The 235,848-nt window shown below is 37.6% G+C and overlaps 3 protein-coding genes and 2 non-coding genes across 13 annotated transcripts; 3 read left to right on the top strand and 2 right to left on the bottom strand.

Moving 5' to 3' along the window:
• Window positions 1–9,885: 9,885 nt before the first annotated feature.
• Window positions 9,886–112,934, bottom strand: TXNDC16 (thioredoxin domain containing 16). Of its 6 annotated transcripts, XM_025296341.2 has the most exons (22): window positions 112,655–112,863; window positions 105,999–106,131; window positions 104,713–105,010; window positions 103,440–103,522; window positions 95,923–95,996; window positions 95,052–95,126; window positions 79,695–79,816; window positions 73,693–73,783; window positions 69,229–69,379; window positions 64,152–64,318; window positions 63,713–63,773; window positions 59,180–59,297; window positions 55,094–55,237; window positions 54,295–54,354; window positions 48,918–49,086; window positions 48,440–48,576; window positions 39,850–39,934; window positions 38,098–38,236; window positions 33,166–33,326; window positions 29,910–30,100; window positions 21,989–22,266; window positions 9,886–10,064 (listed from the first exon to the last, which is right to left on the bottom strand). In XM_025296341.2, the coding sequence occupies exons 3-21, from the start codon at window positions 104,870–104,872 to the stop codon at window positions 21,998–22,000; spliced, it is 2,457 nt and encodes an 818-aa protein (XP_025152126.1). In that variant the 5' UTR covers window positions 104,873–105,010; window positions 105,999–106,131; window positions 112,655–112,863; the 3' UTR covers window positions 9,886–10,064; window positions 21,989–21,997. The 6 variants fall into 6 exon arrangements, with proteins under 6 accessions (XP_025152126.1, XP_025152125.1, XP_025152124.1 ...); XM_025296340.2 differs by lacking the exon at window positions 9,886–10,064 and having other exon boundaries at window positions 20,483–22,266; window positions 112,787–112,934; XM_025296339.2 differs by lacking the exon at window positions 9,886–10,064 and having other exon boundaries at window positions 20,483–22,266.
• Window positions 79,142–79,246, top strand: LOC112577910. The gene has a single exon (XR_003102109.1). It is a non-coding gene; the product is annotated as a U6 spliceosomal RNA (small nuclear RNA).
• A 267-nt stretch (window positions 112,935–113,201) lies between the features above and the next one.
• Window positions 113,202–168,508, top strand: GPR137C (G protein-coupled receptor 137C). Its single transcript, XM_006073821.3, has 7 exons — window positions 113,202–113,906; window positions 143,830–143,873; window positions 145,389–145,617; window positions 163,921–164,070; window positions 165,792–165,917; window positions 166,087–166,205; window positions 167,109–168,508. The coding sequence occupies exons 1-7, from the start codon at window positions 113,487–113,489 to the stop codon at window positions 167,284–167,286; spliced, it is 1,266 nt and encodes a 421-aa protein (XP_006073883.1). The 5' UTR covers window positions 113,202–113,486; the 3' UTR covers window positions 167,287–168,508.
• LOC112577868 lies at window positions 141,632–141,780 on the top strand. Its single transcript, XR_003102070.2, has one exon. It is a non-coding gene; the product is annotated as a small nucleolar RNA SNORA57 (small nucleolar RNA).
• Window positions 168,509–174,051: 5,543 nt separating the features above from the next.
• On the bottom strand, window positions 174,052–224,920 carry ERO1A (endoplasmic reticulum oxidoreductase 1 alpha). Of its 4 annotated transcripts, XM_025296345.2 has the most exons (16): window positions 224,396–224,914; window positions 214,757–214,876; window positions 213,869–213,952; window positions 206,725–206,763; window positions 201,225–201,301; window positions 201,060–201,133; window positions 193,048–193,168; window positions 190,889–190,935; window positions 188,172–188,183; window positions 182,292–182,318; window positions 182,080–182,172; window positions 180,973–181,219; window positions 180,419–180,488; window positions 176,016–176,102; window positions 175,799–175,932; window positions 174,052–174,577 (listed from the first exon to the last, which is right to left on the bottom strand). In XM_025296345.2, the coding sequence occupies exons 1-16, from the start codon at window positions 224,507–224,509 to the stop codon at window positions 174,517–174,519; spliced, it is 1,407 nt and encodes a 468-aa protein (XP_025152130.1). In that variant the 5' UTR covers window positions 224,510–224,914; the 3' UTR covers window positions 174,052–174,516. The 4 variants fall into 4 exon arrangements, with proteins under 4 accessions (XP_025152130.1, XP_025152132.1, XP_025152131.1 ...); XM_025296347.2 differs by lacking the exon at window positions 206,725–206,763 and having other exon boundaries at window positions 224,396–224,917; XM_025296346.3 differs by lacking the exon at window positions 188,172–188,183 and having other exon boundaries at window positions 224,396–224,917.
• Window positions 224,921–235,848: the final 10,928 nt, after the last annotated feature.

Here is a 235,848-nt window from a genome sequence, read left to right on the forward strand (position 1 = left end):
TGAAAAGGCTGAACCTAAAATATCAATAAAGTTTTGCTTTCAGCACAAAATTAGAAATAAAGTAAATCTATTTTTTAATCTTGAAGAGTTATAATTTTCAGTTGGAGAGGGATGAATAAGTTACCAAATGTGTTTTTGTAATTGGCATATGCCTTGGCCACTTTCACTTGTAAACACTGTCAGTCCTATGGGAGCAACTGGATATGAAATATGCAAGTTTTGAATTCTGCCAAGTCTTCAGGAACACATTACTCATAAAGTAAAATTGTGCTTTCTCTGCTCTAGTCATATGCCTGTACCATTCATGTCGATTATGTTTCTTTAGTTTCTGACTGGCATCTGAATCTTAAGAGGCAGAAAACAAAGTCATGAATTTAAGTCTCGAGGTGTTAAGTTGTGATGGTTAATTTTATGTTCCAACTTGACTGGGCTAACGGGGATGCCCAGATAGCTGGTAAAACATTTTATCTGGATGTGTCTGTAAGAGGGTCTCCAGAAGAGATTAGCAGCTGAATTGGTGAACTGAGTAAAGCACGTGGTCCTCCCCAGTGTGGGTGGGCACCATCCAATTTGTTGAGAGTCTGAATAGATTAAAAAAAAGGTAGAGGAAGAACACACTCTCTTCCTGAGTGAAGACTTTCATCTTCTCCTGGCCTCATACATTGGTATTCCTGTTTCTCAGGCTTTTGGACTCAGGTTGAGATTTATCTCATCAGCTCCCCTATTCTTAGACCTTTGCATGTGGACAACTGTCCTGATTCTCCAGCCCATAGATTGCAGATCAAGGGACTTCTGGGCTTCCACAATTGCTTAAACAATTCCTATAGCAAATCTACTCTTCAGTAGATAGATAGATCGATCCTATTGGTTCTGTGTCTCTGGAGAATCCTGATACATAAGTGATGCTTAGAAAATCTGAAATGTATAGCTAATTGTATACAGTCATCTTCTAAGCTTTTAGTTCATTAAATGTTGCCATTTTTACATTATGAAATCCTTTGACAGTCTAAAGAAAGATTATTGATCTATCCCTCAGAAAAGTGCCTATGTCCACCTGTACACTTGCTTGTGCCTACATGAATCATAGGCCTGAAGTAAAGGCTCTCTTTTCTATACAATATTTATAAAAGGACGTCCACAGGAGTAAGTACGCACCTTCTACCACAGCCGCCGCTGCCACAGTTCAGCAGTTTGTAGCGTACCACATGCATGTGTATGTTGCATGTGGTCCTGAGTTCAAATTACTTTTCAATATTTTCCCTTCAACCCTCTGAAAGGCCCTGGGATTTCTATTTGTATTCAAGATCAAAGAATTTTAGACCATTAGACTAAAGATGAAACAAGATGCCTGGTGTTACAAATACTTACAAATATTATTTTTGGTAACCATTAGAAAACAGAAATGACAAACAAAACAAGATAAAACCCAAAACAGAACAAACTACTCAGTGTGCTAAATTTCATACAATAAAAGTAAAGCATGAATGAGCTAATTATGGGCATTTTTTTCTGTTAAAATAGGTTCTTAAATCAGTTTCTACCAGAAACACACATACAGGCATATATATATGTATATGTATATACACACACACACAGATACATATACAGGCATACATAGTCAAGCTCTGAAATTGCATAAACATATCCAGAGTGTATAAATTTTCATTTAGAATGCAATTCTTAATTTTTTAAGTTACAAAATGATTTATTTAACTGAAGTTTTGTTTATTCAACTGCCTACCATATGAAATATGTATATATGAAATGATTATCCATTCAGAAAATATAAATAATGAGTTGAAATTATCATCAAAATAAGAGAAATCTCTATTTTTAAAATGACTCTTGAAAGCTATAAAAATCATTATTTTCTCTCGTAGGCAAAAAGCTAAAGACAATTCTCAAGGGGAAGAACAACCATTCAAAGACCCTGAACTATCAGATTTCCAGTTCTGTTAGTGGGGATGAAAAACAGCCATTTGATGAAGTTAAGATTAGAGCAAGTGTTAACAAAATAAAGTCAGCTACATACTTTTTAAAAATTCTGATACCATTAAGGGAGCAAGGGAATTACTAGAAATAACTCTGAAATTCTTTCCCACCAATACTGAATTTAAATTCTTTTTACAGCATCTGTCTGTTAATAACTATGAGAAGGAAGAGTGAAACAAACAAACAAAAAAAACAAGTTCCTGTATGATACGTATTGCTTTGTTTCTGGTTCCATTATGAACAAATATTTTTTTTTTTTTAATTTTATGTCATTGGGCTTCCCTGGTGGCTCAGTGGTAAAGAGTCTGCCTGCCAATGCAGGAGACATGGGCTAAATCCCTGATCTGGGGAGACTCCACACGCCACGGGGCAACTAAGTCCATGCGCCACAACTATTGAGCCTGCGCTCTAGGGCCCGGGAACTACAACTACTGAGCCCATGTGCCCTGGAGACCCACGCTCAGCAAGAAGAGGATGCTACCTCTTCTACCACATGGAGCTGTGGTACCATATGGTGCCACAAGGAGCAGCCCGTGCACCGCAACTAGAGAGTAGCCCCAGCTGGCTGTAACTACAGAAAAGTCCACACAACAAAGAAGACCTGGCAGAGACAGAAATAAATAAAATTATAAAAGAATTTTTAATGTTCTCAATGTTAATGCAAAAAAGCAAAATGGCTATCTGGGGAGGCCTTACAAATAGCTGTGAAAAGAAGAGAAGCGAAAAGCAAAGGAGAAAAGGAAAGTTATAAGCATCTGAATGCAGAGTTCCAAAGAATAGCAAGAAGACATAAGAAGCCTTCTTCAGCGATTAGTGCAAAGAAATAGAGGAAAATAACAGAATGGGAAAGACTAGCAATCTCTTCAAGAAAATTAGAGATACCAAGGGAACATTTCATGCAAAGATGGGCTCGATAAAGGACAGAAATGGTATGGACCTAACAGAAGCAGAAGATATTAAGAAGAGATGGCAAGAATACACAGAAGAACTGTACAAAAAAGATCTTCATGACCCAGATAATCACGATGGTGTGATCACTGACCTAGAGCCAGACATCCTGGAATGTGAAGTCAAGTGGGCCTTAGAAAGCATCACTACGAACAAAGCTAGTGGAGGTGATGGAATTCCAGTGGAGCTATTTCAAATCCTGAAAGATGATGCTGTGAAAGTGCTGCACTCAATATGCCAGCAAATTTGGAAAACACAGCAGTGGCCACAGGACTGGAAAAGGTCAGTTTTCATTCCAATCCCAAAGAAAGGCAATGCCAAAGAATGCTCAAACTACCACACAATTGCACTCATCTCACATGCTAGTAAAGTAATGCTCAAAATTCTCCAAGCCAGGCTTCAGCAATATGTGAACCGTGAACTTCCTGATGTTCAAGCTGGCTTTAGAAACAGCAGAGGAACCAGAGATCAAATTGCCAACATCTGCTGGATCATGGAAAAAGCAAGAGAGTTCCAGAAAAACATCTATTTCTGCTTTATTGACTATGCCAAAGCCTTTGACTGTGTGGATCACAAGAAACTGTGGAAAATTCTGAAAGAGATGGGAATACCAGACCACCTGATCTGCCTCTTGAGAAATTTGTATGCAGGTCAGGAAGCAACAGTTAGAACTGGACATGGAACAACAGACTGGTTCCAGATAGGAAAAGGAGTTTGTCAAGGCTGTATATTATCACCCTGCTTATTTAACTTATATGCAGAGTACATAATGAGAAACACTGGACTGGAAGAAACACAAGTTGGAATCAAGATTGCCAGGAGAAATATCAATAACCTCACATATGCAGATGACACCACCCTTATGGCAGAAAGTGAAGAGGAACTAAAAAGCCTCTTGATGAAAGTGAAAGTGGAGAGTGAAAAAGTTGGCTTAAAGCTCAACATTCAGAAAACGAAGATCATGGCATCCGGTCCCATCACTTCATGGGAAATAGATGGAGAAACAGTGGAAACAGTGTCAGACTTTATTTTTTTGGGCTCCAAAAGCACTGCAGATGGTGACTGCAGCCATGAAATTAAAAGATGCTTACTCCTTGGAAGGAAAGTTATGACCAACCTAGATAGCATATTAAAAAGCAGAGACATTACTTTGCCAACAAAGGTCCATCTAGTCAAGGCTATGGTTTTTCCTGTGGTCATGTATGGATGTGAGAGTTGGACTGTGAAGATAGCTGAGCACCGAAGAATTGATGCTTTTGAACTGTGGTGTTGGAGAAGACTCTTGAGAGTCCCTTGGACTACAAGGAGATCCAACCAGTCCATTCTGAAGGAGATCGCCCCTGGGATTTCTTTGGAAGGAATGATGCTAAAACTGAAACTCCAGTACTGTGGCCACCTCATCCAAAGAGTTGACTCATTGGAAAAGACTCTGATGCTGGGAGGGATTGGGGGCAGGAGGAGAAGGGGACGACAGAGGATGAGATGGCTGGATGGCATCACTGACTCGATGGACGTGAGTCTGAGTGAACTCCGGGAGTTGGTGATGGACAGGGAGGCCTGGCGTGCTGCGATTCATGGGGTCGCAAAGAGTTGGACACGACTGAGCGACTGAACTGAATGTTAACATACTGTATCTTAAATGTTTATAATAATTGCATTTGAGGTGATTTCTAGAGACTTAGAAAAGAACAATCATGCAGTTTATAGGTTTTGCATTTACCTTTAGAAAGGCAAATAATCTCTCGTGTTCTTATAAGAAAATGACCGCTGTGGATTCTTGGGTTCCTGCTCATGCTATACAAGATTACTTTGTCTTAGGAAAGACAAATTATGATCAGACAGTTTTTGAAGCAGAGCACAATCAAATTCCTTCCATGGACTGTGGGAAGTGATTCAGGATGTATTAAAACATTCAGACTGAAGATGTTTAGGTACTAGTTGTCTCTTTAATGTTTTCCTGAAGCTAAGCTCAGATTTATCCAAGACATAAGAGGCGTGAGAGGCCTAATTTGGGTCTTGGCATATGAAAAGGCCTCTGGAAAAGAAATGGAAAGAAGACATAACCTCTGAGGAAACCTGGAAAACTATGAAATAATGACTGGATGTGACAACCTCTATGCTGGGGCTTCCCTGATAGCTCAGTTGGTAAAGAATCTGCCTGCAATGCAGGAGAGCCCAGTTCAATTCCTGGGTTGGGAAGATCCCCTGGAGAAGGAATAGGCTACCCACTCCAGTATTCTTGGGCTTCCCTTGTGGTTCAGCTGGTAAAGAATCTGCCTGTAATGCGGGAGACCTGGTTTCAATCCCTGGGTTGGGAAGAACTCCTGGGGAAAGGAAAGGCTACCCACTCCAGTATTCTGGGCTGGAGAATTCAATGGACTGTATAGTCCATGGGGTCCCAAAGAATTGGACACGACCGAGCAACTTTCTTTCTTTCTCTATGAAAGGGGGCTTTATTGGAGGGAATGCATCAATCCAGTGCATAGATTATCAATGATTAAAAATAACAAAATAAACTTCTAGAAGTCCTTTATAGCTGTGAAAAAAAAAATACATTTGATGAAATACATTACGACTATAAGCACTTACAAGCAGAAAGTGCTTGTAGTATACTTAAGACAGCATTATCTGAAACAAAAATTCTCAACCAACAGTTGATAAGTAGCAGCCAAGGAAATTTTCTAAATTTTATTCTCTACAAAATCCATTTAAAAATCTTGCCTCAGGCTGAAATTTTGTCTTCTGAATAATAAAAATTTGGAAAGTCCCAGTGTCAGCTCTCCAAGAAGAAATCTCATGGTCACAGCTCTGTGGTTTTGACGACAAAAACACAGGAAGGCAACATTACATTCCATCCGCATCACAGAATGGAGTGAAGGTTGCATTTCCTAGGCCTTCTTTTCTTCTCCTAGAGTCTATTCTCCTCTTGTGGGTTCTTCTTTGTGCTGCTATTTATTATAGACAGTGTTTGACAGAAAACTTTAATTCACAGGTTCCAATTCCTTCTCCCACACACTCACTACGCATCTGAAGTACTATCCTTTACTTCCTTGAACCATAGTTTCATCATTTGTAATACAAAACTGGAAATACCTACCACTCAGGTCTTCCTTCCTAGTGCTTCACTATAATTCATCTTCTAAAACATGCAGGATCTTTTCCCCATATAAATACCTAGGAATTACTTTGGCTTGAAGGCAACTATTTTTTCAATTATTTGTTTTCAATTTTCCAACTTATCATGGATTTTTTTTCCACTGTGGCTTTTGAAAAGATACAAGGAACCAGCTCACTATTTCTTTTGTCTCATTTCCCCATATTTCTTATTTTTTTTATGCATAGAAATAAATATCACATGCATACTAACTAACCTGTCTGTCCTCTTCCCCCACCATCCTATAAAATGTTACCAATCTGAAGATTTCTGTCTTCATTGACTGTCACTCCATCTTCACTGCTGAAAATTCTTTGAAGGAAAATTGCTCTAAGATGTATCTTTTTACCATCGATCCACATCCATCTGCATGCATTCCCATAATCTCTGCTGCTTACCTACTTCTTCCACCTGACTTGTGATCTTTGGGGAAATCTGTCGACCTACAGTCAGCATTTCTAGCATGAGTTCTGGTTCCATTCCTTAAGGGCTCTAGAAAAGTCCTCTTAAGCAGGAGTTCCCAACTAGGTTCACTATCAGCATCGTTCAGGCAGCTTTTTAACTGTTAAATCAGAGTCTTGGAGTTTGAGTGGGAGAGTAAACACAGGAGTCTATTTTACGAAAAGCTCCTGTAGGTGATGCAAATGAAGACTTACATTTGAGATTTATTTGCCAGAACCTCTCAGTTATTTTCCTAGCTTATAAAATGCCAAGTCTTATTTTACAGTGATATTATGAAGGTTAAACAGGCAATATATGGGAAAAGAGTGTTATAAATTAGAAAACTGAATATAATTATGAGTCAATATTTTGTGGGTTTTAGAGAGGATTAAGTTCAGTATTAATCACTTCGGCAACAAGCATCATACACAGAACATTAGAAACGATCAGTACTGATGATCTTTTGATATTCTCACAGTATAAAATCTCAGGGTGGGCCAGGATACTATTTTAAAAATGCATAAAGAGGGTTTCTTTTTAAAATTTATTTATTTTTAGTTGGAGGACAATTGATTTACAATATCGTGTATGATTTCACCATATATCAACATGAATCAGCCATAAGTATATGTATATCCCCTCCCTCTTGAACCTCCCTTCCACTTCCCACCCCGTCTTACCCCTCTAGGTTGTCACAGAGTACTGACTTTGAGCTCCTTGTGTCATAGAGCAGATTTCCACTGGCTATCTCATTTTACATTTGGTTATGTATATGTTTCAGTGTTACTATCTCAATTCACCATAACTTCTCCTTTCAGTGTATCTTCCCCACACCTGCCATGGCCACAAGTCACAAGTCTCTGTATCTCCACTGCTGCACTACAGATAGGTTCATCAGTACCATCTTTCCAGATCCCATATCTATGTGTTAATATATGGTATTTGCTTTTCTGACTTACTTAACTCTGTATAGTAGGCTCTAGGTTCATCCACTTTATTAGAACTGAGTCAAATGTGCTCCTTTTTATGGCTGATGGGCTGCCGTCTATGGGGTCACACAGAGTTGGACACGACTGAAGTGACTTAGGAGGAGAAATGTTCCACTGAGAAAAGGGAACCCCCTTGCACTGTTAGTGGGAATGCAAACTGATACAGCCACTATGGAGAAGAGTATGAAGATTCTTTAAAAACTAGGAATAAAGTTATCATATGACCCAACAATCCCACTACTGGACATATACCCTGAGGAAACCATAATTGAAAAAGACACGTATACACCAATGTTCATCACAGCACTGTGGTATGTATACACATAAAGGGGTTTTAAAACCAGTAAATGAATACTTTTACTGCAATTTAAAGTTTAAAAAAAAAATCTAAAAATAAAATTCACTCTTTCTGACTTGAATTATATTGACTTCATTATGAGAATTTGCTTTTCAAAGTCCTGGTCTTCTAGGAAACTAGAGAAATACTGGAACACTTTGAAGCCAAAATAAAGAAAGAAAATTAATGTGCAAATATTAGTCTCTGTTCTCCCCATACTTTCGTCACTTCCTGGAATTGTAATAACTGAGATGCCGAGAGGTTTACTAACTCACTCTCCATTTTGTGCATTTTCTATTGCAGGGGAGTAAATTGTACTGTAATAGCCTGGAAAAATTACTGTAGGAAATGACTTCAGGCCTACAGAGTTTCTAATTCATTATAATTTCCAGGATAAAACATTCACCTACAACTTTTAAATCCTCAGAGGCTTTAATCTACTTAAGCTAATGCAAGCAAACAGACTGGCAGAAAGGGACTATTACTCTAAAATAATTGTAACTATCTTTTCAGGAAGACCATGCGGCTTTGCACTCAACCCATCATTGATGTTTTAACTTTTTCCTTTCATTAAAATAGAAATATTTAAAGTTTACTTTTTCACTCTTAGAGGGAAAAATCACCTAATAAGCTTGTAACTTAAATCTATAACCTATGATCCAGAGTTCAAGCTCATTAGTTCAACATCAATTTGTAGTACCTGGCTCCTGTTCCTCTCTGGCCTCCTGGACTCCATTTCACCAAATACCTTTCTCTCTGTATGGAATTCCTTCTCTTGTTTCATACACCAGTTGTATAATGAGCTGGCTTATGCTGAAATGACCTGGTGTGTGCAGCAGGAAAAATACCATGGACATCCTGTCATCACATGCTCTTTCATCTCCTTGGAAATTCCCTTAGCAACTTCTACTTATACTCAAAATTCAGCCCAAGTATCATCTCCCCTAGAAAGCTGTCTGGCCCTTAGCTTGTTTAGCTGCCCTGGATCCCCTGGGATTCCCTATCATCCTAGGCACCCCTCAGCCCTAGCACTCGTAAGGCAACAGGCGAAAATGGTTTCCATATCTCCCGCACACACTGGATGCTAAGGTCTTTCAGGTAAAGGACAATGCCTGATTTCACTTTATATCCATAGTATTTGGCTTAGGGTCTGGCACTTATGGGCACCACAGATGGCTGAATGAATGAATAACGTGATCTAAAGATATGTTGTATGAAACTTCAGAATCAATTATGCCATGTGCAAGTGTTGCAATTACTGCATATTTTCTAATTTTTTGTGTAGCCAGCTTATCTTTTTTTTAGGTGGGAGGAGGTGGACTCCACTTCTCTGATAAGCAAGTAGGCAATCCATTCACCTTGGATGATATTCCTTGTTCTTTAGAGAGTCATTTGAATGCTTCTTATTTGTTAAGCAAGTGTAAGCCAGGATCCCCTCGCTACAGAAAAGAGCACATGAAGTCCACTCCCCCTGGGTAGGCAAAATTCAAGAAAGGGTGGACTTATGTGCATAAGGATGTCTTATGCAAATAAGACTCTGAGAGGTCTTCCCAGTGGGCCAGAGTGACCCTCAACCATGCTCAGGAGCAGGGAAGATGGGAAGGAAGAGTCCCCAAAACAAACCTTTGAGGGTAGAAAGTTATGATAATTTTTGACTGAATGCATAACTGAACTGATAGAGAACAGCAACAGAGATCCTGAGTCTCAAGAGATGGCAGATGTCAGAACTGCCTCAACCCTGCCTCAGGGGGCACTGGCACCCTGGGCAGGTAGCTATGTATGAACCAAGGGAGCTGGTCATTAAGAGATGTAACAACTTGGGGGATCCAGGCCTTCCCTGGAGAAGGCAATGGCACCCCACTCCAGTACTCTTGCCTGGAAAATCCCATGGATGGAGGAGCCTGGTGGGCTGCAGTCCATGGGGTCGCTAGGAATCAGACACGACTGAGCGACTTCACTTTCACTTTTCACTTTCATGCATTGGAGAAGGAAATGGCAACCCACTCCAGTGTTCTTGCCTGGAGAATCCCAGGGACGGCGGAGCCTGGTGGGTTGCCGTCTATGGGGTCACACAGAGTCGGACACGACTGAAGCGACTTAGCAGCAGCAGCAGCAGCAGGCCTTCCCTTGGTATGGAGCTTCTCATTGGAGAGCTTGTGAGTCATCTTCACTGCTATGACTCGGGTGTGTCTTCAGACCAGCACTAAGAAGAAAAAAAGCAGCAGACCAGTTATAATCCACCCCCTCATCTCCCACTTGCCCTCCTTGTGCCAGAGACTATGAGTTGGTTGCACTATTTTCCATTGCTGTTTCCCAATAAGAGATTGGGAAACCAAATACATGACTTACTTCCCAGCTCTTTTGTAGGTAGGAGTAGCTCTGGTCCAAGCATGATACACAAACAGAAGTCTCCCAGGACTTCTGATTACCCCTTTGGTTTTCCATATAAAATGGGGAAAGACCCATCTGGCGCCACCCTCCCTCCTTTTTTCCTGCCTTAAATACATTGCTGGACACTTGAGCCTCAGCAAGCGCCTTGCAGAAAAGGGGAAACAAGCCATTACAATATGGATAGCAAAGCAAAAACCAGAACCTAGTGCTACCATGGAACTGCTGTATCTGCAGACTTCTCAACAGGTAAACAAAACCCTACATATTTAAGCTACTGTCAGGTTACCTGTTATGTGCAGTTAAAGCATTCGTAGTTGGTACGACACTCACTCCCCCAGTAGTATTCATCAGACACTAGCACAAGCGATACCTAGACATACGGGGGATGCTGCCCTGAACAGGACATCTGGATGTGTGCTACTCAGTACAGAATGATGCTCTTAGGCCTTGTACTCTGGGATGCCTGGGGAGACACTGTAGGTATAATTATGCTAATTTTTAAAGTTCAGGTTGGAAGAGCAAACTCCAATTCTAAGGCAAATATGGAGTATATTTATGATCAAATGATTCTTCTACAACCTCTATTTCCAGACCTCTGTGTGAACACTAAATATGGATTTAACCAGAGAGTGAAAGAAATATTTTTCTAATGTTATATACGGAAAGGAAAAGTAAATTGAATGAGAAGCATGTTCTAACACAGGCATCTCAAACTCTAAAAATGAGAAGTGAAATATTTAGGTCAAATACAAACCAAATTATTAGTAGTGGTTAACACTTGGTTCTGTAATTAGAGTCAGAGGAAAGTGAGACAACTATTATGCTTTTTTAGATTTCCTTATTCTTTGAATTTTTGTTTTAAGAATGTATTACTTTGCTAATAGGAAAAAGTTTCTGATAAAACCACCTTTAAGAAGGTTGTTATCAAATGCTCTCTATGCATTCTCCCATTTAATCCACAACACTATGTGATGAGCAGTATGTTCAATAAAGAAACTAAGATGTAAAAACTTAAAGTAACTTCACAACACCATACAGCTAGCTATTGAAAGAATAAGGACTTGAAGACTCTCCAGTCCAAATCAGCCCATACTCTAAGTACAGGGCAATACCGCCTCTCCCAGATGTTTCTGGATATGTAGATATTCTTAATTCTTTTTACCAAACCTGAATAAGAAACATGTTCTAACATAGGCATCTCAAAAACTAAAAATAAGAAGTGAAATATTTCGGTCAAATACAAAACAAATTGTTAGTAATAACAACTGAATGGTGCTTTCCTTAGACTCTTTTTAAGGAAACTGTCTTCCACTAACTTCCTCCCCTCTCTCCTTCCCTCGAATATAATTATCTTTAGAAACAAGAATGATCCTACCTTGTTTCAGTGTCTCACTAGGAATTACTTACTATTCACACTTGTCAAGACCATCTAAAGCTGATGCATCCTTAGAGTTCCACTCTGGTAACTTTGGGGAAGGGATTTAAATGCATTGGTTGCTCTTAGTATAAGAAACCATGCACTCAGGAGGAGTTTCATGGCACAAAGAATTGGTAGCAGGTTATGTTGTTTCTCTGGCCAGGAAATATGTTTAAATGAGAGTAAAATTAGTTTTTCAGAAACAGACTTTGTAACTATTATAAACTATCTACGTAAGAAAGAAAATTAGGACTGCACCTAAGGTCAGAGGAAATGAGTACTTTATTTGGTTAAAAGGCTGACGTGAAATTTCACCTACTACAAGTCAGAACAGCTGTCTGGAATATTTCACAAGACTCCAGATTCTCATCTGTTTTTTTAATAGCTCTTGAGGCCTATATAAGAACTTGACCCTGGGTTATCCAAACTAAGTCTTGGATGATCTTAGTTAAAAAAAAAAAAAAAGGCATATTTTAAAAGACTATGAAATTACAACCTACAACCATAAAGTGTGAGAACATGAAACAACTCTAAGTGGGAGAGATGTTCGAATTCTCTGCTTATTCAATAATCCAACAATAGGCCATTTTAGTATTATTTTTATGTATTATATGTACTGACTTTTCAGTCCAAAAAGAAGTATTGCAGTATTTTTTCAGTGCAAAAAAAAAAAAAAAAAAAAAAAGGACAGAAAAGCCTTTATATGGTATCATGCCATTAAATGCATATTAAAAAAGACTCAGGTTTAACTCCAAGTCTTGCCATTAATAAACTGTATGACTCCCAGATTTTCATCTAAAGCTTAGACTTGCATACTCATCCCCTTAACTCTACATACCCTAGTTATCATTTGGTCTTTCTTTTCCCCCTAGATTAATTGCACTGGAGGGCATGTTCTGTATGATTTTAGTCCTTTAACAATTATTGAGACTTGCTTTATGGCTCAGCACATGTCAGTTTTTATAAATGTTTCATGTATGCTCAAAAAGAATGAATATTCTGTGGTCAAGCAAAGTAAGATTATTAAATGAAACTTGATAATTTGTGAACTATTAACCTTGTGTCATATAGTTTAAAACTGCTATTCAGTTCAGTTCAGTCACTCAGTGGTGTCCGACTCTTTGCGACCCCATGGAATGGCAATCCACTCCCGTGTTCTTGCCTGGAGAATCCCAGGGACCTGGAAGCCTGGTGGGCTGCCGTCTATGGGGTCGCACAGAGTTGGACACGACTGAAGCGACTTAGCAGCAGCAGCAGCAGGACTGCAGCGCACTAGGCCTCCCTGCCCATCACCAACTCCTGAAGCTTGCTCAAACACATGTCCATTGAGTCGGTGATGCCATCCAACCATCTCATCCTCTGTCATCCCCATTCCCTCTTGCCTTCAGTCTTTCCCAGCATCAGGGTCTTTTCCCAGTGAGTCAGCTCTTCACATCAGGTGGCCAGAGTATTGGAGTTTCAGGTTCACCCTCAGTCTTTCCAATGAATATTCAGGACTTGCTTCCTTTAGGATGGACTGATTTGATCTCCTTGCAGTCCAAGGGACTCTTAAGAGTCTTCTCCAACACCACGGTTCAAAAGCATCAATTCTTCGGCGCTCAGCTTTCTTTATGGTCCAGCTCTCACATCCATACATGACTACTGGAAAAACCATAGTTTTGACTAGATGGACCTTTGTTGGCAAAGTAATGTCTCTGTGTTTTAATATGCCGTCTAGCTTGGTCATAGCTTTTCTTCCAAGGAGCAAGGGTCTTTTAATTTCATGACTGCAGTCACCATCTGCAGTGCTTTTGGAGCCCAAGAAAATAAAGTCTCTCACTGTTTCCTTTGTTTCCCCATCTATTTGCTATGAAGTGATGGGACCAGATGCCATGATCTTCGTTTTCTGAATGTTGAGTTTTAAGCCAACGTTTTCACTGTCCTCTTTCACTTTCATCAAGAGGCTCTTTAGTTCTTCTTTGCTTTCTGCCATAAAGTGTGTCATCCATGTATCTGAGGTTATTGATATTTCTCCCAGCAATCTTCATTCCAGCTGTGCTTCATCCAGCCCGGCATTTCACATGATGTACTCTGCATATAAGTTAAATAAGCACGGTGACAATATACAGCCTTGACGTACTCCTTTCCTGATTTGGAACCAGTCTGTTGTTAGATGTCCAGTTCTATGCTTCCTGACCTGCATCCAGATTTCTCAGGAGGCAGGTCAGGTGGTCTGCTATTCCCATCTCTTTCAGAACTTTCCACAGTTTCTTGTGATCCACACAGTCAAAGGCTTTGGCGTAGTCAATAAACCTGGGAATCTGGCAAAGGGACTGAGAACCCCCAGGGAATTTGACTTTGGAGGTCAGCGGGAATTGATTACAGAACTTACACAGGCCTGGGGAAACAGAGTTTTGGAGGGCACAAACAAAACCTTGTGCACACCAGGACCGAGGAGAAAGAAGCAGTGACCCCACAGGAGACTGACTCAGACTTGCCCGTGAGTGTCCAGGAGTCTCTGGTGGAGGCGTGGGTCGGCAGTGGCCTGCTGCAGGGCCGGGGGCCCTGATTGCAGCAGTGGGTGCATGGGATCTTTTGAAGGAGGTCACCAGTATCTTCATTACCTCCACCATAGTTTGGTCTCAGGTCAAACAAGAGGGAGAGAACACAGCCCTGCCCATCAACAGAAAATTGGATTAAAGATGTACTGAGCAGGGCCCTGCCTATAAGAACAAGACCCAGTTTCCCTCACAGTCAGTCTCTCCTATCTGGAAGCTTCCATAAGCCTCTTATCCTTATTAGTCATTGGGCAGACAGAATGAAAACCATAGTCACAGAAAACTAATCAAACTGATCACATGGACCACAGCTTTGTCTAACTAAATGAAACTATGAGCCATGCCCTGTAGGGTCACCCAAGATGGATGGGTCACATTGGAGAGTTCTGCAAAAACGTGGTCCACTGGAGAAGGCACTGGCAAACCACTTCTGTATTCTTGCCTTGAGAACCCCATGAATGGTATGAAAACTGTTATTAGGTGATCACAAATTTACAAGTGTTACAAATTGAACATTTTATTATTATGCAGTGATCTTTTATCTTCAATAATGCTTTTTGCCTTAATGTCTTTCTTATCTAATCTGACCAACTTTTTCTTACCTAGAAATTGAATGGCATATCTTTTTCTGTCCTCTTACCTTTAACCTTTCTGTATATTTGTGTCTTTTATAAACTTTGTGTAGTTGACTTTTGATCCCACCTGATGCTCTTTTAATTGGACGCATTTGCACTTGTTTCCTAGCATTTGTTTAAATTGCTGTCTTATTTTGTGCTATTTATCCCACCTGTTCTACATTTATTTTCTTTTCTTGCTGTTGATTATTTTTGATACCTACATTTTTTCCCTCTCACCGTGTGAAAGTTTTCTATCCTTTTAGTGGATACCCTAAAAATTACAAAATGCATACTTACTGCCTGTCATAAGCTAAGATTAATCAATAACCATCTCCATTTCCCAGGGAACTTAAGAGTACATTATCTCTATTGACTCCTTTCCCTACTTATATATTGTTGTTGTTAACATGTTAATTCCATCATGTTTTCTTTTAAGTTTTGCATTCATGAGTGTTTCATGCTGTCATTCAGATTCACCCATGTATTTATCACTTTGCTCCTTTATGTCTTTTGTCTTCTCTGCCCTCCCATCTCGGATATCTTCCCTTCCACATGAAATAAATATCCAGAATCTCCTTATTTTTCTTGATGACCACTCAGTTCTGATCTGTGTTTACCTTATCCCTTTTTCAAAAAAAAAATTCACTGGGTATAAATTCTGGGTTAGCAAATATTTTTCTTGCAGCCTTTTGAAAATATCCTGCCACAGCCTTTGATTCAGCTGTTGTCCAGCTTCCAATAGTGTGGATGTAATTGGTCTTTTTCTTTGACATCTTTTAAGATTCTCTTTGCCTTCGATGTTCTGTAGTTTCACTGTGTGTCTAGTGTGGATTTCTTTTTATTTAATCCACTTAGAAATTTATAAACTTCTGAATTTGTGAATTGGTATCTTTCATCATTCTGGAAAATCCTCAGTAATTGTCTCCATATTTGGTATCTCTGCCCCCATTCTCCCTCTTCTCCTTGTGGAACACCTATTAATTATTAACAGATGTTAATCTTTCTCTCTCCATCATCCTGGACTTTTAATCTGTTTTCTGTATGTTTCATCTTTTTATCTCTCTGTGGTATATTTTGGATAATTTTTATCATCTATCTTCTAGTTATCGCTTTCTTTTCAGCTGTGTCTAATTTAAATTTTTAATCTTAGTTATTGCAGTCTTATTTATAAAAGTTCTCTGTTGGTTCTTTTTCAAGTCCACTCTGGTGACTTTATTGTTGCCTGTTTTCTGCAGATATGCTCAAGCTTGCCTTTTGTTTTTCCAGTAAATCCTTTAATACATTCATCATAGTTAAAAGTCTCTGCCTCACAATTTCCAATATCTGGGTCATTTCTGAGTTTAGTTGTGTCATTTGTTTCATCTCTTGACTACGAATTGTTTTACTTTTTTTTTTGGGGGGGGGTCTTAGAATTTTTGAATGCCACACATCTTGTGAAGAACAGTTGAGAAAGATTAATATTTATACATGGCCACTAGTGTGAGGGACTGAATGAATCAAGTTAGTGAAAACGGGCTTGGCTTTTATTATTTTTACCTTTGGTGTAATACAGTCCGTGTACCTTCAGGGATGGGCTGAAGTCATCTTGCACTTGGGTCAGACCTGGGTGCCAGAGGATCTGTTCTCCTTCTCCACCCTCAGCTTTGAGCCAGTCCTGCTTACCTGCGTCACCCCACAGTCTCAAGCTCCCCCAGTGGTGAAGTGCACTTCTCCCATTGATAGCAGATCTCTGCTTGGTGTTGGTGCAGTATCCTGGGCCAAAGAGGTTTTCTACCTCTCCCCAGGGGCCAAAGGTTTTTGCATTTACTCCTTCCCCAGAGGCAGTGGGTCTGTGCCTGGGGCCTGGAGGCAGGAAGTTATGCTCTCTCCAGCAGTGGTTAATGTTTTTTACTCAAAACAGAGAAAGTCTGAGGAAGTGGTCAGTGTTTCACCTGTCACCCAAGAACATCAGATCAACCACTAACTGCATGCCTGTCTTTGAGGGATATCTTCTCACCAGACTCCTGCCCCAATAGTTCTCATAGCACCCAGTAGAAGCTGGTGGAAAAGAGCTCCAAGGAGAATGTGAACTGTTGTGTCAAAGCACCCACTTCAGTTCAGTTCAGTTCAGTCGCTCAGTTGTGTCTGACTCTTCACAACCCCATGGACCTCAGCACGCCAGGCCTCCCTGTCCATCACCAACTCCCAGGGCTTGCTCAAACTCACCTCCATTGAGTCGGTGATGCTATCCAACCATCTTATCCTCTGTTGTCCCCTTCTCCTCCTGCCCTCAATCTTTCCCAGCATCAGGGTCTTTTCCAATGAGTCAATTTTTCACATCAGGTGGCCAAAGTATTGGAGTTTCAGCCTCAACATCAGTTCTTCCAATGAACACTCAGGACTGATCTCCTTTAGGATGGACTGGTTGGATCTCCTTGCAGTCCAAGGGACTCTCAAGAGTCTTCTCAAACACCACAGTTCAAAAGCATCAATTCTTCAATGCTCAGCTTTCTTTATAGTCCAACTCTCACATCCATACATGACCACAGGAAAAACTATAGCCTTGACTAGAAGACCTTTGTTGGCAAACTAATGTCTCTGCTTTTTAATATGCCTCTAGGTTGGCCATAACTTTCCTTCCAGGGAGTAGGCACCTCTTAATTTCATGACTGCAGTCACCATCTGCAGTAATTCTGGAGCCCCCCAAAATAAAGTCTGTCACTGTTTCCATTGTTTCCCCATCCATTTGCCATGAAGTGATGGGACGGGATGCCCATGATCTTAGTTTTCTGAATGTCGAGCTTTAAGCCAACTTTTTCACTCTCCTCTTTCACTTTCATCAAGAGGCTCTTTAGTTCTTCTTCACTTTTTGCCGTAAGGGTGGTGTCATGTGCATATCTGAGGTTCTCATCGATATTTCTCCCAGCAATCTTGATTCCAGGTTGTGCTTCCTCCAGCCCAGTGTTTCTCATGATGTACTCTGTATACAAGTTAAATAAGCAGGGTGACAATATACAGCCTTGACATACTCCTTTTCCTATTTGGAACCAGTCTGTTGTTCCATGTCCAGTTCTAACTGTTGCTTCCTGACCTGCATACAGGTTTCTCAAGAGGAAGGTCAGGTGGTCTGGTATTCCCATCTCTTTCAGAATTTTCCACAGTTTATTGTGATCCACACAAAGGCTTTGGCATATAATAAATAAATAGTCTCTGTATATATAAATATATAGTCTCTCTCTCTATATATATATATAGTCAATAAAGCAGAAATAGATGTTTTTCTGGAACTCTCTTGCTTTTTTGATGATCCAGCGGATGTTGGCAATTTGATCTCTGGTTCCTCTGCCTTTTCTAAATCCAGCTTGAACATCTGGAAGTTCATGGTTCACATATTTATTGCTGAAGCCCGGCTTGGAGAATTCTGAGCATTACTTTACTAGCCTGTGAGATGAGTACAATTGTGCGGTAGTTTGAACATTCTTTGGCATTGTCTTTCTTTGGGATTGGAATGAAAACTGACCTTTTCCAGTTCTGTGGCCACTGCTGAGTTTTCCAATTTGCTGGCATATTGAGTGCAGCACTTTCACAGCATCATCTTTTAGGATTTGAAATAGCTCAACCGGAATTCCATCACCTCCACTAGCTTTGTAGTGATGTTTCCTAAGGCCCACTTGACTTCACATTCCAGGATGTCTGGCTCTAGGTAAGTGATCATACCTTGATTATCTGGGTCATGAAGATCTTTTTTGTATAGTTCTTCTGTGTATTCTTGCCACCTCTTCTTAATATCTTCTGCTTCTGTTAGATCCATCCCATTTCTGTCCTTTATCGAGCCCATCTTTGCATGATGTTCCCTTGGTATCTGTAATTTTCTTGAAGAGATCTCTAGTCTTTCCCATTCTATTGTTTTCCTCTATTTCTTTGCAGTGATCACTGAGGAAGGCTTTCTTATCCCCAAGAAAAAGAAATGCAAAAAAAACCAAAATGGCTGTCTGAGGAGGCCTTACCAATAGCTGTAAACAGAAGAGAAGTGGAAAGCAAAGGAGAAAAAGAAAGATATAAGCATCTGAATGCAGAGTTCCAAAGAAAGCAAGGAGAGATAAGCTCCCACTTACTCTAAGCTAATATTCAGTCCATACTTGCCCCTAAATTCTTCAAAAGTTTAGCTGATTTGTGTTGGGAGATACTTTTTCATGGGTCTCTCATGTTTGTGCATGATCTATGGAGAGGCACTGACTGCCTCTGTTCTGTCTCAACCACCTTCTCAGCTGGGGTAAAAAGAGATAGCATCTTCCTTGGGAGAGAGACACATTTGATTACTGTCTACTGTAATGAAGATGTCTCCCTCCAGAGCAAAGGAGCAGCATGCTTAACACTCATTATAAAATATTTAGGTTCCTGGAGCTCAGAACCTCCCTGAAATGCAACCCACTGCATGTATAGGTGTCACCTGGCCCTTTTCTCATTGCCCTGTGGGACTGGGGATCAGGGAGCAGCACAGATACTGACACTGATTGATACTACTAGGTTAAGTAATGAAGTCCCTTGTCTCTGGTACAAGAAACTGTGGCAAGCTAACTTATAAGTTGCAGGCAGGGACACATCTTAGACCTTTCCAAGTGTCTTTACTGGCAGCCTCCTATTCTCTGCCAAAGGTGAAACAGTTCATGTATTCTGTCTAAGAGGCCTGTCATTCTGGAATTCAGTTCCTTTGGCTGCCTTCTCTGATGTGTAATAGAAAAGTTTTCATTTTTGTTTTCTTATTAAGATGGGAGGAACATTCTCTTGCAGCTTTCGACATCTTCAATGGAAGCACAACTCCCAAGCTTTACCTATTTGATTATTTTCTATTACCAATGATAGACACTTACAGATCTTTGAATATAATGTTCTGCCTATGCATGTTTAGTTAGTTTTTAAAAGAAGCATAAGTTTGGGGAATGAACTCCAGGAAATGTGAAATGAATGAAATATTTCATCATAAGGGCTGGACCAAGGATGTTTCTTCCAGCATAGGTGAGTCAGGAGAGGGTAAAATAATTTGATTCATGAGGAATGAAATGTTACTCAGAAAGTACATATGCACTGGCCAACTCTTACAGAGATTCAGGGAGATACATAGGAAAACTTCAACACTTGAAGGTAGAGAGAGAACGTTTGAAACTCTCACAGATTGACAGGAGGATGTGACAGAAACACCTGAAAAGGATAAAAGGCTAGGTAGGAGCACAACAAGTGGTGTTTGAGGATTCATAGATTTTCTCTTTGCTGTTTTTTTTTTCCCTCTCCACACCCACGCTCCCTTTTCTTAGCAAACAGAATCTAGATTTCTTCTGTAAGGCTCACCTCTTCTGTATTGTGGAAATGTGGTTAGGGCTGCCAGTTAGTCTTCCCCTAACCAACATTCCCAGGAGTCCCTGAGACATGAAAGACAGAAAAACAGCTGGAGAGAAAGACAGAAAAATTACTGAGCTGGTTGGTTCCTGCTATACAAATCCCCAAACAGCTTTTGTTTGTATTTTTTCAAAGCATAGCTTAACTCTACGAATTACCAATATTCTTACTTTGCTTAAGTTAATCAAAGCTAAATTTCTATTGCTTGCAACCAAAGAAATCCTACTGATACAGGGAAAGTGGTCCAACGGACAGCATGACAGAGGCCACAGGAAGCTTTTAAAGGTAGCCTGAAATCCAGATACTTTATTTAAAATTATTTTAAAAACACATATTAATAATTGTCAAAATTTCTGGCTATGGTAAATGACTAATTGATTTTGAGTTTTTATGTGCTTGCAGTTAATGGTTAAGCTGGTGACATTTTACTATACAAGCTATATTTGGAGTTCACTCTCATATTTCCCATGTAAGAAATAAACAAATGAGAATGAACTGAAATAATACAGATTACATGCCATAAGAAAAACATCTAGGAAGGGTGCTGGGAGGAACAAATGATCTATGTTACAATGAAATATACAGTTGACCCTTGAATAATGTGGGGTTTAGGGGAGCCAACCCCTGAACAAACAGCGATTTTACTGTTAGCCCTCCATATCCATGGTTCCACATCTGCAGAGTCAATCAACCACGGATGCGATAGTACTGTAGAAAGTATTCAGTGAAGGAAATCTACATGTAAGTAGAACAGTGCAGTTCACATCTGGGTTGGCCTAAGGGGTAACTGTATATATATGAGAATTATATATATATATTATATGTAATATATATTATTATATATAAGAGAATCATTATATAACATATATAACATAATATATATTATATATATATCTTACTCTGCATTCTTTTTAGGGTTATTTCATTACTTTAAAAATATAAGGGAATTTAACAGTTTGCCCAGATTAGTTTAACTCAAACTTGGGATTATTGACAATTGTGCAGGATAATTCTTTGTTTGGGGTGGGAGGAGCTGTCCAATGCGTTGTAAGATGCTTATTAGCATCCCTGGCTTCTACTTAGCCCCACTATACGCCAGTAATGCCCCTAGTAATGACGATCAAAAATGCCTCTTGACATTATCAAATGTCCCTCTGGGGGCAAAACTCTCCCCTGATTAAGAAACACTGGTTTTATAGAAAGAGACTCACAGACTTAGAGAATGAACTTATGGTTGTTAGGGAATTTGGGATGGACATGTACACACTGCTATATTTAAAATAAATAACCAAGAAAGACCAACTGTATAGCACAAGGAACTCTGCTCCATATTGTGTGGCAGACTGGATGGGAGAGGAGTTTGGGGGAGAATGGATACATGAATATGTATGGCTTCACCTGTGTCACCAGCCCTACGTGGCTACTGAGCACTTGAAACGTAGCTACTCTGAAGTGAGATGTGTAGTTAGCATAAAATATGCACTGGATTTTGAAGACTTGATACAAAAAAAGAATGTAAAATAACTCACAATTTTTATGTTAACTGAACTATTTTGGGGTGGTATACTTAAATTGGGTGAAATAAAATTAATTACACCTGCTCAGTTTTATATTAATGTCACTACAGAAAATTCTAAATTACATATATTGCACATTATATTTCATTGAACAGCCCTGATCTAGAAACTTGAAATGATTCAGTATTACTTTTTAGTGAAATAAATTCTCAAGTCTATCAAACGAGCCAAAAAGACTTTGGGAAGCTTTTCACAGCCCTATAAAATTAGCTCACTTTTGAGTATCATAATTCTTGATTATCATGCCTGAGCGGTTTTTTGATTTCTTCAAGCCAACTACTTCTGCTCGAATGCTTCATTTTCAATGTTCCAATCGATTCCTCTGTGATGGCAGATTTATCGTCAGGCTGTTCTTTATCACTTTCATGCATGTCAGTTTCTTTTATACACTCGGGAACTTTCCTAGCAAGATGCTCAGATGCTGCTGCATCCATCATACTTAGAAAATCATAAGCAGGCAGAGGAGGTTTCCATTCCTGAGCAGGTAAAACTTCTGCAAGGAAGGTAGAATCAAGGATTAAAGAGGAACAGATATAAAATCCCATCACATGAATATACTAGAAAATGTTTTCTTTTGAAAAATATATTTATAGGACTGAAGGCCTTATCAGTTTTCTTTATCTATGGGAAAGCTACATTTTAGTATCATCGTCTAAGAAACTTGATACATTTGTCAGTACCAGACATTTTCATTTATAGGCTGTGCTATTTTAAATAAAGACAGGTATTAATAGGCAAAAAACATAAAGGTCCATAATCTTGCTGCCTGTTAACCCTTACTGAGGGTTAAAAAATAGCAATATGTGTAATGAGATTACATACAGCCAGGGACAAGTTAAAATGAAGAAGTCTCTTGCTTCCCTCCTTACTCCTGTCTTTATCCCCAAAGTACTGTAACTACAAATCATTCCAGATAAAAATTTTGGACTATATATATATATATATTATATACATTGAAATTTAGAAAAGTTTTGGACCACATATATATATATATATAAAATTTAGAAAAATATCTCATATTTTAAAGCATTTTCTGTTTTGGAAGATTGCTATGGAATCAACTGTACTATAAACAGGCAGTGATTATAAGCACTTAGGAGGGCTTCATGGCAGTGAGTCTTAACATTATTTTAAAATATTGGTCATTAAAAGAAGAAAAAGGATTTAAGCTGATAACATATATATGGGATAAATAGACTAGCTTTACTCCATTTAGTAAACAGATGTCACACAATTTCAGAGTTTAGATGCCTATTCAAAATACTACTTGAGAAATTACATAAGGAAAGGTGTAAACTAAACATTTAATAATTAAATTCCAATGAAAGAATCTATATACTGTTATATGAAAAGAGAGTAAAGCTCATAAAGTAAAAACTCAAGCATCTCTCATAAATCAAATAAAAGCTTAGGACATTCATACAAACTCTAATTTGGGATTAAAACACAAACAAAAACCTGCATCAGTACATATGTATATCTATACTCACTGATATGATTTCTTCACTCAGACTCAAGAATATGAAATCCGTGGTACATCAGCAAGGTACTACATTTAAGTTACCCCTGTAACTGATGTTTCAAATTACAGTGTTGCCCAGATAACAGACTCAAATATAGTCTGCTGTCAGTGTCAACAGTGACAAACGGATAAAATAGTTTCTTGAATATAATGAATAGGTAAGAAGTAAAATAACTGTACTGTGCAATATGCAGATGAAGTATCTTTGAGAGAAGTCCAATTTAAAGCACAGCAAAGATTTAGCAATATTTATTTTCATGGTAAGCACTGCAGCCTAGTCGGAGAAGGCAATGGCACCCGACTCCAGTACTTCTGCCTGGAAAATCCCGTGGATGGAGGAGCCTGGTGGGCTGCAGTCCATGGGGTTGCTAGAGTCAGACACGACTGAGCGACTTCCCTTTCACTCTTCTCTTTCATGCATTGGAGAAGGAAATGGCAACCCACCCCAGTGTTCTTGCCTGGAGAATCCCAGGGACGGCGGAGCCTGGTGGGCTGCCGTCTATGGGGTCGCACAGAGTCGGACACGACTGAAGAGACTTAGCAGCAGCAGCAGCAGCAGCCTAGTGGTCTGAGACAATGACAAAATGCCTGAAACTGGGCATTCTAATTCTGCTCAATATTTCCTCAGGAATGCTACAAAGATCTTAAATAAAACTGTACTCTCCTCACATATGGACAAGAAAGACACTATTATCAAATTAATAATGATAATAATAATAATGACTAACACTGACTGAGGCTTTACTATGTATCAGGAATTATGTATTTAATCCTTACAACCTCATGAGGTAAGTACAATTATTATCCCAACTTTATATATGAGAAAACCAAGTCCTAGAAAGGTCAGAGAACTTGACCAAAATTAAGTGTAAATGTCAAATAAGAACAGCCAGTGGTCACAATTTCACAGAAATTAAGATGTGCAGCAAGCAAGGTGAGGCGGAGACCAGTGGCACCGTGTTACAGACGCGGGCTCTCCTAAGGGTAGCTGCAACATTCGTGTCTCAGACCTGCCTCCCAGGATGTAGTGAGAGCAGGTCCTGGCAGCACGGAGGACGGGCCGCCAGACAGAAAGGTCCTGCGTGGACCTTGGCTTCTTCCCTGCTGCAGAGGCTGCAGGAATAACTTAAGATCAGGAGCAGTGATACAAATAATAGAAACCAGAGACATCACCATCATTGCAATGGAAGAAATACTAATCTCTCAGGAAACTCAGAAGAATAATTCTGATCTTTGGTAATGGTTTGAGTTGAGAAATCAAAGCCCCTAAGGAGGCCCCTTCTTTATACGAAGAATAATAAATACTGTAGGTTTTATACTTTAAACGTATGTCTCTGCACACTTCATTTTAATTTTTGAAATAACTGTACCATAGAGTAGGGACTATCGGGAGGAAATAAGGGGAAAAAAACCACAGTTAGTAGTCAAGGAAGCTGGGTCAGAAGTTCGGGTTTATCTCTAAACATCACATGACCTTTTTAAAAGCTATTCAGTGGAGAGGTACTCTGGCCTGACTTACATATCCTGTCTGATGTAGTCAGAGTCCATGAGGCCTCTGTGTCACAGCAACTGCAAAATGACAGCACTCAGATGCTTCTAAAAAAAGCAATGCGGACAGAGAATGCAGCCTATCTGAAGAGTTCAAGAGCTGCGCCTGAAAGGACCCCTCTGCTGTGTGGTTAGAATGAAGACGCCATCAGTGAGTGATGACAACCACAGAAAGGCTTCTTTCAGATTATGACAAACCAAATAGTCAATTTAGTTACTTTTTTACATTTCTAAATGCTAAAACTAATACACTGTCTCAGAAAACTAGGACTTAAAAATACCATCCAAGAGGACCCAGAATAGCCAAAATAATCTTGCATACAAAGAACAAGGTTGGAGGAATCAAATTTCCCAATTTGAAAACCTATTTCAAAGATGTTGTATTCAAGACAGTGGGGTAACTGGCATAAGACATCTGTACAGTTGATAGAAAAACATGTACATGAATGTTCATAGCAGCATTACTTATAATAGCAAGAAATGGAGACAGTATAAATGTACATCGACTGATGATGGGATATATCCATCCAATGGAATATCCATAAAAAGGAATGAACCACTGATTCACGCTACAACACTGATGATCCTTAAAAACCTACACAAGAAGCCAGACACAAAAAGCCGCATGTTGTACGACTCCTTTTATATAAAACGGACAACGTGGAAGAAATGGACAAATTCTTAGAAAAGTGCAACTTTCCAAAACTGAACCAGGAAGAAATAGAAAATCTTAACAGACCCATCACAAGCACGGAATTGAAACTGTAATCAGAAATCTTCCAGCAAACAAAAGCCCAGGTCCAGACGGCTTCACAGCTGAATTCTACCAAAAATTTAGAGAAGAGCTAACACCTATTCTGCTCAAACTCCTCCAGAAAATTGCAGAGGAAGGTAAACTTCCAAACTCATTCTATGAGGCCACCATCACCCTAATACCAAAACCTGACAAAGATACCACAAAAAAAAAGAAAATTACAGGCCAATATCACTGATGAACATAGATGCAAAAATCCTTAACAAAATTCTAGCAATCAGAATCCAACAACACATAAAAAGATCATTCACCATGACCAAGTGGGCTTTATCCCAGGGATGCAAGGATTCTTCAATATCTGCAAATCAATCAATGTAATACACCACATTAACAAATTGAAAAATAAAAACCATATGATTATCTCAATAGATGCAGAGAAAGCCTCTGACAAAATGCAACATCCATTTATGATAAAAACTCTCCAGAAAGCAGGAATACAAGGAACATACCTCAACATAATAAAAGCTATATATGACAGACCCACAGCAAACATTATCCTAAATGGTGAAAAATTGAAAGCATTTCCCCTAAAGTCAGGAACAAGACAAGGATCCCACTTTCACCATTACTATTCAACATAGTTTTGGAAGTTTTGGCCACAGCAATCAGAGCAGAAAAAGAAATAAAAGGAATCCAAATTGGAAAAGAAGTAAAACTCTCACTGTTTGCAGATGACATGATCCTCTACATAGAAAACCCTAAAGACTCCACCAGAAAATTACTAGAGCTAATCAATGAATATAGTAAAGCTGCAGGATATAAAATCAACACACAGAAATCCCTTGCATTCCTATACACTAATAATGAGAAAATAGAAAGAGAAATTACAGAAACAATTCCATTCACCATTGCAATGAAAAGAATAAAATACTTAGGAATATATCTACCTAAAGAAAGTAAAGAGTTATATATAGAAAACTATAAAACACTGGTGAAGGAAATCAAAGAGGACACTAATAAATGGAGAAATATACCATGTTCATGTATCAGAAGAATCAATATAGTGAAAATGAGTATACTACCCCAAGCAATCTATAGATTCAACGCAATCCCTATCAGCTACCAACGGTATTCTACACAGAGCTAGAACAAATAATTTCACAATTTGTATGGAAATACAAAAAACCTCAAATAGCCAAAGCGATCTTGAGAAAGAAGAATGGAACTGCAGGAATCAACCTGCCTGACTTCAGGCTCTACTACAAAGCCACAGTCATCAAGACAGTATGGTACTGGCACAAAGACAGAAATATAGATCAATGGAACAAAATAAAAAGCCCAGAGATAAATCCACGCACCTATGGACACCTTATCTTTGACAAAGGAGGAAAGAATATACAATGGATTAAAGACAATCTCTTTAACAAGTGGTGCTGGGAAAACTGGTCAACCACTTATAAAAGAATGAAACTAGAACGCTTTCTAACACTATACACAAAAATAAACTCAAAATGGATTAAAGATCTAGATGTAAGACCAGAAACTATAAAACTCCTAGAGGAGAACATAGGCAAAACACTCTCCAACATAAATCACAGCAGGATCCTCTATGACCCACCTCCCAGAATATTGGAAATAAAAGCAAAAATAAACAAATGGGACCTAATTAAACTTAAAAGCTTCTGCACAACAAAGGAAACTATAAGACAGCCTTCAGAATGGGAGAAAATAATAGCAAATGAAGCAACTGACAAACAACTAATCTCAAAAATATACAATCAACTCCTACAGCTCAATTCCAGAAAAATAAATGACCCAATAAAAAAATGGGCCAAAGAACTAAATAGACATTTCTCCAAAGAAGACATACAGATGGCTAACAAACACATGAAAAGATGCTCAACATCACTCATTATCAGAGAAATGCAAATCAAAACCACAATGAGGTACCATTTCACGCCGTTCAGAATGGCTGCAATCCAAAAGTCTACAAGCAATAAATGCTGGAGAGGGTGTGGAGAAAAGGGAACCCTCTTACATTGTTGGTGGGAATGCAAACTAGTACAGCCACTATGGAGAACAGTGTGGAGATTCCTTAAAAAATTGGAAATAGAACTGCCTTATGACCCAGCAATCCCACTGCTGGGCATACACACCAAAGAAACCAGAATTGAAATAGACATGTATACCCCAATGTTCATCGCAGCACTGTTTATAATAGCCAGGACATGGAAGCAACCTAGATGTCCATCAGCAGATGAATGGATAAGAAAGCTGTGGTACATATACACAATGGAGTATTACTCAGCCATTAAAAAGAATACATTTGAATCAGTTCTAATGAGGCGGATGAAACTGGAGCCTATTATACAGACTGAAGTTAAGCCAGAAAGAAAAACACCAATACAGTATACTAACTCATATATATGGAATTTAGAAAGATGGCAAGGATAACCCTGTATGTGAGACAGCAAAAGAGACACAGATATATAGAACAGTCTTTTGGACTCTGTGGGAGAGGGAGAGGGTAGGATGATTTGGGAGAATGGCATTGAAACATGTATAATATCATATATGAAATGAATCGCCAGTCTAGGTTCAATGCAGGATACAGGATGCTTGGGGCTGGTGCACTGGGATGACCCAGAGGGATGGTATGGGGAGGGAGGAGGGAGGGGGGTTCGGGATTGGGAACACGTGTACACCTGTGGCGGATTCATGTTGATGTATGGCAAAACCAATACAATATTGTAAAGTAATTAACCTCCAATTAAAATAAATAAATTTATATTAAAAAAAAAAAAAAAGAAATGTCTAGACTAGACAAATCCAGAAAGACAGAAGATAAATCAGTGGTTAGGGAATGAAAAGAGGGGAGAATGGAGAGTGACTGTGAATGGTTACAGAGTTTCTTTTGGGGGTGATGAAAATATTTTAAAATTCAGTAGTGGTAATGGTTGTGAATGGTACAATCTTGCGAATATAACAACAACAACAAAAAAAAAAACAAAACACATCGAATTGTACACTTTAAAAGAGTGTACTTTATGGTATGTGAATTGTATTTCAATATCCAAATGTCTATAGACTATTTAGACATAAGAATTTAGTTAAAACTGCCTAATTTAACAAAAATGAAATGGATAGACCTCCTGGGAAGAAAAAGAATGTTTCAACGATTGACACTTAAATAAATTCAAGAATATGATTAAATATGCATAAACATATATAGTGATAGATTCACAAAATGCAAGCTGAGAGACAGAGTAACACTGAATTGGAGTTTATACACCAGAATTGTGTGTGTGCATGTACACATATATTCACATGTGTTCACATACACACATACACAAACTTATTTCAGAACTCAGTCATGAACAGCATCAAATGTTATTATAAAATAGTTCATTTGCTTTCCAATAACAAAACCTTTACAAGTGCCTTAGGAAACTTCATAACATCACTATTTCCTCAACACACTAATGATCTAGGTTATTACATGTTAATTAAATTATAGCAACAGGCTTGTTGCCACAACTGTACATAAACTAACAAATACATCTATGCCACAAGTACAAACCCACAGTGGTTTTAGAAAAATAGCAACTATGGCATGTCATGTCTTGGGCTTCCCTTGTGGCTCAGATGGTAAAGAATCTGCCTGCAATGCAAGAGACCCAGGTTTGATCTCTGGGTCGGGAAGATCCCCTGGAGAAGAAAATGACAATCTACTCCAGTAGTCTTGCCTAGAGAATTCCATAGACAGAGGAGCCTGGTGGGCTACAGTCCATGGGGTCGCAAAGAGTTGGATACCACTGAACAACTACACTTTCACTTTCATGGCATGTCATAAAACCAGCATTGTGAATTCTGGGCCAAGATCTATTTTCTTGTGGTGCAAAATTCTGGCTCTGGAGTACAACAGAGCCATGTTGAAATCCAAGTTTCCTCATTTACTGGTTAATTATATGACTTTGAACTAGTTATTTAGCTCTTCTACAGGTATGTCCTATGACTCCTGTGAGAATAAAGGAGATAATACATGTGAAGCATGTAACTTTGTGCATGATACCTACTGAGCATTCAATAAATGTTTAGCTATTATTAAGTTTAATATAACAGCACTCATTTTCTGTGGGTAAGAATATCCACCATAGAGCAGACTGTATGGACAACATTATCAGCATATTAATATTTAGAATATTTACAAACATTACAATTCAGTTCATTCTAGCATTCATCAGCTATAATTCAAGTTTAAAAATCCATGAAACAAAATGTAAAATTGTACACATTAAAACAGGAAACTTACTGATAGGACTTTCTAGTCCTGCTTCTAATTTCTTCAGCCACAATAAAAGGTTCTGTTTAGTGACAGCCTGGTCTGAAGGAAATGCAAACACGTGGCCACCTGAATGCAGATTCACCACAACAAGAAGAGGAAGGGGAGGCAGGGTACCAAAATATGCCTGTAAGACTCCTCTCCCCACTGGCGTCTTCTTCCTAGAAAAGAGAGCAACTGAACATGTTAATGAATATTTCTTTCTATAGCAAAATAACAAGAACAACTGTTTGTAAAACATTCACCTTTAAATACAGCACCATACCAAGAAGTTTATTTTACAGAAATAAGTCCTAAAAATCAAGAGATCTATAACTACGTTACTAGTAATCAGAGTCGTAAAAAGTTTCTTTTAACATGAGGTATGTACTGTATATCTCTTAGGAGAAAAAAGGCAGCATGAGAGTTTTAATAAAAAAACAGACACAGTCCACAGGATCATCAATTTTGTCCTGATATAATCAATATATATTTCTTTCAAAGTATAGTCAAGTATCTGATCATGTCAGCTCAAAATTAAATGGCTCAGTCAGTTCAGTTCAGTCGCTCAGTCGTGTCCAACTCTTTGAAACCCCATGAATCACAGCACGCCAGGCCTCCCTGTCCATCACCAACTCCCGGAGTTCACTCAGACTCACGTCCATCGAGTCAGTGATGCCATCCAGCCATCTCATCCTCTGTCGTCCCCTTCTCCTCCTGCCCCCAATCCCTCCCAGCAGCAGAGTCTTTTCCAATGAGTCAACTCTTTGCATGAGGTGGCCAAAGTCCTGGAGTTTCAGCTTTAGCTGAAACTAAAGAACACCCAGGACTGATCTCCTTCAGAATGGACTGGTTGGATCTCCTTGCAGTCCAAGGGACTCTCAAGAGTTTCACAGTTCAAAAGCATCAATTCTTTGGCGTTCAGCTTTCTTCACAGTCCAACTCTCACAGCGATACATGACCATTGGAAAAACCATAGCCTTGACTAGACAGACCTTTGTTGGCAAAGTAATATCTTTGCTTTTTAATATACTATCTAGGTTGGTCATAACTTTCCTTCCAAGGAGTAAGCGTCTTTTGATTTCATGGCTGCAGTCACCATCTGCAGTGATTTTGGAGGCCCCCAAAAATAAAGTTTGACACTGTTTCCACTGTTTCCCCATCTATTTGCCATGAAGTCATGGGACTGGATGCCATGATCTTAGTTTTCTGAACGTTGAGTTTTAAGTCAACTTTTTCACTCTCCTCTTTCACTTTCATCAAGAGGCTTTTTAGCTCCTCTTCACTTTCTGCCATAAGGGTGGTGTCACCTGAATATCTGAGGTTATTGATATTTCTCCCCGCAATCTTGATTCCAGCTTGTGTTTCTTCCAGTCCAGCATTTCTCATGATGTACTCTGCATATAAGTTAAATAAGCAGGGTGACAATATACAGCCTTGACATACTCCTTTTCCTATTTGGAACCAGTTTGTTGTTCCATGTCTAGTTCTAACTGTTGCTTCCTGACCTGCATACAGGTTTCTCAAGAGGCAGGTCAGGTGGTCTGGTATTCCCATCTCTTTCAGAATTTTCCACAGTTTCTTGTGATCCACACAGTCAAAGGCTTTGGCATAGTCAATAAAGTAGAAGTAGATGTTTTTCTGGAACTCTCTTGTTTTTTTGATGATCCAGCAGATGTTGGCAATTTGATATCTGGTTCCTCTGCCTTTTCTAAAACCAGCTTGAACATCTGGAAGTTCACGGTTCACGTATTGCTGAAGGCTGGCTTGGAGAATTTTGAGCATTACTTTACTAGCATGTGAGATGAGTGCAATTGTGCGGTAGTTTGAGCATTCTTTGGCATTGCCTTTCTTTGGGATTGGAATGAAAACTGACCTTTTCCAGTCCTGTGGCCACTGCTGAGTTTTCCAAATTTGCTGGCATATTGAGTGCAGCACTCTCACAGCATCATCGTTCAGGATTTGGAATAGCTCAACTGGAATTCCATCACCTCCACTAGCTTTGTTCGTAGTGATGCTTTCTAAGGCCCACTTGACTTCACATTCCAGGATGTCTGGCTCTAGGTCAGTGATCACACCATCGTGATTATCTGGGTCATGAAGATCTTTTTTGTACAGTTCTTCTGTGCATTCTTGCACCTCTTCTTAATATCTTCTGCTTCTGTTAGGTCCATCCCATTTCTGTCCTTTATCGAGTCCATCTTTGCATGAAATGTTCCCTTGGTATCTCTAATTTTCTTGAAGAGATCTCTAGTCTTTCCCATTCTGTTGTTTTCCTCTATTTCTTTGCATTGATTGCTGAGGAAGACTTTCTTATCTCTCCTTGCTATTCTTTGGAACTCTGCATTCAGATGCATGTATCTTTCCTTTTCTCCTTTGCTTTTCGCTTCTCTTCTTTTCACAGCTATTTGTAAGGCCTCCCCAGACAGCCATTTTGCTTTTTTGCATTTCTTTTCCATGGGGATGGTCTTGATCCCTGTCTCCTGTACAATGTCAGGAACCTCTGTCCATAGTTCATCAGGCATTCTACAAACTATAAATGGCTACAAACTATAAAATAAGAAGATACTTAAAGAGACAGACAGAGAAAGACAAATGCTACACAGCAGTAACACTAATACATGGAATCCTAAAAAAAAAAAGTCAAACTCAAAAACAGAATAGAAAAGTTGCCAGGGACTGCAGGGTGGGGTAAAGAAGGTGAGACTGGTAAAAGGAAACAGACTTCTCAGTTGCAAGATGAATAAGATCTAAGGATTTAATGTATAACACAGTGACTATAGTTGATAATACTGTGCTGTATCACTGAAATTTGCTACATGAGTAGAACTTAAATGTTCTCACTCCACCCCATCCCAAAATTTACATTTATAAAACAAATATATGAGGTGATGGATGTGTTAATTAACTAGATGAAAGAGTTTTTTCACAATGCATACATGTATGCATTGTGTTTAAATTATCTCAATGTGCATTTTAAATATCTTACAAATTTATTTGTCAGTTATGCTTGAATAAAGCTGAAAAAAAAACTCACAGCAAAAAAAAAAGAGTTTATTGTAAAACAGAATTCAATATAAAACAAGATCATCTCAGACCATCTGAGGCAGGTTAGTTACTAAAATGATGACTTATATATTGGTTTAATAACATTAACTCCAAAGGTAATTTCATTCCCTAATGAAAACGTAATAATATTTATTACTTTCTTTACTTTTTACATATTAAAAAATAAAAATATACCTACAGATTTAACCAACAAGGGGTAACTGAATCCAAGTATTTCTTTTTTGCCAGCCTCAGTATTGTTTTTTCATGCTGAAGATCTATGCCACCATCACTAAATAAAATAAGTAATGGTTTCTGAAGTCGTAAGTAAGTGGGAAGATTTTCCACAGTGATCTCTGGCTGTTTAAAAACAAAACAAATCAAGAAAAAATGGGAAATTATAATACATAAAATAGAAAATAATGTTCAAATCACTCTTACATGTTAGTTTTTAAAATGTATTTCAAACAAATTTTCATTTAAGTGGAGATTTTACTATATTTATTAACAAGTATGAATCTCAAGAGTGTTTTTTATTTAAACTCATCTTATTTCAATAATGAGTTAGTTATTTCAAAATAAAACTACTAATAGAATTTGAAAATAAAGGAGCTCCTTGTTTTTTAAGCATGTGGCATTTCTAGTAATTTCTGTTAAAATCTGGATCAAACTAGTCAACACACATATGACAAGTATTTTTCCTCTAGCATAAAATAGAAAAAAATATATAAGCTAAGCTTTAAAGATATAATCTTTTAACATCTATGATTACTTAAAAATTAATAAGTCTTACTTTGTTTCAAAACTGAGTTTTTAGCATAATTAAAGTAATCCAATAATATGCTAAAACAAATTTTAAAGGGTCTTATTTGGGGGTGGTTTAAAATAAAGAAAAAGTAGTAAGAATAAGAAATCTTACTCTTTTATTAATTAAAAGAGAACATTTTTTAAAAATATATTTGTAGAAGACAATTTGTTTAGGCTGTTATTAACAAGAATTGGAAAGAGTAAGAAACAAAGTTAAAATACTTAGGATTAAAAACAGCAGTGACTTAAGAGTATTAAAGGCTTCTACCATTTTTCATTTTTAGTATCACATCTATTAATTCATCTTCTGGATATACTTGTGAGCTGGATTAAATCTTCCTACATCAGAAAACAAATCCCCAGCTGACAGATGAGGAAACCAAGGATGAGAAGTTGACTTGCTGAAGTCACACAGCTAAGTAGGAGGAAGAGTTAAATGAAACTAGCACCCAGGGGTTTTGTTTACCAGTATGCCATTTCACTGGATCACACTAGAAATCCAAATGAACAATTTTTTTATCGTGCCAATCACCTCCAATTCACCCTCAAACACCAAACTCTGGCACATACTTCTCCCTACTTAGTTCTCAAAGCCACTTTCCTCTGCCAGTTTTCATTTTTCTTTGAATTCTTGCTCTTTGACCACTCAAAATCCTCTTCTCACACCTTCCTCTTTCACGATTTAAATCTTAGATCCCCTTTTCTCCAAACTCCCCCATGTTGTCTTATGTTAACTATTGTCATTTCTCTTCTACATGAGTTATGTCCCCTTCCTAAAACTGACAGTTCTTATCAAACCAGCAGAACAGATTTGATGGATATGGTGTGATGGAGCCATCACAGCTCAATTCAAAAATTTATTGAGAATTTTAAGATCTTATGCTGGGTGGGTGCATGAGTGTGTGCTCAGTCTCTTGGTTGTTTCTGACTCTTTGTGATCCCATGGACCATAGCCTGTCAGGCTCCTCTGTCCATGGGATTTTCTGGGCAAGAATACTGGAGCAGACTGCCAGGGGGGATCTTCCTGACACAAGGATCAAATCCGTGTCTCCTATATTGACAGGCAGATTCTTTACCAGTGCACCACCTGGGAAGCCCCTTATGCTGGGTACTGAATCAAAAAGAAGTAAGATGCTTAATCTGCCCTCAAAGTGTTCATAGTTTAGAGGAGGAGACAAGTGTGCAAACTGCTGTGATCCAAGAAAAAATTTTAATGTACGACAATAAGAAGACCCCAGTGGCTCAGTGGTAAAGAATCAGCTTGAAATGCAGGAGACACAGTTCGATCCCTGGGTTGGGAAGTTCCCCCAAAGGAGGGCATGGCAACCCACTCCAGTATTCTTGCCTAGAAAATCCCATGGACAGAGGAGCCTGGTGGGCTACAGCCCATAGGGTTGTAAAGAGTCCAACACGACTGAAGTGACTCAGCATAAATAAGGAAGCCTATTGCCTCTAAATTAAAACTAAAAAACAAGGTAGGGGAGCTCATGGGTGATTTTAGGAAGTGACATTTGACCTGGGCCTTGGATAAGGAAAAAGACCTTGACAGACTGAAGTGTGTGCTAGAGTGGGGATTCCAGATACTGGGAGCAGAGAGGTGAATGAGAGTGCAGACAGGTGTTAGGCATACAGAGTATCTGGGGAACAGTGATAGTGAAGTGTACCAGACTCAGGCAGGCAGAAGCAAATATGGCTGTAAGACCACGTGGGAAAATGACTAGAGAGGTTTTCTAGCTCCCAGAAATACTGAGAAGATTTTGTACCAAATAAGTCACATGGTCAGGCCTGTTTTAGATGACTAACTAGAGTATGAATTTGTGGAAAGACAGGCCAGTAGTGGCAGGCATTGCTCTTTCCTGTCAGGAAAGAAAGACTAAGAGTTATGCGAGTTTAGTTAAGATCAGAAACTCAAAAGTTAGGATTCATCAGCTGGTATGATGACCCATATAAGTTATGGGTATAGATACTAAGTCTCCCAAAGAATGAATGTAGCAAAAGAAGAAAAAATGGTTGAAGATGTAATTCTAGAGTGGCAAAACGGTTGAAGGTGTACCTGGAGAGGATGAAACTGCAAAAGCCAAAAGAAGAGAGAATCTTAAAAAGGAAAAGCACAATCAAGGGTTTTGATTGCTACTCAAGAGGCTACTCAGAGAAAAAGAAAAGGTCATCAAATGTGGTTACTGGAAGATGACTGTTGGCTATTTGAGTATATAAGAGACTATAATTATGTGTGTTCCCATATTCTTATTTATAATAAAAGCACAAAAATGAACTCAATGTATTTGAGAAAAATGCTAAACATATTACCCAACAAATAGTTCTAAGTGTGACAGCCTTAAATATACTATTGCTTAATTGGAATAACTACATAGCTAATTAGCATGTAATTAGCTATGATCTGGGGCTTCTCTGATGATTCTGATGATAAAGAATCTGCCTTCAATGCAGGAAACCCAGGTTCAATCCCTGGGTTGAGAAGATCCCCTGAAGAAAGGAATGGTTACCCACTCCAGTGTTCTTGCCTGGAGAGTTCCAATATTCTTGCCTGAAAAACTCTACAGAGGAGCCTGGCGGGGGGGTCATGAAGAGTCAGACACAACTGAGCGACTACCACTTTCACTTTCAAAGATATTCAAGACAAACTGTCAAGTAGACAACTGTATATAGGAGCCTGGAGAGCAGGCCCAAGGTCTGTGCTGGCCATATGAATTTGTGAGCCATTACATAGATGGTATACATGTCATTCTCCGGGCTTCCCAGGTGGCGCTAGTGGTAAAGAACCTGCCTGCCTATGCAGGAGACATAAGAGATGCAGGTTCAATCCCTGGGTTGGGAAGATCCCCTGGAGGAGGGCATGGCAATCCAGTCCAGTATTCTTGCCTGCAAAATTCCATGGACAGAGGAACCTGGTGGGCTACATACAATCCATGAGGTCATAAAGAGCTGGACATGACTGAGCAACTAACATTTAACTAACTATGAGCATTATTTACCTGGACTAATTTGTCATCAGGTTCATTAAAATAAAAGTTTGATGTTATATAAAAAATGTTTACCATCTGGCCATCCACTGCTCTTTCCTATCCAGAGGGAGTCTTTCTAGTACCTAAGGGCAGGCCAGAAGATAGCTTACTCCTAGCTAGCTACTGTATACAGTCACTGATGCTCTCGACTTCAAAGCTCTAACACAAAGCAGCATTAGGAAATTTAACAACAGCACTCATGGAATTTTTTTAAGTTTGGGAAAATCTATCCCTAAATTTAAGCTTGGTTAAAGAAGTTATGATTTATTCTAATTTTCTTCTTTATAGTTTTCTGTATTATCTGGGGAAAAAAGTTAACATCTTATAAAAATTCCAAAAATATTAACTCTATGGATGTGCTAAAGAGACAGTCATTTAATAAAGTCATTAAAGACAAAAATGTTACTTTAATAAATAATTTAGAAAACCGCATCCTAAAAATTTTAATGACTTGATTAGTTATAAACCACAACTTTAATTAGGGAAGGGGAGTTAGTGGGGCTGAGGCCACAAAATGACTTAAAGAACACATTCTTTAGCCTAAAATGTAATATTGTTTAGATCATCATGACAAAAGAAAACAACAAGAGGATATTCATTCAGTATTTATAGTTGATAATACTGCTCCCATGTCACTTTAGAAATGTAGAAAAGCATCAATTTATAATAGTCTAGCTGTGTTTAATATTAATGCAAAACAATCAAAATCAAGAAATGCAGGTTACATCTGTTGTGCCTTTAAATCCACTATTATACAAAGTAGGCATCAGAAAAGGACTTTGATAAAACATATTTTTCTCTACAACAATGTAAGCAATACTAGCTAACATTTGCTGAGTGTTTACCAGGCTAAACACTGTACACAGAGCACTGAACACCCATTCTCATTCAGTCCTTATAATAACCATTTTACACATGTGGAGAGCCGCTGACATGCAGCCAGCAAGGAGGCAAGCAAGGATTGGAAGCCTAGCATGCCGCTCTCTGGAATCCAAACTTGCTTCTTGCCAAGTTTCAGCCCAGATGGAGTACTTCAACCGGCCATCAGCCACAAGCATCTCAGCAAGAAAAATAATCCAAAGACATGTAGACTTTTGGCAGTGGATTAAAGAAGCTATATGCATGATGGGTGAATAATAAAACAGAATCTAGAGCTCACCAAATGAATCTAGAGCTCACTGAACATCAAGCCCTGTGCCAACAAAAGATGGAAAACCATGCATTAAAACACACAAAGTTCCTTACACTATCTTTAACTGCTCTAGATTCTATTTCAAACAACATCCTTATTATATACTCACAAATGTTTCCAGTGATGCATTTGTTATTATTTGAACTATGTCTTGCACATGGACGTTAACTAATGGAATGCTCTCTATTTTGCCTTCTTTGTGTCTGGCAAGCAGCAGGGCTGGAAGAGTTACAGTATATTTACTTGACCTGTGGAGAAACGGAGTATTAAAATTCCCAACCAAAATATAGCAAGTCATCGAAAACATGAACAGTTAGGCAAAGAAGTCACAATGGAGGCAGCAAACGGGAAGCCCTACTAAGAAAAAAGAAAAAAAAAACCATTTCCAGGCAAACTTAGCTCTTATGTGAGGCTATCTGAGCAAGTTCAAGAGCCTTGACAACCTCGATTAGAAGAAAACAACAGATACTAATCTAGCCAGATTTTTCTTTTTCTAGACAATTTACTCATCAAGAAAATGTCTAAACAGGATTAGGAACACACTGAATGGTTCTTAACTTTATGGACTGCTCACCCAACTGCTGAGCAAGGAGATAGGCATTTATGAGAATAGGCTTGTATTTGCCAGGCACTATACCAGGTGCTTCTAGTTACATTTTTATTTAACCCTCAGAATGGCCCTATAATCCTCACTTTACAGATGATGAAAGAGTGATAAATAGCAGAGACAGAATTCACACTGAGGTATTCCAGATACAGAGTCTGAGCTCTCTCCATTGAAAGAGAACCTGAAATCCGCTTTCTCCTACCACTTCTTTTGCTAACTAAACCTAAAAGAAAATCACTGAACAGGAAAAAATGACTGTGTGAAATTACCAGTGATATGGTAACATTTATATCATGCAAAAACTTAATTCATGCTAAAACAAAGTATAAATCTGAAGACTGGGCTTTCTACTGCCCAGTCTTCAGATTACCTGGAAGGTGCTCTTAGTGGATGAGTCAGTTATAAACAAAACATACTCTGAAAACTACTGGTCTAGAAGACAGTGGGTGATTAGCCATGTGTCAGTTGAATAGGTCTCATATTCCCTACAAGTCCAGAGTTCGGTATTCACTTTTCAAAAGTCACTGATTTCTTGGATAGAACAGGAGCTCAATCATCAAATGTGTCACCAGTGTTCAGGATGAAAGATTTAATTAAGCTCAGAAATCACAATTGGAAATAATATAGTCAGAGGGTAAGAAACACAAACAACTCCATGTGCATCTGAAGATGAGTCGTTAGTGTAGAATGTGATGTGTATTAATAACGTCTAAATTTTCAGTTCATTCATTCTGCAGCAATTGAAACATTTTATAGTTTACAGGAGCCCCAAATTCTACAAATAAAGCAACTTAAGTGGCTATAAAAAGCACTGCTTAAGTGTACGTCTGCAATAACAAAAGTAAGTAGAACTATCGGTTCATCACCTAAAACTCTGGGAGAAATATGTAAAAACTCTGATTTTTATGCATACCTTGATGGCAAATCAAAACCCAGACACTCAAGATGTAATTCCTCAAAAAACTATAACTGCAAAGAATTTAAACTGCAGGTAACAGAATCCAAAGAGGAAAAATTTTATAGGAAGATGAAATGGTATGAATCCAATGTTGCTTCATGGGGGGCTCTAGCCTAAAGAAGAATTTTGAGTATGTAAAAATTCTAAATAGCCAGATAGTACTTTACAGATTTTCCCAGGATGAAATTAAAAATTTAGGTATGTTGCTGCCCTATTTTCCTTAAAAAGAATCATGTGAAGACAGGTAATACATTATTTTGCAAACTTCCTCCTCCCTAAAATTATAATACACTTACAGTCTCAAAACATCTTCTTCAGAATAAATTCCTGTGGTAACATATCCTTTTAGGTAGCTTCCTGCTTCAGTGAACTCTTCTTTCGCTATAAATATACAAACAAGATAAAAATCTGAAACCTTTAAAGTTACATGTGCTATTCAACTGGTGAACAGATTTATAGATGATAGTGCTTTACTATTAATTATAAATATATTTCAGTATAGACCTTGTAGCTTCCCTGGTGGTTCAGTGGTAAAGAATCCACCTGCCAAAGCAGGAGAAGTGGGTTCAATTCCTGGGTCAGGAAGGTTCCCTGGAGAAGGAAATGGCAACCCATGCCAGTAGTCTTGCCTGGAGAAGTCCATGGACAGAGAAGCCTGGCGGGCTACAGTCCATGGGGTCACAAAGAGTTGGACATGACTGAGTGACTAAACAAGTACCTACCTTGTTGGTTCTAAAATAAACCTGTGTTATCATGACATTTGATTATTATAAAAATGTACGTTAATATAATGCAACATAATGTACATAATGTAATGTTATGAAAATAAATGTACTCTAAATGTACAGTTGACCCTTGAACAACATTGAGTTTGAATTCACAAGTCCACTTAAACATGAATTTTTTTCAATAAATAGAGTACCTGTATTTTCATTTTATAGACATTTAAACTAGGTGTGGGGAAAGGTTTATGTTCTCCATAAACTCAGAGATGAGGATATCAAAATGGGGAGATGGGGAGATCTCAATCAGAGATGACAAATATGTGGAACCAAAAGAAGGAGGCTTTGAGTCCTAATTCTACCCAAACTGAGCTTCCTGCCCTTGGGTAGATGATTTATCAAACCCATTGTTTTTAAGGCAGAGACAGCAGCATGGAGATTTTTCACTGCACAGGGGGTCAACAACCCAAACCCCCTCATCTTCAAGGGTCAATTTATAGGATTTATAGGGTTCTGATCATACAGATTTGTTAAATAAATATTTGTTGCCTTTTAATCTACTCCTGCTGCTGCAGCTGCTGCTAAGTCGCTTCAGTCGTGTCCCCACTCTGTGCGACCCCATAGACAGCAGCCCGCCAGGCTCCCCCGTCCCTGGGATTCTCCAGGCAAGAACACTGGAGTGGGTTGCCATTGCCTTCTCCAATGCATGAAAGTGAAAAGTGAAAGTGAAGTCGCTCAGTCGTGTCCGACTCTTAGCGACCCCATGGACTGTAGCCCACCAGGCTCCTCTGTCCATGGGATTCTCCAGGAAGAGTACTGGAGTGGGGTGCCACTGCCTTCTCCGTAATCTACTCCTAAGGCAAGGTAAATGGAGACAGCTGTGCTATATGGAGCCTGGAAAGACAGCAGGTATGTGAAATGATGCACACCTTATACCACAAAACCTAAAAGGACCTACATGCAAAAAAAAGACAGAAGACTGGAAATTCTAGTCCTCTGACACTGTCTGTGTTAGGGTTCTACAATTATGAGGGATTTGCATCTTCTTTTTTTATTTCCTGTATTTTCCTGTAAGGTGTTTTTGTTACTTTTGAACTTCGATTACTTTGTGTATTAGTCTTGTCCCATTTGTTATGATATGCATATTCAAAATAAGAACTATTATCTCTATAGGCTTTGTGAATATATTTTCATAAATAATAGCATATTCTGGATCTTACAACTCAGAAGCAAGTCTGAATTAAACAGCTATAGACTAATGAGAAAAGAGCAGAGATGGACTTTTGTAAACGATGTATTCTTGCCAACTGAAGGTCAGATGATACCTCGGCTGGCTGCATGAAAGGTTCACAGCAGCTCAAATAGAAAAACAACGATGGAAGAGCTGAATCATAAGGCACCTAGAGGTCTGGGTATGCTGAACCCAGAAGATCTGTCCCTTAGCAGTTAGTACCATGTCCGTGATGTGAGCACCAACACCATTAACACTGGGTAATCACCAGATTGTCTTTAAAAATGAGGCATGCTTTCCACAAGACTGCGAGACACTGTAGTAAAGCCACTTACTAGGGTGGCAAGATCCAGCTGCAAGCAGCACTGAGAGCTCATTTATGATCATCAAGTTAGTGAGAAATGAGTAATCCATGAAAACATTTTCTTTAGCCTGTGCTATACCAAGCTAGAAAAGATACGTAAGAAAACAAGGCAAACAGAAGGAACTGAGTGCCTACACTCTCATTTCTAAGAGAAATCTCCCTAAATTCTGATCCATAATTGATGACTGTTACCTAAAGCAGTGACATAATGGAATCTGTTTTAGCATCTTCTTTTTTAAATAAAAAACAGTAGGGAAAGACACTAACATTCCATATAATTTGCTCATTCATAAGATTCTAAACTCATGAATATGTTTCTTGGAAGGCTCTTCATGAGTCTACTTGTTCATAAATCCTAAGAGTTCCTTGGGGAATGGGAGTATTCAAGACTGTAGACCTCAGGTCTATATCTGTTTCCACTAAATCAAAGTGTAAATTCCCCTTTGAATGTTTGAAACCAGGCACATTCTCCTCTTTGGTGAAAACTGCCATGTATGTCAGAATATATGGCAACCCAAATATAAGGAAACGATCAGTTATCTAAATAAAAAGTTTTTAACCACTATAAATATACTTGAGATGTAATATTAATAGTGACTTACAATATTTAGTTGTTTTAACTTTAAGCATATTTAATTGCATAAAATAAATACATTAATTTAGCAATACTGCTTCTTTCCACTGTTACATTTTATTACATAGCTATATTTATACACACACATATGTAGATCCATCTGTATTTTAGCTCTGTTAGCAAGAGGCAAGAACACCCCAGTAACTAAAAGCATTCCTAACCCCTAGATCTCAGCTTTTAGATTCAATGTCTCACTAAAGGAAACTGGATTCCCTGGAGAACTGGCTGATTCTAGGAACGGGGCTGGGAACATTTTGCGGCAAAAGGACATTCAAAAAAACAATGGAGACATATCAAAGGTCACAGGTACCAGGATGAGGGGGAAAAAAGCAGAATGAAAGGGATCCTAGGACAACCTGAGCAAATTAATGAAAGTGACTGATTATAATCCATTGAATAAAATAAGAACTCAGCTAACCATACTGATAAACAAACGAGTAGTATGCCAACTAATAAAGGTAGAAGGAATAATGGAATTGGAAAGTGCCTACTTGGCAACTATCATAGTAATACCTCTTTCAGGCAGTGAGTGGATTCTAAAACCAGTATGCAAAGTAAGATGAGAAACAGGACATTTACAGATTTAAATTATATTCCCACAAAGTATTTATTAACTATAAGGGGAAAAGTAGTAACTTTCTAGTGGAGGGGCCTGAAAAATACACCAGTGGATAAAAGAGACATTTCAGCTTTCACGGGACTCACATTAGTCTTCAAACCATTAGAATCTACATGAACAACAATTAGTATCTCATTCAAAAGTGCTCAGCAAATGCTGGTAGTTAGCATTTGTGAATATAATCAAAATGAACATAAAAATTTTATGGATTCATAAGAGCCATAAGAGCCCTTTATTGTTTTATGTTTTCTCATTCAGTAGACGCTGAAAATCCAACAACTATCACATGATAGTTTTTGCAAACAAAAACAAACAAAAAAGAAGAGGAACTAATACCTGACTTAAAAGGAACCAAGCCAGTAAAAAAAAGCATCATATCCAGACTACATCATTCTGGTACACCAGAACCACCTTTATGTATCAGTACTTCAGCATTATGCTTTTCAAGTTTGTGAGAGGTAATTATATGTAAATTTATCATCATTTGTATAGAAATATGGTCAAGTACAGTGTTTCTGGGGGTCATGCAAGTGACTAAGTGGTAAAGAATCTGCCTGCCAATGCAGGAGATGTGGGTTCGATACCTGGGTCAGGAAGATCCCCTGGAAAAGGAAATGGCAACCCACTCCAGTATTCTTGCCTGGGAAATCCCATGGACAGAGGAGGCTGGCAGGCTACGGTTTATGAGCTCACAGAAGAGTTGGATACAACTTGGCGACTAAACAACACACTGTTCCTTATGTCGATCTCTAAATAAAATACATATGTATATACACACATATATGAAAAATTCCCCTCAGCATGTACAATCAGAGAAATATTTTCTCTATGGGTGACTCAGCACCCTAACTAGTATTTTGCCATCTATTATACAATGATGATAAGTTGGCAAAAATTTCATCTTTGTTTCTATTTGCTAGCAGATTGCTCAGGGTTAAGTTTTATGATCACTGCATTGTTTCTAGATATTCTACCTAATTATCTCCTACTTTTATTGCTTGACTCTTATCCTTGTTTTAATGATTTTATTGTATTTGTGCTTTTTATTATCTAAAGACTAATTCTTTTTGGAAGGAGGCCCAGTGTAAATAATAAACAAGAACTTCAGGACACCAGGCACCTGAGGTAGGCAGAAAACAAGGTCAATGTGGGTGAAAAAACATGAGAAAGGGAAAAAGGAGTAAAACATAGAGGCATTTACTTCATGATTTTTCATAGAATAGAAATTAAAAAGTTACGCCCTCTGGATTTTGCCTTCTAAGATGGTAAGCCACATGGCACACATTAACAGTCTTATTCTTCTTTCTAGTGAGTTCTTTTGGGTTTTTTTATTTTTTTTTAATTTTGAAGACAAAGTAGAAAGCAAAAATTACTAAACAGCAATTTTTAGAAAGCAAAATTTAGTAAGAATCAATAGTTAATAGTATCAACTATATACAATTATAATGCTGGACATTGGGGATCTTCTTCCCATACAAACACTCTTAAAATATTTCATTCAGACTTTGAAATTCATCTTAAATAAAAGAAAAATGAAAGAGGAAGTTTGCTACATAAATGGAAACAGCATGAGAATGCCAACTAAACATTGTTACTTGCCATCTGCCTCTGTAAGGATGAGGCAACCAACCATTTCAGTTGTGTTCAGTTGAACACACCCTGAAAGGAGTTCAGGGTGGAAATCAGGAATGAGGCACTCTGTACTCTGGGCAAAACTGGCAGAACAAGCCTTCAGATAGATATTTTCAGAAGATTTTATGGACCCAATTTCTTATATCTTTTCGTATCTAGAAAAGCAGCACTAAAATCATTAACAGAGACATCTGTTCCTTGTGACTAGTAGCAGTCTTATGTCAAAACGTGTGCCTGACTGCATGTAATCCTCTTCACCACAATTACATATATACTGCCTCCCCGCTCAGCTCTTCAGAGCAGATCCCCAAAACTATCGGAGAGGTTGGCTCCAGGCTATAATCTTCATTTTGCCCCCCAATAAAACTTAACTCACAACTCTCACATTGTGCTTTTTTTTTTTTCTCAGTTGACATGATGAAGAAAACACTTTTTGCTACCCAGTCAAGAGGCCACCATCTCCAAAGCCAAGAAAATAACATTCTAAGCAACACCATTGGTTAGAATAAATGTCCTGTGGACTCTCTCTTTAAAACTTATTGAAAGACACAGTACTTTGAAGGACAAAAAAAGTAAAGAGAGGCAGTTTAAGTATAGAGAAGTTTTACTATTAAAAGAACACTATAGCCAACAGTGTAGAGAGAGTTCTAATTGCTCAGTTGTGTCCGACTCTTTGCGACCCCATGGACTATAACCTGCCAAGCTCCTCTATCCATGAATTCTCCTGGTAAGAATACTAGAGTGGGTATTCCACTCTCCAGGGAGTCTTCCCAACCCAGGGATCGAACCCGGGGCTCCTGCCTTGCAGGCAGATTCTTTACCATCTCAGCCATCAGGGAAGCCCACTGGTAGGCTTATGATACTATGGAAAACCAATGATACTATGTAAAACAAACAAATTAAACTTATTAGTATAAGCATTGTATCAAAGCTGAAGGCAAAAGCATTAATTTGAAATGCATCAAAAATAAGATGAATTAGTTTTCCTAGGTTAGTCTCCCATGGAAATAGAAATAAAAGCAAAAATAAATATGACCTAATGAAGCTTACAAGCTTCTGTATAGAAAAGGAAACCAAAAATAAAACAAAAAAACAACCTATGAACTGCGAAAAAACATCTGCAAAGGATGCAACCAATAAAGGCTTAATTTCCAAAATACACAAACAGCTCATACAATTCAATAACAAAAAAACAAACAACCCAATTGAAAAAATGGGCAGAAGGTCTAAACAGAAATTTCTCCAAAGAAGACATACAGGGGCCAACAGGCACATGAAAAGATGCTCATCATCATTAATTATTAGAGAAATGCAAATCAAAACTACAATGAGGTACCACCTCACACCAGTCAGAATGGCCATCATTAAAAAGTCTACAAATAATAAATGTTGGAAAGGGTGTGAAGAAAAAGGTACTCTATTATACTGTTGGTGGGAATATAAAATGGTGCAGCCACTATAGGAAAACAGTATATGAAAGTTACTCAAAAACCCAAAAATAGAGTTGCCATATGATTCTGTAATTCCACTCCTAGGCATAAAACTAGACAAAACTAAAATTTGAAGGGTCATAAGCACCCCTGTGTTCACAGAAGCACTATTCACAATAGCCAAGACACAAACAACTCAAATGTCCATCAACAGATGAACAGATAAAGAAGATGGGGTACATACATATATAATAGAATACTACTCAGCCATGAAAAAGAGTGAAATATTGCCATCTGCAGCAACATGGATGGACCTAGAGATTATCAGACAGTGAAGTAAGTCAGAAAGAGAAAGACAAATACCATATGATATCACTTATATGTGGAATCTAAAATACAACATAAATGAAATATCTATGAAACAGAAACAGCCTCACAAACCAGAACAGACTAGTGGTTGACAAGGAGGGAAGTGTGAGGGAAGGAAGAATTGGGAGTCTGGTATTAACATATACAAACTTTTATATATAGGATGAATAAACAACAAGGTTCTACTGTATAGCACAGGGAAATATTACAGTATCCTATGATAAACCATAATGGAAAAGAATTTTAAAAAAATATATGTGTATAGCTGAGTCACTCGGAGGTACAGTTGAAATTAATACAACATTAGAAATCAACTATCCTTCAGTAAATTAAAAAAAATAAAACAAAAATTAAAAAAAAAAAAGAAATACCAATGAAGCATAAAACAATCAACAAAAATTTGAATAAGTTTAGACAATATGTGTAAATGGCTGAAGTTCACTTAGAAGAGTCAATAGGCAAAAAAGATAAGTTGTCAAAAAGAAAAAGAGACAACCCAATCATAGTCAACATACTTTATAAAATAAATAGACTAAGTATCAATAGGTAAAGTGACTAAAATAGAAAACATTTAAAAAGATACGTGTATATACATTAGCTATTCAGAAAAAGACAAACACTACATGATCTGGCTTTCATGAGGTACTAGAGTAGTCAAATTCATAGAAATGGACAGGAAAATGGTGTTTGCCAAGTGCTAGGGAAACAGGGAAAGGGAGTTGGAGAAGGAAATGGCAGCCCACTCTAGTGTTCTTGCCTGGAGAATCCCAGGGATGGGGGCGACTGGTGGGCTGCCGTCTATGGGGTCGCACAGAGTCGGACACGACTGAAGCGACTTAGCAGCAGCAGGGAAACAGGGAAAGGGAGTTGCTCTTTAATGTGTAAAGAGTTTCAATTTTGTAAGATGAAAAAGTTCTGGAAATCAGAATTTGCACACAATAGAAATACAGTTAACACTAGTTAACTATACACTTATCAAGTGTATGAAACTTATAAAGTTTCATGTTATCTGTGTCTTATCACTCACAAATTTTAAAAAAGAATATTCAAAACAAGAAGACAATATAGCATAAGAAAATATATATTATAAAGCAACAAGAAGAGACAGGTAACTATTAACTAATCAAAATGATAAGGATTTTCTATAGCTAAAGCAATAGAAGAAATCTCAAAATGAATAAATTTGAAAAAAATTTTAACTATTACATATAAAATTACTAGGCAAAGCTAAAAGCAAACAACAAGCTGGGGGAAATAATTGGAATATTAATCAAATGACAAAAGCTTAATATCTTTAGTATATAATAATCTCATAGTAATTCCTTAGACAAATGCTAAAACCTTTAAAAAAAAAAAAAGAATAACACATATACAGTTTACAGAAGACAGAGTTATTCACCTACTGGGAATCCATAGCTATTAAATAGTCTAAAACCTACACAAAGACTCATAAATAAAAATACTCTTTACAATACAAAGCAAAAAGGAAATAAAAGAAATTATTTGTTGGTAAACAGTTAAATAAATTATGGTATATTCATCCAATCAAATATTATACAGCCATGATGTTTTTGAAGAATATTAATCACATGGAAAAATGCACCCACTTAATGTTAATAAAAACAGCAGATACTAACCTAAATACACAGTACTAGCCCAATTACATTAAAATGTATATTAATATTTAAGACATAAGTTCACAAGAAAAGAGGGAAGAAATTACCTTAAAATTTAACAACTCAAAAGATTTTTATTTTTCTTCAAACTTCTTTGTATTTTCAAAATTCTCTACAATTGAGTTCTCTTTAAAAGATTAATTCTTTAAAAAGAAAACAACAAGCCTTCGACTATACATTATATAATTTAAATGTTGAGTTCCACTTACCTCTTGTCATGGTTGGACTAAACAGTCCCAGTACTGACATGGTAGAATAGGAAATTAGGTCTTTATATAATTCCCCATTTAAATATTCTTCTGCTTCTTGGACAGACGTAATGTTCACTGGGCATGAAATCCTGTTGCTGGATGAATATTTATAGTCAAAATTAATTTTTAAAAATACTTCTCAGCTTGTAAAAAAAAAAAAAAATATATATATATATATATATACTGAACTTAGTATATTCCATAGGATAAACATCTGACAAAAAAAAGACAACACTATTCTAAACAAAACAAAAAAAAATCAGTCTCATTAAATAAAATTTCTATCTCCCCAAAAGTGATAAAAAGTAATAGACAGGTTCTTCTCATCAGTGTTCATACTTCCTTAACCTATCCAAGGTGTGTCAAATAAGTAAGGGAATTAGGAGTTGAATAGATCTAAAACTTAAAAAATCTTAGGGTGAAGCTGAATACTTACAGTTGAATAAATTTTAAGAGATCTTCAGTTCCCAGCATACCAGTGTAAGATACCGGGTTCTGGCCTTCCTTGTACATCTTTACAACAGGAAATTCGGTAACATTTTGCTTGGTACACACATGAGACCAATCTGCGCAGTTTACTCTAGCAAGCAGCATAGTGGATGTGCCTAAATAAAAAGAAAAATGCACATTTTTATAATGTTAATGTAGAAAACTCAGTTGTTGAGAACTGTTAATGTCTTTATATTCCGCTTATTTCAACTTCTCGGCAGCATGACATACTCCTAGTGCACTCTCTCCCCTTGGTTCTTTGCAGCACCTCCTCCCATCGGCTCCAACCTCTCCCCAGCTGCCTCCTTTTGTTCCGTTTTGCAGGCTCTTCGGCTAGTGGAGTCGGGAGTTCCCTCAAGGCTCAGTTTAAGTTGTTTTCTCTTCTTGTTCTTCACTCTCTTTTAGATAATCTCAATAATCAACAACCACCTAATAAATCCTAAATTTATAGCTTTGGCCCAGGATCCTCAAAGTTCTAGATCCATGTATCCATACTGCCTTCTCTAGGTCCCTTTGAACAGAAACATCCTCAAACTCAAGACGTCTAAAACCAAACATGGTTTCTTTCCTCTGAACAGTAGTGAACGTTTTCATCCTGAGCAACTCTGAAAGCAAAGTATCACCTTTCACACCTCTTCATTCCTAAACTCTGCAGGTCTTACATTATCAATCTGCACGCCTTCCAATTTTACCACCTAAATTTTGAGTACCTCTTATATCTGTCCCTTTCTCTTTACTGCCACCATTCTAGTCATCACTTCTAATTCATCTCCCAGAATTTAATATGTCTCTACACTGAAGCTAGAGATATCTTTTCAAAACTAAAATCTATTTTGGTATCAGCCCACCTCTACCAATTTTACCAGTCAGGTCTTTCTCACCCTTCAGATCTCTGCATGTGTGACCATTTCAGAGAAGCCCCCACTGACACCCTGATCTACATCTGATTCTTATACTCCTAAAGGACCATGCTCTTTTCCCTACCTCATCATGGAATTATGTACTCATTTGTGTTGTTGTATGATTTGAGCTTCCTGAGGGACTGTGTCTGGTTTCCTCATCACTGAGTTTCCAGAATCTACAGCAGTCCTCGTACATGAAATACCTTAAATATATGTGTGAATATACTATCTAGGGCCTCCATGATATTTACCTAGGGCTTCTCTGATAGCTCAGACTTCCCTAATGGCTCAGACGGTAAAGTGTCTGCCTACAACGTGGGAGACCTGGGTTCGATCCCTGAATAGGAAAGATCCCCCTGGAGAAGGAAATGGCAACCCACTCCAGTACTCTTGCTTGGAAAATCCCATGGACAGAGGAGTCTGGTAGGCTACAGTCCACAGGGTCGCAAAGAGTCAGACACGACTGAGCAACTTCAATTCACTTCACTTCTCTGATAGCTCAGTTGGTAAAGAATGTGCCTGCAATGCAGGAGACCCCAGTTCGATTCCTGGGTTGGGAAGATCCCCTGGAGAAGGGATAGGTATTCCAGTATTCTTGGGTTTCCCTTGTGGCTCAGCTGGTAAAGAACCCGCCTGCAATGTGGGAGACCTGGGTTCAATCCCTGGGTTGGGAAGACCCTCTGGAGAAGGGAAAGGCTACCCACTCCAGTATTCTGGCCTGGAGAATTCCACAGACTGTATAATCCATGGGGTCACAAAGAGTCGGACACGACTGAGCGACTTTCACTTTTCACTTTCACATACCCAACCTGTCTCAACAGTGTAGTTATTTCATACATATTTATTTAATCTAAATAATTTCTTTTCAGCCTGAGAAAACACATAGCAGAACCTCAAAGAGAAATTCCTACTTGTTCTATACTAATACAGTTGATCCTTGGAAAGCACTGTGCAGGCCCACTTACAGATCTGCTTCAGAGTCGATGCTACAGTCCCACATGACCCAAGGTTGGATGAATCCATGGATGTGGAAACTTGGATACAGAGCAGACGTGTATGCTGCTGCTGCTGCTAAGTCACTTCAGTCGTGTCCGACTCTGTGCGACCCCACAGATGGCAGCCCACCAGGCTCCCCCGTCCCTGGGGTTCTCCAGGCAAGAACACTGGAGTGGGTTGCCATTTCCTTCTCCAATGCATGAAAGTGAAAAGTGAAAGTGAAGTCACTCAGTCGTGTCCGACTCTTCAGCGACCCCATGGACTGCAGCCTACCAGGCCCCTCTGTCCATGGGATTCTCCAGGCAAGAGTACTAGAGTGGGGTGCCATTGCCTTCTCCGGCAAACGTGTACATGGAGGGCCAAACCTGTTATACTTGGATTTTCTCCTGCATGGAAAGTCAACGCCCCTAATCCCTGCATTGTCTAAGTCAACTGTATGTGCAAAGTTCTCCAGTTCTCCAAAATATATAGTTAGGTGCAGAGATATCAAAAACCAAATAACAAAGTACCATACAACTCAGCTAGTGAAAGAGAAGAAGAAAATCTAATAAAAGGAAATTTTAATATAGTATTAGATCAAAGAAGGAATCTTTGTATATCAATTTAATCCTAAATTCTAAATTAGGATGTAACCTACCCATATGACTAAAATTGCAAAATGCAATATTTTAACATTTTATCTTCAAAAGTTTTAATACTAAAAATCCATCCTTACATTATGATCCTAGATGCTATCTCATAGGGTCTAGTCTGTCTTATAAAGCTGCTACCTAGAACAATGTCTATTACATATTATGTATCCAGTAAAAATTTGTGAAACGTACCCTGATATTTCTTCATGAGCAAATTTTCAGTGTTTACATTAAAGTATGTTAATACCTGAATATTATATGAGCATACAAAGATAAATCTTTATTCCTTCTAAGCTTGGATCTATAAAGTTCTCTTCTCCTTTATGTTACTCATTTAGTCAGTAAACATCTAGTGGTGCCTGTGCTGGTGCTTGCTCAGATGGAGCATCATTCTATGCACTGCCACCAAAGGATGGAACGTGGTGTCATAATAAATGTAGTTCTCTCCCTTCAATAAGCATCCTCAGTGGGTCTACCACTGCTTAAAATGTCCCAGCAGTCCAAGCTGAAAACTTTGATGTTATCTTTAAAACTGAAAAAAAGAATATTGATATATATTATTACAAAATGATAAGGCTACTTATACTGAAGTTATCACATTTTAATTTTCTCTGCTGCAAAATGGTTTCAATACTTAATCATGTTTCAAGTGGAACAGTCTAATGTTCTAAGATTACTGTAGTATTACACTCCACGGACTTTAACAACACAGCAATTTCAAATAAGGATCCTAATTCAAAAGAAAAACAAAAACAAACATTTGCTGCCACCTTGTGACTGAGTATAAAATATTCTTCATCCTCTTGGACTAAGATAAAATAAGTGGCTTTTCCCCAAAACAACATGAAAGATTATACAACACCCAAAGTATTACAATATTGTCCTAGTTTATAAAATTATAGTATAGGCTTCACCATAGACACAAAACATTATTGTTACCTATAGTATGCATTTCTATATGAAGCCCCATGAACTTCCAAAGTAATCCACCTATCTGATATCTAATTACTAAAAGAATTGTTATTCATAAAGAACATACTAACTGAAAAAAGAAATCAAGTCTTTAGGTTGGTTAATCTGCTTTTTTATTCTACAAACACATACAACTCAGAGTCCTTGCACTGAGGGGTCAGGCCTTTATTTGGTCACCAACAGAGAAGAAAGTAAGAGAACCTCCTTCCACTGTCATTTGGTATCTAGCCAAATGGGCTGGGGAGGGGGCATAATTCTAGTATTCGGGGACATTATCCAATTACTATTTTATTATGGTTTATATTTTCCTACTTTTTCTTTCTTCTAATCCTTTACCAGTAAGGCTGGAAAACCTAAGAGAAGAAACTTAAATCAGTCTGTAGATTGCAACCATAAAGGAGAACTAGAGAGTGACAGGATTTACTTTAAAAAAAAAACATTAGGGATCATATTCTCTACAGACTTAATCATCCCTTCACTTGGGGAATGAAATAATCAAACTATGGATCAAATGTAGTTTGGAAATGAATGGAAGAGAAATGGATCAACAATGATTTTTTATATCTCTGATGCTTTTATTATTATAGAACATATTGTATTTAGGGTTGACTTTTCGGAAATAACTTCTTGAATTCACAAAAGCCCCATATATATATATATATATATATATATATACATACACATACATATACACACACATACATACACACACACGTTGTATACCAGTACACCTTTTCCACAAAATAAAATTTTGTGAAAATAAAATAAAATTTATGAAACTCTACTATATTTGCTAATTTATTTACTCAACAATTAGTAAACACAAGATATTCTGTAGTGTAAGACAATGCACCAAGTCCAATGATCTGAGTATAAGGCATACTTTCTTCCCATAAGGAACTTACTAAATAATAAAAGAGGCTGTAAGCTAATGTCCCAAAAAACTAAATAGTGGATGCATTTCTGGACTGGCCAAGAAAAAGTCCATTTAGCCATAACAGCTTTTATTAACAAGAAAAACAGAGTAAGAAGAAATCATATTAAAGATACAAAGCATGATATGGACTGTCTTATTTGAATGATTAAAAAATATTATACTTACCTAATCCATTACTCTCTCTCTCTTACTAACACTAACAGGCCTCCCCACGCCTCCTTTTCTTTGCTGGGACAGTGGCATAGACATTTTGAGTTCATTTCTTGGATTACTGTTTGTCTACCACTGAACCAGGTTTCATAGAATAGTTAAAATAAAAAGATTCTGGCTATTAAGAAATTCCCTACCCATGAAAAGCTAACTGTATAGCTTCAATAACATTGGGATCTTAGAGCCTTTATTAGACTCTGAGATATAGGCTTATCTATCAAATTTTTATTTTAATAATATTTAGTATATATTTAATAATATTTAACAGTAACTGGCACATAGTAGGCACTCAATAAATGTTTGCTGAATGACTGAATTCAGCCAAAAAGTTTACTGGATTAAGTATAAAGCTATAAGACAGTTTAGTGAAGACAATCAAAGGGAATGCTCCTAACAGTTTTGAAACTCATGGTTCCTTAACTTATTAACTATGGAGTATTAACTTATACTGAAGTTATCACTTTTTAATTTTCTTTGCTGTAAAATGGTTTCAATACTTAATCATGTTTCAAGTGGAATAGTCTAATGTTCAGTATTAACTTATGTTTGTTGTGGAGACACAAACATAATAATCTGAAATTTTATGTGGTTTTCTATACCTTTAGCGAGACACAATTTTACAAATAGCTATAGCTCAGAATCAGGAAAATAAACATGCCTACAACAGTGTAATACCTTTCAGTTTAATTGCCACATCGATATAGGACTGCAGAAATGCCATAGATACTGCTTGCCCTACATTAAAATAAAAAAATAAATAGATATTACAACATACATATTTCTAAAGCATCCATACTTATATATAACAAACATACAGATTAATGGGGTATCTCAAAATTATTTTATACTAAGAAATATTCTAATATGCAGCACTCAGTATTGTCCACACATTCAAGAGAGTTCCAAATACAACTAATTTTCTACATTCATATGGCAAGGAGTATAGTTGAATGGCTATTGTTTGAAGATAAAAGCAATATATGCCTCCAATAACTGTTAAATCTATTAAAATCATTAGCTTGATTGACAACAATTTTCCAAATTAGTAAGCTTAACATCTAGTTTAATCATAATCTTCAATTTATAAGTCAGATATATATAATCAGGGCTTCTCTGGTGGCTCACATGGTAAAGAATCTGCCTGCAATGCACGAGGCTCAGATCCCCTGGAGAAGGGAAGGCCACCCACTCCAGTATTCTTGCCCGGAGAATCCCACAGGCAGAAGTGCCTGGCGGGCTACAGTCTATGGGATTGCAAAGAGTCTGATATGACTGAGCAACTAACACTCAGACTATACTATATATAATCGGTTTTACAACCCTAGAAACAGCTCCGAAGTCAATTGTTTAACAGTGTGGGACATATGAAAGCTATGTCATTTTACAATGTGTAATAACAGAATGCAAAGGTAAGCTCTGCCTAAATGCCCAATATGCAGTACAGTAGTCAGCTCTAAAGCTTCATAATACTCACAGCCAGCATAGAAAAGCACTACGCTGTCAGAAGCCATCGCTGTCGCATGAAACGTCTCTTCCGTTAATTCCACAGTGACTTCCAAAGGTAACTGTCTCTTCCTGTCTCTGTAAACAGTTTCTTCCACTTCATCATCTTGAATTTCTGAAATGTTTGAAGAGAAATTAATGTAAATATAAATGTATAATTTAAAATATTTAAGCTCTTCTCCCAGGCAAGCATATGAAAATTTGGCGCTTCATAGAAACTCATGAATTCATACCATCTTAATATTTTAAATGCATGATATTTAGAAAACTTTCCAGTTGTCTGGGTTCCTATCTTAAATGACTCTCAGATGCTTCCTGACCTAGAAATGATCAAGTTTTAGTTAATTCCAAAAGGAATTACTTACACTTGTCAAGAAATAATATAATAAATATAAATATAAAAATAATAAACTTGTCAACAAATAACATTTGTTTCTAATCAGTATATTAATTTATAACCTAAAAAAGTCCTACCACACACGTTTGACAGTATTTCTTTAGCTTCTACTACACGGCAAGCACTGGGATGGACACTAAGGAAAGTGGTGAGCAAAGCAGACATAGTCCCTGACCACACAGTTTCTATCTATGGAAAAATCAGTCAATAAACTCATCACTAAATAAATATGTAACTATAAATGTGATCAGTTTAAGAAGAAAGGCAAAAGATACAGTGAGAGATTTTAACAGGGAGATTTAAATTGGGCAATCCAAAGTCTACTGGATAATCAAGAAAAGAACGTTTTAGACAAAGAGAACGACATATGCAAAGACTCGGAGACATAAAAGAGCTCAGCATACTCTAGGCACTGAGGGAAGGCACATTTGACTAAAACGAAATAGACTGAAGGAATGACGTGAGAAAACTCGAGGGTTTCTAGATCATGTGTGGATCAGTCACTCAGTTGTGTTCAATTCTTTGCGACCCCATGTATGTATGTATGTAGCCTGCCAGGCTCCTCTGTCTATGGGACTCTCCAGGCAAGAAAACAGGAGTGGGTTGCCATTTCCTCCTCCAGGGGATCTTCCGGATCCGGGATTGAACCTGCATCTCTTATGTCTCCTTCTCTGCATTGGCAAGCAGGTTCTTTACCACTAGTACCATATGGAAAGCCCTAAGAGGCCATATAAACCAAGAAATTTTGATTTTATTCTATGTGTATTGAGTTATGGGTAGATTCTGAATATGTAAAAATCGTTTCATTAACCACAATATACAGAAATATTGAATCATTATGGTATACAACTAAAACTAATATAATGTTACATATCAATTAAATCTAAAAAAAAACTTCAGTAAGACAGACAGACAGACCCACCCACCCATTCATTCATCTATCCATTCAAATATGTAGTAAACACACATACACACACATATTCTGAATTCACAAATGTCCTGTTGGAAGTTTGTATAGATCATATGGTAACACTGGAGGCACATCCAATTTGATTAGAGACAATTAAAGGTTCCTAGAAGTTGACACTAGCTGAACATTATTAAAAGAAAAATGAAACTTAAGGAGGAAGTAGAGGCATGATGAAGCTGGAAATCTGAATGTTGACTAAGCATCTGGTATTAACAATTCTTAACCATGTAGATGAAGTAATAGCATTATGTTAATTTTAAAAGAATCCTTACATGTCTGAAATACAGAGAAATATTTATGGATGAATTTATATGTTTGGAATTAGGTGCAAAATAATAAGTAAGGGCTATGAATGTAACAGGATTAGCCACTGACTGATGGTAGTTGAGTGAGGCCAGGAAATGGTTATCTGGAGGTTTGTTCTATTACCCTATTTTATGATACATTTATAATTCTCTGTAATAACATATTAAAAAGAAAGGAAGTGAGAAAGACAATGCATTCAGAAAACTAAATTATTATTTTCCATATGATTTCCAATAACATAAAAGACTATATCTAGATTTTAGTATCACATCAGCAATTTTTAGCTGTGTGACTCAAGTCAATTACATAACTCTAGGAATTTCAGTGTTCAAACCTGTGAACCATAAGACTTACACTATTAATTTTAAGAAACTTTAAAATATCACATTCTATGACACTAAAAGTTATGCCCTCAATATCAAAATTAATGAAGGCCAATTTTCTCATTTGCAGTATTTTCTTATTATTCACATATTTTCATTTTCCTGCCAGTCCATTCTTATTTCCTAATCCATCCTTTCTTCTCTTACCTTGTTCCAACACCTTTCTGCTTTCCCATTCTCTTAACAAGCCACTTTAGTTTTTAAATATATTCACTCCTCAGCTCTACATTTCACCTACTTATCAACATGCATATATATTTTTTTTAGTCACATAAGTTTTTTTCATACTCTTTTTGTAGAACCCAGTTCATTTAATTCTGACTCACTGTGTGTTCATTTCCTCTGAAGAGCATTTTTCTTTATATTCCACTTTTTCATGGTAACAAACTCTTTCCAAACCTCATCTATTTTTCCTAATTAATGAGAAGGAATGAAAATAAGAGGGCAATTGTGTATTTGGGCACAACATCATACTATATTACAAGTCAATATGGATTACAAACAGGAAATTAAGGCCAAACACCCCCACCCCCAAAACACAAGAACTGGGCTGAGGAGCAAAGACAGGAGAGAGAAAAAACGAGAAGGCAGCACCAGAGGGCAAGCTGAAGCCAGAGAGTCACTAAGTAAAATGAGACATGGCAACAAAATTTTGAAAAAGGCAACTTCCACTGAGGACAGGAATCCTGTTAAACTGACACCTGGATGGTTCCTGTAACTTTGAAAGTTTGCATATATGAACAATGATAGGAACAAAGCAAGGACCAAGAGACCAGAACACAGACCTGCCTGTATAATGATGATGCTATGGAGAAGAACTCCGGCTTAAATCATCAGCAGTTCTAACCTCTGTATACCAGAAAACTAGAGCAGTGCTCAAACCATGAAGCTGGTCATGTATCAGTTAAAGCTCAGAGGCCTTACTAAATTTATAATACAGATTTTGATCATCATAATAAACAGATCTCATGAAAAGAATATGCAAATTCCTTCCTTCCTGGGACTCGTAACAACAGGACTACATAAAAAGTATTTACTCAATGGGACTCATGATAAAAATTCAATAATTTACTAAACGGGATACATTTAGTAAATGCACAAGACACAATCCCTGCCTTAGAAGTTTATAATAGACCAGTACAGAAGGGAGAAAAGCAAATGAGCAATTTCAGAATAGGATACGTTATAAAGAAGTATCAGGAATGATAATGGTCATAAATGAAATTTCAAGTCAGAATGCTCCACATGCCATTTGTGACTTAGTGCAGATCATTTAACTCTGCCAAAACACAGATTCTTCAACTACAATGAGGGTGACCTCAGCTAACTCAGAGGATAACAATCAAAGTAAATAATGTGTGGGAAATAGCCTTGAAAACTATAGAATACTTCAAAACGTAAGCGACAGAACAATAAAAAGAAAAACAGAATTGGCAAAATTCTGTTAAAATTAATGTTAAAATTATTTTGACATTATGGTAAAATTAATTTAACGTTAAAATATTAATGTTAAATGTTTACATGTTAAAACAATAATCATTTTTAACATTATTAAAAATAACGTTAAAATAAGCATAAAAGTTATCAAAGTTTACTCCTTTTATTGTTAACAACTGGATTCATTTACAACTACAAATATAACTATATTCATCAGAATTTCACACCCTAATGGAATAACAAAAATAAATATCATATTGTGGCTCCTGGGTCCTTTTTAAACATGGAATAGACCAGAAGCACTGAAGGAACTGATCTGGAGGATAAAGGCACAGGCGGAAAGAGAGAAGCCTGATATATAACAATGAAAGGTGTCACACTAAGCAAAACAGAGCATCCTTGTATCTTTTTACCTAATCAACTTGCTAAAATGTGATTCCAAATTAATTTCTTCAGGTCTCTTCATATTCTTGAATGTGAAAGTTACTTCACTGAAATTTCACTGGCCTTAAGGATGCTGGGCAGAAATGGGAGGGGAACATGAGCATCAAAAAAACACATTACCTATGTTTAGCTCTGCCATGTCTTCATATTTGACCATTTCCTCAACGTTCATGGTACTTTCCAGATGGAATACTATCAAATCAATATGACTTAACGCCAAAAATTCCACTTGCGTGTCCTAGAAATACATTAATTTTAAAAGATATGACTAGAATATAATGAACCATTTTAATATATTTTACTTGTTTGACACTAAAATGAAACTAAACTTGTGAATTTCAATTTTAATATTTAAAAATAAAAATGGGAAATTAAGTCCAAAATATTAAAAGTATTTAAGCATTACAGAAAGATAGTGCATGCTACTAGAAAAGAAGGCAAAACACGGAACTGGAAAGTCTCATTTGCTTCTTGTCACAGTTACATTTTGCTGAAATCTGAAGTATTTTACATGTAACAGTAAGTCCTACCTCAATACAAGATACAAATATATGCAACTTTGTTGCAAATAGCACCAAAATTCTTTTGATATTTTACATGACTTAGTGACCAAATCACCACCACCACTCAAAATAATACTTAACCTAAAATAAGTCCACTAGAGAGGCCCCTGGTGGCCTAGCAGTTAGGACTGGGGCTTTCACTGCCCTGGCCTGGGTTCAATCCCTTGTTGGGGAATTTAGATCCCACAAGTTGTGTGGCATGGCCAAAAAGAAGGGGGAAAAAGTAATTTAATAAAGATAAATAAATAATTCCACTACAAAGTTCAATTGACTGTTTAGCCATAAACATAAAAATAATACCTGGCCCCAGGTATTTTAAGAATACCAAAATATATTCCATTGAAATTATTCCATTAAAATTTCTTACACTAAGGCTCAACCAAAACTTTTTTAAAACATGAAATTTTAGGCCACTAGATTATTTCAGTAATCATCCCTGCTGCAATCTCACAATCAAACTTGCACGGATGAGGAGTTGTTTCTTACGGATGAGCAAAGAAAGTGGTTTCTGGAGATGGAATCTACTTCTGGTGAAGCAGCTCTAAAGATCGTTGATATGAGAACAAAAGATTGAGAATCTTACAAAAACTTAGTTGATAGAGCAGCAGCAGAGTCTGAGGGGATTGACTCCAATTTTGAAAGAAGTTCTACTGTGGGTAAAATTCTACCAAGGAGCATTGCATACTACAGAGAAATCATTTGTGAAAGGAAGAGTCAATCAATGTGGCAAACTTCATTGTTATCTTATTTTAAGAAACTGCCATAGCTACCCCAACCTTCAGCAACTACTGTCTTGATCACTCAGCAGCCATCAACATCAAGGCAGGGCCCTCCATGAGCAAAAAGATTACAACTCACTAGAGGCTCAGATTGGAGAAGGAAATGGCAACCCACTCCAGTGTTCTTGCCTGGAGAATCCCAGGGACAGGGGAGCCTGGTGGGCTGCTGTCTATGGGGTCACACAGAGTAGGACACAACTGAAGCGGCTTAGCAGCAGCAGCAGCAGACACTCAGATAATGGTTAGCACTTTTTAGCAGTAACTATTTTTTAACTAAAGGTACATACATTAATTTTTTTAGACATAACGCTATTGCACACTTAACAGACTACAGTATAGTATAAACATAACTTTCATATGTACTGTGAAAACAGCATGAACTTTAATTCTTCTATAAAACCTTTTTCCAATAACAAAGTAATGTCCTATTTTGGAATCCTTTATCTTAATAGTAAAAAAAAAAAAAAAATAGCTTCAGTAAGTATTCTTTCCATTACCTGGTCTAAAAGCAAAGCATAATGACCTCACAGTACACATATTTGAACAGTATTACAGTTCTCAAAGTATTTTCCTATTTTGTCTTATAAAATTTCTTATAAGTTAGGAGGAGAGGTTTTATAACTATTTCACAAATGAGAAAACTGAGCTGGAAGAAGTTAATTCAGTTATCTGGGCCCAGAACTAGTCAAGTCTTCTGACTCTTTAACTCGGTATTCATCAGTCAGTTCGGTTCAGTTGTTCAGTCATGTCCTACTCTTTGCGACCCCATGGACTGCAGCATGCCAGGCTTCCCTGTCCATCACAAACTCCCAGAGTTTACTCAAACTCATGTCCATCGAGTTGGTGATGCCATCCAACCATCTCATCCTCTGTTGAACCCTTCTCCTCCTGCCTTCAATCTTTCCCAGCATCAGGGTCTTTTCCAATGAGTCAGGTTCTTTGCATCAGGTGGCCAAAGTATTGGAGTTTCAGCTCAGCATCAGTCCTTCCAATGAATATTCAGGACTGATTTCCTTTAGGATTGACTGGTTTGATCTCCTTGCAGTCCAAGGGACTCAAGAGTCTTCTCCAACACCACAGTTGAAAAGCATCAATTCTTCGGCGCTCAGCTTTCTTTATAGTCCAACTCCCACATCCATACATGACTACTGGGAAAACCATAGCTTTGACTAGATGGACCTTTGTCAGCAAAGTAATGTCTCTGCTTTCTAATATGTTGTCTAGGTTGGTCATGACTTTTCTTCCAAGGAGCAAGCGTCTTTTTATTTCATGGCTGCAGTCAGCATCTGCAGTGATTTTGGAGTCCCCCAAAATAAAGTCTCTCACTGTTTCCATTGTTTCCCCATCTATTTGCCATGAAGTGATGGGACCAGATGCCATGATCTTCGTTTTTTGAATGTTGAGTTTTAAGCCAGCTTTTTCACTCTCCTCTTTCACTTTCATCAAGAGGCTCTTTTTTAGCTCCCCTTTACTTTCTGCCATAAGGGTGGTGTCATCTGCATATCTGAGGTCATTGATATTTCTCCCAGCAATCTTGATAACTGAATCCAGTAGTCATACCATAGACTTATGCAAGAGAATTTAAGTTTAAACTATCTGACCATTTGTAAACATATCAACAATTTTTTAGCATATGTTTAAAATATTTAGAAGATATTCCAAAGAGTTCTTAATTAAAAAAAATTTTAGGAAATTTTTAAGAATTTAAGAAATTCAAAAATTTAAGAAATTTACAAAGGAAATACAGGTGATCTCACTAGTCAAAGTTATCAAAGACATGCAAATTAATATGTAAACTTTTTTGTGTATAGAAATAATTTTTTTTAAAGATTACTACTCAGTACTGGCAAAGATGTATGAAGAACAAGGAATTCTAAATCCTTCTGGTAAAATAATATTTCTGGAAGGAAATTTGACTGTGTATTTTAAAAGTCTTTAAAATTCCCATTAACATGTACACACTGCTATATTTAAAATAAAATGCCTTTCCATGGAAGAAAAGAAAGAAGAATCACATTCAGAAAAAAAAAATGAAAGTCAATTAACTTCACACATGAAAAGTAAAACAGTAGAATCCAAAGAAAACAAAAACACTAATCTGAAAAGATATATGCACTCCAGTCTTCATAGTAGCATTATTTACAGTAGCCAAGATATGGAAGCAACCTAAGTGCCTATGAACAGACAAGTGGGTAGAGAAGATGTGGCATACATATGCAATGAAATATTGCTCTGCCATAAAAAACGAATGAAATGTTGTCATTTCCAATAACATAGATGGACCTGGATGATATCATGCTCAATGAAATAAGTCAGGTAGAAAAAGACAAATGCTGTACATTATCACTTATATGTGGAATTTAAAACATAAAACAAATTAATGAATATAACAAAACAGAAACAGACTCACAGACATAGAGTACAAACTAATGGTTACCAGTAGAAAGAAGGAATGGGGGAGGGGATTAAGAGGTACAAACTACCATGAATAAAATAAATAAGTCACAAGGATCTATTGTACAGCATAAGGAATACAGCCAATAGTTTATAATAAGTTTAAATGAAATATAATCTATAAAATTTTTAAATCACAAAAAAGATTAATTAAAGTGGTTAAGGCCTGAGCTCTGAAAAAAGAAAAATCTCATTTAACAAAATTTACTTCCAGAAATTTAGCAAAGGGAAATAAATCAGTGATGTCGAAAACAGGCAGGTATCACAGCACAATGCCAAGTAATGAAATACAACTGTATGTGAAAGGTAACAGCATGAACCTAAATTTCTTTAAAAATATGCATATGTAGATATACAAATCGGAGAAGGCAATGGCACCCCATTCCAGTATTCTTGCCTGGCAAATCCCATGGATGGAGGAGCCTGGTGGGCTGCAGTCCATGGGGTTGCTAAGAGTCAGACACAACTGAGCGACTTCACTGTCACTTTTCACTTTCATGCATTGGAGAAGGAAATGGCAACACACTCCAGTGTTCTTGCCTGGAGAATCCCAGGGATGGGGGAGCCTGGTGGGCTGCCGTCTCTGGAGTCGCACAGAGTTGGACACGACTAAAGTGACTTAGCAGCAGCAGCAGCATCAGATACACATATATTTATATAAATATACAAACACACATGGAAAAAGAGATTAACAAATGAAAATAACACACAACAGTTGAAAATGTTAACAACAGTTATCTCTGAATAGTGCCAATTCATAGAATTTTCCTGTAATAAGCATATGTTACTTTAGGACCATGTGTATTAACCTCTTTTAAATAAGCACACGTTATCGACCAATATAGAAAATGACCAACCTCTTCAACTCTTCTGATGATAACATTAGTATCGTGAGGAATGTCCACTTCCAAAGAGTCCCTTTATCAAAATGGAAATAAATGTTATATGTTGCCAATCTCAGGAATAATATCCAGGAGGTCAATCTAAAATTGAACTGAAAATTTTATACTAAAAATGTTTATGAAAAAAGATTACAATTTAGTGAGTCTGGGAAATTTTTCATGTAAATACAGACCAGGTTTTCTATACTCTATCTTAATCTACAACTTCATTTAGTAAAGTTTAAAGGTCTAAATATTAATCAAGCTGATAATTAAAGACTTCAACTCAGCAACTGGCTCTAACTATATTAGAATCTATTAGAGATTTGAATTTATTTACCAGTGAACACATTACCAAGAAAAATACTAGTGTCCTGCTAAATAGAGAACAGTTACTATTCCATGTTTAAAATACCTTAACAAAAGCAGAACTCCAGCTTTTCCCAGAAGACGCCAAGCAACCCATTCTGCAGTTGTTCTATCAGCTTCATAAGTAGCTTGTTGACCAACAATAAAAACCAGTGGTAATCCTAGTTGTAGATGAACAGTTGAAACTTGTCTAGGATCTCCAGCAACTTCAGTCTTCATTTAGAAAAAGAACAAAACGTCTTCACTATGTGATAATAATGTTCCAACATTTGGATTTAAACCCTGCTAATAATAAGTGAAAAAAACAAGTCTGTGAAATAAATCCACAATTAACAAAAATGGTCTCATGGTTTTCTGCTCCCATGAACCTATATAATTTAAACTAACATATGAAACTAACAAATTCTACAAGTAGTTATACAGATATTTACAACCAAAAAGAATAAGGTTATCATACAGAAACCAAAAAAAGCAATAAATAAAACTGTGGTGCTGCTGAATAAAGAGAAAGAGATTTGAAACAAAAACGAAACACATAACAAATTCTTCCATATAAGAATTTAACATATATAATGACATCTTACAGAACAATGAGGAACATCTGAGCTGACAGCAGCTTGAACACACATCTAACTTCACTCCTTTCAGAAATCCCAGGACAACTTCAGCAGTAGGATTTTTCAAAACAGATGAACATACACACATGAAGAAGGGAAAAGAGTAAAGGCAGCAAAGTCTTAGAAGCTAGAGAACAACAAAATCCTAAGCCATGAGAGGAAAGGATAAGAAACAATTTTATTTTAACTGCCGAATTCTAAAACTGCTCAGGAACTGTCAGTGCCTGGAGCCTCTGGAACAGAGAAAGAAGGAGCAGAAGGGGAATGATGGCAAGAAGGCTCTAGAATAAGAAAGAACAGACAAAACCTTTGGAGAAGCAGTTAGATCTCTAGATCCTCTTCCCTCACTCCATGAGCTTAGGCAACTACCCCTGCATCACACCAGAAGAAAACTGGGGGGACTGCAGGAACAGCTGAATGTGAATACCATGCTCAAAGCAGAGGGACTGAGCAACCAAATGCTGAGACTCATTCTGTCCCCTCCCCACTCAGTGTCTGGTAGCTAGAAGCTAGACTTCGGTATTTCAGCAGAAAACTGGAAGATCTTTCTCTGGGGATCTTGAACAACCACAAGTTAAAGCCTAAGGCTACTGACGTTGTGGTTCACCAAAACGCTGCCCAGGTCCAACCACCCTATGGAGCTCAAAGTCAACAAGTCTCATCCATAGTCTCAGGGTTTCCAGCCAACTTCTTTAGTTTCATATTCTAAATCATGAGCAAGGAGTAATAAGCATCTGAGGAAAGTCTCTAACATGAAACACCAGAACAAACAGAAAAACAAGTAACATGGAGGAAACAGATTATTCCGGAAGAAGAAAGGTTCAGAAAACCACCACCGATAAGCTCGAAAAGATGAGAAGATACCGTATCCACAAAAAATGAAAACTAAAGTTGAATAAATCTGCCAGGAAGTATGGCAAAGACAGCTGGAAAATAGAAAAGATAATAAAATTGAGGGACTAGTTCAAAAGACTCAACATTCAAACAGGAGTCCCAGAAAGAGAGAAGGGAGAAAACAGAAGGGAAGAAAACATCACTGAAATAAACACAGAAATTTCCCACAACTAAAGGAGCACGAGCTGCCAGACTGAAAGAGCCCACTGAGTAAAACCAGCACAGGGGATAAAAGCAGATACGCAGAAAGATGTTTTCTTGCAAATTGCCTAATAATAGAAAATCATTTTTCTAATCCTTAAAGTTTCCAGAGAGAAATCTGTATTTAGCTACGGTAGACATAATTCTAAAATGACTCCCAAAATTCCTGGTGTGCACATTTTGTATAATCCTAATTCCTTGAGCGGGGGTGGTACTCACAGCATAGTCATTCCCTTGATTAGATTATACCATGTAAGACTGTCACAGCACAATGGAGCAAGATTGTCTGCTGGCTTTGAAGGAGAAACTTCCAATGTTTTTTGAGAGGGCCACGTGGCCAGAATCTGAGAACAGACCATAGGAGCTAAGAGCAACACCAGCCATAAGCTAGCGAGAAGGTAGAAACCTCAGCCTCACAACCACACAGAACTGAACTGTCAAGACCTGGATGAGTATAACAACCTGAAGGAACAGAAAAGCCTGGTTTCTTCTTTGAGTATTTGGAGAACCATAAGCAATTCAATATTAAAAAGTAAAAACGGGAACAGAAAAGTAAAGCTGGAGAATTGGCAAAGGACCAGATCATTAAAAACCATGTATATCCTCCTAAGAAAGTAGGCCTTCATTCTGTAAATAATTGAAGCCATTTAGGAACTGCAAAAATTACCAGAACAAGATCATATATGTGTGTTTAAAATACATTACTATGCAAGCAACAGGGAGTATGAACTTAAAGAGAGGGAAATATAGGAATATAGACCAGATCAATTCTTATTACTAAAGTAGTACACAAGAGAGAGGAAGATAAAAAAATTGAGGGACTAGTTCAAGAGACTCAACATTCAAACCTGGATTGTTTGAACCTGGATTAAAGCACTGGCTGTTAGAATGAAGAATTCGAGAAGATATTTCAGATCTAAAATCAGATGCAGAGAGATGCAGGAATTGAGAATGATTTTCTAGGCTTCTGCCATGAATGACTGGACAGTAAATTAACCAAGATAATGGAGCAAGAACAGATGGTAAAAGACAACACGTTAATGTCAGACACGTAGAGCTTAGGAGAGAGACATCTAATTAGTAGTTAAATATAAGGGACAGGAACTTCAAAGAAAAATCTGACCTGAAAATTCAGATTTAAAAATCAAGAGTAGTTAACGCCATAGAAACAGATTGAGGGTGTGTTCTGAGCCTCTATCATTGTGTATGTAGCAAAGCACCCCAAAACCTAATGGCTTAAAATAAAAGAATCATTTCTGTTGTCCGTATGTCTACAAACTCATCTCTGGCCCACGTTGCATTTGTGGGGCATTTTGACTGGAGGGTGAAGGTTCCACTTTAAAAATGGCTCATTTACTAGTTAGCAAGCTATTGTTGACTAGTATGAGCTCAGTCAGAGCTGTGGGCTGCTGCTGCTGCTGCTGCTAAGTCGCATCAGTCGTGTCCGGCTCTGTGCGACCCCATAGACGGCAGCCCACCAGGCTTCCCCGTCCCTGGGATTCTCCAGGCAAGAACACTGGAGTGGGTTGCCATTTCCTCCTCCAATGCATGAAAGTGAAAAGTGAAAGTGAAGTCGCTCAGTTGTGTCTGACTCTTAGCGACCCCATGGACTGTAGCCCACCAGGCTCCTCCATCCATGGGATTTTCCAGGCAAGAGTACTGGAGTGGGGTGCCATCGCCTTCTCCGGAGCTGTGGGCTAGGGGCCTCAATTTCTTTTCACATGACTTCTCCTCAGGCTTAATGTCACAGCAAAGTTGCTGGGTTTCGAGAATGAGCCTGTCATTATAATAAGATGCAGCTGTGCTATGTATCTACAACAATTAAATGTCCAGGAACCCTATCTGCTTAACACACAAACACACAGATTCTCCAACCTGCATCTATTTTCATATGTTTAGAAGTGAAACAATGTATATAATTGCAATGATCATGCATCCGAAGTTTATCAAAAAGTCTGAATCCCAGCCTCCATTTTTATTAATGTTTATAGATAACGTTGACTGGTGAGTAGACAAAATCCTGAGAATTCTTAATATCCCAAAATGGAAGAAAAGGAAATGAGGATGGAGAGAAATGATGAAGAATTGTACAATGAACTTATGAGGGCTTTGTGGGGAAGTGGAAGATCAAACCAAAATCAGAGGATCTTCTCCCAAAGGACCTAAGATAAATATTTCCCTCTCCCATGTGAACAGAAAGGAAAAAGACCTATATACTGTTTTGTTTTTTCTTAGTTGCTTGAAGTCAAAATCTAACCAAATAACAACTGACCAGAATAAAGAACTCAGGAATGAAGTCAGTAGAACTGGGACTGATGAGCTCTGAATCTATTTAAATATGAAAGCAGGGCTATAGAACACAATATAAATATTATAACCTTTACAATGTAAAATAACACAAAACAAAAATCTGGAGGATAAAGAGAAACTGAGATGGAAATAAATATATGAAGTTAATATTCTCATCTTTTACACCAAGGAGTAAATCAATATTATCTAAAATGAAAATAAGCAGTTTTCTTAAAATAATAATTTTTACTTCTCAGTGTTTTCCATAATCATTTCAACACTTAAGACAGTATTTCCTAAACAGCCCTCTAATGATGAAACAATTTCTCAAGAGTTCCATAATTCCTCTAGTTTCTTATGTTTCTTTTTCTTCTAGTAAATTCAAATACGATTAAATCTAATGCTTCTTACTATAAAGCAGCTCATGCAATATGTGCCCATGAATCCATTCATCCCTCTATCTGTGTGTATCTATGTGGATGCAGAGGTTGCATCTAACAGTTCATTTCTGAATGATGGGAATTGGTGGCTTTAAAATTTTTCATTTTTTATACTTTGCTGCACTTTTGAATTATTTATAGCACATATGCACAACTTTTATGTAAAAAGGATATGATGAGTGAGAAGGCCTATTGAAGGTTTTACATATGCTCAGGACAACCCTTTAAACTTCCAGAGAGAAGTCAGTTGATCAGCTACCGAGTCCAAGAGTCTTTCAGTCTGACACTAAGGAAAGTGAGACACCAAAAATTCTATAATGCAAATATTTATAAACTTTTAAAACAGGAATCAAAACATTCACAAAAAAGGTCTTTTCTTAGCCTATGATGTAATCTTTGTGATCTTAGAATGGTCACAGTTCATTATAACTATCATTATAATTACACAATGCTATATTGGGTTGTTCAAAACAACACTTCAAGGCATTAAAATACCATTTTATGAATACACAGTTTATCCTCTAATCTACCTGTAATAAGGTACTACTCCTAAATCTGCCTACATGAAATAAATATGTTCAAGGGGAAAAGATATAGCTCATCTAAGTTAAATGCATATCTATAAATCAAAACAATAAATTTTACATATGAATTATCTAACATATTTAAATAAGACACATACCAGCAGAGGTGCTTCCATTGTCTTAATAAATCGATGAATGTTCAGTGTAGTCAGTGACTGTTTCATCAGTATTCTCCTACATGGCTGGGTCAAGTCCAAGACTTGTTTACAGTAAAAAAAGTAGAGATGTGGATATTCTATATCCTCAGGGCTGCAAATTAAAAATGAGGGACAGACCAACTTCAAGCTCAATGTGTGATTCTTCTACTATGCAGAAAGACATAATAAATCTCTTTGTCCTAAGTCTCATGCTATTGGATTACTGTTTTGGTAAAAGCCTAAAACAGTATAACAAAATTAAGTGGACCAAAGCAAAAAAAGAGAATAAAAGGAATTTTTGAGATGTATAAACAATTTTTTTTCCTGAACTGTTTCATATGGTAACTTTTAAATTAGGTTAGAGACAGGTCTACACAATTATTTTTAAATAAAAGACTGTCACCTTGAGGACAATGAGATTACCTTAAAATATAGTTGCTTTTCTACAGCTATGCTAAATAAAGCTTTGTAACACAAATCTTCTAGGTTTAATTTAAACCCAAATCTGTTTTGAATAAACTTCAGCCAAAACATGCCTTAAGATAGACACCATGTGACACTTTGTGAGAGTTAGTGAGTTTGTATCTGAAATATTAGAAAACCCAGAAAATGTGGCTTATAATTTGAGTTTTGGCATTCCCTTCAAAATGAAAATTCAAAGATAAACTTATAGTAAGTAAGGTTTGCCAAAATAAAAATAACATTTTATAAATATCCATATGGCATTAGTACAGTCTGGCAAAATACTGCAAATTTTTATTTCTACAATGTTATTTTAATTATTGACACATGTTTCAACTGAGCGCCAAGATTCACTGACTTCAAATTTCATTACAAAGCGATATCTAATAGATTCAATGATTAAAGAAATGATCACTCAAAGATTACTTAATGCCTACTATGTTAGGCCCTGTGCTAAATATAAAAGACAAAGATGAATAAGATATTTCAAATCCTTGAGGGGCATGGGCTAAAGGACATATATTTAGTTAAAAAAAACAAAACAAAACGTGGTTCATAAGTACTATAATATACAGGGTCTATGAGAAACAAAGAAACATTTCATTCTGTTCAAGTCAGGGAAGAGAAGGAAGGAAAGGGAAAGGAAGATCATCATAGAGATTAAAAACAGTAAGAGAATGACTTCTCCAAGAAGATAAGACTAAGGAGTATTTCAGACAACAGGAACAATACAGCCAAGGCCCCAAAGTACATAACTTTTTGGAGGGAAACCATAAACAGTCACATATTACTGAATGGTAAGTGTTGAGAGCAAGATGACCCAGCTAGGTTGGACCACATACCATAATTTATGAAATAATAAAATTATGTTAGAAAGTTATCTAATCAGAGATCATCTGGTTGTAGGTAACAGAAACCAAAAAAGTGGGGGTAGGGGGAACTTACTAGTTTAAAAGGGTATCTCACAGAATACAAGGAAAATTCAAGTAACTAGATCAGAGAACAAATGTACAGATCTGAACAGCAAGAGTTCAGGGTCCTTCATTTTGCATTAACACTTTTTAGCTCCCCACTCTTTCTGCTTTATTTCTACATGGGCAAAACATTCAGTAAGCAAGACAGTTAAAGTACTGTATAACCCAGTTTCTCCCATGTTCAATTCCAAGTTCCTGGAAGAAGACATTTCTTTTGCTCAGGTAAGCCCATGGATTGGTTGACTCTAGGTCAGGTGGCCACCTCTAACTTAACAGACTGTGATAAGTATGAAGTAGGGGTAACACCCTTCTTGGCCTATACACAGATACTTTAAGAAGGGACTATGGGGAGGTAGCAGAAAGTACATGTGTCTCTAGAGCATGCTATCGCTTTTACTACTCATCATATATACCCTTTTTTTTTCCTTACCATTAAAAAAAAATTGCTATTGGAGTTGTGTTGATTTACAATGTTGTGTTAGTTTCAGGTGTACAGCAAAGTGAATCAGTTATACATAAACATATATCCGCTTCTTTTCCCACATAGGTCATTACAGAGCACATATACCCTTCTTAACCATTTCAAACATACTCAGGTCCAACATAACTATTAATACACAAGATTATCCAAAGTTATCACCCTGCAAGAAGAACAGTACCTAGAACACAGACGGCATTCAATTGATAATTGTTGAATGAGAAAATGAATAAAGCAAAGAAAAAATAAAAAAACAGATGGAAGAAAATATACATTCATCTCTCCTCCATTAAGTAGTGGGGCTTCCCTGGTGGCTCAGATAGTAAAGAATCCGCCTGCAATGCAGGAGACCTAGGTTCGATCACTGGGTTGGGAAGATTCCTGGAGAAAGGAATAGTAACCTACTCCAGTATTCTTGCCTGGGAAAACCCATGGGCAGAGGAGCCGGCAGGGTCCATGGGGTCACAAAGATTTGGAAATGACTTAGCAACTAACATGTCTCCATTAGGTGACAACTCAAAGTCATTGTTAACTACTTCATCTAGAAGTGATGTCATGTGCTTAGTTGCTCAGCCGTGTCCGACTCTTTGTGAACCCATGGACTGTAGCCCACCAAGCTCCTCTGTTCATGAGGATTCTTCAGGCAAGAATACTGGAGTGGGTTGCCATGCTCTCCTCCAGAGGATCTTCCCAACCCAGGAATTGAACCAAGGTCTCCCGCATTGCAGGCAGTTCTTTACCATCTGAGCCACTGACTACATATTCTGAATCCACAGTCCTTCCTTACCACATCGGGGCCAACTATGATTCCTCACCACTTTGTTAGCCATGAATAAACCTCTCCAATGTGTCATATACTAACAAATTTATGAAAAACAGAATAACTGTATGTTTTTAATTCTCATTTTAAAAATGGAGACAAGCAAAAATCTTTCCAGAACATTACCATGTCTAGTCGTTGATCATCGTATAGTCTGGTCTTGCTGAACAGATTTGTAAGACAAATGAGAGGACCCATACCTTGCCAGTAAATATCCAACCCTCTATATTTGAAGCATGTCACTGTTATTAGCAATTATTCATTAGCAGAAAAATAAAGAAGATGGTAACAGAAGAGAAAGTACAAACAATCCTCAGAGAAACTGTGGGGCTACCCCAGAATCACCATGGGACTGAGAACAGCCGGGTTCCCCCATCCCAAGATGGGAATCTGGCAGTCTCCACTGGCAGTAGCAAAGAGGCTGTCTAAACTACTGCTCACTGTATCTTGAGATGCAGTGACTACATATCATAGAGCTTTATGATACTATCAGCAGGTTTCTCAAATTGTTAAGAATATTAATTCTTATACAAATAGTAAACATGCATCAAAGTTTTCTTTAACTCAATGAGGGAACTAGCAGAATGGCAGTTCATTACGAAGAAGAGGGGAAAAGGAATGTTGGTTGATATTGTACAGAGCAATAAATTTTCTTTGCAAGTACTTCATTCTTTGCCCATGCACTCCCAACAACCCCCCCCAAAAAAAATCATTTCACTTTATCAGTTTTCTATGCACTAACATCCAAATTTACCAAACTGTAAAATATCTGGGATTTAATTGTGTGTGGTTTAACAAATAGTCACTATTTTCTGAGCGGTGAGCAAGAGGACTCATTAAAAACTCTTGCATGGTTTTAAAAGGGTCACACAATCACCCTTTTGCCTTGCTTTGGATTAATTTTCTTGAATAATATTTTGAAGCCAAACTTAAAAGTCATTCAAATGCACTGGTGTTCCTATGTCTCTTGTGTCCCTATATACTAAATGGAAGAAAAACTTTACCCCTAGGTTGCCCAGCCAAAAAGAGTCCAAAGAAGGTCTCTACCTACAACTGTAAGCTAGAAACTAGACAAGAAAATTAAACATTTAGAAAACATCTGTTCAAAATTGTACTCAAATATATTTAAGATTTTTCTGGTATAGTAACTGATGGAACTCTCAAAGAATCTCTAGAGCTTAGTCATAAAAGCTGTTATTTGATCCCCTATCTGATTACTGGGGTAGATATATTTCTAAACACATGACCACTCAAGAGATCACATCTGTGGCTTATCCATATTGTCTTGGTTCACCTTAGTTTAACATCACTTCTGTATCTTTAAGCTCATTTTAGTACAGCCCTTGTGGGTCAGCTGGTAAAGAAACCGCCTGCAATGCAGGAGACCTGAGTTCAATCCCTGGGTTGTGAAGATCCCCTGGAGAAGGGAAAGGTTACCCACTTCAGTATTCTGGCCTGGAGAAGTCCATGGACTGTATAGTCCATGGGTTCGCAAAGTGTCGGACACAACTGAGAAACTTTCACTTTCACATGATAGTAATGAAGAAGATTTCAGGTTTCATTTATATATTCACATCTGCTTACGATTCCTGTCAGATTAGTCCATGCTGTGAGAGTACAACAGAAATGCTGAAAAAGTAATGTGAAATAGGTGAAACTTAAAATAGTTTACTTATGTGTCTTATACATACCCAATACTTTCCAAAACGGCAATTTCCGTGGTTAAGACAAATTGGTATGTGGTCCCATATACAAAAGCAGTTTCCATGACAGCTCTGTGCTCTAAAAAAGAGAGAGGAGGGGAGAGAGAGGAGAGGTTAGTTTGTGTGATTCTATTTGAATACTTTCCTACACCCTTTTATGCTCTACGATGTTTAAAGAAAAATCTTTTGTAGGGATCCCAGTTGGGAAAATGCAGGCAGTTAAAGAAGTTATAAAAAGTCTGTTCTAGTCAAGTCAAGGTAAGAGCAGAACTAAGAGGGAGTTAAAAATGAGTTATACTTGAAGATATACAACAAATATGTGATTTTTTTTTCCCAGTAGTAGGGCAGAGAGTATGAATTCACCACACAACTTTTATATGTTGTACTTTATATATGAATATGTCTGTATGCTATTTATGGCTTATTTTTTTAATCAAACTTATTCTTATCTAAAAAGAGACAATTCTATAAGGTATATTTTTAAAATTAACAGTTCCTCTACCCTTGACCCCATTTCCAATTTCCAAGGGACAACTACTTCCAACTTTCTCACTCTTTCTTTAGGTATTTACCTTCAAATCCCTAAATGACACTCTTACACTCTTATTTCCTGATTATTTGTGTGTGTTAGTATTGTCTACTGACTTCCCACTATGAAAGATGATAAATAGCTCTCTTTTCTGAAACCTCATTCCACAAATGTACACAATTCTATCCCCTCAATTTGCCCAATATAGTTCTAGTTTTTATTAGATCAATAGTCAGTTTTCATATTGTTCAGTTCAGTTCAGTCGCTTAGTCGTGTCTGACTCTTTGAGACTCCATGGATTGCAGTACACCAGGCTTCCCTGTCCATCACCCAACTCCTGGAGCTTGCTCAAAATCATGTCCATCGAGTCGGTGATGCCATCCAACCATCTCATCCTCTGTCATCCCCTTCTCCTCCCTCCTTCAATCTTTCCCAGCAGCAAGGTCTTTTCCAATGAGTTAGTTCTTCACATCAAGTGGCCAAAGTATTGGCGTTTCAGCTTCAGCATCAGTCCTTCCAATGAATATTCAGGACTGATTTCCTTTAGGATTGACTGGTTGGATCTCCTTGCAGTCCAAGGGACTCGAAAGAGTCTTCTCTAACACCACAGTTCAAAAATATCAATTCTTTGGCACTCAGCTTTCTTTATAGTCCAACTCACATCCATACATGACTCATGGAAAAAACTATAGCTTTGACTAGATGGACCTTTGTCAGCAAAGTAACGCTTTCTAATATGCTATCTAGGTTGGTCGTAGCTTTTCTTCCAAGGAGCAAGCATCTTTGAATTTCATGGCTGCAGTCACCATATGCAGTGATTTTGGAGCCCCAAAAAATAAAATCTCTCCTTGTTTCCACTGTTTCCCCATCTATTTGCAATGAAGTGGTGGGACCAGATGCCATGATCTTCATTTTTCAAATGTTCAGTTTTAAGCCAGCTTTTTCACTCTCCTCTTTCACTTTCATCAAGAGGCCCTTTAGTTCTTCCTCACTTCTGCCATAAGGGTGGTGTCATCTGTGTTATCTAAGGTTATTGATATTTCTCCCGTCAATCTTAATTCCAGCTTGGGCTTCATCCAGCCTGGCATTTTGCATTTTACATACAAGTTAAATAAGCAGGGTGACAATAAACAACCTTGATGTACTCCTTTCCCAATTTGGAACCAGTCTGTTTTTCCATGTCCAGTTGTAACTGTTGCTTCTTGACCTGCATACAAATTTCTCAGGAGGCAGGTAAGGTGGTCTGGTATTCCCATCTCTCGAAGAATTTTCCAGTTCGTTGTGACCTACACAGTCAAAGGCTTTGGCGTAATAAATAAAGCTGAAGTAGATGTTTTTCTGGTATTCTCTTGCTTTTTCAATGATCCAACGGATGTTGGCAATTTGATCTCTGGTTCCTCTGCCTTTTCTAAATCCAGCTTGAACATCTGGAAGTTCATGGTTTCATATTGTTGGGACTCAGTAAATACAATTTCCTTTTGAATTTTTTCACTACAGTTATAACTATCTTTTTTAAAATTTTTGTTTAGATTCCTTGCTAATTTATTCCTAAATTCTTCTGGAACTGTCTAAGCTCCCCACCCCCACCCCCCCAACAATACTTCAAATGTATCTGTTTTACTATCTATTCCCTCTCTTTGCAGACATTTCTGCAGTCTTCCAATTTGCTCAAATGTGGACTCTGCTACTCAACCTACCCCAACTTTCATCCTCGGAACTCACTTTCATTATTGTCCTGGGGATTCTCTGATTCTCACTCTTGTGTTGGGGCCTTGGCCTGTTACCCTCATCTTCTGGACTAATTTGTTCCCTTGCTCCCATTCTCTAGCTCCTCTCTGGGAGAGGATATATGGAATAAACATTTTTTGCAACCTTACCTTTCTCCAAGTGGCTTTATTCTACTTTCTTACTAACTATAGTTGTCTGCATATAGAATTCTAGGTTCAAGTCATTCCCCCTAAGAGTTTTGAAAGCATTCCTCTATTTTCATTGGCTCCCAAATCCAAAGTCATCCTGATTCTTGATCCTTAAACCGCATACTTTTTTCTTTCTGGAAAATTTTAGAATAGTGTTTGTTCCCAATATTCTAAAAATTCAAAATGAGATCCTGTGGCATGGCTCTACATTTAAACACTGCTGGGATTCAGTGAACCCTTGTAATTTGGAGGCTCAAATCCCTCAGTTCTGGGAAATTTTCTTAAAGCATTCCTTTGACAACTTCTTCATTTCCATATCTTATTTTCCCTTTTTTTTCTCACTGCCATTTCCAGGTAGTTATCTTCCCCTCCCTGACCTAATCTTCTATCACTGGAATCACATTTCATCAGATTATTCCACTCACCACTCTGCCTTGTTGGAGTCATCTACTACCCCACCCAGGGTTAATCCCCGCATCTCATGAAAAATTTAGCTTCTGTCACACTGTCACGCTCTCCTTGCAAAATCCTAGCTTTTCAGTCCTTGGTCTTATCTGGAAACTCCAGTGATTTCTCTTCAGCCCTGCCTTAACCACTCATAGCCACTGTCCCACTTCAGGCTTGTAATCACCAATCTGCAAATCCTCCAAATTTTCAATGTCTAGCACTCCCCGCCAAAAATAAACACACACACACACCCTTCCATCTCTGGGTCACTCGTCTAGTACATAACCTTAACCTTCCCGAATTTACAGTCTTAACCATTTTCACTGTCCTTCACCCACCTCAGGTCCTCTCATCCCTCCTAGTCCAGCTTAAATTCCATGGTCAGTCTTTATAATCACTCACCCGCCTGTCTAGCCAAAACACAATCCAAGTTAAATCAAACAATCTGCCTATTCTGCACTTACACCCATAAAAATGAATATGACTGGGGGAAGAAAACAAGAACCTGCCAGCATGACCACACCCATGGTCTCACTTTAGATTACTGACATCAACTATCACTGCTGTGTAACAGCCATTCTTTGTTTTCAGGCCTTCTAAAACAACTGGTTCATCTCTTCTTTCCTCACACTATCTGATCACTTTATTTCTATTTCATTAAGAAAATGAATCACTTAAGTAAAACCAAAAGTTCCCAGCACCGTATGTATCTGCCCCCTTAACTAAATTGATGCCAATATTCTCTGTCTTCTCTCCTAATACCATAGGTGAATTTTCCACTCTCCCAGCAAAGAGCCACCCCTTCCCCCATTCACTAGATTCCATCTACCCTAGTCTACTCAAAGATGTTGTTCCAATAATTTTTCCTTCCTTTTTCTCCATAATGTATTTTCCTTTTTCCACAAGATCTTTCATGTCAACACACAAATAGGCTTCTTAAAATATTCATCACTCAACCCCACATACTCCTCCAGCCACTGCCTCGTATCCCCCTTCCCTAAATAGCAAAATCTTATATGAGACTCCATAGTCACAGTCTCCAGTTGCTCTCTGCCTATTCTCTTATACCCTAGTCAGGCATTTATCCCTACCACTCTACAAAAATCATGTTTATCAAGGGCATGGGTAACTTCATATTGCTAAGCATAATGGCCAACTGGTAGTTCTTATCCTAATCAATCTTTCAGCATCCTTTGATACAATTGCTACTATCTCTTCACTAAAACCCTATCTTCACTTCATTACACACAGGTCATTCCTTCCACCTCCTCTACTGACCTGTGAATGATGAAGTATCTAATGAGTTCAGTCTCTTTTCCATCTAGCCTCACTCCCTTCATGGTCTCCTCTGGTCTCACAACTTTATGTCATAAATGTATATCCCTAGTCTGTATTCCACCATCAAATGCAGACTAGTAATATCCAACTACAACTACCTTGTTGATATCTCTACCTGCCTGTCTAATAGGTATTTCACAAGTATGGTGTCTGAAAGTCGATTGCAGAGCTTTCTTCTCCAAACTATTTCCAGTCTGCCCCACCTTAGTTATTAGCAATTTCACCATTCAGGGAGGGAACTCGGGCCAAAATCCTAGAGCCTTGTCCCTGCTCTCTCAGTCTATATCCAATATGTCAGAAAATTCAGTACCTCTTACAATCCAAACTACTGCTAAAATTCGAATGTATTTCCACTGCCATTGCTGCTGATACCCTGGTCCAAACCACCCACCACCATCTCCTGCCTGCATTATTGTTATAACTTCCTGATTTTCTCCCTTATTCTACTATTGCTCCTTCTACTCTATTCCAAACCCAGAAGTCAGACTGATCCTGTTAAAATATAAATCATGGATTTCTGGCTCCACTATGGCAGTGTAAGTCTCTGTACAGTTCATCCCTCTTACTGACTTTAATTACAGACTGTGGACAAAATACAATAACCTGAGGGGCCCTGAAAAGGAAACAATTAATAGGCTGATTGTGGGGTATTATTTTACATATACATTAAGTTTAAACTATGTAGCCATCAAGCTTTATGTCTGTAAAAACAGAATTTTCCAATAAATGATTTTATTTCATAGAGCATATACAATTTTAAATGTTTTTAACAACATTTTATACTAACATGTCCAAGTTATAACCATTAACATAAAAATCATGAAAGCATAATTATTATTTGTTCATAAAACATTTATAAATTTCTTTATGACAAAATTACCTATTATGGCTAAGGTGATGTCGAAACTTTTTAAAAGTCAAGAAAAATATGTCATAAACAGCAAACACCAAAATAAAAATGGAAGCCAAGTCAGTCAACAACATTTACCAAATACTATAAACTACTGAAAACTAAATCAGGTACCATGAGGACTGTTAGGAAATAAAAACAGTAATAGCAGACACAGAGCACCTACTATATGACTAGAACCTTTTTATTTTTTCAAATTCACTTGGTTCTCACAATAACACTAAGAGGTTGGCACAATTATTTTCACCATCTTAGTGACCAAGGAACAGATTAAATAAATCAGTTGTCCAAGGTCATGTGCTTGCTTCGGCAGCTCAAATACTAAAATTAGAATGATACAGAGAAGATTAGCATGGTCCCTGCACAAGGATGACACAAATTTGTGAAGCATTCTGTATTTTTGGGGCTTTCCAGGTGGCGCTAATGGTAAGGAACCCGCCTGCCAATGCAAGAGACATGGAAGACGTGGGTTCGATCCCTGGGTTGGGAAGATCCCCTGAAGGAGAGAATGGCAACCCACTCCAGTATTCTTGCCTGGAGAATTCCATGGACAGAGAAGCCTGGCGGCCTACAGTCCATGGAGTCACAAAGAGCTGGACATGATTGAAGCAACTGAGCATGCCAAGGTCATACTGTAAGTAGGTGGTGGAACAGGGAGTCTAACCTAGGTGTCTGGCTCCAGAGTTCTTGTTCAATCACTATACTATGCTGTATACTTGAAGAAAGAAAATTTAATGGTAAAAGATCCTTTAAACTTATTTTAAAACATTAAGATGGTAGTTAAAATACATTGTGTTAAGTCCTTCAACATAGATGCACAGCAAAGATTAAAGCAAAAGTCGATGAATACCTGGTGTTCCAATGGCTCTGACATATGAGAATGCAATGTTTCTTTTCCCTTTTAGAGCATTTTCTATGTTCTGAAGGTCACCCAGGGTGGTAATATATTTTACTTCATTAAAAAGAAGAGCACTAAAAAAAAAAAAAGAAGAAGAGCACTGAAACAGATATAACTGGTAGAAAAATCTGATAGGCACTTAGTTATTTAATACATATTTTGAGTAAGTTAAAGAACCTAATCAAAAAAGAAATTTAATCTTCTGAACAAACTCTCAGTAGTAAGAACCTAAGAGTTTCAATACTGAATTAAAATCACTCTCGAAATCATTATTCTGTCACTGAGAACATCAACCAGGGACAGTTATGAGAAATAACTGCTTATCCTCTATCACAACTACCTCAATATAAACTATATTTACTAACATTCTCTTCTGGCCAAATAATCCCTTACAAACCTCTCAGCCATAGACACATTTGAGCCCTTCACACATCTAAACTAAAGCCTTCTTTCCACTGCCTATAAGGCCCTGCATGGCCTACATCTTGCCTACTTCTCCAACATCATTTTGTTCTACCATTCCTCATGTCTACCCTACTTTAGGCAACACCTCAGGGTCTTTGCACACACCGTTCTCTTTGCAGAAAGCTATTCCCTCTGCTCCTTCTCATATATACTGCCTCAGCTTAAAAATCTTTGACTTAGAGAAGCCTCTCTTGTATAAGTAGGTCTGCATCATTTTCCTCTTCAATTTCATAATATTTGCTCCTTTGTAGTTCTTTATAATTATTTTTATAATTATAAATTTATAATTATTTATAATTATTATTTTATAATTATAACAATTATAATTTATAACAATTTATAATTATTCATATATATTTTTTTACTTGCTTATCCCTGCCTCTCTCATTAAACTGTTACCTTCTTGAGGCAGGGACTTTGTCTATTGTGTCAGTATTTCCATAATAACTTAGACTAGAACCTGGCACATTTAATGTATAGATTAGAATAACTGATCACATTAGTTCATTGAAAAGAATCTCCTTTTAAAAATTTCTGCTGCTAAGTCATTTCAGTCGTGTCCTACTCTGTGCAACCCCATAGACGGCAGCCCACCAGGCTCCCCTGTCCCTGGGATTCTCCAGGCAAGAACACTGGAGTGGGTTGCCATTTCCTTCTCCAATGCATGAATTCTCTGTAACTAACAACAAATTCCACTTAATCTCTACATGCATATCTCTGTCTGTATGTGTATTTTTGTTAAGCTAGACTTTATGAATTTTGAAAGTTGTTCCGAGTCCACTTACTTAATAAGCAAAAATGTTAGTCACTCAGTTGTGTCCAGCTCTTTGTGACCCCATGGACTACAGCCTGCCAGGTTCCTGTGTCCATGGAATTCTCCAGGCAAGAATATTGGAGTGGGTATCCACTCCCTTCTTCAGGGGAGCTTCCTGATGAGGGATTGAACCTCATTGCAGGTGGATTCTTTACTGTCTGAGCTACCAAGGAAGCCCAAGGTTCATTCCAATAAATTAGTCAATCATAGTTTCCTCTTATTGAAAAACATAGCACTTTCCATTAATATAGCAATTCTCAAATTTTCTGGTCTCAGAATCTCTTTAAACCCTTAAAAATTACTGAGCTCTTCAATGGGTTTGCATGTATGTAGGTTTCATCTATCAATAGTTGCCAAAACAGAAATTAAAACAGCAATTTAAAATGTTAATTCGTTAAAAAATAAAAATAAACACCATTGCACATTAACACTTTTTATTAAAAATAACTAAAATTTTCAAAATGAAAGAAAAGTCTAATAAAAAGAGTGGCATTATTTTACACTTTTGTAAATTTCTATAACACCGAACTAAATAGAAGACACGTAGATTTTCATATTTGCCTCTTTGTTCAGTCTGTTGTGACACCACACACACGTCATGGAGTCTTTAGAAAGTGCATTCATAAAAAAATGAAAGTGAAAAAGGCAAATATCTCAATATTATTAAAAAAATATCATAACTTCAAGGGCACCCTGAAATGGCTGCCCTAAGTTACACTGCTTAAATATTTACCTACACATTACAGATTTCTTCTACTTTTTAAAAGAAATGTGAAACTTAAACTTCTGTAATTCCCAGGGCTCTTGTTTTATTTTTAAAAGAAATATTTACTGTGCAGTACTCACTATTTCCTAGATATTTCCACATGTTTTCATTTAAATCTTCAGGTGGCACTAGTGGTAAAGAACCCACCTGCCAATACAGAAGATGTAAGAAATGCAGGTTCGATCCCTGGGTGGGGAAGATCCCTTGGAGGAGGGCATGACAACCCACTCCAGTATTCTTGCTTGGAGAATCCCATGGACAGAGGAATCTGGCAGGCTATGGTCCACAGGGTCACAAAGAGTCAGACATGACTGAAGTGACTTAGCACATTTAAATTCTCAATAATATTCTTGGGAAATTTCTTGTTCCACACACACAGAGGAAAGAATCTCAGGGGTTAAGTAACATGCTCCAAAACATACCAGTAGTCACTGGTAGAGATTTTCAAACCTAGGTTTTCTGACACTTTGCCTGTAACTTTCTAAACTATGTTATTACTGACCCCTCATAAATGGTAGGACTTCCCTGGTGGCTCAGATGGTAAAGCATCTGCCTACAATGTGGGAGACCCGGGTTCAATCCCTGGGCCGGGAAGATCTCCTGGAGAAGGAAATGGCAACCCACTCCAGTATTCTTGCCTGGAAAGTCCCATGGATGGAGGAACCTGGTAGGTTACAGTCCATGGGGTCGAAAAAAGTCAGACATGACTGAGCAACTTCACTTTCACTTTTCATAAATGGTAAACCAGGTAAAAAGAGAGGCAATCAATAAATAGCAAGAAAGTCTCAGTGGCAATCTGGGTTACTGGCTGCTTATACATTCTGGCTAGCAAGACCAGAATTACCCTCAAGTTACTTCAAAATCACTGGGAGGCACCATCTAGTGAACGTAATCGGGCTGCAATGTAAATTCTGCTTGGGAATTACATCCATCCATGTATCTTTACTGCTCCAGCAGCAATTTTTTTTTTTTTTTTTTTTTGCTTCAAAAATCAAACCTAGGAGTAGAAATCTAACCTTTTCCTCAAAGACTGGCAAGTATAAATTAATAAAAGCCAGTGTTTGGGGGGACCCACTTCCCACATGTCAGGCATAGTGCTAAGTATATTATAAGTAGTGGCAATTTATCAGTTTGGGACTGACTGACTCTCTTGCTTCAGAAATTCCCAGTTTTCTGTCTTCATGGTGAGCAAAGTCCAAGTCCCCTCATACAAGCTGATCATTTTGTAAATTTGCCTTTCCAGGTTCTCTGCTGCTAGGCTGTATGGCCCAGAATCACTTGTCTGACATCCTAAACTGGGAGCCAGTGATGTAAAGAATCAGGGACGGTGCAGAATTATTTCCAGAAGCAGTGGCAGCAAGAGTCAGCTTCAAAGGCAGGCATGACAACAACACTGCTAGCGCCAGCCGCAGTGCCAGCAATGCAGGCTGCGGCACTGGATGGCCAGCAGAGACGCAGCAGTCCTCCCGAGACTGGCTCTGTGTCACGGCCATGACTAACTCACAGCCACATAAATCCGAGTCCAGCTCTCCAACCCTTCTAGTGAGACTGAGAATCCCTATATCCTCTCCAAATTCTTTTCTGCTTAAGCCAGTCAGACCCAGATTTGGGGGTTTATACCTAAGAACACCCAGGTACGCTCTTAGTCTTGCTTAATTTTCATGGCAACCATCTGAGATCAGTACTATCATTAACTCCATTATGTAGAAAAGGTCATGGGACTTAAAGAGGTCATCTTGTCTAAAGTCCCAAAGCTTAAGAGTCATTATTCACGAGGTAGGAGGAGGAGAAAGGGAGGACAGAGGATGAGATGGTTGGATGGCATCACCAACTCTATAGACATGAGTAAGCTCTGGGAGTTGGTGATGGACAGGGAGGCCTGGTGTGCTGCAGTCTACCAGGTCACAAAGAGCAAGCGAGTGATCCACGAGGTAAGACACTTAGGGATCTCTAGGATCCATTCCACGAGCCAGTGCTCCTTTACTCCAGTTCCTAGGAGGAGAAATGGGTTAAAGGTAAAATCTGTTTTAGGATTTTCCTGCTCCAAAGATGTGATAAAAACACGTGAGCCTGCTCTGACCTGGGGGCTCTTCCTGCCCCAGAAAGGCCTTCCTTTCCCTTGGCATACTCTTGCTGAGACTCTCCTAATACAACCACTAGGCACATAAAATATATGGTCAAGACTTCAGTGGGTGTCAGAAAAAAAAAAGGGAGGGGGGTACTCAGCAGTCTACTCTACCCTGCTTTTAGAGCAGCAGGTTGCTTAGCCTTTTTTTCAGGAAAAAAAACCCACTTTTTATTATGTTCTGTCACTATTCAAATTCTAAAAAATTCAATAAAAAGGAACTATTACCTTGTATTTTACCAAAACCCTTAGGGCAAAATGAAAAAGAGGGAGGAGGGAAAAGAGGGAAACAGCACGGGGAGACAGACAGACAAGTTACTTTATCTAAATTAATTACAGTTGGCCAGTGGGTTCTGCATTCACAGATTCAGCCAACTGTGAATGGAAAGTATTCCAAAAAAATAATTCCAGGAAGTTCTAAAAAGCAAAACTTGAATTTGCCATATAATGACACCTATTTACACAGCATTCACACTGTATTAGGCTAAGTAATCTAGAGATGATTTAAAGTTTACAGGAAAGTGTGCATAGGTTGTATGCTAATATGTAAGGGACTTGTGTATCTGAGGATGCTGGTATGGGGGAGAGGGGGTCAGAAAGGGAGGGGGGTTAGGGGGTGCTGAAACCAGTCCCCCTCAAATACTGAGGGATGACTGTATATTACACAAGGCAGATCCATGTATAAAATGAAATATCCCAAATACTTCAACATTTTCTAAATAATACAATTAAAAAAAAAAAAACTGAAGCCAGTGAAACGTGAATTGAGAAAACAAGTAATAAAGTTCAAAAACATCAGGAAGGGACCAGCCTGGCTCAGGAGTTTTAGAGGAAGATATTTCCAGTAGGATCTTTCTCCAAAGCATCAGTCTTGGTCTTTTTGTCATATGTTATACATTCTCCTCTCGGAGAAGGCAATGACACCCTACTCCAGTGCTCTTGCCTGGAAAATCCCATGGATGGAGGAGCCTGGTAGGCTGCAGTCCATGGGGTCGCTAAGAGTCAGACACGACTGAGCGACTTCACTTTCACTTTTCATTTTCATGCATTGGAGGAGGAAATGGCAACCCACTCCAGTACTCTTGCCTGGAGAATCCCAGGGACAGAGGGGCCTGGTGGGCTGCCATCTATGGGGTCGCACAGAGTCAGACACGACTGAAGCGACTTAGCAGCAGCAGCAGCAGCAGCATACATTCTCCTACTAGCTTACCACTTAAAAAATTCTTATCACCAGAAATAATCTTACAGGCTTATAACATAAGATTTCTGCTCCTCTAATTTTTAACAACCAAAAAGTGAAGCTTCCCAATTCATTCTTCTACCAATCCGATATTTTCTGAACACATAAAACATGTCACACACGATGCCATGCTCTGGTAGAAGGATTGTGTATAAGAGGGCACACTCTGAGGATACAACCATTACTACCAAAACAGGATGCTTGCAGTGTTTATAATATTAGTTACTACCAAATTAACAAAGAGCTGTGAGGAATTCAAATCTAAGACAAGTAATTATTTTATTAAAGTTTCTCCCAGTATGTCACTATCAAACAGGAACCCAGGTGACAATACTGGGTACGAACAAATCTGATAGAGATAAAGAATTTAACAATAGTTCACAACCTATCAGAAGGGACCAGCCTGGGCACAGCTCAGGAGTTTTAGAGGAAGACACCTCCAGTAGGATCTTTCCCCAGAGGCTCTATAGCAACACCACCTAAAGTCACAGTACCCAGGCTCTGCAGTAATGTGTTAAAAATAAACTGTTAGCAGAAATTATGATAGTTGAAAATAATTCCCATAATATCTGTAGTTCATATTATTGTCAGGAGTATATTAACCTTAAGAGGAAAGAAACCTTCCATTTGACTAAATATTGCCACAAGAATATCAATTAGCACACCTTAATAAAGAGTTAATGAGATTTAAGTGTTTCTTTACAGCACTAGACAATCTTTCCTTTTTGGATCATTTGATAAATTTCTAGACATCAATAATGACTAGTAGGGGAAATGGCCTTTATTGGCATTTAGACTGTTTACCATCTGAGCCACCAGGGAAGCCCATCTTTGAGATTACAGTGCCTCAGTCTCCTATATCTCTATCTAACTTGCCTCAGGAGTGTTACATAAGGTTTTCTCAATCAACAAATAAAGATTAATTGTTACTTAGTGAAGTAACACTAAATATTATCTTTTTCTAAATATTACCTTTCTTAATGCCATCTTAAAGCTGGGAAGTGAAATTTTCCTTACAGTTACCAAACTTTTTGGCTATATATATTTTAGAAAATAGAGCTAAGAATTTTTAGACTCTAAATCTATAATCTTACCTCTATTTTAAATTTTATTTATTTTGCACATTTAAACACTTTTGTACAACTCAAAAAGTATCTGAAAAGTTGAAGACTGAAAAGTGTACCTCTAATTCTTTCTTCCCATTCTAGCTTTCCCATTCCATTTCCATAAACCAATCATCAGTTTCTTGTGAAACTTTGAAATATTTATACTAAATACATACAAGAACTGAAGAGCCTCTTGATGAAAGTGAAAGAGGAGAGTGAAAAAGCTGGCTTAAAATTCAACATTCAAAAAATGAAAATCATGGCATCTGGTCCCATCACTTCATGGCAAATAGATGGGGAAACAATGGAAACAGTGAGAGACTTTATTTTCTTGGGCTCCAAAATCACTGCAGATGGTGACTGCAGCCATGAAATAAAAAGACGCTTGTTCCTTGGAAGAAAAGCTATGACCAACTTAGCATATTAAAAAGCAGAGACATTACCTTGCCAACGAAGGTCCATCTAGTCAAAGCTATGGTTTTTCCAGTAGTCATGTATGGATGTGAGAGCTGGACTATAAAGAAATCTGAGTTCCAAAGAATTGATGCTTATGAACTGTAATGTTGAAGACTCTTGAAAGTCCCCTGGACTGCAAGGAGATCCAACCAGTCCATCCTAAAGGAAATCAGTCCTGAATATTCATTGGAAGGGCTGATGCTGAAGCTGAAACTCCAATACTTTGGTCACCTGATGCAAAGAACTGACTCAGTGGAGAAGAACCTAATGCTGGGAAAGACTGAAGGCACAAGGAGAAGGGGACAACAGAGGATGAGACGGCTGGATCGCATCACCGACTCAATGGACATGAGTTTGAGCAAGTTCCGGGAGTGGGTGATAGACAGGGAAGCCTGGTGTGCTGCAGTCCATGGGGTCTCAAAGAGTCAGACACAACTGAGGAACTGAACTGAACTGAAATGCATACATGCTATAAATATATATTATATATGCCTCTGTTAGAAGACTATTTCTCCTAGATATCTCAGTGTTCCTGCACAGTCCAGCTCTCCTGAAGATGAAAACTGATAGGACACAAAGATGGAAAATGTCTCCTCTTAATCTTGTCTTCTTTTCTCTGGAGCCATCTGCTTCCATTCAAAGGTAATAAAATCTTTCTTATCTCCCCTGGAGCTACACTCTTATATTTAGGGACAGAAACCTTTATATCCCACCCGAAGCAATTTACTTAAATTCCAGAGAAAAAGATAAGTGCTCTATCTCTAGAAGGAAAAAGTAGATATGCCAGCTCCTATATAAACTCAGAGATACATAATTTAAGCTTTTCTCCAGACCTTGCTGTAAATACAAATGTTAAGAATACAGCGTTCACCTTGCAGCTCTGTGGAGAACTGGATAAAGCAATCCAGTACTATCACGTTACTCTGACTGCTGTTATTGCTGTGTGTGATCGCCGATTCCAAGACTTGGCATTTCTAAATGTATATATGTAAGGAGGTAACATCGAAGACCCTTCTGAGTTTTAGACTCTAACGCTTCCTTTCTTATACACACAGAACTCTGCTATACTCTAAACACTTGGTTTATGTCATTAATATATCCTGAAAAATCAATGTGTGAAAAATCTTCATAGACCATTAAGTCAACATACTTTTAATCACTGATGTTTTAGGAATATTTTAAATGTCCTACCAAAAAAAAAACCCCAAGATTTAATTGGCCATTATGGTTCAAAAATATGCAGTTCTATAACTATTTAGTGTAGGATTACCTTAGTTTACACTTTTTATTCTAAGATTTTACTAACTCAATTCTTTCTCTATTTTCTGAGACTAAGAAATTGTCTAAAACCTTAATCTTTTCTGTTTCAAGTATAAATAACTGTAGACTACTAATCACATACAAATTTATCAGTATGTGTGTATTAGAGGATAATGGAAGAAAAGAACCCATTTACAATAGGAATAGAAGACATAAAATGCCTAGTAATAAATTTTACTGTCCAAGCATATACAAAGAAAAAAACACTACTAGAGGATACAAAACTTGAATAAATGGAAAGACATCTGGTTATGGGATGGGAAGATTCATTCAAAGATGCCAAGTATCCCTAAAATAACTTATAAATTTAATGCCAGTAGGATTTAGTCAGGGAGAAGAAGAAATTGGACAACCCAATTTTAAATGTCACATGTAAATAGAATAAAAATGTAATTCTAGAAAAAGAAATACGAAGGGACCTGGATCTTTTGGATGTGCTGTGTTGTGCTGTGCTTAGTCGCTCAGTCGTGTCCAGGATCTTTCAGACAGTATATTATAAAGCCTCAGTAATTAAGGTAACAGTAAAAAAAGAAAAAAAACAAGACAGATTAATGAAACAGAAAGTCCAAAGTAGGCCCAAATATATATGAGCGTTTAGTATAAAAAGTGGCATCTTGAAAACTGAGATTAATCTCAGTTCTGTCCGGATAACTATTTAACCACCTGATTACTATATAGCTAAATTCATTGCTCATACCATTCACCTAGTTAAATTCCAAATAAAGCAAAGATTTAAATGTAAAAATTAACCATTAAGACATTAAGAGAAGAAATACACCCACATAAATAGAATCTGATCTTTGACAAAGGAGCAAAAGCAATTTAGTGGAGAAAGGCTAGACTTTTCAAAAAAGGGTGCTAAAGCAACCAGACATCCACATGCCAAAAAGTGCACCCAGACACTGACTATACACCTTTCACAAAAAATAAGTCAAAATGGAGCAGAGACCTAAATGTAAGACATGGAAGAAAATCTTGGTGACCTTGGACTTGGCAATGAATTTTTAGATACAACCTAAAGCATGATCCATTAAAAAAATTATAGAGTTGGATTTCATTATTATTAAAAATTTCTGCTCTACAAAAGACACTGTTAAGAGAATGACGAACAAGCCACAGACTGGGAGAAAATATTTGCAAAACATATATCTGATAAAGGGCTTGTATCCAAAATACATAAAAGAACTCTTAAAGGGCTTGTATCCAAAATATATAAAAGAACTCTTAAACTCAACAATGAGAAAAAAAGAAAAAAAAAACACACACACACATTTACAATATGGGCAAAAGATCTGAGCAGATACCCCACCAAAGAAAATATACAGATGTCAAATAAGCATATTAAAAGATACTCAATATCATATGTCCTTAGGAAGTTGCAAATTAAAATGAAATACCACTACACACCTAACAGAATAGCTACAGTTAAAAAAAGAAAGAAGAAAATTAGCAATACCAAATGTTGGTGGGGATGTGTAGCAGCAGGAACTCATTCAATGTAGGTGGTAATGCAAAATGATACAGTTTGGAGACAGTTTGGCAGTTTTTTACAAACCGAATCAGCCTTAAAATATGATTGAGAAATCACACCCCGAAGATTTAACCCAAATGAGTTGAAAAACCACATCAGTAGAGAAAACCTACACACGAGCGTTACAGCAACTTTAATGATAACTGCCAAAACTTGGAAGCAAGCAAGATGTCCTTCAACAGGTGAAGAGATAAACAGTGGTATATCCATACAATGGAATATTACTCAGCAATAAAAAAGAAATGAGCTACCAAGCCATGAAAAGACATGCAGGAATCTTAAAACATACCGCTAATTTTATGTAGCAGCCAATCTGAAAAGGGTACATGCTGTATGATTCTGAAACTGAGCCCCCTCTAAAATCAAGTCCCCCTGACAACTTTATGATTAATTTCTAGATCCAAAACTGTATTCCCTTTCTTGTCCCCTCTGACCTCAACCCTGTGCTAACTGAACAGTAATCAACAGTCAGATGACTAAACAGTTGTCTATAACACTGTTAACATACTAAAATTGCTATCATGGATAACTTATCATTAACATACAGACTCAGGTTTTTTCAGGGCAGGATGAGCTATCAGACCTCCCCACCTCCCCAACACTGCCCCCCCCCGGGTCATGGTCCACCCAACCAGATGTTAGTAAACTGTAGGTATCCTGACTTCTGAAACTACAACTAAGAAATGTCACTAGACAATGAATAACCCCAGCTTCTCTGTTCTTCTCCAACAGCTCCTAACTCAGAGACCAAATTGGAGTGGACCTGAGGTTTGTCTCCCACTCACTTGCTCAGCAGCCTGCAATAAATCCTTACCTTGCTGCAGTCACTGTCAGAGCTTGGCTTTCTGTGAAACTCTGACACATGAGCCCTTTTTCTGGGTTACAGTTCTATCTATATGACCCTCAAAAAGGTAAAACTATACAGTAAAAAGATCAGAGGTTGGGGAGTGGCAGAGAAGGACAACTAAGAGGAGTGCAGGGGATTTTTAGGGCTGTGAAACTTACTGTTTGATAAATAACGATGGATACATGTCATCATACATTTGTCAAAACTCATAGAACTACACAACAAAGAGTTAATCCTAATAAAAAGTATGCACTTTGGTTAATAATAATGTTCAATATCAATTCATCAACTGTAACGAAGGTACCACACCAATGTAATATGGTAACAGAGGACACTGAGTACAGAGGAGAAATGAGGAATTCTCTGCATTGTCTGTTCAATTTTCTGTAATCCTAAAACTGCTGTAAAAAATAATCTGTTAAGTTTTTAAGTGAATTCCTTTGTAACAAAAGCAAAAGGGAGACCTTGGTACAACTTAAAATCCAGAAGTCAAAAGAGAAAAGATAAATTTGACCTGATAATATTTTTTTTTTAAATAGGGAAATTCAAAAGATAAATGACAAACAGGAAAATGTACAGTTTCTATCTCCTTTATATACAGAAAGTACTTTGCAATTAATAAGAATGAAAGTTCAAAATGTGATAGAAAAAAGGGCAAAAAATACCCAGCAACAAGTTCAGTTTCATTTCTATGAACAGTATGCAACAGAAAAGAATACAAGGAACTGGGTATTTCAAACTGATGCTCTTAGCACAAAGAAGTAGGATGATGGCTTAAGAGGCATTCTCTTTCTTCATGGAGGAGAAAAAAAGTACAGCTCTGATATGGCATACTATTTATTTAGCACAGTTCTTCAAGATTCTAAATATCATTACTGAAAATTTTTATAAAATACTGTATTCCACAAGTCATTTTTCTTATACTTTAAACAAAAATGAGGTCATTGCCTTTTTGGAATTCTACTTTCTTGATATTTCTTTTTTTTCTGCCCAGTTTCTTCTTCCACTATATGTTTGTACTGTCCTACAATGCTCCCTAGATGACCTACGTGTTGACAACACTCCTCAGGAATGCAAATTCCTACAACTGCCTACTGGAGACTCAGATAAGATGAGCATCTGACTTATTAAACTAGACTCATTTTTTCCTGTAACCTTGCCCTTCTTCCTTTGCCTATCTCAGATGGTGATCAGATCAGATTTGGGGTAGAGTGAGGAGGGAAGGAAGGAAAAGAAGAGATCAGGGATTATTCAAATTAATCGCTACCAAATTCAGTTAATTTCACCTCTTAGAGGGCTTTTCTGAGAAGGCAACGGGAACTCACTCCAGTCCTCGTGCCTGGAAAATCCCATGGACCGAGGAGCCTGGTAGGCTACAGTCCATGGGGTCGTGAAGAGTCAGACACAAGCCACTTCACTTTCACTTTTCACTTTCATGCATTGGAGGAGGAAATGGCAACCCACTCCAGTGTTCTTGCCTGTAGAATCTCAGGGACAGGGGAGCCTGGTGGGCTGCTGTCTATGGGGTCGCACAGAGCTGGACACGACTGAAGCAACTTAGCAGCAGCAGCAGCAGAGGGCTTTCCTGGTGGCCTGGCGATTAAGAATTTGCCTCGCAATGCAGAGGACACGGATTTGATCCCTCACTGGGGAACTAAGAGTCCCATAGGCCGTGGGGCAACTAAGCCCATGGCCTCAAGCCCGTACACTCTGGAGCCTCTGTTCCACAACTAGAAAGTCTGTGCACCCCAACAAAAGATCCCACAGGACACAACAAAGACTCCTTGTGCCACAACTAAGACCCAACACAACCAACAAATAAGTATTTCTTAAAATTTTCACCTCCTCACCATTAAAAAGAAATCGCCTCTTTGCTATCTTTATTTCCCTAGATTCTACAATGGCCACACAATGGTATCTACATGTGTGTGGATCCCATGGACTTGTCTCTCACCCACCAGACAGAGCTCTTAAGTGCTAATCTGATCACATCTCTTACTGCCTACAATCTTCTGCTGAACAATCAGGTTAATTAGGACAAAGAGTAAAAGTCACAACCAAGCCTTTATTTATTCACTTCGACAGTGCTAGAGGCAAAGGGGGAGGAGAGACACCAACTCCAGAAGCTCCATTCCCTTCCCCAACCACAGAATAGCTCCAGGCCAGAGCCACTGGGCACAGGAGTCATCTCATTCCAAGGAGCCCCAAAGAGCTGGCTCCTATCTCTGATGTGAGCGGGCACCTTCCCTCTATGAGGCCTGCTAGACAAAGCCTGCAGCCGCCTGTGGTTGGGCCTGGAAGATCCCACAAGGATTGTGGTCCAGAGCCGGCCTCCTCACCCTTCACTGGCTACCCCAAAGCCTCAATTCCTTCTCATGGTAAACAAAGATCCCCTCCGCTGACCCCATGCCAAGTTCTCTGCTCTCACCTCCTGCTTTACATACATTTGAAAGGCCAGTAAAAACTACCCTCTCCAAACTGTCTTGACCTCCCTGCCTGGGCTCATAGTTCCCTCTGCTTCTTCCACCTTTCATTTCTTCACTGAGCAAACCCCTGTTTATCCTTTAAGACCCACCCCAAATGCTACCTTCCTTCAGGAAGGCTTTTTACCAAATATCCACCCTCATTCTAGACCCAAGGAAATATTCTCTACCCTGTTGACATTTAAGCCCTTATGAAGCTCTATTTCACTTACTATATAATATTTTCTGTTTATTATATCTGTCTTTGCAACAAAATGCTAAATTCTTAGAGGACAGAACTGTATCTTATTCTGTTTTGCATTTCCAATGTCTTACAAGTATCTGGTACATAGGAGGACCCTGGGGAATACTCTATTTGTGGTATTAGTGTTCTATAAATCAGCCTTTGTACAGCAAAGGAACAGGACACCACAGAAGGACTGAATGACATAAGCCCCACAGGCTACCCAGTTCAGGTAACAGGCTCTCCAGCTCGGGCAGCCTCTCCACATCTACTGCCCAATAGTTTCAAAACCACCTTTGTCATGGAGCTAGCGTGAACCTGCTGCTCCAGAATTTGCTGTCAAACTTGTCAAAGACAAACTTAGTATCCCCTCCCCCATCCCTTAAAAAACCTTTCTCTGATTCTTCACCCTTATTTCTGGGTCAAAGATAGTCAATGGGTGTCCACTGTAAAAAGAGCATAAATGAGTAAGCTTCTTGAGAACTAATACATCTATGACTTGAATTTTTTGCTAAGCTTTTTATCACCCCCACTATCAAGATAGCCATCCCTTCTTTATCCTGGGACAGCCCAGGAGCTCTTTGGAATTCCTTCTTCAAAAGACCATCTCTTACCACTTACAACTGGCTGTTCAGGCCACAGGCCTCAGGGTTCACGGTTAGCAGAGATTTCTAAAGACTATTCACTAATATTAGTACTGGAACATGTGATAACCACAACTTTTCACCTTTGAAGTTGAGAATGTCCTGTAACTTAAATTTCACCCAGGGCTTCCCTCATGGCTCAGCGGGTAAAGAATCTGCTTGCAGTGCAGGAGACACAGGAGATGTAAATTTGATTCCTGGGTTGGGAAGATCCCCTGGAGAAGGCAATGGCAACCCACTCCAGTATTCTTGCCTAGAAAATCCCACGGACAGCAGAGTTTGGTGGGCTACAGTCCATAGTGTCACAAAAAGTCAGACATGACTGAGCTACTAACACTAACTTTCACCCAAAGTCTCATTTTTGTGAGAATCAGGTAGAAGAGAAGGAAGATGGGAGCCACACAGAAAATAAGATACTCAATTTCAGAAAAGGTCTCAGTGGCAAACGAACCACGGTAAACGTTAAATTGAAAAAGTCCATGCAAAGTCATGTCCTGAAAAGTCGTAGCTGTTAGCTCTGTCACCAAAGATATTACTGCTTCATTTGAGGAGGAATGGACTCCAGGTGAGTCTGAATCCCAGGCCTAATGATTCCGTGCTAGGAGAATTAAATTAGATTCACTCCCTCAATAAACATTCAATATGTGCTGAGGATATCTGAAATGTTTCTGTACTTACAGAGCAGGCACAGAGCTACAGACTCCAGAAAAAAATCAGGCAGGGGTGAAAAGGAGGCTAGACACTTCAAAAACCCTAGTGGGAATAGCAAAGATGAGCTTCTGACCTGGTAAAATCCTCACTCCACAGACAGAATCAAAGGCAAGAGCAATAGTATGACCCAGGTGGCCATGTTGTACCATTTCCTACTTTTATGCAGAATATTTCCATGTTTCTATATACTTTGCCATTCAAGAAATTATAGATACCCTACATGGAAAAACAGGCTTCCCTTGTGGCTCAGCTGGTAGAGAATCTGCCTGCAATGTGGGAGTCCTGGGCTTGAACCCTGGGTTGGGAAGATCCCCTGGAGAAGGGAAAGGCTACCAACTCCAGTATCCTTGCCTGGAGAATTCCATGGACTGTTTAGTCCATGGGGTCGCAAAGAGTCAGACAAGACTGAGCAACTTTCACTTCACTACATGGGAAAACAGACAAGCAATATGTATAAAACTGATGCTTACCAATATAATGTTAAGGCCCTAAAGTATTACAATGGATTGCGATTGTCTAAAATGAAATCAATAGATAAATAAGAAATGAGTAAGTGAACAAGTGCCCGCTGAACTTACAAGAGCACATGAGCAACGATAGCATCCACGTCAAACAAGGTATCCGTTGGGAATTCTCTCAGTGGTATGTTGCCCCTGTAAAGCATTACAGAAAGATTTCCTTAGCATTCAATTCACTTGTGGCTCTAACACGCTGCCTGGAAGTTCTTTGATGTTAGAACCTGTGTTTTATCCACTATCCGATGCACCTACCAGAGCACTGGTCATAACACACACTGAAATACTTACTATACACACCTCATAGACAGGCTCACTTTGAAAAGCTCTGTGGTTGGCAAAAAGACTGGGAAAAAACCTGAGTCCCAACAAGGCTTCCTCCTGCCTCCCTGTCTCACAGCATACACAGATGCCCCAAATGGGCTGGGAAGGAGACAAGCAGAAGAGACAAAGAAGGGTCCTTAGCAGTAGGTCCCAGAGGATAAAGGACCTGTCCTTACTTCCTAGGCCAAATCCCAAGAGTTTGCTGACTCAGATTAGCAGACCCCAGCATGGAGAAATCTATAACCTGGAAATCTGTAGACCCCTCAAAAATAAAGTAGTAAGACATTTATTTCACACGTGACCTGACATACCTACTTAGAACATGACATATGCTAAGTGCTTACTTACCAGGCATTTGCAGTCAAAGCTTACATAAGATTCTCATATAATATCCAAAACAACCCTGACAGTTAAGTATCATTCTCCTTAATCTATAGATTAGGAAGCCAAAGTGGAGGTAACAAATCTATTACTTAGACTTTTTTGCTAAGCTTCATATGATCCCCATTACACAGAGCTTCCTTCTGGCTTCGTGACATTTCGTATACTTGAATATTTTAGAGGCATAGCTTTATATTTATCCATCCCAGTGAAAAAAAAACTAGTTTACCTGAATAAATATGCTTTCATCAAATCCTTTTCACTTCCACAGTATCTCGATGTTTCTTCTGTGACACAATTAACCTTTAAAAGATTATATTTAACGCTTAAGAGTGTAGAGCAATTGGCAGAGTTTCTTAGTTAGGGAAACACAAAGGAAAGTTAAATAGTGCAGTGTATCTCCAGATCACATTTCTTATTTTACTTTTTTCCTGACTTATATGCTGTAACTGCTCACTTATTCAAGTGCTTGAGGTAACCCAGAGAAAGGAACCCAGAGAAAAGTTTCTATACCAAAGAGTTATATTTAATCATGCACAATTCAATTCAATCTTATGAAGGAAGTAGAAGATAATGACGTAGAAAAGGAAGGAAACAATAAAGGCAAGACAAAAAAATCATGGGCAAAAGCCAGAAAACAGAGAAGTGAATGTTAAGTTGGAACACAGGTATGACAGATACTGCTGGTTCCCCACCCCAAATCCATCCCACTCTTTTTGCTTCACTAACAGAATGTCACTAATAGCAAGTTCCCCCATTAAAAGACTTTTCCAGACTCCCCCAAAAGCTAAGGATAGCTACATAATGTTAGGAGAAGTCACAGGTTTGGCATTCCTAGAAGTGTCTTAAAGGAGGTTGTCTGATACTCATGCTCTTCCCACTCCTTGATGACAAAGAGAAAAACCTAACAAGACAGGTAGGCACCAGCAGTCATCATGGGTCATAAGGCATCCTTAAAGGAGAAACCCTTGCTAAGGATGGTGCAAAAGAAAGAACGAGTCTGAGTCCCTGATGATTTTAGAGCAGCCACAACACTCTTGATAGTTTACAATGAAGACTCTGTGAAAAATATGAGGACGATCCTGGCAGCAACATGCAGATGAAATGGAAGGTATAGCACAAAGGCAAGGAAGCCAGTTGACAGAATATCACATCAGTACAGGTCAAAGCTTCCCTCATAGCTCAGTTGGTAAAGAATCTGCCTGCAATGCAGGAGACCTGGGTTCGATTCCTGGTCAGGAAGATCCTCTGGAGAAGGAAATGGCAACCACTCCAGTATTCTTGCCTGGAGAATTCCACAGAGGAGCCTGGCAGGCTACAGCCCATGGGGTTGCAAGAGTCAAATATGACTTAGCAACTAAACCACCACCACCACAGGTCAAGAAAGGCTTCCCTGGTGACTCAGACCGTAAAGAATTCACCTGCAATGTGGGAGACTAGGTTGGATCCCTGGGTCAGGAAGATCCCCTAGAGGAGGGCATGGCAACCCACTCCAGTATTCATGTCTGGAGAATCCTATGGACAGAGGAGCCTGGCAGGCTCCAGTCCATAGGGTTGCAAGGAGCGGGACACCACTGAGCGACTAACACTTTCACTTTCACAGGTCAAGGATGACGAGGGCCTGAAGTAAAGCAGAAAAGGACAGAAGAGATTCAAGAGACTTTTAACAAATACAGAAAGTAAAACTAAGAAGACTGAGCATATAATATGCACCATGGGACATAGAGGGGAAGGAAAGAGAGAGAATGAAGAGGCTGTCAGACAGGACAAGTGGGTTGCCTGCAACATAACTTACCAAGGAAGAACAGTTAGTATTTTGTTTTGGATTTTGTTAAATTTGCATTTGTTTAATGGGGTTTTTTTTGTTTTGTTTTTGGTTTTTGTTTTCTGGTTAACTTTAATCGAGTTTGAGGAAGCACAGTGACAAGTGGAAAAGCTACATTTGTTTTATTTTTCAAACAGCTACTAAAAGAGAACTGATACCCAGAAAGGATATGAGGAATAGAGAACCAGAATTAAAAGTCAGAGTATAGTCATAACCAAAGGCCATGAATTTTACTGTAATTAAAAAAAAAATTTTAAAGTCAGAGCATAGGGGATGGTTGATATTATGATAACAGATTTGTCCCTTCATTCACTCAAAACACATTTGAACACCTATCGTATGTTAGTCACTATTCTCTTCATTGGGAGCACAGTTAGGTTCCAAATTAAAATCTTTCTCTTTAGAACTCATATTCTAAAAGCAGAGATAGACCATTTAAAAACTAAATAATATGTAATGTTAAGCACTATGAAAGAAAAAAAACTTACTATGGGGATAGTGTATGACAGAACATTTTAGGTAAGAAGGCTTACCTAAAGAAGGCTTACCTTCATCAAAGAAGGATTCTCTGAGGAGGTAACATGTGAACAAAGAACTGAAGTAATGGAGTGATGCATGCAAATATATAAATATGTGGAAGAGATGAGTGGGAAATACCTGCAAAGGCCTTATGGAAAATCTAGCAGGTTCAAGTAACACAAAGACAACTAGCAAGTGTCAGGAACAAATTGAGGAAGGTGGAGGAACAGAAAGTGAGATAAGAGGAAGTCAGTATCCAAAGAGGAGTTTCGATTTTAACACAACTGTACTGGGAAGCCTTTCTGAGATCTGATACATTTGCTTATGTGTGGAGAAGGCTTTAGTGAGACAAAAGTGAAAGGAGAAAGGCCAAATAGGCAGCTATTGTGGTTTCCCAGAGGAGAAGTGAGGATGTTTGGACAAGATACTGGAAATGAAGATACCGGACGTGGTCAAGTATGCATGGTTTTGATAGTAGAACCTGAGAGAAAGTGAAAGTCACTCAGTTGTGTCCGACTCTTTGCAACCCTATGGACTGTACAGTCCATGGAATTCTCCAGCCCAGAATACTGGAGTGGGCAGCCTTTCCCTTCTCCAGGGGATTTTCCCAACCCAGGGATTGAACCCAGGTCTCTCGCATTGTGGGCAGATTCTTTACCAGCTGAGCCACAAGGGAAGCCTAAGAATACAGGAGTGGATAGCCTATCCCTTGTCCAGAGGATCGTCTTGACCCAGGAATTGAACTGGGGTCTCCTGATTACAGGTGGATTCTTAACCAGTTGAGCTACCAGGGAAGTAGAACCTGAAGGACTTATTAATGGATTGGTTATGATAGAAAAAAGATGACCCAAAGGTTTTTTGCTTTTAAATCTACATTGATAAAGTAATATAGTCACACCAGCTTTCTTTTGGTTATTATTTGCATGATATATTATTTTTCCTTCATTTACTTTGAGAGTTTCTAAAGTCTTGAGGATGCATTTCTAAATATCTTACAATTGGATTTGGTTGATCATAGAAAAAGCAAGAGAGTTCCAGAAAAGCATTTATTTCTGCTTTATTGACTATGCCAAAGCCTTTGACTGTGTGGATCACAATAAACTGTGGAAAATTCTTCAAGAGATGGGAATACCAGACCACCTGATCTGCCTCTTGAGAAATGTGTATGCAGGTCAGGAAGCAACAGTTAGAACTGGACATGGAACAACAGAATGGTTCCAAATAGGAAAAGGAGTACGTCAAGGCTGTATATTGTCACCCTGTTTATTTAACTTCTATGCAAAGTACATCATGAGAAATGCTGGACTGGAAGAAACACAAACTGGAATCAAGATTGCCGGGAGAAATATCAATAACCTCAGATATGCAGATGACACCACCCTTATGGCAGAAAGTGAAGAGGAACTCAAAAGCCTCTTGATGAAAGTGAAAGAGGAGAGTGAAAAAGTTGGCTTAAAGCTCAACATTCAGAAAACGAAGATCATGGCATCCGGTCCCACCACTTCATGGGAAATAGATGGGGAAACAGTGGAAACAGTGTCAGACTTTATTTTTCTGGGCTCCAAAATCACTACAGATGGTGACTGCAGCCATGAAATTAGAAGACGCTTACTCCTTGGAAGGAAAGTTATGACCAACCTAGATAGCATATTCAAAAGCAGAGACATTACTTTGCCAACAAAGGTCTGTCTAGTCAAGGCTATGGTTTTTCCTGTGCTCATGTATGGATGTGAGAGTTGGACTGTGAAGAAGGCTGAGCGCCGAAGAATTGATGCTTTTGAACTGTGGTGTTGGAGAAGACTCTTGAGAGTCCCTTGGACTGCAAGGAGATCCAACCAGTCCATTCTGAAGGAGATCAGCCCTGGGATTTCTTTGGAAGGAATGATGCTAAAGCTGAAACTCCAGTACTTTGGCCACCTCATGCGAAGAGTTGACTCATTGGAAAAGACTCTGATGCTGGGAGGCACTGTGGGCAGGAGGAGAAGGGGACGACAGAGGATGGGATGGCTGGATGGCATCACTGACTCGATGGACGTGAGTCTGAGTGAACTCCGGGAGTTGGTGATGGACAGGGAGGCCTGGCGTGCTGCGATTCATGGGGTCGCAAAGAGTCGGACACGACTGAGCGACTGATCTGATCTGATCTGATTGTTCCCAGCCTGACAATCGTTTTCTTACCTGGAATATTTAGTCCATTTATAATTTAATGTTTTCTTCATCTACATCTACCTAAAGAAATCTTAACTTTTGAAGACAATCTCAAAATGCTACTTTTTGTGAAGTCTTTCCCAATACCATAATATGATGTCCACTTTGATAATCATGTAAGATTTCTTTCTTTTAAACCTCTACAGCATTATATTTGTACCTCTTATAATGACCAAGTTCTGCCAGTTATTAAAATGGTCTGCAGGAATTCTCTGGCAGTACAGTGGTTGGGACTCCAAGCTTTCACTGCCAAGGGCCCAGATTCAATCCTTGGTCAGGGAGCTAAGATTCCCAAAGGTGTGCAGCGTAACCAAAAAAAAAAAAAAAAAAAAAAGATCTGTGAATGTGTTTTGGATATCTACTCTCCAAAGAAAAGTCTGGGATCTTAGTCATTTTTCTATCTTGAGAAATGGAGTATTTCCTGCCATATCAGCAAACAAAGGATGTCACGGTGATCAGTGATTGCAGCCACCACCGAAGGTGAGCCCTGAGAAAACTCAGGATGTGAAAATACAGGATACTCGCACCAGATAGCTGAGGTACGTATCAAAGGAATGATTTCAGTGAGCCCGGATTCTTGCATATTCCCATACACAGAAAAGCACTAAATTCCTTAACTTGAGATATCTGACTTTCCTTTAATTAACAGCAATCAATTTTGACATTTGGACTACCTGCCCTTTTTGGTAAAACTTCTACAAAATCTGGTTGCCCCTGTCAACTCCTCAGAGCTGTTCTCTCAGGGTTACTTGAGGTGCTGGCTCCTGGGTTTTAAGTCCTAAAAATTCCCTCCTAAGAAAACATAACTCTCAACTTTTAGAATATTTTTTAAGTCTACAATCCAATAAGAGACTAAATAATAGTGAGCTTGTTTCAGTCTCATAAACAATACTGAGTATCTACTATGCACCAGGGACTGAGCTAGGTACTCGAGGTCCAGGTCTATCTCTTTCAAGATAGGTCTATCTCTTTCACCATGGTTTCTTTTCCACATAACTTAAAAGTCCTCAACTGTAAAAGCTTTATGAACTGTTAGTTCACAAAGGTGATCTTTAGGCATGAACCTTCATATTCTACTCCAGTTAGCAGACACATAGTTACTAGTCATCAGTTTACTGACTGCTAGATAAACAGTATGATTATCCCTTTAGAGTGTCATACCAACCCAGTATTTTGTTTCTAAATCTCAATTTTTGTTCAAAGCTTGGGCGCCATTATCATTCTAGAGTATAAACTGGTTCACAGTTAATCGAGACCCTGAGATCTCTATACAAAGAGAACTGACACTTTAAAAAAAAAGATTTTTTTTTTTAAGGTATATACATGCATGCTTAGTCACTTAGTCATGTCCAATTCTTTGTGATCTTTGGACTATAGCCCATCAGGCTCCTCTGTCCACAGGATTTTTCAGGCAAGAATACTGCAGTGGGGTGCCATCTCCTTCTCCAAGGAATATAACTATGATATAATAAGAAATATATATTTGGTCTCTATCCCTCGTTCCTGACACAGAGCTCCTGGTGGTGGTTATGGTGGTTAGTTGCTAAGTCATGTCTGATGCTTGCAACCCCAGAGACTGTATCCCACCAGGCTCCTCTGTCCATGGGATTTCACAGGCAAAAATACTGGTATAGACTGCCATTTCCTCCTCCAGGGGATGTTCTTGACCCAGGGATCAAACCCAGGTCTCCTGCATAAAGAATATGTAGGCATATTCTTTACTGACTGAGCCACTAGGGAAGCACCTAAAACCCTGTAATTTTCCTGAATGATGGAGTGGTAGGAATATCTTTTGTTCTAATATTTGGTCCTTTAACCCCAAATATAAGAGTTTCTAAAACCCTTGGAATCTCTGGCAGTGATAAGAGAGTCTGTCTGTATGCAAATGAAATGACTGGCAGTTGGGGCCCCTAGATAGCTTCAGGAAAGGGGCTGGTTGCCAGCAAAAGGCAAGATGAGAGAGTGGTAACTTTCAGCCCCACTTCCCTTCCCTTCTCAAGCTCCTGCACTTGAGACTCTTCCAGATCTTGCCCATGTATTTCTTCCTGGCCATTCCTGAGATATCCTTTGTAAGAAGCCAGTAACAGTTAAGTAAAGTCTTCCCCTGAGTTCTGTGAGTCACTGTAGCCAATTACGGACCCTGAGGATGGGGTTGTGAGAACCCCCATTTGTAGCCAAGTTCTACAGAAGTCGTAGGAAGCCTGGGGATCTTCTCACTCCCTGTGACTGGAATCTAAAGTGAGAGCAATCTCACAGGACTGTACCCTTCCCCTGAGGGGTCTGTGCTAATGCTGGGTTGTTGGTGTCAGACCTGCTTGGTGTGGAAAACACACACATTTGGTGTCAGAAGGGTTCTGTGGTGAGAGTGAAGTTTCCCTTTAAAAGTCACAGTCCGTTAACTTTTCTGTGTTTCCTGCCCTGGGAACTCAAACTTCAGGGATCAAGAGAGACAGTAGCCATCTTTCAAAGGAGGAAGGTTAATGAACTAGAAAAGAATAAATGTACACAGAAAGTCAGGGAGACACTAATCTGAAAGAATTTAATAATCACTGGGTAATTAATCATTCCACTTTCTGAGGTACAAATTCTAAGTTTAAACTAAATGAAAGGCTCATGAAGCTATTTAAACCATGATGCATCTGGAAATTTTCCATAATACTCCACAGCAAGTTTGAACACTTTTTGAGAAATTAAATATGTAATTTCAAATTAGGTCGTCTTAACATTTTTCTAAAAATAAATATGACAACCACAACATAAGCGATTATAAAGACAGAATATGAAAGAAAAAACAAAAACACACACTTCAATTACTTCAATTTTGATACCTCAGTTTGTGCTAATACAAATGTTTTAATAGTTATGAATATCTATTATGATATATTTCTTAGGCAAAATAAAAAGAGCCTATATACAAGACTGAAAAAATGACACTATAGCTCCAATAGAATGGTTTACAAAATAAAGCTCTAAGAATTCTAAATAGCTTTTTCCTCTGTATTTGTACTAATTTGTACAATAATTTGGAACCATCTACACTTCTGCTTATTCTTATGAAAAAAAAGATAGAAAAAATATTTTTCCAGTTTGAAAAAAGATGTGAAACAACATATTATTTTTAGATACTCACTCTTAGGTCACACAACTGTAGAATGTTTGTCACTAATAATTTATTAATATAAATTTGTTTTTACCTTTGCTACTGAAATTCCATAGTCCTGGAGAGGTTTAGCAGCCTCATTCAGTTCTTCAAGAAACATAGAAGTTCTTGGAGACTCTAAAATAAGAAATGTTTTATGAATGTTTTATGACTTGCCCTTAGGAAAAATGAATTTTTAAAATTAAAGCCAAAAGCTGCAAACTGCAAAAGAAATATATTAGTTTGCTCAACTACTATGCAACAACAAATAAGTAACTAAACAAACCAATTACATATTTTTGTACCCTATTTCCTATTGCCTCATTATTCTTATTTCTAATATTTTTATCATGAAATATTTTCATTTTGTGACCTTAGAAGCTTTCTAAACATAAACTGGATAAATAAATGTTTAATTTAAATGGAAAGTTGTCATTATTTTTCCAAGTTTAATACTATACACAAACATACATGTACAAAAATTTCAAAATGATTTTAACATACCATTTTCAAATCCTAATTATAATAAAGTGTTAGTCACTCAGTCGTGCCTGACTCTTTGTGACCCTATGGACTGTAGCCCGCCAGGCTCCTCTGACAATGGAATTCTCTAGGCAAGAACCCTGGAGTGGGTTGCCACTCCCTTCTCCAAGAGATCTTCCCAATCCAGGGTTTGAACCCAGGTCTCCTGCATTGGAGGCAAACTCTTTACCTTCTAAGACACCAAAGAACCCCTATAAGGGAGCCAACAAATATGTGAATTCACTTACTAATTCCAAGAATAGTATTTTTTAAGGCCTGAGAAATTTTAATAGAACCGTGACAGTGATCAGTTATGTTCAATAGCTGTATTAATTAATTCAGTATAATTAACAGTATGGTTAAAGCAGAGTATTAAACTTAAGCATCAGTATCACTATATTTAAAGTTTTAAAACACTTTAAAAATATTTACATGCTAAAAATATCAAAATGTTTACTTTTAGAAATGATAATGAAATGATATTACTCATAGCTAATTCTCACCTAGTATTTACTATGGATTAGGGACATGAGCTAAGTCACTTAATTGTCACAACAAATTTATAAAGCACACACTACTTCCTCATTATGGATGACAAAAAAGACACACAGCGAGATTAAGTGACTTGACCCAGGTCACACAACAGGTGAAGAAGCAAAGTCAGGATTCAAACCCAGGTAGGCATATCATAGTAGCAGCTTTAAAGCACATTTTATTAATCCTGACAATAAGGTCTCCCTGAGCATAATGATTAAACACCAATAGAAACATCACAAAAATCATATTAAAATATAAAAAATACTTACCAGCTTGACAAAAATAAACTAAGGTGGCTTTTCCTGGTTGCAATGTACTGAACAATGTCTGAGGACTCAGCTCTGGAGAGTCTACTGCTGACGTATAAAAAATGCACATCACGACAAAAGAGATGCCAGCTCTAAATACGCTGAAACTGGAAGACATCATCAGCTGCGGCTGAGTACGGACAGGAGGATCTATTCTTTTCACTGCTGTGTTCTGTTGCCCAGGACAATACCTGGTAAGAGTAGGTATGTGACAAAGTTGTGCCCCAGGAATTTGTTAAATGAATGAATGAAGTAAAATCTGTAAAAAGAATAATATAAGAAATTAGTCTCAGGTTTGATTTTGCTAATACTTTACTATTTCCTTCTAGTACAAATGTGAGAGGGGATGATATATAATGACATTGATTTTATAATACTATTAATTTTTGATACAAAGATATCAAGGACATCTGGAAAACACAATACTAAGTATATTATGTTTAATAGCTATTTACTGGTGTGTGTGTGTTCTCAGTTGTGTCTGACTCTTTGTGAACCTTTGAACTGTATAGTCCACTAGGCTCCTCTATCCATGGGATTTTTCAGGCAAGAATACTGGAGTGGGGTGCCATTTCCTCCTCCAGGGGATCTTCCCAACTTCATTCAGGGATCAAATCTGAGTCTCCTGCATCTCCTGCATTGCAGGTGGATTTTTACCACTGAACCATCAGGGGAAGCCCCACTTACTGGTGTGTGTAAAGCCGTCATTTCTAAGGATTCTAAAATTAATTCTCAAACATTATTCAATCCATTTTTTTTAAACAGGGCATTTAATCATTCTCTACCCAGAGTGGAATTACAATTAATACTCAAATAGCAATTAAAACCACTAACATGAAAATAAGTTCCAAAATATATGTCTACATTTTTTTTACTTTAAATCCTCTAGAACAGGGGTCCCCAATCTCTGGGATCTGATGCCTGATGATCTGAGGTGGAGCTGATATAATAATTATAGAAATAAAGTGCATAATAAATGTAATACATTTGAATCATCTTGAAACCACCCTTCTCGCCCCCCACCCCCATACTTGGAAAATTTGTTTTCCACGAAACTGGTCCCTGGCACCAAAAAGGTTGGGGCCACCTACCCTAGAGGATATCTACTGAAACTATTTAAGAACATTCCTTCCAAATATACATTTAGTAACGTTTGATGGATTTAAACAGTTTAGAAAAGCAAATAGCTCCTTCAACTCATATTTTAATTCAGTTCTATCTTCTGAACGCAGATTTAGTCTATATACCATCTTCTCATCTTCTTTCATGCTGTTCTCTGTGTCCACTGTCAGTTCTCTTTTCTTATACTTTTGCTACTTTCAAATTTCTTTTGAACAATTTCTTCTTTCAGGAAGCTTTTCTACTGCTGATATATATTATCTACATTTAAAAGAACATAGATTGGGGAAATTAGTTTTTATATTAAACATCATACTTTTAGAAAGTAAAGATACACCAACAGGTATAGGTGAGAATTTTAACTGTAATTTTAAATAGATTCCTTATCTTTTAAGCAAAAGATCACTATGTCAAAACAAGAGACAGGAAAAAAAAAGTAGCAAGAATTACTCATAAGGATAGGAGTGGAACTCTTCAGTAAAGAATGAAGAGATTAAAGAACGAAAAATTTAGGGAAAAAAAATCATACTAAATTAGACATTTATCATTTCAGTGGTCATGAAGACCATTTTACTCTTCAATTTAACATTTCAGGGATAATGAGAAACAATTTAGTTCTCAATTTACAATAGAGCTGATAAACTGAAACCCCATTTACCTTGCTTTTTCAATACTATAAGCACATAAGGTTGTCTCACACAACAGTTTAACAGCTACTGTGCAACATGCCTGGCTTTCTTTTCTTCCGTCACAGTCACTGAAAACACTCAGATGGTGGCTGTTTGTCAGCATAGGTCCCAGATGGGGTGCAGCCCAGAGAACCCCCAGGTGGTATGCAATGAATATATGACATAGGAAGAAACAACATAGGTTTGTTGTCTTAAACCACTGAGACTGGTGTGGCAGGGGGTGGATTACTGCAGCATAATCTAGTTTATCTTCACCAGTATATAAATCACAAGTGAGGTGCTGCCTTAACAAGAACCCCACACATAGGCTCAGGGGCCAAGCAGCAGGAAACTGTTCTGAGACTACTCATGGAAACTCTTTCTCTTCGAGGAAACACAGCGACAGGACCTCAACAAATGATTTGTGTTAAGGAATAACAAAACATTTGATATAACTGTCACTACAATAATTTGGAAATGAGAAGTACCTAACGAATTTATGAGCATGTAGTTAGGTTCATGTGGCTAAAGAACTTATTTATGGCTGCAAGACAGAAGATGAGTAGCATGTGATAGTTGCTGTTGATTACGTTTAACAAGGAAATAAAAGAAAGGTACTCAACGAAGCACCACCATCTAAAAGTCTAGCTGTTCAAAACTGAAAACAATTCCTAAGTCCCCACCTTTGCAGGGTCAGGAAACACACTAACAAAACTGCTCAGCCGCAGAAAAAAAGCCATATTCTCCAAAGTCCAACTTCAGATGTGGCCAAAGATAATAAAAATCGAAGGATCTCTTGCAAGCCAAAGCCAAGGACCATAAAGAACTATGCTCCAGGGCATGTGCTAGAATATTAACTGTTTGTCACTGGTCTACAGGAGAAGGAAATGGCAACCCACTCCAGTACTCTTGCCTGGAAAATCCCATGGACAGAGGAGCCTTGATAGGCTGCAGTCCATGGGGTTGCGAAGAGTCAGACATGACTGAACAACTTCACTTTCACTTTTCACTTTCATGCATTGGAGAAGGAAATGGCAACCCACTCCAGTGTTCTTGCCTGGAGAATCCCAGGGATGGCGAAGCCTGGTGGGCTGCCTATGGGGTTGCACAGAGTCGGACACGACTGAAGCAACTTAGCGGCGGCAGCAGCAGCACTGGTCTACAATGATGAGAAAAACACAGAAACTGACTATAAATGTTTAGCAGCTTTTATAGCAATTTCACAAAGTAAATCTGTGGGCTAATCAAATGTTAACTAGTCATTTGATATGCTTTTTTATTTCATTTTTGTCATACTTTGAGCCCTAGCAACATCTGTCCAGCAAGGTTCCAAAACCACTACATTTCAGTGTCTGGTTTATGTCTTCCATTCTTCTCCTCTTCAAATATTATTAGTAAGAACACGTATTGTAGTTATATGTCCTTACAACTACTCTATGAATTCAACAGTGTAAGGGAAACGGATAACTTATGAAGTCCAGAGATCATGGCTACTAAGTATTACTCAGAAATCCCAGACTTTGAGCATGACATAGTGACTGAACGGAAGTTAGGGGTTATCTCCACAGGGAAGAGCCAAGGATGAAGTACATATAGGAAGAAGAACATAGTTGTGGTTTAGTCACTAAGTCGTGCTTGACTCTTTGGGACCCCATAGACTGTAGCCTGCCAGGCTCCTCTATCCGTGGGACTTCCTAGGAAAGAAGACTGGAGTAGGTTGCCACTTCCTTCTCCAGGGAATCTTCCTGACCCAGGGATTGAACCCACGTCTCCTGCATTGGTAGGCGGATTCTTTGAAATACATATAGGAAGGACAATATCTACTCACAAAAATGGTAGAGTGTCCAAATGTTTCTAGGTCTCTACACGTGTTAAAATTCCACTTCCCCACTTCCTTGAGTTACATATGGCCATGACTTGATTTGGCCAATGAAATGTGCAAAGTATCATATGTAACTTCCAAAAGCTTTTAAAAGTCAATGTGTATGTGTCATGATACACTTTATCTCTGCCACGATGATTGAAAACAAACTGTTAAACCAAGTCTCAGGAAGAGGGCAACATGGGACAAGGCTCCCCGCCTACTAGTGTTAACATAAAATAAACATCTTGCTTTAAACTTCTAAAGATTTAGGGTTGTTATTACACTATAACCCAACCTAGCCCTGTTTGTTTTAGTGACAGCTAAGAAGAGAGTGACTTGAACATTAAAAACATATCCTAGATCTTAAAGGAATATATTTCAAAGAATTCACAAGAAGTTGACCCAATTTCAAGTTAGGAAGATTTTAAAAGGGAAGATGACTCTAAAATGCAACTGACTGTTACCACAACCAGTGCCAATATGAAAAGAAAATGAACTCATGTGCAAATATTTGCCAATACTACACACAGACACCTCCCCACTAAGTGCAGACTCTTAGCCTTTGGATCTGGAAAGAGCCCTCAGTTCAATACGATGCTCCTGGATGAATAATCAGAGTTAGTATGTAAGATGTAACTTCTGCCTCATCCCTAAACTCTAAACAAGTATGCATGCACAGGTCATTTAAAAGTTGGGAAAAAGTATGTGACATTTAACCAAGGACAAATACAAGAGGCTGACAAACACTGTAAGAAAGGATGCATGAAGGTTTAGTACAAAAAGGGCTAAAGCTTGTAAATAAAATGTTAATGGCAACAAAAGTTTGTTTTGCTCAGCACCAGAATTCTGAGAAAGGAGGAGGAAGTACCTCAGGAGAAAAACACTGATCCTCCTGTTAGTGAGAGGTGTAGACAAGGATTTGCCCTTCTGTGCAGATGGAGCAGCTGATGGCCCTTTTCAGTTGGAGCAATCTCATTGGGGAACTGGGTCCTATATATAACACTTGGCAAACAGTTCTTTTGCTTTCAAAGACCACTGTGCTAATCTCCTCTCCCAAAACAACAATATTCAACCATTGTGCATCAGGGACACATTTCAAATTTTAGGTTTTCCAGGCACAAGCTTTTCTAGAAGACCCTTGGTTAGTTTCTTCTGTAAAGGCCTAAATTTCCCTTATCATTAAACATAAAACTAATGGTTTCCCCTTTTGAGAAAGAGGAAATCAGCAACTCTAAACATTAAACAAAGATCTGCAGGCATCATTCTCTGGGAAAAGCCACACTTCATATTCTGCAACAAATGGGGCATATAATAATACTTGCAAAGTTCCTGTAAGAACATCCTGTCAAAAATTAGCTTACTTACAGTTTAACACTGCTATTGGAGAACAGAACCTGTTCACTGAACCAGCCTCCAATAAAATGCTGATTAGATCTCATAAATGATGAATCTCACAGTTTATCATTTATGACCCAAAGGAGGCAATAAAAGGAGTCAACACATCTCCACTTACAGAGCTTCCCTGAGGGAGTGAGGCAAATCTTCTATCTACACCTCCCCATATACATGGCCCCAAAAAGGAAGGAGAAAAAGGTAACTATCCCGATTTCCTATGACTCTGAAATAAAAAAAAACCTCACAAGCAAAGATGTGAAACACATATGTGTGTGTGTGTGCTCAGTTGTGTCCAACTCTTTGCAACCCCATGGACTGTAGCCTGCCAGGCTTCTCTATCCAAGGAATTTTCCAGACAAGAATACTGGAGTGGGTTGCCATTCCCTTCTCCCGGGGATCTTCCTGACTCAGTGGTCAAACGTGTGTCTCCTGTTTCTATAGCACTGGCAGGTGGACTCTCTACCACTGAGCCCCCTGGGAAGCCCATGTGTGGTTTACTCTCACTTTGAGTAGAGAATTTGGGGAAAAGAGAAAAACCCCTTCATGGAGAAAATCTATTCATGACCTGATTCATTGATTATAAAACATACAAAAATAAAACATGCCAGAAAATAAGTGGGTTTCCTGATTTTGGCAAGTGCCTAAAAGCACATAACTCTGAATCCATGCTTAATTGATGTGCAACAGACTGGTTCCAAATAGGAAAAGGAGTACGTCAATATTGTCACCCTGCTTATTTAACTTATATGCAGAGTACATCATGAGAAACGCTGGGCTGGAAGAAACACAAGCTGGAATCAAGATTGCCGGGAGAAATATCAATAACCTCAGATATGCAGATGACACCACCCTTATGGCAGAAAGTGAAGAAGAACTAAAGAGCCTCTTGATGAAAGTGAAAGAGGAGAGTGAAGAAGTTGGCTTAAAGCTCAACATTCAGAAAACGAAGATCATGGCATCCGGTCCCATCACTTCATGGGAAATAGATGGGGAAACAGTGGAAACAGTATCAGACTTTATTTTTTTGGGCTCCAAAAGCACTGCAGATGGTGACTGCAGCCATGAAATTAAAAGACGCTTACTCCTTGGAAGGAAAGTTATGACCAATCTAGACAGCATATTCAAAAGCAGAGACATTACTTTGCCAACAAAGGTCCGTCTAGTCAGGGCTATGGTTTTTCCAGTGGTCATGTATGGATATGAGAGTTGGACTGTGAAGAAAGCTGAGTGCCAAAGAATTGATGCTTTTGAACTGTGCTGTTGGAGAAGACTCCTGAGAGTCCCTTGGACTGCAAGGAGATCCAACCAGTCCATTCTAAAGGAGATCAGCCCTGGGTGTTCTTTGGAAGGACTGATGCTAAAGCTGAAACTCCAGTACTTGGGCCACCTCATGCGAAGAGTTGACTCATTGGAAAAGACTCTGATGCTGGGAGGGATTGGGGGCAGGAGGAAAAGGGGACGACAGAGGATGAGATGGCTGGATGGCATCACCGACTCGATGGACGTGAGTTTGAGTGAACTCCAGGAGTTGGTGATGGACAGGGAGGCCTGGCGTGCTGCAATTCATGGGGTCGCAAAGAGTCGGACACGACTGAGCAACTGAACTGAACTGAAGCACATAACTGCAATCAGTTAGTTCACTGGGGCGAGGAACTCTCTGAACCCTTTCAAATCAGTGTACTGGCCTAACCACATTCTTTATGAATACATGAGGCAAATGCCTTAAGCTGCAAACAAACAAAGAAACCAAGATCCTTCTGTAGAGCACTGATGAAGTTCTCGCTCCAAGTTTGCCCTACTGTAGGCTGGCTGCACGGCACAACCTGCTCAGCTGAGTGTTTCATCTGAGGGATCTTCACAGAACAGTACCAGACCTCAACATCCATCAGTTTGTCGGCACACCCTATACAGAACCCAGAACACACCAACATGTGGTGCCTGGTTGAACTACTGTCCCACAATCTGGAGACTTGTACCTTCTCTGTGAATCTCTTAGCTAGGAAAGAAGGCAGCAACACGCTCCTTAGGATGGTGAGTTAGGAAAGGCCGAGTCTTAGCTACACAAATAAATGTAGCAGTGTCTTTCACAGGGATACTTAAATAACAATGCGCCACCCATCCTAGGGGGAACACAAATGATTCTCTCATCATTTTGCACTACTTTGCTCATTTTGTTACCAAACAAACTCCCCTCCCCACAAGTCAACAAATATGTCAGTCCACTGTATGTGGGAAGATCTATTTACTTCTCATTTATTTACAGCATTAAGTAACATAATATAGCATTTGTTTCCTTATGTCTGAGCCCTAGATACAGCGCAACTAGCCACCCACACACAGGTCCGGTCTTTGAAGGAATACATCTGGAAGTTAAAAAGCACAGACTATTCCCCTTTTCCTCTCCAGACATCCATCAAATACTTAAAATTCTGATTCTCTCGTTTTGCCTAACGCTCACAGCATCTTTCCAAATTCTAAGTTTTAAATGCCCACTTTCTCCTTACTCAGAGACGGCTTCCATACCCATCCCATTCTCTTTCCACTCTCTTTCCATATCCCATTCCACTCTCTTCTGGAACATGTCCTGAGGGAGGGAAAGGTCTCTTACTTAGACCTTCCGTTCAGCCTTCGCCTCATTCCTCCCCACAAAAGGCTCACTTTTTATAGGCGCTCACGCTAGGGAAAAAGAAGAAAACAAAACAGAAGCATCCAGGTGAGACCCTATTTAAGCCAAACTCCACAGCCGGGTGGTGCGGTCGTTGCTGCGGTAGACCCACCAGGTCCGAATGCCGGCAAGCATCCCTGCTTGCAGATACCATAGCCCTGGTCTCCAGGACCCGCGCTGCCACCTACGTACCCGAGACCTGAGGACAAGACTTGCCGGCTGGGATCTGGACTGCGGACCGACAGTTCCCTCCACGTGAAGGATGAGACCCAGAAGGCGGGGCCGTGCTTTGCCTGCCCAGTAACCGCGAACCGCTCCCCCTACCTGCGAGCTCACTCTCCTCCCGCCTCCGCAGCAGCAGCCTGCACCGCTCATCTGAGTCGGACGGCTGGGCAAAAAACAACCCACGAGGCTCCTCCCTGTCCTCGTGGGCCCTACGTGCGGCCTCTCCAGCCAATGCGAAGCGCAGGGGGCGGGCAAGAGCCACCCCGGTGACAGGCGACGTCTAGTCCGCCCGCCAGCGCGAGTAGGCCGTACAGTAGTTGGGCCAATCGGCAGCGTGGTTAGGGAATGAACGGGAGGGAGCAGGCGGGGAAAGCGAGCGGCCAATGAGATCGTGGGGTCTCTGAGCGACGGGTCCTGTGGCCTGTGGTCTTCCGAGCGCGGCGCCCAGGGGGCGTGCCCTCCTGGGCCAATCGGCTGGAGCCCAAGGTGCGGAGCGAGCGCCTCAAATGCTCGGGTTTCTCAGCTGATTGTCTCCAGCCGAGAGTTGTTTTTTGCATCTACCGAGGCGAGCCGGAGCAGGAGGAGCCGAGACCCCCGGGGGTGGGGGGCCGGGGAGAGGAGGCGGGGTCCAAGGAGCAGCGGCTGCTCTCCGCGGGGCTCTGGGTCCTGTCACGGCGCTTCCTGGGGTTGGAGGTTGGGGTGGGTGGGGGGTCAGAGGGACATCCTTCTCCCCCTCGACGGCGGCTCCGAGTCCGGCCCCTTCCTTCCCGCGCTCTTTCGCCCGCCCCCCAGCCCCCTCATGAGGGTGTCCGTGCCGGGTCCCGCGGCCGGCCGCGAGCCCTCGACGCCCGGCGGGGGCGGCGGAGACGCCGTCGCTGCCGCCTCAGGCGCCGCGGTGCCTGGCTCGGTGCAGTTGGCGCTGAGCATCCTGCACGCCCTGCTCTACGCCGCGCTCTTCGCCTTTGCCTACCTGCAGCTGTGGCGGCTGCTCCTGTACCGCGAGCGGCGGCTGAGTTACCAGAGCCTCTGTCTCTTCCTCTGTCTCCTGTGGGCAGCGCTCAGGACCACCCTCTTCTCAGCCGCCTTCTCGCTCAGCGGCTCCTTGCCCCTGCTCCGGCCGCCCGCTCACCTGCACTTCTTCCCCCACTGGCTGCTCTACTGCTTCCCCTCCTGTCTCCAGTTCTCCACGCTCTGTCTCCTCAACCTCTACCTGGCGGAGGTAAGGCGGGAGGACCGGCACGCGGGGCCGGGCGGGAGAGTGGGGCCGCCGCGTTTCACTCGGGCTGAGGATCGGTGGCGGGTTGGGGGGGTGGGGTGCGGACCGGGAGAAGCGGATCCGAGAGCAGCCCGGGGAAACTGAGGCACGCCTGGAGTGTGCGCCAGGTTTCTGGCCCTAAACTTAAGCAGCCGATTGACTCGACTACTGAGGGGCTTGGGGAGTCGGCGAGGGGAGGGCGGGTGGTGAGTGAGAGTGTGTGTTCAGACAACTTGAAACAGCAGGACCAGCCTTTGTTTGGCGTCCTGGCCCTTGTACGCGAAGGTGTCGGTGGCACCGACAAAGTGGCATCGCAAGAAGTAGCAGCCGGGGTAGCTCTGCCGAAGCTGGACTCTGTTGAGAGAGGTTGGATGCTGAGGTAGCAGCAGCTCTGCTGAAGCTGGACTGCTGCCAGCCATTACGTCACCAGGCAGAGCTGTTCCTCTGCTATTGTTACTGCGTTTCTTTTATTAGAAGCTTATATTCCCTCCTGCATCTCCTTACCCGGCGCTCGATAAGCCTCACACAGATTCCGTTCGATAGTTCCCCGGCGGGGTTAATAATCAGTAACCAATCCCGAGGGTCAGTATAAAGACCTCCGTAAAGCCCCGAGTGTGTTTGCCCCAGTGGCTTCATGCCTCGACTATTTATTCTACCTCCTAAAGCCTAGTCTTTTTTATTTTTTCCAGCTAATTAAGAGAAAATACTAGTTTAACCTGCGCCTATTGCAGAAACAAACCACCAAACTGTTTTTGCAATAACTTGCTTAATAGCTGGCACCTAATCACACCCCCTTTCTCTTTTATGAGGAATTGCTGGTTGGTTTGTATTGTTCTGCAGCGCTTAGGTATTTGACCCATTTCAAACAGGTTTGAGAGTGTAAGTTTATCAATCATGTGTGCCAGCTAGTGGTATTTAAGCCACGGAATTTTGAAAATTACCACACACACACACAAAAACCCCCACTCCCCTCCCCCCCCCGCAAAAAAAAAAAAAAGCTTAAGGAGGGGAGGAAACAAGGTGACATCATATGCTTAATACTGACTAATATAGAACAATATTGGTCTATGCAGCTAATCCTCTCAAAGGCTTTTGGAGGTGATGAGAATTAACATGGTTCTGAGCAAAAGTAAAAATCATTTGAGGCAGATTGTGTGTTTGTATTCCTGCATAAACCAACTCTTCTCCAGTAATAGCTATGAAGTTGAATGCATAATTTTAAAAGCACAATCATAAATTCAGCTTTTTACCACACTAAAAACAACAGTTAAGAATATGTAACAGAATTCCCAATCATTTGGAAGTCCAAACAATACAGTGACAAAAACCCAAACAGTAAGCAGAAATAAAAAGTATGGGTTTATAAATCAAATAAACATGCCATAGTCACATCATTTATTTGCAGATGTTCTGATCTTCTGGTTGTTGCTTAAACTGTTACAGTACTTCAGTCCTTTATAGTTAAGCTGATACACTGTATTCTTCCTGGCAATTTCTGATACACTACCAGCACATCTCATCACTAAAACTTTGCTCTAGCTTCAGATATAGTTTGCCTAAGCATGATTAGCAGTCCTTAAGCCATGCATATCAGATAATTTGTTTTTTCCTTATACCACTGAGGATGAGATGGCTGGATGGCATCACTGACTTGATGGACGTGAGTCTCAGTGAACTCCGGGAGTTGGTGATGGACAGGGAGGCCTGGCGTGCTGCGATTCATGGGGTCGCAAAGAGTCAGACACGACTGAGCGACTGATCTGATCTGATACCATTTTGACCAACAAAGTCATATTAATGAGGCATTGTAAAACAGTTGGGCATTTCATAAGTAGCTAAACACCTTTTTTACTTTTTCTTGAAGTATAACATATATCATAAAGTACATAAAGCTTACGTACACAGGTACGTGAAATTTTACATATGCACACACTCAATGTTACCACCACCCAGAATAAGATATGCATCATTTTCAGTGCCCTGGAGGTCCCCTTGTGCCTTTTCCCAGTCATACCTCTCACCCTAAGGTAAACACAAATTGACTAAACATTATCACCATAGGGAAAAAGCATCTATATTTAAGCTTGAAATTCTGAAAGTATACTTCTACAGTGTAAACTACACAATATCCAGATTGGATTTTCAGACTTTTGATTGCTGTTATTCCAAGCTAGTGAGGAAGATATTTAAATGTCTTAAAGTCTTCCTATTAAATGGATATCTTGTTTGTGTCATGTACTTTTTAAAACACAGTAAGGTTCTATTATCCTAGAAAACATAATTTGGAAAGAAGCTGGGCTAAAGTTTTTTTTTCCTTTTGGAGTGTCTCCTAGAAAGAGTGTAAATTATTTGTCTATCCTAGTCTTTTTATAAAACGAACGATTTTAAGACACATAACTATACTTAAAAGAACATCTTTTTACCTGTTTAAAAAGAGACGTTTTTAACCAGAAATCATTTCTATATTCAATAGAAAAAATACAAAGGAATCTGTGTTTAAAACAGTTCAGTTCAGTCACTCAGTTGTGTCTGACTCTTTGAGACCCCATGGACTGCAGCACACCAGGCTTCCCTGTCCATCACCAACTCCCAGAGCTTGCTCAAACTCATGTCCATCGAGTCAGTGATGCCATCCAACCATTTCATCCTCTGTCATCCCCTTCTCCTCTTCTCCAATCTTTCCCAGCATCAGGGTCTTTTCCAGTGTGTCAGCTCTTCACATCAGGTGGCCAAAGTATTGGAACTTCAGCTTGAGTCCTTCCAGTGAATATTCAGGACTGCCTTCCTTTAGGATTGACTGGTTTGATCTCCTTGCAGTCCAAGGGACTCTCTAGAGTCTTCTCCAACACCACAGTTCAAAAGCATCAATTCTTTGGCACTCAGCTTTCTTTATAGTATAGCTCTCACATCCATACATGACTACTGGAAAAACCATAGCTTTGACTAGACAATGTTTGTCGGTAAAGTAATGTCTCTGCTTTTTAATATGCTGTCTAGGTTTGTCATAGCTTTTCTTCCAAGGAGCAAGTGTCTTTGAATTTCATGGCTGCAGTCACCATCTGCAGTGATTTTGGAGCTCCCCAAAATAAAATCTCTCACTGTTTCCATTGTTTCCCCATCTATTTGTCATGAAGTGATGGGACCAGATGCCATGATCTTCGTTTTCTGAATGTCGAGCTTTAAGCCAACTTTTTCACTCTCCTCTTTCACTTTCATCAAGAGGCTCTTTAGTTCTTCTTTGCTTTCTGCCATAAGGATGGTGTCATCTGCATATCTGAGGTTATTGATATTTCTCCCTGCAATCTGGATTCCAGCTTGTGCTTCTCCAGCCCAGCATTTCGCATAATGTACTCTACATATAAGTTCAATAAGCAAGGTGACAGTATACCACACTGGAGTATTCCTTTCCCAATTTGGAATCAGTCCGTTGTTCCATGTCCAGTTTTTTTTTTTTTTTTTTTTTTTTTTACATACAAGCAATTTACATGTCCAGTTTTTGAATTCAAATTTTTATATCAATTCCAAGTAATTGGAAGAACTATTGATCACTCTGAATGAATAAGGCTTTCCCAATGAGTTTTTTGTATTACAGCAGAGTGGTAGGGAAAATCTACATGGTGACAAATATAAAACTTAACATTTGACTTGTTTTTTTAACCAAAAGACCCTTATATCTTTTTTATATCTGTTTTAAATAGTTGTGCTTCTTGATTACCCAGGCTGTCTATTAGATGCCAGTTTCATTTTACTTTTGACTTCTGTTAAGTATTTGTTGTATCCACTTCTCACTAATTAAAAACATATAGTAGTAGTTTAAAATTAAATTCTAACTTAAAGACTTAGTTACAAAGAACCATAGAGCAGTATAAAAATAAGGTTTGTAAAACAACCATTACTACTTCGAATACATTGTGGTAATTATTCTAAAAATAAGTTTTCAAAAAGTTAAGACTGCCTAAACCACTCTTTCTTTTCTTTACCATACTTGAATGGAATTCAGGTAGGGGGAGGTGGCCCTTTCTGAAATAATTAGATTTACATACTTACCTCCTGGAACAAATAGTTGGAAAAAAATAATAAACCTATGCACTAAGTTTAAAGCACCTATTGAACTTTTTCCAGCATGATTAATAGAATATGTACTTTACCAAAGAAAAGTTCACACTCCTGTGCTTTTACCAGAGAAGGGTTCAGTCTTTAAAACAAATTATTCTATTAAACATGCTACCTACCATTGGAACAAGTAAAAGGACTTAAAATGAGAGTTGATAGTATCTTTGCAGTGTTGTTGATGCATGCCAGAATCAATGAGTTCACCTCCATGACCCATATTGGCATTTTTTCTTGCAGTTTTGTAACATGAGTGCCAGTTGCTTAATCACAATAAAATGCAGTTACTAAATCACAATGCCAGTACAGCTAGGAAAATTAAATTCAGAATCTTAACTCTTACATACATGGCTGCTGTCATTGTCCCTGACATTCAATATATTCTTCCAAATATTGATGGAATGTCAGAGAACATGATGGAGTTCAACTTAACAGGTACTTTCATTTTGTTATAATGGTCTATGATTTCTCACGAAAGTACTTTTATCACCTAAAATAGAAACTCCCTAAGGATTAGAAGTTACTTTATCATATTTTAAACTCATAGAACAATAGTGAATATATTTTTGGATGACAATCTTGAAGAGACCAAAATCTTGAAAATATTTAACCATCTAAAATTTGAGAGTTAATTTTGATGAATATATGAGGTAAATTATTTGTGTACTTTCTGAGATCTTTTTGTGCCTAAAACATTGCCTATGATATGAATGCTAAGATTCTCTTAGATTTTCTTGGTTCAATTAGTTACTTCTGATTACTACAGGTAAAATCTTACTGATGAAGTCGCTTTAATATATTAGAGTTTTACTTAGCAAAACTATTTTTATAGCATGGCAAATGGCCCATAATAATTAGGGCTTTGCTAATTTGGTTTCAACAAATTCTATTAAACAGAAAAGCCTGCAAAACAAATGAAGTCTCACCTCATGAGTCAGTTACTATCTACTGGAAACTATACTTTTCTCAGTGTTAGATTTTTATCCATGACTGTGATTATAAACTGTTTTTATCCAAATCTACTAAACTGTTCTATCCATTAACTTGATTCTATCCTTCTTGAGATCATCTGTAAAGCAAGAGTTTGAGATACATTTCTATGGCAAAAACATGATTACAATGTCTTACATTCTATGTGATTTAGTATTTTCAAAGCAATTCACGTCTTCACAATCCCTATGAAATAGGTAGGTATAAACAGTGTGATTTGTCCAAGGTTTTATGTCTAATATGTATCAGAAATGAGACTACTGTATAGCCAACGATCTATAAAGTCTTGTCAAGTGGTCTCCTGCCTATGAACTTTTCTGAATACCATTTGTACTGCTTATTATTTAGTGTTCACTGTTTATCTTGTTTTCCCATTTCCCACCATTTCAAACCTTTTCCACTCTTCAGCAAACTTTTTTCATCCTTCTTACTCAGCTTATGACCCTCACCTCCTAGTTTATAGAAGTAGAAACCAGGCCCATCTGGCTGAACAAAGACTCAGAGAAATGTCTTAAAATGCTGCAGAGAGCATTTAATCCCTTTCAGTGAATGATTTTGTTTGCAAGTGAGGAAGTTCTTCAGAGACAAGAAGCCACAAAGAAAGAAGTGAATATGAAATTGTAAAGTACCACACAGATGTTTGTCTTGGGTTTTGGGGGTGATTGCTTGCTGCTTCCTGCTAACCTAAATCCTGAATTTCAATGTCTTGGGGTGACAACACATTGGTATGAAGAGGTGACATTGGAGGCAATACCTTGTGGTGAGGTCTAATCAGAGCACTCATCTCCTCCAGTTTAATGCCAGAATTCTTGAAATACACATCTTAAGTAAATGAATTAGGGAGAAAGAAAGGTTCTCAGAGGTTGGTGGTGGAATTTGTGCTTGTCTCTGCCATGGCTCTGGGTGAAGGAGATACAAATTGAGGAAAAATGTCTTCCCTGAAAATGCATAGCAAGCTTATTCTCACACAGGTTTGAAGCCTAAAATCACACTTCTTTGATTTTAGAGGAGGAAAAAGCTCAACTGGAAAAATGTAGTTTAATGTTACCGTGACTTGGTGATAACCTCAAGCACCTGGAGAGAGCAAATCCAAATAATCTGTTGAGAAGTATACTATAAACCCAGAATTCTGACAAAATTCAAAGGAACATGAGCTCAAAATGAAAAATCACTCTGAGGACTCTTCCTTTCAAAGATTGAAGATGTCAGAATTATCAAACAGATAGTATAAAATGTCTATTTATTTGATTTAATAAAGTAACACTATTGATACATGATAAATAAATAATGTAAATTAACTAGGCACATTTGGGAAATCATTTTTTAATGAAAAAACAATTTAAAATTACAAACTGAAATGAACTGAACAAATGAGCTAAAAAGAAATCATTAAACTGAAAGATATGAGGAAGAAATCACCCAAAATATATCTCAGAGACTTGAAAGATGGAAAATAAGAACAGAGATTAAAGAATTAATATATAATGAACAGGTACAATGTATTGGAATTTTAGAGAAATTACTTTAAAAAATAATGACTTAAAATTTGCCCAAATTTATGAAAGATGCTAAATTTTAAATTCAGAGAGCCAAAAAAAATCCTAAGACAGATTAAAGGAAAATGAACAAAGAGTAATATCTCAAAATACCAAAGACAAACTGTGTTTAAGACAACTCGGTACAGATATTACAAAAAAAGGAATGAAAATTAGTTTATTTTGGTGTTTCATTAACAACTAAGGAATCCAGAAGATGGTGAAACATCTTAAAATTGCTGAGAGAAAATAACCGGCAACCTAAAATTCTGCTCACAGTAACACTGTCAACAACAGGAAAAAATAGAAGCCATGTTGGGGTGACATCAGCAAGATAGTGATGGACCCTCCAGCTCCCTACAAACATACCAATTCAGCAACAATTCACAAATTCCCTGTGTGAGAAATCCAGAAACTAATCGAAAGTCTCCTGTGTAGCAGGTGAACACAAAATAAAAATCATCAAAACCAGTAAGGAGGTTTGGGACAGACTCACATTAGAGTCCCTGACCCCAGCACAGTGCCATACAATTGGGATGAGACCTCCTAGCTCTGAGCTTCTCCCAAAGGAAGGAGTTAGTTCATATGTCCAGCACCCCAGTGTTTTGTAGGGTGCTCTCCAGAGATGAGACCTTCTAACTTACCAGTCTTGGAAGTCTGAGGTGTCCAATACAGTTTAACTGCCTGGAGGAGAATGGGGACAGCACCTTCAGCTGGCAAACAGCGTAGCTCCCCTACTTCTCAGCAGAGAGTGAAGAAACCTGGGCTACAACTTCCTGCTACTCCCTGAGGAGGGAAAGAGTTGGTCGAGGCCCCCAGAGTCTCTGAAAAAGTTGGTTGATGACAGTATTCTGCTGTTCATGGCCAGTCCGTGAAGAATGGGGGAGATACCTATTTTGTAAAATGCACAGACACTAATGTAGAGAGTTGAGGCTGAGGAAAATGAATCAAAGATGTTTCAAACAAAATAAATATCCAGAAACCCCAATGAAACAGAGCTATATAATTTGCCTGACAGAAAATTCAAAATGACTGTCATAAAGATGCTAACCACAGGCAACAGACCAAAGCATGAACAATCTCAACAAAGCAGAATTTCAAAAGAGATAGAAAATATTAAGGCAATTTCTGATCATCCAGTTATAGGACTTCACACTTCCACTGCAAGGGGCACAAGTTCAGTCACTGGTCAGGGAACTATAATTCCACAATCCACGCAGTGTGAACAAAAATGTATATATATGTATATATTAAAAAGTACAAAATATAAATCATGGAGCTGAAGAACATGAAAACTAAAGTGAAAAATTCAGTGGTTCGTCAACAGACTGGATAATAAAACAAGAGAAAGGATCAATGAATCTGAAGACAAATCATTGGAAATAATTCAGTCAGAAAAAGAAAAAGGAATAAACAAAGCTAAAGGGACTTACTGGTACAGCATTAAACCAATATACACATTGAATCCCAGACAGAAAAGAAAATACTAGAAAGGTTATTCAGTAGTAATGATGACTGAAAACTTCCCAAAAGTGGAGGAGAAAATAGACATCCAGATTCAAGAAGTCAACAGAATATAAAGAAATGCACACACTCCAAGACATGTTATAATCAAATTATCAGAAGTCAAAGACCTTTGAATTTTGAAAGCAGAGAAGGAAAAAACTTGTCACATACAAGGGAACCCCTATAAGGCTATGAGAGATTTTTCAGCAGAAATTTCACAGGTCAGAAAACGAGCAGGATAATCTAATTAAAGGGATAAAGGGGGGGTGGCGGGCAGGGGACTGCCAAGCAAGAATAACATACTAGGCAAAATTATCCTTCAAAAAAATGGAGAATGATTTTCCCAGATAAGCAAAAGCTAGAAGAGTTCACTACTAGACTTGTCTTATAGGAAATGCTAAAGCAAACTCTTCAGGTTGAAAATGATGCTAAAAAGTAACACAATAGCATAAGTATGAAACTCATTGATAAAGACAAATATACAGACAGGTACAGAAATTGTATTACTATAATGGTGGTGGGTAAATAACTTAATTCTGGTATAAAAGGTAAGAAAAATATAAAAATAAAGACTATTAAAGATATTAAAAGATACACAAGATAAACAGATATAAATGATGACACTAAAAGGTTGGCGTATGGGCAGAAGTTTAAGTATAGAGTTTGTATGCAATTGAATTTAAGTTATCAGCTTTAAAATGACTGATATGTAGGATATTTTTGTAAGCCTTAAGGTAAACACTCACACATATGCTATAGAAGTTACACAAAATTAAAAGCGAAAAGAAAACAACATGTATTAATACCAAAAATGAACAAAACAGGAAGACAGCAAGAGAGAAATAACAGACCAAAGAGGTATAAGACTAATAGGAAAACATCAACAAAATGGCAATATAAATAATTTCTTTTTAATAGTACTTTAAACGTAAATTGATTAAACTCTGAAGTCAAAGGACATAAGAGTTGCTGAATGAACTAAGAAAATGAAAGACCCAACAATATGCTATATGTAAGAAATTCATTTTCAACTTAAGGACACACATAGAGTGAAAATGAAAGGATGGAAAAAGAAACTATAAAAATAATAACCAAAGAATGTAGGTGTTACTTTAGTTAGACAAAATAGGCTTCAAGTCAAAAACTGAAGAAGGACATTATATTATGCTAAAAGGGTGAATCCACCAGGAACATGTAACAATTATGAATGAGTATGCATCCAACACCAGAGAACCTAAACATATAAAACAAATATTGATAAAAGTGAAAGGAGAAATAAGACACTAATATCATAACTGTAAGAAACTTCAATGCTCTACATTCTATAATGGATAAAGCATCCAGACAGAAAATCAATAAAGCAAGCAAGCATTTGAACCATCAGTTCAGTTCAGTTCAGTCGCTCAGTTGTGTCCGACTCTTTGCGACCCCGTGAATTGCAGCACGCCAGGCCTCCCTGTCCATCACCAACTCCCGGAGTTCACTCAGACTCACATCCATCAAGTCAGTGATGCCATCCAGCCATCTCATTCTCTGTCGTCCCCGTCTCCTCCTGCCCCCAATCCCTCCCAGCATCAGAGTCTTTTCCAATGAGTCAACTCTTCGCATGAGGTGGCCCAAGTACTGGAGTTTCAGCTTCAGCATCATTCCCTCCAAAGAAATCCCAGGGCTGATCTCCTTCAGAATGGACTGGTTGGATCTCCTTGCAGTCCGAAGGGACTCTCAAGAGTCTTCTCCAACACCATAGTTCAAAAGCATCAATTCTTTGGCGCTCAGTTTTCTTCACAGTCCAACTCTCACATCCACACATGACCACTGGAAAAACCATAGCCTTGACTAGACGGACCTTTGTTGGCAAAGTAATGTCTCTGCTTTTGAATATGCTATCTAGGTTGGTCATAACTTTCCTTCCAAGGAGTAAGAGTCTTTTAATTTCATGGCTGCAGTCACCATCTGCAGTAGTTTTGGAGCCCCAAAAAATAAAGTCTGACACTGTTTCCACTGTTTCCCCATCTATTTGCCATGAAGTGATGGGACCAGATGCCATGATCTTCGTTTTCTGGTTTTAAGCCAACTTTTTCACTCTCCTCTTTCACCTTCATCAAGAGGCTTTTTAGTTCCTCTTCACTTTCTGCCATAAGGGTGGTGTCATCTGTATATCTGAGGTTATTGATATTTCTCCCAGCAATCTTGATTCCAGCTTGTGCTTCTTCCAGCCCAGAATTTCTCATGATGTACTCTGCATATAAGTTAAATAAGCAGGGTGACAATATACAGCCTTGACATACTCCTTTTCCTATTTGGAACCAGTCTGTTGTTCCATGTCCAGTTCTAACTGTTGCTTCCTGACCTGCATACAGATTTCTCAAGAGGCAGGTCAGGTGGTCTGGTATTCCCATCTCTTGAAGAATTTTCCACAGTTTCTTGTGATCCACACAGTCAAAGGCTTTGGCATAGTCAATAAAGCAGAAGTAGATGTTTTTCTGGAACTCTCTTGCTTTTTCGATGATCCAGCGGATGTTGGCAATTTGGTCTCTGGTTCCTCTGCCTTTTCTAAAACCAGCTTGAACATCTGAAAGTTCACGGTTCACGTATTGCTGAAGCCTGGCTTGGAGAATTTTGAGCATGACTTTACTAGCGTGTGAGATGAGTGCAATTTTGCGGTAGTTTGAGCATTCTTTGGCATTGCCTTTCTTTGGGATTGGAATGAAAACTGACCTTTTCCAGTCCTGTGGCCACTGCTGAGTTTTCCAAATTGCTCACATATTGAGTGCAGCACTTTCACAGCATTATCTTGCAGGATTTGAAATAGCTCCACTGGAATTCCATCACCTCCACTAGCTTTGTTCATAGTGATGCTTTCTAAGGCCCACTTGACTTCACATTCCAGGATGTCTGGCTCTAGGTCAGTGATCACACCATCGTGATCATTTGGGTCATGAAGATCTTTTTTGTACAGTTGTTCTGGGTATTCCTGCCGCCACTTCTTAATATCTTCGGCTTCTGTTAGGTCCATAATATACTATGGACCAAATGGCACTAACAGACATATATAGAACATTTTGCACAACAGCAACAAAATATATTATTCTCAAGTCTTAGCATATTTAAGAAGATTAAAATCATGCATAGTATCTTTTCTGACCACACTGGAATGAAACTAGAACTCAGTAGCAGAAGTAAAACTAGAAAATTTACAACTATTTGGAAATTCGTATACTCTTGAACAACCACTGGGTCAGAGAAGAAATCAAAAAGGAAATTAGAAAATTTTATGACAAAAGAAAACACAGCAAAAAAGCACTATTAAGAGAGATTTCTAAACCAATAAGCGTCTGTATTTAAAAAGAAGAAAAATCTCAGATGAACAGCCTAACTTCATATATCTAAGAGCTGGGGAAAAAAAGAACCAACTAGTCCAAAATTAGCAGATGGAAGGAGATAAGAAAGGCTAGAGCAGAAATAAAATAGAATATAAAAATAATAGAAAAATTGATGAAACTAAGTTTTTTGAAAAGCTAAACAATTGACAGATTCTTAGCTAGACAATTAATAAGGAAAACAAGTAAAAGTAGAATGAAAGATGAGACATTACAACTGATGGCACAGAAATAAACAGGATCATGAGAGACTACTACAATCATTTATGTACCAAAACTTGAGTAACCCAGAATAAATGGATAAACTCCCAGAGACACACCAAGACTGAATCATGAAGAAAGTATGAACAGACCTATAACTAACATGGAGAGTGAATCAATAATCAAAAACTTCCCAATAAAGAAAACTCCAGACACGTGGCTTCATTGGACCATTCAACCAAATATTTAAAGAATTAATGTCAGTTCTCAAATATTTCCAAAAAATTGAAGAGGAGAGAATACTTCCTAACAAGTTCAGTGAGACAATCATCACCTTGGTACTAAAGTCAAAGATACCACCTGAAAAGAAAACTACAGGTCAGTATTCCTAATGAACATAGATTCAAAAGTCCTCAACAGAATATTAGCAAACTGAATCCAGCAGCACATTAAAAATATCCAACAGCACACCATGACCAAGTGGGAATGACCCCTGAGATGTAAGGATGGTTCAATATAGGAAAATCAACCAATGTGATACACCATATTAACAGAATAAAAGATTGCACATGTTTTCAATAGATCGCAGAAAAGGTATTTGACAAAATTTAACCTCAGGTACGCAGATGACACCACCCTTATGGCAGAAAGCAAAGAGGAACTAAAGAGCCTCTTGATGAAAGTGAGAGAGGAGAGTGAAAAAGTGGGCTTAAAACTCAACATTCAGAAAACTAAGATCATGGCATCCGGTCCCATCACTTCATGGCAAATAGATGAGGAAACGAAACCATGAGAGACTTTATTTTGGGGAGCTCCAAAATCACTGCAAATGGTGACTGCAGTCATGAAATTAAAAGATGCTTGCTCCCTGGAAGAAAAGCTATGACCAACCTAGATAGCATATTAAAAAGCAGAGACATTACTTTGCCAACAAAGGTCCATCCAGTCAAAGCTATGGTTTTTCCAGTAGTCATGTGTGGATGTGAGAGCTGGACTATAAAGAAAGCTGAGTGTTGAAGAATTGATGCTTTTGAACTGGAGTGTTGGAGAAAACTCTTGAGAATCCCTCGGACTTCAAGGAGATCAAACTAGTCCATCCTAAAGGAAATTGGTCCTGAATATTCATTGGAAGGACTGAGGCTGAAGCTGAAACTCCTATACTCTGGCCACCTGTCGTGAAGAACTGACTCACTGGAAAAGACCCTGATGCTGGGAAAGATTGAAGGTGGGAGAAGAAGGGGACGACAGAGGATGAGATGGTTGGATGGCATCACCAACTTGATGGACATGAGTTTGAGCAAGCCCGGGGAGTTGGTGATGGGCAGGGAAGCCTGGCATACTGCAGTCCATGTGGTTGCAAAGGGTCAGACATGACTGAGCAACTGAAATGAACTGAACACCATTTTATGGTAAAAGCTCAACAAACTAAGAATAGAAAAAAAATTACTTCAGTGTAACAAAGCTACATCATTTTATGTCTTGAGATATTTTCTAATTTCTCTCTTTCTTTCTAATTTTCCTTAACAATAAGAAAATCCAAAGTATATGGGCAAAATATTTTGAAAGACACTTGATAAAAGAATACATATGCATGGCCAAAAAAAAACACATGAAAAGACGCTCAAGATTACTCATCAGGAAAACGAAAATTTCAACAATGAGATACCATTAAATATTGACTGGAAAGACAAATTTAAAAGATTATACTAAGTATTGGCAAAGATGTGGATTAATAAGAAAGTATACCCTGATGTTAGGAATGTAAAATTTTATAACCACTTTGAAAAACAGTTGGACAGTTTTTAAAAAGTGAAACACATCATAAAACAAGGAAAGCATATGTCTCTGCAAAAACTTGAGTGTGAATGTTTGAAGTAGATTTACTCACAATGGCCAAAACTTAAATTGACCCATACAGCCATAAAATGCAAAGGGATAAAAAAATATGATATAAAGTATACAAAGGCATATACTTGGCAGTAAGATAGGAACATGCTAGTGATAAGCACAACAAGGATGAATCTAAAATTAAGTAGGTCAGATGAAAAAAATAAGCTCAGTTCATACTATATCACTACATTTATTTTAAATTTTAGAAAACCCAGACACAAAAAGTAGATCACCAATTGCTTAGGACCTGAGCCAGAAGGGAAGGATATACAACAAAGAAGCAGGATGAAATTTAGAGGGTGTGGAAATACTCTGTTTTTGACAGAAATAGTGGTTTCTTAGGTTGTTAAAGTATGACAAAATTCATCAAATTGTACAGCTGCATACATATATTATACCTCAATGAAATGGATCCTTCCTGAAAAAGGTGCAAAGTTTTGTTTGAAATTTAATGAGAGTAAGGCCTAAAGTGTCCAACAAAGGTCCTTATTGTCAAAGCTATGGTTTTTCCAGTAGTCATATATGGAGGTGAGAGTTGGACCATAAGAAAGGCTGAGTGCCGAAGAATTGATGATTTTGAATTAAAGTGCTGGAGAAGACTCTTGAGAGTCCCTTGGACATCAAGGACATCAAACCAGTCAATCCTAAAGGAAATCAAATCCTGAGTATTCGTTGGAAGGACTTATGCTGAAGCTGAAGCTCCAATACTTTGTCCACCTGATGTGAAGAGCTGACTAATTGGGAAAGACCTTGATGCTGGGAAAGGTTGAGGGCAGGAGAAGGGGATGGCAGAGAATGAGATGGTTAGATAGCATCACCGACCCAATGTACATGAATGTGAGCAAACTCCAGGAGATAGTGAAGTACAGGGAAGCCTGACATGCAATCCTTGGGTAGCAAAGAGTCAGACATGACTTAGCGACTGAACAACAACATTAGTTAAAATGAACTCTGAATAATTTACACCTTAACTTATGGGAAGTTGATTTTGTTCTAAGTCTGAACAAGTATAAAGAAAGTACCATACATCCCATGATACACCATCAATGTCTGCCTTGCCCTACTATACTGTCCATTGCTTTAGGTTAGTCACTATTGTATATTGGTTTTGAAGAAGTTTTGCATGCTCTTCAGCACCTAGCACTGTTACATATGTAGATCAGTGCTTAATGATTTGGATGGTAGAGCAAATTCATGGTAAGGTAAAGGAATTTAAAAGAAATTCTTTTCATCTGCACAGATACAATCAGAATCTCTAGCTTTAGCAAGTTGAACTTTGCATCTAATTTGTTTTAAATAAAGACAAACTTTTATGAATTAAGTATCCTTGTTATCTTTTTGTTATAACTTTAAGGGATCTGTTTAAAGTAGTATAATTTCATCAATTCTGAAAGTCTGAGTTCTACTCCAAATTCTGTTTTACTTGGCTAATTGATATTTTCCAAATCACTAGTTTTCTGAGCCAGTTGTTTAATTTGTAAAGTGGTTAGTCTCACTGATATCTAAGACGTGTAGTTGTCATTATCTGACAGTGATAAAGCATCTAGAATTTGAGGGTTTCTTAAAAAATAATCTCTTCTTACTGTGTGACCTAGTTCTGAAATCTAATACAGTCTCTGTATTAGATTAAAATACAGTGTCTGTATTAGATTAGATTTAACTTAAAATTCACAGTGTCTGTGAATTTTAAGTTACACATATCATGTTAAAATCAATCAAAGTTTAGTTTGTTTAGGACGTAAATATTTAAATATTTGGAATCATCTGCTTTATATGATAAGATATAACTGTATTTTGAATATGTATATTCTAATTTTTAACAAAAATTTAATTACAGCTGCCATTTTCCATTAGCATATTGATCATGTGCTACAATTTTTTTCAGCTTTAGTTTCTCAGTAGAAAAATGATTGTGGGGAGACAAATTGAGAGAGTAGCATTAAAACATATACATTACCATATGTCAACTTAGATAGCCAGTGGAAATTTGCTATATGATGCAGTGAGCTTAAATCTGGTGCTTTGAGACAACCTAGAGGGCTAGAAATTGGGAGGCAGGTTCAAGAGGGAGGGGACATTATATCTATGGCTGATTCATATTGATGTATGGCAGAAGCCAACACAATATTGTAAAGCAATTATCCTCCAATTAAAAATGAATTTTTCAAAAAAATGCTTAGGGCTTCCCAAGGGGCACAGTGGTAAAGAATCCACCTGCCAACTTAGGAGACGCAGGGGTGCAGATTCAAGTCCTGGGTAGAGAAGATCCCCTGAAATGGGAAATGGCAACCCACTCCAGTATTCTTGCCGGGAAATGGACAGAGGAGCTTGGTGGGCCACAGTTCAGATCAGATCAGATCAGATCAGTCACTCAGTCGTGTCCGACTCTTTGCGACCCCGTGAATCGCAGCACGCCAGGCCTCCCTGTCCATCACCAACTCCCGGAGTTCACTCAAACTCACGTCCATCGAGTCAGTGATGCCATCCAGCCATCCCATCCTCTGTCGTCCCCTTCTCCTGCCCCCAGTCCCTCCCAGCATCAGAGTCTTTTCCAATGAGTCAACTCTTCGCATGAGGTGGCCAAAGTACTGGAGTTTCAGCTTTAGCATCATGCCTTCCAAAGAAATCCCAGGGCTGATCTCCTTCAGAATGGACTGGTTGGATCTCTTTGCAGTCCAAGGGACTCTCAAGAGTCTTCTCCAACACCACAGTTCAAAAGCATCAATTCTTCGGCACTCAGCCTTCTTCACAGTCCAACTCTCACATCCATACATGACCACTGGAAAAACCATAGCCTTGACTAGACGAAACTTTGTTGGCAAAGTAATGTCTCTGCTTTTGAATATGCTATCTAAGGTTGGTCATAATTTTCCTTCCAAGGAGTAAGCGTCTTTTAATTTCATGGCTGCAGTCACCATCTGTAGTGATTTTGGAGCCCAGAAAAATAAAGTCTGACACTGTTTCCACTGTTTCCCCATCTATTTCCCATGAAGTGATGGGACCAGATGCCATGATCTTCGTTTTCTGAATGTTGAGCTTTAAGCCAACTTCTTCACTCTCCTCTTTCACTTTCATCAAGAGGCTTTTTTGTTCCTCTTCACTTTCTGCCATAAGGGTGGTGTCATCTGCATATCTGAGGTTATTGATATTTCTCCCAGCAATCTTGATTCCAGCTTGTGTTTCTTCCAGTCCAGTGTTTCTCATGATGTACTCTGCATATAAGTTAAATAAACAGGGTGACAATATACAGCCTTGACGAACTCCTTTTCCTATTAGGAACTAGTCTGTTGTTCCATGTCCAGTTCTAACTGTTGCTTCCTGACCTGCATACAAATTTCTCAAGAGGCAGATCAGGTGGTCTGGTATTCCCATCTCTTGAAGAATTTTCCACAGTTTATTGTGATCCATACAGTCAAAGGCTTTGGCATAGTCAATAAAGCCCCACAGTTCATGGGGTCACAAATAGTCGAACACAATTGAGCACACACACACACACACATAAAAATACGTAAGTAGTATTTTCTTAAACTTTTGTGTTCTTTCCACAGCTATTGTTTAGAACTTTGCCCAGTTGCTTATCAAGCCACCTGGGCTGGTTGGAGGTGATACTGTCTACTCTAGAACTTTTCTGTCATACCATGGAGTTAGCAGGTTTTAAGCTAATGTGAATTATCACCATCACTGATGATGGTCAAACTGTTACTGTCCTTAAGATATCTAAATGGAAAGAAAATAATCAGTGTTTTTTCTGCTTCTTTCTCCCCTGAGATATTCTATTACTTCTGATACATTCTGCCTCTTTTTATGACCACCATTATCAGTTAGAACGATATTGTCCAATGAATTTGGCTCTCTGTCTCTTTCTTTAGAAAAAGCAATTCTGCTATCTTCCTAGTTTGAAAAGCACGAGAGGTTTTATGAAAAATCAGTAATATATAATGAAGAATTTTATATGGAAAAACTTTTTAAAGGGTACCACAGTTTCATCACAAATTCAGTTTAGATTCCAAAGAAGTTTATGAAATTCTTAGTTCAGAAATAAATTATGTTTATTCCTTAATATAAGGTATATTAAATTTTCAATAAGAGAGCTATGCATGGTAAACTAATGAGTAACCCATAGTAACCTGTTATATTTGGGGATGATTTTCAATAATGACAGCTTACAAATTTTCCTCCTTAAAAAATTAATACTTCATTCCTGAAATAGTTATTTATGCTTTTTAAAAGATCTAGTTAAGTAAAGGATATAGTAAAGGTACTTTATAGTCTGAAAAAGAGCACAAAATAAAGATGTTAAACTGCTTCTAGGCATTATGTTTTACTAAACAGATTATTTGGTTTCTGAGTATATTTTTCTTGGGCATGCTAATTCTGCAGATCTTGAACAATGAACAAGTAGTTGCAGTGACATATGTATGACACTATTATTAATAAAGCAGTATTTGTCTCCTTGGAAATTAAGGAATTGAACTCTACCATCAAAGATCTAAATGTATATATGTATCAGAGAAAACCAGGATCCCTGTGAGCCTTGAATTATAGAAGTCAGGACACCTAGGTTTTAATCCTTTTAATTTCTCATGTGTTCTTAGACAGTCCACTTCATCTCTAAAGCATAGCTTTATTTATAAAATTAAGTTATTGAATTAAATCTCTAAGGTTTCTTTTTGTCCAGGAGAAACCAGGATACATTTCCAGTTGTCCTTTCCCAGTATTCTTATAGACAGTGCTTATTCTCTTAGCAACAACATGTGACAACACCTATAAAGTATTTCCAGCCAGGAGAACTCACCTAAGACATGGTGTCCAGGGTTTTTTTATTGGGAATCAGTCAAATAGGCATGGTCTCCCTGGCGGATTTTAATTACTCAGTCTCCCACCTCTTCAAAGGTCAAACTCATATTAAATGGTTTAGGTCATATAAATCATATATTAGCATAAATTATTACGGTGGTCACATGGCCACCATAAATCACATTGTTAGCATAAATTATTTGGTATGGCCCAAGTCCCCAGGTGAACAGAAGTATTCTTATCAGGCAGGATACTCCAAGGATTCAGAAATACCTTCCAAGTGCTAGGCAAGAACCAGATCTTTCTGTGGAATGTGCAGAGTTTATACAACTCAGGCCTGCTGAGTTAATCCCTTATTGCATACCTTTCAGTGAAGTAATTCTCTAGAACCTTCTTGAGAAAGTATGCTTGATAAGCAATTTTGGGGGGGCTTTTCATGTCAAATATTTTTGTTCTACTGTTATATTTTATTGATAGTTTAAGCAGTTATAGAATTCTAAGTTGGAGATAATTTTCCCTCAAGATTTTTAAGGTGTTGCTCCACTTTGAATGTTGTGATTGAAGCTTGAAAGCCATTCTGTTTCTTGATCCTTTCCATGTGAATTGTTTTTATTTTCTTGAAACCTATTAGATTTTTCTTGGATCCTAGAGTTCCAAAATGATCTCTCTTCGTGTTTTCTATACATTTTGCTGGGCACTGAACATGCCCTTTCAGTTTAGCCATATGTATGCTTGGTTTGGAGAAACATTCTTCAATTTTTCATTGATTTTTCTCCACTCCTTTGTTTCTGTTCTCTCTTTCTGGAACCCCTAACATTTGGATGTTGGACTTCCAAGACAGATCTTTTTCTTACCTCTTCTCTATTTTTCATTATGTCTTTATTCTCTAGGTTTTTTGGGGAAGATTTCTCCAACTTCTAGCCCCTCTCTTTACATTTTCGTTTTTATTAGCTTGTTTAATTTCTAAGAGCTCTTTTTTGTTCTCTGAATTTTTTTATTAATAGCATCTTGTTTTTGTTTCTTGAGTGCAGTAGATTTTCTTATCTCTCCAAGTCTACTAATGATGGGCTGTTTGTCTAGTTTTTTGTTTGTACTTTTCTTTTTCTATTAGTTTGTTGGGATCTCCATCTTTCATTGAAAACTTTTGAGTTATCCAGTTATCCTTGGCTGTCTTTTCATAATTAAGAGTGGAAGCTCTCAGCATGTAGGTGAGGCATGTACACAGTAGACAGACTGGCTAGACAATTTGTTAGGGGACCCCTGATACTGGAATTGTTATTTTTGGGTCTTTCCTCTTGGACTGATCAGATTTCTCAGGAGGAAAAATCCTTCAGAGAATAAAGCTGTGGTTTACAACACTTTGCGAATCTAGTCATGGAAGAGAGTTTGGGAGACTCCCTTTAATTGATATTTATCACTAGTCTCCTTGTTTTTGGAATGGTACCAAACTATCAACTGTGCCTGCCATCTAACTCATACTCTAGGTCAGAGTAGCCTCTACAGAGAATAAACACCCAGGTATCTGCCAGAATGAATAAGTGGCATTTCAGGGCATGGATTAGGGAAAGAGATTTAGGGACTTCAGTTCAGTTGCTGAGTCCTGTCCAATTGTTTGCAATCCCATGGACTGCAGCACGCCAGGCCTCCCTGTCCATCACCAACTCCCAGAGTTTACTCAAACTCATGTCCATCGAGTCAGTGATGCCATCCAACCATCTCATCTTCTGTTGTCCCCTTCTCCTGCCTTCAATCTTTCCCAGGGTCTTTTCCAATGGGTCAGTTCTTCACATCAGGTGGCCAAAGTATTGGAGCTTCAGCCTCAGTCCTACCAATGAATATTCAGGAGTGATTTCCTTTAGGATGGACTGGTTTGATCTCCTTGCAGTCCAAGGGACTCTCAAGAGTTGTCCAACAGCACAGTACAAAAGTATCAATTCTTCAGCGCTCAGCTTTCTTTATAGTTCAACTCTCACATCCATACATGACTACTGGAAAAATCATAGCTTTGACTAGATGGACCTTTGTTGGCAAAGTAATGTCTCTGCTTTTAATATGCTGTCTAGGTTGGTCATAACTTCTTCCAAGGAGCAAGCATCTTTTAATTTTATGGCTGCATTCACCATCTGCAGTGATTCTGGAGCCCCCCAAAATAAAGTTTGTCACTGTTTCCACTGTTTCCTCATTTATTTGCCATGAAGTGATGGGACCAGATGCCATGATCTTAGTTTTCTGAATGTTGAGTTTTAAGCCAACTTTTTCACTCTCCTCTTTCATTTTCATCAAGAGGCTCTTTAGTTCTTTCTTTGCACTTAGGGACTTAACTGCTCATAAACAGCTCTTATCCATCTCTGTTTCAGTCACTTCCACTTCTCAGTTCCAGTGGTACTTGGTTCTCTTGGTTCCTAAACCTTTTGAAGATTCTGAAATATTTATCAAGTTGGTTCTCAGTCCTCCGAACTACTAGCTTGGGATTCATCACATTGTGTTGATGATCCCTAAGTCCACCCTCAGCCTCAGTGATTTGCTAATAGGACTTATATACCATGGTTACATTTTGTTTTAAGGATAGGGCAAAATCAGTAAAGGTTTCAAGATATATGGCATAAGGTCCAGAGGAAACCAGGCACAAGCTTCCAAGAATTCTGAGGAGAGTCAGAGGATATGCTTAATTCCTTCCTTGATGAGTTTTGACAACACATGTGAAATGTTATTTACCAGGGAAGCTCGTGAGAAACTCAGTGCCCAAGTTTTATTGGAGCTTAGTTATATAAACACTCTTTGCCCAACCCCCAAATTCCAGACTCCCATAGGGAAAGCAAGTGTTGAGTACAAACCATATTGTTTGTACAAATAGCTTAGGCACAATGAAATACCTTTCTCATTTAGGGAATGGTGAAAATCTTCCCCAAAATCCCAAGTTCCCAATGCCAGCCAAGTACCAGCCTTACAAGTGGGTAAGGATAACAGTCTCAGGAATACTATGTTAACTCTTTTCTGTACACAGTATCCATCTGCTTTCTAGCTTCTAACACTTTATTTATCATTTCCCATTCTACTCACATTTATAGGTTTATCTATTTTAAGAAAATCCCTTTAGTATTGTCTTAGCAGAGTTTCAGGTGAGAACAAAATTAGATATGTATCTTCAGTATTAATCTGGAACTTATTGAATTATAAATCAAAACACCTCAATTTAATTGCATAAAATCACTTTTAAGCAACTTGAAAAAAAATCAGGCTAAGCAAAGAAATCTAAAAAGGTGCTAGTATCCTAAGAAACTGACAGAAAGATATTGTATTCTATGTATCCTAGAAATAAGAAGTTTCTATAAAGAAAAAAATATTTAGAAGATTAGAAGGAGTTTTTAAAACATGAAATGTAAAATAGGCACTGAAAGAGAATATGTGAGAAAAGTCTGACTACTCAATTTATAGCTAAGGTAACTAAAAGTCTAATTTTTAAAATCTGCAACAGTAGCAATGGCAAACTTGGGAATGGTGTACTGTGCTCCACAGGAACTTAAACTGAGATGGAAACTAAGGAAAATGTTTCTATGAAAGAAAGCTACCTAGTTGGAAATACATGCCTTTCTGTTTACCATGAGCTTACCTTGTGGCTCAGCTGGTAAAGAATCCACCTGCAATGAGGGAGACCTGGGTTCAATCCCTGGGTTGGGAAGATGCCCTGGAGAAGGGAAAGGCTACCCACTCCAGTATTCTGGCCTGGAGAATTCCATGGACTGTATAGTCCATGGGGTCACAAGGAGTCGGACATGACTAAGCAACTTCAGTTTCAGTTTCTATTTACCATGGGAAAGAGAGTATATTCACCACAATTTATTTTTGCATCAATTTCAAAGTTTATATAGGTATGTCCTCCAGTAAAGTTTCTATTTCAAATCAACAAATGAAGGAAAATTGACAAAAAAAAATTCTATAGAAAAGCACACGTTCTATAGGTATTTCAATATCTACTATTTCTAAGCACCATTATTCTGCATGCCCTGGGAGACAGTAAATTATACACATTTCCCCTGTAACTCTTCCTCAAATATTGAGATATCTGTGTTAAGTAAACTCATTAATGCTCCCTGACTTTAGACTATACTACAAAGCTACAGTCGTAAAAACTAAAGACCTATATATATAAAACTATAAAACACTGGTGAAAGAAATCAAAGAGGACACTAATAGATGGAGAAATATACCATGTTCATGGATTGGAAGAATCAATATAGTGAAAATGAGTATACTACCCAAAGCAATTTATAGATTTAATGCAATCCCTATCAAGCTACCAACGGTATTCTTCACAGAGTTAGAACAAATAATTTCACAATTTGTATGGAAATACAAAAAACCTCGAATAGCCAAAGCGATCTTGAGAAAGAAGAATGGAACTGGAGGAATCAACCTGCCTGACTTCAGGCTCTACTACAAAGCCACAGTCATCAAGACAGTATGGTACTGGCACAAAGACAGAAATATAGATCAATGGAACAAAATAGAAAGCCCAGAGATAAATCCACGCACATATGGACACCTTATCTTTGACAAAGGAGGCAAGAATATACAATGGATTAAAGACAATCTCTTTAACAAGTGATGCTGGGAAAACTGGTCAACCACTTGTAAAAGAATGAAGCTAGAGCACTTTCTAACACCATACACAAAAATAAACTCAAAATGGATTAAAGATCTAAACGTAAGACCAGAAACTATAAAACTCCTAGAGGAGAACATAGGCAAAACACTCTCCGACATATCCTAACCTTTTAATGGCATCCATTTTTTCCCTGTTAGGTTGTTTCAATTTTAAAATTAGGAACCCTTGCTGACCACATCCACTGTCAACTGCCTGACTTTAACTGGACCTCTCTGTTTCTGGAAATAATCTTTTATAGCCTTCTATCCATGTGTTCCAAATGTTTCCCATATTCCAAGTGCTTAAATCTAACATCCCTTCTCAGGATATGACCTTGCCTCCTACTTTACTTAAAAAAAAAAAAAATAGAATCCATCTGCCAAATTCCCTCATCCATTTTCTCTATATCAAAATTGCTACATCCAAATTTCTTATTTTAACAAAGTGGTTTGTAGATTATTTTACATTTTCTGTACAGATCTCCAAGTTTTTACTCAGCTATCTTTTCCTTTCTCTTATCTCAAAAGTATGTGTTTTCCTTTTCAGGGCTGACCTGCCTCGCCTAGAGCCTTCTTTAACAATTGAGCTCTCCTTTCCTTTCTCCCACTCTCCTCCATTTACCATTTCACCCTCTCTAGTTCATTTCGGATCAACAGATCATTAAATCAGAAATTGTGAATGTCTGAGATTTTATTCTATTTGAAATAGGTTAGCCTCCCACAGTTTTATAGACATATACCAAAAGAAAGCAGAAGACCCATAGGTCAGAGAAAAAGGCCATTTATTGCTCATGGGAAAAAAAACAAGAATCAACCAAAGTAGTGTTTTGAACCAGTTCCCCAAGCCCAGTTCCTTTAAGGCAACCAGTGAGGGTCAGATGTTAACTGTGTGTGCAGCAAGATTTGTTACAGGAGAGATAACCCTAAATAAATAAGACAGGCAGACCTTGTCTTTATTCTGAAATGTAAGCAAATCTTCACCAGGGAGGGAGATGAAAATTTTACTCCCCTGGAATGTCTTCAGGGAGAGAGATGTTCTCTCTGTTATACCAGTCAAGAGACAGATCTTCCCTCTGCCACTGGGATAGACACCATTTCTAGTTTTCAAGGATGTTCACTGTGTAAATCCCTTGCAGAGCAGAAACCCTGGACCATGCAGAAACATGCAATATTCCAATACATGACTTCCAGTCAAAAAAATATGCAGGTTTCTCTTATCTCCTATCTTAAAAAATATCTCATATAGTCTGTGCTCACTGCCTTTGTTGTCTTACTTCCTTGCTTTTTCTTCTGCAATTCCACTGAAAACTATTCTCTTCAAGTTATCCCAGTCAAATGTTCATTTCTTAATTATTCTTGACTTTTTGAAGAATTGAACAAAGGCTATACTTTCTTCCTTTTACCTCTAAACTACTCCACTGCTTTCTATGACTAGTCTGATTCTTAAGGCTCTCTCCCTTGCTCATCTCTCTTTTCTTCACTTTTTGGGCTTTTTCACTTTTACTGTAAAATGTGAACATATCACAGGTTGATTTCTCATTCTACATTTGTTTTCCCAAGTACCTTCTACTTTGAGTTGCAGCTATCACCTCTCTAGGTGATTATGATTTATTTCTTATATTCCAAAACTCACCTGTTATCTCTATTTCTGCCTATATGTAATAAATTTTAAAACTAAAAATCAATTACATGACCTGACTTTAAAAATTTTGTCAGTAGGACTTTGATTCTAATAGTTCTTTAGATTCAAAACTTGAGAATGAGGAAAAGTAGACTCCCTTCCTGGTGACTCATATGGTTAAGAATCTGGCTGCAGTGTAGGCGATTCAGGTTCGATCCCTGGGTTAAGAAGATCCCCTGGAGAAGGAAATGGCATCCCACTCCAGTATTCTTGCCTTGAGAATCCCATGGACAGAGGAACCTGGACTGAGTTACTAACACTGTCAGTTTGCTCAAATGCAACAGCCTTAACTCAAATTCTTTTTGGCATTCTGATCCATTGTCTATACTGACACCTAATAAATTACTCAAGCATAAAACCTATTATACAGTTTGTGAGAATTAAGGTCTAATCCTTTTACAGTTTTACACAAGTCTTCCATTATTGGACGACTGCTTTTCCCTTCAGTTTCTACTTGTGCCATATTTCCTATACTCACTTACACCACAACAACATACCAAAGTACTTGCTTTGACCTAAATTCACTGCTCACTTATTCAAACAGTTTCTGCTATGAACCAGGCATTATGCTGGGACTATAAATATGAGTAAGTTACAGTCTCTCTTAAGAGGGGGATAAAAATGTGAATAAATGCCATAGAGTGTGATTTGTAATGCAAGGATACAGAGTGGTTTCCTTCTTCCTGAGGCACTTATGGTGAAACAAAAATCGACACTCGAATAAGGTGTTGAAGGATAAATTAGAATTTGTTACGTGACCATGAAATCATATTTCAGGTAAAGTAAAAACATGTACAAAGGCATGGAGATGTGAAATGAAACCCCTTATCTGAAAGTTGTAAGTAACTCAGAATAAGCAGACTGTAAGACTGAAGACAGGGATAAAAGGATACAATGATGGGAAGGTGGAGCTAGGTGGCAAAAGGCCTTGCTGTATCAAAGGCGTGTGGGCTTTTTCCTGGAATAGTATGATCAGATTCATTTTTTTAGATGCTAAAACTAGTGTATGAAAGTTTGAAGAATAAAAGATATTTACTAGAAGTTAAATATCTCAGGAAGCTACTGTATAACACAGGGAGTCCAGCCTAGTACTCTGTGACAACCTAGAGTGGCAGGATGAGGGGGAGAGAAGAGAGACTCAAGAGGGGGCAAATATATATATAATTATGACTGATTCCCGTTGTTGTACTACAGAAACCAACACAACATTGTAAAGCAATTTTCCTCCAATTAAAAATAAACAATAATAAAAAAAGAATCTAAATATCTCTCCACATGATATTCATTACAGTGGGGAAAACAGTGACTTAAACCTGCAGAAACCTGGTGGATACCATCTGATCAAACCAATGATCCAAGTTAACATCATAGTAATGGGGCAAATCAGCATCTTGAGCTTCATAATATAATGCACTAGAAGAATGCAGTGCGATCATTTCTGTGGTTTTCCTATCAAAATACATATTCTGAATCTAATCATGAGGAACTATCTGATAAACCCAGTGAGAAGCATTCTACAGAATCACTGGTCTGAACTCTTTAAAACTGAATATCATAAAAGACAAAGGGAAAAAATAACAATTAAGGAATTAAGTATACAGTAAACCTATGCACAATGTATAATCTTGGATTCCCTCCCCCCACCCTGTGAATGGCACTTTGGGGAGCAAAGGCCAAATCTGAATAAGGTCTGCAGACTAGATAATGATACTTTATCAATATCAATTTTATTATTTTTATAATTATACAGGTTATATAAGAGAATTTCCTTTATAAAGGAAGTATTATATACATTTAAATATTTAAAGGTAAAGGAGCATTGCATATGCAACTTACTCTTAAATGATTTAAGTCATATATAGTATGGATGTGAGAGTTGGACCATGAAGAAGGCTGAGCACTGAAGAATGATACTTTTGAATTGTGGTGCTAGAGAAGACTCTTGAGATTCCCTTGGACAGCAAGGAGATCAAACAAGTCAATCCTAAAGGAAATCAAATTTTGAATATTCATTGGAAGGACTGATGCTGAAGCTGAAGCTCCAATACTTTGGTCATCTGGTGCAAAGAAACAACTCACTGGAAAAGACCCTGCCTGATGCAGGGAAAGATTGAGGGCAGGAGGAGAAGGAGGCGACAGAGAATGACATGATTAGATGGCATCACTGAATCAATGGACTTGAGTTTGAACAAACTCTGAGAGATAGTGAAGGACAGGGAAGCCTGGCATACTACAGCTCATGGGGTCACAAAGATTTGAACACGACTTAGCGGATGAGGAACAACAAAACATATTCATGTATAGAATTATTCACAGTATCCAAGCAGTATTATCCACAGTACCCACAGCAGCATTATTCACAGCATCCAAGAGGCAGAAGCTACTCAGGTGTCCATCAGTGGGTGAATATAAAACAAAATATAGTATATACATAAATGGAATATTATTCAGGCTTAAAATGGAAGATAATTCTGACACATGCTTATGTGTGATGTACATGGATAAACCTTGAAGACATTGTGCTGAGTGAAATAAGCCAATCACAAGAAGAAAAATATTGTATAATTTCTTTTATATGAGGTACCTGGAGTAGCCAAATTCATAGAGACAGAGATTGGAATGGTGATTGCCAAAGACTAGAGGGAAGAGGAACAGGGAGATATTGTTAGATGAATACAGAGTTTCAATTCAGGAGGATGAAGAAATCCCAGAGGTGGATGTTGATGGTGATGGTTGCATAACAATGTGAAGGTACTCAATGCAACTGAACTGTACATTTGAAAATGGTTAAGTTGTAGTTTTATGTTATATATATTTTAGTACAATTTTGAATAAAAATAAAACATGTAGAGAAGTGAGAATAAAGGGAAAATGGCAAAATGCCCAGTTATGTTCTAAAGATATAGATGGAGTTAAGAATGGAAGCAGAGAGACCAATTAAAAGGCTGTAGTAACCCTCCTTTTCTTGGCGCGGGTCGGGCGTGCAGTCCCGATCCGCGTAATGTACGGAGGTAGAGGGAACGGGCTCTGGCCCCCTCGGCGTCATGTCTTCGGTACCGGCGGCCAGCAGTCCGCCGGTTCTATCCTCAAGCGCCGGGACACAGAGAAAGAAAATAAATAAATAAATAAAAGGCTGTAGTAATAATTCAGTATAGTATTAGTGACAAAGAAAATAGATGCATCTGAGAATGATTTAGTGGTACTATTTAGAGATTAATGTGATATTTTAGAATCCTTTATCACATCTAGCTTCTGGTAGATGGTGGCACTGTTAACCAAAATGTAATAGATATGAGTAAACTCACAAGCTGCTATCTTTGAGCATTTTTACCTAATACTCATTTCTCCACCATAACTTGACTCAAATGTAGCTTCCAAAGCCCTCCCTGGGCTTTGGAAAACCACCCTTTACAGGCTTTCCTGATAGCTCAGTTGGTAAAGAATCCACCTGCAATGCAGGAGACCTGGGTTCGATTCCTGGGTTGGGAAGATCCGCTGGAGAAGGGATAGGCTACCCACTCCAATATTCTTGGGCTTCCCTTGTGGCTCAGCCGGTAAAGAATCTGCCTGCAACACAGGAGACCTGGGTTCTATCCCTGGGTTGGGAAGATCCCCTAGAGAAAGGAAAGGCTACCCACTCCATTATTCTGGCCTGGAGAATTCCATGGACTGCATAGTCCATAGGGTCGCAAAGAGCTGGACTCCACTGAGTGACTTTCACTTTCACTGACTCTAGACAATCTCTCCTCTTTCGCCTTGCTGCTGCTGCTGCTGCTGCTGCTGCTGCTGCTAAGTCGCTTCAGTCATGTCCGACTCTGTGCATCCCCATAGACGGCAACCCACCAGGCTCTGCTGTCCCTGGGATTCTCCAGGCAAGAACACTGGAGTGGGTTGCCATTTCCTTCTCCAATGCATTCCTAGACTGAATTAGTCTTTCTCCCTTCTTAGATGTTGTGACAGTATCTTTTGCATTGATAGCACCATGTTTCAAAATAGTTGGTTTATCTCTGTCTTTCATACACTGAGCTCCTTGAGGGCAGAAACAGTTACTAGGTTTATGAATCCATGGTACCTTTCATGGTGTGTGCTCAGTAATTGTTTGAATGAAATCAATAAGTTATTAAAAGACTAACACTAGGTTTCTTTATAACCTTCTGTACTTGCCTCTTTCTAGATTCCCCTACCCCAACCCCACTCCCACCCCCACTCAAAGTTCTTATCTATTTCAATAGTCTTGTAGCTAGTCTTTCTACGTTTATTTATTTTGGCTGAGCCTCATATGGACATATGCGATCTTAGTTCCCCAAGCAGGGATTAAACCTACGCCCCCTGCAGTTGTGCAGAGTCTTAACTGCTGGACTGCATGGAAGTCCCTAGTCTTTCTACTTTTAGCCTAGTTTCTCTGTGGTTGCCTGTACATTGATGCCAGATTAATGAAGTATTTTGGAGTGCTTACATGAAAACCTTCATTATCTTCCCACTATATAAAAAGTAAAATCCAAATTAACCAGTCAGGAATTTAGACCTTCCACCCATGTTCTCAGAAGTTACCATGTTTATTTCAAATTCACCTTATCTACGCTTAATCTTGATTCATCAAGTATTTGAGGACCTGCCTTTTGCAAGACTTTATGAAAGAAGTAAGTTTACTAAATATATGTTCATCATCTTTGTGTTCATTTTTTGGTCCTTTGTTTCCTTTAATGACTTCATTTCATCTTAAGGGGAAATAATATTTGGAGAACACTCAGCCATATTCATATTTAAGTAAGTTGTTCCATCTTAAGATAAGTTTAAAATAGGTTACAAGCCATCCAGCACAATAAAATAAAATAATAAAAGTTAAATAAATGTATATTTATTTCAGTTAAAATATTACATATTGAAACTGAATTATTTCAGTTTAACAATTTTAATTTTAAAATTTAAAGATAGAAATTTAAGTTTAAAATTATACCAAAGAAAGTTATTAATTTATGATATTAAGCTTTTGAAAACCTGCCTATTTTTGCTTCAATGGTTGAACTGTTAACATTTGAGGTTTACTTGGTATTATTACTTGTTGTATCACTTTGAAACACATATTCAAAGCAAATTTGAGAATACTATATTACACATGTTTTCAAAACCTTTTTTCTATACTCTCTTTATAGGTTATATGTAAAGTCAGATGTGCAACTGAACTTGACAAACACAAGTAAGTTTCATGAGTAGCATATGTAAATTTTGTTTACTACTTCTCAAGGTAGAAGGCTGGTAGTTGAGGGTGCTTTAGCAGTTTTGTAGAAGATCATGCATTTAGATTAGTTCACAGAAAGTGAACTGAGTAATCTGGCCTTCCCCACTCAGCAGTATTGCTGCAGCATACCTGTTTTGGTGCTCTGCCACTGTCCCACTTCAGATGTCAGATAGGGTCCACAAATTCTCAAGATCGATCATACTCTCATAATCAAACAGATTATGCTGTTTGGAGTGAGAATGTATAATGTCATTCCATGAAATAAATAATGTTTCTGTACTGATTCACCTCAAAAATGAGATTGCTAAACTGGGGAGTCAGGAGCCTTGGGTTTCAGACCAGGTCTTCTGTAAACTTGCCAGCAATGCTCCTCATCTAACCTCTTGATGCATTTTTTCTTAAACTACTATAATTCCCTGGATGTATGGATAATTTCAAGGTTCATTTTAGGTTTCAAGCTATATAATTATTATTTTTATTATTTAACCTGAGAGAATATTAAGATCTAAACTTCTCAAACTAGCATCCTTGTATTTTGCATGTATACTTAATAAAGATTGATTGTTACAGATTACACATTGCCTTCCATTTTCCTTGTGTAAATTACTTACAAAGGTGAACAACGTTTTATGATTCCCACTATTGAAAGTAACCCAAAGTAGAGGCTACTAGAATGGCAAATAAATTTCTTGATCGTGTTAATCTGGAGTATAAATGTATTTGAATTGAGTTACTTTCATATAGATAGCTGTTCCAGCTACTTGATACAGAGAGCCACACCTTACCTGAAGAGTTTTTATGAGGTGGTCTAATTTTTCTTAAGGGGAAGTAGTTAAGCATTCTACTTTGGGAGCAGTTCTGTGTGCATAATAAATATGCCACTTTATAAGAAGATGAAATATTGATGGGTATATGAAACTCTACATGTATTATCCCTATGTTCCTCTTTAGTCTTGTTTGAAATAAATGTTTGCTATAATCAGATGTTCATAAAGGGGAGAATTGTTTAAAACACATTTCCCTTCTAAAGTTAATATTAGTGATCAATTTAAATTTATATATGGTATATTAATTTTCCAAGCAAATTTTAGAAGCCTGCTAATTCTTAGAATGGAAAGGTCAATGAAAATATGCTCAGCAGTTACAAAATGAAAAATTCAGGATTACTTTAATTAGTTAAGATAATCCTATATTACTCTTCCTGATAGAGGCAACTGAATTCAAGCCCACATGAGATTATTTTTAAACTCATGGTTTAAAATCTGATGCCATTTTTAAATGGCTTAGTTACTAATATCATAATTGCAAAAATATCCCAAGTAACTCTGTGTAATTATTAAATTTGTATTTAATGAAATTACAAACAGTTTAAACTGAAGGAATTACTGTACTTAAAGTAACACACTAATTCAGTTTTAAATTTAGTTTCTCATTAGTTTTATAAAAATCTAATAAATTCATTTTTTCTTTCAGAATTCTGTTGCATTTGGGCTTTATATTGGCAAGCCTTCTCTTTTTAGTGGTGAACTTGACTTGCGCAATGTTAGTCCATGGAGATGTCCCAGAAAATCAGTTGAAATGGACTGTGTTTGTTCGAGCATTAATTAATGATAGCCTGTTTATTCTTTGTGCCATCTCTTTAGTTAGTTACATATGCAAAATTACAAAAATGTCATCAGCAAATGTCTACCTCGAATCAAAGGTAAGTGTGTTTTTTAAATTTATACTTGACAGTCTAACTTCAAATCTCCATCTTATGAACCATATTTTAATGGAAATTTTATATTTCTTTAAAAAGCATTCTGAATGTCAGGTACATTTCTGAGCATGAAAGAATGGTCACAAGAAATTAGAAAGTATTCAAAAATTGGTGCTAACTAAACCATGGTTTTTTAAACAAAGACACTTATCTTGAACATACTGTATTTTCTATGACATATCCTCTGCATTGGAGGCTATAATTAAACTGCATAAGCCAGAATGTATACAAATGTATCACATAGTCTAATATTCAACTAACTAAGTTGAATATTAGTATGTTAGTATGGCAACTAAGTTTGCCATACTAACAACTTAGGTTTCGTCAGTAAGGGTGGCAGTATTGCCATTTAACAGATTTACCACTTTATGTCTATATATACTTGGGTTAGCAATGTCAAGATGTCATACTGGTATAGTGTTGTTTATTTGTATAAAGTTTTAGAAAATGTTACTTCACTCCATAATATGAAGTCCCTATGGTATTTGAAACAGCTAGTCATGTAACTGAATTTATACATGCCTTGCTTCTCCCTTTCTGTATACTTTTGGGTCAGGAAACAAAAGCCAATGTTAACCTGTTAACAGAGAACCATGAATGTTTCTGCTGTTGCTGATTGACAGTATGGATGAGTGGTGAATCGGTATCACAGTGTATATGTGGCATTGAGTGTGGGGTATATGTGTATGGATATTGGGGTGGGGGTTTATATGTACATATGAGCTTGCTTTAATTTGGCATCATTGCCTATTCACTGACAATAAGCAAGATAGTTTCTTAAACAGTTCTCTGAAATATTTTTTAGACTTCTGTATTATTATTACCCTTAATATAATCCTACTAAAGCATGGAAATCAACTTGTCCCTTAAGTTTAGGTGAAGATTTTAATTTTATTTTTTAAACTTATATCAGTAGAAATATAGAAACAAAAATAGAAATAGAGGAGAGAAAGAGAGAGAGAGACATAGACTTACTTTAAAACCCATTAATCTTGCCTGGAAATTTTTTAATTCAACTTCTAACAGTTTACCTCCTAAAAGTCAAATATTTTAGTTAATTCTGGCTTCCATATAAGTGTTAAGAAGAATACAACCACCGTTGTTGTGGTGCATAATCTTTTGATGTAGCAACAGCATCTTTTCATAGTGTGACAACATCAGGATAAATTCCTTACCTCTTTGGTCTAGTGATAAAACATAAATAAATGAGGCTGAATTTGAAGGCTTGTTTTCTGAATACTTAGAAACATTTTAAGTTTGGTTTTGCTCACTGTGATATACAGAATTCTCTGGATGTAAAGTCACCAAATGTGAGGAGGGAAGTTAATCTGATAATTCCTCCAGAATTATTTTAAATACCTTCCCATCACTATCATATGAATGATATTCACTTAAATTTAAAAGTGCATGGATTCAGAATTCTCTCGGAACACTACAGAGAAAGATGTTCAAATACATACCTATAAAGGTAAATATAATATGAGATAGTAAATTATTTGTATTATACTATTCTGTAGTTCTTGGTTTTCCTAATTAGGTTTATTCAAATAGTACATCATCTTGCTTTCACATTTTCTTTGTAACTCTAGACTCATTTTTGTTTTTTGACTTCTATAACAGTATATAGTAATGGCCATTTCTTTTATTCAATCAGCAAATGTTTGTTGAGCATCTGTCTCCTCCACTTTCAAACTGACCTTCTTTCTTGGTATCCCTAAGAGAGTTTCCTTAAAGTTCAGACTTTGGTCTTCTGTTTTTCTCTTTATTCTTCCTTCCTTCTTCTACATATTCAGGATAATGAGATCCTCCATGATTTATCTCAGTCTTGCCAACCTTATTTCTAAGTAGTACAGGTATGCTTCTCTGTCTCTATACCCTTAGGCTGTTTCATCTTCCCAAAATGTCTTTCCACTCCCAGTGCTCTATTCCGTGGTTTGTCCTTATCTTACCCAACTTTAAGGCATAACTTTAATGTTTCTCCTTTTTATAACCTTAATTTTGTCCCTTCTTCTTCATCTCCAAAATAAAATTTAGAAATAACTTTCTGTTTGAATTCTCTTAATTTTATTCTTTTAGCTACTAGATCAGTGCTGTGACTTGGTTCTTTTTCAAAGTAGCAACTCTGACTTGCTTTTTAAATATTCATTATTATGACTTTGAATAGTTAATTTCTTCTCTTTCAGTTTCTGATTTTCTTACATATGTAAGGTTGTTACTTTGTTCCATATCTATGTTCTTATATAGATACTTAATTTATTATTTTAAGTTAAACTAATAAAGGCATTTAGAGCAATGTGTTTTCTCAAGTACTGCCTTGGCAACTTTCCATAATATCATTACTGTATATTATAGCAACATCCTTTGGATTTCAGCCATGTCTTAAATACTACATATTTACACATTGGTGTGAATTAGATATTATCTCTACATATAGATAGATACTATTCTACTTTCACTTTGGTGAAAAGTCTAAAATTCAGATATATGTTCTCTTTGGGCCCCCTAACTTCCACAGGAAGTTATCAGTTTTACCCTCTGCATGACTGTCCATGCATATGACTCTGGCCTCCTGAACAACGTAGAATTTCTGTACTCCAGGTTCTTGTTGGAGAAAATATTAGTTTTTAAACTCAAAAGCTTAATTGCCAGAAACATTACCTGAAGGATATACAATCTATCCATAATCCCATCTATTCCATATATATCTTCTGCTCAATCCAGTTCATTATAGAGTTGTATTCTGAGACTGCTTATACCCTGGATAGAATTGTCTTTCCTGACATTACTGGCACATCATGCTTTGGTCTACGTCAGGAAATGTGTAAGAAATTTCTTGTGAGAAACATTTGTCTTCAAGTCTTATCGTATTATGTTGTTGTTCCCTAGAAAAGATCTTTTTCTCCAGTTGAGTACCAAGAAAAATATTAAAGTTCTTTTCCCTGGCTACTGTGTTGTGCAGAGGCAAATCTGTGGCTCATCTTTATATCAATCACAGGTGATCTTATGATTCCCAGTTTTGTTCCGGGTCTACCTCTCATTTCATTTCACATTCTTACCCCATCCCCACATCTTACCCCATCCCCACACATTCCTATATTTATTTTTTATTCTGTATGTATCTCTATAACTACTTCAAATTCTCTTCAGCATGACATAAATTTAAAAATGTGGTTGGATATACTTTGAGATATGTTTATATCTCTTTTTCATATATATTGATTTTTTAATTAATTTGAAATGACCTTAGTGAGAGACAGTGTATCATAGTGATTAAGAGCTAAAAAAAAAAAAAAAAAAACAAACCCTGGGATCAGAGAGATAAGGATATAAATAGATCCTATCTCTCTTGTTCATTGGCTGTATGACCAATTGAGCAATTAGACAAGTAATGAAACTGTCCAGATTGTTCAGATTGGGATTTGAACCCATGGTCTTGATATCACACACCTGGTCTCAGCCCTTAATGAAGCTCAGATTCTTGATGTCTCACTGAAGAAAGAATTCAGTGAGAGACCAAGTGATAGGTAAGAAGTGGATTTATTTAGACAGAAACACATTCTACAGATGGAGTGTGGGCCATCTCAGAAGGCAAGAGGCCCTGAAATATGGGGTGGTTAGTTTTTATGTATTGGGTAATTTCATAGGCTAATGAGTGGGAGGATTATTCCAAATATTTTGAGGAAGGGACAGAGATTTCCAAGAATGGACTATTGTCAACCTTTTGGTTTTTGACAGTCCAGCTTGAAATTGTCATGGCACTGGTGGGTGTGTCATGGTTAGCTTTTGCCAGTGTGTTATGATGGGCATATAACGAGGTCCACTGGAAGTCAGATCTTCTGCCACATTGGACCTAGTTGGTTCTAACTAGTTTTTGTCATGTCCTATGGCTATATCATGCTTTTAAAAGTTGTTCCTTGCCACCTTCCCTCCTGTTTCAGTAACAGCATCTCTAATGGTCACTCTCCTGGTCTGTAAAATGAAAATAATGATAATGTTGATCTCATAGGTTGTTTGAGGATAAGAGTAGTACCTACCTTATAATGTTGTTATAAAAATTAAATTAAAATGCATATAAAGTGTTTAGTATAATTCCTAGCACTTAGGACGGCCTTATAAATGTTAGCTATTATGATCCTAATGTATACAAAAGAATGGTAATATAGCTTCAAAAAATTCTTGAATACCCAAAATTGTTGGCAAAATGTGTCTGGAGACAGATCCTCTATATATAATCAAATTCTCCAAAGGAACAGTGAAAAAGATAAGAATTATTGGAGAATAGGATTTCTCTTTTAAATAGTTTAATTTTGACTCTTTATATTCCATCCTGCACAGATTTTGTAAGGGTTGAAGTCTCTGACATTTCATATAATAATTGAGTCATTTTTCTTAGAAATTTTTGGAACATGTATTGTTGAAAGTATATAATGACCTTTTTTATTTGTTTTTTAATTTTTTTCTTAATATTATTTTTAAACTTTTTGTATACTGCTGACATTTCAACTGTGTCTCATTAACTTTAGATAAAATGTTTCTTTTTTACAAACTCTTTATAGGGTAAACAAATATATTTATTAATATGATCATTTGTCAGTATTAGTCCTTTTCTCCAATTAAGTTTTTTAAATTGCTCTTTGCTTTGCCTTTCTTTGTTTGTTTTCTGTGGTATATTTGAATGTATTTACTTTTAATCAGAATTATAACTTTTAACATTAAAATACATACAATAAAATTATTTTTATTCTAATATTAATTTCCATTTTAGGAAAAATAAGCATATTTATAAGAATATAGGAGACATGTTATTTTTAATGGATAAAATAATGGCACAAAAAAGGTTTCAAATTAGTTAATTTAATTTAAAAGCTCAACTTTGGTACTCACCTTATCTTTGAGTGGTCTTTCATGCAGATAATCCCAACTTGCCATTATAGGAGCCAAAATAATGGCAAGTTGGGATTATCTGTATGAAAGGCCACTCAAAGTTAGGGTGACTACAAAAGTTGAGCTTTTAGCCTTACATCTCTGATTAAGGACATGTACAATTTTATATCTGGATAAGAGTGTAAAACAAATCATTGTCTGACTCAAGGTTAGCTTGTCTCCCTGCCTAGTTAGCTGTTTGCAAATAATGCATTTTCTGTCTGTCTCTCCTGAATGTCTAACAGTTTTAATTACTATGCAAACCTTTCTGTCCCATGTTCACTTAACTCTTGATCCATATTAATTACTATATTGGGATGGAAGGCATCATCAGCGTCTTGCAGAGACACAGTAACATTCAACTAAACTATTTTTGACCATTCATGGAGACCAGCTGATCCTATAAGACTAAAGAAGTAGTTTATGATTACTTGCTGCTGCTAAGTCGCTTCAGTCATGTCCGACTCTGTGCAACCCCATAGACGGCAGCCCACCAGGCTCCCCTGTCCCTGGGATTCTCCAGGCAAGAACACTGGAGTGGGTTGCCATTTCCTTCTCCAATGCATGAAAGAGAAAAGTGAAAGTGAAGTCGCTCAGTCATGTCTGACTCTTAGCAACCCCATGGACTGCAGCCTACCAGGCTCCTCCGTCCATGGATTTTCCAGACAAGAGTACTGGAGTGGGGTGCCATTGCTTTTTCCGAAGTAATAGGCTAAAATACCATTAATGTCTGTCATCCACCACCCTGAAATATGACTTTGCCAGAATTTGTTGAGGATGATGGTTAAAAAAAAACCCCAAAAAACCAGAGGCTGCATCATCCTCTATAATAGATAAGATTGCTACCTGCCCAGTATTCTGATTTCTCTCTTGAGTCACTGGAATTTTCTTCATTCATTTTAAGCTGTGGTGCTTCTTTAATTTACTGCCTTCATTATTCCAGTTCTTATACTGCAAGTCTTATTTCCTATTCTGTTGCTGAACCAATCCACCACACACTTGTCCCTTTTGAAAAATCCCTGCTTACAACACTGGGTTTATATCTGTTATCTCTTCCTAAGCTCAAGTGCCTTTCCTTTATACTTCTAAATACTTCTACTAGACCAGCCAGCATTTTCAGAATTTTTAAATTTTTCCATGGACATAAAGTTCATCAACTTAAAGCCATCTTATCTGTAACAGTAGAGTCATTAAAGCCAGAGATCTAATTTCATTGTGTCTTAGCACCATGAAACTATTTTTAAAACTGTTTAGGCCTTATAATTATCAAAATACATTTTAAATTTACTAATTGAGATTACTTTGTTTTCTTATTTTTGATGCTTAGTTTGGCATTCTAATTTCAAAATGGAAATAGCATTTGTGAGATGGATTCAGAAACATGTGCAGGGTTCTACTTCTGCTATTGGCCAAGTAGCTTCTATTGGACTCAACCTTCTGCAGAAAGCAAAGATAAATCCTGGAAAAAATATAAAAAGCACTGACAACACTGGAGAGCAGCCTCTTAGAAGAAGGAACTGACACTGCGTGAGTTTCCTGTTTTTTACAGCTTCTAGCCTGAGGAAAAGTCCCGTCCATGGGGCAGCCAAAACTTGAAGAGAAACCTGCTGTTTTACTTGCTTGAAGAATCATGGGGCAAAATTCAAGAAACTATTCCAGATGAAAAGTCAGTGGAAAATCTCAGGAAGAAGACAGCCAAGTAGAGGAAGGTCCAAATTCTGATTTAAACTCTGCCAAATTTTTATCTGATACCTGAACTAGACATGTTCAGGACATACTCTAAGCAGCAGCTCAGTGAAGGTTAAAGAAATTGAACTGAGATTTCAGCTGCTATTCATACATGAGAGACAGTTTGGGATTTGAGTCTAGCCAGCTTAATCATTTGCTAAAAATAAAAAAATTTTTAAGGGAAAAGAAAAAAAAATCAATATATTTTAGAAAACTATAACAGCATCCAAACTCTAAAACATGGCATTCACAATGTCCAGAACAGAATCCAAGGTCACTAGATATATGAAGAAACAGGAAAACTATAACTCATACTCAAGAGCAGAAAGAAAAACTCAAAAAGCAATCATTGGTGGCAGTCCCAGATGTTGACCCAGATGTTGAATTTATTAATGATTTATAATATGCTCAAGGATGTGAAGAAAATATACATTAATACTTGAATGAATGAATAAATAAGAACTCTTAAGAGAAATAGAAACTATTTTTTAAAACTATCAGAAAGTTTAGAATTAAAAAATACAGTATTTAAAATTAAATAGTCACTACTTGGGCTTAGCAGCAGATTGGAGATGAAAGAAGAGTCAGTGAACTTAAATCAATCAGAAATTATCCAATCTGAAGACCAGAGGATGATGGGGGACGGGGAGGGGGGGGGGGAGATGACAATGAAATGAACAGAGTCTCAGGGTCAGATTATGTATAATTGGAATTCCCAAAGGAAAAGAGGAAGAAAATGAGATTGGGAAAAAAAACATGTGAAGACATATGACCTAAATTTTCCAATTTTGATGACATATATATATTTGCAATTTCATGAAGCTCAGCAATCCCAATCAGGATAACTATAAAGAAAATCTCACCTAGGTTCGTTGTAGTCAAGGTGCTTAAAGTGAGAGTGAAAGTGTTATTTGCTCAGTCATGTCCAACTCTTTGTGACCCCATGGATGTAGCCTGCCAGGATCCTCTGTCCATGGGATTTCCCAGGCAAGAATACTGGAGTGGGTTACCATTTCCTCCTCCAGGGAATCTTCCTGACCCAGGAATCGAACCCACGTCTCCTGTGTCTCCTACATTGCAGGTGAATTCTTTACCCACTGAGCCATCAGGGAAGCTCTGAAGTGCTTAAAACCTAAAAAAACAAAAATTTTGCAAATAGAGAAGAATGACACATACATAAGGGAACATTGATTCAAAGGATCAGTCACTTCTCATCAAATGTAATAGAGCCTGAAGACATGGAAACAATATCTTTGAAATGCTGAAAGAAAAATATTGTCAATTCTAAAATCTATATCATGCAAAAATATTCTTTAAGAATCATGAAGAAGTAAAAACATCTTCAGATAAAAGAAAAAGAAAACAAAGAAGATTCACTACCAACAGACCTACACTAGAAGAAATGCTAAGAAATTTTACAGACTGAAGAAGAATAAAATTGGCTTGAATTTTAGCCCTTCAGGAAGGAATGAAGAACACGAGAAATAAAAAATATGTGGGTAAATATAATTTCTTAATTTCTTTAAAATAAATATGACTGTGCAAAGCAAAAATGATAATGTGAGGCTTAGGTGTGTAGGTATAATACATAATTCTCGGCATAGTATATAGAACAACTACAGCACTGTAGCATAAAGGATAGGGCCTATATTGTTGCGGTTCTTATATTTTACATCAAGTGGTATAATATTAACAATTATTTAGACTATGAAAAGTTAAGGATATATTTTATAATCCCTAGAGCAGTGATTCTCAAACGTTTTGGTGTTGAGATCCCATTACAATACTAAGAATTACTGAGGACCCCAAAGAGATTGTGTTTATATAACTTATATATACCTATATATACATTTTAGAAAAAATGAGAAATTAAAAATATTCATTTATTAATTCATTAAAATATCAATAATAAATCTATTCTATGTTAACATGAATAAAATGTTTTTATGCTAAATAATTATATTTTCCAAAACAAAAGTAAGTTAGTGAAAAGATTTACATTGTTATACATTTTGCAAATCTCTTTAATGTCTGACTTAATAGAAGACATCTGGATTTTCATGTCTGCTTCTGCATTCAATCTGTTGTGATATGTTGTTTAGGTTGAAGTATATGAAGAAAATCCATCCTCACACATATATGTAGTTGGAAAATGGAGGAGAATTTAAATAGCCTTTTCAGATAATTGTGGATATTCTTCTTTAATACTACACCAAAACTCTGAAGTGGAGGTTTCTTAAAGGTTAGTTGCCATATAGAATCTAAAGCCATATTAGTGAACTTTCTGTACTCTCCATTGGTCTGTCTTACACTTTGAATGAGTTATAACATCATGCATTGATCATAGGAAAAGTGGTCACAGATCTTCAAAATGTTGATACATTTCATTAGACAATATCCAGAATCACTTTTGTTAATACCACCACCAGCCTCATCAAAGAAAGTATTTAAGTTTGGGAAACTGCCAGTCTTACAGCGGATACAGGTACTTACAAGTTTTCAAAAATTCTAATTTTCACTTGGAAGTTCATATTTCATCATTGGCAATAAATATTATTAGATGTTTTCTTTGACATGACAGGCTCATTTAATTTATTTTTGCAAACAGAAGTATGCTTATTAACCAAGTCTGAATGATAGCTTGATAGTCATAGCTGTCTGTCAAGTAGAAAATGGGATTTCATGAAAAAAGTGGCTCACAAGTTCAGCTCACAAGTCAAACCACCACCACATAAGTGCTTCTCCTCAAGACAACTACTGTGCTTCAGTATACAGAAGAATTACTTCAGTGCATATCTTATCTAATCACACAGAATAGTAAATAGATAGGTACTGGGGGGTCAATACTTAATAAATATTTTCACTGTTTCATCAGGGATATTCTTAAATGAACTTTCTTTTTTAACTGGGAGTACATAGTAGTAAAGAACACAATACTGTTTGGTACCACTGCATTGCTTTGTGCTATAGCCCACAGTTTTACCCTCGACTGTTTCTGTACCATTAGTGAGATTATCACCGCAATTGGCCCAGGATAAATGGTCAGAAGAATTTTCAACACTTTGAATATTTCAGTACTACTTCTCAGGCATTTCAGAAGAGTATCTTCTTGTATGATTAGTTGGTGCTGACACCAGATGAATACAAACAAAATTAGTCCTGCTCTATCAGATTTATTTATTTTTAAGGCAAAAATAGTAACACATCTATTGATAAGACATTAAATCACTATGTTTTTAGTTAAATCTTTGAATCAGTGAATTTCTATCTTGGAAAATGGTAATGCATGTTTCATCCAGGAGGCATTCAGCAATGTTAACTTTTCAAGGCTTTACTAGTCTCTCAGCTATTGTGATTGGTTTGCCACCCAATGCAGTGTAACAACTTAGCCTATAAAATGCCTGAATGGTTTCTTAATTTCTAGTTTGGAAAGTTATAAAAACAATTTGTGGAATTTAAATGCTCACCACACCTGCATTTACAATTACAATTGTTTTGCTTTAATCTCTGAATGATTGATCTCAAAATGATGCTGCAGCTTAACTTGGACATAATGTTCTGTCGCAAAAGACAATAAGGTAAATTATTAACGTTTATAAAACTTATTGAAAGGTAGTTTTCATTGCATTTCATTTGATAAAACAGGAAATCAGTTTCACCCAGTTACTTTATATAGATTTCTTTCTTCACTGAGTCAGAGAATTCTAACACTTTCTACTTTCTCAGTATCTTAGAAGTAAACAGAGAAGCTGTGTGTAGAGAAAAATATTTGTTATTCTAATGAATATACATAACATAAAATTTACCATTTTAACCATTTTTAAATGTACAGTTCATGGACATAAAGTACATTTACATTGTTGTGTAACCATCACCACTGTCCATCTCCAGATCATCTTCATCATCCCATACTGAAACTTTGTACCAATAAAAAGATAAGTCCCCATTCCTAAGCCAATAATCCATTTTTAAATATGAAAAGAATTGTAATTTTTCATTTTAGAGTAAAATGTGATTAATTTCTAAAATGAGTTTAATGTTAAATTTAATATTTTAAGTTTTTATTTAAATGCTTAAATATTATGAAACAAACATATTAATTGTACCTATTCTTGTTGTGCTGCCATGTAGATACAAGGAAAAATTTAGGATTTCATTTTTTTTTATTTTGGCTATACACTGTGGCTTGCTGGATCTTAGTTCCCCTACCTGAGATTGAACCCAGGCCACAGCAGTGAAAACATCAAGTCCTAACCACTGGATTACCATGGAAATCCCCCTTTCCCTTCTTTTCTTCTAGGATTTCAGAATAACTACTTTTTTGGGGATTTCCCTGATGGTCTGGTGGTTAAAACTCCATGCTTCCACTGCAGGGGGTATGGGTTTGATCCCCGGTTGGGAACTAGGAACCCACATGCCATGTTATGGGCATTGCCAAAAAAGAAAATAAACCTAATAGTTTGATAATAGTGAGGTTTTAGCTGGTATATCAGGTATAACTAAAGAAAATTAACAAGAACCCAATAAAGATACAGAGAACAAGCTGACTTAATCTCTGAAAATGAATGTATTTATACCCTAAGTCTATTATATCAGGAATCTGTTAATAGAAAACACAAGAACACACATGCATACAGAGTGTTGATACCATCACATATCATAAAGCCTCTAGAAAACCCTGCTGTATCTACAAAAGAGAATGAAAATATATTAGGCAAATAACATCTTAGTACTCTTGTTTTTAATCATCTTGATTTTGATTTTTAAGATCCCAGGACCACACTTTAAGGACTGCTACCCTAGAGCAACCACTTAAGGCAAAAAGAAAACAACAAGGAATAGAAAAGTATAGTTAAAAGTTCAGTAGATAAATTAAAATGGAGTTCTAAAAGATATTCAATTAACCAAAAGATGCAGAAAATAATGGATAGAGGAACAACAAATAAATATGCAAATAGTAAAATGTAAGACCTAAATTTAAACATATCACTAATTATATTAAATGTTAATGGACTAAACACTCCTGTTAAAAGGTAGAGACTGTCAAAATGAATTAAAAAAAAACAAGACCCATCTATACTCTGACTTCCAGAAGGCCCTTTAAATAGATATAAGTTGAACAAGGAAGCTAATATACTATTCATTCAATAAGTGTAAGAAGGCACTTTGCTGCTGCTGCTGCTAAGTCACTTCAGTCGTGTCCAACTCTGTGTGCCCCATAGATGGCAGCCCACCAGACTCCCCCGTCCCTGGGATTCTCCAGGCAAGAACACTGGAGTGGGTTGCCATTTCCTTCTCCAATGCATGAAAGTGAAAAGGGAAAGTGAAGTTGCTCAGTCGTGTCCAACTCTTAGCAACCCCATGGACTGCAGCCTTCCAGGCTCCTCCATCCATGGGATTTTCCAGGCAAGAGTACTGGAGTGGGGTGCCATTGCCTTCTCCGAGGAAGGCACTTTAATATTAAGCAAAAGAACTGTCAAGACAAAGGGTATTACCAGATATAAAAGTTAAGCAAAGAATATTATGAAATATAAAGAGCTACAATTCATCAAACACATAAAAATAATAGATGTGTATATGAAGCCAAATAGTAGGAATAAAGAGGAGGAACTTACCAGGTAGTAAGAAACAAAGGGATAAAAATCCCCACAATCATAGTTGGAGCTTTTAGAGCCCTATGCTCAGTCCCAATTCATGAGCTTCAGGAGATGTAGGTTCAATCCCTGGGTTAGGAAGATCCCCTGGAAGAGGGCATGGCAACCCACTGTAATATTCATGCCAGGATAACCCCACGGATAGAGGAGCCTGGCAGGCTGCAGTCCATAGGGTCACACAGAGTTGAACATGACTGAAGTGACTGAGCACACACACATAATCTCTTGTACTTAGAGATACAGAATCGAGCAACATTGGTTTAACATTTGAAAATCAGTCAGTCAATGTAATTCACTACATTGAGAGAACAAAAGAGAAAAGATAAATAATCATTTGAATAGATGTAGCAAAAACATCTGACAAAATTCAGCACCCTTCATGATTTAAAAATAACCGCAATGAAACTTAAAGCCAATAGGGAATAGAAGGAATGTTCCTCAATCTGATAAAAGACATCTCTAAAAAACCTGCAATCTGTGTCACACTGAAAGTATTGAATGTTTTACCCTTAAGGTTGGGAACAAAGCAAGAAAGTCCATTCTCACCATTTCTATTCAATAGTCCAATAAAACAAAAACAGAAGGTATAAAATTAGAAATTAAGAAGTAAAAGTGTTTTTTACGTCTATGACTCCTTTGCTGCCCTGCATATAGGATCTTCGGTACCATGTTTCTAAATTCCATATATATGCATGCATTAATATGCAGTATTTGACTTTCTCTTTCTGACTTAATTCACTCTGTATAATAGGACAACCCAGAGGGATAGGGTGAGGAGGGAGGCGGGAAGGGGATTCAGGATGGGGGGACACATGTATACCTATGGCCGATTCATGTTGATGTTTGGCAAAAACCATCACAATATTGTAAACTAATTATACTCCAATTATAATAAGTTAATATTTTTTAAAAACCACTTAGCCCATCAAAAAAAAAAAAAAAGAAAACTTTCTAATTGCAGATAACATGGTTTAAGTAGAGCATCCCGAGGAATCATGAATATAGCAAGTACTCAGGATACAAAGTCAAAATGCAAAATTACATGATTTTCATATGTAATTGAAGGTATAATCAGTTTGAAAATTAAATTCAAAAAGCAATTCTATAGCATAAAAAACCCAAAATACTTAGGAATCAATTTTGCGAAAAACAAGCAGTACCTCTATACTGAAAACTACTACATATTACTGAGAGAAATTAAAGATCTAAATCATTGAAGACCATTATTTATGGATTAGAAGATATAGTATTTTCAAGATGACAGTTCTCCACATAAAAGATCAATAAAATGCAATCCCAATTATAATTGTACCTTGAGGCTTTAAAAAACAGAAATTGACAAATTTATTCTAAAATTTATATGGATATACAAAGGACCTAAAATACTTTAAAAAGTAGTGCTTTCCAATAGAACTTTCTGTGAGGATGAAAATATTCTATATCTGTACTAGCCAATATGTGACTATTGAGCACTTGAAAGAGGGCTAGTGCTACAAAGGAACTGATCTTTTAATTTAACATGTTTAAATGTGATTATGTAAATACATGTGGCTAACGGTTATTGTAGTGAACAATGCAGAAGGTAATTCTGAAAAAGAAGAGTTAGACCACATGACTTTGAAACTTAGTGTGCTGCTGCTGCTGCTAAGTTGCTTCAGTCGTGTCCGACTCTGTGTGACCCCATAGATGGCAGCCCATCAGGCTCCCCTATCCCTGGGATTCTCCGGGCAAGAACACGGGAGTGGGTTGCCATTTCCTTCTCCAATACATGAAAGTGATAAGTGAAAGTGAAGTTGCTCAGTCGTGTCCGACTCTTAGCGACCCCATGGACTGCAGCCCACCAGGCTCCTCTGTCCATGGGATTTTCCAGGCAAGAGTACTGGAGTGGGGTGCCATTGCCTTCTCCAGAAACTTAGTGTAAAACCATAGTAATTAAAACGAAGACAAACATAATAGAGAGCCTGGAAACAATCCACACTTAAGTAATCTTGATTTTTGACAAAGGTGCTAAAACAATTCAAAGGGAAAGCTAATGGTGCTGGAACAACTGGATATCCACATGAAATAAAATGAACCTCTAGCTGCATCTCATATACACACAAAAATTCAAAATGGGTCACAAATTTAAATATAATTCAAAAAAGTCTAAAGCTTTTAAAACTAAACATAAGAGATTATCTTTGCAATTTGGATACAGGCAAAGATCTCTTCAGTTCTGTTCAGTCACTCAGTCATGTCTGTCTGTCTGTGACCCCGTGGACTGCAGCACTCTGGGGGCTATCCTGTCCATTACCAACTCCCGGAGCTTGCTCAAACTCATGTCCATTGAGTCAGTGATACCATCCAACCATCTCATCCCCTATCATCCCCTTCTCCTCCTGCCTTCACTCTTTCCCAGCATCAAGGTCTTTTCCAATGAGTCAGTTTTCGCATCAGGTGGCCAAAGTATTGGAGTTTCAACTTCAGCATTATTCCTTCCAATGAATATTCAGGACTAATTTCCTTTAGAAGATCTCTTAAGCAGGTCATTGAAAGTAATCACAAAAGAATAATAATAAATTAGACTTAATCAAAATTAAAATTTCCCATCAAAAGGCAAGACTAAGAAAATGCTAAGGCAAACCACAGACTTTAAGAAAATATTTGCAATGCATACATCTGACAAGGAATCATTTCCAGTACATGCAGGGACTGTCTACAACTCAATAATTTTTAAAAAGACAGCCCAATTTAAAAATGGTCAAAGATATAAACAGACTTTTCACAAAAGATGTACAAATGGCCAATAAACACAGTATCGTTAGTCATCTGAGGAAATGCAAATTAAAACCAAAATATCCACAGCATGGTTAAAATTAAAGAGATTGACAACTCCAAATGTTATCTAGGAATTGGAACAACTGGAACTCTCATATTTTGTTGGAAATATAAAATTGTACATCCATTTTGGGGAAAGATCTGGCAGTTTCTTATACAGCTGAACTTAAACCTATCACATGACCTAGCAATTCCATCCTGAGGTATTTACCCAAGAAAAGCGAAAAAATATGTCCACAAAAAGATTTGAGTAAGAACATTCACAGAAACAGTCCATCAACAGAAAAAGTGAATAAACAAATTATCATATAAACAAATTCATGTAATTAATTATACAGTAGAATTAGTGGGGTTAACTGTCCTGGTTTGCCAGGGACTCAAAGGATTTCTGGAATACGTGACTTTCAGTGCTAAAACTAGGAAAGTTTTTTTAACTAGGAAACTTTTGAGCAAACCAGGAGCTGGTCACCATAGTTGTCCACCTCAGCAGTGCAAAGACCTAACTCCTGGTACATCCAACAGCATGGATGAATCTCAAAACGTTACGCTGAGTGCGTGATACCTATGCAAGAGTTCATATTCTATAATTCCATTTATGTGAAGTTCTAGAGTACGCCAGCTAAGTTGTAGTAAAAACAAAAGCAGGGCAGTATTTGTGTCTCAGGGGTTGGCTGGTGGGTAACGGATGTCAGAGAACATTCGAGAGTGATGGTAATGTTCTTTATTTGTATACACCAGTTGTCAAGACTCAATGAATGGTAAGTTGAGGTATCGACATATCTGTGTCCTAAAAGTACCTATAAACAAATACTGAACTCTAGTTAATGGTAAGCATACTGGAGTGAGATCTAACTCTTCTGTACTTGTCAAGTGTGAAATTTCTAAAACAGTGGTATGTAAATGTCTGAGGTAGAGGAAGGGAGAATCATTCTTTGAGGATTGCTCCTGAGTGGAATTGTTTGTCATGACTATTCGATTTAGAAAAATTTTCTGTAACTTTCCATGTGGCTGAATCCTTCTTTTGTTTTATGACCCTATACTTTGTGGGAAGAATCTTAATTTTTTTTCTAAATTGGTGGACTTCTTTCTCTATTATAAGTATGTAATTTGGCTGCAATTTTGCTTTGTTAATTGCTCTGATACTATTCTTTGCTCACACTTCTTTGCAGTTTTTTATAATATTTACAAGTGTAAGTAGAGAAACTCCATATTATAAGATGTTATTACTTTTAGCAGTCATAGTATTTCTTAAAGCAGTGACTATAAATTTACTTATGGTTATATTAAAGGATGATAATGCTTATAGCATTCTAACTTTTCTTGTTACTTAACTTTTCTGTAATAAAATAGTACTTTTAAAATGGAAATTGGATTGCTTTTAGATTAGCTTTTTATTAGCAACATTTTTTTGATTCATAATAAATATGCACAGTAAAAATGCACATTGTAGAAAAGCTTAGTCTTGATTAAAAAATTTAATCTTGCTAGGATTTTATTTTCACACATACTTTTTGCTGTAATAGTGAGTTAGATCAGAGAAGATATGCTGTTGCTATCCCAAAATCTTTCAAGATATATTTCATCTTTAAGTTTGCTTTCTTCTCATTCACCTCTAAAAATGTGTTGTTCTTACGAGGATGTCAGTTATAATAATATTTTTCAATCCTATCAAACCCATTGAAACCTCATAAATTTTCATCACCTATTTCTATGCTGAAATTAATAGATTGTTTAACATACATACACACATAACTTCAAAAATTCAGTGCAATTGCCCTAATTGTAATCTAAGGAGAAAATAAAAGGAAAGTAATTAATAAATATTTGAATGTGTAGATCTGAGGGTATGCTACAGTGGTCGGATGCTTGTATCCACACACAGGAACCGTGAAGGAGACGATACGTGCAGACTGTCCCGGGTGTGCTCTTGTGCACTGCATACCACAAGCAGTGCTGCTGGCACTTTCATACCGTTCTGGAATTTTTGACTGTTCTTGATAAAGGTCTGAACAAAAAACAAAGGACAAATTTCCCTCGATTTACATGTTATGTGTGTTTCTGGATATGTTGGCATCTATTTAAAACTGTGTAAGCATTAACTTTGTTTATATTTAAAACAGATTTAGGTTCTGGCTCAGATCATTATGGATAAGTTTTTCATCTTCATAAATGTCCAAGAGGACATGGGGACATTATGAAGGTCAGATAATTCTCCTACGTGGAGAACTCTCCTGTAAATTGTCAGTCATCCAGCAGCCCTGGCCCTTGTGTGGTGAATGCCATCATTTCCGCTAATCATTGTGACACTAGAACACAAACTTCCAAAACACCACATTAGGTGTTTCTCACAATATACGTTTGGCAATTGTGTCACTTTTCAGAATAATGTCTTTAAGATAAATAGGATTACAAAGGAAACCAACTGTATTCAAATATTTCAGGCTAAGAATCTCTGCAAAGGTGGATACCACACCCTTCTCCAATAGACACACTCCAGTTGACAACCACTGTTACAACCAGTGTTATAACCACTGTTATGTAAGGCTTTCTTTCTGTATTTCAGGAAATGGTGAAAGCTTTAGTATTAAAATACTTTGGATTTGGAAGTGCATTTGGGTGCCTGCATCATTTTGTCATCAACATAACAATATCAACAGAGGATTAACATCAGCTCTAATAGAACAAAGCAAATAGTACAGGAATTGTGTTTCTATTCTAATTTTGCTTCTTATTGGAAATTAAGGGTATCAAATGCACTAATGTTTCTATCTCCCATTCTTTTCTCATTGTGCCTAAACTACCTCTCTGATTAACATCGATCATTTGCCAACTTGTTTATTCATATATTACTTAAAGGAGTAAGGTAACCTTGGCCGAACAAAATCTTCCTCCAGCTGCTGCTGGGCAAGTTGACAAAGAACTTAAATGTATTAACAGGGTAGTTGAAACACAAGTGGTTCTAAAAATAGGAATTGTAAAGCATGATAATCAACAGTTGATTTCAACTGGCACTCACTCAGTGTTTTCTAGGGGTGCATTGCAAGAGGTGACTATATTGTATGTGGACAATGTATATCATGATAAATGTGCAGACTGTTGGGATGATGACTTTTATTTCTTTTAGGGTATGTCTCTATGCCAGACTGTTGTCGTAGGCTCTGTGGTCATTCTTCTGTACTCTTCAAGAGCATGTTATAATTTGGTGGTGATCACCATATCTCAGGATACATTAGAAAGTCCATTTAATTATGGCTGGGATAATCTTTCAGATAAGGTAAGAACCTAACATTTATTGCAAATCTGAGTGTATGATAATGAAGTTAGCCTGACTAGGAGAATGTTTTGAGTCTTTGACTTACAAACACTTTTATGGAATCTCTAGCCACTATCAGTAATCATACTTCAAAGTTCTATGTTTAAAAATTCTCATTCATATGTAGCAGTTGAAATCATTCTTCAGAGAGAACTTCTCCCAAAGTAATATTTTATTTTCTTTTTGTGAATAATATTAACAGTGTATTAAATCTATTGGTCATAAATCTATTTTCAGTTCAGTTCAGTCACTCAGTCGTGTCCAACTCTTTGTGACCCCATGAATCGCAGCACGCCAGGCCTCCCTGTCCATCACAAACTCCCGGAGTTCACTCAGACTCACATCCATCGAGTCAGTGATGCCATCCAGCCATCTCATCCTCTGTCGTCCCCTTCTCCTCCTGCCCCCAATCCCTCCCAGCATCAGAGTCTTTTCCAATGAGTCAACTCTTCCAATGAGGTGGCCAAAGTACTGGAGTTTCAGCTTCAGCATCATTCCCTCCAAAGAAATCCCAGGGCTGATCTCCTTCAGAATGGACTGGTTGGATCTCCTTGCAGTCCAAGGGACTCTCAAGAGTCTTCTCCAGCACCACAGTTCAAAAGCATCAATTCTTTGGCGCTCAGCCTTCTTCACAGTCCAACTCTCACATCCATACATGACCACAGGAAAGACCATAGCCTTGACTAGACGGACCTTTGTTGGCAAAGTAATGTCTCTGCTTTACTAATTTGTAAAGGATAGTGTTTAAGTATCTCTTTATAAGTTGATATTCTGTCATTAGCTAGTAAATATGGTTATGTCTTTAATTTGCTAGGATGAAATTAATTCTCTCTTACCCAAGAACTATATATAACCTAAATATTTGGTTCAGTTTTAGATGTATGACTTTTATGAAAATTTGGCATTATCAGTCTTGAAAATGGGAGTGCATTCATAGTTCCTTGGGTGTCTAGGTGTTTTCTGTAGTGACTCCTGGCACGCTTGCTGTGCATATCTGACCTCCCAGCATTCTCCATCCTTCTGCTAGAAGTAGCCTGACCTAGGTGCATGTCATGTCTTTATTTATATTAATTTAGCTTTGTACTGAATTTAAGCATCCTGGAATGCTGTTTTATCAGGATTTTAATTATCTTTCAAAGAAGGAATTTTCACATTTGGTTCTGTGTGGCAGATTCCCTTCACTCCTTTTCCCATTTCTCTTTCCCCACATTTATTAGAATAGAAACAAATTCAACATGGAATTTAAGCCCAAAAGCATATTTTTAAATAGCAACAGAGCTGAGTGACTTGCATGTTACATTTCTCTACAGGTGTAACTCAGGGTAAGTGCGATTATTTTGCCTTTGGAGCAGCTGGAACCTGTAGTCTCATTTATAACCCTCCTCAGACTACGGGACCTAAACCACCCACACCACTACCCATGTGTTAAAAATATTTTCATAAATTGATGTGTTGAAAAAGTTAATACCTCTTTATTCTACTTAACATCAAAGCATTTTATGATCTTTAAAGGATAAATATCATTACATGAGAAGCCATAAAATATAGAAAATTAATTTAGAGTTCTATGTGCTTGTAAGTTGATCTTTTAAGTTACCCTACCTGGAGCAAGTTGTTTGTGGAGGGTGATTCCTTACATGTAAGACTGATTTTAAAACTGCTCGACCATATTCTATTCACAGGCTCATGTAAAAGACATAAGTGGAGAAGAGTATATTGTATTTGGAATGGTCCTCTTTCTGTGGGAACATGTGCCAGCATGGTCAGTGGTACTGTTTTTCCGGGCACAGAGATTAAACCAGAATTTGGTATGATATCATAACATTACCTAATGCCTGTTCTCCTTATTTTTAAAAATAATAGAACATTTATATTGATTTTCTATTTTTGGCAAAGACTAAAAAGGATTATAGATCTCAGCCTCCTTTCTTAGTTGAAAAGTAAATCTGCATATTCTATCTACTACACTGTTCGCAGGCACCTGCCGGCATGATAAACAGTCACAGTTATAGCTCCAGAGCATACTTCTTCGACAATCCGAGGCGATATGATAGTGATGACGACTTGCCAAGACTGGGAAGTTCAAGAGAAGGAAGGTAGTTGCACTGAATTGGTACCAACATAGATTTTTTTAAAAAAGCTTTAACCCAAATATGAAAAGGGTGATTTGCTGATACATGTCAATAAATAAGATCATTTAACATTGGCGCGTAGAACAGTAGATGTTAAACCCATGATGAGACCTGTACTATAAAGAATTATCATCTGCTTCTAAGTCCATATATTACCTTTATTTGAGAAATGCCTTTGGGGCTAAAATGGCACCCTTTCATTTCAGGATCCCTTGTTAATTCAAAGCTGATAGGGGTTGGTGAGCAGAGAAGAAATACTATTATATATGTTGCCATATCTACTATGCTGTTCAAATTGCACAGAGAAACTCTAAATAAAACTCTTGGGAAGCTTAGCTGCTATAAGAAATCTTCAGTGCCCTCCTTGTTCCAAAATCATTACAAGTCCATCCCATTAGCTTTGGTATCAGTGCCGAGGAAGCCTTAATGCACACTAAATAATGCTTTGAATTTGATACAGCATTTTCTATAATCCTCACTTCATCTGGACAAGTTACTTAACCTCAATTTTTTGTCTGTTTTTCATCTGTAAAATAGGGATAATAATAGAACCTATCTGAAAGGATTGTTGTGAAGGCTGAGTGCATGTGTGTGTAAGCATACATATGTATGTCCTAGAATAAAGCACAGCACATAATAAGCACTATGTTACTATTATTATTATCTGATAATCAAGTTCTACTAATTTTGAGTGGTATTTATTCATTCTTTTCTAATATGTGATATAGAATCAAGGATATTAGATATAAGTTATTGAATTTTGTAGAAAGCCATTATTTGGTGAAGAACATAATTCATTCAAAACTAGAAGTGCTAGCATGAGTTATTATATCCTGATCACAGTCCTTTTTTGCCCCTTTTTTGCAGTTTATCAAATTCACAAGGTTTGGGCTGGTACGGCACCATGACTGGCTGTGGCAGCAGCAGTTACACCGTCTCTCCCCACCTGAATGGACCTCTGACGGACACTGCTCCTTTGCTCTTTACTTGTAGTAACTTAGATGTGAACAGTCACCAGAGCTTATACGTAACACCACAAAACTGATGGCATCATCAAGTTGTGATTCTTCAATCATTTTTCATGAATGTGTATATTCAGTGTGTTTAAATTCCATCTGCATAAACATTCCATTATCCGTTACAACTGAAAACAAAGCCTGGAAATGTGGCTGAGTCCAGTGGAGGACACAGCTGTTACTTTTGACCTCGACCTGGTAAAATGAAGTACAATGGAAAATTTGGAGCCAGAGAAAAGAAGGATTAGATCTTAAGGGACTCGATGGCCTCCATACATCCTGACTTTGGAATATCAAACGCATATTTGCACTTTTATCTTTGTTCTGAAAGAGTACACTGCAGTCCCCAAAGTCATACCCAGTGTTCACACTGGGATGTTATGTTGTACATCAAATCAGGAGGCAGTTTCCCTACAAAAATCAAAGCCTGTATATTCAGCAGTGTACTCCATGTGGAATTCTTACCCAATAAAGTTTATAGTGTGAACAGTGCACAGAATGAAGGCATAGAAACATATCATTCTTTTGAAAGATCTATTGAAAATATGTAATCATTGAAGATAGTTCTTTTAAGCATGATTGTACAGTACTAACTGAAATTATTCAATCATTTTAAAGAAATGATACTATAATCCTTTACAGTGAGGACCAGCAGTGTTCTTTGGAAAGCCACAGTCATTTCTTCAAGAGCAAAGTATACTAATCAAAATTATGTGGCTACTTTGAGTAGAATTGGTCAAGTGATTATTCTGTATGGTTAAGATAATGCAGTAGTTTAAGCATGATTCTTCAAGAAAACAACAGCAATTTTTGTGTAGGGAGATATTGATAGAAACTTCTTAGGACTAAAGTTTACAGATGCATTTAAGAATTATTCAGAAAATATACAATTCTAAGTTAAAACATGAATACATTTTCAAAGGCATTCAATTAGCTGAAATAAAATATAGCAAATCTTACCTATTATTCCTATGAATCAGGATTAACCTCAGGTAAATTAAATCATGATATGTTATTGCAGTGAACTCAAGTGCAATACTTTGTAATACATATAATTTTTCCTTTAGTTTTCATTTTTATATCCTGCATATGGGCAAAGCCAAATTAATTCAAATTAATCCCAGCACTAGACTAAATGAACAACTTATGTGAAGGTACTAACTAGGTAAGTATAAAAACCAGTGGTTAACAATATTGGAGTACTTTTAGAATTACATTAAAACTGTCTTGAACGTCCTTAGATCTAAAAAATATATATATATATATATGGTAGGCTAAAGTGATAGGGAATTTTAAAATGCACTTTCTACCAGTGTCTATATGGAAAAAAGTAGATGCTAAATACCTCAAGAGCCCAAGATAACAGGCAACATTGGGAAGTTGTCACAACATGCTTAAAGATGACTATATACGGTTATTTGCTAATCTATTTCTTCAGAACTGGAACTAATACAACTGTCTTTTTCTGTCTTTACTTTGATTAGAAAGTTCTTTTTCTGCTCTTACATAAAACATCTTTCAACTTTTTGATTGATTCAGTAACTTCACAGAAGTATAACAGTAAGTGAAACCCCAAGAAAAAAATGAAATTTTTAATGCTTTTGATCTCTTTGGAAGCTGGTACACAGACAAAGAAATTTAATCTTTTTATAGTACAAAAAAAATTCTGAATTCAGTGCAAATCATAAACTTATACATGTCACTTAGGATTTATAAAATTTATAGTATAGAATTTATAGATTGTAACAGGACAACATACTGTGCACTTACCTGAGTGTATTTTTACTGCAACTTCAGTTACTGGGTTTCTTTTCAGAATGCCAACTATTTATTGTCTTAATAATGTTAGGTATTTAATTATCTAAAGCTATCTAAGAAGATGTGTTGCCTTTGTTAATCCTTGGAGTTCAAAGTGATACATTTTTTCTAGGAAAGCTTCCCCAGACTTCCCTACATAATGCTCCTATTTGACCAGATAAGTGAGGATTACTTTTTAAAAAATATTTCAGATAAAATAACCTGGTTTTTTCAGTTGCATTAGTTGATTCTTTCAAATCTGAGATTTGTAAATTTCTTATCCCTGACCAGGGAACCTGAATTCTTCCATTTGTCTCCTTAAAGACATCTCCCACAATAAATCACCAAAGACAAAGAAAGGTAAGCTTCTGGCCCAGTTTTTGCTTAAAAATTTCAAAGCACTAGGAGCACTTTAAGTCTGGTCTTGAAAGAAGGAGTTGTTTATCAAATCAAAGGGCTATCGATCCCCTGTTCATCCTGCACTGAAGCACATGATGACAATTTCAAACCTTCTTTTTGGTTCACTAACTAGAAAAGAGAATTTCATTGCTTAAGTGTGTAATTCTACAGTGATTAGCAGTACTTGTTTTTATTGTTTCATTTGGACGGTCATTAATTTTGAAACTCTTGCCACTCATTATAGCTGGTAGTAGTTTTATGAAAGATGTAATTTATAGCTAAAGTGGCTTTTTTTTAAGCATAGCTGCCTTTTTTATTGTTTAAGTGTTTCTCAGCTATAAAATCAGTGTCAAACTGGTTATAAAAGTATAGCTGTGGCCAATGAATGTATTTATTTGTTTCACTAAGTTGTAACAAAACACTACTGTTAAAAATAAAAGTGTTTGTGCTTTTATTTGGAGGTCGGGTTTTCTTAATCTCTTTTAACAGACTACACCCGTTGAGTTTCTGTCATGTAAGGATAAGAAGCCTACCATAGGAAAGAGAAAAATACGTAGAGTTACAAATGACAGTTTACTTTAAGTGAGCTTGTCATTACAGATATTCCTTGGCTTGTCCTAAGTGAAAATGCATTGAATACAGCTGGCCTAGAACATTACAGCTTAGACTAGCCTTCCCTAAACATGCTCAAAACACTTATATTAAACTGCAGTTGGGCACAACCATCTAACACGAAACCTGTTTTGTAACAGAGTGTTGAATATCATGTAGAATTTATTGAACACTGTACTGAAAGTGAAAAACGAAATGGTTGTATTCGGTACAGAATGGTTGGGTATGGGTTGTGTACCCTTGTGACTGCGTGGCTGAGCGGGTGCTGTGGTGCTGCCATGCCCCAAATCATGAGAGAGGTCCGTACTGCATATCATTAGCCTGGGGGGAGAAACCAAAATTCAAAAGTGGAAGTACAGTTTCTATCAAATGTGTATTGCTTTTGCACTGTTGTCAAGTTGAAAAATCTAAAGTCGAACTATTGTATATGTGGATAACTGTACGTACTGAACATTGAGATAACCATGTACGACATTAGCTGTACACTAATTAGTATTACACACTAATTTGATATGAAATACCATACTTTAAAATACCAATGTTATTAGATAGTATGTGCGTAAGTGCTAAGTTGCTTCAGTTATGTCTGACTCTGTGACCCTATGGACTACAGCCTGCCAGTCTCCTCTGTCCATGGGGTTCTCCAGGCAAGAATACTGGAGTAGGTTACTGTGCCCTCCTCTAGGGGATCTTCCTGAGCCAGGGATTGAACGTGCGTCTCTTACGTCTACCTGCATTGGCAGGTGGGTTCTTTACCACTAGCGCCACCTGGGAAGCACCACCTGGGAAGACCATATTAGATAGTACATGTTTATTGAAACATTAAGCTAAGAAAAATCCTTGTGTGAAAGAACTTACAACACCTCTCTCCTTCCCCTTAGATTCTTAAACAGGTAGAAATTTATCTAGCTCATAATTCTGGGCAGCTTTTCTTTGATTATTCAAGAAATTCTTCAGTAATACTTTCCCCTGAAAAAAGAGTTCTTACCATTTTTTCCATAATAGGCCCCTTTCATAACTTGCCAAAACCACACCAAATTTCTAATATAGTTTCAGAAGCTTTATTGATCACCTAAAGTCCAGAAATCCTTGGGCGCCTATTGATTTACTGTGAAGAATATTTGGAGTGAAGGTATGATCACTAGCAATAATAAAGTTGTCGTTTTAAAAGCAGTTTATTCAACAAACATTTAATAAGTGTTCATATGCCAGAAACTATGCTGTGGAGATGCAAACATGGATGAAGTCCCTTTTCCTGCTCTTAAGGAGCTCACATTCTAGAAAGGAGACTTTACAAACAAAAACAATACAGTACAATAAGTGACGTGGTAGAGGTAGGTTGTAATTAGAGTGGTGACACAGAAGAACTTAGACGATCCTCCTTGGGTGGAGCAAGGGCGGATTCACAGAAGTGACCGCTGTGCTGGGCCTGCAAGGGTACATAGACATTTCCCAGGTGGGGAAGGATGGCTAGGGCACTTGATAGAGAACAGCAGGCACCAAGGTGTGGAGGCCTGACGATGCTGCATCTGAAGAATTCCAAGTCTGTTTTAGCAGAACATGAGGTTGGGGGAAACAGAAAGACCCCTATCAGAGTACTTTGTTCACCAAGGAAAGAGGTTTGGTTTCCTCCTAAAGGTTCATGAATTCACTGTGTGTTAAGCAGGGAGTAACATTGTGAGAGTGCTTCTAGAAAGCCCACTTTGGTAACACTGTGAAGCAAAAGAGAGGAGACAGGTTGGGTGCAAGGAAAAAGGTTTGTACTTTAGGGAAGAGCAATGAAAATGGAAAGACAGTGATATATCAGAGATACGGAAATAAAATCCATAGAGATTAGACACTGGCTGGACAGGGGAGTGGGAGGTTAGCCTAGAGAATGTAGATGATGATGGTTCTAAAATTAACCAAAGGAAGGAGCATAGGCATAAGAGTAGGTTTGGGGCAGAATAACTTTTTAAGATACACACAGGTGTCTGTGGGACAACCAAGTGAAGATGCATAGAAGGAAGATGGTCTGAGAAGTTTGGGCTAAAGGTACGGATTTAAGAGATCACTGAATTGGAAGGACTCAAGAGTGAGAAGTGGTGGTGCTGAAGACAGCAGGAATAAAAGCCTAAGGAATAACTTAAAGAATACATGGAAAGAGGCACTCAGAAGTGAGGGAAATACAAGAAACCTAGTGGAAAACAGATTTTTAAAGGAGGAGCTGTCAACAGTGTCAAATGCAGAAAAAAAGTCAAGTAAGAAATGGCTTGTGAACCAAACCATAGATTTAGAATTGGGATTTAGACTTCAAAAGACAAGATTGTTAGCTACTAAAAAAAAAAGCCAAATTTCAGTTAAGGGAGCAAGTGGAGGGGGACAAAGTGAAGGCAGGAATATTCTTTCCAAAAGTTTGGCTGTTAAAAAAAGAGAGAGAGTAGGGGCATAAGATGAGAGTTAGAGAGTTACACAGGCAAAATAATTTTAAAATAAATTTAAACCCCTCTACCAAATTTTCAGAGTACCACAAATGTCTTTACACTTCTATATTTGGTGCTCATTTCATAGTCTTTTGAGTCTCTAAGAATACTGACTTTATAGTAGGTTAAATATCTTTCTTTTCCTGCCCTATTCAAATTAGGGGGGAAAGGAAATAGGACATATATTATTAAACTTAGTTCTGTGATAATTAACTTAAATATATTGAATACATTTTCATACATTCACTCAAAAAATATTTATTGGATACCTACTATGTGCTTGACACTGTATCAGGCCGTAGGGACATAAAGAACAAAAAGTATACAGTAGTGTTAAGTAGCATTTCTAAGCCATTATATAAATAAACCCTGCTTTATTAATAATGTTACATCTCAACCTGATATACCTGCTAAGACATACAGAAAGAGCCCATAACTTTGAGGTATGCACTTCCTTTTTTCCTACAATTACCATGTGCTATAAATTCCTAAACCCCTTCAAATATTTTTATCATTGAAGATCTTTCCTTAATGAAGACTTCTAAAAATTACAGTTTAGTTATGGGGAGAAGAAAGAAATAAATATCACATGCAAAACCCCAAAATTTTATGCCTATAACTATACAGCATAAAAAGGGTAACAAAGTTCAAAAAAGAATTTTAGATTGGAACTCAAAATGATTCCTTATTCTAAGGCTTATAGTAGTATATAGTTGCAGATATTTTTCCTGAAAAAAAAAAATCATTGAAACATTATTCATATTACACATGGTTCAAAGGACATGATGCCTATAACTGACTCTTCAAGAGAAAAAAATAGTATATGCGTGTATATATACAGAGATAGCATGAGCGAGAAAGCAAATATGAACAATTAAGGAATCTGGTAAAAGAGTTCTTTGTACTGATACTATCCTGGAAACATTTCTATAAATTTGAAATTATATAAAAATAAAAAGTTTCCCCAAATTTTTACTCAGAATCAGGGAAAGTACTATGAGAATAAATATATAAATCTATTCAACTTTTCACACTGTTTAGAAACCCCTTACACCCTTGAATTATCATTGTATCTTTCTACACACCAAAATAAGCCAATCAAAATAGCAAAATAATTCTAAAAGTGATTTGTTTCATACCAATGTATTATAGGGTTGCCAAATAAAACACAGGACTCCCAGGTAAATCTGAATTTTAAAGGAGGAATAATTTTTGGTATATGTTTGTCCCATATTACATGCAACATACTTATATTAAAAAACTGTTGTATATCTGAAATTCAAATTTAACTAGGCATTCTGTATTTTTTTTTTTTTTTTGGACTTCCCTGGTGGCTCAGACGGTAAAGCGTTTGCCTACAGTGCGGGAGACCTGGGTTTGATCCCTGGGTCAGGGAGATCCTCTGGAGAAGGAAATGGCAACCCACTCCAGTACTCTTGGCCTGGAAAATGCCATGGACAGAGGAGCATAGTAGGATACAGTCCATGGGATCGCAAAGAGTTGGACATGACCGAGCGACTTCACTTCACTTCACTTCTGTATTTTTATTTACTAAATCTGTTCACCTTAAATGTTGAACATTTAGGCTATTAATAATGGGTCATAACATTCTCTTATAAACACTTTTCACATTGGCCATATTTTAATTTATATTATGTCTTCTTACACAAAATTCTAGTTTGAGAGACTTAAAACATCATTTACTTAGATTTACCATATGTGAATTTGATAATCCTGATGATTTTACTTAATATTAAACATTAAAGGTATACCACATTATCAAAGTTTTACTTTTACTCACAATAATATTACACATAGATTTAACACAATTTAAAAAATTGTTATTTAAAACAACATAATTCCCTTTTACAAAAGCAGCTTTATATAAAACATTTGACTTAAGACTGTCATTGCTATTTATGCCTTTGAATGAAATTCCATTCTTTGGCCTCCACTGTCCAGAAACAGGCACTTTTCAGCTTGCTTTCTTTAATGAATATTTTGTAACAAGTTCCTGAAGTTTTCTAATTCTTTCACACTTGTTGAAATTCTGTAAACAAAATAAATTTCACTCAGAAACTATTTTAGATAACTTTTCTCTACAAGTTATTCACTTTGCATTTTCAGAACACAGAAAAAAATGTTAATTTATTTCAGCAAACATAAAGGTGCATAAAACATTTAATCTGTTTTGATGCACTTTTGTTCTTAATTTGACATATTAAAACTAAGATAACATTCCCCAGAAATCAGTTATTTTTAATTAGTCACAACTAAATATTAAAGTTTCAAAGTACAAAATTATAAAGTGCTTAAGTATTGTATCTTTAAGTATTCATAAGTATATTCATATGCTTATTATTTAAAGTATATAAGTATATACTTTATACCTAGATATAAAGTATAGGTATATACTTTATAAAGTACATAGCATTAAAATGTGTATTCTAAGTATGCATAAGTATATGAACACTTAAACTAATCAATTTACCATATTTATTAAATATACAAAGAATCAAAGCCTTTGGACTACAAAGAGTGAGAACAGTAAATGTGTGACCAAATTGTTTTCACTAACTTTTAGTTTGTTATTTTAAGTATATTTTAGCTCTGTTCTCCACCATGAAAAAAGTAGCAAAATACTCAAATATAACTGTCAAGCTTTCGTGTACTAAAGAATGATTTTGAAGGTCAATTATTAAATCAATTTTTTAAGTGAAGAAATATAGTCCTTAGAAAATGTTAGTTTTTTTGTTTTGTTTTTTTTTTAATAAATCTCTGCATTCTTTAGGTATGATAGGCCAGGAGGAAATGCATCTGTACTTAAATTTTATAATGTAAGTTCCTAATTTTAAGCTTATTTTCTAATCATTTTGATGAAAATTATTTTTAAAAACATGATTAGCCTTTTTACACAATGGCAAATTCACAAATTTTATATGTACACCTACATTACACAACATGATTTTTTCTAGGACCTTCAAAAAAACATTTGGATAGCACATAGATTAGAAAAAGTTTACAAATTCTGTAAGATGAATACTGAAGCACTCAGTGAATTAATAATGATTACAAGAGTCAAGAGGTGATAATAAAGAATATCATCTAATGATTGCATGTATCTACAAAGTTAAAGTATTTCATAAGATCACAGAATTCTGTAGTGAGATAATTTCACTAAACTGGATATTTCTTACCCAGTTTTATCTGAGATCATATGTGTTGCATTAGACGTACTTGGCTAGCAAAAAAAATTTTGGTGCAAACTAACCTTCCAAATGCATTAAATAATGATACTATTTCTTGTCTGGTTAGATGGAATTCATAACTGGGTCCACTTTCTGGCATATTTGCAATAAGTTTCTCAGAAAACAAGATCTTCAGAGCAGTGCCCAAACCCTGAGTCTATAATAGAAATAAGAAAAAAAGAAAAATCAGAAAATTCCTTGTGCAGAGAAAGAAAACAGTATTGAGCTTGATATGCTTACCTGAAGCTTTCCCCACAGTCGACATTTCAAACAACCAACACAATCCATGATTCTTGAAATATTTCTAAAATGCAGTCGAAAATCCTCCTAAAAATAATTTAAAATTTTATTAAGATGTAGTATATGGTCAAATACTAAGTATCTCTGAGTGCCTTCTATGTGCCTCACTGTATGCAAAGCACTGGAGAGCACCAAAGAAGGGAAGAAAACTGAAGTCAGTGTACACGGAACACCTCCTACACACCAGAATCTTTACACATACAATTGTATTTCACCTTCACCACAAATGCAAAAGTGAAAGTCACTCAGTCGTGTCTGACTCTTTGCAACGCCATCGACTATACAGTGCATGGAATTCTCCAGGCCAGATTACTGGAATGGGTAGCCTTTCCCTTCTCCAGGGGATCCTTCCAACCCAGGGATCGAACCCAGGTGTCCCGCGTTGCTGGCAGATTCTTTACCAGCTAAGCCACCAGGGAAGCCCAAGGTGTTATTACAATCTACACCTAATGAATTAAAAACATAAGGTCCAGAGAAGCTAGGTAACTTGCCCAAATTCCCATATCTAGTAAATAGCAAATCTAAACCCCAGGACTGCCTGCCTCCAAAACGAGACTATCTGTAAATATATACAAAGTAAATGAGTTGAAATGTTCTATTGTATGTGATTATTAACCACATGTCAATATCAGGGGAGGGGGCAGAGGTTGTATGACATCATTTACCAAAAAAGAAAAAAAGAAAGGGAGAAAGGAATAAATAATGGAAGGAGCAACAAGTAAAAACCTTTGGTTTCATAATAGTTAAATGAAAGCCCTTCTCTCTGGTATTAGGAAAAACAACCAGATCTTTTACCATTTATTATTATCATTCATACTTTATTATCATACAAAAATCTACAGAATAGAGTGAAATCCATGTACCCTCCACCAAATTTCAGAGAGAAACTCATTAAACTCATCCAAAAACAGTACGTCTTTAAGGGGTAAGGAAGAAAGAAAGGAAGCCAAGAACATATCCTTCTTTCACACCAGTGGAAATTATTAATTAATTCTCCAATGACTCCCCTGTCCTGAATTTATAGTGGAATCCCAGGCTTACAGTACTTGAAGCAGGAAATCTGACATACATTTCAGATGAAACATTCATTATATCAAATGGCCTATAATTTGATAATAATTTTGTTTGCTTGTTTTTATTGTGCTAAACCACACACTGAGCTCAATCAGAAGAGAACATAAGCAAAGATCTAAAAATGGGAATAAATCAGCAAAGACTAGAACCTACTATTCAAAGCAGACCTCAGTTCACTCTGGAGACAAGTCTTTCCCCAGATGCATCATTCAGCCTGAGACTGAAACAGTCAACAGATTGTAAAAGATTTATAATGAGGTCCCAGGTCTTATATCTTATTAATTTAATACAAAGCCCAAATTATTAATATTAAACGTTACCATATGTTAGCAATATTCTATATCGTGTATTTCTATACCCTTTAGAATAAGTAAGAGGTAATTCCAATTTTCAACTTTTAAAAAATATTTACCCAGAAATATTACTCTAAGTAGATTTTTGGTGATTTGAGGTTTCCTTTAAACTTGTATTTCAACTTCAAATTAAAGAAAACTCACACTTTTAACAAGAACAACAGAAACAGCACTAAAATTACTCTGAAGTTGATGTTCCCATCCTATGAGGTGCTGACCTCTGGAGTATTTATAGTTAGTGTAAAAGTCTATAAAATCCCTGAGTAGACAAGTATTTGTATATAGACAGAACAAATAGCTCACATGTACACACTATAAATTTCCAAATGGATATAAATGTTATGGTCAATAAAACACAGCTTTTACTTTACAAGTATCAATAAATGCATGGTGGATTTTGGCAGTTATATTTTCACTAATAAAACACTATTATCATGTGGAAAGGCGTGAAAGCTCTTGACTTATACTTTTAAAGCTTGGAAGCCTCTAAACAATGGGCATGCTTTTGTACAGTGTCTAAACTCAGTATCTGAATCTGTGTTCACTAATTCAATACTTGAATGTGGCAGCTCTTGAGTCTTTGTATGACATATATGAAGAATAAATGTGGTTGCTTAACAAGAGTCAAACTAACATTGTAAAATTAAAACCAAGCACAAATGCTTAAATGAATGTAATATAAAAGAACCAAATTAATAAGCTAGAAATTTACTAGACCAGAACAAAGAGAAAATCCTTATGACTTCCACAAATAACAATCCATGTCCAATAACCTGAGTATATTCTAAAATTAACTCAGATTAGAAAAATGTATTATCCTTAAACAGACCCTAAATCACTTACAAATTCTCCTTGTTAATACACATAGTTTTAAGATCAATACTAAAAATTACAGTCAGTGAGGAGAATGATCAAACATTCTGTGGTTAAACACTGTGATCTATATTCAATGAAACCAATTGGCTAAAACACAATTCTCATCCAATTCTCAGATGTTTTATAAGCCTTCAAGTGAGATCGTATTCTGTGTTGAGGTGAACACTCAACACTTCTCTTTCATACAAGTCATCTACTTACAACCATACACTGATAGAGTGTAAAGGAGACAAGAGATATTAAAATAAGCTTATGTGACTGTTCAAATCCGTGATGTTCCCTATAAACTACAATTTCAAAAAAAAGTTAGTATCAGTATCAACAAGTTTCCTTGGTGTTTTATTCTTTTCTTGTAAAAGGACTCAGAAAAATTATGTGTGAAATTTCATAGGATATCAAAGCTGAGTATTTCAGAGTTTTGATAAAATTAAAACAATGTGAGAAATATTTCTAATCTTCACAATATAAAACAAGTAGATGTCAAAACATTCTCTCCATAAACCAGCAAGTGTACTAAAAATAAGACAGATATCAAAAATAGTAGGGGGAAAAAAGTCATTACAGCATCTTCCCCCTCACTTCTAAGTTCCTGGAAGCTGTTTGGGAGGTTATATAAGCACTGAGGTATGTATTTCTAGCAAGAATGCTTTAAGTAGGAGGTAGATGGGCAGTCAAAAATAACTATTATCTAACAGCAAAAAAAACAAGAGTGCAAAAAGTATTTTGTTTGCAAGCTATAAAAAATAAGGTTCTTTCAATATCAAAAGAAAAAAAAAATTAGAAACGAAGGTAGACTGTCATAAATATTCTGATGACACCAGATCAAGCCCACTTCTACTGAGGACCACCTGCTTTACTTACCTATACCTTTATAATTGAGAACAATAATATAATTTTATTTAAGTCTTCAAAGTGAAAGTGAAAGTCGCTCAGTCATGTCCAACCTTTTGCAACCCCATGGACTGTACAGTCCATGGAATTCTCCAGGCCAGAAGACTAGAGGGGGTAGCCTTTCCCTTCTCCAAGGGATCTTCCCAAGCCAGGGATCGAACCCAGGTCTCCCACATTGCAGGCAGATTTTTTACCAGCTGAGCCACAAGGGAAGCCCTTCTAAGTCTTCAAAAAGACTTAGAAATCCCTTGAGGATGGAAGCCATCTCTCCCTTTAATGACAAAAATCACACTCTACACACAATGAGCATTTAATAAATCTTTTCAGTGAAATTTCTTATTTGTTGTATTTTGAGGCAAATAGGCACAAAGATGGTCTTGCCTGGAGTCATACCTCCATTAAGAGGCAAGACAAAGACCAGAACCCGTCCTGTGCGAGCTCAGGTCTTCTGTTCTTCCCAGGACTGCATGCTGACGGACCTGAATGCCTTTGTGTGTGCAGTCACTCACTGTGTCCGACTTGTCGTGACCCCATGGACTGTAGCCCACCAGGCTCCTCTGTCCATGGGATTTTCCAGGCAAGAATACTGGAGTGGGTCGCCATTTCCTTCTCCAGGGGAATCTTCCCAACCCAGGAATCGAACCCGTGTCTCCTGAATTGTCAGGCAGATTCTTTACCACTGAGCCACCTAAGAAGCCCTAGATGCCTTTAGTTCCCAGGGAATGATATGAATGACAAAGCAACACTATGCCTGCTCCCCCTAAAGAGCATCGTATAATTTAGCCAAAACTATTTTCAGAATTCTCTCCAGCAGAAGACAGTTTCTGCTTCTCCAGCTCTAGATCCCTTTCCTTTCATTCGTAAGCTCTATTTACTACACGAGAGAATCAGTGTGAAATGAAACCCTTCTGTAAAGAGTACATTCACACACACATTTCCGTTGTTATGTTGAAAACAACAGACTAAATCTTAAGTTGGACCTGCTTTTGGACTTCCTCTTATTCTTGAGGAAAAGAAAGATTATGACTCTGATTTTTTCTTATAATTTCAAGAAGTATATTTGGATTTACTGTCAAGAATAAAAACATGGCCTTATAGTCATATCTGCATGTGAGTTTACATTTAAAAATTAAAGTATAAAATTATTACCTTTAGTTTGTTTGCTTCTTTTTTATTCCCAGCAAAAAATGAATTCTCATCAAAATGCAAAGGAAATGACCTGCATTAAATAAAACATATTCTCTGAATAAAACAAAAAAAAAAATCATTTTCATGTATTATAAAATATTAAAAGTCCTGCTAATACAACATTTTGCTGGTCAGTGATGAATAATACAACAGAGTAGAACAGATAGTAAAAATCAAAATTCTGATGCCCCCAACAAATTCTTATCCTCAATATACAAGCTAACTGTATAACATTAGGGCCCAAAACCAACCTGTTCAACTAAATATAAAAATAATGCAAGTATCAAATACCAAAAGAATGGTTCTTAAAACTAAAAATATGCACCTCTTAGTACAAAATCAAAATGAAAATAAAACCAAAACTCAATTTTAAAAGACCTATGAGCAAAATTAGCTTTTAATTATTTTTTAGATAATTTTCCTTTAAGTTGATTACTTAAGAATTTAATTTTGGATATCACTTGTCACTCTACTTATTAATATATAAGTTGTATGAGTTGTAATACACAATTTACTTGATTTCATGAAGTATTTCCAGAAGTAACATTTTGTTTTCTGCATCCTGATCTTTATTTCCAGTGAAGAGTTGAAAATCTGGGCGCTCAAAGAATGGAACCACTTTAGATAAAGCCCTTAATTCTATTAAGTAGAGAAAATACAAGTTCTTAAGCCTTCGTGGACCTTCTCCTTCAGTTAATATTCCATCAAATCGCTGTTGAAATTCTGTAATGTTGTGTCCCCATTTTTTTTCCAACCACGTATCTGAGAAGAAAGAATTAAATATTAAAAAGCGAATTTTAAAATTAAGTTTCATTGTACTTATATTAGGTTATTTATGCTTGAAGAAGCTGATTTTATTTTATATTTTAAAATGTATAATCAATACAACCATGAAAACTGCTTTACATAATTGAGGCTTTAACAGTTTCATATTAATATTTTATCTTCTAGAACCCATACTTAAAAGGAAAATAAACTCAATTACTTTACTGAGAAACCAGGACTAATCCAATCAAATTTCTGAATATAAATATATTCATAAAACCAAGATACAGAAGTCAAAGATGACTATCTGAAATTACTAATGAGTTTGAAGTCCTAATTAAAGTTAATATGATTTTGTTTCTAAGAAGTAAGAGATACTTTAATTCTAGAATAAACATGTTACTGATGAAAATCCAACATGCTCTCATTTTTCAACAGCCTTGTAAAGCATGAAAAGCAGCAAAAAAAAAAAAACAAAAAACTCTTTTACCCATTAAACTGCAGGCCTGAAGCTGACATGCAAACATAAGGATTCAGATACAGTAGTGTCTAATGAAAACAACTTTGCTCTTAGGAGCTATTTCAATTCCCACAACAAAACAAAAGAACATTTCCAAAGTGATGTGTATGATTTTGAACAGCTTCTTAAAAGAAAGTGAAGACTGCTAAGAAAAGGCTGAACTTTTCCTGATAATGTCCACAGTTCCTACATTCCTGATTACTGCCACCTAGGAATTAATTTTTCCTGCCTAATATTCAACAGGGCCAATCTTTTCCCATCCAGGTGAACACCAAGAACATTTTAAGAATATTCGAAATTAAGTGTGGTAAAGTGAATAAAAGTGACTATCATATACCTTGTAGAAGATACCGTGCACTCAAATGCACATTAATGCTTGCATGGAGGCCAGATATAAGTCTGTAAAATGCTCTTTTCTCTACGCAGAGACCTACAAAAGGTAATGTGGAAATACAAATTTCATATGTGAAACTTGTAAGATATAAAATTAATTTTATGTGTATTTTAAAATGAAAAAAAAATTAACTTTGTTTAAAAGTGTCCAATTACCTTCTAGCCAACTGTAAAAAGTATTCTCTGAAATTAAAAGAAAAATAAGTCACAAGATTATAAAACTGCCAAAATATACATTTTTCAAAAGTTTTAAAATATTATAGCAAATTTGTGCCAAACAGCAATTTAAAGGTCCCAGTCTTGTTTGCAAAGGAGAAATGTTCTTGGTATGGATTCACTTTAAGCGCCACTCAGTTGCTCAGTCTTTAGAAGGCTTTAGCATTGCCTTAGGCGGCCCTAGCCTTATAACTTTCTGGATAAAGTGTTTTATATGAGGTCAAAACACAGAAATTAAATAGTAAACCTATATATGGAAAAATACTTAGCCTTAATAACAATTCATGTTATAAAAATTAAGAACACATTATATACTTTTTAAAATGAGAGAAGTCAAAATTATAAAATTTGAAGTATATTATTAGTCTATAGCTGATAGTATTTTATGCCATGCAATATTTCAAAAGAACAATTTAAGGAAATGTAACAAAAACCAAATATCACTTATATTCTATGATCTACAGCAATCACTGTTCATATACTTAGACCTGATAATTGCTCTTAGAATTATGCTCTAAAGAAATAACTCAAAATGGAGGTGGCGGGATAATACGTAGAAAGATGATTATGTTCTACATAATTTTTAAAACCTGAAATAACTAAAATGCACAGCAAGGCCTGGGCTAACATGATAGAATACTATGTACCAGTTACCATGATTGAATAATATAAAACTTAAAATGCCAAGCGTGTGGAACACAGACGATGCATGGAAAGGTTTGTTTGAAATAATATGTAAAAAGGCATAAGAAACATTATACCTATGTGAACATTCTATGTCTATATCTACTAGAGAGGACAAACATTGTACTATCTGGTCCTTTTCACCAAAGTTGTTTACAGTAATATTAATAATGAACCAAACAAGCATAAAAGTAATGGAAGAAATGACAAATAGAATAAACATGCATTTATATATTTACAGATTACATAAAAATTTCAAACATTTGTGTCAGAAAACTTTATAAACACAAGCAAAATGCAAACAAACTGAGTAAAATGTATGTTGCAAATGCAACAAAGGATAATATCTTAAGTGTATAAAAAGTTCATACACGAAATAAAAATGCCAAAGCACCCATTAAAAAGGGTGAGTAATATGAACAGAGAATCCATAAAGGAAAAACACAAATGGTAATAGCAGATAAAAATTGTTCTGTCACACTAATAATAAAAATGCAAATTAAGCATATCTTGTACAACACAGGGAACAAAGCAAATATTTTTAAATAACTATAACTAGAATATAACCTTTAAAAATCCTGACTCACTATGTTGTACACCTGAAACATATAATACTATACATCAACTATACCTTCATTAACAAATAAGTTAAAATGCAAATTAAAACTGTAAAGACAGAACTTTAAAGAATATGAACTTAATTTAGACAAGAGTCAGGTAAAACTAGATGGCACAATGACTGGAAGGGGTGTAAATTATTAGCACACCCTTTCAATGACAAAAAGGATCTTCTGGTCATATGTATCAAGAGCCTAAAATGTCCTTATCCTTTGATCCAGTAAATCCATTTCTAGAAATCTAGGTTGTTATGGATGAATGTTTGTGTCCCCCCCTAAAATTCATATGTAGAAACCCTAAACTCCCTCTTCCTCCCCCCACCATATGATGGTATTTGGAAGTGGGTGTTTGGGAGATAACGAGGATAAGATGAGGTCATGAGGGCGGGGTCACCATGATGGAATCAGTATCTTTACAGCTATCTGTAAGCCTGGAAGAGGGCCCTCCCCAAGAACCAAATCTGCTGGCACCTTGATCGTGGACTTCCCAGCCTCCAGAACTCTGAGAAAATCAATGTCATTTATTTTAGCCACCTAGGTTATGGTATTTTGTTAGAGCAGCCTGAGCTGATGAGGACACAGACTGAGAAAGCAAGTTGACATGCTAATAATAATATATAAAATCCTAATGTATATATTACAAAAATATTAGTATAAACATGAAAATAATAATAATTATCAAAATGTTAGCAGAGAAGAAGTATGAAGTAGTTAAAAGCATAGACCCTGAATCAAACTGCCTGATTTGAATCCCAAATTCTGCTACTTACAAATCATATGGTTTTAGCTGAGTTGCTGAACCTTTCTGGGATTCATTTTCTGTCTATAAAAATGGAAATAAAAATCCTAACAAAATGTCCTGGAATTGTTGGAAGGATTAAATAAACTCATATTTGCAAATTACTTTGAAAAGTACTGGCATGTCTTCTTAGCCATTATTAATGTCAATTATTTTGGGGTTGTGGGATTACAAGTAATTTGTTTCCTTATTGGGAACCTCTATGTTTTGGGTTTTGTTTTTTTTTTTTAAGTTAGGACCTAGTCTTCCAAAGGAATTTCCATTTAGTTTTATAGTCCTGAAGTAGATTGTCTGTGAATATGATCCAGTTAGATAATCGCCTAATATGTCAGCTTTCATATTTTACCAGAATGAACACTTAAAATTACACTCATAAATAAGATGTTTTCTCTAAGGATAGCCTCTACAGGTTAACCATCTTTACTTTCATAATGAGACAGGTTAAGATCTTGAAATGGTATTAAAAAACTGAAATAGCTTCTTTTTTCTTTTTTCTATTTTAAAATGTTTATTTTATTAAATTTTTTAAAATAAACCCTTGTGTTGAGGGCTGACTTTCAGTAGATAGCAGTGAGGCAGCTGCTCTGCTACATACGAAACCCTGACCCAGAAGCAGGTCATCTACCAATGGTTCAGCCCCAGGTTCCCCATGAATGTGTGGTGCATGATGGGTGAGGGGGCGGCCGCCTTTCTGGCCATGCCCCATGGCCCAGGAGGAAGGGCGCTCTGCACTGGTGAAATAGCTTCTTTTAATGTAGCCAGAATATAGCATAGAACTGGGAACACCCAAGGTGGAATAAAGTTATTCATAACTGGAAATTATAGGATCACCACTAACAGTAACAAAATATGAGACACCTTTGCAAAAATAATCATACACTAAAGAATTTCTCTTCCAAATAGTATAGTTATGATTCAGTATTTTATTTAGCTGCTACCATTACTATACAATAAAATATAATAATAAAAGAAAAAGTTATAAGACTTTAAGATTCTGTTATCTAAAGCAACCTGTAAAAATAATGCTCAGAAGACAGAGAATATGGTGGGCTTCCCTGGCTCAATGGTAAAGAACCCACCTGCCACTGCAGGAGACATGGGTTGGATCCCTGGTAGGGAAAGATCCCACATGCCACAGAGCAACTAAGCCCGTGCACCAAACTACTAAACCCACGTTCTAGAGCCCAGGAGCCACAAGAGAAGCCACGGCAATGAGAAGCCCATGCACCACAGTTAGAGAGTAGGCCCTGCTTCCTGCAACTTGAGAAAAGCCTGCATGGCAACAAAGATCCAGCACAGCCAAAAATAAATAAATAAATAAATTTTTTAAAAAAGAAGAGAATTTAGAGTGAGAGAAAAGTGATCCTTTACATTTTAACAATCTCATCTAGCTAGAGTAAAACTACGTACTGCTGAGTCTTCTCATATTGCTAAACATATGGCCTTAAGGAATAACAAAAATCATTTCAATCTTATTCATAAAGCAAAAATACTCTCAAAAAGACACAGTAAATCTAAAATATGTTAAAACTTGGGGCACTACAATAACTTAAAGCGCTGGCAATGATATCTACACCCAAGAATCAGCACAGGCTTGGAAGCCAGTAGATCAACACTCTGATCATACCTCAGTTCAGTTCCGTTCAGTCGCTCAGTCATGTCCGACTCTTTGCTACCCCATGGACTGCAGCATACCAGGCCTCCCTGTCCATCACCAATTCCCGGAGTTTACCCAAACTCATGTCCATTGAGTTGGTGATACCATCCAACCATCTCATCCTCTGTTGTCCCCTTCTCCTCCTGCCTTCAATCTTTCCCAGCATCAGGGTCTTTTCAAAGGAGTCAGCTCTTCACATCAGGTGGCCAAAGTATTGGAGTTTCAGCTTCAACATCAGTCCTTCCAATGAACACTCAGGACTGTTCTCCTTTAGAATGGACTGGTTGGATCTCCTTGCAGTCCAGGGGACTCTCAAGAGTCTTCTCCAACACCACAGTTCAAAAGCATCAATTCTTCAGCACTCAGCTTTCTTTATAGTCCAACTCTCACATCCATACATGACCACTGGAAAAACCTCAGCCTTGACTAGATGGACCTTTGTTGGCAAAGTAATGTCTCTGCTTTTTAATATGCTGTCTAGATTGGTCATAACTTTCCTTCCAAGGAGTAAATGTCTTTTAATTTCATGGCTACAGTCACCATCTGCAGTGATTTTGGAGGCCAAAAAAATAAAATCAGCCACTGTTTCCATTGTTTCCCCATCTATTTGCCATGAAGTGATGGGATCAGAAGCCATGATCTTAGTTTTTTGAATGTTGAGCTTTAAGCCAACTTTTTCACTCTCCTCTTTCACTTTCATCAAGAGGCTCTTTAGTTCTTCTACACTTTCGCCATAAGGGTGGTGTCATCTGCATTAATGAGGTTACTGATATTTCTCCCGACAATCTTCATTCCAGCTGGTGCTTCATGCAGCCCAGCGTTTCTCATGATGTACTCTGCATATAAGTTAAATAAGCAGGGTGACAATATACAGCCTTGACATACTCCTTTTCCTATTTGGAACCAGTCTGTTGTTCCATGTCCAGTTCTAACTGTTGCTTCCTGACCTGCATACAGATTTCTCAAGAGGCAGGTCAGGTGGTCTGGTATTCCCATCTCTTTCAGAATTTTCCACAATTTATTGAGATCCAAACAGTCAAAGGCTTTGGCATAGTCAATAAAGCAGAAATAGATGTTTTTCTGGAACTCTCTTGCTTTTTCCATGATCCAGCAGATGTTGGCAATTTGATCTCTGGTTCCTCTGCCTTTTCGAAAACCAGCTTGAACATCTGGAAGTTTACAGTTCACATATTGCTGAAGCCTGGCTTGGAGAATTTTGAGCATTACTTTACTAGCGTGTGAGATGAGTGCAATTGTGTGGTAGTTTGAGCATTCTTTGGCATTGCCTTTCTTTGGGATTGGAATGAAAACTGACCTTTTCCAGTCCTGTGGCCACTGCTGAGTTTTCCAAATTTGCTGGCATATTGAGTGCAGCACTTTCACAGCATTACCTTTTAGGATTTGAAATAGCTCAACTGGGATTCCATCACCTCCACTAGCTTTGTTTGTAGTGATGCTTCCTAAGGCCCACTTGACTTCACATTCCAGGATGTCTTGCTCTAGGTGAGTAATCACACCATCGTGATTATCTGGGTCATGAAGATCTTTTTTCTATAGTTCTTCTGTGTATTCTTGCCACCTCTTCTTAATATCTTCTTCTGCTGTTAGGTCCATACCATTTCTGTCCTTTATTGAGCCCATCTTTGCATGAAATGTTCCCTTGGTATCTCTCATTTTCTTGAAGAGATCTCTAGTCTTTCCCATTCTATTGTTTCCTCAGTGATCATGCCTAGAACCTTCCTATGGGTGACCCAGCAGATCCCAGATTCAGTCAATAAAGAAGAAATTTTCCCTGACAGAGGCCAGGAAATGCCTCACTTTCACACACACAAAATGTATGAGTGAATTATCGGAGTCTGAGGCAGCCTGTCTCTACTGTCTGATCCCAGGCACAAAGAGTCATTTTTCCTTTAACCTATGCTGTCCCTGTCAGCATCTTAGATAAACAAATAAAAAGTAACTTCTCAAGTCTCATGTGTGGGAATAAAAAAGAAGTTTGCCCACAAACCTCTGAATATAAGCAAATTCATATCAGTTATGTATGATAAAGAAATTATACTTACCTTCACTTTTACCTGAAAAAAGAAAACAGAAGTTATATTATTGAAAACTCCTTCCAGAGGCCCCTTTTAAAATGCTACACTTCCATTACTTTTAGTCCATCAGTTCACCCACACAGATACCATCTGAGAGTGATATGCTTGTGAATGCAACTCTTTCTGGTCATAAAAGGAATTACGCCTAATTTAACTAAATGGCCTCATTTCCAAGAGCCTGGATAGAGTAGTTTCAGCTTGTTCAAGATTTAATGTGGGCTGACAGGAAAGAGAAATGTAATCTATCATCTAAGAGTACTCTTAAACATCTCAAGGACTCACAGTTATTTGGCTGTCAGAGCCTTTTTACTTATTTATTTATCCTATAGCTATAAGTCAGTGTCTGCTAAGGATCTGTGTTTTTGCTTCAAAACTCGCAGAACTGACGTTATAAAAATTTACCTTATTCAGCAATATTTTTAAAGACTATGTGTAAGATCCAAATACGCACAGTCCAGCAGTTTGTATGCAGCTGCTCATTAAGTGCTGACAGACTGCCTTCATTTTGCCACTTTTATTTAATGCCATCATTTATTCAAGTACCAGATGCTCATTGCAAATATGTTATAAAGATATGACAAAGACAAAATAAAAAATATCATTCATAACTCCCTGTGCCCAAAGATAAATACCATTTACATTTTGGTAAGTGTCTTTTTTCTTTGTACACAGGATAGTGAGATATCATACTAATTATGTTTTTATAAAAAAATATATTAATACATACTGTCTAATACCTGCTTCTCCTAAATGTGCTATTGATCACCACTGATATAAACGAAAACAAAATTTTCAGCAACATTAAGAATGGCTATATTCCACTATATAAAAATACCATAACTCATTTAACCAGTTCCCTGATGATAAATACTGATGTTGTTCCCATTTATCTTTAAAATAAGCAAAGGTGGTTAATTAACTTATCAGATCATAATGTGACTGACTTCACTTAAGAGTGAAGATCATCTCTTGCCTAGGAATTTGCATCTCATCTGATATTAAATCAATAGTTTCTACTGAGTACCATATGTGACTTCATAAGCCGTGTTTAAAGACATTCTTTCATTTCTAACCTAAGAATGACTAGTCTGCCAACATTTATGGAATGATGCAATCTCACTGCTTTCCAGAAGTAAATTTCTGTTTGTTGACTCTATAAGATCAGCAGTTTTTCAAATAAATTTTAAAAATGAAAACCATTCCACATTTGCTAAAAGTACATCAAAGAATTCATCAGTAAGCATATACTCAGAAAACACGGATATGTATTTCCTAGGGAAAAAGCCTGAAATCACACACTTAAAATGGTTTATTCAACAAACTATTCTGCCTATTATAGACTGGAAAGGTTTGTGACTTTCAATTTTACGTCCCCTCTGCACCTATTCAGTGCCTGCTGCTGCTGCTGCTAAGTCGCTTCTGTCGTGTCCGACTCTATGCGACCCCATAGACGGCAGCCCACCAGGCTCCCCTGTCCCTGGGATTCTCCCAGGCAAGACCACTGGAGTGGGTTGCCATTTCCTTCTCCAGTGCATGAAAGTGAAAAGTGAAAGTGAAGTCGCTCAGTTGTGTCCGACTCTCAGTGACCCCATGGACTGCAGCCTACCAGGCTCCTCCATCCATGGGATTTTCCAGGCAAGAGTACTGGAGTGGGGTGCCACTGCCTTCTCCAGTGCCTAACACATAGTAAATAGTGGATAATCATTTGTTGAAGGAACAAGTGATTTTCATTACTGTAGACAAGACCATTAAATGAGGAGGGCGATTTTCATTGATCATTTAACTATTCCATCTATTATGTTTCAGGCTCTTTACTAAGGGATGAAACCTAGAAATGCTACTCATATGTCCAAAGTACTAGGGTAGATTAACAGATACATGGTGGTGGTGCTGGTGGTTTAGTCACTCAGCCGTGTCTGACTCTTTGCAACCCATGGACTGCAGCCCACCAGGCTCCTCTGTCTATTGGATTTCCCAGGCAAGAATACTGGAGTGGGCAGCCATTTCCTTCTCCAGGGGATCTTTCGACCCAGGGACTGAACCCGAGTCTCCTGCTTGGCAGGCGGATTCTTTACCACCGAACCACCTGGGAAGCCAATAAATACATAAATAGTAGTAAAATAATGCTAGCAAATGGAAAGAGCTGAAAGAGGAACAAAATAATACATAAGATCATTTTATGAGGAGAGAAAGATTACTGCCAGTTAGGGGAGATCAGAGAAATTGATGGGGTGGGCAAGGAAGCATTTAAGCCAGACCCTGAGTATAAGCAGAAAATGAAAAATGTTAATGAAATATAAAGTCAACTGAATTTGAAATCAGACTCCCAAGATATACAATAATTTCAAGTTTTAGGAAGAAGTGAGGCAGAAGTTTTTTGGATATTCATTGAACTAAAAGATGAGTAAAAATAACTGAAAGCCTGAACACACACATTCTGCAAAAATATATAAAAAATGTATAATTTAAACTTCATCCTATGATAGTCTAAATTCATTACGAAAATATTCCTTACTAAAGTGTAAATATTTTCAACACCAATTTCTCTGCAAGAATGAGTCATAACTTCTGTGAAAACAGGAATATATGATCTCAAACACTCCTGCCAATCCTTATCTTGCCTCCTCCTTCCTTCTAACCAAAGTTCACTAGCTGATAAATAACAGTGCAAATAAATTACTCACCTTGACCAGAAGCCAAAGGATTTAAAGGTCTTTTAATTGTCTGTGGCCTAGAAACAAAAAATTACAGTATAAAATATAAATATGTTACCCTTCATGCTATAATTAGTCAAGTAAAAGTGAAATTACCTCAGAAAGTTTTTTACTAATTATGTGCATGCACGTGTGCTCAGTCACTTCCGTCGTGTCCGAATCTTTGCAACCCCAGGGACAGGCTCCTCTGCCCACGGGATTCTCCAGGCAAGAATACTGGAGTGGGTTGCCATGTCCTCCTCCAGGGGATCTTCCTGTCCCAGGAATTGAACCGCATCTCTTATGTCTTCTGCATTGGTTAATAACTATATCTAAAATCAAGCTATTTTACTGATTTTATAAAATATTTCTTTTTTCTAACTGCTATAAGGGAGGATGGTTATTTGTTTTAGTGATAAAGTTTCTGATCGTTTCCCACTGTAGCAGCCAAAAAGTCATTTCATAATCATTTCTTCAAACAAAGGAAGATAAAAAACACCAGTCAAGCTCTTCTCCCAGTTACTAACATATTTTTATATATGTTATATACATGTGTGTGTCATAAAATATACTCATTTCAAAGACAAGCAGGAAAAAAAGGCAAATACTCAACACAAGCACTAAAATAAAAAGGGATAAAAACAGTTGTGGTTAGACTATTTTCCACTTTGATAATTTTAAGTCTATCAATTTGCTCTGTGGCCATCAAGTTTGTTATAATTTTAACAAAGATGGTTTTTAATAAGTTTTAGTAAGTTTAGAATAAGTTTTAACAAGTATTTAATAAGAAAAAAGAGAATAATGTCACTAAAATGTTTTTAAATCCCAAACTAAATTCATTAGTATCACTACTAGAGTATAGGGATCATTTTAATATACTTTATTTATTTTACAATTGCACAACTTGAGACACTTTGAGAACAGAACACGTAAGCTATATTTTAACATAATTTTAGTGCCTCCTACACTGTTTATATTTTAGAAATATTATGCGGACAATGATATAAATCAATTAGGAAACAATAACTAATAACTAATACAAAATCTAACAAATACTTTAGTTGGGCTCTATTTTAGTTTATATTAAAAAATTAGGAAAAAACTCTAAAATAAGTCAATAAATTCTATAAATCAAACATTCCTAATAAGAGTCAAGAAAATTTAAATGAAACACATGGCAGAAATGAGTAAATAATGAAAACTCTCCACTTTCTAAATTGCAGAAATTCTGCAAGTCAAAAAAAGAAACTGCTGATCTCAAATGCTTATATTTTACACAAAAAGTAAAAAGTATTTTTGCCACACTTGGGAACCCCAGAAAATTTCCCAGAACTATCCCCACCTCTGAGATAGCATAACACCCATGTGCACACACATGTCCCTTCCAAAACCCAATAAGTACCCTGTTTACAGCCTAGAGGCCTACAAGTGGGTAAACTTGAAGCATGTCTCAGTCTCCCACTGTTCCAACTGACAGCTTCCACTGTAGTCGGTAGGAGGACAAAGAGGGTTCTTCCACTTACTATGTCTTTGGCACTAGACAAATCACTTAACCTTCCCAAGTGTCAGTTTCTCCATCTGTAAACAGTGATGACTAAACACCAAGTTGTTACAAGGACTAAGGAGGAAAGGCTTACAACATATTTAACACAACGGCACATCATGAGTGCTCAGATAGTACTTATTTATAATAAGTAATATTTTTCTCTGAAAAGAACGTAACTTTAATTTGAAAGCAGGTAAAATAACCACAGCAACAAAAAAAGAGGAGTATAGAGCACCAAAAAGAATATGCAGCTATATACCCTAATTTATTCCCTGCACTAACTATATCATCTCTCTGGCTCTAGGTTAGTTCACCTGAGATTCTATAACCCACTTAAGGAACATTTGAGAAATGCCTACAACACTCACATAAAAGTCTAATACTATTCTAAGTCTTTTAAAAAAGAAAGAAGTATTTGTTGACATGCATGTCTACATGTTTCCCCAGAGGGAAACTGGATTAATGAATGAATATGTTACTATGTCCAAATACATCCTTTAATAAAGTGAATTTGATTTGTAATTTTAAGTCATTATGATTCTGTTTGTTTATAAAGAGAAATGAGCACATCTTTCAGGAATTTTGAAAGGAAAATGACACATACTTAAAACAGTTTTCTTCATAGATGACATTCCATATCTTCCAAGCATCTGGTCCCTTGTAACCCGTGTAGCGCTCAGGATTAAGGAGCAAATCAACATATTCAGCATCAGGAGACTGTATATCTGTAAAACAAAATGTTTTATAATAATCTTTCTTTTTTTTCAGTTACCTTAAAAAGCTAGTATGACAGACTGTATTGCATTGATTCTAAGGCACTACAAATGTTAACAATGCATTTGGGACTTAAAAACACCTTTTAAGGAGAAAAATACAAGGGAAAAGAAGAAGGAAGAAAAACATCCACATTAAATTACACACCAGTGGCAAAAGCATCCTGCTTTTACAAAGGAAAAAAAAAAGAAATATGTGAATTACAGAATTTCACTTTCATGCATTGGAGGAGGAAATGGCAACCCACTCCAGTGTTCTTGCCTGGAGAATCCCGGGTCGCACAGAGTCGGACACTACTGAAGCGACTTAGCAGCAGCAGCAGTAATTCGATTCCAGTAAGCTATCCAGGCAAAGAATATATGTACATTTCCCATCACATTAACCACAAGCAGTTCATAAGTAACTGAGGTAAGTGAAGACGTATTAGTACCACACAGTTTGTTACCAAATACTTCCTTTTTACATGACCACTACAAAGCTGTCCCAAAGGTATAATCCTAAATATGCAAAAAATTATAAGCAGGATGATATTTGTATCAGTATTATTTATAAAAGGGAAAATTAGAAGCATCCTAAATGTCCAACAGAGCAAAGCACAGGCTCTGGAGCCAGAGTACCTGGATGAGAAGACTGGATGGCATCATCGACCCAATGGACATGAGCTTGGACAAACTCTAGGGGCCAGGGACAGGCAAGTTTGGTATGATGTAGTCCATGGGGTTGCAAAGAGTTGGACACAACTGAGTGGCAGAACAACAAACGACCTACTACTTATTGACCTTGAAACCCTGAGCAAGTCATATAAATTCTCTATGCCTCGGTGTCCTCATTTGTAAAATGGGGATAATACTCATAGTGTTACTGTGAGACTTAAAGAAGTTTAAAGATGCAGAGTGCTTAGAACAATAATAAGAATAAAATAAATATTAACTAGTGGTATTAGAAGATCCTCTGGAGAAGGAAATGGCAACCCACGCCAGTATTCTTGCCTGGAGAATTCCATAGACAGAGGAGTCTGGTGGGCTATAGTCCACAGGGTCACCAACAGTTGGACACAACCAAGCAACTAACACTTCCATTTCCATTTCCACTGGTATTATGATATATAATAGACCACTTTACAATCAAGAGAACTATTAAGTACAAAGGCAACCTAATAAGATGAAAAGATAAGCACTACAGAAAAGATAATTATAGATATATATGAAAACCACACCAAAATTGGTGGGATATTGGTTTCTCATATGTTCTATAAATTTGTATAATGTATTAAAACTTTAAAATGAAACCAAAAAAATATGACCCCTAGTCCTCCAGTTGCCTTATGGAATTAGTTAATAATACAGTAATAACTAATCTATAAAGCCTAACAGCATGAACTAACAAAGAATGAGGAAGGGAGTGAAAATGGCCTCAAAGCAACCAAAGTGGATGACAAAAATCTGAGCCGAAAGGTGCTTACATGACAATCCATCGAGCTCTCTACAGTATCTACTTCTCATTTTAAAAATTAAGATAAAAAAATAAATAAATAAATAAAAAATTAAGATAAACGAAGCTTGGTTATTTTTAACCCAATTCACAGTTCATTAGAGTCATAAATTAGAAGGAAATTTGCTTCTGGAAACAGCACAGTGATAGCACCTAGAAATAACTGAGAGTTCAAGGTAAAAGTAGCAATTAAAATAACTAGAAATAAAAATAAAAACTTTAAAAACAAATCTGTATGGAATCACCTAGTTTAGGAACAGATAACTCTGTTCATCTCAATTATTAATAGTACTATAGAGATTGCTTCAGTATAGCAAATTATAATAAATTTATAAAAAATAACACTGGCTTTCAAAATATATAAATAATACTCAGCATTTAGTATTTTAAGACAGAAAACAAACCACCAAAGAATGATTAAATTTTTAATATTCTGCCTCATTAGAGATAAACATTAGCTGACTCATAATTTTACTTATGACATACTTCATCTCTCTCCAACTTCATTTTATAAATTTATTATAACCATATTTTGCCAGATGACAAAAGCTCAAATTTCTAATTAAGATTAGATGTCAACTACAAGAAAAAAACGATTAAAAATACAAACACATGGAGGCTAAACAACACGCTTCTGAATAACCAACAAATCACAGAAGAAATAAAAAAAGAAATCAAAATATGCAAAGAAACGAATGAAAATGAAAACACAACAACCCAAAACCTATGGAACTCAGTAAAAACAGTGCTAAGGGGAAGGTTCACGATAATACAAGCTTACCTCAAAAAACAAGAGAAAAATCAAATAAATAACCTAACTCAACACCTAAAGCAACTAGAAAAAGAAGACATGAAGAACCCCAGGGTTAGTAGAAGGAAAGAAATCATAAAAATTAGGGCAGAAATAAATGAAAAAGAAACAAAGGAGACCACAGCAAAAATCAACAAAGCTAAAAGCTGGTTCTTTGAGAAGATAAATAAAATAGACAAACCATTAGCCAGACTCATCAAGAAAAAAAAGGGAGAAGAATCAAATCAACAAAATTAGAAATGAAAATGGAGAGATCACAACAGACAACACAGAAATACAAAGGATCATAACAGATTACTGTCAGCAACTACATGCCAATAAAATGGACAACGTGGAAGAAGTGGACAAATTCTTAGAAAAGTACAACTTTCCAAAACTGAACCAGGAAGAAATAGAAAATCTTAACAGACCCATCACAAGCACGGAAATCGAAACTGTAATCAGAAATCTTCCAGCAAACAAAAGCCCAGGACCAGATGGGTTCACAGCTGAATTCTACCAAAAATTTAGAGAAGAGCTAACACCTATCCTACTCAAACTCTTCCAGAAAATTGCAGAGGAAGGTAAACTTCCAAACTCATTCTATGAGGCCACCATCACCCTAATACCAAAACCAGACAAAGATGCCACAAAAAAAGGAAACTACAGGCCAATATCACTGACGAACACAGATGCAAAAATCCTTAGCAAAATTCTAGCAAACAGAATTCAACAACATATTAAAAGATCATACATCATGACCAAGTGGACTTTATCCCAGGGATGCAAGGTTTCTTTAATATCTGCAGATCAATCAATGTGATACACCACGTTAACAAATTGAAAGATGAAAACCATATCTCAATAGATGCAGAGAAAGCCTTTGACAAAATTCAACATCCATTTATGATAAAAACTCTCCAGAAAGCAGGAATAGAAGGAATATACCTCAACATAATAAAAGCCATATATGATAAACCCACAGCAAACATTATCCTCAATGGTGAAAAATTGAAAGCATTTCCCCTAAAGTCAAGAACAAGACAAGGGTGCCCACTCTCACCACTACTATTCAACATAGTTTTGGAAGTTCTAGCCACAGCAATCAGAGCAGAAAAAGAAATAAAAGGAATCCAGACTGGAAAAGAAGTAAAACTCTCACTGTTTGCAGATGACATGATCCTCTACATAGAAAACCCTAAAGATTCCACCAGAAAATTACTAGAGCTAATTAGTGAATATAGTAAAGTTTCAGGATATAAAATTAACACACAGAAATCCCTTGCATTCCTACACACGAACAATGAGAAACCAGAAAGAGAAATTAAGGAAACAATTCCATTCACCATTGCAATGAAAAGAATAAAATACTTAGGAATAAATCTACCTAAAGAAACAAAAGACCTATATATAGAAAAATATAAAACACTGATGAAAGAAATTAAAGATGACACAAATAGATGGAGAAAAATACTATGTTCATGAATTGGAAGAATCAAGAATCAATCTTGATTCATGAATCAAGAATCAATCAATATAATGAAAATGAGTATACTACCCAAAGCAATCTATAGATTCAATGCAATCTATCAAGCTACCAACGGTATTTTTCAGAGAACTAGAACAAATAATTTCACAATTTGTATGGAAATACAAAAAACCTCAAATAGCCAAAGCAATCTTCAGAAAGAAGAATGGAACTGGGGGAATCAACCTGCCTGACTTCAGACTATACTACAAAGACAGTACTATCAAGTCAGTATGGTACTGGCACAAACAGAAATATAGATTGATGGAACAAAATAGAAAGCCCAGAGATAAATCCATGCACCTATGAACACCTTATCTTTGACAAAGGAGGAAAGAATATACAATGAAGAAAAGACAATCTCTTTAACAAGTGGTGCTGGGAAAACTGGTCAACCACTTGTAAAAGAATGAAACTAGAACACTTTATAATGCCATACAAAAAAATAAACTCAAAATGGATTAAAGATCTAAATGTAAGAAGAAACTATAAAACTCCTAGAGGAAAACATAGGCAAAACATTCTCTGACATAAATCACAGCAGGATCCTCTATGACCCACCTCACAGAGTAATGGAAATAAAAGCAAAAATAAACAAATGGGACCTAATTAAACCTAAAAGCTTTTGCACAACAAAGGAAACTATAAGCAATGTGAAAAGACAGCCTTCAGAATGGGAGAAAATAATAGCAAACAAAGCAACTGACAAAGAATTAATCTCAAAAATATACAAGCAGCTCCTGCAGCTCAATTCCAGAAAAATAAATGATCCAATCAAAAAATGGGCCAAAGAATTAAACAGACATTTCTCTAAAGAAGACATACAGATGACTAATGAACACATGAAAAAGATGTTCAACATCACTCATTATCAGAGAAATGCAAATCAAAACCACACTGAGGTACCATCTCATGCCAGTCAGAATGGCTGCTATCAAAAAATTGCTATCTCTACAAACAATAAATGCTGGAGAGGGTGCAGAGAAAAAGGAATTCTCTTACACTGTTGGTGGAAATGCAAACTAGTACAGCCACTATGGAGAACAGTGTGGAGATTCCTTTAAAAACTGGAAATAGAACTGCCATACGACCCAGCAATCCCACTGCTGGGCATATACACCGAGGAAACCAGAGTTAAAAGAGACACATGTACCCCAATGTTCATCACAGCACTGTTCACAATAGCCAGGACATGGAAGCAACCTAGATGTCCATCAGCAGAAGAATGGATAAGAAAGCTGTGGTACATATACACAATGGAATATTACTCAGCCATTAAAAAGAACGCATTTGAATCAGTAAAATGAGGTGGATGAAACTGGAGCCTATTATACAGAGTGAAGTAAATCAGAAAGAAAAACACCAATACAGTATACTAACGCATATATATTGAATTTAGAAAGATGGTAACAATGACCCTGTATGTGAGACAGCAAAAGAGACACAGATGTAAAGAACAGTCTTTTGGACTCTGTGGGAGAAGGTGAGGGTGGGATGATTTGAGAGAATAGCATTGAAACATGTATATTATCATATGTGAAACCGATTGCCAGTCCAGGTTCAATGCATGAGACAGGGTGCTCAGGGCTGGTGCACTGGGATGACCCTGAGGGATGGGATGGGGAGGGTGGTGGGAGGGGGATTCGGGATGGGGAACACATGTACACCCATGGCTTATTCATGTCAATGTATGGCAAAAATCACTACAATATTGTAAAGTAATTAGCCTCCAATTAAAATAATTAATTAAAAAATAAATAAAATACTGAAAGGCTATAAACCAATTAAAAAAAAAACAAGTCCTAAGTAAGACAAATGCTTACCTTATAGACTTGTTATAAGAAAAATAAAAATAATATATGAAAAAAAAAGATTTACGAAATACCTATCCTCTACCTACCATTACATACATTATTTATTTCTTATAAAGCTGTCCTTTTTTAAAAAATACATTCACCCTCCTGTAAGAGAAGAAACAAAAACATGTGGACAAGTTATTCAGCCAAGATAACAGAACTCCATCATATACAGAGTGAATTACTGATTTGTGACACAAAAGTAAGCATGTAGCTTTAAAAGGACACTTTGGTAAAGGCATTCTCATTCTTTCTCTAATACTGCAGGCCTAATAAAAATATAAGTTGCCATGTTACAAGGTGAATTTTATCTCACATAGCAATGTTTAGGCCAAAGAATCCTTGCAGAAAAGATGGCAAAATTAGGGTTGGGAGAGCATTTTATCATCCTTTCCTTATTGGCCTAACTACTAGGTATAAGTCCACAGTTCTTTACCCAACACCCTTGGGCCCAAATGTGATTTGAAATTCAGAACTCTTCAGATTTTAGAACAGTAATATAGTACATGCAACATATGTTGAATATTATTCCAGCAGAGATTGGGGCAGCAACCTTTAAACAAACACATAAATATTTCTGTAGTTAAAAAAACATGAATATTCATACTGAGTGAATCTGCACTAAATTTAAGGAGAAAAATAGTCATTTTTCAAAGTTTCAGATTTGGGAATTAGAAACAATGGATTACAGACATGTATCTGCTAAAATGTGGTCATGGTTTTCATTAAGTAAAGTTTATGTACTTTTTTTCCCCAAAATAAAGCCACAAATTAAATACGAGTACTTTCCCTTTTTCTTTTCCCTTTTCTGGGGAGGGCGGTGTTTCAGATTCATCTTTTGCTTATAATTAAAATGATCTATATCATTCCTTTCACTGATTTTTTTAAAAAAATCATTAGTCTGTTCCAAAAGAAATAAAGAAGGATATAAAAACTCAACTCAGTTTAATTTTGTTTAGCCAATTAAAATGCTAACAAGTAAACTTACAAAAAAGGAGATACTAAAAAAAAAAATGGAAGACTGGGAGAATCTATAAATCTAATTTAAAAATCCATAAATCAAATGTTGCTAATGCATTATAGGACTCCCAGATTTTAATCATAGCAGAGCTCTGGCTTGGTTTTATTTAAATGTCACAGACATAACTCATGGTTATTTTCTTTCCAAAAAACAACACAAATCATCATTAAGGAAAATATTTAACAATCCAAGGTCAGTATAACAAAGCAGGTTATACAAAGTACCTGTATATATTACAAAAGTTAAATATATGTATTACTAAGTACACAGAACTGCAAACTCAGGAGGTGATTTTTTTTTTTCCAGAAACTGGGTTTTCTTTTTAAATTGTTTTATTGTGGTAAAATATACGCAACATGAAATTTGCCATTTTAACCATGTTTAAGACTACAATTCAGTGGCATTAATTATATTCACAATGTTGTGCAACCATCATCACTGTTTCCAAACTTTCCTATGATTTCAGAGACTGAAACCATTAAGCAATAACTCCCACTCTCCTTCCTGCTAACGCCTGGTAACTCAAAACCACTTCCTGCCTGTATCAGTTTGCCTATTCTAGGTATATCATGTAAGTGGGGTCATAGGACAGTTGTCCTTTTGCACCTTGCTTATTTCATTTAGCCTAATGTTTTCAGTGGTATCCATATTGCAGCATGTATCAGAACGTCCTTTCTTTTTATGGCTAAATAGCATTCCATTGCGGAGAAGGCAACAGCACCCCACTTCAGTACTCTTGCCTGGAGAATCCCAGGGACGGGGGAGCCTGGTGGGCTGCCGTCTATGGGGTTGCACAGAGACGGACACGACTGAAGTGACTTAGCAGCAGCAGCAGCAGCAGCATTCCACTGTATGTGTATACTACACTGTGTTTATACAGTCATCTGCTGATGGATACTTGGGTTGTTTCCACCTTTTTGGCTGTTGTGAATAAGGCTGCTGTGAACAGGTTGTACAAGTATCTGCTTTACTGTTTTCAATCTTTTGGGGGTAAATGCTAAGGAGTTGACGGTTAAGTCACATGGTAATTCTGTGTTTAGCTTTTTGAGGAACTCCCAAATTGTTAGAAACTGAGGATTTTTTTCTTTAAATTATTTCAAAAGAATATTTTTCCTTAGGTATAATCTTAGCATGCATAGTATAAAAAATGTTATACCATCAACTTCACAGAAGTTGTCTGAGGAATCATCATGCTTGGTCCACTGAAGAACAGCCTTCTGTGTTTCCTCACTTTAAACAAAGAAAATGGAGTTACTCTCTTTCTTAAGTTAACATTTCACCTGAAAAAGTATAAAATACTACTGCAAATAAAACACCAAACCTCAGAGATTCATCCACAGCTCCAAGTCGTTCAGCTTGCTCACATTCTTCAATGAGATTATTGGCTTCTTCAGAATACTAAAACAAAAGGGAAAGAAAGAATTCAATTAATTGTATTTAAAAAATTTTTAAGAAGGCTGTCGAAGGAATTTGAGGTTCTTTTAGAGCTAGCATCATTCCCTTGGTTTCAAAACTTTACAAGAAAAAAAAAAATAAGCCTCACATTCCTCCTGCAGCTAAACTATAAGTAAGAGGCTTTGTTCTTTGTTTTGTTGGAGAACACAATTTACTATTATGTTTACAAAATACAGAATAATTTATAGTCCAACAACTATCAAAATGTCCACTAAGAAAATCTTTGAGGTTAAATAAATCAGTTGGCAAGGAGTCATGGGGCAGTGTTCCACTTTTCTAATGACCTAATTGTGAGCATCAGTTTTCTTTTCCATAAAATAAGTGGTTGGGCTAGATCATGTGCATCTACGATCTATTTCAACTCTAAATACCAGGATTCTAAAAATGCCCTGGAGGCTACCAAGTCTTATAAAAAGTACTCCAATATTTTTAGGTACTTAAAGTACATTCTTTAACAACCATATTTCTTTGCAAAGTCAAAGTCCCGATACGTATTCTGCTTGCTGTGTACAAGGGAAGTAATATGGATCATGAGACTTCACAACACACCAGGCATCACTACCATACAGCTAGAAGATGACATTGGAAACAGGAGACCACAAATTCAATCACTCAACAAATATAAACTGAGTGCCTGTTATGTCCTTATTGTAAGGATGATCGTACAAATGACTGTCCAGACAAGGACTCTTTTGAGGATAAAAGTGAACACTGAAATAACTGAAATGACATAACTGTTTGAAATGATTTGTTTCATCTCATTGGTCGACCTAAAGACAATTCAACTCAAAAACTACTTTCAAAAATAAAATTATTTTTGTACATAATTAGGACTTCTCTGGTGGCTCAGTGGTAAAGCATCTGCCTGCAAATGCAGGAGACATGGGTTCGATCCCTGGGTTGGGAAGATCCCCTGGAGAAGGAAATGGCAACCCACTCCAGTATTCTTGCCCAGGCAATATCATGGACAGAGGAGTCTGGAGGGCTGCAATCCTTGGTGTTGCAAACAGTCAGACACAACTGAGCATGTGCTCACACATACATAATTAAGTATAAATGGGTAAAGGCATATGATGTATAACTCTTAAATGGTTTAAAAAACTCTATGTATTTAAGCATGCTAAGACAGTTGAGGCAAAATATTAAAAATTAGTGAATGTTTATAAAAAATGTACAAAATGTCTTTATATTAATCTTGCAACTTTTCAATAAGTTAAAAATTATTTCAAAATAAAAAAGTTAAAAATACTTAGCAAAAAGTAAACAAAATTTGTTCAAAAGATAACATACACTTATGTATTTTAATATACCTATCTATATTTAAGCAAAAGTTGTTTATTATTGATTACCTGAATATTAAAATGTAAGTTAAAGAAAATAACTATTCCTAGCTCCTATTTAATAACTTAGTTAGCTTTGTAAGTCACACCTGTCTCAAAACTATGTCAGTGGCATTTTTTCTGGAGAAAAATAATTTTTCTAAGATGCTTATTATTTTCAATGTTTTACAAAATTGCCCACAATCTTCTTCAAAGTTAATTTTAAGGTTAATTTGAAATCATCCCTACTTTCAACTGACTCTTCTCTGAAGATACAGTTTTTAATTGAGAAGACTTCCCTTCTGGTTCAGCTGGTGAGGAGTCTGCCTGCAATGCAGGAGACCCAGGTTCCATCCTTAAGTTGGGAAGATACCCTGGAGAAGGAAATGGCAACCCACTCCAGTATTCTTGCCTGGAAAATCCCCATGGACAGAGGAGCCTGGTAGGCTGCAGTTCATGGGGTTGCGAAGAGTTGGACATGACTGAGCCACTTTCACTTTAACTGAGAAAAATATTACTTCTACAGGTAAATATATGAAAATATTTTAGCCCACATATTTTCACAGTTCTATTCTTTGCCTCTAAGTACATCTCTTTAATAAATAAGACAAAAATCATCAAATAAATTATCTTCATTTTTAAATTATTTTAAATGTTTTGCAAATAGAAATGAAATTGTAAGCTTTCTTAATTTAAATCCATTTCAGGTCAGAATTTGGGCCTCCCTCATAGCTCAGAATATAAACTTATCCAGTTAAAAGCAAGAGTTCATCAAGAGGAGACTCTTCCCACAAGGGGAGAGTCTCCAAAACACAATTGTAAAATTTTAGAATTTAATCTAGTATACCATTTAAGCTATCTTCACTTAATATGTAAAGTTCTTTCCTACTTTTCATATCAATGAATATCCAGGTCTTTGTTTACAAGCTTTGTTATAATAAGTACAACTTGCTGAAGCTTCAAAAGCTGAAATTTGTTTTGTTCTTTTCTTTAAGCAGTCCACCAATAGATACTTTGAATAATGATTCTCTACTGATTTTGAAAATGCAACCAACATTTAGAGGGCTCATTTATTTAAAAATGATCAATATCAATGAAGGATTCTTGGACTATTAATAGCTCTTCAAAGGCTCAAGCATTTATAAAATTGGACTGATGATGGAGAGCAAAGTCCACTACCATGCTGAAGTAATATTTTATTCAGTATAAGCTTCATCCCCAAAACTTCATAGTCATTACTTAGTGTATATATAAATACAAAATCTTATTTTGTTTTTCAGCTGCTCAGTCATGTCCAACTCTGTTACCCCATGTACTGCAGCACACTAGGCTTCCCTGTCCTTCAGCATCTCCTATATATTTTGACAAATATATATATTTTGACAATAGTAATTGTCAAATAGATAGAAGTAGTAACTTCTACCTTAAGTAATAACATATCACAGCATGTCAGGATACAATTATGAATTATGTATGTACCTCAACCAATTACAATTCTGATTTAGTTAAGATTTCTTGATTTAGTAAGGACATTTCTTGATTTACCAGGACATCGTTTCTTTTTCCTTAATATTTTATTATCTGGCTGTGCCAGGTCTTAGTTGTGACGTGTGGGATCTTTAGTTGTGGCTTGCAACTCTTAGTTGCAGGGTGTGGGATGTAGTTCCCTGACTAGGGATCGAACCCAGGCCCCCTGCATTGGGAGCATGGAGTCTTAGCCACTGGACTGCCAGGGAAGCAGGACACTGTTTCATCAAAATTTAATATGTGTATCATCCCCACAAAACAAATACTTCATCTTCAACTTTGAACTTTAAATGAATTTATACTAACATTCAGTGACAAATGCTTTTCTTCAACAGAATGAACTTCTGAAAATTTTACTTTGAGCATCAACTGAATGAAAATAATCAAAAATTTCTGGGACTTCCCTGGTGGCACATTGGATAAGAATCCACCTGCCAATGCAGAGGACACAGGTTCAATCTCTCATCTGGGAAGATCACAAATGCCTCAGAGCAACTAAAGCCTGTATGCCACAACTGCTGAGCCCGCACTCTAGAGAAGCCCATGCAAAGCAACAAAGACCCAGCACAACCAAAAATAAATAATTTTTTTTTAAATTCTGGAATTAAAATTATTATTTGAAACAGCTGATGACGGCATCATTTAATTACACGCAAAGCTCTGCACTGGAGCCAACACATTAATAGCTATGACTTCATTCTTTGTGTATGAATATAAAATGCAGAATCAAAAATGATCAAAATTAGCTTAAATCTAACACGGAAAAAGTGCAGAACAGTCATTGCCTCTGGGGAAGGAGTATGGATTGACTGGGATCGGGTATGAAATAACTTTCTAGGGTAACAGCAATGTTCTGTATTGAAACAGAAGCCTAAGTTACAAAGGTGTATGCATTTAACAAATGCACACTTAAGATGTGTGCACTTCACTGTATATCAATTTTATTAAATGTACATGTAAGCAAATATTAGACTCTACTCAGTGATATACTTCTAGTTATATATATTTAGTTACTGACATATAGTGAGGGCTATGTGTACTGACGCTTACAACTTATTTGAAATATATCCAAAAAATAAAATGTTTTAATGGATGGCTAGAAGGATGAACAGATAGACAGATATGCAGTAAAGTGAGTTTATGAAAATGTTAATAGTAGAATCTAGGTGATTAGTATGACAGTATTCACAGGAAAATTCCTTCAAGTTGGCTGTATGTATGAAAATTTTCATAATAAAATATCATAAAATTTTAATTTAAAAGTTAGTCTAAATGGAAAATCACACATCCCAAAATGATATGTAAATGTATCGTCTGCAGCTGCACATGTTAAGCTGTCTTAGACACACTCTTCTTAAAACAACCACTAACTTACAAAGTAGATGCTCAGGCTTTGTCAGCAGATCTGTGTGTTTTGATTTTCATATGATCAGTGATACTTCCATGGTTCTTATGGATGGTAAACAATAACCCTTGTGTGAGTTATACATCGTCATCAACTGCTGTGAGAAGTGGAAATTCAGTACTTCATTTTTCATTAAACATGTACTTTCTTTTTCCTCTTTTAGTTCTTTCAGCCAAAAGGATTCACTGTAAAATTTTAAAAGTACTAAATAATAATAAGTGCTTGATTTGCACCATGCAATGAAGGATAAAGCCACTATAAAATAGGACTACTCTCTCTATGCAGGACTACTCATCCTCTGCTTCTCATACATATTTCTCATAAACTGAATCTATAATTTCCCAGGTTTTTCACTGACCAGTCAAATAGCACTTTAGGAGCTTAGGACATGTAACAGGTATGACGCATACCAAGTGAAATGTGTGGAATATGTGTGAATCCTATTTGAAATTGACTATTAAGAGCTTCCAGGTGTCTCAGTGGGTTAAGAATCTGCCTGCAATGCAGGAGACGCAGGATATGCAGGTTTGATCCCTGGGTCAGGAAGATCCCCTGGAAGAGGGCACAGCAAACCTCGCCAGAAAACCCAGTGGACAGGGGAGCCTAGCAGGCTACAGTCCATAGGGTCGCAGAGTTGGACTGAAGCGACTGGGCTCACATGCACATACATTAAGGTATTTACGAAACAAGAGAGACTGGAACCCTGACTTTGGTTATGTAGGGTTTTTAAAGTATCATCTGTCTTAGAGATGCATACAAAGTATTTGTAAACAAAATGATTTATCTCAGACTGGCTTTAAAATAATTGGGAGAACGGAGTGGAAGGGATAGATGAAACAAGATTGACCGTATATACTGGTAATGCCTTAAGCTGGGTGACGCGTACACAATTTGGGGTTCCCCCCTACTTTTTTCTTTTAAGCTTTAATTTAAAAAAAAAAAAAAAAAAAGGTAAAGAAAATGGAGGAAAAAAGAATTAGATCCGCTGAGTACACATAACTTTCAAGGAGTATCACTGTACAGGGGATCAGAGAAGTGAGGTTTTAGTTGGTAGGGGAAGTGAGTTTTTTTAGTTTTGCCCAATACTAGACACATTAATAAGTATATATACAAACCTTGTAGCTTGCAGACTTAATTCCATCAGGAACTTCATCCTAAAAAAAATTTTAAAATGCTTTTAGATGACAGTTATTCTATCTTCTGAAAAAATATTTTATAGTTCTATGATTTATAAGAAGAATTCACAGAACAAATGACTAAAGTTAACAGGCTAATATTTAACTGAGAACAGTTAGGCAGTCTTTATATTATTTCTTAAAAATAAACAAAAAATTCAATAAGTCATGCTGTGGATTGATTACACATATTAGAGCATGGAAATATAAAAACAGAATCTTGGCCATTATTCTTCTTAATGCTCAAACTGTCCCACATTTGACCACTAGGAGACCAAGTGCTGGCCTGTGTCTTTTCTATGTGGCCTGTGTCTTCAGCTGCACTGGTGTCTTTTATATGTTTTCCCAGTAATCTTTTTTAAAAAAAATATTTCTATTTATTTGGCTGTGCCAGATGTTAGTTGCTGGCATGCTGGATTGTTGTTTCAGCATGCAGGAACCTTAGTTGCCACATGCAGGATCCAGTTCCCCAACCAGGGAACCAAACCCAGGTCCCCTGCATTGGGAGCAAGAAATCTCAGCCACTGGACCACGGGGAAGTCCCTACCCCAGTAATCTTTAACAGCACTTTTTGTTTCTGTTATGACAAAATACTCCAGGCTCCTATATATTTCTTGTTCCAGTCTAGGAATCAACCGTTTTTTAAGGAACTCTAGTTCTTTTCAGAGGAAAATGGTACTAGTTTTTAGTTCTGTGTTGACCACTGCATAACACAGGATCTATCTGCCTATTCTCAATGATGCTGTAAGTAGAGATAATGACGTATGTAGGAGAGTGCTGTAAATTGCAGGGTCCTATTCCAATGCTAAATATATTCAGTGCAGTCCTGAAATAGATTCCAAAGGGAAAGACCCACACAGAGATGAACACTTTGTTGAGTACTCGTCTAGACTTTGAGATCAATGTATAGTCTTTTTCTATGACCAGATATTTAGATGGCTTCTAATTTTTTTATATAATAAACCAGGTCAAATTTATAGGTTGATTTCAGCAGAACTGACATTTTTACAATATTTAGTACTGCTTTATGGTCATCTTTGGACATCTATCCAATTATAAGTGAAAATCTTTGTAGAATTGCTAGGTCAAAGGATACGTACTATTTTTATTGGCTACATCTTTCTAATTAATCTCCAAAAGACTTATACACCAGAGTGTTCATTTCTTACTCCTGGACTAACGCTGATTATTGTTTTTCTTTTTCACATTGGCCAATTAATAATGGAAGTGAAAGAACATTGTTCTGATTAACTGTAAAGGTAATAAATAACTCTCGGAGAGAGTCCAGCCTCCATGGGCACACAATATGCTTCATTCAAATATTCTCTGGAATTGGGTGCAAATCAAAAGATGGGCATTTTAAAGCCCCATTGTTGTGTTGCGTTAGTCACTCAGTTGTGTCCAACTCTTTGCGACCCCATGGAATTCTCTAGGCAAGAATACCGGAATGGGTTGCCATTGCCTTCTCCATTGAAGCCCTGTATGAAGAACAGAATTTCAATTTTTTTATTATTTTTCTATCTCCACTGTGTCCCAACGTATAACCTGAACCAAGTATATACATGAACTGAAAAAAGAAATCAAAGTGTTGACAAAAAGAAGCTGGTCTTGGTTCCTCATTTAGCTCAAAAAGGTATTAACATCAGCAAACCTTCTGTAGTAGTGAGTTAGCCGTGTTTAACCTTGTACATGTATTGCACATGTGATAATTGCACTGTACTCATGATGCAATGTCCTTTTTTTTTTTTTCTTCTTTTGGCCACACCATGTGGTTTGTGGGATGTTAGTTACCCAACCAGGGGTTGAACCCGGGCCCTTAGCAGTGAAAGTATGAAGTCCTAACCATTGGACAGCCAGGGAATTCCTGCAATGTCTTTTTAAGATACACAATGAAGAATATAATAGTGAGATGTCAAGATTTCAGTAATGTACAATATAAAACGCTAGATGAGACATCTGATTATTTAGGCTGAAGCAAGTATTTCAAAGTATTTGAAATTATTTCTAATCACTCTTTAGTTGTGATAGACTGCCCTACTCAGGAACTATTAGAACTGAGACCAGGCTTGTCCTAAGAGGAATTAAAATGGCTCATTCCCTTGTTGTCATTTGGAGTGGAGCTCCTTGGTGTCTCTCTCCTCTACCCTCCCTTTCCTCTGCTCCTTGTGTGTACACCTTCAGCATATCTATTATTGGCTTATCATATCTGTATTGAAATGATCACTTAGTGTTTCTCTTCCAGTACTTCGTCATGACAAGTGCTCATCTTACATGCCCAGGTCCAGGTACATAGTAGACTCTCAAAAATATTCATTATTGAATAAAATTACATTCAATTGCTAATTGCTGGTCCTTCACCAGTTTCCACTCCATCTCATCTTTCGCTCCCTACTCTCCACAATACTACCAATAATCTTTCTGAGTCTTCGGTCTAATTATGGCACTCCTCTGCTACACTAAAATATAAGAATATTTTTGGAGTGAATAAATATTTTCTGTTGTTGTTGTTGTTTAGTTGCTAAGTCATATCCAACTCTTTTGCTATTCCATGGACTGTAGCCCACCAGGTTTCTCTGTCCATGGGATTTCCCAGGCAAGAATACTGGAGTGGGTTGCCATTTCCTTCTCAAGGGGAACTTCCCAAGCCAGGAATAGAACCTACATCTCCTGCATTGGCAGGCAGACTCTACCACTGCACCACCAAGGAAGCCCAAATATCTTTAAAAAAAAAAAAAAAAGACTTCTCTCCATCAAGAACCCAGTTCAGAAAAAAAAAGAGGGGGGAGGGTATTGGCATGAAAGGCACTTGACACCAGTTCTGCAGAAGGTGAAATAAGTAGGTTCTCTCAGTACAAATTCGTAGCTTTCACCGAATTATTTTATTTTAGCATTTCTGTGGACTCAAGTCAGATAATAAACATCTTACGGTTTAGCTTCTTAAATGCTCAACTTGGCTGTTTTCTCTAGGATTTACAGTGAAATGGATTTCATCTGTCAGTCTGTCAACCTGGGGATCAATAAGCTATCCCTTTATGCGACGTGTCTCTCAGGTTGTCCTGCCCTCTCCAATCTTCTTCTGAAGGTGGCAACCCCTAGTTCTACACTGTGTTAAAATAATTACAAGTAACGCTGTTGCAAGATGAGATTCAAATTTGCAATAATTGCCAAACTGCTTGTTCTGACTAATGTTAATAATAGCCCATTTAATGGGCAAGTGCAATTAAATGTCTTTAATAAGAATCCACCATAGTTTTAGCATTTTAAAAAGCCATATAAAAAAAGTACTTGGTAAATGTGAATTTCCTCAAATACTTTTCCTATTACTAAATATAAATACTAGAATTAATGAAATAAAATGAAATGTTTAAATTGATATCATTTTAATGATATGCTCATGTTTTAAATTATAGCGACATAAGGTATTTCCTAAGTTAACCCTTGACTTTTCAAAATGCTGTCTATGAGGATTAAAATAACTAAAAACTTGCTTTTCATTCAGCTAATGATAAAATACTCATAAATAACACTTTACATTTGCCTTATTCCTCATACTAGACATGTATATATATCAATATTTACATGTATACAAATAAGCTGCTCAAACAACACTATCACTTCACATCCATTAGGATGGCTATTATCAAAAAAACAAACAAACAAACAACAACAAAAAAAAAAACAGATAAAACAGCAAGTGTTAGCAATTTTAGTGAAGTCATTCAGTCATGTCTGACTCTTTGTGATCCCATGGACTATAGCCTGCCAGGCTCTTCCGTTCACAGGATTTTCCAGGCAAGAATACTGGAGTGGGTTGCCATTTCCTTCTCCAGGAGATCTTCCTGACCCAGGGATCGAACCTGGGTCTCCTGCACGGCAGGCAGACTCTTTAACGTCTGAGCCATCAAGGAAGCCCCTGTGTTAGCAAAGATGTGGAGAAACTGGAACCCTTGTACACTGCAAGTGAGAAAGCAAAAATGGCACAGTCAGCATCAGTTCAGTCCAGTCGCTCAGTAGTGTCTGACTCTTTGCGATCCCTGGACTAAAGTACACCAGGCCTCCCTGTCCATCACCAACTCCCAGAGCCCACTCAAACTCATGTCCAACATGTCGGTGATGCCATCCAACCATCTCATCCTCTTTCGACCCCTTCTCCTCCCGCCTTCAATCTTTCCCAGCATTAGGGTCTTTTCCAATGAGTCAGTTCTTTGCATCAGGTGGCCAAAGTATTGGAGTTTCAGCTTCAGCATCAGTCCTTCTAATGAATATTCAGGACTGATTTCCTTTAGGATTGACTGGTTGGATCTCCTTGCATTCCAAAGGACTCTCAAGAGTCTTCTCCAACACCACAGTTCAAAAGCATCAATTCTGCAGCACTCAGCTTTCTTTACAGTCCAACTCTCACATCCATATGTAACTACCAGGAAAACCATAGCTTTGACTAGATGGACCTTTGTTACATCTACTACTGTGGGCAAGAATCCCTTAGAAGAAATGGAATAGCCCTCAGTCAACAAAAGAGTCCAAAATGCAGTACTTGGATGCAATCTCAAAAGAGACAGAATGATCTCTGTTTGTTTTCAAGGCAAATCATTCAATATCACAGCAATCCAAGTCTCTGCCCCAACCAGTAATGCTGAAGAAGCTGAAGTTGACAGTTCTATGAAGACCTATGAGACCTTCTAGAACTAACACCCAAGAAAGATGTCCTTTTTATTCTAGGGGACTGAAATGCAAAAGTAGGAAGTCAACAGATGCCTGGAGTAACAGGCAAATTTGGCCTTGGAGTACAAAATGAAGCAGGGCATAGGCTAACAGAGTTTTGCCAAGAGAACCCACTGGTCATAGCAAACACCCTCTTCCAACAACACGAGAGAATACTCTACACATGGACATCACCAGAGGGTCAATATCAAAATCAGATTGATTATATTCTTTGCAGCCAAAGATGGAGAAGCTCTATACAGTCAACAAAAACAAAACCAAGAACTACCTGTGGCTCAGATCATGAACTCCTTATTGCCAAATTCAGAAGATAGCATGGTGTTGCTCAAAAAATTGAACTAAGAATTACCAAATGATCCAGAAATTCTATTTCTAGGTATATACCCCAAAGAACTGAAAGTAGAGATTCAAACATAATTTGTACATCCATGTTCATAGCAGTATTATTCACAAGAGCCAGAAGGTGAAAACAACCCAAAAGTCAATCAACAGGTGAATGAATAAACCAAATGTAGTACACACATACAGTGTAATATTATTCAGTCTTTAAAAGAGATAAAAATCTAGTTCGTGCTCCAATATAGATAACCTGGAAAATATGCTAAGTGAAATCAGCCAGACACAAAAGAACAAATATTATAAAGATTCCCCTTATATATGAAGTACCTAGAGTAGTCAAATCCATGGAGAAGGAAAGTAAAATAGTGCCTTCCCATGGCTGAAGGGAGGGAGGAATAGGAATTTATTGTTTAATGAGCGTGAAGTTTCAGTTTAGAAAGATTAAAAAGTTCTAGAGATGGATGGTGGTGATGGCTGTATAACAGGGTGAGTGTATTTAATGCCAGTGAACTGTGCACTTAGAAATGGCTAAAATAAAATGGTAAACTTTATGTTATATATATTTTATCTCAACAAAAGAAAGTAAAATAAAAATATGTACTTTTAAAGGAAAAAAAATGCTTTCATTGAAAAGGATAAAATTCTCTGCTTTCAGAGTAGAATATTTCAAATTTTAACGCTCTCAGAACTCCTAAGCAAAGCCAGTGGTTTTGTTCAAATCCCTGCCAAGGAGGAAAATGAATACATCCTCAGAAAAGGGGAAAGACTGCATTTGTACCTCAATAAATTTCACTTTTTTAATACTACATACATAACTTTAGTTAAGACATAAGAAAAACAAATAATAAACCAAAAGGGACTTCCCTGGTGGTCCACTGGTTAAGAATCTACCTGCTAACACAGGAGACAGGGGTTCGATTCTTAGTCTGGGAAGATCCCACATGCCATGGAGCAGCTAACCTGTGCACTCCAACTACCGAGCTTATAGAGCCCACGAGCCTCAACTACTGAGCCTGAGTTCTGCAACTACTGAACTAGTGCGCCGAGAGCCTGTGCTTCACAACAAGCAGCCACCACATCGAGAGGCCTGTGTGCCACAATGAAAGTAGCCTCCACTTGCTACAACTAGAGAAAGTCTGCACAGCAACAAAGGCCCAGTACAGCCAATAAAAAATAAATAAAAATATCAAGCCAAAAGAACAATAGCTTTTACTACTCTCAGTAATAAATCAACAGATTATATTACCCATAAAACCTAAATTCTACTATTATGAAGACAGAATAATTCAAAATAGGCTTTATAGTCATAAGTTTAGAGTTTTAGTATGTTGATTTTAAACAACGTTATATGGTGATTGCAGCCATGAAATTAAAAGACGCTTACTCCTTGGAAGGAAAGTTATGACCAACCTAGACAGCATATTCAAAAGCAGAGACATTACTTTACCAACAAAGGTCCATCTAGTCAAGGCTATGGTTTTTCCTGTGGTCATGTACGGATGTGAGAGTTGGACTATGAAGAAGGCTGAGCGCCGAAGAATTGATGCTTTTGAACTGTGGTGTTGGAGAAGACTCTTGAGAGTCCCTTGGACTGCAAGGAGATCCAACCAGTCCATTCTAAAGGAGATCAGTCCTGGGTGTTCATTGGAAGGACTGATGCTAAAGCTGAAACTCCAATACTTTGGCCACCTCATGCGAAGAGTTGACTCATTGGAAAAGACCCTGATGCTGGGAGGGATTGGGGGCAGGAGGAGAAGGGGACGACAGAGGATGAGATGGCTGGATGGCGTGACTGACTCGATGGACGTGAGTCTGAGTGAACTCCAGGAGTTGGTGATGGACAGGGAGGCCTGGTGTGATGCAATTCATGGGGTCACGAAGAGTCAGACACAACTGAGTGAACTGAACTGAATTGATATTTAACCTAAGGATTCAAATATTATTTTAGTTATATTGGACCCTTTCAAAAATTGCAATTATTCCAAAAAACATGACAGCTCTTAAATGTATAGACTGTTCTTACTGAGTGACAAGGCTTGACAGCACAATCCCTTCTTCCACACTGGTTGATATCATTCCAGAAAGGACATGGCCTTTTCAGGTTTACCTGCAAAATAAAATTAGAGAAAAGTTATAAAAATAAGAATCTCAAGATTGTAACAGACAGATGTTGAATTATGATACAATAACCTGGTCATGTTTTCAGTTGCAATTATTCTACTTCATCCATTTACCAGTTGTCAAGTTTCAGTGACGGTATAAACGTGTAGCTGCTCTAAGCAAATTGGTAGACTTGGTCATAAAGACAAAATATGCTACTAAACAGTTCCTGAACAGATGGCAGCTGGGAGCCAAAGTAGTTCATGTCATCACTGCTCAACTTACAGTCTTATTTTTTTTTCAACTCACAGCCTTTCAATCAAAGTAATAACTAACAGAAAATTGTGAACACAGAGTGTTCTGCATAGTCCAGTGATCAGGTTTTCTATACTCTTTCAACAGATATCTCAAGATAAAACATCACAAGTTACTAGTTAAAATAATACTGGTCAGAATAAAGTCATGCTTCTTAAAAATACTTCTTTTTTAAAATTAATTGGAGCAAATCTGATGTTTTGGAATGTTATGAACAACTCACGACTTCATAACAATATAATAGTTTCTGTTCAGACTTCAATTTAACCAGCTAGATTCCAACACTAGAGTTCAAAACTCAGTTTTTGAAATTAAAAGTATTCAATGGGTCATTTCAGAACCATATGGTTCATTCTTATGAACTGTGTTTTCCTAATATAGCCTTGCTCAATTTTAAATAATAAACACAATTTTGAAGGTCAGTGATTCCTAAGAAAATGTAATTATCCATTTAAGCTTTAAGTATTCCTATACCACCCCACAAATTTTTAAATACCTTGTAATATCTAAAGTAGTCACTTTCCAGGAGTTTTTGAAGTCTTGGGAAAAGCCTGTAGTTATTAAATTTATCAATGGTTTCAACATCACAGGTACAATCATCCAAGTAACCACTAACCTGTTACAAAGAAAATGGAGTATTATATCAAAATATCATAGATGCAACAGAGTTTTTTCCTCACATGGTTATGATAAAAGAGCCCTTTACTCAACCAGCCCCTAACCTCTTGCCTCCATATAATTTTCTAAGCTGGGAGATGGCCATAATTGAGTAATGCTATTGCTCTTACTATATACCTATAGGAATGCAGTGGATACCATTTGTAGGGAGGGTGTACTGAGCTCAAAATGATACACATATTCCCAAAGAGTTGGTTCCCTGCAGCCACTCAGTATCCCCACCCCACTCTCCAGACTGACTGGGGGTGGGCTTCTAATCCAAAACGAGTCATTGTCTCCACTCCAGGACCCTGGAATTGAGGCTAAGAAGGAGCGATGTCTCCCCCGTCACTAAAGAAGTAAACTCGGACCGTGTTCCATCATGTGAACTGAGGAACACGTAAGCCAGCTAGCTGGCAGAGAGAGGAGAGATTCTACAAGATACACAAAGAAGCAGAAATTGAAGATGGAGAACATATGCTAGCTGAATTCCCTAGAGTTTGCCTGCTCCCACTTCTACCATCTTTCCTGAAGGCATTACCACCCTTGAATTCTTTGAGACCCAGTATTCCTATAATTCAGTTGTCTCTGTCTTTCCTTTTAGTTTCCAACAGGATGTGTAGGTCACAGACAAGGTTGGTGAATGTAAGAAGTGATACTGAATTTATAAGTGAAAGAATAATTTGTTTTAAGGATATAACAACCCTCAAATATTGGCCTTGATAAATTTTATAGATTTGAAATAATGCTAAAAATTACTTATCATCAGCAACACTGAGATGGCAAATTAACCACAAAGCCAATCCTGATCTTCAAATGCTTAAAACCAATGTCCTAATTGTATTTAAGAAATCAAATTATTAAATCATATTATAATCATATACAGTGGGAAAACATATTATAATCAGACAATGTTATCAATTGTGAAGGTAAAATTCTGAGATATTTATTTGGGATTAGGCAAACGTCTAACAGAATTAATTAAGCATTGCCTTAAATAAGTAAAAAACACATTATGGCTTTTTAAGTAACTTTTAAATTTTTTTTAATATACAGCATGCTGCAGAAAAGAGATCCTTAGACTTTGGCCTGAATATCTGCATTATAAACTACTCTGGATTATATTTTTGGGAGATGTATTGCCAATAAAATAATAACTTAAAAATCTATTGGTAAGGAAGCAAATAAAGAATAATTCATTGAAATACTGAATTTAGGTGTTCTCCTTTTGGAATATGTAAAATCCTACACTACCTTTTAATTTTAGAACATCACAAAACAGTAAGGGAAATTTTTCACCTAAGAAATAAGAATACTTGGAATGATGACAGCAATATTCAAGAGATAAGTTTTGTTTGTTTGTTTGTTTTTTATCCAATTTGCCCAGTCTTATTTGTTTTGGACTAAAGAATTCAGTTTCTAGAAATCTGAGCTGCATATTTTGTCACTGTAATAACTATTTTCATTTCATATGCAAATGTGTCCTTGTTTCCTGCTAAAAATTTTCTCAGTATACAATAATCTTACAATAATCTTAGAGTCCTAATTCTGGGTACCAACAAGACAAAAGTGCTTCTGTGTGTGTGTGTATAAGTTGCTCAGTCGTGTCCAACTCTTTGCAGTTCCATGGACTGTAGACTGCAGGCTCCTCTATCCATGGAATTCTCCAGGCAAGAATACTGGAGTGGGTTGCCATTCCCTTCTCCAGAGGATCTTCCGGACCCAGGGATTGAACCTGGGTCTCCTGCATTGCAGGCAGATTTTTTACCACCATGAAGGAAGCCCAAAGTGCTTCTAACATGCTATGCTATGCTATGCTAAGTCACTTCAGTCGTGTCCGACTCTGTGCGACCCCATAGACAGCAGCCCACCAGGCTCCCCCGTCCCTGGGATTCTCCAGGCAAGAACACTGGAGTGGGCTGCCATTTCCTTCTCCAATGCATGAAAGTGAAAAGTGAAAGTGAAGTCGCTCAGATGATTTGATTTTTCATGCCTCTTTCTTTTTGTGCTTTCAAGGCAAAACTTCTAAGAACATAAAATAAGCTACTGTTTCTCCCCTTGGATACAAATTATTACACAAAGAATAATAGGCACAAAGGCTGCAAAGGCCAAAGGGACAGGGGCCAGAGAGTCACATTAAATCACAAAAGAAAAAACACAAAAAGACTGAAGAAGAAGGGTTTGAGGCAATCCATTTCTCCCCCTGAGGAATTCATTTTTAAGGTAAAAAACTATCCTCCTGTCTTTTGGGAAGCTCCCCTAAGGTACCACTCACCCCCAGCTGGATTAACTGTCTCTCCTAAAAGCTCCCACCACACTCCACATACTCCTACACAAGAATGACCTCACTGTACTGAATGTATCTATATTTCACTCCCTCTCACTAGAGTTAAGAACCCTGAGAGCAAATTCATGTTTGTTCATTTTTGTATGCCTGGGACTGAGCACTGCATTTCTAGAAAGCACACAGTAGATGCTCAACAATTATTTTTGGTTTGTGTTGGTGAATAAATGAATGAAAGCTGTCCACTGTCACTCTGATTCACGGGAGCCCAGCACCGTGCTGCCTAATTGTAACTAGGCACTTTCATGTCACCTATACTGGAGGTGAGTGCCCCAGACCATGCCAGGTCAAAGGGCAGAAAGGCACTCATGGGAGAATTAAAGCAAGCAGCAAAGACAAACAAATCTCTGGGTCCAATATTCTGCTGATCGACATCCTAATTACAAAGAAAGTGATAAGAAGCTCCAAACCAGAAAGAAATACATGATACCTCCAAAGCAGAGGTGGATGATAGCCTAGAGGCCACTGAGAAGAGAAAGCAGGACAATGGTCAATTCAGAAATCTTCTGCCTCTTACCTTAGATATTAAGTGGGAGGTATTATCAACTACAATTCAGCTTGAAGGGCAGCTAAGGAGGTGGAACAGGGGTGACAGGAGCTTCACTGTATGGAAAGAGTCCAGCAAAGGAGAGGCAGGAAGATACTCGGAAATCCAAACCATCTGACTGTTCGGAGAAGCTTGCCAACAGGCAGCAGAACCTGATCCCTGGAAGGAAGTCTAGCAGGTATGATACCAGACCCAGTTCTAGAAATTAAAGAACCATGTATGTTACCAGAACAGTCTCAGGAAAAGTCTAAGGTAGAATTCCAGCTAATGGACCCAGGGCAGAACCTTGAAAATGAAGCAAAGTCCTACCACCTAAACTAAGACCAAAAGATGGGTGCTGATGTATAAGAAGGATGGCTTGGTGCTGTCCTTCAGAATGTGCTATGGGGGCATAAGTAACCACTATACTGTCTCCCAAAGTGAAACAGAACTGTGGCCCTACCATAAGAATTTGAATTTTTAAAAAAATGCACTCCCCTACCTGCTCCCACAACACACACAAAGTGACTGATGAATGTCAAAATGTGCAGCTCGCTGCTCTGGGCTTCAGGCAATAATCAGCCTTGGCGGGGCAGGAGGCCAAATGAATAGGAAGCAATGGAAAGGCCCTTGCTGAGGGGTGGTAGCTATATGGACTGAAGAAGGCCTAACACTATTCAATCCTGGTCTCTTAAGAGTAGGGAAGCCTTTGAAGGCCTTATATTGCTTTCTTCCAAGCAATCCAGCAATCCCCTTCTCGCACCCTCGAGGGGAGGCAGTGTGTAACAACAGGGTTAGCAGGCAGGCTCTGGAGTTAGGCCTTCTAGGGTTGAGTCTCATCCCTGATACTTCTTAGTTGTTGACATTCCCCATGCTTTTCAACCTAATGGCTCAGAAGTAAAGAGTTCACCTGCAATGCAGGATACTCAGGAGACCAGGGTTTGATTCCTGGGTCAGGAAGATCCGCTGGAGGAGGAAATGGCAACCCATTCCAATTTTCTTGCCAGGAAAATCCCATGGACAGAGGAACCTGGCAAACTACAGTCCATGGGGTAGCAAAGAGTGGTACACAATTGAGTGACTAACACTTTCAATTTCCTACAAAAATACAGTACAAAAATACTGAGGTAGTAAAAAGTTTGTTGGAATTTTTCCATAAGATACTATGGAAAAACCTGAATGAACTTTTTGGTGAACCCAACAGAATAGTAGTTCTCACCTCAAAGAGTTCATATCAGGATAAAATGACCTCGAGTAAAGCCCAGTAAATGCTGATCATTATTATTACCCTCAGTTCAGTTCAGTTCAGTCGCTCAGTCGAGTCCGACTCTTTTCGACCCCATGAATAGCAGCACGCCAGGCCTCCCTGTCCATCACCAACTCCTGGAGTTCACTCAGACTCAAGTCCATTGAGTCAGTGATGCCATCCAGCCATCTCATCCTCTGTCATCCCCTTCTCCTCCTGCCCCCATTCTCTCCCAGCATCAGAGTCTTTTCCAATGAGTCAACTCTTCACATGAGGTGGCCAAAGTACTGGAGTTTCAGCTTTAGCATCATTCCTTCCAAAGAAATCCCAGGGCTGATCTCCTTCAGAATGGACTGGTTGGATCTCCTTGCAGTCCAAGGGACTCTCAAGAGTCTTCTCCAACACCACAGTTCAAAAGCATTAATTCTTCGGCGCTCAGCCTTCTTCACAGTCCAACTCTCACATCCATACATGATCACAGGAAAAACCATAGCCTTGACTAGACGAACCTTTGTTGGCAAAGTAATGTCTCTGCTTTTGAATATGCTATCTAGGTTGGTCATAACTTTCCTTCCAAGGAGTAAGCGTCTTTTAATTTCATGGCTGCAGTCACCATCTGCAGTGATTTTGGAGCCCAAAAAAATAAATTCTGACACTGTTTCCACTGTTTCCCCATCTATTTCCCATGAAGTGATGCGACTGGATGCCATGATCTTCGTTTTCTGAATGTTGAGCTTTAAGCCAACGTTTTCACTCTCCACTTTCACTTTCATCAAGAGGCTTTTTAGTTCCTCTTCACTTTCTGCCATAAGAGTGGTGTCATCTGCATATCTGAGGTTATTGATATTTCTCCCGGCAATCTTGATTCCAGCTTGTGCTTCTTCCAGTCCAGCATTTCTCATGATGTACTCTGCATATAAGTTAAATAAGCAGGGTGACAATATACAGCCTTGATGTACTCCTTTTCCTATTTGGAAGCAGTCTGTTGTTCCATGTCCAGTTCTAACTGTTGCTTCCTGACCTGCATACAGATTTCTCAAGAGGCAGGTCAGGTGGTCTGGTATTCCCATCTCTTAAAGAATTTTCCACAGTTTATTGCTCTACCAGTGCTTAAATGTTTCCAGTGATAGGGATCTTAACTATTCCCCCAAAGCATCCTACAACATTGTTTTTTTAATGAACAAGATTAAAAAAAAAAAAAAAAAAGCCAAGTTTGCGGTTAAAATTCTCCAAAAATTTTACATCTGTAGCCCCAAGGGAACATAGAACTGACAATCAAAAGTTAACTCCACTACTTTCTCCATTGACTTTGACTGGTTTGAACCAAATTCCAAAATATAAAAGGCAAGGGAAAAGAAAATAACACTGGTCTGCTTGTTCTCAAGTTTTTGTATACAGGTATCCTTTACTTTGCAACAAAAGACAAAATAAAAAACACTATCAAAATAGTTTTATTTCCTAAATAGTTTTCTTGTGTCCTAAAAACTTCCAGTCCTACCATAGACTATTATTATTTTTGCAAAGCACTGTAAGAGTATACTCCTCATACTTGAATGAAACAGCTTTTAAAGTGCTCAAAATGTGCTTTACTTGGCAAAGAACTTTAGTTGCACTTAATTTTACTGAGTTTTGTGATCATTAAAACATACACACAAACACACACACATTCATTCGTTGACAGAGCAGACTGGAACAACTCAGTCAAAAGAAAGCGTAGACACACCAAAAAGACTCTATCCTGGGTAGTAGGTAACTTTCTAAGGACATAAAACACTAAGAGCAATTTCTGCTTTAAAGTCTTGGTCTTGCTATAACTAGAATCATTGTTAAATGACCCAAAGCATAGCAACCAACATGAAACACACTTTGCCACATGCTTTGTTCAGAAAACGCTGGAATGCAGGTGGCATTCGGAGCCAATGACATCTCTCCAATATAACCTGTTTCAAAGATCCCTCTGATTAACTTATAATCCTGGGCTTATTTCTACCCACCACCCAACATACTTTCAAGTGTCTTTTCCATTGTCCTGCCACTCTGACTAACACAAACTTTTTTAAATTGACCTGAACAAGACACCCAGACAGGTAAAATACATATACATAGAGTCTATCCACAATGCGTCCCAAGCAAGAAATAATCCACTTCTGACGTAGCCATTTTGGATTATCCAAACTATTCCCCTTTCATTAGGCTGATGGAGATTTACTGAATTCAAAGAAGTGAACCTGAGTGTTTATTAGCACTAACTATACTGAGTGACAAAACATTCTGAGTATAAAAGTTTACAAACACATTTCTAATTAATTTCACTGAAAAAGGTGTCCATACTGCCTCCATACCTGGCTTCAATATCTCTTCTTGAGATGATTTCTTTAAAATGCATCCTGGGATTCTATGAATTGGGACTAATGTTCAGTTATATTCATTCTCTCTAATGGTGCATAATGAGAAAATAATTGTCGAAAAGAAATAAACTCTGAAAAATCTTCACTTACTTCAAGCCCATACCTGCTACAATACTATTTTAATTTAAAGGAAGGGTGAGTCCTTATTTACAGGATTTTTACACGAAACTGTTCATGTGTTAGACTTCACTGACTTGTATACCAAAAGGTTTAAAAAAAAAAAGCCAATTTTCTGTGTAAGAAATTTTTTTTTTTTAACATTTTTTAACAGAATGATATGAGTGGCAGTTACGAGGGGGATGAGGAATGTACAAGGGAGACTCATAACTTCCAGACAACTGGTCAGTAATTGTGGACAACTAAACTGAAGCACTATTCTCAAAAGAACTTACAACATACGGTGAAAATGGTTTTACTAGGATGTGATGTCAACTAACAGGCATATGCAATAACTAAGTTTAAAGATTCACTGGGGGGGAAAAATGCATTGGGAGCTATCAACCCATTTTTAATTAAGAATATACTTCAGCTAGTGTAGCATTCACATATTTGCTAAGCACCAATTATGCACCTCATGCGAAGAGTTGACTCATTGGAAAATACCCTGATGCTGGGAGGGATTGGGGGCAGGAGGAGAAGGGGACGACAGAGGATGAGATGGCTGGATGGCATCACCGACTCGATGGACGTGAGTTTGAGTGAACTCCGGGAGTTGGCGATGGACAGGGAGGCCTGGCGTGCTGCAATTCACGGGGTTGCAAAGACTCAGACACAACTGAAGGGCTGAACTGAATTGAACTGAATTATGTATCAGTCTGTGTACTCTGGAGTGGCAAGAATTGATACTAAATTGTAATTTTCTAATTAACTTTTTGATCTCTCCAAGTCTGTTCACATTAGGCCTCAATAAATGCCTGTTGAATTTAGTCCAATTATTTGTAGAGCTTTGCACATACTTCAGTGGCTTTCTGAGGTCCAATAACTACATGCTGCTGCTAAGTTGCTTTAGTATGTCTGATTCTCTGCAACCCTATGATTGTAGCCCGCCAGGCTCCTTCATCCGCAGGATTCTCCAGGCAAGAATACTGGAGTGGGTGGCCACGCCCTCCTCCAGGGGATCTGCAACCCAGGGATCACCTGTGTCTCCGGCATTGCAGGAGGATTCTTTCACCCCTGAGCCGCCACGGAAGCCCTAAACACATGCTGCCCTGGTTCAAATCAGAACCCTCATGTACAACAAGCCAGGCGCCCACGCAGCAGTGGTGAGGAGTGATGGTGTGGTAACAAGGCAGAAGTGGTAAGGACAGGCAACAGGAAGGAAGATAGGGCTACAACTAGCAACAAAAATAGAATCAAAAGGACTTTGTGGCCAATGCTAATAGAACCAGAGAAGATTTGAACTTTTATTGCCAAACCTTAGGTGAAAATTTGCTTTTTTAGTTTCCAGCATGGACAGAGGAGCCTGGTAGGCTGCAGTCCATGGGGTCGCAAAGGGGTCGCAAAGCTCGGACAGGACTGAGCGACTTCACTTTCACTTTTCACTTTCATGAACTGGAGAAGGAAATGGCAACCCACTCCAGTGTATCGCCTGGAGAATCCCAGGGACGGCGGAGCCTGGTGGGCTGCCGTCTATGGGGTCGCAGAGAGTCGGACACGACTGAAGCGACTTAACAGCAGCAGCAATATTTATTAACTAAAACAAAAAAAGAACACTGAGGATCCCCGCCTCTCCTCAAGCCCCAAAGAACATGATTTACTAAACTGTGAGCTCTTCAGGGCGAGAATTATGCCACTGTATTTCTGTATTACAAATTCTCAGATCAATTTACATTGTGTTTATAAATGTTTGCTGAATGGATCATTTGCACCTTCCCATTTCTTTCTCCATTTTTAAAATTTTATCTCTCCTTCTGATTTGGTCGATACATACATGTCGATATGTTTGTCTCCATTTTTCTCTTCACATTTATTTGTTACCATCCTCTTCCTCCTTTTCTCACCCCCATCCCTTCCATTACTGACCGTAATGGAACTAAATAAGTTAACAGTAAAATCTACTTAAAAGGAACAATTTGGATACCCATCCCTCAATGTTGTATAAAATGTAGTTTTTATCAACAGAAATCAAACAAAAGGTGACTTTTAATGACATTAAAATATCACATCTCGTGGATGCCAAAAACCTGTACTTTTCTTTGAATATTTTGCTCAAGGAATCCACATGTCTTACTAACCGAAGGAAATAATTATAATAATCTTGTAATCAAACTTGTACACTGAGGACCGGTCTCCCATTTGGGACCAGCAATACGGATGCAGCGGTTAAAGAGTTCCACTACACTCAGAAAAAGGAAAGGACACAGGGCAATAGCGGCCCCAAAGACCCCAGGCAGTTGAGCTTAAGCTTCGTGTGAAAAGCCACACGAAGCCATTCTCCTGCCTGACAGGAAGATCTGAGGGCAGCCCCCTTCAAAAGTCTGTCCTGACCAGAAAGGCTGGAGAAGGGACCCAGCAGAGGCACAGCCCACGCTGTTCCAAGCCAAATTGGAAGTTAAAAAGACCCAGGTTCTGTGAAAATAACAAATTGTGTGTGTGTGTGTGTGTGTGTGTGTGTGTGTGTGTTCTGTGAAAATAACAAATAGTGTGTACACAAACCAACTAGGTAGAAAGAGACAGCGGTGCACCCATACCTCTCGCCCCAAGCCTGATCAGAAGCGCGGGAGGGCGCCCTGACATCGATTCAGGGTCTTCGGGTGGGGGACCTGCTCACACCAACCCAGGAGAGCTGCAGAGGACCCAGCCCCGGCCAGGGAGCAGAAGCACAGGGGGCTTCTTCCGTAAGGGTGGAGAAATAGACACATCTCCTGCGCCCCACCTGCCCGGGCGCGCGGGGCGCAGCGCAAGGCGCAGCCAGGGGTCCCGGGACCCGCAGCCCCGCCGCGCATACCCCTTACCTGGCAGAAGCACCTCTGCGCCGCCGTCTCTGGGGGCTGCTGCTCGCCGTGGCCCGAGCCCAGCAACCCCACGGCGACCAAGAAGCCGATCAGGAAGCCCCGGCGGCGGCCCATAGCCGCTCCAGCCTCTTGTCGTGCCGCGCTTCGGAATCCCCAGCGCTCGGGAGCAGGCCGTGCGTCCGCAGATGAAGCCCGCGCGGGCCAGCCCCTGGCCGCGCCCCACCTCCCGGCCGCCTCCCAGGCCCGCCCTCGTCTCTCCTTCCTCTCAGAAGCTGCCACCTCTCGCAGCAGCCTGCGGACGTGCCGGGGCGCCCGCGCGGGCCGCCCGGGACCTGAGGCCCGCTTCCTCCCCGCGCGTGTGGCTGACGCACCAACCTTCTTCCCGACTCCGCCTAGCCCGGAGAGCCGCGCCCGCCCCCGCCCCGAGTCCCCTGAACGCCCCGGGCTTGGGTACTCGACCAGGCTGCCGCCACCAGCCCTGCGCGGGAGTCGGGGCCCTCCCAGCTCCGAGAGCCCGAGCCAAAGCCGGAGTGGTCTGTGTCTCCCGGCAGGGCCCCGCCCCAGCCTCCTCATTCCTGGCCAATCCTTCCGTATCTCAATGCGAGGAAATCAAACCGTGAATTACGTGTCCACGGTGGCCCTGGCTGAGTCATAAAGCTGAAAAGGATACTTGTGATCATCGATACCAGGGCTACGTATGTTGATTTTCTAATAGTTACGTCAAAAGAGCAAAAAGAAGCAGGTGAAATTAATTTTAACAATAGATTTATTGAAACCAATATATGCAAAATATTTCAAAAAAACCCTCAATATTCAACGATTCATAATATATTTTACATTTTTAACTTTGAAATCTGTCATGTATTTTACACAAACTAGCCACATTTCATAGTCAAGTGTGGGCCGAGGTGGGAGATCACTCTATTTTATAGGAGGAAACAGGCCCAGAGAGGTGAGGGGATATGACCTAGGCCTGGCAGCTGGCGTGAGACAGCCAGGTCCTCTGAGATCAGCCCCAGGACTGGTCCGTCAGCTATTTTTGTTTGTTTCTTAAAGGATATACTTTTCAAGGTGAAACTGGAAAGCTCTCCAATGTCTTACACATTGCATTAAAAGTTAAAATATTTCCGTTTATTTTTTTGTAAACCATTTTTTGTTTTTTCTTAAGAAGTCATCACTTATTGACTTAACTCTAGAATATGGTAGACTTAAAATAGGTTTTATACTCCTATTCTTCTAACTGAGAAAAATAGGCATAAATTTATATACATTATTAAAAATCACTTAATGTGATAGAGGTGAGACTCATACCCTCTGCTCTGTCCATCGATGCCAGTGAACATGTAATTAAAAAGTCACCAGTCATCTGATACCCTGGTGGACCGGAGTAGCTCTGATCCTAGTATTTACAACATGCTGCTGCTGCTAAGTCGCTTCAGTCGTGTCCGACTCTGTGCGACCCCATAGACGGCAGCCCACCAGGCTCTGCCGTCCCTGGGATTCTCCAGGCAAGAACACTGGAGTGGGGTGCCATTTCCTTCTCCAATGCATGAAAGTGAAAAGTGAAAGTGAAGTCTCTCAGTCGTGTCCGACTCTTCGCCACCCCATGGACTGCAGCCTACCAGGCTCCGCAGTCCATGGGATTTTCCAGGCAAGAGTACTGGAGTGGGGTGCCATTGCCTTCTCTTCTACAACATGCACGTTAATACAATCACTCTGTTTTTACCTGGAAAGTTGTCTTTTCATTATACTGTGTATGGGTTCTCATATCCCTCTAGGGACAGACCTAATTCATTCGATCCCTCATTATGGGTCTTCCTGGTTTCCTTTTCACCTGGTTCCAATGTCTAAATTAATTTCAATTCAATAAACTTATACTCTGCCAGAATGAGCCTGACATCAGAGATACAGAGATGTATGAAAACCAGTCCCTGCACGTGGATGGACACCCCATGGACTTTAGCATGTCATCTTTTATGACAGTTTTACTTTATGTCTCTATTACTGAATTGTGATCTCTTTTAACTCCCTAAACAGGGATTATGCCTGTGACTCCCGAAAATATTTGCATGCACTTGTAAAAATGAATGAATATATTTCATATGGCTAGAGTATTAACAGGCTTCACTGGTGGCTCAGACAATCAAGAATCTGCCTGCAATGCAAGTGACCTGGGTTCGATCTCTGGGTCAGGAAGAGCCTCTGGAGAAGGGAATGGCAACCCACTCCAGTATTCTTGCCTGGAGAATTCCATGGACAAAGGAGCCTGGCAGTCTACAGTCCATGGGGTCGAAAGGAGTTACACACGATTGAGCAACTTTCATTTTCAGAGCATTAATGTCTGAAGATTAAGCTATCAAAATGAGAGACATCATATGAAAACGGGGAAACTAAATAAACCCTAAAATTTCAGAAAGAAGCAATCTCAACATGAATCAGCTCTGAATTTCATGCTGATGTAATAGCCCAAAATTTGGAAGAGTTTAAAAATATCAATATTCCCATGAAAAAGGCTCTATTTCATGACTTAAAACTCTTGCCCAGAACAGATTTCTAGCAAACATATCAGAAACAATCACCATTTAAGATAATCTTTTTTACTTTATTGTCTGCCCCCGGCCCGCCTTATTGACGTATAATTGACAAATAAAATTGTAAGATAATTAAAGAGTATATCTTGGTGATTTGACATACATAGACATTGTGAAAGGATTTCCGCCATCAAGTTAACACATTTATCATCTTGCATATTTATCCTTCTTCCCTCCCTTGGTGAGAGTATTTAAGTTCAACTCTCAGAAAATATCAGTGATACATTACAGTGTTATCGACTATGGCTACCGTGTTACACAGTAGATCCCCTAACTTTATTCATCTTATAGCTAAAAGAATGAACCCTTTTACCAACCTCTTCCTGCTTTCCCCACCCTCTTGTCCCTGCCAACCACTTTTCTACTCTCTGTTTCTATGAGTTTGACCTATTATTATTCTACATATGAGTGATGCCATGCAGTACTTGTCTTTGTCTAGTTATTTCACTTAACACAAAACTCTCAAGGCCCATGCATGTTGTAGCAAATAGCAGGATTTCCTTTCTCATGCTAAATAATAGTCTGCTGTATATGTATACCACATCTTCTTTATTCATTTATCCATTGGCAGACACTTAGGTTGTTTCCATACTTTGGCAATTGTGAATAATGCTGGGTGAATGTGGAAGTACAAATATCCAGGGAATCCCCTATTTGCCCAGTGGTTAAGACACTGTGCTTCCAATGCAGGGGGCACTGGTTTGAGTCCTGATTGGGAAAGTAAGATCCTACATGCTGTGTGGTGTCAAAACCAAACAAAAAGAAGTATAGATACCCAGGTATAAACCCAGAAGTGAGATTTCTGGATCTTACTTTATTGTCTTGATAATTATAATTATTCCTTTCACATTTGTAAGGGATTTTAGATTGTATAAATGTTTTTACATATTTGAATGTTTTATACATATTACAAATATTACTGACATTTCCTTGAGGATTCTTTGGGTTGGTCCTTTGTGTGAGCTCACTTCTTCAACTCTGCCTGCTCTGGCATCATCTTGTCTACGTTAAGGTCCATGATAACTGATTAGTCATCAAATAACTATTTAAGGAGCATCCACAGGGTACATAGTTCAACCTTGGATTTCTGAAAGTCCAGCCTCTCATTTATTATAACTTCACTAAACAGTATCAAATGTTTTAGAGATGGACAAGGTCACCACCTTGTTATTCTAATACTAGCAGTCATAACAATAACATGACTTAGATTTAATGTACACAGCATTTCTTGATGGAATTTTGATTACTCTGCAAATAACAGCTATTATTATTTTTTTAATGACCAAAGCAGGAAATGGCTTGAGGCCAATTTCTCAAAATGGGACATGGAGATTTTTGTAAGAAGCTTCTAGCTACATAAAACAATTTCTGACATTGAATAGACCAGAAGGAAATGATTAAGGGAAAATATGTGGTCAAGGAAAAAGATTGTGATGATACACAAGAGGAAGAAAGGCTAAAAGGTTTGTGCTGATATTTGGTTAGATCTATTTATGTAATATTTACTGAATGTGTGTGCACATGCCTTATCAGTAGACTTTCTGTTGAGCTGCTTGAGATCATCTGAGTTGGAGAGTTGTTTTGCTCAGTCGCTAAGTCACATCTCTTTGTCACCCCAAGGACTGTGGCCTGCCAGGCTCCTCTGTTCATGGGACTTCTCAGACAAGAATACTGGAGTGGCTTGCCATTTCCTTCTTCAGAGGATCTTCCTGACCTAGTGATCAAATCTGCGTCTCCTGCATTGGCAGGCAGATTCTTTACCACTGAGCCACCAGGGAAGCCCAAGTTGGGGAGAGCTGCAATCTAAGTTCTGTCATCATCTTCTTTACCTCGGGTTTCTGAAAGAGCAAACTATATATAGTAACTGACTTCACTTCTTAATTTCCCGTTCACACTTTAGCCCATTGTGTGCCAACTCCACCTTCCTACTCCTCTTTACCTGACCTTCTTATCACCAAATCCAATTACCATTTTTCATTGAAATCATAACAGCTTCATTGCTTTGACAAAGCTGATTCCTTCTTCCTTAGATTCAATTTTCTATGTGGCAAACACTCCAGATCCTCCTTATAGTCGTCTGATGTTATGTAACTGTCTCCTTCGTGGGCTGTCCCTGAGCCCTCCTTTAAGATGTGAGTCTTCCCCAGGATTCTATCCTTTCTCCAGTGCTTTTCTTTATCTATACTCTACCTTGGAGAAACTTGCCCAATCTCATGATTTTAAATATTTCCTTTATGCTACTAACTCCCAAATCTGTTTTTCCAGTTGAGATCTCTCCCTTAAGCTTCTGTGGAACACAGCCATCTGGTTTTCTCACATTTGATTACATTACCACGTACATATGTAGACAGCAAGAAATCAGGAATCAGTCTCAGTTTCCCCCTCTCTTTCACCTTCCATGATCTACTGATCAATCAAATCCCACCAGTTCTGTCATCAGTTTATTCCCTTCTCACCATCCTTATGACCTAGGACTAGTTTCAGCCCTGACTGTTGCTCACCTGATTTATTACAATATTTCCTTAACTGATCACCCAGCTTCTAGGCTTGTACTCTCAAAAAACAGTCTTCCCTGCTAACCTGATTTCTCAAAAATGTAAATTACATCTCTGTCTAAAATCTGCATGCTCTTGATCTGGTGCTTCTGAAGAATTAAATTTAAGATTCGCAGCACAACATTTAAGGTCCCTACTATTTCTCCAGCTTCATCTCCAACACCTCTCTGCCTTATAGCTAGTGAACTGCTATTATCCCCATAGAGACCTTGCTGGGCTTCCCAGGTGGTGCTGGTGGTAAAGAATCTGCCTACCAATGCAGGAGACATAAGGCATTGGGTTCGAGCCCTGGGTTGGGAAGATCTCCTGGAGGAGGAAGTGGCAACCCACTCCAATATTCTTGCCTGGAGAATAGACAGAAGAGACTGGCAGGCTACAGTCCATAGGGTTGCAAAGAGTCAGACATAACTGAAGAGACTTAGCACGCATGCACAGAGAGCTTGTATCCAGATGCCACATCTTTGCTCCCCCTATTTCCACCCCTGAAATGTTTTCTCCCCTGTCCCACACCCATCAACTTAATACACCTGGCTAATTCCTTTAAGGGGCTTCCCTTGTGGCTCAGCTGGTAAAGAATCTGCCTGGAATGCGGAGACCTGGGTTTGATCCCTGGGTTGGGAAGATTCCCTGGAGAAGGGAAAGGCTACCCACTCCAGTATTCTGGCCTGGAGAAATCCATGGACTATACAGTCAGGCACCACTGAGCAACTTTCACTTTCACTTTCAACTGCTTACCTGTGGCGGATTCATTTTGATATTTGGCAAAACTAATACAATTTGTAAAGTTTAAAAATAAAATTAAAAAAAAAAAAAAAAAAAGATTCAGCTCAGGCAGCTGCTACCTCCAGGAAATCCCCCCAACCCCTCGTTTATGGTTGTATAGATTCCTCTTCTTTGGTCTTATAAGAGCATATAATTGTGCCTACCACATGGAATTAAATATAACTTACGTATAGGTTTTCCACATTCAACAGGCAAGCAGGGAACTTGCCTTTGGTAGTCTCAGTTTTCCCAGCACTCAGCATTATGTTTGTGCTTCACAAGATGACCTCTGAGTGAGTTAGTCAACTTACAAACAAATTAACGAACGTAAAAAGATACTAGCAGCATGAGATGTCACAGGGCAGTGTATGATTACAATCCAAACAACCACTTATAAACTTAGAAACAAAGCGATCATTTTGGGCAGAAGTAATTTTGGATCAGGGAGAGGACAGAGCAGAATTGGAATTGACAACAGAAAATTAACAAAAGGTATGGATGTGGGAAAACTGATGACAGTAGAATCTCAACTACTAATTGATTCATTAGAAAAAATAAAAAAAGGTTATCTAAAATTCATTTAGAAAACATCTCAAGATCAGGACTCTCCAGTCAAGAAACAAGGGTGGCTCTAGACTCAGCATGATTCCAAAGAGAGAGGAAATTCTAAAAAGAAAAAGTGTAGATTAAGTGAAATCCCTCCATGCTAAATGTTAAAACTCCTCCCCCATCTTCAGCAGACCACCTGTAATGCTCAGTTTCAAAACTGCAGAACTTATATACTTCTTTCCACTCACCTCATCACTCCTGATCCTTTTCTCTTCCATTCTAGAAGGCGACTGGAGTCCCTGGTGATCCAGTGATTAAGAATCTGTCTTCCAAAGCATGGGATGCGGGTTTGATCCCTAGTAGGGTAACTAGCAGGCTGAGACAAACAGCTTGTGTACCCCAGTGAAGACCCAGAACAGCCTAAAAAAAGAAAAATAAAAGGGGATTGGAGAATTTTCTAGGAATAAACAATGGCATCAAAAACAACAAAACAGCTGGTCCCCCCCACTCACACTACTGTTTTTGTTTTTACTTTAGTGCCTCACTCATTCTATGATCAGAAAATTAAAGCTCACCAGATTAAGGAAAGCCTCTAAAGTAAAATAGACCAAAATAATTGGGGAAAAGGGAACTTTGGAGAAACAGAGAGGGAAGAAAGGAAGACAATCAAAAAGCTATACCAGAATCATCAAAGTCATAAGAACGGGATTACATTAAAAAGAACAAGCAGGGAACAAGGAAGAGTTCTTGGAAACTAAATATATGGTAGCTAAAATAAGAAGTTTCAATAGAAACACTAGAAGAAATATTGATGGAATCTTCTAGATAGTGAAATAAAAAGACAAAGATGCAGAAATAGATAAGAAGAGATGGGGAAAAAATAGAGAATTAATTCAAGGAGAACAGTCTGACTAATAAGAGTACCATGAAGGGAGAACATACAAACAGAGGAGATAATCTTAGAAGTAATTCAATAAAATAACCAAAATGGAAGAATGGCTATCTAGATTCACTGCGCACACTGAATACCCAGTGGATAGAAAATTCTCCTAACAGAGGCAAAAAGTTCAGAAAGAAAACAGAAATCCTGGTTTCTGACAAAAGATTGAGACTCAGCAAGGCGCTGCAGAAGCCCTGGAAGACACAGGACAACGGAGCAAGGCCTTCAACATTCTGAGAATTTTATAGCCAGTTACAATGTTAAGTAGCAGAGCAGAATTAAGATATTGTTAGAGAGGAAGGATAATGTACATTTTTACTCCTTTCTCATAAAATCACTGAGAGGATATGATCCAACCAAAAAAAGGAATAAGCCAAAAATGAGGAGACCTGGGTATCAGGAAAGAGAAGATAGTACACAAGAGAGGGGTTAGGGAAGTTCTAGAAGAGAGTTATGCAGCATCCCTACAGAGCGCAGATTAGAGCAAGAAGACAGTGGCCTCCAGGAGGGGTTTCTCCAGGAAAATCAGGACAGGAGGGATACTTGATGTGACTCTCTGAAAAACACTATTCAGAGAAAAAGTGATTAAAAAAAAAAACCCAACTAAACACTTTTTTAAATGAGGCAGCTTTTAATCACAGGAAGTTCAAAACAGTTTTACAATAAACCTAATGTAACTATAGCATATTGTTTGACTTGGGTGGCCTCATAATAAGATAAATACTGGACAGCAATTTAACCAAAACTTATGTATATTGTATATGGGAGGTGGAGGTAGGGAAAGTGGGAATCTGGAATAATACAAAGGTGCTGAGTCTTTATTTTATTAGGAAGTCAAAAGATAAATCCTAAAATTGATCTAACAAGAAATAACAGCATAAGCATATTACTTAAAAATGTGGTGGTAACCCCCCCCCCAAAAAAAAACATGTTAAGGAATTAAAGAATGGATCTCAGGGGTAGAAAAGGATGGGGGAATGGACTCTTTTTCGATCTAAACCTCATAGTACTTAAAAATTTTTTATGTATTACCTTGATCAAAAAAGGGTATTTCCCACAAGTCTAGGAATTCCAACTTCTTGTTCTACCTCAACATTTTACTGGTCAACCATAGATGCATTCAATTAAGAGCATTCTGATAAGTATTTCAGGGTAGATACTTGAAGTGGCAAATTTCTAAATATTCTAGTGTTGTAGCTGGCGTGTGAACAAGAAAAAGTAGTTGCCACCTGCCTATCTGGTATTGTTTCCCAATTTCTCTCTAGAAAAATATTAGTTCTTATTGTATTAGTTATCCTTCACCATGTAGCAAATGATGACAAAACTTAGTGGCTTAAAACAACAAACATTTATTATCTTCAGTTTTTGTAGGCACTGTTACTTGCCCATCTGGTACTGTTTCCCAGTTTCTCTCTAGAAAAACATTAGTTTTTATCGTGTTAGTTGTCCATCACCATGTAACAAATGATCACAAAACTTAATGGCTTAAACAACAAACACATTATCTTCAGTTTTTTGGGTCAGCAGTTCAGGAACAGCTGAACTGGGGTGCATGACTTACTTCTCATGATGTTGCAATGAAGCCGAGAGCTTCAGTCATCTGAAGGCTTGCCTAGGCCTGGAGGCTCTGCTTCCAAGATGGCTAACTCACATGGCTATTGGCAGAAGGTCTCAGTTCCTTGATGGCTGCTCCTTCCCATGTGAGTCTCTCCACATATCTGCTGATGTGTCTTCTTAGTGTGACAGATGGCTTTCCTCAGAGGGAGTGATTCAAGTCAGAGTACGGAGCAAGCCTGAATGCCTTTTAAGGCCTAGTCTCAATGCCTGTGTACCATCACTTTCACTTCATTCTATTTGTCCAAAACATGTTGCTAGACCCAGGGGAAGGAAATTAGGCTCCACTTCTTGAAGTGGGAAATATCAAAGCATTTGTGTACATATTTTAAAACCACAACACCTATCAATGCTACATTAGGTTAGGAGACTATCTGTAAATGATTTATTGAGGATCTAAGTACATCTCATCACTGTTCATTATGAAATCACTTTTAATGATCCTTTCCTCAATAACTAAGATATGGCCTAACTTCTCACCTCACTTCTTCTCTGTTCTGCAATATTTTAAGTGCCTTGAGAACTGATGACATTTCTTAGTGTTTTTGTATCACTGTATATCTATCACAGTGTTTACCATATTCACAAATTTATTCAGTAGTATATATATGTGTGTACGTGTGTATAGATGCTTTCAAATTGTGGTGCTGGAAAAGACTCTTGAGACTGCAAGGAGATTAAACCAGTCAATCCTAAGTGGTGCTGGAAAAGACTCTTGAGACTGCAAGGAGATTAAACCAGTCAATCCTAAAGGAAATCAACCCTGAATATTTATCGGAAGGACTTATGCTAAAGCTGAGGCTTCAATACTTTGGCCACCAGATGTGAAGACCTGACTCATTGGGAAACACCCTGATGCTGGGAAATAGTAAAGGCAAAAGGAGAAGGGTGTGGCAGAGGATGAGATGGTTAGACAGCATCACCAACTCAGTGGATATCAATTTGAGCAAACTCTGGGAGATAGTGGAAGACAAAGGATATACAGTCCCTATGCACGTGTGTGTGTATAAAACCATCTTCTGAGGATACAATAATGAACAAGAAATAGTCATAGTTCTTGTTCTCTTAGAGTTTACAGTCTCCTGGGGGAAAAGACACATTTAATTGCATTTAAATATTTGAGCACACTTATGAATGTACACTTACCAATTAAGTTACATTTTCTGATGGACAGGGATAAAGTCTTAGAGGTGTATATAAAAAAGGAGCAGGACTGTTCTGTTGTAGGCATAGAGAAAATAGATAGGAAGTTCAGCTGAAGGGGAATTTTGCCAGATGGGTGAACAAGAGTCAAAGGAGTGTAAAATGTTGGTCTATGTTGAACTAACACACCAGTACTTATAAATATTTATTGAATTGAATCAAACTGAGGTGCCTTTTTTCTTCTTTGCCTCTTCTTCTCTTCTTTACTTCTTGATGTCAGAGGGGAAATACTCTGGTATGGATAGACTAGTTAGACCAGAATAATTGCACCTGAGTGGGAGAAGGGACTAACCCTGCTCAGTCCACCTTCCTTGTTTATTGTCTAACTGCAATTTCCAGTTATATTTGGAAAAAAACAGAATAGAATATTCACACAATGTCCATAAGATTTTTTCCCAGTAAATTCGAAGACATCTTTTATATTTTCTAATATTTTAATTTCCTAACAAAATTTTTGGTAGTTAAATTTACTTGAATTTGAACTTCATATGCATACACAGGATATACCTATTTAAATTCAAACATCAGAGCCGCTGGATGAGATGACAGCAAATGGAGTCGGGAATGCGACTGATTCTGTTGAAACAACTACAAATTCTCTCCAGGAATAATGCTGAGAAGAGGTACAGCAATGTGGATCTGTACCACAAAATTTGAGGTCATTACTACTCTTAAAATAAATAATTTAAAATAACACTATTGAATACTTGGGGCTTCCCTGGTGGCTCAGCGGTAAAGATTCTGCCTGCTAGTGCAGGAGATGCAAGAGACATGGGTTTGATCCCAGAGTTTGGAAAAGCCCCTGGAGGAGGAAATGGAAACCCAGTCCAGTATTCTTGCCAGAGTAAGATACGATTGAGCATGCACACATGTATTAATAGCTTAGAGGCACACTGTGTTATTTAATACTCATAACATCCCTATGAGATAGGTAAAACATTATACTCATTTTACAGAGATTTTTGAAAGATTCATTTGTCCAAAAGTGCAGAAATCTTATAGACAGTTCTATCAGGTTTCACATTCCTTACTCAGCCTACTTCATCATCTTTATCTTGTGCCCCTCATCTCCACAACTCATCCCTTCCGGTCTCATTGGCCTTCTCTCTGTTCCAAGAAATGAGCCAAGCCCCTTTCACCTCCAAAATCACTGCAGATGGTGACTGCAGCCATGAAATTAAAAGACGCTTACTCCTTGGAAGGAAAGTTATGACCAATATAGACAGCATATTCAAAAGC

This window comes from Bubalus bubalis, chromosome 11 (assembly GCF_019923935.1).
Source record: "Bubalus bubalis isolate 160015118507 breed Murrah chromosome 11, NDDB_SH_1, whole genome shotgun sequence".
Taxonomy (NCBI): Eukaryota; Metazoa; Chordata; class Mammalia; order Artiodactyla; family Bovidae; genus Bubalus; species Bubalus bubalis.

Bases quoted from the DNA above. Each gene is read 5' to 3' on its own strand.
- TXNDC16 (XM_025296341.2), bottom strand. From the start codon at position 104,872: ATGATGTCTTCCAGTTTCAGCGTATTTAGAGCTGGCATCTCTTTTGTC. The intron at 95,127-95,922 runs GTAAACTAGTTT...AATGCTTTACAG, and splicing joins ATGAAAGCATATTTATTCAG to GGGCAACATACCACTGAGAG. The intron at 63,774-64,151 runs GTATTTTAAACA...ATTTTGATAAAG, and splicing joins GGAGTTCTGCTTTTGTTAAG to GGACTCTTTGGAAGTGGACA.
- GPR137C (XM_006073821.3), top strand. From the start codon at position 113,487: ATGAGGGTGTCCGTGCCGGGTCCCGCGGCCGGCCGCGAGCCCTCGACG. The intron at 113,907-143,829 runs GTAAGGCGGGAG...CTCTCTTTATAG, and splicing joins TCAACCTCTACCTGGCGGAG to GTTATATGTAAAGTCAGATG. The intron at 165,918-166,086 runs GTATGATATCAT...CACTGTTCGCAG, and splicing joins AGAGATTAAACCAGAATTTG to GCACCTGCCGGCATGATAAA.
- ERO1A (XM_025296345.2), bottom strand. From the start codon at position 224,509: ATGGGCCGCCGCCGGGGCTTCCTGATCGGCTTCTTGGTCGCCGTGGGG. The intron at 190,936-193,047 runs GTATGTGTCATT...TTTTGTTTCTAG, and splicing joins TATGAAGAAAACTGTTTTAA to GCCACAGACAATTAAAAGAC. The intron at 181,220-182,079 runs GTATATGATAGT...CTTTCTTCTCAG, and splicing joins TGCACGGTATCTTCTACAAG to ATACGTGGTTGGAAAAAAAA.